At 47.8% G+C, this 287097-nt stretch overlaps 6 protein-coding genes and 1 long non-coding RNA gene across 8 annotated transcripts in view; 3 read left to right on the forward strand and 4 right to left on the reverse strand.

The window, feature by feature from the left end:
• The first annotated feature begins 11865 nt into the window (after positions 1-11865).
• Positions 11866-123152, forward strand: LOC148162022 (cytoplasmic dynein 2 heavy chain 1-like). The gene is given in 68 exon segments (XM_088020463.1): positions 11866-12163; positions 16833-17003; positions 17410-17545; positions 19140-19258; positions 20253-20397; positions 21143-21375; positions 23682-23801; positions 23905-24018; positions 24136-24247; positions 24572-24696; positions 25805-25980; positions 28513-28708; positions 32224-32319; positions 35397-35549; positions 36117-36215; positions 37229-37368; positions 37448-37676; positions 38523-38650; positions 41827-41942; positions 42590-42717; positions 44717-44866; positions 45551-45709; positions 45711-45757; positions 46879-47034; positions 47121-47235; positions 47737-47907; positions 49358-49740; positions 51497-51629; positions 51731-51848; positions 53342-53454; positions 55444-55563; positions 58490-58640; positions 60316-60521; positions 61711-61893; positions 63119-63301; positions 64840-65063; positions 65801-65916; positions 68757-68956; positions 69940-70204; positions 71458-71665; positions 74503-74632; positions 77514-77669; positions 79216-79475; positions 80523-80769; positions 81825-81976; positions 82969-83113; positions 84686-84788; positions 85231-85249; positions 85251-85323; positions 85326-85390; positions 90161-90299; positions 91561-91809; positions 92275-92383; positions 95291-95344; positions 95347-95403; positions 96471-96613; positions 100609-100693; positions 102637-102791; positions 104162-104299; positions 109744-109857; positions 110385-110545; positions 111845-111968; positions 112764-112885; positions 114859-114945; positions 117692-117818; positions 121525-121584; positions 121723-121877; positions 122050-123152. Coding segments are annotated over 68 exon segments (9858 nt in total). The 5' UTR covers positions 11866-11968; the 3' UTR covers positions 122147-123152.
• Positions 77989-83658, reverse strand: LOC114211399 (uncharacterized). 2 transcript variants are annotated; one of them, XR_015767228.1, is made up of 4 exons: positions 83126-83658; positions 79780-79884; positions 79273-79693; positions 77989-78562 (listed from the first exon to the last, which is right to left on the reverse strand). It is a non-coding gene; the product is annotated as an uncharacterized LOC114211399 (long non-coding RNA). The 2 variants fall into 2 exon arrangements; XR_003609756.2 differs by having other exon boundaries at positions 77989-79693.
• A 75-nt stretch (positions 123153-123227) lies between the features above and the next one.
• Positions 123228-132489, forward strand: LOC148162023 (testis-specific Y-encoded protein 1-like). Its single transcript, XM_088020462.1, has 9 exons — positions 123228-124959; positions 127204-127478; positions 127610-127824; positions 127927-129509; positions 130758-130835; positions 130982-131093; positions 131309-131454; positions 131556-131647; positions 132277-132489. Exons 4-8 carry the CDS (start codon positions 128997-128999, stop codon positions 131625-131627), a joined length of 921 nt encoding a protein of 306 aa, XP_087876588.1. The 5' UTR covers positions 123228-124959; positions 127204-127478; positions 127610-127824; positions 127927-128996; the 3' UTR covers positions 131628-131647; positions 132277-132489.
• Positions 132490-235611: 103122 nt separating this feature from the next.
• LOC148162024 (serine protease 53-like) lies at positions 235612-251048 on the reverse strand. Its single transcript, XM_088020466.1, has 9 exons — positions 249397-251048; positions 248709-248877; positions 247570-247829; positions 247269-247402; positions 246858-247158; positions 238041-238176; positions 237419-237666; positions 236423-236556; positions 235612-235881 (listed from the first exon to the last, which is right to left on the reverse strand). The coding sequence occupies exons 1-9, from the start codon at positions 249809-249811 to the stop codon at positions 235612-235614; spliced, it is 2067 nt and encodes a 688-aa protein (XP_087876592.1). The 5' UTR covers positions 249812-251048.
• Positions 251049-253317: 2269 nt separating this feature from the next.
• On the reverse strand, positions 253318-260652 carry LOC148162025 (uncharacterized). The gene is made up of 6 exons (XM_088020458.1): positions 260595-260652; positions 260113-260275; positions 259555-259802; positions 259032-259168; positions 253659-256451; positions 253318-253362 (listed from the first exon to the last, which is right to left on the reverse strand). Exons 1-6 carry the CDS (start codon positions 260650-260652, stop codon positions 253318-253320), a joined length of 3444 nt encoding a protein of 1147 aa, XP_087876584.1.
• A 7352-nt stretch (positions 260653-268004) lies between these two features.
• Positions 268005-280750, forward strand: LOC148162026 (testis-specific Y-encoded protein 3-like). The gene is made up of 11 exons (XM_088020459.1): positions 268005-268016; positions 268136-268301; positions 268860-269006; positions 269070-269260; positions 269974-270051; positions 270191-270302; positions 270401-270546; positions 270640-270724; positions 272773-272830; positions 280521-280596; positions 280700-280750. The coding sequence occupies exons 1-11, from the start codon at positions 268005-268007 to the stop codon at positions 280748-280750; spliced, it is 1122 nt and encodes a 373-aa protein (XP_087876585.1).
• A 5619-nt stretch (positions 280751-286369) lies between these two features.
• Positions 286370-287097, reverse strand: part of LOC148162027 (serine protease 53-like) — a 13192-nt gene continuing 12464 nt past the window's right edge. The window contains exon 8 of the mRNA XM_088020460.1: positions 286370-286639. Coding sequence (XP_087876586.1) covers positions 286370-286639 — 270 coding nt within the window. The remainder of the gene's footprint in view (positions 286640-287097) is intronic.

Consider the following 287097-nt stretch of genomic DNA (forward strand, 5'->3'; position numbering starts at 1 on the left):
CAGGTCTTACACTTAAGTTGTTAATCAATTTTGAGGTAATTTTTGTGAGTGGTGTACGATCAGGGTCCAGTTTCATTCTTTTCCATGTGAATATCCAGTTATCCCAGCACCATTTATTGAAGAGACTGTCTTTTCTCCATTGAGTGTTCTTTGAAGAAGAAGAAGAACTTCTCTCACACAACTACAACTGCTTCTTGTAGGCCTAAGGAAGAGGAGCCCACCACACCTGGACATTTGACTGGATAGGATCTCACTACATCTATGGAATTCTCTGGGGGAAAAAAAAATGGAAGACCGTATGCTATTCACTCATTAAGTTTATTACTCACACAATATTTAATGATCACTTAAAATAAGCCAGGAACTGTGCTGGGTTTAGGGATATAAAAGGCAGGCGTGACTCCTTTATTCATGAATCTTACAGAAGGGGGGGAAGGATACACGGGGCACACTTGCATTTAAGCGAATTTTAGGAACAAAGGGCCAATAATCTATGCTTATCAGTGATATTAAAGAGATGATTTCCAGGGTCATGGAGACCGTTTTCTTCACTGTCTTTTTTGATCAGTACCTACTGCCACCACCGTACCTCTATGGTCAGCGTGAACCATTCCAGTTACTCACAGAAGGGGCATCACTGCCCACGAGCAGTACATAAGCATCGAGTTAGGTGGTTTTAGTCTTTTCTGTTGCTAACACATGGACAATACATTAGTTTCCATCAAGAAGGCACCTACCATGGAGAAGCAAAGTACGACACAGTATTGTGGTTCTTTTTGTGTAGAATTTTAATGAGAATAATGAGAAGGAAGGGGAGGCATGAAGCATTTACCTTAAGCAGAAACTCATATATTCTGGTTTCAAATCCAAAGACACCCAATAACTTTAGGTAAGACAATTTCCTTTATCCTTCATTTTATCCTACTGTTATATAGAAGGATATAGAAAAAAAACAACTAAATATCCATCTAACACAGCAGTGGACGTGTATTCATGCCAGACAGGGCACTAAGCAAAAGGACTGAGCCAAAGCTCTGCCATCTACTTAACATCTTGATTACACACGTATCCCTTAGCTTTTGAAGGTTATAGGATGAAGTGATGAAAAAGATATTTTAAAATATTGCATCTGAATCAAGGCAGCCAAAAATGGTCCTTTAAAAAGTGTTAATTTATATATTCCGTACACAGTTTATTTTTCCTTAACACCTCTTTAAAATAGGGCATTGGCACTTGCCAGAAAAAGAAGCAACACAAAAATTAAACGATTTATGGGATGCCACATAGAATTTTGGTCCCGGATCTACATAAATACTCCTTTCCATACATTTATGTTCAAAACAACCTTGCAGGCCAACATTTTATGAAATACCTCCATACACATAAAACAGAGAAAAAAACTCTTAAGGGAACAGTAGAAATGAGATGCTAGAACATGACTTTCTTTCACACAAGCCCACAATGCTCCTAGTGTTTGAGAGAGGCCCGGCAGCGCAGAACTATGTAACACATGCCATGTGTCCCTACATCCTAAAGCAGCGTGCTAGAGCACATCACCTGCAGCCCGACTGTGGCTGTGGTTCACTCTGGGACCCCAACACGGAGTAGCCACCATCTGGGGCACTGCCTCCCGTTATGGTGGAGGGAACAGAAAACATGAATCCCATGCTGGCTGTTAAAGGTCCTGCTCTGAAGTGACACCACTTCTGTTTAAGTCCTATGGCTACACCTGAGTTTATCAACACCTGAATGTACAACCCTGCAGAGAGAGGCTCCAAATAAAAATACAGTCTACAACAATATGGGGTTGGAGTGAGATTTTATTCAGGATCCAGGGAAGAATGAGTTTACATAGTTTTGAAGGAGCAGTAGAGAAAAGCAAACCCCCAGCCTCAGAGAACCCCTCCAAGTCTGAGCCTTCTTCAGCTCTGGAACCCCGTTCCTAGCCAAGATGACCTCCAACTGTTACAGCATATTTTTAAAGTAAAAAACCCAAATCAACTGTTCTTTGCATTTCTGATTTTATAGTCCTTAATTCTCCTATGGTCGTGAGCAAGAATGTGCAAAAAACAAAACCACACAAAAAGTTTTTTCACAATATTTTCTCTCCACAGGCTAAAAAACAGGCAATTCTCAGACAAACTTTCAGTGACTTCTTCAACATTCCATCTGTAGCCCAGGCTTCCATCCGCACAGGTTCCAGGTAGAACCCACATGCAGGCCCAGCTACATAACCTGTGGGGCCCAGAGCAGTATGAAAATGTGGAGTCCCTTGTTCAAAACTCCCTGAATGCCCTGTGAGAGCCGACCACTGAACCCTTCCAAGCACAAGGCTGTGTGCAAGCCACCACAGGGACCACGCGCCCAGGAGGCCAGCGCTGCGCACACCTGAGAAGCAAGTCAGAGCATCCAGTGGAGCTCAAAGTCTGCACATCACGGAGTGCCCCGTGCTCACGACAAGTCATTCTCTCCTATCCCAGAGACACAGCGAGGTCTTCCCACTGTCTTAGGCAGTCGGGAATTGCCACCACAGTCTCCTGCACCAGGCTTCACTCTTGATCTCTCAGCCAGGTTCAAACAACTTTGGAGAGAAGTCTGTCATCTGGGGAATACTGAAGCCACAACACGGAAGAGAATGCCTGAGCCATCACATAGAAGACTGCCTGCCAAATATCACAATCAACTGTCAAACGAAGGATAAATACAACTCTGTTACGCTAAGCCAGTTGCCATACCTTGAGTGCGTATGTCAGGACAGGGCAATGTACAGTAACATACCACACCAAAATCTCATTATCTTATAACACAAATGTATTTCTTGTTTATGATATACCATCAAGATCACTACACTCATCATAGCCAGCTACTCAGGGAGCTAGGCTGATCAAACCCCCATCTTGACTTACACCTCCATGATCACCACAGTACTGGAAAAGAACCGTGGTAAGTTATACACTGGCTTTTACAGTTTCTGTGTATATGTGATATATCACTTATTACATTTCAGAGGATAGCAAGTCAAATGGTCATGCCCATCTTCAAAGACAGCAAAGGCCATACTGTTGCGTCCAACGTGTAAAGAAGTTGTCAGCAGAGGAGATGACTATTAAACTTAGTCCAAAGCCCCCTCAACATCTTTTCTAAGCTTTGTTGGAATACATTATACCAGAAGTAACTTGCAACATGTTGCCTGTTTAACTGTGGACCTATGTAATGCTTTTATCCATGTTTAAAAAGGAAGGAATCTGGGCGCCTGGGTGGCTCAGTTGGTTAAGCGACAGCCTTCGGCTCGGGTCGTGGTCCTGGAGTCCCGGGATCGAGTCCCGCATCGGGCTCCCTGCTCGGCAGGGAGTCTGCTTCTCCCTCTGACCCTCTTCCCTCTCGTGCTTTCTATCTCTCATTCTCTCTCTCTCTCTCAATAAATAAATAAAATCTTTAAAAAAAAAAAAAAGAAGGAATCTGATCAAAGGCAAATCATCTCATGTAATTAGCCAAGGAAAAAGTTTTCAGGACTTTCAAATGTTAACTGTTTTTCTCATCTAGGAAATGCTATAAAGCTCAAATTAGTTAGGAATGACATACATTTTTTTGTTTTAAACACCTAAGAGATGCTTTTCATGTATGTATATCGCCATATTCTTAATGCTTTGAATGACAACATCCAATTCTGCACCTATACCCTCTGGTACTGCTTTTTAACCTTCCTGGAATCCATTTTCTAAAAAATAAAGACATTTTCAGGTCTGAAAAAAGAGTGAGTAACTTCAGTCCAGCTATGTGCCAAGAATGGGGAAATCCAGACATATTTGGCAAATGAGAACAAGGACTCCCATGTGAATACAGATGTTGGTGCTTGGAAGAAGGATGCTGCCATATAGAAAGTACAATTTGTACAGAACAAGTAGGCAGCAGACAGCAAAGAAGCAGATTGGCAGGCTCGTGAGCTGGAGAGCCCTAGTTCACCTTGGTAACATATCCAGTAAAACTGTCCCCAGTGAGAAGTAGAAGGTAGACCATGAGCCTAGTGAGACCCCAACTCTATGGGAAGTAGATGGAGACAGAGTCATATGTGCTGGATACAGTTATCTACCTTTAGCAAGATCTTATAACAAAGAGGGGAGCTCAGATGAGAACTGGCTGCTGTTCTGGAAGAGGTAGAGGGTACTAAGGAATTCTACAGATCAAGGTCCTTTTAAAGTTAGAAAAACTGACTGCTCCTAGACCCAAGGTCTAGGTAATAACTTTTCCTAAAAGTTTTAAGTGACAAAGGCACTAAAAGGTCTCTCGGTTCAAAAAAAGTGATACAACCTTTCTGCAGAGATCAGATTAAGGGTTTTAACCTTGCATCCAAACTTACTGTTTCAGAGAGCTTTCAGATAGCCATCATTCACTGAGAGAGAGGGGCATGTACATGAGGGAGCAGAGATGAATCATTCTTGAGAATTATATATGGGAAAGAGCTGTGGGATTCACAATACAGGAACTAGAAGCACATATCAGCCAAGTTTTTAAGGTAATTATATTGTTAAAGAAACCATACATCCCAATTAAAAAAAGACTTTGAGCCTTAAAATAAGCAAGCTCTCAGAGTGTCCCCAGCAGGAAGCCCAGATAAGCTATCTTTCTGGTTTACACGTTGCTGGACCACGAGGAGCCACATTTGAACCCGAAGGCAAGGACTGCATCACATGGAGATCTTAAATCCCTCTCCTTTCTCTAATAAAGAACTGCCCCCACATGTGCATTCATTGACTTCATGGCCCCGTTCCAGGCAAGAACATGAGACACGTGATGGGGGTAACTTCCCTTAGTTTCAGGGAATAAGGGTCTCAATTTCACATTTCATATTTGTTAGACATCTTTAGGGACTAAAGGTGCCAAGCTGAAAAGATATGTTAAAAACTTGGTCTCTTTTTCTTTAAATCTGTCCTGAGCTACCCTCTTGAGTAAGTTGATGCTACCAAATTTTTGATGCTCTATTCTCATAGCAACAGGCTGTGATGTCAGAGGGTTATTTTATCACAGAAGTCATCCAAAAAAAGATGCTGGGCTGTGAAGCAGAAAGCTGTGGCTTAATTGCATGTTACTCAACTATCACTTCACATAAATAAAAATGGAAATAGAAAATAAAAGACTCATACTAACAGTTTATGTGGACATTTTTATTAATAGTTGCCATGGTATGAAGAAGTTTTCCTTTCAGCACTTTACATCAATGGTTATGTGTTTTTAAAAATAATATTACAGGACATCCATTTACAAGTCTCAGCAAGACTATCTCCTGCAAATAAAGGTAAGCTACGTCAGACACACAGGAAAGAAAGCCGCATCAAAGCATTTAAAAGAACAATCAGCATCATTATAGAGGAAAATACTACCTATTACTATGTTTGGAATTTTTTTTTATAGTAAGAACCTTAAAACAGTAGTTTCACTGGTATAGTTGATCACACTGAAAGGCAAAATTAAAAGCACTAGCTTTATCAGATAAATGATCATCCCTTAACTTGGTTGGTGTAGGGAAGACAGCATTCTATAAAGCCACCAAAACTCACGTGGCCACGTAAATTCGTGGAGTGGCCTCCGTGTGAGACAGGGCGGGTCCGTCTGGAGGGGCTCAATTAGGCCACAGCAACAAAGAAGCCAAGAACTCAGTCGTTGAAGACATGTGTTTGCTTGCTCATACTGCACGCCGGTCAGGGTCAGCTGGGGGCTCTGTTCTTTGTCATCAAGGGCAGCCACTACAGAGAACTGTGCTCATTACTACTACGGCGGAACAAGGAAACAGGGTAGGTGATTTTGTGTAGCCCGAGCAGTACTCTTTCTCTTAACTGGAAAGACGTCTGGGAGGTGTGCTCGTCATTAGGACTGCTCTCAAACTTCTGCTTTCTCTCCTTTCATGCACAAGGCCCAGCTGTGCTTACCTGACCCCTGCCGTTAGATGTGACCCTGTGACTTGCTTGGCTAATACAATGTGAATGGAAGTGACAGGCAGAAGCTTCCAGAGCCCGTGAGTGCTCTGCCACATGGTTTTTTCTCCCTCAATACCAAGATGTTTGTCAATTAAACCTGTATATAAGCAAATACAGACCAAAGCTCAATAAATACAATTTTTACCAAGAAGTATAAAAACATCCATACTTTAAAAAAAAAATTCTCCCCTGGTGCCTGGCTGGCTCATTCAGTTAAGCATCTGTCTTTGGCTCAGGTCATGATCCCAGAGTCCTGGGGTCGAGTCCCACATCCGGGCTTCCTGCTCAGTGGGGAGTCTGCTTCTCTGTCTTCCTCTGCCTCTCCACCCCCTGTTCGTATTCTCTCTCTCTCTCCCTCTCAAATAAATAAAATCTTTAAAAAAAATAACTTCTCCCAAGACTGGTGTTCATCTTTAAAGAGAATAGGTTTAGGGTACTGTCTCTGACATACCTCCCATAATTCTTGCCATTAATATTATGTTTAAAAAGAAAAACACCAGCATTCCAATAAATAGTACTTAAAATTTGATAGAAGATTCAAAATATTTAAATTATTTAATCATAATGTCTTTTTTTTTTTAAATGAAACACAAGTATTACCTGAAAGGAACTCCACACTTTTTGCTCTCCTCTAATGTGTGTTTCTGAGTCTCTTTGTGACTGGAGACTGGGGAAAATCATACCCACATTATCACATTTCTGGTCTCTTCCCCCACCTCCTCTACTCTGCCCAGGATTCATGGGGGCAAGAGGGGCACTGAAGTGCAGACCGAAGAATTATCTTCGGCTGTGTGTTACAAACTGAGAAACACTAACTTCCCCGCTTACAAAGCTCCTTCTCTCTCCCTATAATTTTCAGTGCAACTGACTGCAGAAGGACTGGCTCCGTGTGCCAGGAGTAATGGCTAGCGACCATTCACTACTTATGAATGGTCAGAAGAAATAGAATTCCTTTTGTCCTATTGGCGTAAATATATGTAAGTATTAAATGTCCTAGTAGGATATATCTTTCATTGTGCTGGTGGCTGAACTCTGTAAATGCCATGCTTTTTGGCAAGTCTGAAGAAGGGGCTCTGAAAACACCTGTCATGCACAGCCCCCCACTGTCTAAGAAGAGTAACTAGAGGATTACTGCTTTACTATGAAAAATTCTGTAACAGTCCTGTGGCATTTTTCCCTTAAACTGAGTCAGTGTAAGGAGTATATTTAATAAGGGGAACAATTTTTATAACCAACATGATAATGTAATTTGCCCAATCTTGGTCAAACATAATGGATCGAACAGAACAAACTTTTTTCCTCTAGTCACTTTTATAGAACAGACGCAGATCTGTTAGAGATCACTTGGAACAGTGGATCCCTGCGGACACTGAAGCCCTTTTCAGAGGTTTGGGAGGTCACAGTATTTTCACAGGCTAACACATTTTCACTGATCATGCAAAAGCACTGGCGTCTGTGGAAGGCAGAATTCTCAACTGGCGCAAGGTTTCCACATGCCGTGTAACCCTCTAACCTTGAGTGGGGGTGACACCTGTGAACAGGGAGAGAGAAAGGAGCTATATTAGCCGGGAAGTTAGTGTTTGTCGGTTTGTCACTCCCATACTGAATTTACCACTCAGTTGACTTAATAAAGAAGGTTATCCACCAGGCCTGGTCGAATCAGGTGAACCCCGAGAGGGAATAGGGCCTTTCCTGTTGCAAGAGGTTGGAGACCCAAGGTTGAACTGGTGTGTGGGGGAGTGTACCGCCGGTGCTGCAACAGAGAGGTGAGGAACGTGGGGGCCTTGACCAGCTCAAGGTCACCGCAGTTGACAGCCTGCAAAGAAATGGGGACTGCAGTCTTGCACCTGCAAGGAATTTAATTCTGCATCCACGATAGGAGCTGGGAAGGGGAGCCTAAGCTCCCGACGACTCAGCCCACCAGCATCCTGACCTAAGTCACACAAGACCCTTGGCTGACAACCCGGCATGCGGTTTCCCATGACTGATGGGCAGGACCTCACGCTGATGGCAGGGTGTTGCTTTCAGCCAATAAGTTTGTAGAACTCTGTGATGAATGCTAGCACAGATCCAGGCCAGGGCACAACACTGTTCCAGTGCTCACCCGTTCTTTACCTCCGTGTGCGCACAGGACAGTGTCCTTCATAAAGGAGTAGATACTATCGACTTTCCCAAATCCCAGAGCTTGAGAGCAAGTCATTTCACCGTTCTGAGGGATGCAATGCAAGGCACACAAAGCACTTGGGCGGCATGTGAAGGCACAATGGCTGCCTTCCAGGAAAGACCCGTGTGACTGGAGTCGTGGTCTAAACTAGCAGCTTGTTTCATACAAGACCACGTTCACCTGGAAGGACAAAAACTATGATTATGCAGACACGGGGTATGTGGCAGACATTTTTCTCAAAAATGAATGAAATAAGGCTATCATTTCAGGGAAAATAACTGACACTCTTTGTTGCCAAACTTGCATGCAAGAATTAGAATTTTGGAAAATTTAAATTCTCTGATGTAAGCTTGACAACCTCTTCAGGCATAAAGACTTACGAGATCAGTGGTATACTGATGAATGTGATTTTTAAAATATTGCATAATGAAATGTATCCACATTTGGAAGATCCTCATAGCTCAGTGAACCAGTATTTTCCAAAGGACCAATGCGTGATGTTAGGAAACTGTGCATGGGTCAAAGATCCATTCAGGGTGCAAGATAACCAATGGTTTTTAATGTAGCTGAGTATGAAATGTTGAATCACTAATATGGTTCCAGATTCCAAACTGCAACTAGCCTTTAAGAAACTACCACTTGTGGAATTTTAGTAACAACGGGTAATATTCACAATGATCTGAAAAGGCTGTTAAAGTTCTTTCCCATTTTCTAACTACACGTCTGTGTGAGGCCAGGTTTTTCCAGGTACTTCAGTGGGTCAACTGATTGCAAGAGACAGGATGAAGAATGTGAAACGTCAGTCTTCTGACCAAATTTGTGTTTGTGTTGGGAATTATAATTATTTTTTAAAAATATTTTATTTATTTTGAGAGGGAATGAGTGCAAGGGGAGAAGGGCAGAGGGGAAAGGAGAGGGACAAGAGAACTACATGCTGGGCTGTGGAGCCGGACATGGGGCTCAATCTCGTGACCCTGGGCTCAAGACCTGAGTAGAAACCAACAGTCAGGGCTTAGCTGCCTGAGCCACCCAGGAGCCTAGGATTTATTAATTATCTTTATAAAAACATGTCATTTATGTTAATAAGTCATGGACTTATCATTTTTAAATACATGAATATGTTTTAAAAGGTCTCATGACTACTACAGTAAATATTGATAGGAATAATGCACAAAAAAATCTTTTTGGAATCTTCAATAATTTTTTAAAGCAAAAAGAAAGCCCGACACCAAAATGTTTGAGATATGCCAATATAGATCAAAATCAGGAAAGTTTGGTTCAGAAAGGTTTTGTCCCTTGTTCTCAGGCTTATATTTCCTATTTTCATGCCAGCTGCTAACCAACCTCTAAGCCAACATCCTACATTAAATTAAGAAACAAAACAAAACAAACAGCCACTCTACTGCTGATAACAATTACTCTATTGGTTAGACTGGCTTAACTTACTATAAAAAACAAACCCACATACATATGCTGTAAAATGGCCCAAATACAATAAAGGTTATTTCTTGCTTGTTTAACAGCTGCTGGCCCTGCTCCACACTGAGTCGGGAGCCCCGCGTCCTACACATTTATGGTTGTCATCTCTTCTTGTTTCGTATCCAGCTTGCAAAAGATGAAGGTACACTCACTTCCTTCAAACCCCGTCTTCTAAGTGGGACACATTACTTCTGCTTACATCCTACTGGGGAGAATGAGTTAATGGCCACACCTGGAGAGTAGCCACTGAGATACTGGTGGATGTCTGGCTGTCTAACACTGTGATATAGTGCCTAGAGATCAGTTTGCAATTGGGTTTGGATATCAATCTTGGTTCTACAACTAATTATCTCTGTGGCTCTGCATAAGTTAGTTATATCTGAGATTCCTTCTGATTTATTGAAGCTTCATGAATACAGAGACCTAATCTGTCTTCTTTCCACTCTATGCCTAATTTTAGGTACCCAGCAGTGACATACAAAATTCCTACCCTGATTAAGTTTACGTGTCAACTGGAGTTTCTATGTTTCTTTTTCTTTTTTGAAGATTTTATTTATTTATTTGAGAGAGAGAATGAGATGGAGAGAGAGCATGAGAGGGGAGAGGGTCAGAGGGAGAAGCAGACTCCTCGCCGAGCAGGGAGCCCGATGCAGGACTCGATCCCGGGACTCTAGGACCATGACCTGAGCCGAAGGCAGTCGCCCAACCAACCGAGCCACCCAGGCGCCCGGAGTTTCTATGTTTCTTAATGTCTGAGTTACACTATATTTGGACACTCAAATGTCATATCTTGAGGAAGTCCAAAGCCCACCTAAGGGTTCCTAAAAATTCCTGGGAGGATAACATTCACAGGATCTCATCTGTTCCCAGACTCCTGTTCCTACCTGTGCCGCCTTCATACTTATCACATTGTTCTGGACGCTAAATACAACATTTCACACATTTCCACCAAAACAACTCACCTAGACCAAGCATTTGTGAGTATAGGTGGCTTTCCTGAAGACTTTGTTAAGGGTCATAATGCCCACTGCAGAGGAAAAATCTCTGTATCCATATTTAGCCATCTTTGCTTTCAAAATCCATCTTGGCTACCCAGTCATCTTGGGTTCCTGTTTGGATTTTTTTCCCATCCAGTGGCCAGCATCCCAATTTATGCACTCCTCTCTCCCACTTCGTGGATTATTTCAAGTTTAAATGAATTTAAATTCATTTCCCTTTACAATTCACAGCGGTTCCACTTCTAGTTCACCCCCAAATCTTACTCAAGATGCTCAGCAGATAAAAAGACACTCTTTCCACTGATGAGAGAATATAATTTTACGAGGAAGCTGTGGTTACTGAATGCAAATTAAAAAAAAATCTATGTTTGAGTTCCTTAGGATGAAGGCTCAAACCAGAGGCAAGATGACGCCTGACTAGACTACAAAATCCTTTAAGGGCAGGGCCTATGTCTCCAGGGCCTAGTCCATTACTGGGCACCCAGCAGCACGCAGCAAATTTTAGATGATTTTTGAATTCAGAATATCAGAATGAATGGCCAGCAGTTTAGTAGTTTACGGTGATGCCACGGCGAAGAAAACGAAACAGCCCGATTTCATTCCTGAATTTCTTCAGTACTGGGTATTGGGTTGTGCTTGTTATAAAACAAGCTAACAGGTATCACTGTACGTTTTGGTTATTTCACAAGTGTGACTGCGTGTTCCCGTAATGGTCGTGACGAAAAACCGCCGGTTGCATTTTTAGTAGTAAAGTAACAAGGGAAAGGGATTGGCGGGAAATGAAGCAGCACAGAAAGGGGCGGGGGAAGACGGAGCCAGAGAATTAACACTGTGCTCAACTCCTGCTCTTTAGCAGCCTCTTCAAAGAGCCATCTCTCGAGGTCCGCCCGGCAACCTGGCCGGCACCGGTCCATTTCGCAGATGCGGAGCCTGGCGCCGCCGGCTGCAGGTGCAGCGGGAGCCCCAGGGCCCAGCCGTCCGGACTCCGGGGCACGCGGCTCCACTGCCTGGATCGCTCCCCACAACCCGCTACGAGAAATCCGCAGAAAGAATAAACGGCAGGCTTTGCGACTGACAAACACCTGCCCGAAGCCCTTGGAAACGACCGCGGCGGCGGCAGCAGGCCACCGGCCTCCCGCCGGCCGCCGGCCTCCGAGGACTGTGCGTGCGCGTGCCCGAGCGCTAACGTCCGCGGCGCGCGCGCGGCCGCGCCGACGTCGGGCTCCGTCGCCAGGGCGACGGCGCTGGCAACCGCGAAGGCTTGCGGGCCGGCCGGCTGGCTGCGCGTATGCGCCGAGGTGGGCTCGGGCGTTGGCGGCGGCGGACGGCTGTCTTGCTCCGTCCTGGCCGCCGCCATGGCCGGCGGCAGCGGCGACGTGCGGAAGGCCTTCCTCTTCACCACGACCCAGAATTTCTTCGGACTGGTGTCGGAGCCCTGGGACCAGACGCTGACGTACAGCTGCCCTGAAATCAACAACTTCCTGGACGACGGCAACCAGATGCTCCTCCGGGTGCAGTGCACCGACGCCGGCGTCTCCTTCTCCAACGCGGTACGGGCGCCGCACGCCGCCACCTCCACCCCCGGCGCCGCCCGGCCCCCCGCGGCCCCCCTCAGGGACCCCCCAGGCCTCCCCGCTGGGGACCCCCCCCGCTCGGCCCCCCCCGGAGCGGGAACCCCCTCAGTCCCCTGTCAGCCTCCCCCCCGGGGACCCCCCCAGCGGGCCCCAGCCGGCCCTCCCCTCCTCCTATCCTCCCTTTCGGGCGTCCTCCCCAGGCTGAATCCCCTGGGGTACTTCCCCCGCGGGCCCCCGCCATAGCCGGCACTCCCTCGTCCCCAAGCCCCCGGGTGTGGGCCCCCTCCCCGGGTACACCCCCCCGCTGTGCTGATCTGCACCCGCGCACCTGAGCAGAGCACCTCTGTGCTCTCCTAGTTTTGCTTTGCTCTTAAAACACTACAACTAAAAAGATCTCTATCTTATCAAGAAAGTTTTTCTCGTCCCTCTGAGGTTCTTTGAGGCAAATTGTAGTGTATCTTTTTTGGGGTGTGCGCTGAGCTTAAATGGCCTCGAGGGAGAGGTTGGTTAGGAATTCAGATCTTTTAGGAAATGATAGAATACAGAGTTTGAATTCTTTTTGGAGGAGGCAGTGTGTGATTGACTCCCTGACGTTGGGCGCTGCTGCCTGCACTGGCAGGATGGCTGAAGAAGCGGTTCGGTTTCCAGCCCCGGCTTTTACGTGAGGAAACCTGCGGGTGATCCACGGAAGAGTGGCCTCAGGCATTGCAGGGTTCAGGAAATGCAGGAAAGACCAATTCTAAAACGTCTTTCTCTCCTGTTGGCCAGGATCCGAGGGTCCAGCAGAGGCTTCACACACAGCAAACCTGGAGTGCATTTTTGTTCCACGAGTCCTTCACCCCCTTCACTAGGAATCTGTAGTCTTGGATGTCATTTGATTCTCTTCAATAAACTTTGATTTTGAACTCAACATATGCAGGGCATTGCTAGTAGGCTCCGTGCGTTTAGAAGACAGTGTCAGGCACTGCTGTGCACCCCTCATGCGCATGGGCTCATTCATCATTACCCACAACACTGTAGAGAGGGATTGTCTTTATTTCCATTTTATGACAAAAGAAGGAAGTAAGGCACAAAGGTCGCTCCCAAGTGCTAGCCACTCCACTGCTCTAACTGTGCTAGAATTCAGAATGGGGGTCTCTGCCTCTGCCTTCCAGAGCCGCCTCCAGGGGCCTGAGGTGACCTACACCACTCAACAAACTACAAAATCAAGGTACACTGTGGTAAATGCCGCTGAAAGTTTAAATAGAGTGTAGTCCAGGGAAAACAGGATGAGGAAGGGTTTGGATTGCTGAAAATGTATCTTGGGTTGGGTACTGAAATTGGAAGTGCTAACTTTTTTTTTTTTTTTTTTTTTGAGAGTGAGAGAGAGCACGAGAACAGGGTGAAGGGCAGAGGGAGCGGGAGACTCCCCACTGAGCAGGGACCCCCCCCCCCGATGTGGGGCTCAATCCCAGAACCCTGAGATCATCACCTGAGGCAAAGGCTTAAGCGGCTGAGCCACCTGACTTCATCCATGCTTCAGGTGTCCTGAAGCAGTAACTCTTTCAAGCTAATGCTGTTGCTACTAGAGCCCAGCAAAATGTATATTTAGTCATATGCCACACTACGGACTTTGAGTTATGCTTGAAGTGTTTTGTTGTGTACTGTAGATGTCTGACAGTCAACATGATTTAATAAGTTCATAAATATTGAGTACTTATGATGGGCCTGGCACTGTACAGGGTGCTTGCAATAAAGCTATGAGTACGGCAGAAATTGTCTTCAAGGAGTAGAGTTTGAGTGCACAAAGATTGGCTACACGTGTGCATGCAGATACATAAATTAACATAATTTTGGGCATTGATAAGTGCGGTTAGGATCCAAATAGAAGGGTGCCTGGGTGTCTCAGTCTGTTGGGTGACTGACTTCGGCTCAGGTCATGATCCCAGAATCCTGGGATCAAGTTCAGCATCAGGCTCCCTGCTCAGTAGGGAGGAGTCTGCCTCTCCCTCTGCTGCTCCCCCTGCTTGTGCTCTCTCTCTCTTAAATAAAAATCTTAAAAAAAAAAAAATCAAAATAGAGTAATATTAAAGCACTGATGGGGGTGGGCTGGGGAAGTGCATTAAAATGGAGGGGGATGGGCGCCTGGGTGGCTCAGTTGGTTAAGTGACTGCCTTCGGCTCAGGTCGTGATCCCGGAGTCCCGGGATCGAGTCCCACATCGGGCTCCCTGCTCAGTAAGGGAGCCTGCTTCTCCCTCTGACCCTCCCCCCTCTCATGTACTCTCTCTCTCTCTCAAATAAATAAATAAATCTTTAAAAAAAATAAAATAAAATAAAATAAAATGGAGGGGGAGGGACTACCTGTCTGGATTAGTGAGCTTTGAAGTGAGATTTGGTTGATGAGCTGTAGGCAGACAGAAGATTTAGAGGAAGAGTGTTCTAAGCAGAAGATAAGCACCAAGGCCCTGAGCTGGTCTCACTTAGATTTCAAGGGCCAGGCAAAAAAAATCAGCGATTGCAGAAGTTTAATGGATGACTGGAGAGTGTGGAAGATGACAACATGGACTAATCATCTAGAACCTTGGACCCCATTTAGGTTGAAACAGAAAGTCCATTGGTAATCTTAAACAAGACAGATGCGATCTGGTTTATGCTTTAGGAAAGAGGTTGGCAAACCTTTTCTGTGATGGGCCAGATGATACATATTTTAGGCTTTGTAGGCGGTAAGGTCTCTGTTGAAGCTACAGCTCTGCTGTTGTGTTATGGAAGCAGTCCTAGATAATGTTTAAATGAATATGATTGTGTTCTAATAAACTTTATTTATGGGGGCACCTGGGTGGCTCAGTCAGTTAAGCGTCTGCCTTCGGCTCAGGTCATGATCCCCGGGTCCTGGGATCGAGTCCCACATCGGGCTCCCTCCTCGGCGGGAAGCCTGCTTCTCCCTCTCCCACTCCCACTGCTTGTGTTCCTGCTCTCGCTGTCTCTGTCAAATAAATAAATTAAAAAATCTTTATAAAAAAACAAACTTTATTTATGGGCACTGACAATTGAATTTCATGTAATTTTTATTTGTCACGAAATGTTATTTTGATTTTTTTTTAAAGATTTTATTTTTAAGTAATCTCCACACCCAACGTGGGGCTCGAACCCACAACCCCCAGATCAAGAATAGCAAGCTCTCTCGACTGAGCCAGCCAGGCGCCCCTGTTTCATTTTTTAAAAACCTAGCTTGTGGGCTGTACAAAAACAGGCAGTAGGTTGTGGTAGGCTGATGCCTGATGGATCCCAGTAGGTGTTAGAGTTATTTTACAGCCTCAAAAAATAAAATCTTTGTACTCTGAATTAATAGCTATCAAAATTGCGTCAGTTAAGGGAAAATCGTAGTTGTCACTGATAGGGAAACTGGCAGGAGAGGCAGCTGGGAGTGCTGGTTCTGTTTCCCTTTTCTTGGGAATGAGGAGCAGCTGTAGTCAACCGATCCTTTGCTTTAGCTCTGACTTTGCTTAGGACAAAACTCATCATCCTGACTGATGGCCAGGGAGCCTTTGCCAGTGACTGTGGTTACTGTTTTCAAATGATAAAATGTATATTTTCTGAATATTCTTTCTTCAGGTAGGTGGGAGGAAGAGAGTACAGGGGTATGTACTATTTAACATCTAAAGAGTGAATTTTTCAAATCTACGTATCTGTAGCTTGTTTTTCTCGCTTGTAATTGGAATAAAATGATCATACTAGCGATAGAATTTTAGTGTATGCAAATGACAGTTTGAGAAATGCAGAGTTTGAGTAAATGCCAGTTCCCTCCTTGTGCCTAAAAAATATGATTAGGGTAAAAGAAAGGAGCATGAAATCTCACTCATCCTTAAGGGGTTTTCATGCACAGCAGTGAACTTGTTTGAAAGCTTTTTAATACATATACTTCTCTTTCTGGAAAAAGAAATGAGAGCAACTGTGAAAATGCATACATAATGCAAAAACTTCTTTTGGGTAATACATTTTTCCGCTAATGAACTAATTACTGTGAACTGACCTATTTTACACATGATTGCTTTAGTGACTTCCAATTTAGCTCATCCAGTTCCAACTTTAAATATTCTAGTTATACAACTTAAATGAACAAGTTTGATGCTCAAATACTTTAAAGAAAAATTTTTTTACTCAGATAAATAAAGATAAACCTAAGAGATAGGCAACTTAAGTCTGTTTTGGTAGCTTTGAGTTTAAATATGACTTAAACACCTTTTAAAATGCTAGTTTCAGGTAAGAGGGTAATGAACATCCTTGATTTAGGCTTTTTGGAATAGAGTGGCGACCTATACTGCTAATCAGTTTGTACCTGGGGCACACAACTTTGATCTGTAGTATTAAGTCTGGTTGGAGTGGAGTGGTTAGCAGTATATGTCCACAATATTTATATAGTACTTTCTGTTTATAAGCTACTTGTCACAGTAGCTTTAGGATACAGTCACTTATAAGTGGGGATACATTTTAAAACCCAGATGCTCTTAAGGAGCAGAGATAGATTGGTTGTAATATACTGTGATTATTTTAAAGTAACTATTTTTTCCAAGGGATAAAAAATACAGTAATAGAACAGTTTTAGGGGAACATTTCTTTCAAATAGTTTCATGAAAGTAACATAAAAATCATTTGTTTATCACTTAGATTGATTTTGCTGACACAAAAGATAAAGTGCTGGTGTTTTTCAAGCTGCGACCTGAAGTAATTACTGATCAGAATCTACATAATAACATTCTTGTTTCATCTATGTTAGAATCCCCTATAAATTCTCTTTACCAAGCAGTACGGCAAATATTTGCACCAATGTTGTTAAAGGTAGGTAAATTAAAGGAGGTGTATGGTCATTTTTTTTTAAGCTAGGTATTTGTATAAATGTCTTTATAAACAAAGATAAATATTTGCTGTTAATGTCATTAGTATTTGTTTTTTAAATGTTATAAAAATTATAAAAAAATTAAAGTCAGCTTTGTGGACAAATAGAGAAATGGGAGAAAGAGATAAATGTAATCCACATCAGCTCTTAAGTTGCTATATAGTAAATTATTTTATAAAGTTTTAACTGTTGAAAGGCCTTTTTTTCCTCCCTTATGAGACAGAGGGCAGTGGCAGGCTTTGAGTGACACAGGTGTATTTCGACTTCTTTCTCTCAACAGTATTTTAAGGAAGCCAGTTTGATTGGAAAACTTTTGATCAATGTTTGCTCTTGTCTGTTTTTCTTTAGGATCAGGAATGGAGCAGAAACTTTGATCCCAAACTTCAGAATCTTTTGAGTGAACTAGAAACTGGTTTGGGTATAGTTCTACGAAGATCAGACATTAACTCATCAAAATTGAAATTTAAGGAAGATGATACACGAGGTATGGAACCGTAGCTTAATGAAAGAAAGTCAAAACAGTTTTCTTATTAGTACCTTAGTAAATTAAAATATTTTTTCACAGATTTATTTCCACACTTTTGGATCTTCTCTGAGCTTCAGCCTTTTAAATGAATAGATTTACATGGATTTTGAGAGGAAGAAAATGTAATCTTTAACAATGTGCAATTCATGGACATAGAATGTAGTTGTCTCTCATTATTTGCAGTAGTTATGTTCTGTAAACTCACTGTGAATATTGAATTAGTAAATACTAAACTCTTGGTCCTAGGGGAAAAACAGTTAGGTTCCTGTGAGCCTCTGGTTGTAACATTTTTATCGACTTCTCAACATGTAACCCTATTTTATGTATGTTTCTGTTTTTAGTATAATATTTTACATGTGTTTCTGTTTTAATATAATTAATACTTTTTTAATATAGATTGTTGATTACTTAACATAGGCCTCATGGCCAGCAGCACTGTAACTCATGCATGAAGGAAACATCCCTGATACAAGTATCCTCTCTGTGGAGGTCACATCACAGTGTTCTTGTCCTTGGCAACACTGGAAGCACTTCAGCACTATGCTTGGGAGCCATTTTAAACAGAGAAATGACCAATAAAAAGCACAAAAAATGAGGAAAACATCCAGCTGAATGGGTTACAGAAAGGATACTTGTTTATGGTAGGAGATAGGAAACAGAAAGGCAGTGTTACCTTGTTCAGCCTGGGAACGTGTGTGCGGGGCAGCTCCCAATTTTTCATTGCTCTGTGCATGTCTGTGGATGACCATGAAAGCATTGCAAGCATTGATTTTAGATTACAAAATAAATGTTAGGAAATGGATGAATTCATAAATCCGTATCCATGAATAAGGAGGACTGACCCTAATTGTCTACTTTGCAAAGATAATTGATTTTTATTTTAAAAATGCATTTTATCTGAAGCTAATTATAATTTTATTCTAGCTATAAATATTACTTATGTGAACAATTAATATGAAGTGAATGACCTACACTAATCATTATTTTACAATATTGGATACAGTTTTATACTTTTTTGAACAGTAAATCAGATGCTTTTTGAATACCATAGACCCAGAAAGAACAGTGCACTTTTCCAGCATGTGATTAAGCAACTAGAAATTGTCCAATTCACTGGGAAATATAAAAACAAATTGAAACAAAAAATTATTTTAATTTGCTTATATTTTGAAATTAAATTGGGGGCGTTGATTGATTAAATTGTCATCATTTCTAATTTGGATGGTATTCCCGAGCATGAATCGTGATGGAAAGCCTTGTGTTGGAGAAGCAACCTTCCAGGTAGAAGGTGTAGACTGACCGTGTAGAGACGGATGATATACAAAAACATATGGGAAACATACTGAGCGACAAACCTGTGAAGTATACATTTGGTGTACTGTTAGTTGTTCTTAGTGGATTTAAGGAAGAACTTTCTGTCGATAGAAATTGTAAGGCTGATTTTCCGTACAGCTTCATGAGCACAGGAAATAGGCAAAATCAAATGAACCAGATAATTTCCTGGCTTTTCATTTTGTACTGATATTTCTTTTTTTCCTTCTCGCCTTTTCAGGTATTCTAACACCAAGTGATGAGTTCCAGTTTTGGGTAGAACAAGCTCATCGTGGAAATAAACAGATTAATAAAGAAAGAGCCAGTTATTTTAAAGAAATACTTGAAACAATTGCAAGAGTATGTGATTCCTATATAGTTATGTTTCAGACTTTTGATAAAAGTACTTTAGGATTCAGTTTTCATTAGATTTACCTTTGTTTTGACATTATTACTTGATGGTTGTAAACAAAAAATATCCTTAATACATAACAGGGTTTCCTTGAAGTGTGCACTTAATGTGCATACAACTTAAAAACCGAAACTTTTAAGAAAGTTAGATTCTAATCTCTAGTAAATATTTTTCTCAAAAACATAATTGCTTTTCTGCAGGTACATAGGGAAAAGCAAAAGCCTAATGTACTAACAGAGGTTCATCTACACGGAGGTAATATGTTCTTTTGAAGGAATGTTCAGTTTATTCAAGTTAGCATTTCGAAGTAATCCCAAATATGAAAAGTCTTAGTTTTATACTTGATTGATTATTCTTTGAAATATTCCTAGAGGTTAAATATGTGACCACTTTGAATATGGTTACAAAAAAGTCTATTCTTTTCAAAATAAGTAAATAGTAATTTTTTATTTGTTCCCAGTATTATTTCAATAGTATCATTTTAATGAAATGTTTGAAAAGTTTAAACTTTTTTTGGTCATAATGATGGAATGTAAAATCACAAACCTTGAGCTGTGATTGCATTACGGGTAACATGCAGTGCAGTCCATGAGTGACGACATACGGGAGCTAGTGTGGGTAATGTCTGTCTGGCATTAGAACCGCCTCCTTTCAGGAGCTGCAAGAAATGAATCCAGACTTCAAGAAAATTAGGTCAAGGGCAAACATGAATGGACTTTGCAATTCTTATGTTTTCTTCTGGCTTTCCTGAAATTTATGTTTGTAAAGGAACTTATAGGGTATTTGCATAAAGAAGTAACACATTCTCTGGTAGAAAAAGGAAGAGGAAATGATATCGCAGGTGTTAGAAGTGTAGCAATTGAAAAGTCTGGAAACAAGTTGACTCTATTGACGAAAGTAAAGTTATCATTATGTTTAAAAATGAATGCCTTTTGGTTTTAGGAATTTTATAACTTGGATGGTCTTTCCTTATTGGAGGTAGTTGACTTGGTGGAGACCACTCGGGATGTTGTAGATGATGTGTGGAGACAAACAGAACATGATCACTATCCTGAGTCACGAATGTTACATCTCTTAGATATCATAGGTACTGTTAAAGAAGCAAACTTTTGAAACTTTGGAAGCCTGTTCTACTTTGTTTTTCTAGTTTTTCCTTCAAGCCCTTACTGAAAATGCTCCTTAATGTAATAATTGTTGCTTAGAGTAATGCTTAGAGCAAATCATACCGGATTATTTAAATATAAATTTGTATATAGTTGGTTAATTTAAATCATATGTGTCAAATTCTTTGACCATTAATGCAAGTAAATTTACATAGATTTTTAGTCCCTATACATGTATTAATTTAAACTTTATTTTGTAACGGTCTCAAAAGTCTTTAGTATGTATTGGTTTACTTGTTAGTATTAAAGTGCATATACTTTTTGACCTAGAAAATACCATTCTCTTTATTATTCTTGGGAAATATTAGACAAGTACATAAAGGTATATGTATAAGGATAGTTATTGCTGCATTGTTTGTAATGTAGGAGTAGAGACATAGCGATTGAGAATTGGTTATATAATGCTACTTCCATACAGTAGTGTAGCCTTTTGAAAAATTATATGTATTTTTGCACTCGAGAGATGCACATAATACCTTGAAAGATGCGAAAATACAAAGAAATTATGTGCATGTGTTTTGAAAAATATGTTTTGAGCCTAAGGATATGCATATAGTATTTCATAGATCCTTAGTTTGCTAATTTGTATATTTTTATCATAAGCATGTATTCTGTAATTATTCAGTAAAAACACATTTCCATTAAACAATTTGCTTTCTCTTTGATTAGGTGGTTCATTTGGAAGATTTGTTCAGAAAAAGTTGGGAACTTTGAATCTGTGGGAAGATCCTTATCATCTCGTGAAAGACAATCTGAAAGCTGGTATTTCAATTTGTGAACAGTGGGTGGCCGCCTGTAATCACCTAACAGGTCAGGCGTGGCAGCGCTATGTCCCTCATCCATGGAAAAATGAGAAATACTTCCCTGAAACACTTGACAAACTTGGCAAACGCCTTGAAGAGGTATCATTTGATTACTTGGGTCTTTGACATAAGTATGAAGGAGGTTCAAACCTGTTTGTGAATATATTTTATAATTAGTAAGTAGTACACATCTGATAGGAGTTACTTATGTTTTGGGGAAAGAATAAGAATTAAAGTTCATGTGAGATAATTTTTGGCAGTCATGTGACTGGTGCCCAACTAGCTGCTAGTTTCCACCTGCTTGCTTTTTCTTCGGTGTGTGACTGTTCACCTTGTAAGTTGTGAACTTCTGTTTTGTACTCCTCTGTTGTGAAAAAGATAATCAGCTCCCCGTCCAGGTATAGAAGTTCTCAGACATTCCCTTGGCTATTTAAATTGTTATGAAGCAGGGACAGCTTTTCAGGGAGTATTCAGTGGAAATACTGTTGGAAGAACTGTTTAATTTACATAGGTTACAAGTTTCAGTATAGAACTTAAGCATTTAGCTTGAGGGGCTAGCAAAATGGGAATATGCAAAGATTGCAAAGCTGACTTTTCCCCCTTTGTGCTCATAGTTCCTTGGGGATTTTTTTTAAAACCTTTTTCATTATGAAAAATTTGAAACATGCACAAAAGTGAAATAGTGTAACAAATGCCCGTGTATACGCCACTTGATCTCAACAGCCACTGGCATTACTCAGTTTCTGTTCCATCTTTGTCTCCCACCTTCCCTTTTTTTGGAGTATTTTTAAAGCCAAGGCAAGAAATCATATACTTACACCCTGAAAACAACCACAGTACCACCATCACACTCAACAAAATGACAATATTTTCCTAGTATCATTTTGTATTTAACCAATGTTCAGTTGTCCTGATTGTTTCAGAAAATCTTTATAGTTAGTTTACTTGAATCCAGCTGCTTCACAGGTGCTGCTGTGTGATTCCTACCCGATACATCAGGAGGCACACAGCCTCAGTTTCCTACTGGCAGGGAGGTCAGTTTGCTCTTGGCTCTCCTTATGATGCTCTTCCTTCAACTCTTCTAAGTGACTTACCAGCCACTGATGATCGTGAGCAGTTGTGACATAGATTCTCCAGTTCTGTTGTTCTTTCTGTGTTTCTCTTAATGACGGAAGAACTTTTTGTCATCAGTTTTTTAGTTACTGTGAATGGCAGTAGACACAATTACCTTTTTTCTTTGATTTATCACTTGTTAGAACAGTGAACAATAAGTTAGTTTCATAGTAAGTTCCATAGGCAATTAATAAAATGTTTTCTCGTTAGTATCATTACGAAGCCATGAGTTTTTATATTTTATGAGTTTCAGTCTATTATGGTTATTGTTATTATCCTCAAATTATTCCATCTTTGGGCAGTGAATGCCCATTTAAGTTGGCTCTTGTGTTATTTTGACATGAATCCAGTATTTTTTGACAACTTCCTTACTTTTAGCCCCCCACCCCCCAAAATGTACCAGCCCATCTTGGACATTTTCTGCCTCACTCCTGGAACTAGTCATTTCTCTCAAGAGCCTGGTTCCTTTTAGTGGAAAATGGTATTTAGCAGCAACAATCTGGTTGGGAAAATATTGCCATTGATAACTTAGTTATCAATGCTTTTAGGCCTTCTCAGTAGACAGGGTTGTTACATTGGTATTTTTGTTTTTAGCAAGAAAAGAATCAATAGTATATACTCCTCTTTCCATCTCAAATGAAAGGTTAGAGTGTTTTTACTTAACCTTTTTGATTGCCTTTTAATTGTTGGAAATTTTATTTATTTTTAAATTGAAATACCACACATTTTATTCATTTAAACTATACACATTTTTTTTTTAAAGTAGGCTGTACACCCAACATGGGGCTTGAACTCACGACCCTGATATTAAGTGCCGCCTGCTCTACCAACTGTGTCAGGCAGGTGCCACTCTTGGTGGAAGTTTTAAATACAAAATACAACAGTTTGTTTCCCAGCTATTTGTAAGTTATACATAATAGGGTTGTTAACATATTATTTCATTGTTAGAGGTGCAATTTAATGCAGAATAATGAAAATCAGAAGTTCTTTTTACTGAATTAAGGACTCTAAAACGTTACTTAAATGAACTTTAAACATAGCTTAACTGTATTTAGATTTTGTGTGTTTTCACCAGGTTTGAACACATTAATTGACAGTAGTGTTGTGATGTAATGACGTCTTTGAGCACCACTTTGACTATTGATGAGTAGTAATTCTCAAGATTACGGTTTGTTGTATTCATTTCAGTGAACCTAGTTTAAAGAAACTCTTGCCAAATACATGTAGACTCTAGACCTATTTGTGCAGATTTATCAATTTAAATAAATTTGTTTTAATATTTTATGTTTTAGGTTTTGGCTGTTAGAACAATTCATGAGAAGCTTCTTTATTTTTTACCTACCAGTGAAGAGAAGATCATATGCCTGACTCGAGTATTTGAACCTTTTACTGGCCTGAATCCATATACTGAGGTTGAATATATATGTTTTTGTCTTTATAACTTTCTGTTTGTATTGTTCTTCTCAAAGGCAAGTATTGAAAATATTAAAAGTCTAATAATATTAATTTGTTTAGCCTTTATGGAAAGCTGCAGTGTCTCAATATGAAAAAATTATTGCACCTGCGGAACAAAAAATAGCAGGAAAGTTGAAAAATTATATTTCAGAAATTCAGGATAGTCCACAGCAGGTAAAATATTGACATATTTTATTTTTACTATTTCCCTTAAGCTATTTTGGGAGATATTTATGTATTTACCAAGTTGATCGATTTAGGATGAACATGTACTTTTTTATTTTATGTTAGCTTCTTCAAGCATTTCTGAAATATAAAGAGTTGGTGAAGCGTCCAATTATAAGTAAAGAATTGATGTTAGAAAGAGAAACTTTACTGGCAAGACTTGTGGACTCAGTTAAAGGTAAAAGTTTATGAGAGATTATAGTGTTTGCTTGAGAAAATATTTTTGTAGGTTACTTTTTCTTGTATAACATTTAGGATTAGGACTATATAACATTATATGCTGAAGATTAATTTACTACATTTGGTATAAATTACAGATTTTAAAAATTAGTTATTTTCTTCTGTCTCATTTGATACATGGTAAAGTCCCTGAAGGTAAACAACCAAGCCTTAGAATTTGTCTGTCCACAACCTTTCACTTAGTACTTGGTGCACAGAAGGCACTTAGGAAATCTTGACTGAATGTGTATAATCATTTATTTGATTTATTTAAATTTTACAGATTTTCGGTTAGACTTTGAGAATCGATGCCGAGGAGTTCCTGGTGAAGCATCTGGACCGCTTTCTGGCAAAAACCTTTCGGAAGTTGTTAATAATATAGTTTGGGTTCGCCAGTTGGAACTGAAGGTATTAGTTTTAATAGATGTTGAAGAACACTAATTGTAAAATGTGCTAAATTAATATGGAAGGCACTCTAGAACTCTAGTGAAAAAATGAAAAAAAAAATTCTCTGCTTTCTTTGGCATTTCCATCTAATTTTCATGTGAAGTGTAGAATTCTAAAAAAGTGTACAGAGGAGGTTTGAATGGTCCACTCATTTTTTATGTAGAGATAACTAGCACATCCTTTATCATTCAGGTGCAGTTCCACGTAAAGTGCCTTCTTAAGAAAATATTGAAGAGGAAATCATCTTTTATATATTTTCAAAGGGTTTTTTTTAATCCTTTGAGATTATCACTGCAAAATCTTTGTAGTTGCAAACTCTATCAGCAAGTATGTTTATGTAGGTAAATCATTCTAGGTTGAAAGGAAATTAAAGGAAAGGTGAAATGAAATGTAATTATGACACTGCCTAAGATTAGGGTCAGCAATTTATGGATTTAACAGCTACTCTTTTAATATTTTGGTATTATCAAAATTGATCTAAGATTCTTATGTACAGTGTCTTCTATCTGACTCACATAATGGATGTTCATTGGTTATGGTCTGTGATTAAGAGCAAGCAGACATAGAGTGTCTATGTTGGAGAGTTCTACTTATTCAAGGTTGTGTTTTTGATGTTCTGTTTTCTGAAATAGTCTACCCAATTTTGTCAGTCAGCTTTCCAAAGTGCTAGATCATGTTCTGTGTACAGTTGTGGAAGAAAGACATTTCTTTCCCCTAATTGCCCTTCAGATTGGCAGATATGTGTGAGCTCTTCACCAGAGCACTAAGCAAAGGACCACATTATTGCTGCACATGTGTAGGAGCGTCGCTGAGTTCGTGGGGGTCTCACCCTTCCGATTAGGCCTCGTATGCGTTACATCTGTGTTTGGCTATTCTGAGTTGTACAAGTCAGAAGCAAAGTGGGGGTTGATCTTCTCACCTTTCCTGGCAAATCTTCTCTCCTACTGTTTATAGGTGGATGGGAAAGTAATTTCTGAATCACACATCAGAGAAGGTGGTTCATTTTATGCCAATTTTGTAGTAAGTATTAATATATTCTTGTAATATTCTTGTGATGTGGCTTTTTAAGGTGGATGATACTATCAAGATGGCAGAGGCTCTTTTATCTGACTTGTCAGGATTCCGATCTTTCCATCGAAGTGCTGAAGATCTCTTAGACCAGTTTAAACTGTATGAACAGGAACAATTTGATGATTGGTCCCGAGACATTCAGTCTGGTTTGTCTGATTCCAGATCTGGTTTGTGGTAAGTACAGATACACTAAACAGTGACATCTGGGCAAGAATCTTGTTTCTTATGCTATTAACCGAGTTTTCTCTGTTCTCTCCTTTGTCCAAACTTGCTGCCGCCTGGGTGGCTCAGTCGTTAGGCGTCTGCCTTCGGCTCAGGTCATGATCCCAGAGTCCTGGGATCGAGCCCCGTGTCGGGCTCCCTGCTCAGTGGGGAGCCTGCGTCTCTCTCTCCCACTCCCCCTGCTTGTGTTCCCTCTCTCGCTGTCTCTCCCTGTCATATAAGTAAATTAAATTAAATTAAAAAAAATTTTTTTTTTGGTTAGTTTTTTATTATCAACTTTTAAGTCATTAAGGTTGGGAACTTGGAAGATAGAGTTAGTCGACTGCCCACCTTGCTTCTCGTGCGTGTTTGTCAGGTCTGCAGATTCTCCTTTTAGAATGAGGCTTTCCTCTCCTGTGGTGTGTTGCTGTTGGTATTCATATATGTTTTTCTACCTTTTTACATTAATATTATTTACAGGGATACACACACACTGTAAGCTATAAAATTTCATTATTTTAAGCTCCTTGAGGTGGGAAGTAATCTCTTCATGAAATACTACTTTGGTGCCCACCGTAGGGTAAGGGTTTGCTAAACACTTACTGAGCGATATTGAACCTAATTTAATTGGTTAACCTAATTATTTTAATGCACATTTAAAATGGATGATCTGGAAAAACCATTGTTTCTTTGGTCAGGTAAACTTTCCTTAGTATATTACTGTATTTTCAGAAACTAGTCATGTTGTAGTTTTTAGAAACTTGTTACTTTTCAAAAAAGTAACTTTTGTTGCTTTGTCCATAATATGAAATTCTGTTTATTTTGCCTATACTGCTACAAAGAATAATTAGGCCATAAGGGGTAGCTTCTTAAACTGAATAAATAGTTTTTTTTCCCTTACCTTGCATTTTGGATGTGGAGGAAGAAGAGAAGAACCGAAAGGTGCTGGGGTGTAATGATTCTAACCTTATGCCATTGAACTCTTTCCCCTCCTACTGTCAACCTAAAATATGATAGATACGCCAGACCTAAAAGAAGAGTTCTTTAGTCAGCTAATTTTGGGAAATGTTGACACTTCTATCACTGCAGCTCTGGTGGAGATCCACTCTGTGACAGCATGCCAAGGGATTGAGACCTTCTCTAAAGAAGTCTGTTGAATGCTGTTCAACCCAGTGTTTCCCAGTTGGCAATGAAATACTTGGACTCCTGCTTTTTTTTCCTGGGCAAAACCCTTTATTGTTCCATAGAATCAGCATGTTTTAAAATATATTTCAGGATATGCTGGTATGTAGAAAGTAGTTTTGAAGATTAGTTTCAAATAAAGGCAAAGAAAATCACCATTAAAATTTTCTGCAGGGAGTCTGCTTCTCCCTCTGACCCAACCCCCTCTCATGCTCGCTCGTGCACTCTCTCTCTCTCTCATTCTCTCTCTCAAATAAATAAATAAAATCTTTAAAAAAATTTTTTTCTGACAGGCTCTCTGTTCTGTTATAGGAACGTTGAGGCTACATCATTATTCTAAGCCACTTTGAAGTACCTATTTTTTATTCTGCTTTATTATATGTGTTGATAGATGGGTGGGATAGTTTTGTTCTTTGCTTTTCAGTAGCTTACTTTCTAAGACCTACGTTTTCTTAATTGTGAAAGTGATTTGAAGGAATCAGCATTATGTAAACATGATCCTGAAAGGGAAGTCATGAAACTATAATACTTCTTGACTGATTAATTAATTAATTAATTAATTTTTTAAAAAAGATTTTATTTATTTGACAGAGAGAGAAACAGCGAGAGAGGGAACACAAGCAGGGGGAGAGGGAGAGGGAGAAGCAGGCTTCCCGCGGAGCAGGGAGCCCGATGCGGGGCTCGATCCCAGGACCCCGGGATCGTGACCTGAGCCGAAGGCAGACGCCTAACGACTGAGCCACACAGGCGCCCCACTTCTTGTTTAATTTAGCTCAGTATTTTCACAATCATGCTGACTCGAGTGCCCTGATTTAAAAATTGCTGTTGTAACATTTACAAGAAACACGAAGGACAGCTCTTAGAGAAACAAAAGTAGAGGAATGAAACATTTGAATATATCTCCTCCTACCATTTTGATGTTCTTTATCATTGATCCTTTGATAAACACATTAAATAACCAAGTAGGCTGACTCAAGAAATACCTAAGGTACCCTTTGGAAAATGAACCAAAACCTTTTCTCTTTATGGTGAATATGATGCCAGTTTTGAGTCTGAGTGGAAGTCTAAGAGATTGATTTTACTGATTTCAAAAACTGCTTGGTTGAAATATTAATGTGATGGTGTATTTTGGATATTGCAGTTTATTACGAAGATCTGAATTGTGTGATACTATGTGAAAATAAGATTGCTTGAAAACTATAATTAAAATTTTTTTTACTTTGAGTTAATTTTATATTTACAGAAAAGTTGTAAAAACTGTTGCGTTTTTCGTCTGTCAAAAGAGTGAGAACATGAATTTTAAAAAGTTATTTTATCTTGTAGTATCGAGGCTAATAGTCGAGTTATGGAATTGGATCCTAACGACGGATCATTAAGAGTGCATTATTCAGATCGGTTGTTGATTCTTCTTAGAGAAGTTCGTCAGCTCTCTGCACTTGGCTTTGTTATTCCTGCCAAAATACAGCAAGTTGCAAACATTGCACAGAAGTTCTGCAAGCAAGCAATTATTCTTAAACAAGTATGACATTATATTTTTGAATATATGACTGTTCTGAGTTCATTACATTACAATATTTTAAGGGGTTCGTCTTCTAAATTTGAGTTTTTTAGGCTAACAGAATAGCACAAGTCTTTGGAAATTAAGGTTTGCTAAATGACTACATTACAAAATTTGCTTTGCAAATCTATATAGGAATTCATTAATTTGTGATATGATTGTTATTGTTCATTCTAAAAGCATTTTGTTATTTCTCCTTTTTTCCTTTTTCTTTCGTGTTGTATGCATGGATCTTCAAGGACCTTCTAGTCAAAGGGCCCTCTGTCCTTTGCTTGCCTTCGAGGGGCAGATTCTTAGAGAATTACCAGGCTGATGGGCTGGTCACTATTTTTCGCCATTTCACGGGTCTGGCTGTTTACCATTTTGCCATCATGTCATTTTTCTATTTAGAACCAACTATTATGGCCACATTGTCTGTCTCCTTAGGGCAGAACACAAGGCCCTTCTTAATCATGCTCTGACGAACCTAACCAGCTATGGCTTCCACTCCCTACGCTCTGAATGTGTCTCCATGCACAGATCTCTGTCCCCTCTTATTAGAAAACTCAAAGTCGTCCTTTAATTCCCCACTCATAAGTCATTTCTTGTGTGTCTTTCTTTAGTTGATTGTTCCCTATTCTGTATGCAGTGTGCACATCACTCTTGAACGCTTTATGGAGTATTGGATTTTTTTCATCTTTTCTTTTCACTTGATTAATAGATCGTGGTGAGCAGGAATAGTATCTTAGAGGCAGGGGCAGTGTCTTGTGTATCTCGGTCTCTCATTTATTCTTTCAGCAAAGATTCCTTGAGCACCTGCACTGTCAAGCACAGCGTAGTGGGGATATAAAAATGAATATACTGCTATCATATTCTGGCACGGGGTTCTCCGCCTTGGCACTGTTGACATTTTGGACCAGTTTTTCCTGGGGACTGTCCTGTGCGTTGTAGGATGTTTAGCAGCATCCCTGGCCAGTAGCACCTGTCTGCTCCTGACAATCAGAAGTATCTCCAGTCGTTGCCAAATGTCCCCGTAGGTGCAAATCAGCCATGGTTGAGAACCACTGGTCTAGCAGCGAGAGCAAAGTAAACATTGAGTTCTCATTAAATATCAGGGCTTCTGGAAGATAGATTATTTATGTTATTTCCATTCAGCCCCCCACCCCCTATTTTTCAGTGATCTAATTGGGGATCAGATTCGTAACATAGCTTTTCTGATGCCACACAGCTAATAAGTTATGTAGCTAGGGTTTGATACCAAATCTGACCCCAAAGCCCATATTTATTCCATTATAGTTATATACTGGTGACAGATATTTGAAAAATTGGTAAAATATTTAATTTATTATGAGTATTTTATTAGAGATTTTTGTAAGTGCTATGAAAGCATAGAGGTGGGAATTTTCAGTTATTTGCTGGGTGAGGGTAGAGGGAGTATCAGCTAAATCCTTCCAGGGGAATGCTGTTTGGTGTGAGACTGGAAGGGTATATGTATATTGTCTCAGGAGCACAAAGAGGAGGGTAGGTGAGCATTTCACATAGAGGGACTGCATCCTTAAAAGCAGAGAGGCTCACTTTTGTATCCTCTGTATTTAGTGTGATGCAATAGGAACTCAAACGGTGAAGGAATGACCATATAGTATTTGTCTTTCCCCAGGGAAATCTATTTACGTAAACCTTTACTGATGAGCAGGTATGCAGCTGGCGTAGGGAGGGCGAAGTAGGAGTTGGTTAGATTGTAGTGCGGCCAGATTGCTGTAAGGGTATGTATTCTTTTGCTTCTAGTTTTTCTGATTAGGCTTCTTCTTGGACTACTGTTGTGCTGCAAAATAGTACAGTGGATGTTCTCCACCAAATAAGCAGATTTTCATATGTACTAGTGGAAAGAAGAGGACTCTATAAAATCAGTTAGGATTTTTTTTTTTTCCTGAGCGAGAGAGAGATGGGTGGGAGGGGCAGAGGGAGAGGGAGAGGGAGGATCTGAATTAGGCTCCACACCCAGCACCTGAGCCTGCTGTGGAGCTCCATCTCACGACCCTGAGACTGTGACTTGAGCTGGAATGAAGAGTGGGATGCTAAGCCGACTGAGACACCCAGGCGCCCCCATGAGGACATATTTTTTAAGCACATACTCTGGGCTAAGAATTTTGTGAGATTACAAAGATTACAAAGATACAAAGATTAAAAGACGGTCTTTGTAAACTCCTTAGACTCACGCCATGGTGTCCACTTGATCCACTTCCCTGAACTTCTCCTTTTCCTCTGACAGAGTTGACAGTGGTCTCTTTTGTTCATCACGGTACCTTGTAGCTACTTCTGTTCTTTGATTCACTGATTAATTCACGTAACACTGAGCGCCTTCTCTTGCTAGACACTGTTCCTGAAGCTGTCATTCTAATTTGGGAGGTGGCAAACACACAGGGAGGTAGTTTTAGGTAGTGGTGAGTACTCTGAAGAAAAAGAAAACACAGGGAAGATACAGAGTGGTCAGGGTAGGCCCTGGTGAAGGCTATAACATCGAGAAGAGGAGCGACAGAGTGGCAGCAGAACCACACAGGCGTCTGGGGGAAGACGTGTGTGCAGGGAGCAGATGCCATGCCGAGTTCCTGAGGCAAGACTCGGTGGCTTAGAGACGCAGCAGGGAGGCCCGCATGGCTGCCCTGCACTGAAGGTTTGTGGTGTGGCTGACGGCCAGTCGATGTGAGATGTTGGTGCTGGGGGAGGGCCGTGGGTCTTGGATTTGGATTTTATTCCTGACTGTATTGGGAAGCCATTGGGAGATTTTAGGTAACAGTTTTGGGATTTTGGATTTTATTCTCAAATGCACTGCGGAGTCATTGGAAGTTTTTGAGTGGGCACAGGTATGGTATGATTTCTGTTTAAGGAAGGACCATTCTGGCTTCTTTGAATGCTTTGAGAAGACAGTAGGAAGCCATGACTGGAAACAGGCACTGGTCTTGTCAAGAGACGAGGCTGCTTGGACTGGTGTGGGACCCATGGAGGCGGGCGACATGGCTGGGTTTAATACATGTTTAAGAGTGTAGTCAGTAGACACCATTGATGTGGGATGTGAAAGAAAAGTGAAGGACGACTCAAAGTTGTTTTGGTCTGAGAAATAAATAAATTACGTGTTATGTACTGAGAAAGGAAGGAGCAGGTTTGGAGAGTTGTAAGAATGAAGGGTTCAGTTTTTAGCATGCTTTACTGGTTTCCTCTGTATTTCCCTTGATATTGTGAACTTCTTGATTGCAGGGACTGGGTTTTATGGTCTTTGTTTAATCAGCCCCGGGACATGATTTGGCAAATTATAGGAACTCAACACATAATTGTTGACTGCGTATATTAATACATGCATAATGCTATATTAGAGATGAAAAATATTTTTTTAATCTTAGCATGAGAAGAGTTAATATTTCCACTCAATTAAAAATGAAAACAAATGAAAAATTAAGTGTTATTTATTATTGATTATTGCTAATTGGACTTTTACTTTGTAGGTGGCACATTTTTACAATTCTGTTGATCAACAAATGATTCAAAGTCAGAGACCAATGATGCTACAGTCTGCGTTAGCATTTGAACAGATAATTAAGGTAAATGGACTTTCTGTGTTGTTAGAATTAGAATTTACATGTGAGGTGCTCCTTTTTTTGGTTTTTTAGTATACCCTTCCACTTAACATTGATCTAAGGCTTTGTTTTGTTTCCCAATGACTTCCTTCACTCTTAACAAGTAACGTTTTTCCAACTGTAGATTTGAATGGTTACAGTGTTTCACATTGTAGGTGCTGAGTTTGATCGTTTGATTTCATATTTATAGTATACAGTTGTTGTGCTATTATATTTACTTATTCACTGAAGTGTGAGGTCCTTATATACCAGAGTCTTAAGTGCTTTTCCATCATCTCCTGATTTTATAATTTGATATTCATTTTTTTGTCTGTGTGGTATATCTAACCCATTCGGCATTAGAAAAACCTACAATAGTTTTTAAACTGTTACTATGTGACTGGTGGCTTTTTGAAATCTACATTTTTAGTCTTAAACATAAAATTTAAAAAAAAATTAGAAGAGGAATATACCCTTTTCTTCTTGTTTTATTTAAAGTGGATTGCTAGTTGTGATCTTCCTTAAGACTACCCCCAGGTTCTGTGATTTTCTAGGAGGACTGATAGGACTCAGGGTATAGTTGCCCCCACAGCTAATTTATTATCTGTCCCAGCAAGAGGATGCAGCGCATAGTCAGCTCAGGGAAAGGTACATGAGGGTGAGGTCCTGGGGAAATCAGGCGCAAGCTCTCAAGAGTCCCTCCCAGTGGAGTCACACAGGGCATTCTTCACCACCCCTCCTCCAACTCCCCCCCCCCCAGCAACAAGCTGTAATAAGTGTGAAGTGGTGTCTTCCTGGGAAGACCATTAGCGACTCGGTGCCCAGGCGTTTACTGGGAACTAGACATGGAGGCATCTTCTACCTAACATGTACTAAAATCCCAGGTTCCCAAGAGGGGATCTCAACATGGTGTTCAGTGTAAACCATGTTGTTTCGGTGCAGTGAGCCGGTGGTAAACGTGAGCGGGGCCGGGGAGGTGTGCTCCTAGGTGCCAGCTGAGGGTCTGTCTTGGAAGCAGGCCTTTGGAGGGAGAGCGTGCAGACCTGCTCCGCTGACTTTGTTCCGCACACTGGATCTCAGGCTGAACATTTACTACAAGGCACATAACTCATAAATTTTATTAAAAACATGTTTTTTATTGCCAAAGCTCAATATGACTTTATAATGGAAAGTAAAAAAAAAAAAAAAACACTGACAGAAAAAAATTGTTTTAAAATTGTACCACCAAGGGATGGCCATTGTTAATAGTCTGGTATATATCCTTTAAACTTTTTCTCTGGGCGTATTTACAAGTGTACTTTTGGAAATGGGGTAAGATTTTATTTTTCACCTAATAGATAATGTTTAATTATATACCTTTAGAACTTTTTCTTCTCTAATCAGTATATTCAAAGTAGCATCTGTTGATATTTCTATGAGAAATTGAGTTGTGAGAAGTAAATAATTGCATTTAGCATCTGTTAAATGAGACTGAAGAGTAGATAGAAACTAAGAAGGACAAAGAACATGGAGGTTTTTTCTGATCCCCTGGCCGCTCACTGGATTGGAGAGCAGGGCCTCTAGTTTAACTAACTTCATAATCTCTAGTAATACAGCAGGAAGTCGTGTGTGGTAATTACTAGGCAAATGCTTTTTCAGCTGTTCCACAGAGGATTCTGTTGGATTTATTATCCTTGTTAGTTTCATTCATTTTTCAGCTATTGATTGAGGGTCTCCTGCATCCAGCCCTAGTTTTTAGTATTTGTCCTAAGTGTGTAGTATCCTCTACACTCACATGGGGTTGTAGTTTTTGCTTCAGTCATCAAATAGGATTTAAGAAATTCATGAGAAGAAGGACAGTTTATTTTCCTCATCCCCGTGTTTTCCTTTGCTTTTTGAAGTTCTGAGAGGACCGCCTTTGGCCAGGCTTTAAGAGCGGGTTTGCTGGAGACAAATTCTCCTGGTTTTCCTTTTCTGAGAATGTTTTTATTCCCCCTCTTTCCTGAAGGATGTTTTACCAGGTACAAAATTCATGGTTGGCAGGTCCTTCAGCACTTGAAGAATGTGGTTCCATGTGTTCCTGGCTGTGTGGTCTTAGCTGGGGATTCACTGCGGGTTGAGTTGGTGGGTCCCTTCTGTGTAGCACATTGTTTCTCTCTGAAAAAGTGAACTGTAGCGTGAGGACTGGATGAGTGTGTGTGCTCGGTGTTCTGCTGGGCCCTGCAGATACCATGCCGATGATGGTGAAGCATGGCCTTGTGCTGCCTCTGACGAGGGGAGCAGGAGCTCAGTGTCCCCTCTGGCCTCGCCGGCAGCTCGCAGTGCCCTGTCGCCCCTCAGTTCCTTCCTGAACCCTGTAAATATGGCTGCGAGGAAGCACGGGGCTAGCTCGCGGCTCTGTTGCAGCAGAGTGGGGGCGGCGGGGGGAGGCCCCACTGGCTCTTCAGCCCCACCAGCGTTACCTTGGCAGGGGACTTGGAGCACGGCCTGCTTTGGACAAGGGATGGATGGAAGGTTGGCTCTCTGCAGAGCGGTGGTTTTTCTATCCATGTTTGGCCAGAGTAGGGCAGGTTTGCTAAAAATGTTGTCTTTTGTTAGGCCACTGTTTTCCTAGTCCACTGGCTAGAGAGAACAGGCTTCTTCTGGAGCTGTGTGTGTGCGCGCGCGCGTGTGTGTGTGTGTGTGTGTGTGTGTGTGTGTGTGTGTGTGTTCATTCCTGGAGGTAGCTCCAGGGTGGAGGCTTGTCCCCTGGCCCGTCCTGCATATTTGGGAGACAGTAAAGAAGCGTGCGGCTGTGTTTGCTCAGTTCCCCAGGCCTCCAGGTTGTCTGTCTTCCTCGGCTCCTTCTGTGTGTGTGTGTGTGTGTAGTGTCATCTAGGGTTGTTTCGCTATAAGAGGAGAACTTGGAAAGGATGGAGCTATTCAATTTTGCTAGACTGCCTTACCATTTATAAAAAGGAAAAATTACTATATGCTTTTTTATTGCAGATCAGTGTTAGGGATAACTGGACTTAAGATGTCTGTGGAGTCTTTAGGAAAAGAGAAATGCATTTAAATGCTAAATGATGTTTGTTGTACTTTAGAATTCAAAAGCAGGAAGTGGGGGAAAGTCACAGATTACTTGGGATAATCCTAAAGAATTAGAAGGCTACATCCAAAAACTCCAAAATGCTGCTCAGCGACTTGCCACTGAAAATAGAAAACTGAGAAAATGGCACACTACGTTTTGTGAGAAGGTATGTTTTATAGTGTTGGATAGGCTATGACTAGTATTATTTAAGTGACAATTGGGATATGATCTTAAATACTTTTTATTTGGAAGTCTAATTACCTAACAGACTTAAAGTTGCAGAAATAGTATAAAGTTCACACTTACCATTCGACTTCCTCTGTTGTTAGCAACTTGTATCACCATAGTGCGTTTATCAAAACTGGGGAAGACGGGTTTGAATTTTCCAGCTTCCTCGCCCATGTCCTTTTCAGGATCCTACCTTGCATTGAGTCCCGGACGCTCTGCAGGCCCCTCCTCCTCAGGCTTTCCTTTGTTTCATGACCTGGATATTGGTAGTTGTTTATGGACTGCCTCTCCATGTTTTCTCATCAGATTGGGGTGATGCAGTTTTGACAGAAATCCAATGGTGTTGCTGTTTTGTCTTTGTGGGGGCGTCAGTCAGGTCTTCGTGTGTCTTATTATAGGTTGAGTTAATTTGATCACTTGGTTAAGGTGCTGTCAGGTTTTTCCACTGAAAAGTTACTGTTTTTCCAGGGATAATTTGAGACTATTATGCTTTAATTTTTAACAGGTGGTAGTTCTTATGAATATAGATCTGCTTCGGCAGCAACAGCGTTGGAAAGATGGATTACAAGCATTGAGAACTGGCTTAGCCAGTGTAGAAGCTCAGGTGAAGTATGCTTTACTTGGTGTCTACACTTCGAATATCACCTTTTCAGAATGTGAATCTGTAAATTGATGAAAAATCTTTAATGAATTCCTAATTTAGAATTCTGCTGAATTACATGCAAAGACCACAAACTGGCAATAAATAAAAAAGGAGTTTCCATGTGTCTTATGAAATGTCAAATTTCTCCGTGCAGACTCTGTATTTTCTCTGACTTGGTGCTTAAATTTTATCATTCCTTAGTTTGCTTTTAGGTGATCGTGACATCCATAGAACACAAAGCTGAGTTTAGGCAGAAGCCTGATAATTGAAATAGCTCTTTCAGTATGTTTTCCCTTTTTTTGGGTAAAATTTCAGTTCTGTGCACATCTTGATAGGAGATGATGTATATGAGAGTGGTTAGCACAGGGCCTGCTGCATGGTCGGTGGTACTGGGATCTTAGCTGAGTATGAGTTTGGTGTCCCGCACAAGTACATGCATTTCTCAGTTCCTCAGATCTTGAAGAAAAAACAAAAAGTATTAGGATCAAGTTATTTATGGTTATATGGATGCAAAAGAGTGTATAAACTGTCCTGAGCATCCTTATATTTTAAATTTATCATTTTCTTAAAAATGTGCAATGGAGTATTTAGGGAGTGGAAAGGGCAGAGGAGCTGTACTTGATGGGAATTTTAGAAAGAGGACCAAGTTCATAAAATAAACCAGCTTCTGTTACTGTATTTTTTTTTAGCATCATAAAATACAGTCCACATGTAAAATCCATTTGGCATTAATTCGATGTTTCAAGTTTTGCCGAGCTTTAGTGTAGTGTCGAGGAGCCTGGAGACGTCCGTGTCTGATCCGCGAGCTGCTCCGCCACACGTAGCAGCCACGGAGTTGCGTGCTGGAAGACGTTGAGAATGAGGGGTTTGGTTTTGGTTTTTGCTTATAATTTTATTTTGTGATATAAACTTTAAATGGAAACCGCCTTCTACTACCTGTTTTTTAAGTAAAAGCTGTGACTAACCCGTGTCAGGGGTTCCAGGCGAGTGACATGTGTGCATGGAAGCAGCACTGGAACCACCAGCTGTACAAAGCCCTGGAGCATCAGTACCAGATGGGCCTGGAGGCCCTCAGTGAGAACCTGCCGGAGATCAGCGTGGACCTGACCTACAAGTAAGAGGGGAGGCCTGGGTTCATTCACAGTCTGCGGTTTTCTGATACCTCTACTTTAAAGTTATTTACTTGTTTTTAGACAGGGATGGTTACAGTTCAGGCCTCCTTTTGAAGAAATCCGGGCTAAATATTACAGAGAAATGAAGAGGTTCATCGGCATTCCCAATCAGTTTAAGGGAGTGGGTGAGGCCGGCGATGAGTCTATTTTTTCTGTTATGATTGATAGAAATGCAAGTGGATTTTTGACTATTTTCAGCAAAGCTGAAGATCTATTTAGGAGATTATCAGCTGTTTTACAGCAACATAAGGTATGGAACATGTAGTTTTCTGTTATTATAACATTTCATCTGGTTGGTTGAATTAGTACTAAGTGTGCAATCTACAGCTTATCTTGTGTGTCATAATATAAAAATGGCAAGGCAGAGAGTCAAGAGTTGAGGATTCTTACACAACCTACATTTATACCATAGATGAGAAAAAAGTTATACTAAGATTTTTTTTGTCTTTGACTATTTGAAAATTGAGAAACTAGTTGTTGCATCAACATGGAATGGGACAGGATTCTGTCATGTCAATTTTAATTCCTCTTAGGAAAATATATCCTTTTCTTTGGTTGGGGAGCAAAGCTTGGAGTGAGGCAACGTCATTAAGATGATGTAACTTTTGACTTTTGTTTGAGTGAATCCTACCAGCCCTCCAGAGATACTCCCCAGCTGCATTCCTTGGTCATTCACCGTTTGTGTTGCTCCGGAGATCGATGACTGAGAATTCAGCCAGTTTCTTAACTGCCTTTGTGATGCTTCTTCTATAGTTTAGGTTTCTAGAATTGACTGGATCTGGATACTTTCAGATTTGGAGTGTTGCCTTTGCCAAACTGAGTCAGATTTGAGAAGAGAATCTTAAAAAAACGGTTTTTGCGATCTCTTAAGAAAAGTTTTATGATGACAGTACTTTTTTATATTAAATAGTTTTTTTCCTCTGTTCATTCTTTAGGCTCTGCAGTAATGGCTTTATTTGCATACTTAAGTTAAAATTTACATGAATACCTTACATTTGTCCGTTTTTAACAGTGTTAATAGTTGGACCCTAAGCTTTTAAATGTTAATACATTAGTACTGTTTCTTTACTAGTAATGTTTTTCATTCTTTAAATAGGAATGGATCGTAATTGGGCAAGTTGATATGGAAGCTCTAGTGGAAAAGCATCTTTCTACTGTCCATGATTGGGAGAGAAATTTTAAAGCACTGAAAATAAAAGGGAAAGAAGTAGAGCGACTTCCAAGGTATTGGAAGTTAGAGTCGTATTTATGTACCGTAGCAGTTTCCGCCACGAGACGGGAAGGGTACTCCTCCCTTGGTGGTGTCGAAGTCCGGTCACCTTCTTACCTCTTTTAAAGCTCAGCTATGGCACTTGAGTATCATCAGAGTTGGACGTTGCTGAGACTAAAGAAAGTTTTCTCTAGAGGTTCTGCTGGCTGGGACCTAGCTGGATAGAGTAGACTGGGGGAGAGGCTTGTACACAGACTTGGCACGTGGCTCACACATCTGACTCCGGTTTTGTGTTGCTCTGCTTCCTTTCGGTATATGCCCTGGCAGTCCCCCAACACGGTGCTGCATCTGGGTGTTGCCCTTAACTGTGCAGGAGGCCCTCTGCGGGGCACGTCCTACCCAGCTGCTCAAGAAGTTAGCTCTCCCATCATGTTAGTTACTATTAATTGTTATTATTAGTACCAGGTGGGATAGTCTGTTCAATCCATTTTATTTTTTTATTTTTTTTTAAGATTTTATTTATTTATTTGACAGAGAGAGCCACAGTGAGAGAGGGAACACCAGCAGGGGGAGTGGGAGAGGGAGAAGCAGGCTTCCCGCAGAGCAGGGAGCCCCATGCGGGGCCCAATCCCAGGACCCTGGGCTCATGACCTGAGCCGAAGGCAGACGCTCACTGACTGAGCCACCCAGGCGCCCCTTGAACTAGAATTTTGACAGCTAGAAATGAGAATTGAAGGTTCAAGCAGAGATTTCCAGGAGAGGGATTTATATGCTGAAAATAAGAATTTGGTTAATTGAGAATTTGATGAATAAATGTTTTATTAGGAACTAGAGGGGATGTTCCTGAAAAGGGGTAATTAGGGAACAGATTTGGGAGAGTTTTCCATTCTAAGATAGGGAATTTGGATTTCCTTCATATTAGAGTGGTTAGCTATTGAAGATTTCTAGACAAAACTGTTGTCAGTACCTGTACATTAGGGATGTTAATCTGGAACTTATGAGTTGTATGGTGGAAGAAATAGATCACGGAGGAAGAGAGGTTAGTCTGTCATCACCCAGAAGACCGCAATAATTAACTGAATTAAGTTGTTGGTACTCAAAATGGGGAGGAGGAAATACTATGAAATATTGTCAAATACCTTGAGGTATTATGAGGTCTTATCTTTGGGGAAGATGAGGGATGAGCAATGGAGAAGGGATTAATGACTTGTGAGTTTGAGCTGAGATGATTTAGATAATGCTATGCCATTAATATGGGTTTGTAATGTTTGTGTTTGAGGTTTCTCTTCTCTGTCGGGTACTCTCTGAATCCAGGCTTGCTCATTCTGTTTGCCTGCTCACAGACCTCTGCTGTTGTCAGTACAATTTGTCTGTTCTTCAGTGTAGACAGCTTTCCTAGTTTGCCCGCCAAAGCTAAATAAAACAAAAAGAATGCCTGTCCTTCATTCCTTTTTTCCAGTTTGCTATTTCTTGCTAATAAATTAACATGAGTTCATGTAAGCTCAAATACGCATTTACACACACACAGATAGTAATTCATGGGGACTTCTTAGAAATATGCTATGAGATTAGAAAAGTGATATTTTCATGTTGTATTTTGGATGCAATAGGAAGGATATGGTTTTGGGCTAGGCTGTCTAGGGCCATGCCATCCTATCTACGGCTGAAGGGACCCTCATTTTCATGTTACCAATATTTTTGAGTGAAAGGTAAATTCAGTCTGTCCACAGGATTCTGTAGTCCATGGGTACAATTCTGCTGCACTTAGACCACTTTATGTTAATTCATTAGCAAACTATGGTATAATTAATTTCTCAGGTTTACTAAAACCATCTCTTCTTATCAGGTATTAGAAATCTTGACATTTTATGTGTCACAGTTTCAATAATTATATAAAATTTCATGTATTAAGCAAATTGGCTCTTCTGTTTTGCTGGTGAAGACCTGGAGTTTAAACTTTTGCAGTTAGTGGGTGACAGAGAATAAATAAAGCTTTAAGGGAAAATTATGTTTTTATAATAGAAGTGAGTATTTAGCTCATGTAATTTGCTGTCTAAAATGTCACCTGGCTCTGTGCTTCAAAAAGAATGAGTAGCTTTCTAAGTAATCTCTGTGACATAATTTCCAGCCCTCTCTTAACTTTGCGTAGTTTAAGATAAATATGAAATTTCCTCAGATGAACAAGTCTGGTTCAACTTCTCTTTACTTAGAACATTACAATTTGCATGAAGGATACCGTGCAAACAGTTAGTGTTCTTAAAAAAATGAATGCCTTTTTTCCAATCATTAAAACAGTACATTTGCTTTATAAATTTTTTAAAATATAGAAATTGCTCTGAATACTTGATGTTTTAGATATATTAGTACATAAAAATTTGGGTTTTACTGTATCTTGTTATTTAATCTTTAGTATTTTGTCTTGTTATTACCTAGTCCTCAAAAAACTTGATTTTTAATTGTATGGATATATAATAATTTATTTAGCCATTTTTGTATTTAACTTGTTTCTAATTTTTCACTATTATAATTGATGCTCTGAAGAAGATACTTGTATATAAATCTTGGAATATGCTCTGGAAATTTCCTTAGGATAAATTCTAAAGGTGAAGTTAATAAGACAAAGAATATGCCTATTTTAAAATTACTTGATATATGGCTAAATTGCTTCTCACAAAAGTTCATGGTTTTATACTCTGACCAGCGGTTCTGAGAGTTCTGTTTCCCCACACAATTGAAGATATGAATTAACAATTCATTACATTTTTGTTAATTTGATCGGTATAAAGTGATATCTTACTGTTTTATTATCTTAGTGCCTTAATAATCTATATTCCCCTGTCTTTGTTTTCTTTCCCTTATCATTATTGTTTGTATATGACTGCAGAATAGTGAATTCATGTTATATTCAGATAAGTACATTGCACACTGTGACAAGTAAAGGGCTTGTAAATATTTAAATATATTCATGTGAGACTCTAAAAAACTGTAGTATTATAACAAAATCATTGTTTAATGAAAACTTCGTAATAGTACGTGGAAAGCATTTTTACTAAATGAAGTCTAAATGTTCTTAAAGATCACAGTAATACTTTCTGATTTACATTTTGAAATGTGTGCTAAAATCGTTACAAGACTCTTTTCCTCTAATAAGTCTTTTTCATGTCAAAGTATGTCCATTGGCCTTTTTCAGTGCGGTCAAGGTAGATTGTTTAAATATTAATTGTAACCCTGTGAAGACTGTGATTGATGATCTCATCCAGAAGCTATTTGATACGCTTGTTCTTTCTTTGAAGAAGTCCATCCAGGGTAAAGATACTCTTTAATTTTTATTTTAATTTAATTTTATACATAAAGGCATACACTTTGATAATTAGAAATGTAAATCCCAGTGATGATTAAAATCAACCAACCTAGAAAGTATTATGAAATGAAGTGTTCTTAAAATGATAATTTTAGTAAAGTAGGAAAGTCCATATCCAACTCTTAAGAGGTCTAAAAATGGAAGGCATTTTTACTATTTACCATATGAGCAAGTATCAGTTTGTTGTATATGTTACTGAGAAAGGTAGGTAATTCTGCTAGAACGTATTCCTTCTTTCAAATTACTACTGTTTTCCAAAATTCCACATTGTTTCTTTTTCCATCAAACTGAGATGTGTTAACATATTATCTAAAAGACTGGAAAAGTTACCAATTTTGAGCAAAATTTACTAATAATGAGTACATTTTAACTTCCTCAAAATTTTGAGGCATAATGTGAAACAGCTAAACTTCCATGACGAGAAATTTCTTTGCTTATTCTGTATTTTAAAATTTCGTTGTATGAGCAAATAAAAATTTAAGATTTAATGTATGCTATGTAGTGATGACTTCTAACACTCCTTATTTTTAAAATGATGCAATGGAATCTTTTTGGTGATAATAACACTCTGTTTCAATATCACTTAATTCAGCTCACCTACATGAAATTGATACATTTGTTACTGAGGCTATGGAAGTTTTAACAGTTATTCTCCAGTCTGTGGAGGAGATAGGCGATGCAAATTTACAATATAGTAAGCTACAAGAACGGAAACCAGAGGTGAGGATTGCAAAGTAAAGTTATCAATTTATTTGTACTGTACTGAAGATGTTTCTTTTTTTAAATTTTATTTTATTATGTTATGTTAGTCACCATACATTACATCATTAGTTTTTGATGTAGTGTTCCATGATTCATTGTTGAGATGTTTCAGTTAGGTAATATTATGTGACTATTTAGAAATATCAGGGCACCTGGGTGGCTCAGTTGGTTAAGCGACTGCCTTCTGCTCAGGTCATGATCCTGGAGTCCCGGGCTCGAGCCCCACATCGGGCTCCCTGCTCAGCGGGGAGTCTGCTTCTCCCTCTGACCCTCTTCCCTCTCGTGCTCTCTATCTCTCATTCTCTCTCTCTCAAATAAATAAATAAAATCTTTAAAAAAAAGAGAAATATCATATGATTTCAGTATTGTAAGAGAGTATGTATTATCTGGTCCAGTTGGTCAGCTCATGATTGGACTCTTGGTGTTACGTTGGTGCAGTGAGACAGTAACAGTCCTATTTATTACTGTCTTCAGGAGTACTTACAGTCTGTTTTATGATGTACCGTGTTAGAGTAAGACTTTACTTAAATAATTCATGCTGTTACTTCCAGGGTTGTAACTTTAGGATGCTGAAGTGTGAGGTTAGAGCTGAATTTAGGACTACACACCCCCTCCCCCCACACACAGTACACATACACACACACATATAGAGTGGTTATATTATGGATGATTTTAACTGTTTAGAAGAAGGAAGAGAAATAATTCAAGTCAGGAAACTTTTATGTGTCCCTCCTGTGTGATAGACTTGAAATTATAAAGATAGTTCAGAGGTAAGTGAAATAATATACTTTCACGGTGTAACACAGAGGGGCGTTAGAGAAAGAGGAATGAGTGTGTTTCCTAGAAGTTTGGCTTGAGCAGCTGGGAAGCTACTGGTATCATTTACTATGAATGGGAATGACTGGAAGAGGAAGATGTTGGGATTTTGGAGATGGTGGGGATTGAGATATGAGATGGAAGTTGAATGAGGAATAGGGAACGTAGAATAAAGACTAGAGATGAAAACTTGAACGCCATCTTTATATGCATGAAGTGTGAAGCCATGGGATGGACTAGACCATGGGTTGATAGCAGACAAAGGAGGCTGTGGGAGCAGGGTAGAACATCCCAAAATTTAGAGTTGAAGTGTAAGAGGAAGTACAGAGGAGAACTGAGAGTGAAGTGGGAGGGAAGACACAGAAACGAGGAGAAAAGACGTGGATGTCACATGCTAGGGCACCACATGAGGCAGGAAGAGCTAGACAAGATCTCTGGCACATGAGCCACGTCAGGACTTCAGGGTTGATCCTGTTGATGCTGGGCAGTCTTTGCTGGGCTCTAAGCAGCAGGATGTTACAGAATTGTGTTTTATGTCTCTCTGTTGCCGTGCGGATTGGTTGGAGGAGGAGTGGGGGCAGGCTGACTAGGAGACTGTCATCCTGTCTTTTCAGGCTCATCTAAGTCCTGTTCACATGTGGGAAATTAGAGCCTTACTTTCTTCTTTCTCTTCTACCGAGTGTCCTAGTGCAGAATGGCTCGATTCCATGTTTTCAGTTGTCTTTTTCTTAAGGATCTTCATGACTTTTCCTCTCTGTTGAGTAGAATAATGTAGTTTATTTCTGCTTTTAGATAATCCCTAATCTTAGTTCTTTTAGAAGCCCTTTTAGTATTTTCTTATGAGTAGAACTGCTATAGTGAGAACTCTGCCTTGAATAGCACCGTAGCATTGTCCTTATTGATTCACGGTGTCGGTAGAGCACCTTTATGATCCTTTTTTACCCTCATGTTAGACGGCCTTAGCTGGGTTTGCGTATAATAATAAGTTAGTATTAGGAGCTTCATATCCAGGAATTTAACAAACCATTTCAAAGCAGAAATCTTGATTTTAAAAAAGCTAGTCATGGAACAAATAAGAATAAATGAACCTTAAGAAATTTGATAAAATTGGTTTTTTACGTGTTATTTCTTCAACCTTTAGATTTTGCCCTTATTCCAAGAAGCTGAAGATAAAAACAGACTTTTACGAACTGTGGCAGGTGGAGGTTTGGAAACAATTAGCAATCTGAAAGCTAAGTGGGATAAATTTGAGTTGATGATGGAAAGTCACCAACTTATGATTAAAGATCAGGTAAGAACCTGTTAGTCATTTTCTTAAAATGGAAACTTGATTTTTTTCTCACTTAAGATCTCTTGCTTATCTTTATTCCGTTGCAGTTCAGGTAGATAAGAATTTTATATTGCTGATGAAATTGGCCTCCTCAGCACTTCCATGTAGTAAAACATTTCACATAGTTGATTTGCTTCCTGCCATACAAAGAATGTATGTCGTATTATTTTCAGTTTTTCTTATGGGCGAATTTGTTTGCCTACTACATATGGCGTCTTTTAAGGGACAACCTGGTAGCTATACACAGCTCTTATACTACGTCCCATTGACTGAACTTACTGTTTGGGGTGGGTGACCGGGACACGCCCCCTTAATTAAGCAGCTGTATGCTCGTGTGGGACAGCTCTAGTCATTGGTCAAATCTTTTATCGCATCAACTTTGTTGAGAGTTGTGGTGGAAGCTGCTAATAACATGAATGATTTTTTAATGATGATGCTTGCAGTATATCTCCTATTGCTGAATATTTATGGTCTCATTTTGAAATCAAAATTTTATTGTACTTGAAATCAATAATTGAAAACAATATTTTGAAAAATTGGTATTGGTGTTTATTCACCTCTAAATAGAAAATGTTAGAAATAAAATATGAAAGGAAAGTGAGATTTTACAATGAATTGAATTATATAAACTCTTGACTCTTATAGATTGAAGTAATGAAAGGAAACGTGAAGTCACGTCTTCAGATCTATTATCAAGAACTGGAAAAATTTAAAGCTCGTTGGGACCAACTAAAGCCTGGTGATGATATTATTGAAACTGGCCAGCAAAATGCTCTTGATACAAGTGCCAAATCAATAAAAGAGAAAAAAAATTGAGTTTGATGATCTTGAAGTCATAAGGAAAAAGCTGGTGTATGTTTTCTCTTTAAAATTGATAGTAGTCATTTTGGTTTATATTTGTATATGTTAAGCCAGTAACATTCTTACATTTGTTTATCTTAATGTTTTTCTTTATAAAATTCTGTAGTTTTAAAGACAGAACTAAGAAGGGCTCATGCTGTTGCTTTCTTAGGAGTCGTGGCTGGGCTCTGTCAGGAGATGAAAAAAAAAGCAAATTTCCATTTAGGCCTAGAAGTAGAACAGAAAACTAAATTGACTTAAAAGTTAAATTAGGGAGTTGGAATACTTACTTGCTTTCTGTGATTTCGTTGTATTTAAAGATGGGATATGTAAAATTAATGGCAAATTGCTTTCAGAGACTCTGAGAAAAAAAAATGAACCTAGCAAAATAATAAGACAATTTCAAGAAAAAATTGTTTTGTGTTACAATAATACAAGGTATTAAATTTATTTTATTTTAAAGATTTTATTTATTTGAGAGAGAGAGCGCATACAGGAGCAGTGGGGGTTGAGGGGGTGGATGGAGGGGGAGAAGCAGACTCCCCCCTGAGCAGGGAGCCCGACTCGGGACTCGATCCCACGATCCTGGGATCATGACCTGAGCTGAAGGCAGACACTTAACCGACTGAGCCACCCAGGCACCCACAAGGTATTAAGTTTAAATGTGGTTTTAGGTTTGGTCTCTTTTTACGCAAATGCATCCATAAGATAGTTGTCTTCATGGGGGAGTGGAGGATTCAGTACCACACTTACTAAATGGCATTATACCTTTTATCTAAAAGGGTATCTTATATTCCAGAATTTAACTCTTGGATATTAATATTAATCTCTTCTCAGTTAATCCGTGAATATAAATAATTCTGAATATTTCTATTTTTATGATGTATATGATGTACATAATATGTGTTACCAGCTCCACTTTGACTCCTTTAGAAAAACGCACATTTATGAATTTAAAAGAGGTTATACTTAAAAGTTACAGTAAAATTCTCACGCAGTCCCCCACTGTCTGGCTCACTGTCAGATATGCAGGTGTGCGCACATGCATGCACACACAGGGAACGCAGTTCAGTAATAGTGAGATGTAACAGTTTTTTAAGAATCTAATGATATTTCACTCTTTCTTTCTATAGTGATGATTGCCGTCATTTTGGACTAGAAGAGCCCAGCTTCTCCTTGGCGTGTAGCATCTCCAAGGACATTGAGAGCTCTGCGCAGATTTGGGCGCTTTATGAAGAGTTCCAGCAGGGGCTTCAGGAAATGGCCAGCGAAGACTGGATCACGTTTCAGTGTGGCTCATAAGCGCTGTTTAGATTCTTATAACTTGGTGGTGTGTTGGGGGATGTGCATTTTAAGGTGTCCTGATGTTTTCCAGGACTAAGACGTATCTGTTGGAGGAGTTCTTGATGACTTGGCACGACAGGTTACGGAAAGTGGAGGGACATTCGGCCATGACAGTGAAGTTGCAGTCAGAAGTCGACAGATACAAAGTAAGACCTGGTGCTCCTGCTGTGCCAGAGTCACCTTGGGGTCGTTGTGCACCTGAGGGAGCTGGGATTCCAGTTTCTGGTTTTAGTGATTCCATCACATGAAGAAAATAGGAAGGATAGAATAAACCATAGAAGTTACTGATATTTCTCCTAAGCTTTTGGAAAAGCTTTAACTAAGAAATTTATGCTTTCCATAAATTGGAATACCTCCTACTGCAATTTAGGATATGGGTCATTTAGCATATTTAGGATATAGGTCGTATCCTAAATAATAAAATAGAAATATTTTAGGTCATGTTTTAAAATACATCATGCTACAAAGGGATACTTGCATGTATCCACAGCAATGTTTAATAAAAAATTTTGTGCAATTCTGTTTGAGAATTTGATTTCTAGATTATTAAATAAGATAGCAGTAATTAAAATTTTTATAGCTAATCATAAAAGGAAATAATTTGCATTTTGATAATATATATGTGTGTACATATGTTTTTTTAACAGACTGTGATACCTATTTTGAAATATGTGAGAGGAGAGGATCTATCTCCATATCACTGGCTTGACCTTTTTCGTCTACTTGGTCTTCCTCGGGGGACCAGCCTGGAGAAGTTACTGTTTGGTGATCTCCTCAGAGTAGCTGATACGGTTGTTGCCAAAGCTTCAGACCTTAAAGTAGGATTCACTTTTATAAATATCTCATAGATATGACCTTTGTTAACATATGGTTTTGCTTTGTATTTTATTTAAATAAAACAACAAGTTGAATTTTTTTTCTCTTAGTATAGTGACTATTCCCCTATTCCATTATTCTTTAGTAATGCACCTGAATATGTGTGTGGGGGTATAGAAGCATTATAAACCCCTTCCTTAAGAGAGAGAAAAAATATGAAATGAAGAAATGTCTTGGTTTAAGAAGGGAGTCAGCTTTAATTAAAAAAAAAGCAAACAAATACAAATCATTTTACATAAAATATATTTAAAATCATGGGATATATTGTAAATAAAAGCGAAGAGAAGCCAAAATCCAGAGAGCTAAACCAAGAACCAATTTGCTAATCAGGTTTAGAAAAGGTCTCAGGTAAAAGTAAAACTTGCACAGCTCTCAGTTTTAACATTTGACTTTCTGTGTTGCATTCTGCCCATTCAGTGTAAAAATGAAAGAATTTGCTCTCTTCTAAAGATTTTATTTATTTATTTATTTATTTATTTATTTATTTATTTGAGAGAGAGCGTGTGCACACACGGGGGGAGGGGCAGAGGCAGAGGGAGAGAATCTCAAGCAGACACCCCACTGAGCGAGGAGCCCGACACACCACATGGGGCTCGATCTCATGACCCTGATATCTCGACCTGAGCTGAAACCAAGAGTCAGTTGCTTAACCGACTGAGCCACCCAGGCGCCCCAAAAAGAAAAGTACTCTTGATGTCAGATTGTCGTATTTCATACTTAAAATATGTACCTTTGTGTGTGTTCATAATCTTGGAGCCTATTTAGATAATTGTGAGGTTATAAAGCATGGCTTGTGTAGAAGATGGTTATTAACCACTTTAGGCATATCAGAACTTAAAATTAAATTACAATAAAATTCCTGAGGTGTGCAAAATTTTAAATATGCCAGACTATTTTTTTTTTTTTCAGAGAGGGGGAGGGAGCGAGGGGCAGAGGGAGAGGAAGACAGAGAATCTTAGACAGACTCCATGCCCAGCACAGACCCTAATTTGGCACTGGATCCCACAACCCCGAGGTCATGACCTGAGCCGATATCAGGAGTTGGTCATGTAACCTACTGAGCCACGCAGGCGCCCCGAAGCCAGCCTATTTTTGTGTTTTGTGATAGATTCTTGAATTCTTTTTCTTTTTTAGAAGTAAAAAGTATATGGCAGAACTTTATATATACTTTGACCATGTGAACCTGGATACTTAGTTATCTGGTATCTCTTTGATAAATTAGCAATTCTCTTGGATTGCAGGTAAAATATATTCACTTATTATTATTATTATTATTATTTGCTTTATTGTGAAAAACCAAATAAAAATATATCTTCTTTTGAAATGTTTTATGATTTATGTCTATGGTAATTAATGTTGAAATAATAAATATGGATATTTTGTGTTAATTAGGATTTAAATAGTCGGGCACAAGGTGAAGTTACAATCAGAGAAGCTTTACGTGAACTTGATCTTTGGGGAGTTGGAGCAGTATTTACTTTGACTGATTATGAAGACAGCCAACGTCGAACTATCAAGCTAATTAAAGACTGGAAAGACATAGTAAATCAAGTTGGAGATAACAGGTGCATTCTTCAATCCTTAAAGGATTCTCCTTATTATAAAGGATTTGAAGATAAAGTGTCAATTTGGGAAAGAAAACTTCCAGAATTAGATGAATACCTACAGAGTTTAAACCATATTCAGAGGAAGTGGGTATATCTGGAACCCATTTTTGGCCGTGGAGCGTTGCCAAAAGAACAGACACGCTTCAACAGAGTTGATGAGGATTTTCGGTAAGTATGGCAGCATAAAACATCGACATGTGTGGCAGTTTTTTCATTCATATCATGAGGTGCTCAACACAAGCTAAGTACCTTTACGTTATGAGTACCGTCTGTGTCTTCAACCTCTTTCTCTGTTGGATCCTCCAAGGAGCTGTTTGCTCTCATTCAGCCATTTACTTCTTTTTTTTTTTAAAGAATTTTTATTTATTGGAGAGAGAGCACAAGATGGGGGAGGGTCAGAGGGAGAAGCAGACTCCCCACTGAGAAGGGAGTCCGATGCGGGACTCGATCCCGGGACTCCAAGATCATGACCTGAGCCGAAGGCAGTCGCTTAACCAACTGAGCCACCCAGGCGCCCTCAGCCATTTACTTCTTGAACCACGTGGATCTGATTGCTGTCCCTACCACACTACCTGATATTAACAATAATAGTACTGGAGCACAAGGGTAATGATAAGAGTACTGATCTATACCTGTTATTTCCTAGGGTTACCCATTCCTTTCCTGTTGTAGTTTGCTGGGCATTTTTCATGCCTCGTTTTACTTCATCTCTGACTAGTATTTACAGAGGTGAGCATCTCTTGTTGGAGAGTTCCTTCCCTCGGCTTCTGGGGTATTGTCGTCTGGTTTTCTGGTCGTCTGGGTCCGCTCGAGTTCCTGGTGCTCAGGCCTCTCTCAGCATGTAGGTGTGGGCACTCCCCCGGTTTCAGCCTCCGGTTCTTCTCTCTCTCTCTCTCTCTGTGCCCTCTGTGGGCACTCATGGCCACCCCCTCATTCTCTTCTACCTCCTGCGGCCTCTCAGGGTATTTATCGAGCCCATCTTTCTCCTCTGAGCTCCAATATACTGAACATCCTCAGCACTTCAAAACTAGATTCACAAGTTCATCCCTTTAGCCCAAATCTTCCCCATTCCTTTCTCAGTAACTGGTACCGCCTAACTAATTGCTCAGAGCGGAAGCGTAATGGATATTTGACCTCCCCAAACACCTCCAAATGCATTAAGTTAGCACGTTTGTTGATTCTAACCTACTTGATCTATTGGAGCATATCTTTTCTGTCTCTCCTTTCTCCGGACCTTCGGCTTGTGCTTGTCTTCTCCATTAAGCTGCTTGCCCAGCGGCCAGAGTAGTCTGTGACAAGGGAAGTTTCATTGCTGCTTTTCTTTCCCTTTGCTCCGAGGGTAAAGCCTAATCTCCGTGTCCACTTCTGCAGCCTCCCTTGCACTGCTCTGTTTGCTTCAGAGATGCTTTTGCTCCTTTCCTGCTCACCGTTTTCTTTTAGTCGCCGTGCAGATCTCCACCTCAGTGACTTTCTCAAGCATTTGTCATAATTTTATTTAAATATTTTTAGAAAATATTTAATATCTTTCTCTGTCACTGGGCCGTTATCTCTACGAGGTAGGGCTTAGTAGGTGTTTCGTGAATGAATGAAATTGGAGAATTTGCAATAAGGTAGGTTGAAAATGGTAATGGAGGGGCACATGGCTTGCTTGGTCAGTATAACATAGGATTCCAGATCTCGGGGTCATGAGCTTAAGCCCCACGCTGGGTGTAAAGCTCACTTAAAGAAGAAGAAATAAAGTATTTAAAAACAGTAATGGGCTATTCTTAATTTTTAGCATTATTTCTTAGAAGCATAATGATGTGTTGCTGTTAAAATAGTGTTACTTTTAGTTTGTTCTAAGCAGGCAAAAAATAAATGTCTCAGTATTTTCAGCCAAAAACTACTAAAATAAAGGTAAAAATAACTGTTTTTTCTTCTGTAGGTCGATAATGGCTGACATCAAGACAGACAATAGAGTCACAACGTTAACTACTCACGCGGGAATCAGAAATTCTCTGCTGACGATACTTGATCAGCTTCAGAGATGTCAGAAATCATTAAATGAGTTTCTGGAGGCATGTTTTTTAGAAGTACTTCTATAATAAATTTTAAAGTCCTTTATTGCATGACTCATTTGAAAATCTAAGGCTCTTGTTCTTGTTTGTGTTTGTGTCAGGAGAAACGCTCAGCGTTCCCCAGATTTTATTTCCTCGGTGACGATGACCTGCTGGAGGTGCTGGGCCAGTCGACTAGCCCCTCAGTGATCCAGTCTCACCTCAAAAAGCTGTTTGCTGGTAAGAGTCAACAGGTCTCCAACACGTAGTTACTGTGTTTCAGGATCTGCCAGGCATAGTATTAGGCTCCGAGGTAGACTGTTGAATGGAATGCGTGTCCCACTCAAGAAGAGTTTATAGTTTAGTGGAAGGACAGCCTGCTGCGTGGACAGACCCACGGCACCTCCTGTGGTTGCCACAGCCGCGGCTGAGGAGCAGTTCGCGTCCTCCTGGGGCATCTCGAAGGGGACATCTAAGCTGTGGTCTGCAGAGCGTGCCGGTCATTGCTAGCAGCAGGATGGGAAGGCGGCAGGCACTAGCTGCAGAGAGAAGGAGAACGCACCCCTTTATTGCCGAGTGGACACCCTCTGAAGGCGTTGCCACTGGGGAGGTCTGGGGCGGGGGAGGGCCGTCGGGGGCCGGCTGTGGGCCGAGGCGAGGTCACCTGGTGAACAGTGTGGTGATGGTGCCGTGCATGTCCCTCCTGCTGAGTTGCTGTCAACGGGTCAGGGACCATGCACTCCGTCTGCTATAAAAATAATGATGACTGTTGTCTCAGAATGTTTCATTTGTTGGAGAACAGCTATATTTTTCAAATGAGGTGAAACACCGTCACCATCTTCACTTATGGTCGGGTGTCAGCCACCGACAGGCCCCCAGGCCGCCTGGCTTGGTGCTGCGCTTCCTGCCATGCGGTTTTGTTGGAGTGCAGCCATGCCTGTTGGGGTCGGGGGCGGCTCTGGTGCGGCAGTGCCCAGTGGGGGAGGTGACCGAGGCCATATGGCCTGTGGAGCCCTCCTGTCTTAGCTCCCGGTGCCCTACACCGGTGTTGCCTGGCCCTGGGGGTGAGGCCCTCGGGCGCTCCATCCGCAGCTCTGGTTTGGGCTGGGGGAGGTGGTGGCAAGAGCTCTTGGAATCAGCAGGCTTGCTTTCAACTCGGCCTCTACCCTGGATTAGCCAGCTCCCCGTTCACCTCTCTGAAGTTTACTTTCCTCCTCTAAATTGGAAATAACAACTTACGGGGTTTTTGTGAAGATTAAAATTGGGTGTATGTGTATATCAGTATATTGAAGTATTTTTGTCTACCATAAAATAAAATACAAATCTGGAGGAAGGGAGGTCCCGTTTGCCCTCCCCCTTCCTTCTTCTCTTTTGTCTTATATCATGTTAGTGGAATCATCAGTGCGTGTTTTTATGCGCTCATTTGTGTCTGGCCTTTTTTTGCTCATCATCATGTTTTTGAGATACCTGCACCTACATTTTACTTCTTTTTATTGCTGAGTAGTATTGTGTTGTTTGAATATAGATAGTTTATTCATTCACCTATTGGTGGGCGTTTTGGTTGTTTTCAATTTTTGGTTAGGAAAAACTATTCTATTACATGGGAGAATTAACATAATTCCAATAATTAAACATATTATGAGGTACACATTATACACTGTGGTAATGATCTATCTTGTTTAATTATTAGGCCTTTAATCCTTTTACATTTCAATTGTTCTTTTATATTATAGGTATTAACAGTGTGTGCTTCGATGAAGAATCTAAACATATAACTGCAATGAAATCTTTAGAGGGAGAAGTTGTACCTTTTAAAAATAAAGTTCTTCTGTCAAACAATGTAGAGGCAAGTAATTCTTCAAGTATGAAAATAAAAAGAAACTATGAACTTTGTATCAAAAATAATTTAGTCTATTTGTAGGGTGATCTTAGGCCTTTTAGGAAACTCATCTTGTATCTTAAAAGAATTATTTGTTAGGTTGAGAATGATTTGATATTGAAGAAAATATAGATTTTTAGTCTTTGGAAGGCATTGGGTAATTATGAAAAGAATCTTTGGAGTCGGAAAGACTGGATATTAATCTTAACTCCTCGACTTACTAGCTGTGTGACTTACTAGCTGCGTGACGTACTAGTTGTGTGACTTGGGATCACAGCTCTGTCGTCTGTAAAATACCCATCTTACTGTCTGCTGCAAAGACCGTCTGCTGAAGTACACTAGATAGTGTTAGGAGCCTAAATACTCACTAGGTACTTGAAAAAGATGATTTACTTCAGGAGGTGGAATTATGATTTATTATTGACTCTCACCCACCCAAAATGTGTTGTATGAGGTGATGACTGTATAAGATGATTTTATATGAGATGATTTGGGTGAACAAGTAAGTTTAAAACGAATGCATGCACATCCACAACTGTGGATTAATGGACCCTGGAGCCTTGGAAGTGAATGGTCAAAGACGTACGACAGGGGTACGGCTGAAACCAGACAGCAGGAGGTCGCAGCACATTGAACTGTAATTTTCACAGACCAGGATTATCTTCCAGCTAGTGGCTGGGGCCTGTGCCTGATCACGCACATATCTGTCTCTACAGTTGAGCAGAATTTCTGTTCCTGAGTGGGCCTCAACGTTTGATTGGATGTTGATGACATCAGTCAGGTGATTGGAAGCACAGGTGTGTTAGGAGCTCCCATGTTTGTGTTTGGTGAAGGGTTTTGTTGCTGTGTTGTTGTTTGCCTGTCTTGCGGTTTTGTTGGGAGCGGACGAAGAGGGAGGAGGAGCGTGCGTCTGAGCAGTAGGTCCGCAGCAGCTTTCCTGGCAGAGGGCACGGGAAGTCTGCAGGCTGAGGCCGTGATCAGCAGAGCGGGTGTGCGCGGCCTCGCACAGAGTCATTCTCATGCTGGAGCCCCCGCGGCGTCTGAGCTGCAGTGAAGTTCAGGCTGCTGCATACTGGAAAGGGCTCCAGAGTTGGAGAAGTCCAGAACTTAAGAGTTTAATGATGATGAAAAGCTATTTGCATTGTAGGTTTTGCACTTACATTGTATTGCGAATATACAGTCTTTTAGAGTCATGATTAATAAATATTCATTGCTATTTTTATCAGTTACTGTTCTGTTAATACCAGTTAACTTTATTATTTTATCTATCTTCAAATGAAAAATGTATTATTTTGACCCTGAAACAAAATTAGTTCTGTTTAAAGAAGTAGCTTAGCTCCCCACATAATAGAGCTCACCCTAATAAAGCAGTCCCTTCTTCCACTGCAGCTTTCTGAATATGAGCTCACAGGATAGCATGAGCCCCGAGGTGAGCCAGTCACCGCGACTCTGCTTTATTGGCCCGGCTCTCTAGTTTGATTTCTTGTAACGTTGAAATGAAGGGGTTAGTTTGCTCGTATTGTCATTTGTAGAGATGATGACGGTGACAGCTAACTATACATTTATGAGTTTTCACACTTAACCATTATCCCAAGAGTAAGAAAATTGTTTTCCTCGAATTATTTAACTTCTTTACTAATAAATTACTATGTCATAGAACACATTTTGGGAGTGTGAGAGTCAATAAGAAATTATAATCCTGCCTCTTGAAATAAATGAATAGGGTCAGTCAATAGAGTGTATATTTGTTTCATGACTTGTGTATATTATTACTTTTTTGAAAGGTTTATTCATTTATTTTGAGAGAGAGAGAGCACATGAGCAGGCGGGAAGGGCAGAGGGAGAGAATCTCACCACCATGAGATCACGGCCTGAGCCAAAACCAAGAGTTGGATGCTTAACTGATTGAGCCACTCAGGAGCTCCTTGTATATATTATTCTTAATTTTATTTTCAGACCTGGTTAAATGATTTAGCCTTGGAAATGAAGCAGACTTTGAAGCAGTTGTTGATAGAATGTGTTACTGCTGGACGAAGTTGTAAAGGTTCAATTGACCCATCCTTGTTCCCTTCACAGGTAAGGGGGCTCATGTCTTGTCTGGAAGGTAGGCAGGCCTGGCTTCATGGGAAGATCCCTGACACGGAGGCCGGGGGGCCCGACAACTGGCATCATCTTGTTCTCTCTTTCTTTAGCAGTTACTTCTGACAGATTGCTTAACTTCCGAGTCTTTGTTCCTTCCCCCGTAGACTGTGACAGAAGAAGTGCATGGTAGTGATTGAGAGGCTTGCGGGTCAAAGGCACTCGAGGCCAGCCACAGGGGTCAGCGATGCAGCAGCTTCCTGGTTAGGTGGTTAGTGCATCACTGAGGCAGAGGCACGGGATCCATGCCACTGGGCCTCCATCTCCCGTACAGTCACCCAAGAGGCTGGCGCTGGCGGGAGGTTAGCAGGGTGTTCGTGCATGTCTGAAATAGGGCCATGGTGCCGAACTGGGATGTTGGCAGGGGAGCCGAGAGCTAGTCTGCATGGTGGGTCGTGGACCTGAAGCACGCCCGTGGATCTGGATCTTACAGGACGTGGTCCAGGTGTTACCCAGTGTGGTACAGTGTAGTGCTGAGACTTGTGTTAAATATCCTGCCTTGTTCAGGATTTGTTTCACTGAGGCTGAGACTAATACCACGGGTAAGGAACATCAGGGGCTTTGGTTCTTGGGAACTGTAAAAAGTAGGCATTGGAGATACTCGGTGATTTCTCACAGGAAAATCTACCCAACTGCTCAAGGTTATGTGCTTTCCAGACTAAACCGTTTAGTAGCTATTGGAACAAGTTTTATGTTGGTTCTTTTAAAGCTTGAGAAGTTAGATGGGAAACTTGAATATTTTAGATTCTTAGCCATTGTCTCATTCCTATCATTTGCATCTTCTGGTATGTCGAGACAAACTGAAGTATGTTTTAACAGTTCTTGTTAAGCTCTTAGAGAAAATTAAGGGTAATCATCAGCAAACAATAATGCCATTGCAGAGTCAGAGGTAAGCTGCTCTGTTGCTTCTGGAAATGTATTCTACTCCTTTCAACTTCCAGGTAGGATTCAAATGAACTTGGAGTAAAAGACAGAGTATTAAAACATTTCCAGAAGGAAGGATTTCATAGCGATTGATTGGGGAAATGACAGCGGTGTCAGGAGATGCGCGGGGTGCTGTAGGCACGGGAGGGAAGCTGCTGGTCCGAGCCTGCAGCCCACCTCAGGGCTCGCAAGCACCTGGCTGAGAATGGGGACTACAGAAAGTGTCAGTAGTTCACTGTCGCCGTAAAAACATGAACTATTGAAAATAGGAATAGTTCACTGTCAACCAAAACAAAGAATTCACTGTCAACCAAAACAAAGTCTTAGCAGTTAGTGCGAAGAAAAATTTCTCTCAAGAGTACGGGGATTGAATAGTATAACTGCATGAGTATCTGGTATGAGTTATTACTGCTAGTTCAGCTTTCTAGAGGCTTTTTGTAAGAACCTGAAATAATGTAGAGAAGGAACGTTCTCATCTGGGAAGGAGACAGCATGCTGAGTGGAAGGGATTGGACAGGCCTTGGGTCTAATCCTGCTTTTGCCCGTGTTCTCGGAGTGACTCTTGTAGGCACTCAGTTCAGAGGGCATGATGATATGTACGGTGCCAACTTGTTTTGAAGGTTAAAGTGTAAAATGTTTGCAAAGCACTGTTAATGAGTGCTGGATTTTAGGTTATTAATAATATTAGTGACTGCCCAGATACCATAATGGTAGTGTGGCCTGAGAAGTAGCCAGGACTGTATTTCGACTACCATTTCTCTTAGCCTCTCACAGAAGTTGTGTAGTGGACTGTTAAAAATTGAGATTATCAATGTGCATTTATAATGCAGAAATTCGGTAGTATTGCCTGAAAGGGAATCCACAGATAAGAGTATTAGTTTGGAGGTAGCAAGTGAACATTTTTGTATGAAGATTAAAGAGCAAAGGTCTCTTCTCAAAAAGCGGATTTGGATCTGCTTAAAGGCTTCCTCATACATTTGATGAAAGAGACTGGTGAGTTTGTCCCGCAAATTAGGGGAGACAACTTTGCCCTGGAAAGAGTCATTCCTCCTTTAAAGAATGGTATGTAATGCTGTTTATATAATGGTATTTATATAATATTTTTGATAGTATGTTAATACATTGTCTTAAGTTAGAACAAGACAGCAGCTTAGCCTGCTGTGTGAAGTTATAAAATGTATATGTAGATAACTAAATGAGTTAATCTGATAAGTAGAGGCATTTGATGATATTCATCTAGATGCTGAAAAGTATCTATCAGAAAAAACTGTTCCATAGTAATGGGTCAGTAGGTTTAGTCATTTTGAATGATTGGTTTTCTGCATCCATCTCAGAACTCTGCTAAACTATTTTAATGTAAGTTTTCAAAGGCTAGTATAATGTATAATGTATAGTTAATGTATAATGTATAGTTAAATGTATAATGGCTGTATCAGTACCAGTGCTAGGTTGGTTCAATTACAGAAAGCCTTTCAAGCAGTGTTAGCATTTCATGTTTTATGTAAATATAAGGATATCTCTCTTGATCTATAGCTAGTTTCTGTTTATGGGTATTAGACTGAAAGACGAAGACAGAACTTAATGTAAGATAAAATTGGAATTTCGAAAGTTTAGACTTCTGTAGTAGCCTGAGGTTATTTTGGAAGGCACTGATACCTTTGCATCCTTTTTCTGAAGAGAAGCCGTTCATAAAGAGGAGAGTCGGGAGAAGAAAATACAGAGCCTCTTAGGTTACAGTGAGCCTGGTGGGGTCTAGGACCAGGAACTAGGCACGTGGGAGAGTAGCGTGAGGCGAGTTCTTGGTGAGCTTTCCCGTGAAATATTCTGTTGGAAACCCAGTACACAGCTGGGAATCTGGAAAAAGGTATCTTTCTTTAAGTTGGTGAAATTTTCTAAGTAAATTTACCTTTTAAAAATTACTTTTCTTTTTATTCATTAGATACTATGTTTGGCAGAGCAGATTAAATTCACTGAAGATGTAGAAAATGCTTTCAAAGATCATAGTCTTCATCAGATTGAAACACAGCTGGTGACCAAGCTAGAGCACTATACTGGCATTGATACCCGTTCTGAGGATCCACGGAACACTGGTATGAAAACTGGTCCGTTTTCTGCCTGCTTTGGGGTTATTTGAACTTTTTCTTGTTATTCTATCTTAATTTATGTCTTGTGTTTTTGACTGTATCTTTCAACCCATCACCTATTTCAGAGGTTTAGTTTAGGAATTAGAATATACATGCTTTTATATTGTATTTAGAATCAGTAATTCATTACTTTAAACAAATGTAGGAACCTCCCCCACACAGGTTTCTTTATCCTCTTCTGTGTAGCTGTGGTCTTGTGCCGCACCCCTGCGTGCCCTGAAAACTCAGACTGCGTGACAGTGTTGGCCTTTAGCATCAAACATTTTAAAGACTCGAGAAGAGTGTCCTGCTGTGTTTACCTGGATGCTTACCGTTTCTGTTGCCCTTCCTTGATCCTGACACTCTCACTTTCCTGCCGATGGAGTAACTTCCTTCGGCGCTTCTTGTAGGTGGAGTTGCTGGCTCTGATTTCCTTCCTACAAGTGTCCTGCATCTGAGAGTGTCTTTATTTCACCTTCACTCTCTTTCCTTAAGGAAGTATTGTTTTGGTTCTTTGCATGTGGAATGATGTGGGATTGTATCCTGGACATTGTGAATATTGTGTTACAAGTGTCTGGGTCTTGTTTACATCCTTTGGGTAATATTGACGGTTTCTGTTAGTGGTTGATCGTGTTGGGTTCAGGCCCCACGTTCCAGCCAGCCTTCCCTGGGCTGTGGTTCTGATGCCAGCTCTTTTTTAGAAGTCCTTCACTCGTGTGTAGCATCGTCAGGCACCATGCTGTGCTCCTGAAACAGTTACCATCTTGCACGTCAACTACACTTCAGTAATTCAAACAAAATAGTCTTTGCAACACTACTCACACGCCCTCACGTGTGTGCCATCTAATGGCCGGCTCTCGGAGGCTTTGGTTTGATGGCGAGGAAGAGATCCGCCCAGCTGAGGGTGAGCCCAGGAATCATAAATCCAGTTTCTAGAGTCATTTTCCCAATCTCCTCCATCTCCATGCTCCACCCAGTGTTTTCTGGTTTTCTTGGGCTCCCATTCTGCTCTCTGACTGCCGGCCTTCCCTCGTCCCCAAGCTCACCCCGACTGCCGGCCTTCATCCCGGAGCTCACCCGGACCACTGGCCTCCCCCACCCCCAGGCTCACCCTGACCGCCGGCCTCCCCCCATCCCTGAGCTCACCCCAACTGCTGGCCTTACTCCTGGAGCTTGCCCCAACTGCACCTGTCGGGCTTCTGGCTGCAGTGGGTCCAGGCCTGGGGACACCAGAGAGACAAAGAAAAAGGGACGATTGGCTTGGTGGCACTTCTCGTTCAGATCTTCCCCAATTTGCCTGACACTTTGTGTTTTTCAGACTCCGGAATAGCCATTGAGGGCACGTTGTGCATGTTTTATACTTGGGCTCAGAGGGAGACGTAGGCTGCAGTGTGCTTGCTCCCTTGCGTAAGGAACCCGACCCTCTCTCCCTGAAGTTTGGTGCCTTCATTTTCATATGCAAAATTCTTATTTTTTACTGGTGGATTTGGCATATGTTTGACTTCTGTGACTCGTATGACTGTATCTTTCAAATGTATCACAAAATTACCATTTAAATTCATTTAAAAAATCTGTGTATATATGTAATAAATACATAAGTCACAGGCTGACATTTTCTCCAAATATTTTAATTTGCATACAGAATCTGGCATTCTGGAGCTTAAACTTAAAGCACTGATTCTTGATATTATTCATAATATTGATGTGGTAAAGCAGTTAAACCAAGTTCAAGTTCATACAACTGAAGACTGGGCCTGGAAAAAACAAGTCAGATTTTACATGAAAAGTGATCATACATGTTATGTGCAAATAGTGGATTCTGAACTTCAGTATACTTACGAGTATCAGGTATGACTGGTGGCAAAGTATTTTATTTTTCCAGTTGAAACTGTTTTAAAGGAAATTTGCTGTTGGATGACAGAATTATATTTATTTTGGTCATAACCTTTAAGAATTTTTTTGTGTGCGACTGTCTTTTCTGTTTCATCGTAACTAAGAAGATGTTATATCAGAGAAATATTTACAGAAAAGTGAAAATAATGGTGGTGTTGTACTGAATTCTGTGAATGTGCCTTTTCTTAGAGTAGCATTTATATAGAAATGGAGCTGTCTCTTTAATCCAGGGACACTGGAGTCCAGCAACGTTGACGGAAGGAGTCTGGCGCGCGCACACACGCACACACGCGCACACACGCACACACACGCACACACACGCGTGCACACACACACACACACACCACTTGGTGCTGTCGCAGCCACGCCAAAATACACTTGCTGAATGCTCTCGGTTTGTGAGATAGACAGTTTTCAAACCAATAACCTAGCTCATGGAACCTGTTTTCAGTAAATCCAGCTGTATCCTCTCTGCCTTGTCCCATGATAATGAGTCAGTCATCAGACTATGTCAGACAATTATGTTAGTAAGTGTATGTCAGGAGAGTCACCTGCTGACTCTTTCAGAAAAGAAATGTGTGTTGAGACCCAAATCTGTTTACCTAAGTTAAGGAAAAACTCTATAACTGCAGCTGGAATTGGAATCTGTTTACCTTATAACTTAGACATTTTGAGAATTATTTGATGAGTTGATATTATTAACTTCATAAGGAAGTTTTCAAAATAATTACATTTGAGTCTCCAAAGTGGTCCTGATTTATGAAGATCATAAGATTCAGGGAATTAATTTACATGAATTTTAAAATACAAGATAGAGTGATTATTATTGTATGATAGAGTTTTGGATTTCCTTGCCTTCGCAGTACGTCTTTTTACCACTATCAAGAACTTGAGAGACTATTTGGAAAACCTTCCAATATGTTAATTGACGATGGAATAAACTACATGCTTGTGATTAAATAAGTTTAATTTCAGTTTGTGCTTTAAAAAGTTTCTTCTAGTAAGAAAATATTTTGGATATTTTTCTGTGTTAGCAGCTTTAACTTTTTTGTTGCCTTTTAAGCTTTTTAACTAGTCCCACAACTTCATGTTTGTAAGGTTCAATAAAACATGAATATTCAAACTTTCTGTTTCCCTTGCATAGGGCAATGCTCCCAAGCTGGTTTATACGCCGCTGACAGACAAGTGCTACCTCACTCTCACTCAAGCCATGAAGATGGGTCTCGGAGGAAACCCTTACAGGCCCGCTGGGACTGGAAAAACTGAATCCATCAAGGCCTTGGGTGCACTTCTTGGGAGACAAGTTTTAGTTTTTAATTGTGATGAGGTAGAATGCATAATTACAAACTAGATAATAGTGTGTGAGTTATAAGAGTTTGGATTAGTATTCATGTACTTATATAGGAAATGCCCTATTTCAAAATCACTTTACTTTTGAGTATAACTTGAAAACAGAATTTGTTTTATTTGAACAATAAAATGGAGAGAGGTTGCAGAGAGTATAGTCTCATAACTTTTCTAAAGGGAACTAGTGCAAATAAATAATTTTAAATACAGAATGAAGGGTTATGTTAGAGGGTAGGAAAATGTTTTTGTTTTTGTTTTTGTTTTTTTAAAGATTTTATTTATTTATTTGACAGAGAGAGACACAGGGAGAGAGGGAACACAAGCAGGGGGAGTGAGAGAGGGAGAAGCAGGCTTCCTGCTGAGCAGGGAGCCCGATGCGGGGCTCGATCCCAGGACCCTGGGACCGTGACCTGAGCCGAAGGCAGACGCTTAACGACTGAGCCACCCAGTCGCCCTGTTTTTGTTTTTTTAAAATTAGTGATTCATCAGTTGCTTATAACACTCTGTGCAGGGGCGCCTGGTGGCTCAGTCATTAGGCGCCTGCCTTCAGCTCAGGTCACGATCTCAGGGTCCTGGGATCGAGCCCCGCATCGGCCTCCCTGCTGTCTGGGAGCCTACTTCTCCCTCTCCTTCTGCTGTTCCCCCTGCTCTCTCTCTCTCTCTCTCTCTCTGTGTCAAATAAATAAAATCTAAAACAAAAACCCACAAAACACCCCGTGCTGATTACATTATGTGCCCTCCTTCCATCCCCCATTTACCCCATCCCTCCCCCCCCCCCCAGCAACCCTCACTTTATTTCCTCGAGTTCACTCGTGTGAAATTTAAGAAACAAAACAAATGAATATAGGGGAAGGGAAGGAGAAATGTTTTTAGTAAGGAGAATAGTGAACAGAAAGTAAAAGAGATTCATTTTGAAAATACCATTTTCAAAACATTTTGTGTAGGATTTATATTTCAACTTAAAGAACAACTAAAAATCTTGTATCTGTTTAGTTATGTGTATTTTCCAGAACACTTTCACGTGAATTATTTTGTTTATTGTTTGAAACCACCCTGCAAAGTGTAGCTATTTAATCTGTACTTAAGAGCAAAAGAGGCAGAGGTAGGTGAAATGGTCACCTTGCCCATAAATATCAAAGTATTAAATTATTATTAGAGATCCTAATTATTTTTTCACGGATATAATTTTTGCTGTTATTTTTTAGGGCATCGATGTGAAGTCCATGGGATGAATTTTTGTTGGTTTGGTAAAGTGTGGGGCCTGGGGCTGTCTTGATGAATTCAATAGACTGGAAGAGTCTGTGCTTTCGGCAGTGTCTATGCAGATCCAGGCAATTCAAGATGCTCTGAAGAATCACAGGACTGTGTGCGAACTGCTTGCCAAGAAGGTATAGAGACGCTGGGGATTTAAAACTTCAGATATTTCTTACGACTTCTCGTTACTCCTACTTAGGCACATATTCTGTCTTTATTTCTCCTGGCGCCCCCGTTAAACCTTTTACCTGTGAATTGTCTGAGGTTTCTCACCCCTTTTCGGTCTCCCTTTTCCATTCACCTTCAAAATTTGGGTCCTGAGTACTTCCGTTACAATTGTATCTGGTACTGTTTCCTGGGCACGCACTCCGTGCCGGCCCTGTTTGTAGTGCCCCCGGTGCCGTCTCACCTAGCACCCGTCAGAATCCTCCCAGGGAGGGACTGCTGTACATTTTCCGCTTGATGGATGGGGAAAGCATGGTTGGTGAGTTAGGGGTAAGTCTTGGGGCTGGGAACTGACCCCGAGTCTGTCTCAGTCTGAGGCTTGTGTTTTTGATCCCTGTTCTGCATGGATCTTACAACAGTTAAGTGTTTAGCTGTTTTTCCCTTCCTCACTTTTCCCCATCAGAGATACATATTCACGTCATGACAGTGTGAACTTATTTGTGTACAAAGTGTGAGCTTCTCTATATAGTGTATAATGTTGAAAACATGGAAAGTTCAAAGACCTGTGAAATTATCCTCTAATCCATAATAACATTTTCACAGGACGGGTTTTTCAGGCCAGGGCAGGGAAGTAAGACCGGTTCTAAATTATTAATATGTCATTTCTGTGCTGCTTCAGCTCTTCATAAAGAAGAAAGAAACTGTTACGTTTTTACCTCTGTGCTGTCAGAATTTCCTTTTTACACCCTGAGTTTTTTTCCTCCTGTAATGAGCTGAAGGAATTGTCCTTTCTCCAGTCAGCACTGGTCTTTCCACTGATGCTCTGGCATCTCCTTCCGAGGGACCGTGTCTTTGTCATTCCCACCCTAGTAGCCCTCCTTCTTCTCCCCATTCCTCGTGGGCTTTGAAACATAACCAACTCTTGTCCTTTTTAGTAACATACAGTGTGATGTGTAATAAAATTACAATATTTGATCTAATTAAAACATAAGCAACCTTCCTTTCACTCATCTTTCCAACCACTTCTCTTTCTCCTTTCTTTCCTTTAGAGCCAGATTTTTTTTCCTCTAGGTGTTTCTGCTTGCTTCCCATTCATTGTTTGCACACTCTGATTTGGCTTGAAGTGTGCTGTTGCAGATGCTCCTGCCAGGTACTGTCATGGTACCCTGCTCTCCCCTGTTACAACACGAATCACATGGTGCTTGCTTATAGCCTGTAAGCTCCTGGAGGGCATAAACTGGTACTGACTTCTGCTCGGAGTTGTGTTGTCTCTGTGTACCCAGCAAAGGGCCTGGAACAAGGAGGCTTTCAGGAAGCATAGACACCTCACAGAACTGATTATAAGGGACCTCTGTAAATAGTGTTGCTCCTAAGGAGGTTATCGTATGTTTTTGCCAAGGTATAAGATTTGTGTGTAGAAATATGTACAATAAAATTTCTGTTAGCAACCCATTTTATATTTATAGTTACAAATATTTAATGCCCATATTTTAAATTAACATTTCAGGTAGAAATAAATTCTAATTCTGGAATTTTTATCACAGTGAATCCTGCTGGAAAGGGTTATGGAGGAAGACAAAAGCTACCTGACAATCTTAAACAGCTTTTCAGGCCAGTAGCCATGTCTCGTCCAGACAATGAACTTATTGCAGAAGTTATTCTGTATTCAGAAGGCTTCAAGGATGCCAAAGTCTTGGGCAGAAAATTGGTCGCTATCTTCGATCTCTCCAGGTGAGTTTTCCTCTCAAATATTTTTATATTTTTTGGTTCCAGTGATTGATGATGGATTAGTGATCATTTTTCACATTTGTCCAATGTACCTATTCAGTGATTTTCATATTGGTGATTATATTGTACTTAAGGTATCGATAGGGGAGATTCTAGTTTAACATCTGACTCCAAACTATTTGTTTTCCTTAAATGCTATTAATTTGATCTCACTTCTTTTCAGCAAAATATTTTTATTGGGGTGCTCCAGCTAAATGATCTTGATCGAACGAATTTATCAGCAGACCCTTCAAAGCCTACTGTTCTTTGGAGGGAATCTTCCACAATTTTTCGTCTGTCTTATTTCTAGTAATAGCAATGGACTTTTAGCTTCTTTGGGTGACCTAGAATTCTGGTTCATGTTACTAAAGAGCTGGTGAGAACTGGAGTGACAGAAACTGAGAGCCAGATGGGTGGATTGAACAGTTGAGGGATAATAGTCACAGCTGCTTGTCCTTTAGTGTCTTCAGGAAGGTAATTAGCCAGGTCACGACAGCTTTACCCTGACCCTTGGGAATCGGCCATCTTCAGTGTTTCACTGGAATGATCATGTCCTATGACTGGGTTCTTTATGTAAATTGATGGAATATCAGTACTCGTTTCTATGTGTCCGTAGTTACAGTCTGTATTTCTTTAAATACAGCGATAGAAATAATTTCTTATAGCTATCTGATGCTTTGTGATTTCTATGTCTATTTAAGGGAACTTTTGACACCTCAGCAACATTACGACTGGGGTCTGAGAGCCTTGAAGACCGTTCTTAGAGGAAGTGGAGGCCTTCTTAGGCAGCTGAAGAAAAGTGGCATTGAACAGAATGGTAGGACTTGTTAATCAGATACAGTTTTATTTAAAAAAAGCAACTACTTTAATTTAGAACACTTTTAGATTTATAGAAAAGTAATAAAGATGGTTTTTAAATACTTGGCCCCCAGTTTCTGTTGTTAACATCTTACATTAGCATGCTATATTTTATCACAATAGTAGACCAATATTGATGTTATTTTTTAACTGAAGTCCATACTTCATTCACATTTTCCCTAATTCTTACCTAATGTCCTATCATAACTTTAAAATGTGCATTAAATACTAAATAGTAGTGCTATATAGAGGAACAGTCTAGTCCGCTTCTCCTCAATCTTTGCTGTACATTTAGAATCACCTAGAGGCTTGTTAAAACACTAGTGTGGGGTCCCTATGCCCAGCTTCCTGATTCAGTAGGTCTGGGGCAGAGCCTGAGAATTTCTCTCATCTGAAAACAACAACCGTAGAAACTTACAGGGATTTTTTTCTTTCAAAGAGATAGTATACCAAGCAAAATTACCCTTTAAAAAAAAAAAAAAACTTGATTACAAAAAATACCTTTCAACTGTAGAATAGTTTTCAAGTTACAGTAAAGTTACAAAGATAGCATTCCCATTGTCTCCTCTCATTTATTATGGTACATTTGCCAAAACTAGGAACCTGAGGCTGGCATATTACTGCTAACTGACGTCCGGACTTCGTTTGGACTTCACCTGTTCTATCGTTAATGCCCTCTTTCTGCTCCAGGATCGAGGCTAAGGCTCCTCATTGCCTCCAGTTGTTATGTCTCCTCAGTCTCCTTGGCGCTGTGACACTTTCTCAGTTACTTTGGTTTTGTTTCCTGGCTACAGGTCATGTGTCATGTAGACTCTTCCTCAGTCTGGGTTTTGTCGTGGTGTTTCTGTCATGATGAGACCAGGTTCTGAACATTTGGAAAGAACACCAGAGAGGTGAAGGGCCCATCTTAACCACATTGTATCAGTGTGTGCATGATGACTGCATGACGTCACTGCTGATGTTCACCTTCCTGGATTATTTTAGAATTTGCCAGGTGTCTCCGCTGGAATAGTAACTGTGAAATTACTGTTCTCCCCCTTCCCTACTATACTTTTCGGAAGCTAGTTACTAAATGTGGCTCACCTTCAGACAGGCAGGCAAGGATTAAGCTCCATCTCTTAGAGGGGGGAGTATCTGCAAATATTATCTGAAACTCTTTTGTAAATAAGATTTGTTTCTTCTTTCCTACTTAATGTATTTATCAAATCATTTATTCAGATCAGACTCATGACATTTTATTGTACTTTACCACCTTTTTCCCCCGATTTGTATAAGATAAATGATTCCCCCACCCATGGTTGTGTGCCTTTATGAAAGGCCAAATATTCAGCTCTGTAGATTGCTGTTAAAAACTAAGTTGGGGGGGCCGATGGCTCAGTTGGTTAAGTGTCCAACTCTTGATTTCGGCTTAGGTCATGATCTCAGGGTCCTGGGATCGAGCCCCGAGTTGGGCTCCATGCTCAGCACAGAGTCTGCTTGAGTTTCTTTCCCTCTTGCCTGCCCTTTCTTTCTCTCTTCATTAAATAAATAAAATCTTTTTTTTATAAACTAAGTTGAAACACTGAAAATAAGTCAGCATAGAAAAACACACCATGTAAAATGATTTATTCAGGCTTTAAGTGATTTAAGTATACATCTTAAAAAAAGGAAGCTGCTTTAGCTCTATTAATGGGTTGGCCTGTGCCAGGGAAGATAAATCATTTGATGAGCTACTTCAATTACTATTTTTCTGTTGTCTCTCTCTGATTTTTAAGAGACACTGAAACCATACCTGTAGTGATTACAGATGGCTTACTGCTGCTTGGGGTAGGCTCTGCTGTGCCCACGCCTCTCCGCACGCACTTAGACATGGAAACACTCAGCAGCTACAGAGGAACGCCAGCCTGCAGAGGGTTTCCTGCCTTCATTGGTATATCTTACCTAATTAATATCCTGGAAAAAATAAGAATCTTGCAATGATGGTAGCATTTACATTGGGTTTAGGGATGGGTTTATGAACCACTTTTGAGCAAGTCTGATTAAAGACTGTTGCTCAGTGTGTTGGTTTTCAGTCTCAGGACTGAAACTTCTGGGAGGCATCCTGGCGTATTTGGAGATACCTGAGTCTGCACTTCGCTGATTTGGATGCGAGTCCCAGCTGTTAGACTGCTCTGCTGTCTCCGGTAAATCACTTAAACCCTTAGAGATTTAATACCCTCATCTAGAAAACCAGGATAATGTCATACTTTCTTACTTTATACAATTGTTGAAGGATCACATAAAAGCAGTAAAGTTCTATAAAATTATAAGTGCTGGCAACTTCTATTTTATTTTATTTTTTTAAGATTCTTTTTTTTGAGAGAGAGAGAGAACGCACATGAGTGGAGTAGGGACAGAGGGAGAGGGAGAGAGAATCTCAAGCAGACTACCTGCTGAGGCTGGAGCCCAACACGGGGCTTGATCCCAGGACCCTGACATCATGATCTGAGCTGGAAGCAAGAGTCAGACACTTAACCAACTGAGCTGCCTGGGCGCCCCAAGGATTTTTATTATTAATTAAAGTCTGGGAACCCTGGGACTCAAATTCTATGGAAGAGAGTCCAGAACTGTACTTAGGGATCCTTATTTCTCAGTGGTCAAAAGATAGTAAGGTAAGCTTGTCAATTCACTTGGTATCAGAGGGCTTTAACTGTCACTAAATTCTAGCACATCATTTAATTACTGGTAACGAATATCATGGTATTTGAAAATTGTGTTTACAGTCATTAAAACTTTCTAAATTCAGTAACTAATAATTTTAAAATCAAACTTTTTCTCCAGTTGAGGAAAGTCATATTGTGGTACAAGCGTTGAGACTTAATACAATGTCAAAGTTTACGTTTGCTGATTGCTCACGGTTTGATGCGCTGATTAAAGATGTGTTTCCTGGGATTGACTTTAAAGAAGTGGAATATGGTGAACTGAGTTCTGCACTACAGCAAGTGTTTGAGGAGGCCAATTATGAAATCATACCTAATCAGGTAACCATCAAGAATACTTTGTAATAGGAGCACCTGTGTGGCTCAGTTGGTTAAGCATCTGACTCTTGATTTTGGCTCAGGTCATAATCTCGGGGTCATGAGATTGAGTCCCACATCGGGCTCCATGCTCAGTGTGGAGTCTGCTTCTCCCTCTCCCTCTGCTCCTCCCCCCGCTTGCACTCTCTTTCTCTCTCAAATTAAAATTTTAAAAAAAGAGTATAATATATTGATCCTTTCTCCTAGTTAATTCCTTATTAACTGTTTTATCTTTTATCTTTCCATTTAAATCTCACTTACTCAGGGATGCCTTCCCTGATCTTTGAGTCCAGATGAAGTTTCCTTGCTGTGTGTTTCATTATTTTTCTTTCTCATGTACTTATTAATGCTTAATTGTATATTTGACTAATATTGATTTTCCCCCACCAGATACAGTGTTCCTGGAATGTGGGATCCATGTCTATTTTTGTTCATCATTTTATTCCTAGTGCCTCTTACAGAGCCTGGCCCATAATAGATCCATCATATATATTTTTGATAATTGATTACATACGATTTAGTTTCACTTTGACAATTTCTTAGGAGAAATTCTTTTTAGTAGCTTTTTTTATGTAGCACAAGTACATGTTCAAAATGAACATTTTTCCCTCTTTTTTTTTGAGAGATACAGGATATAAATGCATGAATCAACTAATGAATAAAATAATGCATATATTATATTTGAATGAGTGAGTAAAATAATGAACATATTGTCGAATGACTTGGAAAGTATACTTGTTTCTTTTAAAGAAATACTGGATTTAAAGATCATGGTGTAAACATGCTCAGATTTATTTAAGTGTCATTTTGTTTAAGGCTGTATCTTCCACTGAAGAAATCAAAGGCTTTAATTTTATATGTATGGAATAGAACGACTGTTATAGAATGAGAACAGAACTATGGTTGTGTACTATAAATCATATACAAACATGTTTCTTTTCTACTAGATCAAGAAGGCTTTAGAATTGTATGAACAGTTACGCCAAAGAATGGGAGTTGTCATTGTTGGTCCAAGTGGTGCTGGGAAATCAACGCTGTGGAGGATGTTAAGGGCAGCGCTGTGTAGAATTGGCAGAGTGGTCAAACAGTATACCATGAATCCCAAAGCTATGCCTCGACATCAGCTGTTAGGCCATATTGACATGGATACCAGGGAATGGTCTGATGGCGTTTTGACAAACAGCGCTCGCCAAGTGGTCCGAGAACCTCAAGGTTGGTCTGTGTTTTGTGATTCCTTGCTTTCCTTAGTACTTTTTAGAAGATGACAGAACTTGTCTTTAATGCTGTTCTTATTAAAGTCTTACACATAACCATAAACTGCCTTGTAAATGGTGTATGTTGACCATTTACTTCAGAGGGGCCCAAGATGTGCTGTCGTGTTGATCTAGACTGAATAGGAACTTCTGTTATAATAGAAACTTGGAGTAATCTGGGTGAGTTGCAAATCACAACTAGATTAATTTACTGAAAAAACAGAAAATCTATTTTTGCCTCACGAATAAGATGACAAATTTTATTTGGGGTTAAAATTGGTGTGTGTGTGTGTGTGTGTGTAAACACTTTTAACTCATGAGTTGGAATACAGTGTTTTGAATCATTTTGAAAATTTAAGTCGTAAAATGGTAATCATCTTGCTCTCAGCTTTTTGGTTTGGTGTTTAAAGGGATTTTTGGCCAGAATCTGAGAAGACTTCCTACTTTTTATTAGGTCATAATTAAAAGTTGTTTTTCTAAGCCAGTGAGGGAAGGGTTTAGAACTGAGACATTGGAAGAGATTTTCCATGTAGTTTTTCATTTTCACTGTGGTTAATAATATCACACTCAGTAAAAACCAAATATTGCCTGTATTGACTTGTCACATTTTTATGGGTGATATTATCCTGTTTGAATTGTCTCAAAGTACACTTGAAACCATTCTCATCTTAGGGAGGATGGATTTGAAAAAATGGTTTGTCTCCAAAAAGACTTGTGTACACAGCACTGCTTCTCCCCTTTGAAGTCAACTTTTTATATATCAAAGAGATTTGATGGGCGAATTTTGTATTTCTCAAGTAGGATGCTAAAAATGGGTTTCCTATCTTTTCTACAAGAGATACTACATTCTTATGACCTGGTAGAAGACAAAGGTGTGGAGAATATCTCACAAGGTCATGGGACTGGAAATAGCCCAGTCTTGCAAACCATCTTTTCCTTTAGTTCTGTATGTTTGGGGACAGGTAGAGCATTATCATAGGGCATGTGGCTGAGGGACAGGTAGGGTGTTATTACATGAGTCCTCGAGCTCGGCTGCAATGCGGAGTCACGGGGAAAATCTCAGCTTGTTCTACTTTAGCTCTTCATAATATAAAATAACACTTGGTGGAAGTTACTTCTGAAGAGTAAGAGATGGTTATTTGATTCCTTATTTTTAGTTGTTATCACTGCGTATAGTTTTGTTTTACTTCCACTTCTTTGTTTTGAAAATAGATGTCAGCTCATGGATAATATGTGATGGTGATATTGACCCCGAATGGATAGAGTCCCTGAATTCTGTTCTGGATGACAATCGACTCCTCACCGTGCCCAGTGGAGAAAGGATTCAGTTCGGCCCAAATGTTAACTTTATATTTGAAACTCATGATTTAAGTTGTGCCTCGCCAGCCACAATATCTAGAATGGGAATGATCTTTCTTAGGTAAACCATCAGAGCACTTGCCTATGTGATGTGAGAATATTCTTCAGTTATTGGTATGGTTTCGTAGCTAAGTGGAATAAGTGTTGTATGAATGATGTATAAATATGTGTTTCCTCGTTTTTTACTAACTTCTTCCGTTAGGTTTTACTTCATTCAGAGAGTAACTTTTATTGCAGTTCAGTTGTTTCAGTGTTTAGTGTATTACAGTTACTAAGGATTGTGTTTGCTTCAGTGAGACAGCAAGTATTTCATTGTTTCTTTTTTTTTCTCTTACTTTTGTTTAAATGTTACAAGTGCAGAGAAGTGAAGAAGCTGGTTATGAACTAGAGGCTGATAATCCAGAACTAAATAGCAATATTTGAATTATAGAATCTTAGATTCATAGAATTTTAGGCCCAACCTAGGCCAACCTAGGGAAGTGACCTTTCACTGTTCAAATTGGAAACCTCCTGACTTAATTTTTACTTTCTTCCTCAGTGTATTTGCTTCAGGGGTAAAAATGAAGAATAAACTAATTTTAGATATCATGTATAGTAGTTTCATGCCAGAACATAGACATTACAGCCAGTTTCATTTTCCAAAATGAGTAATTAGAAAGCTTTCTTTCGTTTTTTGAATTGCTGTTTTAGAACTTGACACTTAGGGGTCTATATAAATGCTAACTGCCCTACTCTCTTAGCACCGTTTGAAGCCATTTTTGGTGTTATCAAGTTGGTTCAGATTGTTTCTAAAATTAATTGCTTACTTCTTTGCTAGTATTTTAGGGAACATTTAAATTAAATAGTCATGAACTCCAATTAAAATTTTTAGGTATTATTAAAAGATACACCATTGTGTTTATAACTTTCATAGCTGTCTCACACAGTTTGTCTACTTGTTCAACATACTCTTATAATCTGGTGAGAAAAGTGGCATAAAGGGGAAGTTTATAACTAAATGTTGAAATCTTTATTGAATGCCTGTTATGTATGTGACTTTAAGTCAGGCGTTTTAGGAGAGACAGAACAAGAAAGGGATAAGACTAATACAGAGGGCTTGTCTTTGTGGAGCATCCCTTCAAGTAGAGGAGATAAAATAAATGGAACAATTATATCACAAGGTAGAATATAAGTGACGTAAGTGGTAAATAGAGTGCCATAGATATTTAGCAGAAAGAAAGACCATGTATTGCTGCACGGGATTTAAAAATTGTTGGTGAACCCGATATTGTTTGTGAGAGGCATGATGAATGTATATGATTGCATGAAAAATACAAATACGTGGTAACATTTTTGCTGCTTTTGATTAGCTTGTACCTTGGTTTTAGGTTTCATTCATTTCTTCATTTGTTGAGCACTTGCTATGTTATAGGCCAAAAGAGGACCTTCTGATAGTGAAAGAGAATGCTGTTAATTATGCTGGGACAGTAAACCAGATCGTCCTGGACAAACCAAGATGTGTAGTTGCCATAGGCACTGGGGAGACACCGTTGACCACAAAGTCTTTATTCTGCAGGGGCTCCGAGAGTCTTTGGTTTTCAGACTTGAGCTGATCTAATGTAACTTATGTATTTACTTTTTTTTTTAAGTTTTTTTTTTTAAGATTTTATTTATTTATGTGACAGAGAAAGAGAGAGAGTGAGCGCTAGCACAAACAGGGGAAGCAGCAGAGGCAGAGGAAGAAGCAAGCCTCCCGCTGAGCAGGGAGCCCAATGCGGGGCTCGATCCCAGGACCCCTGGGATCATGACCTGAGCCGAAGGCAGACGCTTAACGACTGAGCCACCCAGGTGCCCCACGTATTTACTTTTGATCGTCCCATTTTTCTTTTCCTTTTTACCTGGACAGAAATGTGAGAGGAGAAATTCAAGGGCTCAGTAGTTATAGTGGTAGAGTAGGAAAGAAGTGGCAAAATCATGAACCCTTGTCTATTCTAAAATTGTTTATGAATTGTTTTTACCATAATTTTTTATAATTAAGATATAATTTTGAATAAGATGTCAGTATTATATTTAATTTCAGTCACTGAATGTTACTCATGTAATGAGGTGTTTTGCTAAAGGAATTGTATTTTACTTGACAGATCTTTGAGGTTTTGTTTTTTCTTTTTTTAGATCTTTGAGTTTTAATAGTGGCATGAGAATTTAGGTAGTTGGCTTTTTTTGAGAGCGAGAGAAGAAGAAAAAAATATTTTTAAAGATCTGTATTAAGTTGCAGCTGTCCTTGAACTCTACTGTGTTTTTGAATCACCCAGAGATTTTGTTAAAGTGAAGATTTTGTTTCAGTAAGTCTGAGATGGGATTTGGGATTGTCTATTTCTCTATTCCTAAGGATTTAGACAACTTTTTGGCTAATCTGTATATAATTCCTCTTTGTGTTTATAATATAGATAAAATTTATTTGCTTTATTTTATAGAAAATGGCATATACGTATATATGTGTGTGTGTGTGTGTGTATACGTAACTAACATGTACATGTACATAGAGAAATAACTAAAGTTAACTCTTATACTAGCAGATACAATACCAGTGTAGAATAATGTTTATCGGAGCAGAAATTCATTTTGAGAGAAAATTGACAGTGTCTTCCTTTTTTTTTTTTTTTTTAAGATTTTATTCATTTATTTGAGAGAGAGAAAGCTGGAGACTGAGAAGGAGCAGAGGGGGAGGGGCAGAGGGAGGAGAAGGCTCCTCGCTGAGCAGTGAGCCCAAAGGACGTGGGGCTCAGACACGGGGCTTGAGCCCAGCACCCTGGGATCATGACCTGAGCCAAAGGCAGACGCTTCCCTGACTGAGCCATCTAGGCACCCCTAACAGTATCTCCCTACGTAATTTCTTCCATGCTTATTAATCTGTTTCAGTGATGAAGAGACAGATGTTAATTCTCTGATAAAATCTTGGTTGAAGAATCAGCCTCCTAATTATAGGAATAATCTTGAAAACTGGATTGGAGATTACTTTGAAAAGGCTTTACAGTGGGTTCTGAAGCAGGTAAGTTAGCCATAATATTTCATAATTAATCATTTAGGCCAGAAGTACAGTGATTAAGAGTGTTGCTTAGAGATAGCTGCCTTCTAGTGGATCTCAGCCAGAATCTGGGGGCAGAGTGAGAAGTAGGTGTCTTCCCTGCTATCCCGCTCTTTGTCTTGGCTTAACTTTCTTTATGGTGTCTTAAAACACTTCAGTTCTCTCACCTACAATATCCTGCACTGCTTACCTAAAAATCTTGAATAGTGGAATCTCCCATTGTTTACTAGCAAAATGATGTTACTGTCACATTTCACTGTCAGTAAATGCCTGCTTGTATTTGCTTGTATTTCGTGCTAAAAACAACGTCAAGGTAATACTAAAGTAGAAGAGGGATGGCGAGTTATTTACAATATTATTAAGAACTGCTTGTGCCGACATTATTGCATATCTAACATACGTATCAAGCATATCACTAGACAAGGCAGGACAGACTCCTTCCTTGGGAGGGTTTGCCTAATGGAGAAAAATGAGGTGTGAAAAGATCATCAAAATCAGATGAAGAGAGTATTGCTGTCTTCCAGGAGAGTTTAAAAAGGTGATCACACTTGATTTTGAATTTGAATCCCTGAATAGCAGTTTCACATGCACAGAGACAGGGAGGACTTTTACAGGTTCTACACAATTTTTCAGCTATTTCCGGTTTTTGTGTCATTGCTTTTCTGAGAAATGTGAACATAGAAAAGTAGAGGAAATAAATAGCAGTGGAAGTACTTTTTGGAAGCATCTGATTGCTAATCTGAACTGGATTTAGTGGTTGCTACTTGGGGATTGAATAAGATTTACCAAGAAATGGAGATCTCCCTTCAGTTTTCTTACCTTTTTCCTTTCCTGACTGTAAGGATGAGAGATGGTGGGACAGGGATTGGTGAGGAGTGGGGTGTGAATGACAGAGGTTCCCTGGAGGCCTCAGGGGACGAAGCACTCCCTCCAGCCTGACGAGCTGTCTTCTTCTTTCTGGTATAACTGCATGCATTCAGCTCGAAGCACCTTGAGGGCAAGGACCAAGCTGTAGTGTATCTACAGACCCAGGTGTGGTGCTGAGACATGCATGAATGAGCATGTATGTGCTTTAGTAAATACCTGCTGCCTCTGGCCTCGCTCCTTTTCAGTGGATATGTGGGGATTTCAGGAACATGAAATATGCAGAGCTAGCAAGGCACTCCAGGACAGGTTCCTTGAGGTCATCTGCGTGGATGCTGTTTTTGTTAGAAAGAGAAATATAACACTGGGTGGGATATATTGATATACAGGGGTTTCTGAGTGTAGGCATGAGGACGGGATAAGATGATCAAGCCATAGAGTGGATATAATCAGTTAGAAAATAAACTGATTCTGTTTTGAGGTCAGGTCCCTGTGATTATTTGACATTTTTTTAATGTATTGATGCTTCCTTCCTTCTTATTTTGTACTTTGTTCACTGTGTTCAGATTCTGAGAAATATACCATAATGGTTACTGTAACCACATGCTGATTTTATTTATAACTGGAGCTTTGCCTTCTTGTATCATTTTAGCAAATTAGACAATGTAGAAGAAAATGCGAGGGTTTCCTTTATCTTGCCTTTAAAGCCTGGAACTCTTAGCATGACCCAAACAGCTGGATTTCTGTTCATCTCCTCCTTTTTTCCTGCTCTTTCTCCCATTTCTCCAACCCTCTAAAAATATTTTTTTTTATGCAGAGTGATTTTTAAAAATATGTAAATTGGATCATTTTACTCTCTTAAAAACACTTTAAAAGTAGTGAAGATAAATGTTACAGTCCTTACCACGGCCTACGCAATTCTGCATACTCTGGCCCTTGCCTCCCTCTCTGCATTTCTGAACCACCCCAGTGGCTTACCTTTGCCTATTCTGTGTTCTCTGCATGCCAGAAAGATGTCACCCTTCAGATGCTGGCTTAACTGTCGCTGTTTTCAAAGAGACGGGCTCTCCATCTGCGTTATTCTGAGAGCACTCTCTTCTCCTTCTCTGGAGCTTTTTTTTTTTTTTTTTTAATTCATTTGAGACTCAGAGATAGAGAGCGGCGGACAGAGGGAGAAGCAGGCTCCCCACGGAGCAGGGAGCCCAATGCGGGACTCGATCCCAGGACCCTGGGATCATGACATGAGCCGAAGGCAGACGCTAAACCATCTGAGCCACCCAGGCTTCGCTTCTCTGGAGCTTTTACTGGGACTTGTTGACCGTCTCCGCTATGAGACTGGAGTTACACAAGTGGAAGTTTCTGTTTAGTTCACCTTTTTTTTCCCCCATACTAAGCACCACAGGGACATGTGACTGATGCATAAATGGTTCTCTGTAAATACTTAGAGATTGAGTGGATGAGAACCTTTTTCCCTTTTAACCCCCCAGCAGTTTGTGCACGGGTTCCAGAGGCCCACAGATCGAAATCATCTACACCATTGCAACCCACAGGTTTCATTTTAAATTGTGCGTAGAGAGCCAGCTCCACATGGTTTTTTGTGTTAAGTCTGCTTTTAGCAGCCATACTTGTCCAGTGTCCTCTAGTTTCCTTTTTATCAGCAGGAGGAAATGGGGGACTGTTCTTTTTAGATCAGTGCTCAGTGATGTACTTTTTCTTTTATTTTCTTCAAGTTTAGGAAGTAAACACATCTACTTAAGGACTCTAGCACTTACTGCTAGAAATGCACAATTGTATTTTTATGATCACTTTATTTTCAAAGTTTATACATGTAAACTGGATGAAATGAAAACTTTCTACATCTTTAGCAGAGGGTTGCATTTAACGATCATACTTGAAAAGATATGTGAGTGTAAATCTGTATGTTTCTGTGTTTACCAATTAATGTTTGTTTTTTGTCTGTACAATGGATTTTAATCAACAGAATGACTATGTGGTTGAAACAAGTTTGGTTGGGACTGTGATGAACGGTCTGTCACATCTACGTGGATGCCAAAATCATAACCAATTTATTATTAATCTCATACGGGGACTTGGCGGAAATCTGAACATGAAATCACGTCTGGAACTCACCAAAGAGGTGGTGCACATTTAAAATCTATATTCAGTCAAGATTTTTCTTTAATTTTCATGGACTCTTAATTGCCAAAATCGTGATTTGTAATTGTAAGGTATAGAACCTTTTAATTTTGAAATTAATGCTTTCAATGGAAGAGTTATGCGTTTGAATATGTGTACTTATTTTTTCCTTTGAACAAGTTTATGGTGTTTTATGATATTAAAATTTTATAAAATGTTTAATAGGCTATAGTATGGACCATATCTTTTGTTAGACATTTTTGAAACTAATTAGCCACATGAATATATATAATTATTCATTTTTAATTTTAGAATTATACTTTTTTTTAAAGATTTTATTTATTTACTTGACAGACACAGCAAGAGCAGGAACACAAGCAGGGGGAGTGGGAGAGGGAGAAGCAGGCTCCCCGCTGAGCAGGGAGCCTGATGCGGGGCTCGATCCCAGGACCCCGGGACCATGACCTGAGCTGAAGGCAGACGCTTAACTGACTGAGCCACCCAGGCGCCCCAGAATAATACATATTTTTAATCATTTATTTAACCAGAACAGTTTTAGCAGTTAGGAATGCTAGGATGGATTAATCATTATCAACATTTTCTTTAATAAATGTAAGGGTATATTTCAGTCAAGTTGTTTATAAAACTGAATCGTATACTTAAGGGATATCATCCTCTCGGCTTTTGTTGAAAACATTGAACATGCATTTCTCTGGGTTGGCTCCAACATCGTGTTTCTGCATTTGCATCATCTGTTTCTTCTTCGGTGCCATCATTTACTACTTCTCTGTGCTCCTCCCCTTCCCGTGGCCGTTCTGTGTCCTTATTGCCAAATGCTTCTCATTTTACCACTCGATCCCAGATTGTATGCTGCTTTGGAGCAGACTTCTCATGCTACAGTTTGGAGGCAAGGTATTAAAGGTTAGCGTCGGGTGAACTCTGATTTATGTCTGTGCAGGTAGCACGTTTTCAGTGTTAGAAGAAGAGCAGCTTGAGAGCAGAGCTAGAACCACCAAAATGGGCGGGACTAGGTTCCTACGCTGAGAAATCGGTGGTTCAGCGTTCATTCAAACTCCTTTAAATAAGTTGAATGCATTTATACCTTGGTGTATGTGCAAACTAGAAGACTTTTATTTATTTACTTGAATTATCATTTAGAGAATAATATTTGACATAGCATGTTGCTTTAATTATAAAAGATATTTGGTGGTAGGTTTAGCACAGGAGAATTTTCTTTCAACTAAGATGATTGACTTTGGGACATGGACTTTGAAGAACCACGAGAGATGATGGAGAAACAAACCGAGGGTTGTAGAGGGGAGGGGGGTGGGGGAATGGGTTAGCCTGGTGATGGGTATTAAAGAGGGCACGTTCTGCGTGGAGCACTGGGTGTTATGCACAAACAATGAATCATGGAACACTACATCAAAAACTAATGATGCAATGTATGGTGATTAACATAACAAAAAATTTAAAGAAGAAAAATAAAATTTCATACACTCTTGTTTGGAGTATGTGATAACCTATCACAACTTCTTCCTCTGCAGGTTTTTAACTGGGCACGAGAATCTCCTCCAGACCCTCACAAACCAATGGATACTTACTACGACCCGAGTAGAGGACGATTAGCATCTTACGTGCTGAAGAAGCCAGAAAACTTGACGGCCGATGATTTCAGGAATGGCCAGACTCTCCCCGTCGTTCAGACTCCTGACATGCAGCGACAGCTGGATTATTTCAAACCATGGTTAAGTTCTGATACTAAACAGCCCTTTCTTCTTGTAGGACCAGAAGGATGTGGCAAAGGGTAAGAGCAGAAGATTGTTGATTGAGGTACATAGTGTGGATTTGTATTCCTTTCTTCTTTTAAAGTAATTTAACAGCTCTCTTACCTTTCTTTTGCTTAAAGTAGCACTTACGTTTTCATGAAGGACTCTTCCCATTGTCACTACTTGTAAAAATGATATGACTGTAGAGAATTATAGAGAAGAATATGTCCTTTTTTCCTGCCAGCTTATGTGTTTTCTGATGGAAAGAGAACAGTCTGAGAAAATACATGCATACAATCCCAACAAAAACTGAATACCTTAGATACGCTCACAAATTATTACCTGCTTTAGTTATAAAAATTGCATCTTGAAGTTAGCTCTCTATTGAAAAATAACTTTTATTTCAGTGTCATTCAGCCTACTTTTAGTGCCTACTGAATGTAGGATCTGGAAATAAAGGAGACATGATTATTAGTTTCACATTTTTAGTAGTAATTTAAAAATTCTGTAAAATCATAGTAAATATTTGTTTAACTTTGAGTACTTAATATCTTTTTTTTTTAAGATTTTATTTATTTATTTGAGAGAGAGAATGAGGGAGAGAGAGAGAGTACATGAGAGGGGGTAAGGTCAGAGGGAGAAGCAGACTCCCTGCTGAGCAGGGAGCCCGATGCGGGACTCGATCCCGGGACTCCAGGATCATGACCTGAGCTGAAGGCAGTCGCTTAACCAACTGAGCCACCCAGGCGCCCCTGAGTACTTAATATCTTAAAATCTTTCCTTCAACTGTGAGGAAACGGTATCTTTTATATGTACTTGATCAGGTTAAATTATTTCTGTAAACTTTGATTTTTTTTTTTGTTCAGTGAGTCCCAAGAATGCCTTCAAATATGAATTTATTTTTTTATATTGTAAATATTAGAAAGCTACTTGTTAAGCCATATCCATGTTTACCATTTTCCCCTTAAACATTATATTACATAATTTAGAAACTGAAATATTTATAAAATAGAAATTTTATATTGACTATACACAGTGTTTAATTGGTTGTATTTTCAAAGTCCAATGTCCTCCATCTCTTGTAGGCTGCTGCTAAGGTATGCCTTTTCCCAGCTCCGGTCCACTCAGATTGCTGTAGTTCACTGTAGTGCCCAGACAACGTCCCGGCATCTCCTGCAGAAGCTGAGCCAGACCTGCATGGTGATCAGTACTAACACAGGTCGCGTGTACAGACCGAAGGACTGCGAGAGACTTGTTCTGTACTTGAAAGATATCAACTTGCCCAAGCTTGACAAATGGGGCACTAGCACTTTGGTTGCTTTCCTGCAACAGGTGAGTCTTACTCCTTGAAGTGTTAGGATGTAATGGGAAAGGGTTAGAAAATCTGCTTTCCTTCTCAGGGTCAGTTTTATCCAGCATGTGTTGTGGACATTAAACTCCCAAAGCTTGTAGTAATCTGGTTCCAGGGCTACTTTCTTCCTGCCTTTTCTTTTTTTTTTTTTTTTTTTTTTTAAGAGATTTTATTTTTAAGTAATCTCTACACCTAGCATGGGGCTCGAACTCACGACCCCGAGATCCAGAGTCGCTCGCTTTACTGACTGAGCCAGCCAGGTGCCCCCACAAGGCACCCTTCTTTGACGTTCTTCCCTATAGAAGTTAGCATTACAGCAGGATGATGTATGACAGGAAGAGTAAGAACAACCTTCACCTATACTTACTTCCTGTCCTTTATTTCTAAAACAGAGGGAAAGCAGGAGCTGGGGATGATGTGGGATTTGGGGAGATTTCTGTTTCATTTTTCTAGGGATGCATTCTTCAGAGAGCAGGTACATGTCCTTGGTCCTGGCCCTTTATGGGCTTCCTTAGCTCAGTACTCTCCCTCTTAGCCCAAGTAAAGGCGAAGGTCAGAGACCATACATTCTGTCAGTGTGGAAGGCGTTATATATGTGGTTTGCTTCACATTAGAAACCCTGCTTTCTAAATTAGAGTTTATTATGTTTATATGGGTTCAAACTTAGCTTTACTATGGAACTGTAGAATATGATAAAATATTTATAAAGAAAACCAAAATAGTTTCCTTATATTTTTCCTGGTTTCTTCCACTTTTTTTTCCCTAATAGCTGGTAGATTTATTTGTCATCTGGATTTTAATGTTTATTAGAGAGAAAAGCACTTTAAAAATGAGCATAATTCAGCTAACATTAATTGAACGTAGAGTCTTGAAGAGTATTATTTTTCAGTGTTATAAGAATTTAAAGTATATTTCAATCTTAAGTTTTTGAGTTAGGTAGAGGAGGATGATTGCATTTGGAAAAAATTGAATTTTATGCAAAAATATTAGAAAATCCTAAGCCTAAAACATTTAAAATACATTTATTTTCAAAAAGGTACTGACATATCAAGGATTTTATGATGAAAATTTGGAATGGGTTAGTTTAGAAAATATTCAGATTGTGGCTTCTATATCAGCCAGAGGAAGACTGGGAAGACATGAGCTGACCACCAGGTTTACCTCCATTGTTCGTCTTTGTGCTGTGGAGTATGTATCATAGTGTTCGTAAATTTTTTTTTTTTTTTAAATTTGGGGAGACGCCTTCTGTATTTGAATTTTATTAAAGGCATCCATTAATGATAATTTTTTAAAATGAAGAATATAAAAATAGTTAAACTTGAGTTCTGTTATTTTTTTCCCTGTCTTTTCTAAACTTTAGGCAGTAATTCAGGGTGATAAAGGCATTAATCAGTGCTTCTTAAATATTAGAAATAAAACCCAAAATGTTTTATATCATCTCTGTTCTAAAATGTCAGTATCAGGAATCTGAATGATGGATTTTAGATTTTAATATGGGTTTCCTAAAACAAAAATACTATCAAATTTTATGAAGATAAATAAACATAATGTAAACAGGCACAAGGTGGAGTCAGGTCAGGTGTGTGGGTGACAGCATTAATCCTGATGCATGCATCCATCTCCACGGTCCATAATTGTTGCAAGAACTTGTAAATTTTATGGATATGGAGCTTGTCCTCTGTTCCGTTTTGCCTTAAACAATCTTGTTTTGATGCTTTCATGCTCATTGCACCCATCTATTAAATTGTACTTTCAGAAATGTTATAGCTACCAATTAAGCTGTATTGAAATAGATTTAGCTTTGAGAGAAACAGGTTGATTTCATCTGTTGTATTCTACTTTTACAGTTCTGAGTTGATTACTGCTTTATGGGTCGGCTATACTGAAAATAATTTTTCTGAAGCAAAATTTACCTTTTGGTCCTTTCTAAAAATCAGTGATTTCCAAACAGTTATGTTTTTAAGTAATTTCACTGGAAACTTCTATTAGGTCCCTCAGTATTTGAGAGCAGATAAGTAGGGGTCAGAATAGGGACCTAGAGCCTGGCTTTAGTCCCTGGGTAAAGTGGGGGGGTATCTGAACCTCAGGGCAGCGCAGCTGGAAAACTGCTACAAATGAACATTAATGTAATAATCTAGAACATTGTATTTTCAGCTATTTTCTTATGTGCCTTCTTTCAGTTACCCAGAAAGAGAGCAATTACAGACAATTTATGGAGCATATTTGGAACCGGTTCTCCATAAAAATCTGAAGAATCACTCTGTTTGGGGCTCTTCATCAAAAATCTACCTCTTAGCGGGATCTATGGTCCAAGTGTATGAACAGGTGTGTACTTACTCATTTATACTGTAATTGTTGCGTTTCTTGGTTTCACTCCCAGAGGGACTACCTTTAACGCTGACCTGTGTTGACACTGCGGCTTTCTTTTCGTCTTGTTGATTAGGCTTTTCTACCAGAGAGTGAGCTCTCTGAGTGCAGATGCTCTAATAGACACTCAGTGAATATGGAATGAATGAATTAATGCTGGATGGTTTTTCCGTTTTCAGCTAAAATTTAGTGTATTCAGAATGTTCCTCTTCTTTCCAAAACTGGATCTTTCTCCTGACTTCGATCAGCTTCTGTCTTGGAGACTTCAAACCAGGGAGTGGTCTTTGAGGTTTCTTCTTTCTTGTTGCCTGGGAGGAAATGCTTCCAGTTCCTTCCTTGGTGAAGCGGGACGGGGCTTGAAAACAGGCAGTAAAGGGCACAGAAGACATTCATTCAATACCTTCTTTTCTAGTGCTGGTCCTAGGGATGCAGAGAGGCCTGAGTCTGTTTTCTGGAAGCTTACAGACCAGTCAGGAACTTGGTCCCGTAAATACATTATTACCACAGCCTGATGAGTAGTGGAACTGTGACAGTAGGCACAAGTTACAAATACTGTGGAAGAGGAAGGAAGTGACTCTGCTGTGGTAGTTGTTAAGAGGAGGTGAAATGTGACCTGACTTTGTTTGAAAGATGTATTTATTTATTAGAGTGTGCACCGTGGTGGGGGGAGGGGTGGAGGGAGAGAGGATCTGAAGCCGACTCCACGCTCAGCACAGAGCCCAACTCGGGCCTCAGTCTCACAACCCTGAGATCACGACCTGAGCCAAAATCAAGAAATCAACTGACTGAGCCCCCTAGGCGCCCCGAAATGTGATGTGAGTTTTGAACAATTAATAGAAATTCCCAAAGTGGCTGGAGATGAAAGAAGATCTTCTGAGGTAAAGGGGACAGCTTGCGAAAGTTAGGGAAGTGTTTGTGGAAGATGCTTTTGGCAGTGTTGGAGTAGACGTGGGGCAAGAGAAGTTAGAAAGCATTGATTACTTTCTGAATGAATTCGGAAGCTCAGTGATCAAGGCCGGAACGAGAGCAGTGGTTCCTGTCCATGAGGAGGAAGGCACAGGCTCTCACGGGTCATGCATCAGGAGTCACACTTTGATCCTTCCTGGATCGGTGACTGTTTGAACAGAGACAGCTCTCTGGCTCCTGCCATTAGCAAACATGTCTGTCCCGGACCGGGGAGCGCCTTGGAATTGCAACCGCTGTGTGGAAAGCTTAGCTTCACCTTCCTTGAGTTCCTTTGCTCAGCAGGACTTTTTAACCTTTTATTTTTTCTTGGACAACGTTTGGCAGTTTGTTGAAGCCTATGAATAACCCCTCTTAGAGAATGTTTTTAAATGGGTAAAATATAATGTATGAGGTAACTAAGGAAATCAGTTCTAATAAAATACAGTTTCTACTCACTAGTAGAAACTGGGCATTCCTGTGAGTGTGGTGACTGAAAAATTTATAGCATTATATATTTGGAAATACATTATAAATAAAATATATATTATGTATTGAGAAAACAGTTGACTTTATTTTCTTTTCCAGGTGCGGGCCAAATTTACAGTTGATGATCATAGTCACTATTTCTTTACTCCTTGCATCCTTACCCAGTGGGTTCTTGGCTTATTAAGATACGATTTAGAAGGAGGTAAGTTTTACTTTTATGATTTCAAATTGCTTTTCTTTCTTTGGAATGCCACAGTGTATCTGTGTGTGTACGCATGAGCGTGCGTGCATGTGTGTGTGTGTGTGTGTGTGTGTGTGTGTGTGTGCTAAACTGTTTATGATTGTTGCTGGTAAAATTTGATTTGGGGAAAAATAAAATTGTTAGTGATGTTTAATATGCATTTTGGAATTAGTATTTTTATTGAACAACTAGAGATAATGATGCTTAATATATTCTTTAAATAATCAAAACTTATCAATAACACATTGAATTTTACCTTTTTTCCCATTCCTTATATTTATCTGACGCCAACCTGACGGTTGCAGATTTTTATTCTCTATTTCTTTCTAGTATTATGTTGAGATAGACCACCTGCAAGTCATTTGAATTTTATTACAACTAAAGAAAATGTTGTCTTTTTTAGGATCCTCAAATCACCCACTAGTATGTATTAGAAATCGTAGCTTATGAAGCACGGCGCTTATTTCGTGACAGAATTGTTGGTGCCAAGGAACTTCACATTTATTTGATAGCATTTTAATGTCTGTGTTTCAAGGAGATTGGGGCTCAGATATATTAGACAAATGGCAGGTAATATAGTTATGGAGTTTATGTAATATATAAATGTTATAAGAATTGTAAACTTACTTTTCTTGCTAATAGCATGATTTCGTATTTCTGTGTAAATAAGACGTTTGGGTAGTCTTAATGTAAGGGGCCGTTTTTTCCTTTTGCTAGATTTCTAAATATAAATAAAATATTGTGACAATAGTTGTTTTCTTGGATTCAAGCCATAGTATTTTATATCTGCAATTCAAAATTAGGTTTCCTGAGGAATTTTTATTAATAAAGGTTTTATTTAAAGCTGTATGTGTATGAGACTTAAAGATCATTGGGAAAATCCATATTTGATTATAATTAACTTTTGCTTAAAAGTAAATCATGTCATCAGCACAGAACTTCTTATGTACTCTTGTCTACAGCTTCACCCACAGTTAGGATAAATAAAGCGTAGCTCCACTCACTCAAAGCAGCTCAGTTGCATTTGCAACTGTTATCACTTAACAACCAGCTTGCGTTTTGCAAACTGCTGTGGGAGTAGTGCGTGTGATCTGAAAACCGTCATGGCGAAAGGACCTTTGATACAGGACCATATCATGGAAGTATTTCTTAACCGCTTTCAAGCTATACAATGAGTTTCTGTTCGGTTAGACTGTAAAGCTAGGCTTCACAAATACTTCATGTTGCACATTCTGTGTACTGCCAGATTCGATATTGCCCCACGGCCATAATTGCATAGGCCGAAGGGGATTTTGAAGATGAGGAAGATGTGGAGATTGGCAGAGAGATTTTCGAGGTGCGGCTTGAGTTTCAGAATCAGGAAATGAGTTGGAGAAGCCGGGGCAGGATGAAATGCTGAGAGAGAGCCCTGGTCGCAGCTCAAGAGTTGGCTCATTCTCAGTGAGGCTTTGTTAGTGTGACCTGTAGCTCTCCTTGCTTAGTGTGGGCAGGTTGCGTTTCTTAAATGGCACCATCTTTCTCAGACTGAGAGTTGCCTGAATGGTATCTCTTCTTGCAAAGAAAGTAGCATGTTCTTTGGGCATTAGACAGTAGCAGTGTCTCCTTGGGTATCTGAATTCTCTAGAATTTGTTATCTTTCAGGGTCTCCTTTGTAGGACTCAATAAATAATAAATGCTTTTTTCCCCCTCACCGTTTTACTTTTCAAGGAAAGGTTGCATTTTTTAAAAATACAGGCTTGATAAATGTCGTATCTGGGCAAACAGTATTTTCACATAGTGGAATAATATTAATTTGTTAAGAAAAATGTAATCTTGGAAGACTTGGAAATAAGCTAGATAACATTCTTGTGCTCAAGAAACGTGTAATCCAGGGGCAGATACAGATATGAAAGCCCTCACTTACAGTGATAACTATTGTTAGTGTGTTTAGATGCCACGAAATTTGTGCAAGTAGATGCTTAAACTGATAATTATAATAGAACATGAAGTGTTTTACAATTAATATAACTTTTCTGAATATATTTGGGATAAATGTTAGATAGTAGTGTGTAGAAGGGTTAATTTTTTTTGAGGGAGTTACTTTGAAACCTTGAAATAAAAAAATGAATTTTTTATTTTGTGATAATTGTACATTAACATACAATTGTAAGAATTCATACAGAGTATGTGTAGCTTTTACTTGGTTTCTCTTGATGGTAACATGTGGCAAAATTATGGTAGAGCATCACAACCAGGGTATTGACATTGATACAGTTAATACTCAGAATATCTATTCTGCTGCCCTGCTGTAGCCATGTCCATGCCTCTGGAAACCGCCAGGCTGTTCTGTATTTAATTTGCCATTTCAAGAATCTTATTTTCACTCATTAATTCTCTGGAGACACACAGGTTGCTGTGAGTCTCAGTACTTTGTTCCTTTCTATTGACGAGTGGGTATTCAGATGTACTACCATTTCTTGAACCATTTACCTGTTGAAGGGCATCTGGGTTATTTTCTGGTTTTGACTATTAGGAGGAAAGCTGCTATAAGCATTTCCTGTAGAGATGTTTGTGTGAACATGCACTTTTGTTTTTCTGGGATAAATGCTCAGGAGTGCAGTTGCAGGGATGTATGGTGCTCTTGTGCTTGGTTTGTAAAACACACCGCCCTGCTCTTTTCCAGAATGACTATATCATTTTACACTCCTGTCAGCAATATGTGAGTAATCTAGTTGCTCCGCACACTTGCCTTTGCTTTTGTCACGCTGTTGTATTTTAGCCCCTCGGTAAGTGCGTGTGGGTATATCACTGTGGCTTTAATTTGCATTCGGCCAACAGCAAATGAGCTTGAGCATCTTTCATGTGCTCAGTGCTGTCTGTGAATCCTTTGAAGTGAGGTATCTCTTTCTGTGACTTGCTCATTTTCTAATTGGATGGTTTATCTTTTTTTATTAATGAGTTTTGAGAGTTCTTTATGTATTATGGATATTAGTTTTTTTTTTTTTTTGTTAAATATGAGGTTTGCAAACATACTCCCCCGCTCTTTTGCTTGTCTTTCCATCCTTTTCTCTCCCACAGCTAAATATTTTAATTTTATCAAGTACAACTTAGTAATTTTTTTTTTTCAGGATCTTTTGGTGTCAAGTTTAAGAACTCTGTTTGGTCCTAGTTCTTAGAGATTTTCTCCTGTGTTTTTTTCTGAAAAGTTTTATGGTTTTATGTTTTAAGTCAGTGGTCCACTGTGAGTTAATGTCTGTATGGAGTGAGGCCTCGGGTCACCTTCTTTGCCGACGGATGACCACTTGCTCCAGCACTGTTTTTTGAAAAGGGAACTTTTCTTCCTCGAGCTGCTTTGCACTTTGTCAGAATAGGTGTGTGAACATATCTCTTGGTTCTCCATCAATCACATGTCTGTCCTCCCACCAGCACCACCTGTTTTCATTACTTTAGAAATCTTGAAATTGGGTAGACTGACTTCTCCTGCTGTCTTCTTTTTTACAGTTGTTTTCACTATTTAAGTTCCTTTCCCTTTCTCTACATATTTTAGAATAATCTTATCTATAAGTAATGTTGCTAAGCTTTGGATGGAAATTGCATTAACTCTGTATATTGGTTTTGGGGAGAATTGACATCTTCATTATGTTGAGTCCTCCAGTCTGTGAACATGATATGCCTGTCCATTTATTTAGATATTCTTTGCTTTCTTTCATCAGTGTTGTGTAGTTTTCAGCACATAAGTTTTGTACATATTTTGTTAGATGAACAACTAAGATTTAAAATTTTTTGAGCGACACAGAGAGTCAGATCATGTTAAAGAATGACTGTACTGTGTGGCGAGGGGGAAGACTCTGCATAGGTTCAGAGGCGTGAGGCGTGAGGAAGCTGGTGTGCACAGCGCGGGGCAGTGAAGGAGAATCACGCAGTCAGTGGAGCCAGGTCTGGGGGCCTCGATGGGTTTGGCTGTTTTTCCCGGCCCCATGGGAGCGGTATGGCGCTGTGCAGTTCTTCCGTGTACTCCTCCGGGACAGCTAGTGAGGACGTACTGGACGGCCAGAGACATATCGCAGGACACAAGCCGGGAGGCCGTGCTGTAGCTGAGGTGATGACACCTGATGACGTGGGAAGACAGTGAGTTCAGTTGTCTACGTGTTTCAATGTTTGCAGGCTCTTGGAGTGTCTTTTGGGGACGTGCGTGAAGTTTATCAGCTCTGTGAGGGGAGCAGTCTTGTCTGTCTTAACTACTTCTCTCTAACAGGAAGTGCGGGGCTTAAACACAGGTGTTTAATGATGAACATTGTATGTTCATTACATGTCTGTTAAGCAATTGGAAGTATGGGACCAGACTAGAGCTCGGGAGACTTGCCAATAGGTGACTGGGTTTTGGTATATCAGTAGTTGATAATTTAATCCACAGAATAAGGTTAAATAATTCAAGGGGAGCGTTTAGGATTAAAGAATAATGGACTGAATTTAGATCCCAGGGAAAATAAGAGTAGAAGGGATACGCAGAGAACGGAGAGGGCTGGTGGTTGTGCCTTGTTGAGTATGGTCCTACAGATCTAAGGAAAAAGCTTCCAAAGCACACCAGGTCACGACGGGGGTAGTGACTGCGACGGGGATGTGGACTTGGCGGTTATGGCAGCATTCTTCCCAAGGAAGAGTTTGATTGTAGAGATTTCTGCAGAGAGAGGGTAGTATAGGACAAGCAGTGATGAGGGAAAGGAGAAGAACGTGAAGAAGCTGGTCCAGGGAGCTCAAACTGCCTTTGAGCGGAGCACGTGAGAGGGAGGGCACTTTATGGAGTGTGCTTTCCCAAACGATCAGGACGGAAAGGTTCAGCAGAACAGTCAGCAGATTTTCCTTGTGTGGTCACAGGATGCTGCTGGAGATAAATATAAGGGAAGTGGTGCGGTTTTTGTTTTCTAACTAAAATTCAGTTACTTTTTCCTTTATTTTAGACTTAGGGCTCTTGATGGTATTTATAAATCTGTGTTCTTTCTCAAGGAGAGTTTTGAGTTTGTTTTAGTTGCCAATTCTATACGGAAATTGTGGAGAAGGGGAGGGAAGTAGGGAGAAAGCACAAGGGAGAGTAGTGAGGAGCATTCGGAGGAGGACCCTTCATTTGAGGAGAGAGGCGGGGGTCGGGCTGGAGCGGGGCCCGTCAGCTACTCTTCAGGGACAGTTTGACATGGCAGCATAAGGTCTTTGTTGGCTCACCAGGCACACTGTGACATACTTTCACGTTTCTGGGGATGGTCTTATTTGGAGGACTAACTGAAAAATAATGTAACGAACAGTGTATTTCCTGGTGCTGCCATTACCAATACACATATAAAACCAAAAATACCTTTCATTTCTGCAGACAGTTTCTATGTTACATGGGGAGCCCGACACAACGCAGGAACAAGGGTGGCCCCAGGACAGCCGTTGCCGCCCCATGGAAAACCACTCGGAAAACTGAATTCCGCGGATCTCAAGGATGTTATTAGAAAGGTATAACTTTGGGGCGCCTGGGTGTCTGCCTTTGGCTCAGGGTCCCGGGATCGAGTCCCGCGTCGGGCTCCCTTCTCGGTGCGGAGTCTGCTTCTCCCTCTGACTCCCCTCGTCCCCTCCCCCTTCGCACGTGCGCACGTGTGTGATTTCACGTGTGTGCACGCTCTCTCAAATAAATAAATCTTTAAAAAAAAGAGAAAGGTATAATCTGAATCATGAGTTTGAATTGGGATTTGGTTGTGATTGTAGTCATTTGAGAAATATTTGTTGTAAGCTTTCCGAGGCAGACAAAGATTATACGATAGACCGAGCTGGTTCTTGTGGAGTGTAGTCTGTTGTGGTAGATCTGACTAAGTGCTCCCGTACTCACACAGGTATGGGCGAGGTGGCCAAGGTACATGTCGGCAGAGTGTATCTGGTGTTGGAATTACTAATGAGGTTTAATATTAACTGGAAAATCATCCTAGACCAGTGGTGTCCAAGTTCAGCGAGCATTAGAATCCCTTTGAGAACCAGGAAATACGCCACCTCCTGGGTCCCAGACTGACCAAGTTTCATTCCACATTTCTCCAGGGCTCCCAGGTGGTTGTTGATACCGCTGGTTCACTGAAACTGAGGCGCACTCTCCTAGAGACGTGTTTTGTTCTTTCTTCTTTGTGAAATTAGACAATAAAGAAGGAGAAACAGTGTTATATGTATGATGATTTGCTTTGGAAGTGAGTGTGGATTTTATATCCAGAAAAGCTGGTGCTGTGCGTGGGATGGACGCTACAGAGTCTGGGTCTGTTGGAAGTTGTTAAGGCTGCAACATCTGGTGTCCCTCACGCTGACACACAGTTGCTGGTGGGGCAGCCCGCGCGAGGGCTTTGGGTTCATTCCCCTGCAGTGCGTACCTACAAGAATTCACAAGATTAGGTTTTATGGTGTGCACACACTGATCTGAGTTGAAACAACTCGTAAAATTTGAGAGTTTTTAAAGTTTTTGTAATTAAGCTGTTGTGTCTCCCTACGTTTTACCCGCCGTATCAGCAGTGCCCTGCAGGTGTCTGATGACCGTGAGCTCTTGAACGTGTTTGGTATCACACAAGGTTTTTCGTAGAAGAGCTGGATTGCTGGTAGACTGTGGAGTGTAAGATGACACACTGCCACTTAGCCCCTTTTCCAGAGTGCATCAGAAGTATAAGCTTTACTCTAGATAACATTTTTGTTATGTAATGGGGCATATATTAATGATAAAATATTCGTTGTGGTTTTTTAAAAGGGCCTCATTCATTATGGACGAGATAACCAGAATTTGGATATTTTACTTTTCCAAGAAGTGCTGGAGTATGTGTCTCGGATCGACAGGGTGCTGAGCTTCCCTGGAGGCTCCCTCCTCCTGGCAGGGCGGAGTGGCGTCGGCCAGCGGACCATTACTTCCCTGGTCAGCCATATGCATGGAGCCGTGCTGTTTTCTCCAAAGATTTCCAGAGCCTATGAACTGAAGCAGTTCAAAAATGATCTCAAACACGTGAGTTACTCAAATCCTTTGCTTTATTTGGTTTTAAATCACAATTACTTGTTATTCTAAAAGCCTTCAGAGACCATTATGTCTCTGATATACGTCATAGTCTTTAATATGAATGATGGTTTTCCCCATGGTTATTAGAAAATTATATTTTTATGTACAGAGAGGCTATAGGTGGACCTGGAAGATAAAAGGACAGAATTTATATAGGACACAGGTGGGTGTATTTAGAAATGATCGTCTGTCTTAGCTGTGAAATCATATTAACATTTCCCCAACTGTTTGTTCATGGACTGGATTTACCTTCCAAACTATATGGCTGACGTTTGATTTTTAATTTTGATTACAAAGAAAGAAAGAGAGAAAAAGGAGAAAAGAAAGACATTATTTGCGTGAAGAATGGCAGGTTTTAACTGGGCCCCACACCTGTAATGGGTGCGAAGACCTGTGTTGTCACTTTCCGCGCAGGTGCTGCATCTTGCAGGGATTGAAGCCCAGCAGGTGGTTCTGCTTCTCGAGGATTACCAGTTCGTGCATCCTGCGTTTCTGGAGATGATCAATAGCCTTTTGTCTTCAGGCACGTGAATGATTTCTATTCAAAGAAAAGAAAGGTAATAATGTTACTTTGTGTAAAATTGTGTTTCAGAGCATGTGTGGTATGGGTTTTACTCAGGGGTCCTGCGGTTAAACATGCTTGGAGCTGGAGAATTGAGAAAGCCCATTTTTATAAAATCAGGAGATTGAAGGATTACATAAGCATGATTATTATTATTATTTTTTAAAGATTTTATTTATTTATTTGAGAGGGGGAGAGAGAGCACAAGCAGGGGGAGTGGCAGAGGGAGAGGGAGACAAGCAGGCTTCCCGATGATCAGGGAGCCCGACATGGGGCTCAACCCCAGGACCCTGGGATCATGACCTGAGCCGAAGGCAGATGCTTGACTGACTGAGCCACCCAGGCGTTCCCCCAAAATGATTAATGTTGGTGAATGTCCTGAAAAACTGTCCCTCCCATATGCTTTTGGTGGGACCATTATCTGTTACAGTCTTTTGGGAAAGTTATCAGCCAGTGTTGTTTAAAAAAAAATGTGCCATACCCTTTAATATAGAAGCTCTATTACGTGTAGGAATTTCACCTACAGAAATAATAGATTTAGTATGCAGGGAAATGCATAGTATAATTCATAATAAAAATGTGATGGAACCTCACTGTCCATCGTTAGTGGAATGGCTGAATCATGGCCTTAACACAGATATGTAAATACAGATATATTCTCAGTATCTGAGGTCCATGTTTCCAAGATCGCAGTATGCTCTTGTTGTCTCTTGAGTCACCTGTTTTCATGGTTTTCTCGAGAGGATACCTGCAATTTCCTATATGTCTTCCTTTTCTGAAGAATTTGTGACATTTATTCGAATCTCTTTATGAGTCGTCACTGTTAGAATTGGTAAGAGGTAGCTTAGTTTTAAACTTGGACCAAGATTGTTTTGTTATTTAAGTACAAAATAAACCTTGTTAAAAGCTAGTTTCCGTGATGCGCCTGTCAGACCCCGTGTTTAGTAAATGCTTGTTTTGTGTCATGTTAGGTGGGCTCTGAAATGAAATAGTCTTCTCTTCAGAATGTTACAGCTCTGGTCGAGGAACACGTGTGATTTAGAATGGGAAGTGTCTACATTTCATGTTCACGTGACTGCAGGCCGGGATGCTGGTTAGGCAGTCAGCAGGCCAGTCTCTGGCCCAAGTCCTGCCGAGGCAGGTGCTGGAGTGGGGCTGCTGGGGCTTGGGGCCTGCTCACAGGACCACTCCTGTCCATGTGTACGGTGTGTGTCCCTGCATATTGCTTCAGTCGTCACTAGGTGGAGGCCTGTTCCTTATGGCTGAACCTAGTCAAGCAGAGAGACAGCTTTGTGCTAGGATTTTCGTTTTGTTTTGTTTGTGAAAGCAAACATCCACATAAGCATTAATGCAGTAATTATTGTTTTTACCTTTTTACCTTAAGATAAATTGGTCTTTATTATCAAGTTGTAACTGCAAAAATCGTAAGTTAAGTTTTACCATTTTTAGCAAAAAAGTATTTGAAAAATGCTTTCAGAGAAAACAGGCCTTTGTCTCTTTTTTCTATTTCAAATTCTTATTTGCTGTAGTGGATAGTATGTATGTAGAGCTAGGTTTCTTTGCTACATTTAAGGAATCGAAAGTGTCTTGTTGGGGCGCCTGGGTGGCTCAGTCGTTAAGCGTCTGCCTTCGGCTCGGGTCATGATCCCAGTGTCCTGGGATCGAGCCCCGCATCGGGCTCCCTGCTCGGCGGGAAGCCTGCTTCTCCCTCTCCCACTCCCCCTGCTTGTGTTCCCTCTCTCACTGTGTCTCTCTTTGTCAAATAAATAAATAAATGAAAATCTTAAAAAAAAAAAAAAAGTGTCTTGTTATGGCTGAAATGGAAAGACATAGAGCAGATTTGTGTGTGCATGTGTTTGGGTATGTACAAGCTTGGCAGACGAGATGTGGTCTGGCACCTCTGAGTTGGGCCTGAGGGAAGGTAGGGATGAGGCTGTGATGGGCCCTGTGTGAATGCACTGCCTTGGATGCATAGCAAAAGGGTTTTTGCTTAATCTTACTGTTTTTTGCAAACTTTAAATATATTGGCTTAATAAATGTTTATTAAACACCTGTTATGTGCCAGGCCCAGTTCTAAATACTGGACTCGTAGTTGTGAATAAGACCTAGTTCAGTGCCCCTATCAATGCTTGTGGTCTTAATCCAGTGTGAATTGCCTTTCATCATTCTGTTGCCTTGTAACAGGCCCTGGACTAGTTCTGATTTCTACTACAGGTTCATTCATTCATTCATTCATCTAATAAATGTTTATGTTCCAGATACTTTGCTAAGGATGGTCTAAGGTTGATATTAAACATGATCAAATATTTGACCTTTGGGAATTCAGAATCTAATTGAGCAGGAAAGGAAAATACTTCATTCATGGTTCTGTGATGTGATACATGCTGAACAGCGACATGTTTAGATGTGGGAGAGAGAAGGGGTGCTCTCCCCGGCACCTGGGAAGTCAGCACAGCAGTGTCTCCTAGGACACATGGTAATTTGGGGGGAAGGTAAAGGCCAGAGGAAGACTGTGCATATAAATTCCAGGAAGAGGGAGTATGTCATTATATTTATGGGACACAAAGACGTTCACTGAGGCTAGAATACAAGGTCTCATATGGGAGGGGTGGAGAAGAACCCGCAAGGATAGGTGGACAGCTAGATGGTCCACTGTCTTGAACGGCTTGCCCAGGAGTTTGAGTTTTATCGAATGAAGGCAACAGAGGGAGATTTGTGAGTAATAGAGAGGTGATAGGGTTATGTATTTTTGGAAACAGCCTGAATAAGAGCAGACTGATACAAAAATAGAACAAGTGTTGTGGATGTTAAGTGTGTTTCAACTGGGGTAATGCAGCTAAAATTCATGAGAAGTGCTGTGTCCCGTAGGTGAAGTTCCTGGACTCTATACCCAGGAAGAATTAGAGCCTTTGCTGTTGCCCCTCAGGATGAGGCTTCGCAGGATGGTTTTTTCGGACCAGTCGTCAATTACTTTACATATAGTAAGTGACTGTATTGAATTCATCAATTCAAACTCTGGTTCATGTGAAATAAGTACCATTTAATTTGCCATATTTTCTAATTAGGTTGCAAAGGTGTCTTAAATCTTGGGTCTATTTGGTAATTTATACTTTTTTCTTTTTTACGGTGCTTTTAGAAAAGCCAACCTGTAGTAAAAGCATGTTAGCAAAATTTTAGCAGAAGGGGAAGATGAAAGTGTTTTCATGTTCCTTGGAATATTTACTTCACTGCTTTTGTTTCTGTGTGGTAAAACTAGTGTTCAGAACTTCCTATCTTAGAAAATTATTGAACTGGTTAGATTTTGCCAGACTCTCTAGTTTTTTCTAGCTCAGCAGCTTTCTGATCACAGAAGCGGTTTTATGTGCACTGCGGATATCTCACATTGAAGAAGTCGTTACAAGGCACTAATAATACCAGACATCACTACTACACTTAGCTCCTTTCTTTCCCTAAAAGAACATTTGTTATTGAAACAGAGAAACTGGTTAAAGAGCTACCGTCCCCTCCCTCTCCTTCCAGTTCACAAGGAAACTCTACCAGGCCTCTGGGAAACCGATCATCCCAGTGCTATTCAAAACAGTTTCAGAACATGGATAATGACGCAAACTTTCCAAACTCCCTTTCATGAAGGGAAAATAACATTGGTGAAACAGGAAAAATATATTTCTCCTAAAAGAAAATTGGAGATCAATTTGCTTGTGAATACTGAAATCAAAATCCTTGAAAGAAAAATTGTAAAGTAGAATCCAGTTTCACATTTGAAAAGTAACATACAAAACAGCAATCTGGTATATGGACACTTGCCTTCCTCCTGAATTCCTTCTGGATCTTTTCTCTTAGCATGCACGCACACGCGTGCGCGCGCGCACACACACACACACACACACAAGTATTTCTGAACAAAAATAAAAATCATAACTGTAATATTGCTTAATGGCTCCTACCATTTCATTTTAGAAAATTTTAAACTCATAAAAGCAGACCATATATAGATTTCCCCAATTATTATTGTTGTAATTTCCATGATAATTTTCTTATATTTTTTTAGGAATTCAACAAAACTTGCATATTGTCTTGATAATGGATTCTGCAAATTTAAACTTCATAATAAACTGTGAGAGTAATCCAGCTTTGCATAAGAAATGCCAGGTGTTGCGGATGGAGGGTTGGTCAGATAGCAGCATGAGGAAAGTAAGTTTAACATTTAAGTATGGAAATGAAAGACAGCATATTTTCTTTTTGAAGTTACAGATTTTCCTGACTTTGCTTTGGTGTTTGTTATTATATTACCTTAATGGTGGCACTGATTATACATGTTTGAAAACCTCTCTCTTTTCTTTATGCTCTTATATGACATTTTAGTTGAGTGTACAACTTCATGTGCTTAAGGACTACAGAGGTACTTATTGTACTTTAAAAATTTTATTCATGTTGTTAGCTAGCCTATGATAAAAACATCGTAGCAATAATTTTAGCCATTTTTTTGAATTAAAAAAATTAAATCTTAAAAAATATCTATCATTGTGGTGCTAAGTGTTGGGAGAGGGATGTGTTTGAAGTGTGAATTCATTGAACCATCTTAACTGGAAGCCTCTGCCATTGTTTTGTTTGATAAATAATATTTTTCAGGATTATTTCTTTGAATAATATTTATATTCTCGATCATTCATGTCTTCATTTTTGTGTAAAGAAGTACGGACTATTGCCTATCATGAGTCAGAGGGAGGACTGTAATTTGAGATGAGAGTTAAAGTTTTACAGATGAGGTGATATTTTAGTTAGATTCCAGGAAGTAGATAAAGGACAGGAAAATTATTCCAGTCTTAAGAGGCCACGTGAACGAGAGGCTTCATTAAGAAGTAATTATCGGGTCTCTAATATGTGCCACTGTTCTATCTGTTGGGGTTATAGCAAAGAAAAAGCAGATGAAAGTCCCTGCCCTCATGGAGTTTACAAGGTTTTGGGGGGTCGCGGGGGGGAATGTCTTCTTCAGGGAGACCCTGAGCTGACAGCTTGCCTGGTGACTCTGAGAGTCAGCCGGAAGCCCAGTCAGCGGTTAGAGTGACTCAGAGGGAGAGCAGTTGGGGGTGTGGCGTCAGGGAAGTAAGAGGAGAGCAGTTAGGGTGGGGCTTTGTGAGCCACGCTGCGGAGTTTAGCTTTTCCTGGAAACAGGTGAGGGAGGCTTCGGAGGCTTTTGACACACCATTCTAATGTTTCAGCGGGATTACTTTGGCTTCTGTGCTGGGAATAGACTCTCAAAGGCAAGGGTAGAATTAGTTACAAAGCTGTTGCAGGAGTCGGTGAGAGAGAAGGATGGTGTGCACTAGGGATGGAGGAGGAGAGGTGGTGGGAAGTGGCTGGATTCTGAACACGTTTTACTGTAGAAATAACCGAATTTGCTGACAGATTGTACTAAGATGTAAAAGGAGGTGAGGCTGGAAGGATACAGCCAAGGATGTTGGCTGAAGTCCCTGGAAGGGTGGAGTACCCGTCCACGGGGAACGGGGACCGAGAAGAGCACTTGCAGGGGAGGATGTGAGGCTTGCAGTTGTAGATGTGTTCTTGACGAGACGTCAGACCTCCGAGCTGCAGGACGCAGAAGGCATCGGGGTGTAGGGGTCTGGAGTTCAGGGGAAAGAAGGGTCAGGCATCCAGGATAAAACACAGGGAATTGTCAGGGTATGGGTGGTATTTACAGCTCTGAGAATGAATGATGCCACCAAGGAATGAGCGTTGACTACCAGAGAGTGACCGTCAAGGACTGAAGTCTTGGGCTCTTGTTCAACATGAAAAGGTTGACGTGAAGATGAGGGATCCGCAAAGGATACTGAGAAGGAGCTGCTGTGGGGAAATGGGAGGGAAACCGGCAGAGTGTGAAGACAAGCAAAGACTGCATTTCAGGGCCGTGGCGCAGGCAGGTGGACGGGGCCTGTGAGCTGACTGTCGGCTCTGGCAGCAGGGAGGCCAGCGTGAGGCTAAGAAAGCAGTTTTGAGTTAGCGGCTGCCAACTGGAACGTGCTCCAGAAACAGTGAGAAGGAGATTGGAGAGAGTGAATGTGGTCACCTCTTGTGAGGGGTTTTGTTGTAAAGTGGAACAGAGAAATGGATCCGTGTGGAAGGAAGTAGGTAAAAATAATACTTTTTTTTGAAGTTTTAAGGTAGGACATACTATTACACGTTTGTATGCCGTCGGGAATGCAAACAAGGAAGTAAGAACATATGAAAGGCAGGGGAACATTGTGCAGCCATGTCACGGCCTGGTGCACAAATGAGAGGACTAGGGACTGGCCTCTGCAGCAAAGCAAGCAGGGCGCAGGGGCCCAGCTCCAGGTAAGCGGGCAGGTGTGGTACCAGGGAGTGGTGGACAGGCTTCCTATTGTTTCTGTTTTCTCAGAGACAGCAAGGTGATGAGCTGAGAGAAAAGCCGAGGGGAGAGTTTGTGGGGTCCTGAAGGGATGTAAGAAGATACGCGGAAAGAGGGGAAGGCTGAGGAGAAGGGGTATGAGGGCTGGGTGGCATAGGGTTGGCATGAGCTGGCGATGGGAGAGTTGAGCGGAGGCCGTCAGCGTGCTGTGTGTTTCCCTCAGTCACTGTGCCCTCGCAAGGGCACACCTGCAGCGAGTGCTCACTTGCACTTGGCCAGGACTGGGGCTTTGTTACTCGAGTACAGCCGAGTCAGTGAGGGCTGAGGGAGTTGCGAGCTCATGATAAGGAAGATGGTGAACGACAGTGTGGCGATTTTCAAATTCATAGATCGCAGGTCTTAGTGGAGCATGAGGCTTATTGGCCCTACGAAGGGAATGGGCTGCGGCTGCCTGGGATATTTGCAGGTGACATGATGGAATGATTTCAGTTCTTGTTAGTGACGCGGTCTCAGGGTCTGACCATGGCAGGTAGGGCGTGATTAGCTGAGGAAAAGGTGGTGGAGAAGACACCAGAAGGACAGGAGTTGAAGGAATTGAGAGGTGAAGGTATTAATCGGAATTAATAGAGTTAATACGCATTTTTATCTCTGAGGGGGAGAATGGAGGTGAAGGGGAGCGTGGGCCCATCCAGCCAGGAACGCTTTGCAGATGGAGGGTGTTGTTTTGTCAGCCAGCTTTATTGAGATACACAAACTGATAAATAAAAGTTGTCTATACTTAATGTGTACAGTGTGATGTTTGGACATATGTATATCTTGTGCGATGTTTACACAATCAAGCTAATTCACATAAGGGATAGACTATTTTAAAGAAAGCAAGTTTCCTAAGAAAAAAATTTCAGTTTATTTGAAAGGATAAATTTGAAATATTCTCCCAGAGGCTCCAGGGTTTTGGCAGAAATCAGTGAAGATGTTTGAGGGAAAAACAGTATTCTCTGGTCACGAACCATGGCACTTTCAAATTCTTCGTCAGTAAAGGGGTCTTTTGTGTGACATTTTGTTTAGTCTGGGAGATTCAGAAAGTGAGACTTTGACCCGCATACCTGGACACCTTGGGCTTCCTGTTGCAAAAATGTCCGTGTTCTGCTACTTTAATTTTCTTCCCAGGAAACTAAGAATATTTTACTTCTGTTTTTTTTTTTTTTTTTTTTTTTTTGTATATTTTAAATGAGTACTCTTATTAGATTATCATACTTTCCCTTATAATAATGATCTGTTTATGAAACTTGATCTTATTTGTGATAGTGGCAAAATCCTAGTGGTAGCTCAACAACAGTTTTTGAGATTATCAATTATAAAACTGTTAATTACCAATTGTGGAATTCTTTTCATTTACTTTTCGTTTCTTCTTATTCAGGAAACCTCAGAACCCTTACTATCCCTTTATGCCCTGATGCCAAATAAAGCTTTTCATTTTTCTTATTGTGTGATTTTCAGTGGCATTTGTGATTATTTTCTAATTCAATCCAAACTGTGATCTGTGATCTCCTTCATTTCATATGGTCTAATCATTTTTCAAGTGAGGTGTTGTCAGTAATTTGCAATCAATTAATGGTTGATGTGTGTCAAAAATCTTGTCTAGGAAATACTCTAGAATATTAGAATTCTAAAAATTCTGAAGATGGATATATTCATTATTTCTCTTACTCTGGTAAGAAATCTAGAAGAAAAGTGTTCTTTTTATTTTTAACCTTTGATATTGGATTTATTTAAACTTTTTGCTATTGAGTTGAGGTTTGAAGACATGCTCTTCCTGTTTTAGACACCTGAAATGTTATTCAGTGAAACAGATGGTGAAGAAAAATACAGTGACAAAAAAAGGAAAGAAGAAAAGAAAAAAAACTCAGGTAGTATTTTGATGAAATTGACTTTGTGAAATAATTGCCATTTTTTGGTGTCATAGATTCCTTAAAGATTCACAGTGATTATGAATTTGAATAATGACAAACTAGCACAAAGTCTTTTTTTTTTTTTTTAAAGATTTATTTGTTTGTTTGCGGGGGGAGGGGCAGAGGGAGAGGGAGAGAGAATCCCAAGCAGACTCTGCACTGAGTGTGGAGCCTGATGCGGGGCTCGATCCCAGGACCCTGAGATCATGACCTGAGCTGAGACCAAGAGTTGGGCGCTTTTAACTGACTGTGCCACGCAGGTGCCTCCTAACAAAGATTTCTTTGGATGAAAACTAAACTAAAGCTCTCTGTATTTATAAACTCATGTTTATGTCATTTTCTACAGGACCTAACTCATTATCTATTGTTTACATTTAAGAAGTTGAACAATTATATTCTTGACCCGGATGATCAGATGTTCTACTTACATTGTCTGGGGTCTTTGGCTAGAAGGCTAAGCTTCTCTATTAGTTTTCACTTTTCACTTAGCTACGTGACAGCATGCAACTCACACATGAAAAAGTTTTATGGTGTTCTTTGAGTGTGGACACAATATTTTCTTAATTATACTCTCATTATTTTTTCCAGTTCCAAATTAATTTTGAATGTGGTCTTTTTTTTTTTTTTTTTTTAGTATCATAGCACATTCATTCATTTATTTATCTAACCATCTAGTCACCAAATAGTGGTTGAACTTGTTTTACCTTAGGTACTGGGCTGGATACTAGAGATGACTTAGGAGCTCCTACTGCACTAAAGAATAGCAAGAATTATGTTCTATATAAACATAAACTCTGATACAGTGAGATAAATGATGGTAGGAGTTGATGTGGAGAGCCTTTGAAAGTGAGACAGCTTTTACTAGCAGATGTTACAGCAAACGGACAGGGGCAGATGGGCAGTTTGGGGAAGAGTGGCTACATGCAAAAGGCTCCGAGAAATAAACCAGCTATTTTATTGGATCTGTGAACAGCCCAATGGCTGAGACATGGACATGTGAGCAGTAGAGTACTAGGTGAAGAGAAGGCAGGCGGCTTCAGTAATGACAAGCCTCCCGTGTCGTGCTAAGGAATTTGGATTCTGACTCGTGGGTGATCTGCGGTCATGGAGCGATTTTAGCAGAGACGTAACCAGGGTCTTGCTGTAGAAACAAAAGTGTCTGGGTCCATCCTTTTCCTCAATTACGGGCAACTAGGGGGGGTGTAAGAAGAAACTGAAGGCGATCAGAGCCCTGTGGAAGGCCACTGCAGTAAACCAAGAGGAAGGAATGGACTTGGGGGTACCAGGAGGCACTCTAAGGGGACCCCTTGGAGGAAGGAGGACGCAAGGACATTTCTCGGGGTTCTGGCTTAGAACAATGATGAGAAGTTGTCTTTACTAACCGAGGTAGAGAATATGGAAGAACATAGATTGAGGTGATGAGAGGAAGATAACACGTTTAGTAATGGATGTGTTCAATCCTGTGTGAACTGCCTCCTCATTTTTTGGCTTTTGAGGTCCTGTTTCACCCTGTGTCAAATGACAGTGGATCTGTGTTGCTTGGTTTGGTATCTCTTTTCCATTCAAGGAGCTTTTATTGTGTTTGCTTCTGGATTACAAGTTCTGTAGTTCCAACTAATTTATATGCTATGACAACCTGTAGATTTCTCTCTCTTGCAGCAGTAAAAGTGTTCAGAGCAAATATGTCACAGTGGACAGATAGAGACCACTGAAATTAAGTAATTCAAAGTCATAAGGAACATGGGAGCTGTGAATAGATGTACCTTTATGCAGAGATGATACCTCGTATTTCTAGTTCTGTAGGTGGAAATATTTAGCATGAAATAAATGTAGTTAAGATGATTTTCTCTAATTCACAATAGATCATGTATATATTAAATCATTTTGTTTTCTCTTTCTAGTTGATCCTGATTTTCTAAAATCATTTTTATTAATCCGTGAATCTTGTAAAGCATATGGTGCTACCCCAAGCCGATATATGACCTTTTTACGTGTGTATTCTGCCATCAGTAGCACCAAGAAAAACGAACTATTAAAAAGACAAAGTCATTTGCAGGTACAATATTGGTAATCTCCAATTATTTTACTTATCTCTGGGGTACAAGGATTATGTATATTACAAACCGTTGCCTGTGGCATGTATTTGGTGTAAATGAGTACTGTATTACATGCCTTAAAACAGTTTCACCTACCCGTATTGCTCATAGGTATACTAACGGTTTTGTAATTTTTATTTAGATTCAGTAATTGTGTTTTTTCTCTACTGGATGGTATTTATGTGCTTTTGATAGTTTATGGTGATCTTTAAAAGCTTCTTTAAAATCAAAGTGTTTTTAGAAATTCAGAAATGTCTATTATTAATTAAAACATAATATCTGAGATTAAGCTTTATAATAACCTTTAAAATTAAAATTATACCTTATAAAATATTACTTTTATCTATGTCAGTACATTCTGAACAGTTGTCTTTCTCCATTTCTGCAACTACAGAGCTTCAACTTAAATGTGGCATTAAAATGCCAGCCTTGGAAGTTGTCTGAGAGCATTTCCTCTCCAAAGTCGTAGTCTCATAAAGTAGGATCCGTCCTAATTGACAAAGTTATCTTTATCCCTCTTTCATTCAGAGCAAGCCACTAACTGTACATGCTTTGGGAAGGTCATTTTCTTGATTTAGTTCTCTGGGGTGCTTTGGGTAAATTATGCAGACTTGTTGACCTGCAACTTAATTGGGTGAGTTAGATAAAGAACCAGCATGATGCTGTCCTCTCTGTTGGGTGCTCGGTAAATATTGGTTATATTGCTTTTTGCCATTACTATCTCCCGAAATCTTCTCATTTGTTAGGTGACAAAAACCCAACTCATATTTTAGAAGAGGGGGAATATTTCTGTGTTCATTTCTTGGATTACTCACGGGTAGTGGGATGGGGTGCAGTAATGGCCAGCCCAGGGTCAGATGTCCACCCAAGAGTAGGCCTTGAGTCGTTTTACGTAGTCAGGGAGACTGAGAAGTGGAAAAGCTTTGCTGAGTTTTTCCTTGCTTTCTGTTTTCTTTCTCACAGAATTCAGTGGGTAAAAATCCTGGTCTTGAAGCTCCCAAGTATGTGTTGATCTCTTCGGCTTTACTGTGACAGTTTTAAAGTCTGTTTTTCTTTTATGTCTCTGTGGAGTCTTGTACCACACCTTAATGGGTATATGGTTGAATAAGTCATTATAATTAGCAGCAAGGAGCTACCCAAGTCCACTTGCAAGCGTTTGATGTGTACACAGTTAGGTTTTTCCTTGATTCTTTCTTTCTTGAAGATTTCCTTGATTCTTTCTTAAAGATACCCCATTGTATATATATCCCACATCTTCTTTATCCATTCATCAGGATAAAGAGTATAAAATTCCTTTTTTTTTAAATGTTAGTTAATTTTATTGGTACAGGCTGGTGTGTCTAAACTGAATGAAGCTAAAGCTCTTGTGGACGAGCTGAACAGAAAAGCTGGAGAACAAAGTGTGTTACTTAAAACTAAGCAAGACAAAGCAGATGCTGCTCTCCAAGAGATCACAGTGTCAATGCAGGTAATGTTTCGAGGGAGCATGAAAATGCAGACCGTAGGGAGACCACATCTGCCTGATTATTACTGTGAAAACTTAGATTTTTACTTATGTGGATTTGAAAAATATTGCTTGTCTGTGCTGAGTCAGGCTGATGGTATTAAGTACTAGAGCTTTTGTGGAAAAGCATAGTATTTTCCCATGTTATTTTAAAATCATAGCTATATTCTTCTCAGTTCACCATATACTAATATATCTAAACCCTGTAAATATATAACATTTTACGTTGGTATAGATTTGTAAGCGATTTTATTTGTTTACCCTCTGCTAGTTAAGTTGATATTTCCTTTTATTTTTTAAAAAATTATCTCCTTCTGGCTTCAAGGTTTTTTTTCTCCTGCCTTAATAAAGGCAGAATATTAATTCTCAAGATTTACAAAATAAGTCTTTATTCATTTTACTTATACTTTCATGATATTTTAATATTTTGATTCTGTCCACTTTTTGCCATTGCCTTCTTGCCTTTGTCAAACCTTTCAGAGGAGACGTCTTTGACGTTCTTGTCCGCGCAGGCGCTGTGTCCGTGTGCCCTCCCAGGCTGCTCTGTGCTGACCCCCGCCACATCCATCTCCCTCGTCCTTCAGCCCTACTCTCTCATTTGAGCTTCAGACCCAAATCCCCAATAATCTGCTAGACATGCCTTCTGAGAAGTCTCTCAGCTTTATGGCTGGGTCATATTCCAGGGTGTATGTGTATTCTATCCCACATCTTCTTTATCAGTGCGCACTTGGGCTTCTTCCATAATTTGGCGATTGTAGATAATGCTGCTGTACACATTGGGGTGCATGTGCCCCTTCGAATTAGTGTTTTTATATCCTTTGGGTTAAATACCCAGTAGTGCGATTGCTGGGTCATGTGGTAGCTCTATTTTCAATGTGGTTCTCAACCACATTCTAATCATAGTCTAATCTGTCGATGGACATCTGGGCTCTTTCCACAGTTTGGCTATTGTGGACATTGCTGCTATAAGCATCAGGGTGCACGGACCCCTTCGGATCCCTACATTTGTGTCTTTGGGGTAAATACCCAGTAGTTCAATTGCTGGATCCTAGGGTAGCTCTATTTTCAACTGTTTGAGGAACCTCCATACTGTTTTCCAGAGTGGCTGCACCAGGTTGCATTCCCACCAACAGTGTAGGAGGGTTCCCGTTTCTCCACATCCCCGCCAACATCTGTTGTTTCTTGCGTTGTTGACAGTATAGCTAATTGTTCAAGACAGAACTTATAAATTATATTAGACATATGTTCTCTCAGTCCCTACCTTTCATGAATCACTAAGTTCTGTAAGTTTACCTTCTTGATTAAATCTCATATGTTTCTCCATCTTCATGTTGGTGACTATTAACCTTACTGCAAGTCTAATGCCTCTTTTAATTAAAATTAACTTCAAAATTTAATAGACTAATGTATAAATCTCAATAAAAGGAACTGGCACAAAAACTCATAAAATAATAAGGTTGGACGAATTATGATTTAAAGACTTACTATTGAGGGGCGCCTGGGTGGCTCATTTGGTTGAGCATCTGCCTTCGGCTCAGGTCATGATCTCAGGGTCCTTGGATCGAGCCCCGCATCCGGCTCCCTGCTCAGTGGGGAGTCTGCTTCTTCCTCTCCCTCTGCCTGTCGCTCCCCCTGCTCATGCTCTCTCTCTTGCTTGCTCTCTAACTAAATAAAGAAAATACTAAAAAAAAAAAAAAAAAAGACTTACTATTGAGCTATAGTGATCAAGGCAGTGTGGTACTGGTGTAGTGATAATCAAACAGATCATTGGAACATTATGAAGTTCAGAAATAAACTAACACGTGCATAGTTAATTGGTTTTATACAAAATGCCAATTAAATGGGGAAAGGATGGTCTTTTTAAAAAATGGTATTTAAATATCCATGTAGAGAAAAATAAACAAGACCTCTACCTTAAACTTGTACAAAAATTAACTGAATATGGGTCATAGATCTAAACGTACAGCATAAAATTATAAAACTTTGGAAGAAAACAGGAGAAAATGTTAATGATGTTGGGTGAGATAAAGATTTTTTTAGATGTGATACCAAAATAGAAAAAGAAGAAAAATTGATGAAATTGGACCCTATCGAAATTAAAAACTTTTCCTCTGTGAAATACGTTCTGAAGAAAATTAAAGAGCAAATCACAGACTGGGAGAAATTATTTACAGAACATAAATCTGCTAAATGACTTGTATCCAGAATATACAGAAACCATTAGAACACAATAATAAAACAAAAAGTCTAATTTAAAAATGAGGAAAAAATCTGAAGGTGCCCTGCATGGTAGAAGACATAGGAAGGGCCAGTAAATGCACAGAGAGATGCTCAGCATGATTAGTCATCAAGAAATGTAATCCCCTTGTTTCCAGACATTTTCTTCCAACTTCTGTTGTCGTGACCGAAACACTCCCAAGTTCTGTTAAGTCTGATCCTTTGCAGGTGATCTTTTTCTTTTTTCCTCTCTTGAGACTTTGTGGAAGTCATTGTTCTGAAGGTGACACCATCTGCCTTGGCTTTAGGTCTCCTTTCGTTCCCTGTGTTGGACACCGTGTGGACTCTGCCCCAGGACACTTCTCTCCGCGGTCCCGGGAAGTGTCCTTACGGCGTGTGGCCGTACTCCCCTCCCTCCATGTCTCCGTCTTCCCTTCCTGGGATGCTTGTTACTTGGACTGTGGGCTTCCCCGACTGCTTCCCTAATTCTCTTAGGTTTTCTCACCTTTTTCCTTCTCTTTTTGCTCTACTTCCTTTAAAAATTCTTCATTTTCTAATTCGCCTCTTGAGCTTTTCATTCCTGCTCTGATGTTATCTCTCAGGAGATTCTTTAGCCTGTAAATCCTTCCTTTTGGCAGCGTCCCCATTTTTTTTTTTTTTTTATTTTTTTTTTATTTTTTAAATTTTATTTATTTATTTGTCAGAGAGAGAGAGAAAGCACAAGCAGGGGGAGCAGCAGACAGAGGGAGAAGCAGGCTTCCCACCGAGCAGGGAGCCCGATGCGGGGCTCAATCCCAGGACCCTGGGATCATGACCTGCGCCAAAGGCAGACGCTTAACCCACTGAGCCACCCAGGCGCCCGCCCCCGCCTTTTTTAAAGATTTTATTTATTTATTAGAGAGAGAGAGATAGCAAGGGCAGGAACACAAGCAGGGGAAGTGGGAGAGGGAGAAGCAGGCTTCCTGCCGAGCAGGGAGCCTGATGTGGGGCTCGATCTCAGGACCCTGGGATCAAGACCTGCGCCAAAGGCAGACGCTTAACCCACTGAGCCACCCAGGCGCCCCTGCAGCATCCCTTTTTATTGGTCTCTTTCACTGTTGCCTCATCTCCACTTAGCCCTCGGAGGGTACTTTATGAAATCTTCTGTTTCCCACTATATTTTCTTATGTACTTTTTCATACTTGGTTGTTTTATTCTTATTCACAAAAGAAGCTTTCTTTGTGAGTTTGGTCATCTTCATTGGAAATCTGAGTGTGGGTAGGGTTCTTAAGGACTGTGAGCTTCACAGGAGGATTATCTAGACTGACTCGAATGACATAATCAAGATTTCCCTTGATACGCCAAAATAATTCCATTGGCATTTGGGAAACTTTCAAAAGCAATAACATTTCCAGATATATGATGGTTATGTACACGTTCAGTGTTTCCAGGATAATTTTATTGAGTACCTGACCTGGTAAGTAATGTAATAGAAAATCAAATGTAATTTTCATACTATAAAACTTTAGCATCACTTTTTCCTCAAGGTATTTTGGAAACAAATTACTATAAAGATTTATGTAAAGCAGACAGCCATTGTTATTATTAAAAAATACCTGTCACCTCCTTACCTTTGAAGAGTAATTTGAAATATGAAACAAGTGAAGGCCGTGTGAAGGATAATGCTGTTGATGAAAGGAGACCGTTGAGCAGTATGTGTGCCCGTGTGCCATCAGGCCGGCGAGCTGCAGTCAGACTCGGACAGCTTGTGCTGTCCTGTGGTCGGCCCTCTGCAGAAGGGTTTTCTACAATGGTAGCTAGTTGTCTTGCCTATCTGAGACACAGAAGAGTCGCTGTGTATCTTGTACGCTAATAATTTTGCTTGACTATAAATAGCAGACGTTTCTGTTCATAATTTTATAACAAAGTAGAGTCTGGAGAGACAGCTAAATATCAAATTGTGTAAACTTGCAAAGCTTGCAGCTCCAGGTCTGTGACTTGAGAAAAGTACAGATTAAATACTGTAAAATCCTGGAGTAGGGCTCACTTCCAGGTGGCAGAACAACACACGTGCTGGGCCTTGGAGGGTGTTTGTGTGTGTGATGGAGCACGTGAGTTCCCTTCTGAGAAGCACACAGTTCCAGTTGCACTGACGTGTGAGGGAGCTCAGGGTGAGACTGCGGAGGAGTTGGCCGGTGCCTGAGTCTCAGCTTCGGCTCCAGATTGGAGCCACCTGGCGCGTCTTTAGATCTTTCTGCACCCTGCCTGCACCCAGATGAAGTATTTCGATATACTTGGCAACAGAACACCAGGTATTAGTTCTTAAGCTCCCTGAGTGACTAGAATGTGGTTGAGAACCACTGATGTAAGGACTCTTGAAAGATTTCTTGACAAATTTTCTCCTTCCATATGTGGGATCCTTGATACTTGCATGCATGAACAGAGAGTTCACGTGTTATTAGTAAATAATTTACTGTTCTTTGAATCTGTACTGATTTTTGTTTATATATTTACCATCATATTGTTGTATCATGATTTCAATTTTTGTCTAAAATAAAGTGTAGAAACACAAACTTCTAATACACTGTAGTCTCTAAGAGTTGTTAGTCTTTACTGTTAGAATTATAGGAGACTTTAGTTTGTTCATTTATGAGATGAGCATAGTAGTTCCAACCTCTCTGAATTATTTATTCCAAGTGTTAAATGTATATTATGATGATTTTCTAAGTTTTGCAATTCTGAGTTGCTTGGTTTTTATATAATAAGCATTTATTGCTTTGCTATTTGGAAACATTAAAACAAATAAAGCATAGAAACTTCCTGATAGTAAATACGTAGTAAATTATAACATTCATTTCCCAGGCATCTTAGAAACTTTCATGTCAATTAACATTAGGAAAACATTTAATAGAAAATGTTATTTTAGGGTGCCCGGGTGGCTCAGATGGTTAAGCGTCTGCCTTCAGCTCAGGTCATGATCCCAGGGTCCTGGGATTGAGTCCCACATCGGGCTCCCTGCTCCTTGGGAGCCTGCTTCTCCCTCTGCTTCTCTCTCTCTCTCTCCTCCTCTGTCTCTCATGAATAAATAAATAAAATCTTAAAAAAAAAAAAAAGAAAATGTTATTTTAAAATAATTTATATTTTTGATATCATGCTTTAAAATATCGAGTGCATGAAAATTAATTGGAATATCATTTAAAATATTCCTCTAGGATGCTAGTGAGCAAAAGACAGAACTTGAAAGACTGAAGCACAAAATAGCAGAAGAAGTTGTTAAAATTGAAGAAAGAAAAAACAAAATTGACAATGAATTAAAGGAAGTGCAGGTAGGCTACAGTGGATGCGTTGTCTGACTACTGACTGTGTCTGGGAGTTCTAGGAGTATTAGCAAGCGTGGCTTCCAACACCATGGTCTTTATGGAAGAGATGCAGGAAGGAAGGTCGGCCGGGGGAAGGAAGGTCATCAGAAACCATCTGCGTTTCCCGTGAGCCGTGTTGTTTGAGTGTCGAGGAGAAAAATGTGTTGTAGGGAAATTAAGTCAAACTCTTAGGCTCTTTTTTTGGCCCCTCACTAGGTTATTAGCCAGCTAGTCATAGAATATAAGGAGCCTCTTGAAAATGGCAAATTGTCTCAAAACAAATGGGATTTTTTCTAAATTAGACTCCTGTAGTTATGGTGGTAAGAATTTGAAGATTTTGTATTTTGTGTGTTTCAAAGCATTTTGATATTTGAAGAGAAAGGATTTTAATAACGAGTTATTTTTAATGAAATGACAAATATTCAATAACTTCTAGAGTTATTGATTTTTACATATATATTTTTTGAAAGTAAAAATGCTCTTTGTCCTTTTAGCCTCTAGTCAATGAAGCTAAACTAGCAGTTGGAAACATTAAGCCAGAATCTCTTTCAGAAATTCGCTCACTGCGTATGCCACCTGATATGATCAGAGATATTCTTGAGGGCGTTTTAAGGTTGATGGGTATCTTTGATACATCTTGGGTGAGCATGAAAAGGTACGTTTTTTAATTTGTGAAAAATGTTATTATTTCACCAGTGAAGTACACATTGATTGATTGATTCATTTATTTAGATTTTATTTTTAAGTAATCTCTACAACCAGCATGGGGCTTGAACCCACAACCCCACGATCAAGAGTCCCATGCTGTACTGACTGAGCCAACCAGGCGCGCCTCTTTCATATTTTTAAATACTTCTTACATTGTTTCTCAAACTGTGCTTCATTAATTACCTAGTTACACATTTTGCTGTAATATTTCAAGATACTCTGTATGGGGGCGCCTGGGTGGCTCAGTCGGTTAAGCGTCTGCCTTCGGCTCAGGTCATGATCCCAGGGTCCTGGGCTCGAGCCCCGCATCGGGCTCCCTGCTCTGCGGGAAGCCTGCTTCTCCCTCTCGCACTCCCCCTAGCTTGTGTTCCCTCTCTCGCTGTCTCTCTCTCTCTCTTTGTCAAATAAATAAATAAAATCTTTAAAAAAAAAGATACTCTGTGTGATCCTATACCAAGATCTATATTTTCCTTTCTCCATAATATGTGATATAAGTATCCACAGAGAGAAAAAAAGAATGCCTAAAATCTTGAAGAACATCTCAATAAATGCCATCATTTATTTGGCCCACCCACAGTACAGAGCATTGTGTTTCCTGTGATTTACTGATGAAGAAAATAGTGTCGGTCTTCTCAGAGTCTTGCACTCTTGGCGGAGTCAGACAAGGGCCGGAGGAGCGAGGGCAGGAGCCCCATAAATAATACAAGATGCACACTGGAAGAGAAAAGGCTGGGCGTTAATGAAACACGCAGCTGCGTGGCTTCGGCTTTCACGTTCTGGTGACTGTGTTGTGGTTTGTGCCCACACTCAGATCCACACTGGGACTGGGGGTCATGGTGGAGTCCTTTCATATCCAGAGGTGGGAAGGGAGGTGCAGGTCGAGGAACACTTGGAAGTCCCTTTCTTAGAACAGAGTCAGGAAATTTTCTGACCTATCCTAGAACAGACAAGCACAGAGCAGTTCACGGAAAGGGATGTAGGTAGAATCCGAGGACTGTGATCCCTGCCCTTCACCGCTGCACATTATTGACAGGAGGCGAGGAACCGTGGGGCTTCTCTGTGGAGTTCTCCCTTGTGGTCTTTACAAAGTGACTGGCAGCACATGAGAAGCTGGGATACTTCAGGACCCTATGTTTCGTTAACTAGTGGATGAAAAGTACTGCATACAGCATTTTGTTAAATCGATGTTATTGTCAGAAGTGGCAAATTTTATTTACCCTTATTTGAAGTAATGTTTTAATTTTAGTTTCCTTGCAAAAAGAGGCGTAAGAGAAGACATAGCAACTTTTGATGCACGAAATATTCCCAAGGAAATAAGAGAGAGCGTTGAAGAACTTCTTTATAAAAATAAGGGATCTTTTGATTCAAAGGTAATTTTTAACAGCTATGCCATTGATCCCCTTCCTATGGTCTGTAATATTCTGCTTGTTAAAATGTGATGGCTTTTCATTGTCGATTATTTACACTGCCTAAAAACTAAAAGTAAAAGATAAGAGTGAGCCGTAGGGCTTGTGTGTCAGAAGCCTTGAGCGGCAGACAGGTGGGCGGGAATCCAGGCTGGGTCTGGAGAGCACAGTGTCATACGTGCAACATGTTTGCATCTTACTATCAGTCTGGCATTTCTGAACTTCCAGCCTGCCTGGTCTGCTTTTCTTCCTTCCTGTATATCTGTCATATAACAACAGAAACCTGCCTTAGGATACTTGTATCTTATTTCAGTGAACAGTTTAAATTCCATGATGCTGGTATTTTTTTTTAGATCTCTTATACAAAATGTTATGTGCATCATCTCTGATGTTGGTAACATGGTTTCAGGGTTGCTTTTATCCAATAAGGATGTGTCCCATGGACAGAAGAGAAGAACTGATGCCTGAACATCATTGTGGACAGACATATTCATTATAAATGTAGCTGATGGAGTGCTTATGTCAATTAAATATAATTTTATTAAAGATTTATGTGGCTCAAAAACATTTATTTGGAAGCAAAAGTTCAGGGTTATTTTAATGAAAATAACAATTCATGTTTTTGTTATTTAACTATCAACCAAAAACTTCATTTGAGGGGATAAATTATTAAATGCTTAAGCAATATAGACTAGGATTACCTTTGCTTTTATTTGAAATGAAGTTAGGGTGCTGGCTAACTTGTGATGGATTTTTCAGAATGCGAAGCGAGCCAGGACCGCGGCCACCCCTCTGGCTGCGTGGGTTAGAGCAAACGTCCAGTACTCCCACGTCCTGGAGCGCCTTCAGCCTCTGGAAACTGAGCAGGCAGGATTAGAATCGTGAGTTCCGGGATATCGAATATAAAGAAGTCTAACCTTTGTTTATTTGCATCAATTTAATGACTCAGTTATTGGGGTTTATTTTTGTTATATTTCTTGTTTATACCTAAAAAGGCAGCTGACAGCATTAAAACATATAACATGAGTCAGTTAAATAAAATTAAACAGATCAAAAGAAAACACAATTAAAAGAAGTTGGAGAGCAGAACCAACTCATTTTTTCCCCCTACCATTATTATGTTGTTGGAAGGATAAATTGGTAGAAGTTCTTTTATAAGGGGTTAAGTTTTGTGAATGAGTAATATTAAGGTACAAAAAGTAGGTTTTGGAAAGTTAGGGCTTTTAAATTTGTTTTCTCCTTCTAAGTTCTAGGAAATGTGTTGTATATTTTATAACACATGGTCTGGGCAGGAAGGTGGACAATTTAACATTTACTTTTAATTGGTGGTTGTTCATAACTGGGCATTGGTTCTATGCGCAGAACGAGAAGCATGTTATGTTCTCGACTGATCTCTGTGTGACCTCATCTCTTCTTACCCTGGACAAGGAGACTGTTAGCTGCCCAGACTTCTTTTTCTCAATATACTTATGTGAAATTTTTGTGTTAATTTGCCACATATTTTTGTGTAATGAATAATGTTAAATATTTATATTATTTTGAGTATATAAGTATTTTCCACAGCTGAGACATACTGTATCTTATGGGTATACTTCCTTTCTTGTACATCTTTTTGTTTTTTCTTAATATCAATAATTTCCTCATTTTTAAAATCGATTATTTTTTTTCTGTTGACATACCACGCATTTATGCACAGCCTTAGAACAGACCCTAACCCACGTTCAGAGTCTGTGTATTTATGTATGTTCTTTCTTACTGTTACCCCTTCTGGAGCCTTCCGTCCTGTGCTCACGTGAGTCTGTCTGCCCCAGGCTGCTGCTGACAGCTGTCCTCTTCGGACTCTCCTCACCATGGTTCCAGAGACCGTCTTCATCTCTTTCTCTTTTGTTTCGGGCCCTTCTCTTTCTTAGTTTAGTCCTTCATTTTTCTAGAACACATCCTGCACATTAGAAAGGGTATATAGGATGAAAAATGTTCTGACATCTTGCCCGTCTAAAATTACCTGTATTATGCTGTTATATCCAGTCAATAATTGGCCTGGGTGTACAACACTAGGCGAGAAGTAGTTTAATCTCAGAATTTTTAAGGCTTTATTCTACTGCAGTAGTTCTCGAAGTGGGATCCCCAGGCTGGCAACATTAGCATCCCCTGGGAACTTGGGAAGAGCCCCCATTTTTGAGCTCTGTCCATGCTTTCTGAGTCAGAGATGCTGGGAGTGCCGGGGTGCGAGGCCTTGCAGTCTGTGTTTTGACAAATCCTTTAGTCAGTTTGTGCAAAGACAGATTCGCAGCAGTGGGAACCGGTCATTTGACGGCAGTCTCTCGGATGTTGTGGGTAATTTTGTGGGGAGGAGGTAAGTCTAGTCTTCTCTAGAAGAATCTTCCTACTTTCTGCCTAGGCTATGGGTGGGGGGGCTGACGGTTCTGAGCTTGACCTTCAGGATGTGTTAAGAGGATAGTCCATTCTCAGCATGGGAGGGAATCTGAGGTTGATGGATTGATTATATCAACTATTGGAAAACTTTCTGTATTCAGCTGTGTTATCTTCAGAGGACCTGTTGTCCTCAGTTCCTGAGCATTTGGAATTCTTTGGCTTTTCTTCCTGCAGCCCCTCAACTTTTGGCTTTTTGCATTCCATTATGTCACTTACCACCTTTCAAAATTTTATTAAAGTTACTCCAGTGCAGCCCTTTTCTCTTTCATTCTCTTTATCTTTGTGCATGAATATCTTTTTTTTTTTTTTTTAATTCCCTTGGTTTCATTTGGTAGGGCTTTAGAAGGGATAGAAAGGGTTGTTTCTGCTATTGTTGATATATAAAATAGAAAAACTTTTATAAAATGGAATTATATTGTAGAAATTTGAAGAAAACTGAAGACAGAAAAAGGAAACTAGAGGAGCTTCTAAATTCTGTTGGCCAGAAAGTATCAGAACTCAAAGAGAAGTAAGTTAACTTTAAAATGTATTTTGAAAAAAAATATATTTTGGATATTTGAAAACTAATGTTTCAGTTTTGAAAATCTTATAATCGTTATTTTCACTTCCTTCAGTGATTTATCACTCTAAAATAGGGAAACATAAGAAATAATATAGAAGGTATTCCTTTTTTTAAATAGTGATTTTGGTAGGAACAAACACAGTTGAAGTCTCCCTTGTGGAGCTGTCCCTGTGTCTATTCCTGAGCACTGGGGACTTGAGCAAGAGGGAGAGAATGTAGTAGGTTCATGCCCAGAGTCCTTACATTTGGCGTCTGCATTTCCGTGTTATCCAGACTTACTTCACGTGACGTGTTCTGTAATCTGCCTGAGGCACAGGATCACATTAGAAACTATTGTGTCCTTTTAATTTTGTACCTTGAATGTTTAAAAACGTATTCCTTTATGCAATATCATACTTAAATTTCAGGACCATTTATGAATATTATTAATCATAAAACCATTCCTTAACCTCTGGCTTCATGTGATTGCTGTAGAGTATAGGATGGAAAATATTGGTGTGGGAATCATAGCAAATGTGGGACTGTTTCCCTTTAAAAATTGTGAAAATTGGAAAGCTGGAGCATATGTGATTAAATACTGTATTATGTTATCATTTGCTTTTAGTTTTGTAAGACTCAAACTTTTCTAAATACATACCTTTTTTCAAGTGGTGTGTTCCATTTTCCATCATTTTTTTTATGGAAGAAATATAAATTACTGTACCAAGAAATAAATTCATCAGACTGAAAACTATTATTTTTTTCTCCATACAGGAAATAATGATCTTGTTTATACTTATATATGTTTACTTACAGAGAAAAAAATGAAAAAGAAGCCTCAAACCCATAAATCCAGTCATTTCAATATTTCTGAATTTTTTTGTATGTTATAGATACAGGAAAGAAACTTCATCATTTTCTTCTAGATATAATTATAGAGAAGCATGGAAAGTATTCATTGCTTTCAGTGTCCTATGCCGAGAATTGGTGCTTACTATTCAGCCAAGTGTTCGGTATTTATTGGGTGGTTCGCATATGGTAGCACACGTGTGATCTGTTGTGCTGGGCACTTTACATATGCGTCATTTTTAGTACTTCACATAAACCCAGAGGTGGGTGTTTTCATCCTGCACATTAGGAAGGTTTATTTTCCTACATTGAACAGTTAGTAAGTGACAAAGCTAGCATTAGGTCATAGATTTGTCTCACTCCATAAAGTTCCTGTTCTTTAATCACTACGCCATACTGTCAATATTGTGGAAGGATTATTTAAAAAAACCTTCAGAATTAACTTTGAATTTTAAGTAAAACAGAATGGCATTTTCCGGTTTAGAGTGATTATCAATAATGAATCAATGCTGGTTAATAGCCATTTACTTGATTCTTAATTAAGGTTTAATTGACCCTAGATTGTGAGTGACAGTCTTATTTTCTTGTACACGTACAAAGAAAAAAATAAGTATGATCTATCAGTATTTAAATTCTAACTTGACAGAATTGAGACATTTGCCATTTTAGTATAATTTATACAGAAACATTCAAGTTAGCTTGATTCAGCAAATACTTATGGCAGAACAATGTACGTAGTATGACTTGCTGGGGTGAGTAAGTGTGGGCTCTACTTCCAGGTCTCGAGCGGAGCTATTGACATGATGGGAGGTTCTGTAGTCTGCACCGTCCAGTGTGGTAGCCACTAGCCCTTGAAATGTGGATAATATGACTGAGGAATTGAATTTCAGATTTTGTTTACTTTTAGTTAATTTAAATTTAAATCGCCACTTGTGGCTGGTGGCTACCATACTGGAAAACTGAGTTTTACTCCCATGTGTAGGAGAAGATATTGGGTGCTTAGAGAGGCAATAAGATGCACTGTAAATTGCATGGAACATAGTGTCAGATGTACCCATACGTGGGTGGATTTTAGATCCTCTACTGATTACTGGTGAAACCTATAAGAGAATCTGTTTGGAAAGTGAGAATCATAACACTTATTTTGAGCTGTTGTTCTGAGGATTACATTACATGCTTTTTTGTTGCTGTTTGTTTTGTTTTTGATGCTTAGCACAATCCTGGGCATTTTATAAGTACTTACATATTTATTGAAGTACTAGGTAATCAGCTGGAATGTTACTGTTTTATTTAATAAAATAATAAATTTGTACAAGTATTTTTTAAGGAAAATTTAAAAGGATGGTTATAAATTTGGGCAAGTGGGCACATGGGGAAAGAATATATGTAATGGATTGGATATTTGAAGTGAGTTTTAAAATTTTCTTTATATTTTTGATAGGTAGGTATTTGAAGGAGTTAGAATGCTGGGGGGTGGGGTAAGGAAGGGGCTGGAAGGTATTCCAGGCACGTGGGATGTCCCGAAGCAGCAGGCTATCCAGAAGAGGACAGCATGTTTATCCTTCAGAGGTTGATGTGGGAGGCTTGAATGAGGGAAAACTGAGGAGGCGGCGGGGTCGGGGCGGGGGGGGGGGGTGCGGTCAGCCCTCCCACAGGGCCCTGAACGTCACAGGGAGGAGTCTGTGCTCGAGCAGCCCTGCCTTTCACATCTGCACGCTGCTGTGTCTGCTGCGTTGGTGCTATCTTGAACGCAAATATTATCAGTATTACCGTTAACTTAGAGAAAAGCTCACTTTACTAAGGCTCATTCAGTCAAATCTTTCTGAAATCCCTTTGCCTTTAATTGCTGTTAACGTTTTTACAGATTCCAGAGCAGGACGTCAGAAGCTGCCAAACTGGAAGCTGAAGTGAGCAGAGCGCAGGAGACAATCCAAGCCGCGGAGGTCCTGATCCGTCAGCTTGATAGAGAGCACAAGCGCTGGAACACGCAGGTTGGCTGGGAGCTCGGGGGGCACGGCCATCAGAAAGAGGCTTCCTTTAAAACACAGAAAATCCACAGTGTACTGTATGTGTTACAAAAAGACAGCAGGAGGGCAGTAGCCGTGCACTTTGAGATGGCTGAGGGTCAGTGATGTAGACGATCAGGGCCATGATGTGAGTTCATCTTCAAGCAGAATGTTTCTGTATGTGTGCATTTGAGTGCAGCCTGTTCCACCTGTAGGTTAGGAACAGGCTGCCAGGGTAGGTTACCAGGGGGACAGCAGGAACGAAAATGACTCGAGGGAAAGCGTGGCACTCTCTAGAAATCCCGTTGGACGAGGCCTTCTGCGACGACCAGCTTAGGATTTGACACTGTTGGCCGCTTACTCCTTCTAGAAATACTCTGTTATGTTGACTTTGTTAAAATGCTGTCTCTTGTTTTGTTTTATTTTTTTTCGGTTGGTTGGTGGGTTTTTCTTGAACTAGTTCGATTCCCCCCACCTTCCCCCCTCCCCCCCAGAGAGAGAGGCAGGCTCCCTGTGGAGCGGGGAGCCCGATGCGGGACTCGATCCCAGGACCCGGGAATCACGACCTGAGCTGAAGGCAGGCACTTCACTGACTGAGCTACCCAGGCGCCCATCGCCTCTGATACGCTTTCAACAAGAACATTTTTTACTTAAAAGCATACTTCAGAACACATCGTTCTAAAAGATCTATAAAAAACTTTCCATCCAAGAAAAATAGAATACACATTTTTTAAGTACACACAGAAGAATCCCCTGTTAAATCACATAAAAAGAGACTTAACAAATATTACAAATTTAAGAAGACTGAAATTATACCAAGTATATCTTCCAACCTCAGTGGTATAAAACTAAAGATCAATAATAAAAAAGCTGGAAAATCTACAATGTAAATATTAAATATTTAATATATAAATATTAAACAACATACTACTGCACAAGCAGTAGGCCAAATAAGAAATCAAACAGCAAATCAAAATATATCTCAAAGCAAAAGAAAAAGAAAACAATATTCCAGAACCTGTGGGATATAGCAAAAGCATATGTTAGAGTGAAATTTATGCTATAAATGCTTGTATGAAGAAAAAAATTCCAAATAAACAACTTAACATCATACCACAAAGAACTAGAAAAAGAAGGAACTTAGCTGAAATTTGTACAGAAAAGAGGTAACAAAGAAAAATCAGAAATACTGAAATAGTGACCAAAATAATAATATAACATTGAAAGTAATGGCCAGTTTTTCCAAAAAAATAAACAAAATTGACAGTGCTTTAACTACATTAAGAAAAAGAGAGAAGACTGAAAGTCAAAATGAGAAACACGAGAGAAAAGAGTACAACAGATAACCACAGAAATATGTAGTGTGATAACAGATTACTATAAACAATTGTATACCAACAAATCAGATAACTTAGGAAATGCACAAGTTACCATGATTGAATCATGAATTGTGAATCCAAGAAATAGGAAATTTTCTTAGACCAGTAAGAAGAATGAAAGATGAATTAGGAATTGGGAATCTCCCAGCACAGAAAATCCCAAGACCACCTGTTTACATTGGTGAATTCTACCAAACATATAAAAGAAATAAGGTCAATCTCTATCAAAATCTTACAAATAATGGAATAGAAGGAACACATTCAGAATCATTCCGTGAGGCCAGTATTACCCTGATACCAAAGCAGTACAAAAACAATACAAGAACAAAAAAGTCTGGTTTGTCTGATGTAAATATTGCCAGTCTGACTTTGTTTTGATGTCCATTAGCATGAGAGGTGGTTCTCCATCCCCTCACTTTAAGTCTGCTGGTGTCTTTAATTGTAAAATGAGTGCCTTGTAGGCAGCACATAGATGGTTCTTACGTTTTTATCCATCCTGATACCCTCTGTCTTTTGATTACAGTGTTTAGTCCATTTACATTCAAAATAATTATTTACAGATATGTATTTATTGCACTTTTATTACTTGTTTTGTCCTTGTTTCTGGAGATTTTCTCTGATCCTTTGTCTTTGTTACTTTTGGTCTCTCCTTTCCACTCACAGAGTCCCTTTTACTATTTCTTGAGGGCTGATTTAGTGGTCATGAACTCCTTTAGTTTTATTTGTTTGGGAAACTCTTCATCTCTCCTTCTATTCTGCTCACGATTTCTCTTCAGAAATAACACGAGGTTTGTGGGAGGAGGGAACTCCCGGGAATGGCCTGATAGGTGTCAGCCAAGAATACTCTACCCAGTAAGGCTATCATTCAGAAATTCAGAGGGGGAGGACGGAGAGGACGAGGAGGTCACGGAGGAGGTAGATGAGGCTGACACGGAGGAGGAAGACGAGGCTAGGGAGGTTGAGGAGTCCGAGGAGGAGGGGGAAGGGGGAGGAGGCTGTAGTCGCTGAGCAGGAGCAGGGGGAGGAGGAGGAGGATGTGGACAGGGAGGAGGAGGGGGAGGCTGAGGATGCTGAGAAGGAGGAGGCTGAGGAGGCTGAGCAGGAGCCAAGGGCGGAGGAGAAGCCCGAGGAAGAGGAGGAGGTGGAGGGGCCTGAAGAGGCTGAGCAAGAGGAGGGGGAGGAACAGGCTGAGGAGCAGGCTGTTGTGGAAGAGGCTGAGGTGGAGGAGGCTAAGGAGGAGCATGTTGGAGAGGAGGTGGCTGAGGCAGAGGAGGCTGGGGAGTGCGAGGAGCCTGAGGAGGGAGAGGAGGCTGAAGAGGGTGAGGAGGAGGCTGAGCATGAGCACCAGAGGGAAGAGGGCCGAAGGAGGAAGAGGGGCTCAGGAGGTGCAGGAGAAGCGGAAAGGGGAAGAACAGCCAGAGGGGCGGCGGGGTCCGAACCCGTCCTCGCTCGAGGCTCTAGAGGCCCTGCAGTCGGAGCTGCAGCGTGTGAAGAAACAAGCCAGCAGGTCCTACTCTGGGCTCAGGCTCAGGTGTTGTCGGAGGCGGCAGCGTCCCCTGGAACACCGCAGCGCCCTTATGCGGGGCATCCCTGGCTTCTGGGCCAAGGCTGTATCCTTGACGCTGTCATGGAGGGACCCCGATGTGGCCGGATTAGAGCAAGAGGAACCGAAGGGAGGAAGACGATGAGTATCAAAATATATCAGTTGGTGAACCCCCCGCCCGCAGACACACTCCCAGCCCCGCCGGGTGTGGTGGCCACGCTCTTACCCTGCTGATCCCGACAGCCTCGACATCCTCGTTTTGGGTGTGGGTGCCAGCTGGTGGTCTCAGGGTGCCCTTGAAGTCGCACGAGGCACTGGAAGTCCAATGGGGGAGTAGGAGCAGACGTCCAGCTCAGATTTAGGCACTAGGAGGCACAGCATGGCGTTATCTCACAAAACGAATCCAGGCAAAGCTTGGGTTCCCCTCGGCATAACAGGTCGGGCGAACGGGTGGGAGTGCCCACCTGGTCAGCCTGAGGCAGGAATGTGTGCTTGTCCGGAGATGAGCTGGTTGTTTCTGGCCGTCAGTCCAGGACGATGAGATGGGGACGGGGGCGTGGGGCGGGAGGGGTGTCTCTCAGGATGCACGGCCCGCTGTGGGGGCCAGCGGGCATTGACGCAGCCCGTGGGGAGGCAGTGCGACACGGGGGAGCAGAGGGGAAGCAGTGCCCGGCTGCTGTCCAGACTTGCTCTGTTGTTGTAGAACTTTCATCTGCAGCCCTCGGAGGGTCCTTGACTTACAGCACTTTGTGAACCACCCCCCCCACAGATGTCAGCCGTGATCAGGAAGCAAGATGAAGGCCTCCTAGGCTACATGACGGAATTGAAGGTCTGGCCCGGCAGACTGAGGCCAGGGCGGGGGACGGGAGGGGGAAGCGTGCCGAAGGGATCCACCCCGAAGACAGGACGGGGAGGTTCTGCTGGTCAGAGGTTTCACCCCCGTCTCCCCCACTCTGCCACCCGGCAGGTGGAGGAACTCAGGTTTCCCCGTGATTGCTGCAACCTCCTGCCCTTCCTTCCAAAGAACCCCTACTTCCGGAGTGAAGTCGTTGAGAAGGATTATGCCCTCAGCGCTGCTGCTAAGAGGCTGCCACCTGGATGGGCGGCCGCAGGTGCAGGAAGGTGGGTTGAACGCCATTCTTGACCCGGCGCTTTCTCCCATCCTGGTCTTCCGGCAGGGTACGGGCCGTCCCTTTCCACTCCCATCCAGTGGCACAAGGATCATGAACGGGAGGCCTACATGCAGGCACCACAACACCAGGCTTAACTTCTTCAACTGGTTCTCTGACCACAGATTTGCCGGGTCTAGCTGGATAGCTGAGGTGGGGCCCTGCGACAAACAGCGGGAAGGACCCCGCTGGGTTCGGCGGCAGCTTAGGATGGGCCTCTGAACCCTGCCCCGTTTCCCCTGCCGGATCATCATGGACGACCTGTGGCCCAACCCCTGCAGTACTACGTGAGGAAGAAGGCCCCAGGAGAGGGAACCGAGAGGAGGACAGGTGAGGTGCTCGGGGTGTGGGTGCCAAATTGTGCACCATGGTGCCCGTGGGACCTGGCTCCACCAATGGAGACACTGAGGCTCTGAGGAACTCTCCGCCGCAGGGACCCTGAGTCAAAAGGGCATCACCGTGAGACAGGAAGACTGGATAAGTGCATTGCCAAACGGCTTCTGCCTGGCGAAGCTTGAGGCAGGCGGGGCCAGGCAGCCTCCATGAGCCGAGCTGGAGAGTCAAAGCCAGCTGCACTTGTGGGAATTGCCATTCCGAGTCCATAAACCCCACCCACAGCTCTCCTAACACCGCCTTACACATGGGCCCACCGGAGCTACCTCCCGCCACGCTTGGCACAGATGTCTGGGTATCCAGGCACCAAGGCTCACCCCGCCGCCCCGTCACCTGTCTGTGTGGGTCTGGACACCACAGTTGACCCCTTCATTTCCATAGGCAGCTCCATTCCCCCCGCCCCCAGCCGCGCCGAGTGCACTGGCCAGCGTGCACAAATTAGTTGAATACGTGGGTGGAGGAAAGGTAAGGCGATCACAGTCAGCAGCAGGGAGTGGCATGGGAGAGTGACCGCGGATCCCGCAGAGGGCCTTCAAACCCTGAAGCAACCTATGGCCCGGAGAGTGTACCCAGGTGTCTCCTCCCTTGTGCCGGTGTGTGTGTGTGTCTGTCTGCGTGTCCGTGTGTCTGTCCCTCCCAGGGAGCGTCATGAATTTGAGATGAATAGGAGGGAGCATCGCACTTGACCGAAGCCAGTCCACAAGCTTGAGGTGGAGCCGAAAGGTCTGGCCGGTCCATCTGCGCGGGAAGTAACTGAAGTCCTGTGCCGGGGCGAAACATCGGCAGATTGAGGCGCCAGGAACCCTGGAAAAATATTAAAAGGTTGAAAAACAAAGTCAAATGTCCGTGTATGTGTGTGTGGGTGAGCGTGTGTGTGCCTCTGTGTGTGTGTGTGTGTGTGTGCGCGCGCGCCCGGGGTCGCTCGCGTGCGTGCGCTCCTCTTTGAGGCAGGGGTCGGGGGATTGCCTGAGCACATCGGCCTCGTGTGGGTGTTTGACTTCTCTGCCTGGGCATCGCCAGCCCATGGAATGGCTTGGCCTGTATGTTTGCCCAGAGGGCTAGGGCACACACGCACGGGGACTGCATCCCAGGGGCCAGAGGTCCTTCCCTTGGGGTGCGGGGGCGCTGAGCAGGGAGAGGAAATGGGACCAAGGCCAGCTCCCTGGGGCTCATCTCTTCCCTGGGGAAATGAGGACGTTCAAGGAAAGGGAGCGACGAGCCGGGGCCGACCGGGTGCAGGACCCACGTTCGCTGGATGGAGATAACAGTCGTCCAGGGATGCTCCCTGGTGGGTGTCCTCAGACATCCACTGCACACGCCACGGGGGAGTCGGGGGAGAACCCAGGTTCATCACTCCGTTGAACCCAGCGCCGGTGCTCTTCATGCCTTGGAACGCGCACAGGCTCTTGCTGACACGGTTGGACTCTCAGGACCAGCCACAGTAATAGCGAGGGTGGGTCAGGGCATATGGAGGGACGGTGGGAGAGGCGACAGAGGGAGGTGGGAAGGTAGGAAGACGACATTCATTCAGGCGCCGGGCGAGGCTCTCGTTTGTGGGGAACACCGACACACACACACACACAGACACTCTCAGATGCACAAGCAGGTGCACAATCACACCCCCACACACTCATTCAGGCACTCCCACACACTGACACACACACTCACTCTCAGGCTCCCCCCACATACACACTCCTTCCGTCACTCACTGCCCCTGACAAACGCCCACTCAGTCCTCACGCAGGCACACTCTCACTCACTGACGCATCCAAAGGCTTCTTCACTCACATGTCTTGATACTCACACACTGACGCACGCACGCTTCCCCAGGATCCCTAGCCCCCTATTTCCCTAAGGCCAGGGTGCAGAGAGAGGGGAGGGACAGGGTTTGACGGTTGCTAAGTGTAAGGGCCGGGCCAACCTCGCGTGTGCTATCTGTCCCATGATGACTCTGGGGCTGATATCCCTTAGCCTTCTGTACGTAGGTCCAAGGAAAGACCCGCAGCATAGAGAGTAGGTGTCGCAAGCCGCACCTGGGAGGCGGTGAGGTGAGCCCCTGGGGTGCTCCTCCCCCAGGCAGGCATCTGCTGGCCTGGGACGCCTGGGCCTAGGGATGCTGGCAGAGGACTGAATCTGCTGCCAGCACAGTGGGGAGATGTCAGCGTTCGCCCCATGACACTCTTCTCCATCCCCAGCTAAGAGGGCTGCAGGGGCAGTAGCCCTGACCCTGATAGGATCTAGGCTTGCCCCTTAGAGAGCCGGCGGAGGCCCCTGAGGATCTAGGAGGGAGGCTTGGCTCTCTCGGGCTGCAGGGGAGATCGGTCTTCTCAGCCTCCTTTTTTATAGGATTTTATTGTTTTATTTGAGAGAGAGAATGAGAGAGAGCACAAGAGCGAAGAGGGTCAGAGGGAGAAGCAGACTCCCCGCTGAGCAGGGACCCCCCCCCCCCTGACGTGGGTCTCGATCGAGGACTCCAGGATCATGACACGAACCTAAGGCAGCGGCTTAACCAACTGAGCCACCAAAGGGCCCTTCCTTTCAGCTGCTTGGTCTGGTAATGCCGGTGTACCCGCCTGTTGGCCCCTGGCTCTGCTTGTGCGGCTCAGAAGAAAGTGTGACTTCATAATCCGCAGCGGGAGCAGGTCAGATCCCATGTTGGCGCATGGTCTGAAGGGGTCCTAGCCTGGGCCATTTCGGGGGACCGCAGGGTAGTCCTCTACGCTTGTGCCGTTCGGTAGGGACTGGCAGAGGATGTAAAGCTCGGGGGAAGAGGTGGGCACAGGGTCCCCCACTCGGAGCATCTCGCACCAGCGGTCGCGTAAAGGCGTGATGTTGGGGCACGGCCCGGAGAGAAGGGTGAGGCGAGGTTTGGGGGGGAAGCTTTGGGAGATCAGGGAGCCCCAGATGTCAGGACTCAATTGGACGCTGAGGCCTTCGGGGCCAGGGTCCCCAACAGGAAAGCAGGGTGCCGGGACAGCTTAGACAAACCCACGCAGAATTCCCGTGTGAACGCTCAGACAAGACCACGATGGCATTCTGTCTGGCAGCCTCTGCAGGGGGGGACCTTTGCAGGACGACCCAAAACAAAGCCACTAACCATGAAATATCGGTCGCTGTCACAACCTGAGGCACTTAGGCTCCAGATGTCAGCCCACAAGACCCATCAGCACCGGAGACGTGGGCGTGTTCCAAATCCTGACTGGCACACCTTGGCGAGTAATCCACAGGGGGCGCAATCTCAACGTCCGGGAAAGAGCTCAAAAGAACCCCCAAGTCTGAATGGGAACCCGGGAACACTCTCGGGGAGCTTTGTCCTCCGGCTGAACAAAACTTTCCCTGCTGCCCAGCGCTCTTCGTCTGGTCTGCCTCTTCCTTCCTCGAAGCGGCGCGGCCAAGAGCCTGGGCACTCAGAGAAGAAAACTCCTGTACCCCAGAGTGCTTTACCGCATCTACATTGCACGCACCTTCGTCGGGGCTCTCCCCACACCCAGTTGAGTGAACACCTTAGCCTGGCGGGACCCGGGTCTGTCGATACCAGGGACATGGTTGGCGAAAGGCGCCCGGGGCCTGCGCCTGGCTGTCTCTCATGAATCCACGGAAGGGCACACTCCAGCTTCCAAGATACAGGTCTGTGCGTGCTCAGCAGAGGTACGCACACGGATGCCTCCTTGGACGCATTTGCCTTTGGGGCCCCATAGGCAACGCGGAGGATTTCCATAGGCAAAACCTGCTCTGGTGTTGGTTATGGTGTACTTTAGGGGGATGCCTTATTTCAGGCTAGCAGCTTGACTTAGCGGAATCACGGACACGCCTCCTTTCGGCCGGCCGGACCCTCCTTAGCAGAGAGCCCCGGCTGCCAGCTCCATTCCACGCCCAGCCCCCCCCTCCGAGCCACGGGCTCACCCTCCCACTCCTGCACCTTCTGTCTGGTGAAAATTTTCTGAGTCATTGGTGCCGAACATGGCCTGCACGTTATACTACTTTTTTCTCTGAACATATCGAACCTATCACATACTGCCTTCTGGCCTCCATGCATCCGAAGGGGAGGCTGGCTCTTCCTCTCCCTGAGGATCCCCAGTGTGTGGTGAGTTAGTCCCACCTCTGTAGACTGCCGAGAGATGTGTCTTTGCCCAGTGACCTGGGCGTCTCTTCGGCGCGTGTCTTCCGCTAGGCGCACATAGTGCTCCTTGGATGGGCAGAGTCAGGGTTGTCGGGCAACTTCCAAACCCTGTCACGTTAGGTCTTCGTGGAACTGCTACGTGAGTAACTCTGCCCCACCTCTCTCTGACGTTCCCGAGTCGTACATGTCAGTCGTGGGCATGAGGGTTTCCCGCAGACCTCTGTGGAGCCCTTCACTTCATTTCTTTGAGGTTTAACTCTCCACCGAACCCCGCATGACCGAGTGGGATCTGTCTGAAGGTCCACGGGTGCTTTCAGATCTCCTCTTGACGTCCAAGAGGGAATGTTTGCTGTCAGCCTGTGGGCTTGGCAATGTACAGATTTCAGCCTCCGTCCAGACTCCGCCCGTCCTCGCTCCCTCTCTCCCTCCCCCGCCCACCCTGTCCCCAGGCCTGCCTCCTCCTCTGCCCTCCTCTCTCCCTCGCATCCCCACCTCTCCCTCTCTGTTCCTCTCCCTCTGTCCACCCTCCCTCTTCCTCTCCTTCTCCGCGCCGCTCCCGCTCTTCCCCCGCTCCCTGTCCGGCCCCCCGCCCCCCAGTCTTCTCGATCTCCATGATGCGTTGTTTTGGGTGCACTATTTACTCAGGACGCTCCTCTAGTGTCCTGGGCATGTATACAAGACCAAATTCAGTTTGGACTGTAGCAGTAAACCCACAGACTGGGTTGAGTCAGGGACAGTCTCAGATAATTCTGCTTCTCCCCGCCAGACAGCCGGGCGTTGTCATCCCTGCAAAGTCCCTGGTTTGCGTTGACCAGTAGAGTTTGAAACGCTGACGCCCTACCATCCAGAACCCTGCACGTCACCCCAAGCGTGTTCCTCCTGCCTCCTACGGTTCAAAACCACCCCTCCCGTCACGGGCGGTCCGACACATTCCTCTTCTGTACCTGAGGCCCTCCCACGATACGACACCAACGCCTCATCCTTGCCGTCACCCACTGGGCCTTCCTGGCACCCAAGGCGCCCTACATCCTCCATATTCCGGTACGCCTCCCTGCAGGGACCCGCATGGAGTGCGGGAGTGTCGAGAATGGCCTTGTGGGTAGCTGAGAATGGGCAGGGTGTGCCGCCAATGCTCACTTTGCCATCCCCTCCCCGACTGGCACTCCACTCAGGGACAGACAGACCAAGGAAGAACTTGCAGCAGAGCTGGGGCAGCCAAGACAGCCACAGCTCTTCAGCAAGGCGGATTAAAGCTGTCTCCGTGGACCATTATGCTGGAGCTCGGACATCCCTGGCAGTTATGGTGAGGCGGGAAGAAAGACCCAGGAAAAGGGAACGCGGAGGTCAGACAAGGAGGGAGAAAGCAAAGATGAAGGGCCAGGCAGAGGTAAGTACGGTGGGAACCAATCCTACCAGTGGCTTTGACGAAAGAACACCCCCAGAGTTACCGTTTTTTTTTTTCTTGAGATTTTATTTATTCATTTTACAGAGATGAGACACAGCGAGAGAAGAAACACAAGCAGGGGGAGTGGGAGAGGGAGAAGCAAGCTCCCCGCTGAGCACGGAGCCCTATGCGGGGCTCCATCCCAGGACCCTGGGATCATGACCTGAGCCAAAGGCAGAAGCTTAAAGACTGAGCCACCCAGGCCCCCGGCGGAGTTACTCTTTAGGCTACCTGGCCCGCCCATTAGCATGCCATAGAGTCCCAATCCCGGAACTGACTGGGGCTGTGCCAGTGGTTGTGTGAGCACGGAGGTGGCCTCGGACCTTGGCTCCTTGCTCATGCCAGGCCAATGATCTGTGTGCGGTTCCTCTCTTTCTAGGAGAGGCGGGTCGTTGGGGCGGGGACGAGCCTGCGTGCTGGATCCTCCTGGGCCGCCTCCTGGCTCCCTCCCGCACCGGGCGGCGAAAGGGGTGGAAGCCTTGTGGACAGCCATGTGGCAGTGGTTGGAGCACCAGCTAATGAGTGCAGGGCTTCCCCCGGCGTGACTAAGAAGGGGCCGGGTGAGGTTCCCGGGCGGCGGGGGCCACCCTATTGAGCCGCTGGCTGTGAATTTCCCGGTGCCAGCAGCGTGTTCCCGGTGGAACGGATGAGAGTGTGAACACGAGGTTTGTGGTACGAGGGAACTCCCGGGAATGGCCTGGTAGGTGTCAGCGAAGAAAATGCCACGGTCCAGGCCCGGACGCCACCCCTGAGGAGATGAAGCAGAGGGCGGGCTCCCGGGAGGGGCGGGGCGGGGCTGGTTGCGGCCACGCCCACCGCCGTGCCGCTGGTTGGACCACGCGGGCGGCTCAGCATCCTGGGCCTGAGGGGTTGAGGGGGGTGGTAACATCCCGCCAAGGGCACATGCGTGCCGGGGGCGCCACCCCCACGCCACCCAGCCGCCGCGAGTCCCCAGGCTTTTGTGCGCATGCGTCCGCCAGGCCCCCATTCTCCGGTAGGAGCCCGCCTCGAAGCGTGGGCGCCAGAGCTTCAACTGCTCGGCGGTTGCCGGCGCCGCGTGCTCGCCCCCCCAGCTCCTACCTTCCGCGGCTGTCGCGGTTGGGGTCCAAGGCCCCATGGAGAGCGAGGCGCCGTCCGGGGACGACGGGGCTGCTCCGGAATCCTTGACCAGCTTAGTCCGCGGAGGGGCCGGTGACGACTCGGGGGCCGGTGGGGAGGCAGGCGCCCGGGCCGAGGCGGGGGCGCCGCAGGCCCTAGGCTGGGGGGGCATAGTGGTAGAGGCTGCGCTGGAGGCTGAAAACCGGCAGCGCAGAGGCGAGGCCGCCCCGGGGGAGGAGTTGGTGTTGGTGGCGGAGGATATCATGGCGGTGATGGAGGTCGTGGCCGTGGAAGACGGGGAGGTGACTCAAGCAGAACAGGACGAGGAGCTGCAGGAGCTGCCGCAGGAAGAGCCAGCCGGGGCCCCGCTGGCCGCGCTGGAGGTTGTGCAGTTAGCGCTCAGCTCTCTGGATGCCCAAGCTACCAGGGCCTACGTGCGGCACAAGCTCAGGGTGAATCAGAAGCGGAGTTCTCACCTGGCTCGCCGGAGGGCCATCATCCAGTGCATCCCTGGCTTCTGGGCCCAGGCCGTATCCTTCCTCCGGCTGGTGGGGTTTGGCTGCTGTGCAGGAGCACCGGGGGGAGGGCAGCAGCAGAACCACGGCCACGGCCATGGGCGCTGAGGGGAAGGGTTCCAACCCCCTTCCCCGGGTGGGAGTGGGCCCACGGTCCCGATAATGCACAGCAGAAGGAGGCGGATCGGGGCGCGCGTGAGAACGCAGGGGCTAAGACCTGTCCAGACCGTGTGTGATCAGAAGCTGCAGGCGGAAGCTTTGGGGCTGCAGCTCTCCCAGCAGGCTTGCGGGGTTCAGGGAACACGGGTCAACAGCCTTCGACAAGTAGTGTAGCCCAAATCCCACTTGGCTCAGAAAACCTATTGGAAGGAAACCGTTGTTGGGACATGGGGCAAACGGGGAGGCTGCCCGAACCCCTTCCCTGTCCTTCAGACCCTGCGTGGTTTTCCAAAGAGTTCAGGGCAGACCCACCATCTCGTCCGCACGCGGGTTGCCAAGCCAGTCAGTGGGCCGCCTCGCTTCGGCAGACCGCGTAACCTCAGACACGGCGCAGCGGCGGTGCTGCAAACCTGTCTCCACCAGCCCCACACAGCCAGGCCGAGGCCCCAGGCTCAGGCGCCTACATGCACCTTTCCTCCCTGCCAGGCTCTCCCCCTCTGTGTCCTCGCTTGCCCCCTTGCTCTCTCCTCTCTGCCCTCCCCTTGTGTCCGTTCCTCCCGGTGTGGGGTCTCTCTGTCCCTGTCTCTCTTTTGCTTTCCCTCCCGCCCCCATCTACTCCTTTCCCTCCCTCACTCGCTGACTCTGCCAGGACCAGCCTTTGGGCCGTGGGTGTGCAGCCGTGCTCCACGTGAGCCGAGCGGCCCCCTCCTGGGCACAGGAGGCCCCTCAAAGTTACCAGACCTCAGGCAAACACACAAGCAAACAAGACGTGAGCGTGGGACGGAGCACATCCAGGCATCCAAAGAAGTGACCGCCTGCAGGCCACACGCACAGGCCAGGGGCCCGTGGGAAGGGAGAGCATTCAGGCCCTTGGCCTTCCCCTGTCGGGCGCCGGCAGCCTCTGAGGTGCTGGAATCCAAGGCACTCCCCAGGGTTGAGCAGGTGGGAAGATAGGGCAGGAGATGAGGACGTTGGGAGCCCGGCCGTGCCTGGTGATTCTGCACATGCACTGTCCGGGTCTCTTGCTCTCAGCCGGCAAGGGCTGGGTCGCTCCTGGCTCTCGTACCGTAGCAAGGGCTGCCGAGACTCCTTGACCCAAAGCAGATCCTGAATCACCCCAAGATATCAGCCGTGACGGGTGACCAGGACAGAGACGTGCTCAGCTACATGAGCAATTTGGAGGTCAGTCCTGGGAGACGGAGGCTAGGGGAGTGGGCTTTGAGCAGGAATGGGCCCGGCATAGTGGTTAGGAGTGGCAACCAGGCAAGCAGCCCCGGATACGTAGAGGACACGTTCCCACGTGCCCTCCTCTTCCTTCGGCGGGGTAGGTGGAGGAATTGTGCCGTCCTAAGTACCGCTGCAGGTTGATGTTTTTCTTTGAGAACAACCCCTACTTCCAGAACAAAGTGATCATTAAGGAGTATCACCTTAGCATTGCCGGTAAGAGTGGGCTTGAGCTTCGAGGGTGCTGGGGTCGGGCAGGGGGCCCTTGGGAGCGGAAGGGGAGGTAGGCGGGGGGGGGGGGGGCCCGGGTGGGGGCAGGGCCGGGACCCTGCCTGGGAGGGAGAGAGGCTGGGAGGTTGAGAGGGAGAGAGGCCGAGAGGGATTGGTTGCTAGGCCGTTGAGAGGCTTTCCTAAATTTTCCATTCCTGCAGGATATCGGGCGTCTCGTTCCACTCCAGTGCAGTGGTTCTGGGACAATGCACATGGAGCTGCCAGGCGCAGGCACGAAACCACCAGCCTTAACTTCTTCAACTGGTTGTGTGATCCCTGCTCCCCAGGGTCTGACGGCATCGCCGAGGTGGGGACTCTGCGGCCTTCGTCCGCCGGGGTGATGCCTGGGCCCCGGTGCTTGGGAACGGGGCCCGGGCTCCTTGCTCAGCTAGTCTGTTTCCCCACCAGGTCATCATCGAAGACCTGTGGTCCAATCCCCTGCAGTACTACCGGAGGCAGGAAGGCAGCCGAAGAGAATGAACTGAGAAGAGGGCCTGTCGGTGAGAAGCTGGGGGCGCTGGGTCCTGACTTGTGTGTGTGGCAGGTGCCGGGACACAGGCTGGGTGGTGGCGGGGACACTGAGGCTCAGGGGAGCCTTGGCCCCAGCTCACCCAGAGAGCGGTTGGCAGGGTGAGAGGGGAACCTCGGGGAACTCAGGGTCCCCATCCAGGCAGGTGCGTCCATGCGGGCACGTTCAGGGACCCCAGGATGGCAGCTGGAATGTCCCAGGTCACTCCGGAGAAGGAAGACTTCTCCACCCCGTTTCTCTGAACACTCACCCGTGCCCGTCGACCCCCTCTCAGGCCTTCTGCCGTTTGTTCATTTGGGGATGTCCTGTGTGTCTTTGCGAGTGGGCTGCCTCCTTCCATTCCCGCTCCTGTGCCCAGAATCCCAACTTCCCTCCGCGGTCCCGACCACCCCATGGCCTCGCACAGCCACACGGCCATTCTAGGGAATGGCACTGGGCCTTGAGCAGGAGGCTTGTGAGGCTCTAGCTGAGTTGGAAGAGGGATCCCACGAGGACAGAGGACACCCTCAACACCGCCTCGGCTATCCTTGGTATTATGCAATTTCACGAATCCCTAACGTGTGTGTGTGTGTGTGTGTGTGTGTGTCGTGTGCATGGCAGCTGTGTGGACGTGTCCACTTCAGAGCATCAGAATCTTACCAACAAGAAATCGTCGAGGAGGCCACCACCGCTGTGAGAGATGTGTGGACGAATCTACGTGGTGCTCTGCCTGCACAGGTCACAGTTGTGAAAAGGATCACCAGTGCCCGCTCTGGAGAGTATCCAGCACCTATGTGGGGAAGGCGAGAGAGGCATAAACAAGTTAAGAAGTTCTTTGCGTCTGTGTGTGGGTTTGTACTTGGAGCCAGGATATGGGGAGGAGGCAGTCAGCCTAGTGGGACCCTCCACCCCATGGCCTGTGGGATTCCATGTATGGCGGTGAAGTTCAGCATGGGGGCAGGGCAGTGGAGGTCAGGGCTCGGCATGCGGACAGAGCACCCCCCATCCTAGGTAGGGTCTACGAGGAGCTCGGACAAAGGCAGACCTCTCTTCATGGGAGCTTTGTCCTTTAGGGTAGGGCACACAGGCGGGGAAGGGTCCTGGCGAGCGGGACCCTCGTCGCCTGGTGGCTCCAGGCACCACCTCATTGACACCGCTTGAGGAGCTTGGCCCAATACCCTTGCTACCTGGAAGCGTGCCCCACATGCTGTGATCGGTTCCCATGCGTTCAACTGGTCAGGAGCACTGCAAAACCCACGTGTCCCGAGGAGAAGATGGAGGCATTTCCTTGTGCTCCCTGCACTCCCAAGCCCTCTTGCGCCGCACCACCTGCCCACAGGGGACAGTTCCAAGCACGTGTGACGGAAGGCAGGTTTGAGTGCTGGGCACTGTGGCTTTGTGAGTGGGTTGTGTGGGAGGGAGTTGCATGCCCACGTACACTTTCGGGTGTGTGTCAGCGCATGTGTGTTCGTGTATGTGTGCTTGTGCATTCGGCCCCCTGAGCATGGCTCTTTCCCGGGGATCTTGTGTGTCTGTGCAGTGTGTGTGAGTTTGCATGCGCACGTGAGTGTGTGGCAAGGGTGCATGCCTGTGGTCCGAAGACCATGTGTCTTGGTGTGTTTCGAGAGTATGTGTTTGCAGGCGCATGGGTGTGTGTGTTTGGGAGGCCACATGTGTGTATCAGTGTGTAGGGGCCCAGGGTGTTTATGTGCTGCATTTCCATGTTTGCATGCCCACGTATGTGTTAATGTGTGTGTCCAAGTGCGCATGCTTGTGTGCCATAGAACTTGTGAGTTGGTGTGTGTTGCGTGTTTCCACACAGATGGCTTGTCTGTGTGTGTATGTGTGTGTGTGCGCGTGCGTGTGGGCCCACATGCACATACCTTTGTGCGGGCACCGTGTGTTTATATTTAATGGGAATGCGTGTTTGCATGCGACACATGGGTGTATGTGTGTGGCCAACTGTGCGTTTCTGTGTGTCGGGGATGTTTTGTACCTCCATGTGTTGTGTGAGTGTGTGTATCTTTCATGTACACATCTGTGTGTGTTCCTGGCAAGTGTGCATGTCTGTGTACTGGAGACCAAATATTTTGGGTGTCTGTTTCCTGAGGGTGTCTTTGGCCATGCGTGGGTTGGTCTGTGTTTGGGCGGTCAATGTGCATGCCTGTGTGCGGAGACCGTGTGTGTGTTGCATGGTGTTTGTGTTTCCCAGTGCACGTGAACGTGTGTGTGCAGGCGAGTAGAAATTTGCCTGGCTATCTGTGCTATTCCATGGGTATATTGCGTGTGTGTGTGTTTTCAGGCGTACCTGGGCGTGCGACTTTCACAGGGGTCCGTATGTATGGAAGAGTTCCAGAGACCTTCCGTGTGAGCGTTGAATGTAAGTGTCATTGGTGGCACAAGGGTGTCTGTTGTGTGTGTATTTGCAGGCTTTGGGTGATTGTGTGTGTGTGTGTGTGTGTGTGCGCGCGCACGTGGGAGAGAGAGAGCGGTGCCGTCCGCATGGGTTTGTGTTTATGTGCGTGCATGCGGCCCTCTTCATTCCCGTGTCGAGCCTGGGGAATGTGTGTGTGTGTGTGTCGTGTGCGTGTGTTTGCATGACCTCGTGAGTATGTGTTGCATGTCTCTGTGTGTTTGCAGGCACGTGTGAGTATGAGTGTGTGTGGCCACTGGCCCATGCCTGTGTGTCGAGACCGTATGCGTCTGTCTCGTGTGTCCAAGCATTTGCACGTGCACACGTGTGTATGAGAGTGTGTGTAGGCCCCGGTCAGCGAAGGAGAGGGCCTGTGGGATTCCTAGCTCTGCCGATGATGGAGAAAGGGGCAAGAGGCCGAGGGCAGCCACGTCCCTCCGGACACACAGGCCTCGTGTGCATTCCGTGATTCTTCAGTGGTCCGTCTCCCGTGTCGATGCACAGACGCAAAGGGGCCAAGCCAAGGGGGGCGGGATGGGATTTGGCAGGCGGTTGTGAGGCACACCACCCATCTGTGCTGATTGAACACATGGTTCCAGGTGTGGGAATTAGCTAGGGGTTTCACCCTCTTCCCAGGCCACACACCTCTTGTCGTGTGGCCTCTCTCACCTTCCCTCCCCGGCAAGGGCTAGGCCAGACGTCTGTCATTGCACGAATGTCACACGGGAGTGGGAGTGGACGTGGACAGCATCCACATGACGGGCGAACGGATGCAAACCACGGTCCGAAGACTGTGGGGGCGCATATTAAATCCAGTCTGGTGGAAATACGTGGAGACCCGGTCGGGGACTCTACCTGTATATACGTGCACGGTTCTCCTGACTGAGACGGGGGCAGGGGGGCGTGTAAGAAGCCCCTTTTGTCGGTGATGCCTGTAGAGACAGGCTGGCCTTGGCACCGACCAGAAGCCCCATGCCATTTTTCAGGCTTCAAACCACACTTGGGCATCTCTCACCTCATTTGTGGGCCAGCTCTGGGTATGTGATGGCCCAGCTTGCCAATCCGCTCACAGTCTGACCCGGCTGGCCAGAGCACGTAAGGCTAGGGAGGATGCGTTCCCCTCTGTAGGCCAGACGAGCTGGCAACCCCTTACCGGGGCATTCGTGCCTTTGGCAGCATGCAACATTAGACGCTCCGTCTGTGGGGTGGGGGGCCGGGCGTTCGTGCTGCCGGTCGCCTGGGTCCCGTCCTCAGCTGCTTGCCGCCTGGCTTTCCAATGAGTGGGCACTGAGTTCACTGTGCCGGCGGACAGCATCCACCTGCCGCCCTCTCCACAGGGTTGGGTCAGACTTCCTCTTCAGGGAGGGGCATCTGGGTCACCTTTCCTGTATGCTCTTGGCTCCAGGAAAGTTATGTGTCCCTCTGTCCTCCCTTACAAACACACTCGTTCTCTGAGTGTGCACACACGCACAACACACCCATCCGTGTGAAAACACACACTCAGGGAACTCCCACCAACTCAGAAGGTTTGTGACACCCAAGCATTCACACTTGGCCACACACACCAACACATACGTGGGCATGCAAACATTCAACACGTAAACACCCGGGGTCCCGACACAGTGGCACACCCATGTGGCCTCGCAAATACACACACCCGTGCACCTGCAAACATGCCATCCTGTTACACATGAAGACACATGGTCCCCGTTCCACAGGCAGGCACTCTTGCCAAACTCACACATGCACAAGAAACTCACACACACCACACAAACAACATAATCCCCGGCACAGAGGCATGCTCAGGTGGCCACACGCGCAAGTACACACACACGAACGCAAGTGCAAACACACACAGCTGAACGCAGACCTCCCTCACACACAGCTCACTCAAAAACCGCGGTGCCTTCCACAACTCACACCTTCCTTCCTTCACACGTCCTTGGAAATGTCCCCACTGGATGGGTTTTGAGGCGTGGGAAGATGAGGGTCCACAGGGACCATGTGGGATGGACTCCTCCTTCGTCCTCCTGGGATACATGGGTTTTGCGGTGCTCCTGACTGGACACTTGCATGAGATCGCATGACAGCAGTGCGGGCCTGCATCCAGTAGCAAGGGTGTTGGGCCAAGCTCCCTAAGCAGTGTCAATGCGCTGGGACCAGGAGCCACAAGACCACGAGGGCCCCGCTCCCCAGGCCCCTTTCCCCCATTGTGCTCTACGCTGAAGAATAAGGTACACATGGACAGAGGTCTGCCTTTTCCGCCCTCCTCCTAGAACGTGCCTCGGGTATCCTGATGCCATGCCATGCCCTGCCCTGCCCTCATGCTGAACAACACCGACACACAGGCAATCCCAAACTTCACAGGTTGGAGAGCCCCACCAGGTAGACTGCCTCCTCACCATGTCCTGGCTCCAAGGACAAACCCACACACAGACGCAAAGCACTTCTTAAATTGTTTATCTCTCCTTTCCCGTCCTTTCAGATATGTGCTGGATACTCTCCAGAGCTGCCAATGATGATCCTTGCCCCCATTTCTGTCCTGTGCATGCAAAGCACCACGTAGACTTGTCCACACATCTCTCACAGCGGTGAACTCCTCCTGAAATTCTTGTGGTTGGCCAGACTCTGATGCTCGGCGGGGTCCATGTCCACAGAGCTGCCGTGCCCCAGACACACACACACACACACACACACACACACACACACACACAAACATGTTAGGGATTCATGAAATTGCATAATACCAAGGATAGCCAAGGTGGGTTGAGGGTGTCCTCTGTCCTCATGGGATCCCCCTTCCTCCTCACCTAGAGACTCAGGAGATGCCAGCCTATGGCCCAGTGCCATTGCCAAAAATGGCCAAGTGGCTGTGGGAGGCCACGAGGTGGTCGGGAACATGGAGGGACTTGGTGGATTCTCGGCACAGGAGCTGGATGGGACAAGGCAGCCCAGCTGTCTCAGGAACTAGCAATGGCTCTTCTAGTGGCAGCTCCTGATGCTTCTCGTACTGCTTGGCTCGCCCCACCTCCTCATTTCCGCCGCCACGACCTCCACCACCCCATGATATCCTCCACCATGACGTCCAACACCTTCACCGGGCCAGACTCACCTATGCGCTGCCAGGCCTCACCCTCCTGCACAGGCTGTGCCGCCATACCCCCTAATGTAGGGCCTTCGGCACCCATGCCTAGCCTCAGCGCCTGCCTCCCCATTGGCCCCCGCCTCCTCACGCCTCTCTCCGCGGACAAAGGTGGTCCAGGATTCCGTGGCAGACCGGGTTTCCCAGACCACGCCTCCTTCTCCATTTGGAAATGGAGCAGAGCTTCAGCACAGAGCCACGGTCTCGGCAGAGGGAATGAGCTGGAGGTGTGAGCATGGGGGTTCTGCAAGCAGCCAGCAGGTGGAGATTTGGCACCTAAGCCTAGAGGCGGGCACCTATCAGAGGCCGCGCGCCTGCGGGATGCATGCACACAATGGTTGTGTACCAGGTCGCTTCTGAGTGGTGGTGCAAGGGCTCCCAGGACGTGGCCTTGCCTGGATGGAAACCCATGGCCAAGCCCAGGATGCTGACTGGACCCCGGGACCACCCAGTGGCCAGTCGGGGGTTGGGGCTGTACCCGGCCCCACCCCTCGCCCCATAGGGAGCCAGACAGCTGGCCAGGGAGCCGGACCATGCGCCCCCTCCAGGGTGGCCTCGGCCTCCCAGCCACAACAAACACCCCTCGCACACCCACTCCCACGCCGCAAACCCACCCCTACCCACAACACCAGCGCGAGCTGTTCCCACAGCCCCATCAGGCCCGCAGTCTGCCTGGAATTTGTACTGCCAGTGGGAAGCGGTCCCTCATCCTTCCCGAATAGATTCCTGTAAGGCTCATGACACTGTGTGCACCACTGGGTAGGCTGGTCAGATGTGCTTGGAAATGTTCAGCCCAGGCCCTGGGGTATGAATAGTGTGATTCCAGGAGAAGAGGCCATGAAGCGGTCTGCCTGCTAGGGGAAATGTGCGGCTACATTTTGTCCCAGTGCGTGCCCTTTGCTGGTCAGGAGCAGAGCATCAAAGAGTGCTCTGGCCATCGGTCTGCCTGTCCATTCCTCATGCTCTCCTCTCCATCCTCTTTTCTGACTTTCTCTTCCAGGGCTCTTTCTCTGACCCCTCTGGCCACATGGCCTCTTAAACCTAAAGGATTCCGGAAGAAAGATGCAGATGCATCTCTGAGCAGCTCCTTTCACAGGAATTCAAAGCCCTCGCCCTTTTCTTACCAGCAGCCAGGCCGGTGAGCCTTGGAATGGTGCGAAGCTGGGTGCCCACACAAACCCACTTTCACACAGTCACACTGACATGCAGTGTGTTCGGCAAGGAGGACAGAGGGACGCCTGCCTTTCCCGGAGCCAATTGCATACAGCAAAGTGGAATCAGATGCCCCACCATGAAGAGGAAGCCTGGGTGAAACCTGTGCAGAGGGCAGCGGGTGGATTCTGTCCACCAGCTTGGTGACTTCAGTGCCCACTCTTTGGAAGGCCAGGTGGCAAGAGCTGAGAACAGCACCCAGGCAACAGGCAGCACGAACACCTTCACCAGCAGAGACGGAGCGTCTTGTGTTGCATGCTCCCAAAGGCACGAATGCCCCGGGAATATGTTCCCAGGTCGTCTGGCCTACAGAGGATAACACATCCACTCTCGACTCCCTGGCCCCACGGCACCTGGTTTAGACCGTGAGCGGAAAATCAAGTGGGACCATCATGTCCGCAGAGCTGGCCCACAAATATGGTGAGAGATTGCCCAAGTGTGGTTTTGAGTCAGCAAATTAGGCTTGGGGCCGTTGGTGTGGCGCCAATGCCAGACAGTCTCTCCAGGCATCACTGACCAGCAGGTGATGTCTGCATGGGTTTGTGTCTCCATGCGTGCATGCTGCCATCTTGTCGTCCATGTGTCGAGCACGGGGGTCTGGGTGTGTGTCGTGTGTGTGTGTATGCTTGAGCTCGTGTGTGTGTTGTGTGTCTCTGTGTGTTTCCAGTCACTGAGTGTTTCCATCTCATTCAGGGGAAGCGTGCACCTATATCCAACCATAGTCCCCGACCGGTTCCCCAAGTGTTTCCCCCAGAGTGTTATTCATATGTGTCCCCATGGTCTTGGACCTTGGTTACCATCTGTTCGCCCTTCATGTGGATGATTTCTATGTCCACACCCACTCCTGGGTGACATTTGTGCAATGACAGACATCTGACATTGTCCTTGCCAGGGATGGAAGATGAGAGGGGCAACATGACAAGAGGTGTGCGGCCTGGGAATCAGCCTGAAGCCCTGAGCTATTGCCCACACCTGGGACCATTCATGCAAGCAGCACAGATGGGTGGTGCGCCTCACACCCACCTGCCAACTGAAACCTGTCCCTCCTTGCCTTGGCACCTTTCTGTCTCTGCAAGGACATGGGAGACAGACCCCTGACGATCCCCGGAATGCATTCGAAACCTGTGTGTCCTGAGGGACGTGTCTGCACTCGGCCTCTTGCCCTTTTCTCCATAATCAGCAGAGCTGGAAATCCCACAGTCCTCCTTTGCTGCCCGGGACCTACACACACTCATACACATGTGTGCACATGGAAACGCTTTGACACACGACACACATGAATACGGTTTCCACACACAGGCATGCACCGGTGGCCACACACACTCACAATCACATGTGACTGGAAACACACAGAGACACGAAACTCACATGAAACTCACACACGAGCTCATGCATACACACACACATGACACAAACCCACACAACCGGGCTAGACACACGGGAAATATGGCTGCATGCACGCTGTCTCACACAGGTGTGCGCCTGCACACACACACACACCCACACACACGGCCCACAGAAATGCATGTTGGCTGCACAATCCACTCCCATGCACACCTGTGCATGTACACAGTCAGATCACATAAAACACAAACACACGCGTCCTGCACACAGCCATGCGCACTTGCCCGTGCAAACAGACACAGCTGTGCTTGCGAACACATGCACAACACTCACAGAAGTTCTCTGGCACAGCCATAAACGCATGACGCGGCACTATCACACAGGCCCCCTCCGTCCTAGAACTCACACACACACACGTGCAACAAATACACACAGTTTTAGGCACATATGCCTAAACAACCAGCTCTCACCAAGACACATGCACTCACACTTGCCCTCACGATAACCACAAGGAACAGAAACACACGGTCTGCGTCACACAGGAACGCACACTGGTCTGAACCAACACAACAAACGCACCTGCTCATGCAAACACACACACATGCAATCCATACAAAGTCTCTGGCTCACTGGCGTATGTGCTGACATTCCCAAACCACACACACACTTTTGCACATGTAGTCCCACACCCACAACATACACAAACTGTCTCCAGTACAGAAGAATTCACAAATGGCCCTGGAAAAACACACAGACACAGACACACACACAGACACACACACACACACACACACACACACACACACACACGGTCCATACCGCACACAGACAATCAAGGAACACACACGGTCATCAGTACACAGGCATACACCGCTGGTCCCACACCCACAGACACGCACACACACACAAGCACATGCCAACACACAAAGAAGCAACGCACACACAGTCACACGTGTTTTTGGCACAAAAGTTTGCACATATGACCACCCAAATACACATACACGTGATAATGCAACACAAACAACCCATGCATGCACACTGTCTCCAATATAGAGGCATGAGCAGGTGGCTATAGACGTGCGTTCACACAACCCCCCAACACACATCACCCAAAGGCCTCAAACACAGAGACACACAACAGACAAAATTGCGCATGAAAACACACATACACTCTATACTCACACGGAAGGTCTCTGGCACACGTCCGTCCATATGTAGCCCAGCAGAAAGTTACACACCCAGGTGCGCCTGAAAACATACAGACATGCCATACACCCATGGACTAGCACACACAGCCATGCAGATTTCTGTTCACATGCACACACATGTTCATATCCACTGGGAAATTCACACCACAGAACACACACACGGTCCCCGCACAGAGGCACACTCACATGGCCGCAGAAGAACAGATAACTGTGTGCGGACAAAGACACACTCAGGATCATATACCCAACACATATGATCTCCAGGGCACAGGCATGCACACTTGACAGGAACACACACTGATGTGCACAGGAAACATGCACAAACACACTCACACTAAACTGGGAAGCACACATTATCGCCAGCACACAGGCACACAGACATGTCCACACACATATACACATAGGCACGCAGGCAAACAAGCTCACACATATGTAATAGAAACACACACATTGCCCACACACATAGGTATGTGCACTTGGCCGTACACACGCACACACACACACGCCCATCCGTGTGCAGACACACACTCAGGCAACACCCACCAACTCACAATGTCGGTGGCACACAAATATGCACACTTGACCACACACACCAACACGTATGTAGGCATGCAACCACACAACACATAAACACCCAGGGTCCCGACACAGTGGCACACACACGTGGCCTCACAAACACACACACCAGTGCTCCTGCAAACACACCCTCCCTATACACACACCAAGACACATGGTCTCCTGTCCATAGGCATGCACTCTTGCCACACTCACATGTGCTAATGCAAACTCACACACACCGCACAAACAACATGATCCATGGCCCAGAGGCATGCTTGGGTGACCGCACATGCAAGCACACACACACGCATGCATGACTCTGCACACACACACAGCCGAACGCAGACCTCCCTCACACACAGCCCACTCAGAATGCCGCAGTGCCTTCCACCACTCACACCTACCTTCCCTCCCACGTCCTTGGAACTGTCCCCTGTGGGCGAGTGTTGCGGCGTGGTATGGCGAGGGTCTGCAGGGACCAGGAGGGATGTCCTCCTCCTTAGTCTTCCCGGGATATGTGGGTTTTCCGGTTCTCCTGACCGGACACATAAGTGGGACCATATCACAGCAGTGCGGGGCCCGCTTCCAGGAGCAATGGTACTGGGCCAAGCTCCCTAACCTGTGTCAGTGTGGCGGGACCAGGAGCCACCAGGCCACGGGGGCCCCGCTCGCCAGGACCCTTCCCCACCTGTGTGCCCTGCCCTGAAGAATAAGGCTCCCACGGACAGTGGTCTATATCTTCCGCCCTCCTCCTAGACCCAGTCTAGGATGTCATCATGCCATGCCCTGCCCTGCCCTGCACCCACGCTGAACGTCACCGCCACTCATACAATCCCACACTTCGGAGGTTGTAGGGCCTCACCAGGCAGACTGCCTCCTCGCCATGTCCTGGCTCCAGGAACTATCCCACACACAGACGCAAAGCGCTTCTTAACTTGTTTATGTTTCCTTTGCTGTCCCTTCAGATACGTGCTGGATACTCTCCAGATCTGGACTGGTGATCCTTTCCGCCATTTCTGTCCTGTGCAGGCAAAGCACCACGTAGCCTCGTGCACAAACCTCTCACAGCGGTGAACGCCTCCTCAACTTCTTGTTCTTGGTCAGACTCTGATGCTCTGCTCTGTCCACGTCCACACAGCTGCCATGCCCCAGGTGCACACAACACACAAACACACTCAAACTCACACACACACACACACGTTAGGGATTTGTGAAATTGCATAATGCCAAGGATAGCCAAGGTGGATGAGGGTGTCCTCTGTCCTCGTGGGATCCCTGTTCTTCTTCTCCTGGAGACAAAGGAGCCTCCAGCCCACGGCACAGTGCCATTCCCAAGAATGGCCATGTGGCTGTGGGAGGCCACGGGGTGGTCGGGAACATGGAGGGAAGTGAGGGATTCTTGGCACAGCAGCGGGATGGGACAAGGGAGCCCCACTCCCAAAGACTGGCAGGTCATCCCCAACAGAACAAGCGGCCAGAGACCTGACAGAGGGGCTGACGGGCACGGGTGACAGTTCTGAGAAATGGGGTGAAGGAGCTTGGCCTCTCCGAGTGACCTGGGATGTTCCAGGTGCCAGCCTGGGAGGCCTGAACTTGCCCTCGTGGACGCACAGCCCTGGATGTGTGCCTGCATTGCCACAGGTTCCCTTCTCACCCTGCCAATAGTTCCCTGGGCCAGATGGGGTCCAGGCTCCGCTGAGCCTCAGTTTCCCCACGACTAATCTCCCTGTCCCCTGGTAACTTCCACACACATACACATCAGGACCTAGCCCCCCTTGCGCCTCACGGACAGGCCCTCCTCTCAGTTCATTCCCTACAGCTGATTCCTGCCTCGGGTAGTACAGGAGGGGATTGGGCCACAGGTCCTCAATGACGACCTGGTAGGGGAAACAGGCCAGCTAAGCATGGGGCCCGGGGCCCTCTCAGGCATCACCATGGCTGACGAGGCCTGCAGTGGCCCCACCTCGCTGATCCTCTTAGACCCGGGGCAGCTGGGGTCACACAAGCATTTGAAAAAGTTACAGCTGGTGTTGTGCCTGCAGCTGGCAGCTCCACCTTCATTTTCCCAGAACCACTGGACTGGCATGGAACGAGACACCCTCTATCCTGCAGGAAGGGAAAATTTAGGAGATGCTCTCCACGGCCTAAAACCCATGCCCTCTCGCCTTCTCTCCCTCTCAAACTCCCGCCTCTCTTGCTCCTGGACATGGTCCCACCACATGCTGGGGACACAGTGCACCTCTCCACCCACTCCCAAGTGGCCCCCTGCCCCTCTCCACCATCTCAAAGCTGAAGCCCACTCCTACCGGCAATGCTAAGCCGATACACCTTAATGATCACTGTGTTCTGGAAGTAGGGGTTGCTCCCAAAGGCAAACATCAACCTGCAGCGATACTTGGGATGGCCCATTTCCACCACCTGCCCCTCCGAAGAAAGAGGAGGGGAGGGGGAATGTGTCTTCTAGGTGTCCCAGCTGCATGCCTGTCTGCGGCACTGAACCACTATGCCGGGCCCCCTCCTGCTCAAACCCCAAGGCCACCGGGCCTCCCCAGCCACCTTCGCCCAGGACTGACCTCCCAATTGGTCATGTAGCTGAGCACGTCTCTGTCCTGGTCACCCGTCACGGCTGATATCTTGGGGTGATTCAGGATCTGCCTTGGGTCAAGGAGCCTTGCCAGCACGTGCTATGGAAAGGGACCAGGAACAACCTGAAAATTCCCAGCTGAGAGCAGCCAACTGAAGGTGCAAAAGTGCAGAAACAACAGGCACTGCCGCCCTTCCAACCTCGTCAGCTCCTGCCCTTTCTTCCCACCTGCTCCACCCTGGGGAGTCCCTTGGCTTCCAGAACCTCTGAGGCTGCCTGCACTGGACAGGGAAAGGCTGAGGGCATGATTGCTCTTTGTTCCCATGTTTCCCTGGCCAGTGCGGGCAGCCGGCAGGCAGTCACTACTTTGGATGGCTGGATGTGCTCCGTCCCACACTGACAGCTGTGTTTGCTTGTGTGTTTGCCTGAAGCCCCGTGACTTTGAGGGGCCTCCTGTGCACAGGAGGGGGCCGCTCGGGTCACCTGGAGCATGGCTGCGCACCCACGGCACAAAGGGTGGTCCTGGCAGAGTCAGCGCAGGAGGGAGGGAAAGCGGTAGGTGGGGGCAGGGGGAAAGCAAAAGAGAGAGAGGGACAGAGAGACCCCATACCGGGAGGAATGGACACAGGGGGAGGGCAGAGAGGACAGAGCGAGGGGGCGGGTGAGGACACAGAGGGGGAGAGACAGGCAGGGAGGAAAGGTGCATGTAGTCGCCTGGGCCTGGGGCCTCGCCCTGGCTGTGTGGGGCCTGTGGAGACAGAGTTTGCAGCAACCCAGCAGCACCATGTCTGTGTTCCTGGGGTCGGCCCAAGCAAGGCGGCCCACTGACTGACTTGGCAACCCGAGAGTGGACGACATTGTGGGTCTGCCCTGAACTCTTTGGAAAACCACAAAGGCTCTGAGGGACAGGGAAGGGGGGAAGGCAGCCTCTCCGTCTGCCACATTTCCCCAGCAAACGTTCCCTTCCAATACTGCTCTGAGCCAAGGGTGCTTTGTTCTACACTCCTTGTCTAAGCGTGTTGACCCGTGTTCCCTGAACCCTGCAAGGCTGTTGGGAGTGCCGCAGCCCCAAAGCTTCGGCCCGCAGCTTCTGATCACACACGGTCTGCACAGGTCTCAGCCCGAGTTCAAACCATGCCCCGCCCCGCCTTCCTCTGCTGTTCATTTAGGGATCGGGGCTCACTCCCAACACAGAATGGGGCAAAGAGCTTTTCCCCCCGCGCTCATGGCCGTGGCCATGGCTCAGCTGCTGCCCTCCTCCCGGTGCTCCTCCACAGCAGCCGAGCCCCACCAGCCAGAGGAAGGATATGGCTTGGGCCCAGAAGCCAGAGATGCACTGGATGATGGCCCTCCGGCGAGCCAGGTGAGAACTCCGCTTCTGATTCATCCTGTGCTTGTGCCACAAGTAGGCCCTGGTAGCTTGGGCATCCACAGAGCTGAGCGCTAACAGAACAACATCCAGTGTGGAAAGACGTGCTCTGGGTGACTCGGGACCTGGCACTCGCTCTTCCTGCAGCAGCTACTGCATCTTCTCTCTGGCTCAGGTCGCGCCACCTCCTCATCTTCCGCCACCACGACCTCCACCACCGCCATGATATCCTCCCCACGATGAACAACTCCTCCCCCGGGCCACCCTTGCCCTGCGCTGCTGGTCTCAGCCCCCTGCACAGCCTGTGCCACCATCCCCCCTCACTTAGCGCCTGCGGCACCTCCGCCTCGCCCAAGGCGCCTGCCTCCCCATGCCCTCCCCATCCTCACGGCCCCCTCTGTGGACTAAGGTGGTCCAGTATTTCAGGGCAGTCCTAGGGTCCCCTGACAATGCCTTATTCTCCATTTGGACGTGGAGCCAATCCTCAGCACTGAGCCGTGAGAGCGGCAGAGGGGGTGAGCTGGAGGTGAGAGCACGTGTGTCCCGCAAACAGCCGGGAGGTGGAGATCTGGCGCCCAGGCCTAGTGGCAGGAACCTAATAGAGGCTGTTCGCCTGCGGGATGCATGCACAAAATGGTTTGGGGCCAGGTTTTTTCTGGGTCGTGGGAATGTGTTCTCCTGGCACTCGGCCTTGGCTGGTTGGATCCCCATGGCCAAGCCCAGGATGCTGACCAGACCCTGGAAATACCAGTGGCAAGGCAGTAGTGCATGTGAGCAGAAATCTGCATGGCTGTGTGTGCTAGTCCATGGGTGTATGTCATGTGTGTGTGTTTTCAGGTGCACCTGGGTGTTTGACTTTCTGCGGGGCTACATATGTATGGACGTGTGCCAAAGAACTTTCGTGTGATTGTTGAGTGTATGTGTGCTTTCATGCGCAAGGGTGCCTATTGTGTGTCTGTGTTTGCAGGCCTTTGGTTTATTGGGGGGGGGGGCGATGTGTGCGCACATCTTTAGCCACCTGCTCATGCCTCGGTTTTGGAGACTGTGTGCATGCTTGGTGGGTGTCTGTTGTCGTAGCACATGCGTGTGTATTTGGGTGATCATGTGTGCAAACTTGTGTGCTGAAAACACGTGTTGGTGTGTGTGCGTTGCATGTATATGTGTTGGCATGAGCTCATATGTGTGTGCGTGTCTGTTGGTGTGGAACCAGCGGTGTATGACTGTTTACTGTGTGTTCCATGAGTGTCTCTGTACCGTAGGGGCCAGGAGGTGGAGGGGCTGTACCGTAGGGGCTTTGTGTTTGTGTGTATGTTTGTGTGTTTTCCTGGGGCCAATTATGTATTCTTCTGTACTGGAGAAGTTTTGTGTATGCTATATGTGTCAGACTATACATGCAAAAGTGTGTGTGTGGGTTGGGAATGTCAGCTCATATGCCAGTGAGGCAGTGACTTTGTGTGGAGTGCATGGGTGCGTGTTTGCGTGAGCAGTGAGTATGTTGGTGCGGAGCGGTGTGTATTTCTGTGTGACATAGACCATGTGTTTCTTTTTCCTGTGGTTATCCTGAGGGCAGGTATGTGTGTTTTTCGGTGAGGAAAAACTGTGTATGTATATGTGTGTAAACCCGTGTGTATTTGTTGTACGTGTGTTTGTGTGAGTTCTATGGAGGGGCGTGTGTGATAGTGCTGGGTCATGCGTGTATGGCTGTGCCAGAGACCTTCTGTGAGTGTTGTGTGAGTTTTTGCGAGCGCAGCTATGTGTGTTTGTAAGGGCAAGTGGGCATGCATTTTTGTGTGATGCGTGTGTTTGTGTGTTATGTGATCTGAATGTGTGGACATGCATAACTGTGCATTTAAGTGGGTGTGTGTAGCCGCATGCATGCCTGTGGGCCAAAGAGTGTGTGCATGTGTGTGTATGCACGTACATCTGTGGGAGAGATAGAGAGAGCGGAGCCCGTCTGCATGGGCTTGAGTTTGCATGCGCGCGTGTGTCCATCGTCTTTCCTGTGTGTCGAGCCTGGGTGTGTGGGTGTGTGTTATGTTGGTGTGTATGCATGAGCTCATGTGTGTGTTGCGTGTCTCTGTGTGTTTCCAGTCTTGTGATTGTTAGAGTGTGTGGCCACCAGCGCATGCCTGTGTGTGGAGACCGTATGCGTGTGTGTCTTGTGTCTACACATTTGCATGTGCACACGTGTGTAGGAGGGTGTGTGTAGGCCCCGGGGAAGAAAGGAGAGGGACTGCGGGATTTCAAGCTCCGCTGATCATGGAGAAAGGGGCTAGAGGCCGAGGGCAGCCACGTCCCTGCAGACACACAGGCCTCGTGTGCATTCCGTGGTTCTTCAGTGGTCTGTCTCCCCTCTCGATGCACAGACGCACAGGGGCCAAGGCAAGGAGGGAGGGGTGGGAGTTATCAGGCGGGTGTGAGGCACACCACCCATCTGTGCTGCTTGCACGGATGGTCCCAGGTGTGGGAAATAGCTAGGGGTTTCAGTCTCCTTCCCGGGCAGCACACCTCTTGTCATGTGGCCCCTCTCATCTTCCCTCCCCGACAAGCACAATGCCAGAAGTCTGTCATTGCACGAATGTCACCTGGGAGTGGGAGTGGACGTGGACAGCATCCACATGAAGGCCGAACAGATGGAAACCAAGGTCCAAGACTGGGGACGCATATGAAATCCACACTGGGGGATAAGCGTAGAGAACTGGTTGGGGACTATGCATGGATAAATGTGTATGCTTCCCCCGACTGAGACGGTGGGGTGGGGGGCATGCAAGGAGACGCTGCTTGTCGGTGATGCCTGGAGAGACTGGCTTGCATTGGGGCCAGACCAACAGCCCCACGCCTAATCTGCTGCCTCGAAACCACATGGGCATTCTCTCACCTCATTTGTTGGCCAGCTCTGTGGACCTGATTGCCCGGCTAGTTGTGCTGCTCACGGTATCACCCGGCTGGCCTGGAGTGGGGAAGTTGAGAGTGGATGGGTTCTCCTCTAAAGGCCAGATGAGCCGGGAAACCCTTCCCGGTCATTTGTGCTATTGGCAGCATGCAACACAAGATCCTCTGTCTCTGGTGGTGAAGGCATTCATGCTGCCTGTCCCCTGGGTGCTGTCTGAAGCTCCTTGCCACCTGGCCTTCCAAAGAGTGGGCCCTGAGGTCACTGACCCGGCGGACAGAAGACAACCTCAACATGCCTTAGCTATCCTTGGCATTACGCAATTTTATGAATCCCTAACGTGTGTGTGTGTGTGTGTGCGTGCGTGCACGCACGTGCGTGGGGCATGGCAGCTGTGTGGGCGAGGACCCCACAGAACATCAGAGTCTGACCAACCACAAGAAGTCGGGAGACATTCACCACTGGTGAGAGATGGGTAGACGAGTCTACGTGGTGCTTTGCCTGCACAGGACAGAAATGGGGGAAAGGATCACCAGTGGCAGCTCTGGACAGTATCCAGCACATATCTGAAGGGACAGGAAAGGAGACATAAACAAGTTAAGAAGGGCTTTGTGTCTGTGTGTGGGTTTGTCCTTGGAGCCAGTACATGGCGAGGAGACAGTCCGCCTGGTGGGACCCTCCAACCTCTGATGTTTGGGATTGCCTGTGTGGTGTTGGTGTTCAGTATCGGGCAGGGTAGGGCAGGGCATGGCATGGGAAGACCCGAGGCAGGCTCTAGGAGGGGGTGGAAAAGGCAGACCTCTGTTCATGTGTGCCTTATTCTTCAGCTCATGGTACACAGGTGGCAAAGTGTCCTGGTGAGCGGGGCCTCCGTCGCTTCATTGGCTCCTGGTCCCGGTGCATTGACACTGCTTAGGGAGCTTGGCCCAGTACCCTTGCTCCTGGAAGCGGGCCCCTCACTGCTGTGATGCGGTCTCATGCATGCCTCCAGTCAGGAGCACCGGAAAACCCACGTGTCCCAGGAGGATGAAGGAGGAGGCCATCCAACACGGTCCCTGTGGACCGTCGTCAACCCACGCCGCAACCCTGCCCACTGGGGACATGTTCGAGGAAATGTGAGGGAAGGTAGATGTGAGTGGTGGAAGGCACTGTGGCTTTTTGAGAGGGCTGTGCCGGGGATCATGTTGTTTGTGTAGTGTGTGTGAGTTTGCATGGGCTCGTGTGTGTGTGTGGCAAGAGTGCATGCCTGTGGACAGGAGATAAGGTGTCTTGGTGTGTGTATCAGGAGGGTGTGTTTGCAGGTGCACAGGTGTGTGTGTTTGCGAGGCCATGTGTGTGTGCCACTGTGTCGGGACCCTGGGTATTTATTTGTTGCCTGGTTGCATGCCCAAGTATGTGTTGGGGTGTGTGGCCAAGTGTGCATTTTTGTGTGCCACAGACCTTGTGATTTGGCAGGTGTTCCCTGAGTGTTTGTTTGCACATGGATGGGCATGTGTGTGTGCGTGTGCGTGGCCAAGTGCACATAGCTGTGTGCGGGCACCGTGTGTGTTTCTGTTTCATGTATGTGCGTGTTTGCGTGTGTGCATATGTGTGTATGAGTGTGGCCATGTGTGCGTGCCTGTGTGCCAGCGATAGTATGTACTTCCCAGTGTTGTGTGTGTGTGTGTTTGTGTGGCACCAAAACATTGTGTGCCTGCATCCCGCAGGCACCCAGCCTCTGATACGAGCCCGCCTCTAGGCCTGAGCGCCAAATTTCCAACTGCCGGCTGCTTGCAGAACCTACGTGCTCACACCTCCAGCTCATTCCCTATGCTGAGACCGTGGCTCGGTGCTGAGGCTCGGGTCCACGTCCAAATGGAGAGCGAGGCGTGGTCCGGGGAACCTCAGGCCACCCTGGAATCCTGGACCACCTTAGTCCACAGAGAGGGTCATGAGGAGGCAGGGGCCGATGGGGAGGCAGGCACCTGAGGCGAGATTCGGGTGCCGAAGTCCCTATTTGAGGGGCGATGGCGGCAAATGCTGTACAGGTGCGCGAGGCCTGGCAGCGCATAGGCGAGCCTGGCCCAGGTGAGGAGTTGGTCATCGTGGTGGAGTATATCATGGCAGTGGTGTAGGTCTTGGGGGCGGAAGACGAGGAGGTGGCACTTACCGAGCAGTACGAGAAGATGCAGGAGCTGCCGCCGGAAGTGCCAGTGCTGGTAACCGCGACAGCCGGGCTCCCTTGTCCCATCCCACCCCTGTGCCGAGAATCACCCACTTCCCTCTGTGTTCCCGACCACTCCGTGGCCTCCCACAGCCACATGACCATTCTTGGAAATGGTACTGGGCCATGGGCTGGAGGCTCCTGAATCTCTAGGTGAGGATGAAGAGGGATCCCACAAGGACAGAGGACACCCTCATCCCACCTCGGCTATCTTTGCATTAAGCAATTTCATGAGTTCCTAATGTGTGTGTGTGTGTGTGTGTGTGTGTGTGTGTGTGCGCGCGCACGCCCGGGGCACGGCAGCTGTGTGGACGTGGAACCTGCAGAGCATAGGAGTATGACCAACCACAAGAAGTCGAGGAGGATTTCACCACAGTGAGAGATGGGTGGACAAGTCTTCGTGGTGCTTTGCCTGCACAGGACAGAAATGGGGGAAAGGATCACCATTGGCAGCTCTGGAGAGTATCCAGCACGTATCTAAAGGGACGGGAAATGAGACATAAACAATTGAAGAAGGGCTTTGCGACTGTGTTTGGGTTTGTCCTTGAGCCAGGACATGGTGAGTAGGCAGTCTTCCTGGTGGGACCCTCCAACCTCTGACATGTGGAATTGCCTGTGTGGCAGTGATGTTCAGCATGGGGATAGGGCAGGGTAGGGCATGGCATGAGGACACATGAGGCAGGCTCTTGGAGGAGGGCGGAAAAGGCAGACCTCTGTTAATGGGTGGCTTATTCTTCAGCGCAGGGCACACAGGTGTGGTAGGGTCCTGGTGAGCGGGGCACTCGTGGCCAGGTGGCTCCTGGTTCCGGCGCTTTGACACCACTTAGGGAGCTTGGCCAATTACCCTTGCTCCTGGAAGCGGGCCCCGTGTGGCTGCAATGCGGTCTCATGTATGCGTCCGGTCAGGAGAACCGCAAAACCCTTGTATCCTGGGAGGACCAAAGAGGAGGCCATCTCACACGGTCCCTGCGTACTCCTGTCATACCGGGCTGCAAAACCCACCCCCTGAGGACAGTTCGAATGACGTTTGAGGGAAGGCAGGTGTGAGAGGTGGAAGGCACTGTGGCTTTTTGAGTGGGCTCTGTGTGAGGGAGTTCTGCATTTGGCTGTGTTAGTGTGCGCGTGTGTTCGTTTGTGTGTCTCTGAGTGCGCGTGCGACCACCTGAGTATGCCTCTGTGCCAGGGATCATGTTGTTTCTGTGGTGTGTGTGAGTTTGCATATGTGCACGTGTGAGTGTGGCAAGAGTGCATGCCTGTGGACTGGAGACCATGTGTCTTGTTGTGTATATCAGTAGGATGTGTTTGCACGTGCATGGATGTGTGTGTTTGCGAGGCTACATGTGTGTGCCACTGTTGGGGATCCTGGGTCTTTATGTGTTGCCTGGTTGCATGCCCAAGTATGTGTTGGGGTGTGTGGCCAAGTGTGCATTTTTGTGTGCCACAGACCTTGTGATTTGGCAGGTGTTCCCTGAGTGTTTGTTTGCACATGGATGGGCCTGTGTGTGTGTGTGTGTGTGTGTGTGTGCGTGGCCAAGTGCACATACCTGTGTGTGGGCACCATGTGTGTTTCTATTTCATGTGTGTGCGTGTTTCCCTGCATGCATTTGTGTGTCTGTGTGTGGCCATGTGTGTGTGCCTGTTTGCCGGTGAGAGTGTGCTTCCCAGTGTAGGGTGAGTGTGTGTTTGTGTGTGTTTCTTGTGCATGTCAGTGTGTGTTCCTGTCAAGTGTGCATGCCTGTGCACTGGATATTCTATGTGTTGGGTGTGTGTTTCCTGTGTCTTTGCCCACGCATGGTGGTCTGTGTTGTGCGGCCAAGAGTGATTGCCTGTGTGCAGTGACACTGTGTGTGTGTTGCGCGGTGTGTGTGTTTCCCAGTGCACGTGAACATGTGTGTGCATGTGAACAGAAATCTGCCTGGCTGTGTGTGCAAGTCCATGGGGGTATGGCATTTGTGTATTTTCAGGTGCACCTGGGTGTTTGACTTTCTGTGGGGCTACATATGTATGGAAATGTTTCAGAGAACTTCCATGTCAGGGTTGAGTGTATGTGTGCTTTCACGCGCAAGAGTGTCTGTTGTATTTCTCTGTGTTTGCAGGCCTTTCAGTGATTGTGTGTGGGGGGGTGGACATTTCTTTAGCCAACTGCTTATGGCTGTGTGATACTTGGTGTGTGTGTGTGTAGAATTAGCACATGTGTGTGTATTAGGGTAGTCATGTGTGCACACCTGTGTCCCGAAAACAAGTATGGCACTGTGTGCATTGCATGTATGTGTGTTTGCATGAGCTCATGTGTGTGTGCATGTCTGTTGTTGCGGGACCAGCAGTGCATGCCTGTGTAATGAGGACCCTTGTGTTCCTTGAGTGTTTCTGTGCAGTATGCGCCGTGTGTGTGTGTGTGTGTGTGTGTGTGTGTGTTTTCGGTGACAATTTTGTATTCTTCTGTACTGGAGAAGGGTTGTGTATGTTGTGGATGTGGGATTACCCGTGGCAAAGTGTGTGTGTGTGTTGGGAATCTCACCGCATATGCCACAGAATAGAGAGCCCAGAAATGGACCCTCAACTCTATCATCAACTAATCTTTGACAATGCAGGAAAGCATGTCCAATGGAAAAAAAGACAGTCTCTTCAATAAAGGGTGTTGGGGAATTTGGACAGCCAAATGCAGAAGAATGAAACTGGACCATTTCCTTCCAACACACAAAAAAATAGACTCCAAATGGTTGAAAGACCTAAATGTGAGACAGGAGTCCATCAAAATCCTAAAGGAGAACACAGGTAGCAACCTCTTCAACCTCAGCCGCAGCAACTTCTTCCTAACAACATCACCAAAGGCAAGGGAAGCAAGGGCAAAAATGAACTATTTGGATTTCATCAAGATAAAAAGCTTTTGCACAGCAAAAAAACAGTCCATAAAACCAAAAGACAACCGACAGAATGGGAGAAAATATTTGCAAACAACTTTTCAGATAAAGGGCTAGTGTACCAAATCTATAAATAACTTATCCAACTCAACACCCAAAGAACAAATATCCAATCAAGAAATGGGCAGAAGACATGAACAGACATTTTTCCAAAGAAGACATTCAAATGGCCAACAGACACATGAAAAAGTGCTCAACATCGTTCGGCATCAGGGAAATCCAAATCAAAACCTCAATGAGATACCACCTCGCACCCGTTAGAATGGCTAAAATGAACAATTCAGGAAACAACAGATGTTGGCGGGATTGCAGAGAAAGGGAACCCTCCTATACTGTTGGTGGGAATGCAAGCTGGTGCAACCACTCTGGAAAAGAGTATGGAGGTTCCTCAAAGAGTTGGAAATAGAGCTAGCATAGTATCCAGGAATTGCACCACTGGGTATTTACAAAAAGATACAAATGTAGGGATCCGAATGGGGATGTACAGCCCAATGTTTATAGCAGCAATGTCCAGAATAGCTAAAATGTGGAAAGAGTAAAGATGTCCAACGACAGATGAATGGATAAAGAAGAGGTTGTATATATAACAATGGAATATTATGCAGTCATCAAAAGGAATGAGATCTTGCCATTTGCAACGACGTGGATGGAACTGGAGGGTGTTATGCGGAGTGAAATATGTCAATCAGAGAAAGACATGTATCATATGACCTCACTGAAATGTGGAATTCTTAACGTCATGAAACAAACTGAGGGTTGCTGGAATGATGGGGGGTGGGAGGGATGGGGTGGCTGGGTGATAGACATTGGGGAGGTTATGTAATATGGTGAGCACTGTGAATTGTGCAAGACTGTTCAATCACAGATCATACTTCTGAAACAATGCAATATACGATAAGAAAAAACCAGAAATAGATAGCAGGAGGGGAAGAATGAATGGAAGCAAGTTGGAGGGGGAGACAAACCATGAGAGACGATGGACTCTGAGAAACAAACTGAGGGTTCTAGAGGGGAGGGGGGTGGGGGGATGGGTTAGCCTGGTGATGGGTATTAAAGAGGGCACATTCTGCGTGGAACACTGAGTGTTATGCACAAACAATGAGTCGTGGAATGCTACATCAAAACTAATGATGTGATGTATGGTGATTAACATAACAACAAACAATTAAAAAAACAAAAAGAAAAAGAATTTAAGGCTGGTGATGTCGTGCCTGCGGCTGGCAGCTCCATGTTCATAGTCCCAAAACCACTGGACTGGAGTGGAAGGAGAGGCCCTATATCCTGCAGGAAGGGAAAATTCAGGAGTGGCTCTCCACGGCCTAGGACCCATGGCCTCTCGCCCTCTCTCCCACTCAACCTCCCAGCCTTTCTCCATCCTGGGGCTGGTCCCACCCCCACCCCCACGCAGGGACCCCCACGCACCTCCCCTCCCGCTCCCAATTGACCCCCTGCCCGCCCCCAGCACCCTCGAAGCTCAAGCCCACTCTTTCCGCCAATGTTAAGGTGATACTCCGTAAATATCACTTTGTTCTGGAAGTAGGGGTTGTTCTCAATGAAAAACATCAACCTGCAGCGGTACTTGGGACGGCACAATTCCCCCACCTGCCCGCTGAGGAAAGAGGAGGGCACGTGGGAACGTGGCCTCTACGTGTCCCGAGCTGCTTGCCTGGCTGCCACGCTGAACCACTTTGCTGGGGACCTCCTGCTCAAACCCCGCTCCCACTGGGCCTCCCCCAGGCTCCGTCTCCCAGGACTGACCTCCAAATTGGTCATGTAGCTGAGCACGTGTCTGTCCTGGTCACCCGTCACGGCTGATATCTTGGGGTGATTCAGGATCTGCCTTGGGTCAAGGAGCCTCGCCTGCACGTGCTACATAAGATGAGCCAAGAGCAACCCACTCCTTCCCGGCTGAGAGCAAGTGTCCCAAACAGCGCCATGTACAGAAAAACCAGACACTGCCTCCCTCCAAAACTCCTCAGCTCCTGCCCTTTCTTCCCACCTGCTCAACCCTGAGAAGCCCCTTGGCTTCCAACAACTCTGAGGCTCCCTGCCCCTGACACGGCAAGGCCGAGGGCCTGAATGCTCTCTCTTCCCATGTCCCGCTGGTGTGTGCATATGGCATGCAGGGAGTCACTGCTTTGGATGGCTCAATGTGCTGGGTCCCATTCTCACGGCTGTGTTTGCTTGTGTGTTTGCCTGAAGCCCCTTGACTTTGAGGGGCCTCCTCTGCCCAGAGGGGGCCACACGGGTCACCTGGAGGAAGGCTTCACACCCACGGCACAAAGGAGTGGTCCTGGCAGAGTCAGCAAGAGAGGGAGGGAATGAGCTAGGTGGGGGCAGGAGGGAAAGCAAAAGAGAGAGAGAGGGACAGAGAGACCCCACACCGGGAGGAAGGGACACAGAGGGAGGGCAGAGAGGACAGAATGTGAGGGCGGGCAAGGACACAGAGGCCGAGAGACAGACAGGGAGGAAAGGTGCGTGTTGGCGCCTGGGCCTGCGGCCTCGGCGTGGCTGTGTGGGGCCTGCGGAGACACAGAGTTTGCAGCACCCCAGCAGCGCCGCGTCTGGGTTCCCGTGGTCTGCCAAAGCCAGGCAGCCCGCTGACTGACTTGCAACCCGCGAGCAGACGACATTGTGGATCTGCCCTGAACCCTTTGAAAACCACGCAGGCTCTGAAGGACAGGGAAGGGGGAAAGGCAGTCTTTCCGTCTGCCCCATGTACCCAGCAAACATTTACCTCTAATATCTACCCTGAGCCAAGCGGGCTTTGTGCTACACTACTTGTGGAAGAGTGTTGACCGGTGTTCCCTGAACCCCGCAAGGTTGTTGGGAGTGTGTTGCAGCCGCAAAGCTTCGGCCGGCAGCTTCTGCACAGACACGGTCCGGACAGGTCTCAGCCCCTGCGTTCTCACACCCTCCGTGCCCCGCCTTCCTCTGCTGTGCATTGTAGGGATCGTGGGCCCACTCCCACCCGGGAAGGGGACGAAGAGCCCTTCCCCCCAGCGCTCATGGCCGTGGCCGTGGCTCGGCTGCTGCCCTCCTCCCGGTGATCCTCTACAGCAGCCGAGCCCCACCAACCGGAGGAAGGATACGGCCTGGGATGCACTGGATATGATGGCCCTCCAGCGAGCCAGGTGAGAACTCCGCTTCTGATTCATCCTGCGCTTGGGCCGCAAGTAGGCCCTGGTAGCTTGGGCGTCCACAGAGCTGAGCGCCAACTGAACAACCTCCAGCGCGGCCAGTGGGGACCAGGCTGGCTCGGGACCCAGCACTGGCCCTTCCTGCCGCAGCTTCTGCAGCTTCTCGTCCTGCTCTGCTTGTGCCACCTTCTCGTCGTCCACCGCCACGACCTCCACCACCGCCATGATATCCTCCCCCACGACCACCAAATCCTCCACTGGGCCGGCCTCGCCTCTGTGCTGCCAGGCCTTAGCCTCCTGCGCAGCCTCTGCCGCCATGCCCCCCGCACCTAGGGCCTGCGGCGCCCCCGCCTCGCCCCAGGCGCCTGCCTTCCCACAGGCCCCCACCTCACGACCCGCTCCGCGGACTAAGGTGGTCCAGGATTCCGGGGCAGCCCCGCCTTCCCCGGACCCGGCCTCGCTCTCCATGGGGCCATGGACCTTAACCGCGGCAGCCACGGAGGGAAGGAGCTGGAGGGGCGAGCACGCGGCTCCCACAAGCGGCCAGCAGGTGGAGCTCGGGCGCCCACGGCTGGAGGGAGGCACCTAGCAGAAGCCCTGGGCCTGGGGGACGCATGCGCACAAGCCTTGGGGCCTGATGGTGTCTGGGTGGCGGGGCTTGGGGGGGGCGCATGTGGCTTTGGCGGCATGGAACCCGGCCTCTTGCCCAGGATGCTGACCGGCCCGGGAAACCAACCAGTGTAGCGGCGGTGGGAGTGTCCGCACCCGGCCCCGCCTCTCGCCACGCGGGAGCCTATCCCCATGTGCATCTCCTCAGGGTTGGCGTCCGTGCCTGGACCCTGGCCATCTTCTTCGCTGACACCTCCCAGGCCATTCCCGGGAGGTCCCTGCTATCACAAACCTCGTGTTCACCTTCTCTTCATTTCCCCTGGGGACACGCTACTGGCACCAGGGAATTCAAACCCAGCGGCTCAATAGCGTGACCTCCCCCCGCCCGGAAGCCTCCCTCGGCCCCTTCTTAGTCACACCGGGGGGAAACCCTGAAGTCATCAGCTGGTGCTCCAACCACTGCCACATGGCTTTCCCCCAGTTCACGGCCCAGTGCGGGAGGGAGTCAGGAGGCGGCCCAGGAGGATCCGGAATGCAGGAACGTCCCCGCCCCAACTACACGCCTCTCCAACATAGAGAGGTACCGCACACAGATATTTGGCCTCAAATTAACAAGGAGCCAAGGTCCGAGGCCACCTCCGTGCTTACACAATGACTGGCACAGCCCCGGTGAGGTCTGTGACTGGGACTCGGTGCCATGCTAATGGGCCGGCCAGGTAGCCTAAAGGGTAACTCTGGGTGTGTTCTTTCGTTAAACCCACAGGTAGGACTCCGTCCCACCATACTTTCCTCTGCCGGGCCCTTCATCTTTGCTTTCTCCCTCCTTGTCTGACTTCCGTGCTACCTTTCCCTGTGTCTGCCTTCCCGCCTCACCATAACTGCCAGGGATGTCCGAGCTCCAGCATAATGGTCCACGGAGCCCGCTTTTGTCTGCCTTCCTGAGGAGCTGCGGCTGTCTCGGCTGCCCCAGTTCTGCTGCAAGTTCTTCCTTGGTCTGTCTGTCACTGAGTGCAGTGCCAGCCAGGGAGGAGATGCCAAAGTGAGCACTGAGCGCACACCCTGCCCTTTCTCCGGTGCTCACCAGGTCCTTCGCGACAGTCCCACATCTCATGCCGGTCTGCTGCAGGGAGGCATGCTGGAATGTGTACGATGCACGCTGCATGAGTTTCGAGGAAGGCCCAGTGGGGTATGGCATGGCTGAGGGCGTTTGTTTTGCATTGTGGCAGGGCCTCCCGTCCGTAAGAGGAATGGGTCCGGCCGCCTGTGGCAAGAGGGGGGGATTTTGACGGGAAAGGGGCCGGAGGAGCCTCCTTGGGGTGAAGTGCAGCGTTCTGGGTGGTAGCGCATCACCGTTTCAAACTCTACTTGTCAACGGAAACGAGGGACCCTGTACGGATAACAATGCCCGGCCGTTTGCGGGGGAGAAGCACAATTTTCTGAGAGTGTTCCTGACACAGCCCAGACTGTGGGTTTACTGCTACAGGCCAAACCGAATTAGCTCTTGTAAACTTGCCCAAGACACTAAAGGAGGGTTCCAAGGAAATAGTGCACCAAAAACAGCGCATCCTTGGAGTTGGAGAAGACTGGAGGTGGGGCCTTGACAGGGAGAGGGGGAAGAGCGGGAGCAGCGTAGAGAAAGAGAGGAGGAGAGAGGGTGGGAGAGGGAGAGAAACAGGGATGGAGAAGAAGGGGTGAGAGGGAGAGAGGAGGGCAGAGGAGTAGGGATGCATGGGGCAGGGAGGGAGGGTGAGAGAGAGAGGGAGGGAGCGAGGACAGGCGGAGGAAGGGAGGGAGGCTGAATTCTATACATTGCAAAGCCTACAGCCTGAAAGGAAACTTTCCTCCCTGGACGTCAAGAGGAGATCTGAAAGCACCCGTGGACCTGCAGACAGATCCCACGAGGTCATGTGGGGTGAGATGGAGAGGCAAAGCCCCAAAGAGATGGAGTGAAGGGCTTCTCTGAGCTCTGTGGGAAACCCTCATGCCCACCACTGACATGCACGAGTTGGGAACGCCAGAGAGAGGTGGGAGGGATTTAGTCATGCAGCAATTGCACAAACACCTAAGTGATAGCGCTTTGCACGTTGGCGCACAATACTCACTGCACATTCAAGGAGCCCAAAGCACTCATAGAGGAAGGCACACTCCAAAGAGAAGCCCAGGGCAGTGGATCAGCAAGACAGAGACGCGTCTCTCGGCAGCCTACAGAGGTCGACCGACGCACCACACACCATGATGCTCAGGGAGAGGAAGAGCCAGCCTCCCCTTCGGATGCACGGAGGCCAGAAGGCAGTGCGTCATACGTTCAACAGGTTCAGAGAAAAACTACTGTAACATGCAGGCGATGTTCAGCACCAATGACCCAGAAAATGTTCACAAGACATAAGGAGATGTAGTGGAAGAATGAGCCCATGGGTCGGGAGGGGTGGGGTGGGATGGAGGTGGGAGGCGGGGCTCTGTGCTAAGGGGAGTCCAGCCTGCCGAAATGAAGCAGGTCCCTGAGTCCATTAAGTCAAGCTGCTCGCCTGAAATAAGGCATCCCCGTAGAGTACATGCATAACAAACACCAGAGCAGGATTTGAGTATGGAAGTACTCTGGGTTGCCAATCTGGTCCCAAAGACAAATGCATCCAAGCAGGCATCCGTTTGCATTCCTTGGCTGAGAGTGCACAGGGCTGTCTCTTGTATGCTGTATGAAGCCATTCCCTGGAGTCATGACAGATAGCCGGGAGGAGGCCCCTCGTGCCTTATGCCAACCAAGTCGTGTTATTGCCCAAACTGTGTCCCCCCAGGCTAAGGTGTTCACTGCAACTGTGACTGGGTAGAGAACCGAAAATGTGCATTCATCGTAGATGCGGTAAAGCACTGTGCTTAAATGAAAGAAGCCAGCCCCAGAAGGAGGCCTCTGGATGGGACCACCCATGGGTGCGGAAGCTGAAATTTAAGTCCGAGGCGTGCAAGCGACCAGAGGGGAGAGTTGAGGATATGGGGTGAACGGGGTGGCGGGGAGGGGCGTGGGGGAAGGGCACAAGGGGGAGGTGTTGGCCCGAGGGTATGAAGACTCAGGTCCGCCAGGCGCAAGAGTTCTGCAGACCCAAGCTGCCCGAGGCCCGCAGTAAACTGTACGTGGCTGTGTCCCTAGCGCATGGATAAGCCAAGCATTTGCAGAGAGATTTCAGAACAAAGGGGTCAGGAAGGACCCCGTGGACGTGACGGACACCCGCACGTCCCTGACGCTACCCTGCGAACCTCCCTCATGCACAGGGCACAACTAACTTCTCCTAGGCCGAGCGGACATCAATCCAGCGGTGTCAAAGATGTCAGCGTTCACGTGTCCCGAAAACATGAATCAGACACCAGAGGAGGAAGTAACGGAGGAACTGAGGATGGGAAAGGGCACGGGGTACGCAGAAACCAAGTAGTGCAACGGCGGACGCTAATCTGCCCTGGTCAGTAAAGAGGGTAGGCAGCAACCCGGTAAGGTCTGCACGACAGCAGAACGTTCTGCCTTTGAAAATCTTCCCATGTCTATGGTCCATGAATGAGACTGACCTTTTAGGCCCGAGGCCACAGAGCGGTTGGAAGAGGGAGGACAGAGAAAGAGGAGTGACCTTATGCCCTAAGCGAGGCCGCTGAGATCCTGCCCCACGCTGACCGGTGGTACAGTGCGTGGCTGCTTGTCTGTACCCAAGGAGGCGTCACCGTGCATGACACGGTATGGGCAGAGAATGACTCCTAGGGGCTCACCAACGATTAGTAACTCACTGCCCCCACCCCGAAACCCTCCTGCCCTTTGGAGGAGGACAGGATTCCGATCCTGAAATGGAAGGAACGGGGTCCAATCCACAGGCAGACAGACTAAGAAATAGGAACTCTCAGAGCAGACACAAGTCAGGCCAACAGCCCGGCAGCTGGAGCAAAGCAGCGAGACTTGCAAAGCCGAAGGCACTTATGGGAGCGCAGGTGTGCCCGTCCGGGGCTCAGGCACGGAAGCAAGAACCAAGACGTGACGGCACAGGCAGGGCCAACCCTAGACACGCCAAGGCAAGGCACACTCAGGAAGACACAGAAACACGGGCAAAGTGGAACAACCACGATCCAACCTTTACGCAGTCAAGTGCTCAAAGAAATGGAGAGGCCAGGGCGCCTGGGTGGCTCAGTTGGTTAAGCGACTGCCTTCGGCTCAGGTCATGATCCTGGAGTCCCTGGATCGAGTCCCGCATCGGGCTCCCTGCTCAGCGGGGAGTCTGCTTCTCCCTCTGACCCTCCCCCCTCTCATGTGCTTTCTCTCTCATTCTCTCTCTCTCAAATAAAGGAATAAAATCTTAAAAAAAAAAAAAATAAAGTTAAAAAAAAAAAAAAAAAAAAAAAAGAAATGGAGAGGCCAGGGACTGAAGCACGTGGTTCAGAACCATGGAGCCAGAATGCTTCTGAATTCCTGAGGCGGTCCTCTCCGATCAGGTTGCACTCTGGGTTACAGGAGTTTTGTTCCCTTAGTGCCCGGGGTCTTGGCCGCGCTGCTTCGAGGAAGGAAGAGGTAGACCAGATGAAGAGCCCTGGGCAGCAGGGCAAATTTTATTGAGCCAGAGTACAAAGCACCGTGAGACGGCTGCCGGGTTCCCGTTCAGACTTGGGGGTTCGTATATGCTCTTTCCAGGACCTTGAGAGTGGGCCCCCTGTGGATTTGCTGCCAAGGTGTTGCCATTCAGGGCTTGGATCACGCAACTGTCTCCCGTGCTGATGGGTCTTGTGGGCTGACATCTGGAGATTTAGTGCCTCAGCTTGTGACAGCAACTTATGTTTCATGGTTAGTGGCTTTGTTTCGGGCCGTACTGCAAATGTCACCCCTGCAGAGCCTGCTAGACAGGATGCTATTTTGGTCTTGTCCAAGCAGTCAAACAGGACACTAGCGCGGTTTTTGTCTGAGCTGTCCCGGCTCCCCGCTTACCTGTTGTGGACCCTGGCCCTGACGCCCTCAGTGTCCAATTGACTCCTGACACCTTGTGCTCCCTGATCTCCCAAAGCATCCCCCCCACCACCGCCTCACCCTTCTCTCTGGGCTGGGCCTCAACGTCACACCGTTCCCTGAGCGCTGGCCAGAGATTCTAAGAGGGGGGCCCTGTGCCCACCTCTCCCCCTAATCTTTACGTCCTCAGCAACACCCTACCAAACGGCACAAGGGTAGAGGACTACCCTGCGGGCCCCTGAAATGTCCCAGCCTAGGACCCCTTCAGAGCATGTGCCAACATGGGAGCTGTCCCGCTCCCGCTGCAGATTTTGATGTTACACTTTCATCTGAGCCGCTCAAGCAGAGCCAGTGGCCAGCAGGCGGTTACCCCGGCATTTACAGACCAAGAAGCTGAGAAGGCCAGTCTCCCCCGTAGTACAAGAGAGCCAAGCCTTCCCTCCTAGAGCCTCAGGTGCATCCGCACACCCTGAAAGGGGCAAGGCTAGGGCCTACAGATCATCAAATCCACAACCTGACTCCAGACAGGCGATCTGTCCTGCATATTGAAAGGGACAAGGAGCATCCGTGCAGTTTGACTGCCAAAACCTCTGCCGGGAAAGGGCCGCCGCACTTCCCAGAAGTTGTGGAGAGGGGAGCCTCATGGGGTGGGGCACGGTGGGTGGCAGAAAACTTAGTACCACCCCGTCACCCTCTGGGCTGCTGCCCTTGTAGCCACTTTAGCTGGGGATGGAGAAGAGCCCCGTGGGGCAAACACTCATATCTCCCTACTCTACTGGCAGCGACTGGGTCTCTGCCAGCTTCCCTAGTCAGAGGCATCTCAGGAAAGCAGACGACTGCTTGGGGGAGGAGCACCCCAGGGGCTCACCTCACCGCCTTCCGGGTGCAGCTTGCAACAGGTGCTCTGTATGCTCCAGGTCTTTCCATGGACCTACACACAGAAGCCTAAGGGATATCAGCCCCAGAATCATCATGGGACAGACAGCCCACGGGTGCATGGCCTGGCCCTTGCAATTACCAACCGTGCTACCCCGACCCCTCCCCTCTGATTGTCTGCAGTCTGGTGGACCCCAAATCAGGGCCCTAGGGAAACAGGGGGCTAGGGATCCTGGGGAAGCGTGGGTGCGTCAATGTGTGAGTGTCAGGATATGTGAGTGAAGGAGCCTGTGGGTGGGTGGGTGGGTGGGTGAGTGATTGTGTGCCTGAATGAGGGACTGAGTGGGCATATGTAAGGGTATGTGTGTAAGTGAAGGAGTGGGTGTGTGGGCGGTGAGTGAGAGTATGTCTGTCAGTGTGTGGGAGTGCCTAAATTGTGTGTGTGTGAGGGGGTGAATGATTGTGCACCTGAGTATGCATGTAAGAGTGTGTGTGTGCGTCTTTCCCCACAGATTAGACCCTCGCCCTGGCTCCTGTGCCCAAATGAGTGGGTCATCCTTCCTACCTTCCCACCTCACTCTGTCCCGTCTCCCACCATCCCTCCATAAAGCCTGATCCACACTCACTATCATTGCTGCTGGTCCTGAGAGGCTCACCTGTCAGCAAGTGCCTGTGCGCGTTCATAGGACCAGGAGGAGCATCAGCCCTGGGTTCTACTGAGTAATAAAACTTGGGTTCTCCCCCTGCCTCCCCCATGGCGTGTGCAGTGGATGTGTCTGAGGACACCCACCAGGGAGCATCCCTGGACGACTGTCATCGCCATCCAGCAAACCTGGGTCCTGGACACGTTCGGCCCTGTCTTGTCGCTCCTTTTCCTTGAACTCTCTCATTCCCCAGGGAAGAAAAGGGCCCCAGCTAGATGGCCTTGGTCTCATTTCCTCTCCCTACCCAGCAGCCCCACACCCCCAGGGGAAGGACCTCTGTCCCCTGGGATGCAGTCCCCAGGCGTGTGTTACTTAACCCACTCGGCAAGCATACAGTCCCAGCCATTCCACAGGCTGGCGATGCCCAGGCAGAGAAGTCAAACACCCACACAAGACCAATGTGCTCACGCACTCCACCAACCGCCTTCCAAAATGGGAGCACACGCACCCAAGCGCCAGTGTGCATGCCCACACACACACACACACACACACACACACACACAAATACATGGTCCCTACCGCACAACGACACTCAAGGAACAAACACGGTCGTCAGTACACAGGCCTACACCGCTGGTCCCGCAACCACAGACATGCACACACACACGGGCATATGCCAACACACATACAAGCAATGAACACACAGCCACATGTGTTCTCGGCACCCAAGTTTGCACACATGAACACCCAAATACACATGCACTTGCTAAGACAACACACACTCAACAAGCATGCACACAGTCTCCAAATCTCCACACATGCACACACACACACAATCACCCAAAGGCCTGCAAACACAGACACACAACAGACGCCCTTGCGTATGCAAGCACACATACACACAACTCTCACATGGAAGGTCTCTGGCACACGTCCACACATATGGAGCCCCGCAGATAATCACAAATCCAGGTGCACCTGAAAACACAGACACACGCCATGCACGCATGGACTAGCACACACAGCTAGGCAGAATTCTGTTCACATGCACACACACGTTCACGTGCACTGGGAAACACACACACCATGCAATACACACAAGGTTCCCGCACAGAGGCATGCACACTTGGCCGCACAAACACAGACCACTGTGCGGGGGCAATGTCACACTCAGGAAATACACACCTAACACATTTGATCTCCAGTGCACAGCCATGCACACTTGACAGGAACACATACTGAGGTGCACAAGAAACACACAGAAACACACACTCACACAACACAGGGGAAATCATATTATCACTGGCACACACACACACATGGCCACACACATACACACATACGCACACATGTAAAGCCACACACACATGAAATAGAAACACACATGGTGCCCGCACAGTTATGTGCACTTGGTCACACACACACACACACACACACACACACACGCAGATCCTTGTACAAAAACACACTCAGGCAACACCCACCAACTGACAACGTCTGTGGCACACAAGCATGCACACGTGGCCACACACAACATGTATGTGGGCATGCAAACATGCAACACATAAACACCCAGAGTCCCTACACAGTGGCACACACATGTGGCCTCGCAAACACAACACCCGTGCACCTGCAAACACACCCTCCTGATACACACAACAAGACACATGGTCTTCGGTCCAGAGGCATGCACACTTGCCACACACACACGTGTGCATGCGAACTCCCATACACCGCACACACACACATGATCGCTGGCACAGAGTCATGTTCAGGTGGCCGCACATGCAAGAAAACACACACACACACACACACACGCAAACACACGCACAGCTGACGGCAGACCTACCTCACCCAGCCCACTCCCAAAGCCGCATTGCCTTCCACCACTCACGTGAGCCTTCCCTCACACGTCCATGGGTCTGTCATCTGTGAGCAGGTTTTGTGGTGTGGGACGGCGTAGGTCCGCAGGGACCACGAGGGATGGTCTCATCCTTAGTCCTCTTGGGACATGTGTGTTTTGCTGTTCTCCTGACTGAACGCATGCACAGCACCGCATCACTACATTGTGGGGCATGCTTCCAGGAGAAAAGGTACTAGGCCAAGCTCCCTAAGTGGTGTCAATGTGGAGGGACCAGGAGCCACCACGCCACGATGGCCCCACTTGCGAGGACCCTTCCCCACCTGTGTGCCCTGACCTGAAAAATAAGACACCGTGAACAGAGCTGCCTTTTCCTGTCCTCCTCCTAGACGCTGCCTAGGATGTCCTCATGCCATGCCCCTCCCTGCCCTGCACCCACGCTGAACATCACCGCCACTCATACAATCCAACACTTCAGGAGTTGGTGGTTCCCACCAGGCATTTGCCTCTTTGCCATGTCCTGGGACCAAGAACAAACCCACACACAGAAGCAAAGCCCTTCTTAACTTGTTTATGTCTCCTTTGCCATCCCTTCAGATATGTGCTGGGTGAATATGAGGGAGCATTGCACTTGACCAACGCCAGTCCAAAAGCTTCAGGTGGAGCCGAATGGTCAGGCAGTTCCTCTGCACGGGAAGTAACCGAAGACTGTAGCCGGGGTGAAACATAGGGCAGATTGAGGCACCAGGAGTCCTGGAAAAATATTGAAAGGTTGATAAAGAAGGTCAAGTGTGCTTGTGTGTGTGTGTGTGTGTGTGTGTGTGCGCGCGCACGCACGCACGTGACCGCGGGTGCTCAGGTGCGCACGCTCCCCTTAGTGGAAGGGGTTCAGGGGAGTGCCTGAGCACATCGGCCTCGTGTGGGTGTTTGACTGCTATAGATGAGCATCTCCAGCCCGTGGAATGGCTGGGCCCAGAGGGCTAGGTCACACACACGCAGGGACTGCATCCCAGTGGGCAGAGGTCTTTCCCCTGGGGGTGCAGGGGCGCTGAGTAGGGTGAGGAAATGAGACCAAGGCCAGCTACCTGGGGCTCATCTCTTCCCTGGGGACATAAGGGAGTTCAAAGAAGGAGAGCGACAAGCCAGGGCCGAACGTATTCAGGACCCAGGTTCGCTGGATGGTGATGACAGTCCACCAGGGATGCTCCCTGGTGGGTGTCCTCAGACACATCCACTCCACACGCCACGGGGGAGACAGGGGGAGAACCCAAGGTCCTTTATTCAGTTGTACCCAGCACCGTTGCTATTCCTGGTCCTAGAAATGCACACAGGCTCTTGCTAACAGGGTAAGCCTCTCAGGACCAGCAACAATGATAGTGAGTGTGGGTCAGGCCGTATGGAGAGACGGTGGGAGAGGGGACAGAGTGAAGTGGGAAGGTAGGAAGGATGGCACTCTCATGTGGGCACAGGAGCCAGGGGAGGGTCTAATCTGTGGGGAAAGACACACAGACACACACACAGACACTCTCATATACACACTCAGGTGCATAATCACTCACCCCCCACACACACTCTTTCAGGCACTCCCACACACTGACACACTCACGCTCACTCACCGACCCCACACACACTCCTTCACTGACCCACATCCCCTGACATACGCCCACTCGGTCCCTCACTCAGGCACACACTCACTCACCCACCCACCCACAGGCTTTCACTCACATGCCCTGACACTCACACACTGACCAACCCATGCTCCCCCAGATTCCCTAGCCCCCTGTTTCCCTAGGGTCCTCGTTAGGGGGTCCACCAGATTGCAGACAGTCAGAGGGGAGAGGCAGGGGTAGCACGGTTGCTAAGTGCAAGGGCCGGGCCAACCTCGCGTGTGCTATCTGTCCCATGATGACTCTGGGGCTGATATCCCTTAGCCTTCTGTGCGTAGGTCCATGGAAAGACCTGGGACATACAGAGTACCTGTCGCAAGTTGCACCTGGGAGGCGGTGAGGTGAGCCCCTGGGGTGCTCCTCCCCGGAGCGGATGACTGCTTGCCTGAGATGCCTCTGCCTAGGGAAGCTGGCAGAGGACTGAGTCCGCTGCCAGTAGAGTGGGAGATGTGAGTGTTTGACCCATGGGGCTCTTCTCCATCCCCAGCTAAGTTGGCTGCAAGGGTAGCTGCCCTGTGGGGGACAGGGGAATACTAAACTTCCTGCCCCCCACCGCGCCCCACCCAGTGAGACTGCCCTCTCCACAACATCTGGGAAGTGCAGCGGCTCTTTCCCAGGGGAGGGTTTAGCAGTCAAACCTCAACCATGCTTCTTGTCCCTTTCAATATGCAGGATGGATCGCCTGTCCAGCGTCAGGTTGTGGATTTGATGATCTGTAGGACCTAGCCTTGCCCCTTCCAGGGTGGGCGGAGGCATCTGAGGCTCTAGGAGGGAAGGATTGGCTCTCTAGGACTGCGGGGGACACTGGTCTTCTCAGCTTCTTGGTCTGTAAGTGCCGGGATACCCGCCTGCTGAACACTGGCTCTACTTGTGCGGCTCAGATGAACGTGTGATGTCAAAATCCACAGCAGGAGCAGGACAGCTCCCATGTTGGCTCATGGTCTGAAGGGGTCCTAGGCTGGGCCATTTCGGGGACCGCAGGGTAGTCTCTACATTTGTGCTGTTTTGGAGGGTGTGGCCAAGGACTAAAAGCTTGTGGGGAGAAGTGGGCACTGGTCCACCACCTCTTAGCATCTGTGGGCAGCGCTTGGACAACGGCGTGACGTTGAGGCCCGGCCTGGAGAGAAGGGTGAGGCATGGTTTGGGGCAGATGCTTTGGGAGATCAGGGAGCCCCAGATGTCAGGACTCAATTGGACGCTGAGGACATCAGGGCAGGGTCCCCAACAGGAACACGGGGGGCCAGGACAGCTCAGACAAAACCGGGCTAGCATCCCATTTGACTGCTCAGACAAGACCAGGATAGCATCCTGTCTAGCAGGCTCTGCAGGGGTGACCATTGCAGCACTACCTGAAACAAAGCCAGTAACCATGAAACATCAGTCGCTGTCACAACCTGAGGCACTAAGTCTCCAACTGTCAGTCCTCAAGACCCATCAGCACGAGAGATGGGGGCGTGATCCAAGCCCTGACTGGCAACACCTTGGCAGCGAATCCACAGGGGGCCACGCTCTAGGTCTTGGAAAGAGCTTATAAAAACCCCCAAGTTTGAACGGGAACCCGGCAGTCCTCTCGGGTTGCTTGGTACTTTGGCTCAATAAACTTTGCCCTGTTGCCCAGTGCTCTTTGTTTGGTCTTCCTCTCTCTTCCTCGAAGCAGCGTGGCCAAGGCCCCGGGCACTAAGGGAACAAAACTGTAACCCAGGGTGCTGTCTGATAGGAGAGGACCGCCTCAGGAGCTCATGAGCATTCTGGCTCCATGGGTCTGTCCCATGTGCTTCAGTCCCTGGCATCTCCGGATCTTCGAGTTCTTGTCTGCGTAAAGGGTGGATCGCGGGCGTCCCACTTTGCCCATGTTTCGGTGTCTTCCTGAGCGTGTCTTGCCTTGGCGTGTCTTGGCCTGGACCTGCCTGTGCCATCACGTCTCTGTTCTCGCATCGGTGCCTGAGCCCTGGACGGGCGCATCTGTGTCCCCATAAGTGCCTTTGCCTTTGCGAGTCTTGCGGCTTTCTTCCAGCTGCCGGGCTGTTGACCTGACTTGGGTCTGTTGTGAGAGTTCCTGTCTCTGAGTCTGTCTGCCTGTGGATTGGACCCCGTGCCTTCCATCTGGCGATCAGAATCCTGTCCTCCTCCAATGGGCAGTAGGGGTGGGGGTGGGGGCAGTGCGTTACTAGTCATTGGTGAGCAGCGAGGAGTCCTCCACTGCCCATACCATATCGTGTGCTGTGACGCCTCCTTGGGTACAGACAAGCAGCCACGCACAGTACCACCGGTCAGCGAGGGGCAGGGATCCCAGCGGCCTCGCTTAGGGCATAAGGTCACTCCTCTTTTCCATCCTCCCGCTTCCAGCCGCTCTGTGGCCTCGGGCCTAAAAGGTCAGTCTCTTACACAGAGCATAGACGTGGGTAGCTTTTCAAAGGCAGAACATTCTGCTGTCATGCAAACCTTACCAGGTTGCCGCCTAGCCACTTTGCTGACCAGGGCAGAGTGGCATCCGCCGCTGCACTACTTGGTTTCTGCGTACTCCGCCCCCTTTCCCATCCTCAATTCCTCTGTTACTTCCTCCTCTGGTGTCTGATTCATGTTTTCGGGACATGCGAACGCTGACACCTTTGACATCAATGGATTGAGCTCCGCTCGGCCTAGAAGTTAACTGTGTGCTGTGCGTGAGGGAGGTACTCAAGGTAGCATCAGGGACGTGCGGGTGTCCATCACGTACACGGGGTCCTTCCTGCCCCCTTCGCTCTGAAATCTCTCTGCAAACGCTTGGCTAATCCATACACTAGGGACACAGCCAAGTACGGTTTCCTGCAGGCCCCAGGCTCCTTAATTCAGCAGACTTCCTGAGCCTGGCGGAACTGGGTCTTCATATCCTTGGGCGACACCTCCCCCTAGCGCCCTCCCCCCTCCCCCATCCCGTTCACACTGTAACCGCAACTCTCCCCTCTGGTTGCTTGCACGCCTCGGACTTAAATTTCAGCTTCCACACACGTGAGTGGTCCCTTCCAGTAGGCCTCCTTTTGGGGCTGGCTTCTTTTATTTTAGCACAGTGCTTTATTGCATCTATGTTGAACACACCTTCTTCGGGGCTCTCCCCACTCACAGTTGCAGCAAACACCTTAGCCTGGGGTGACCCAGGTTGGCCGATAACACGCACTTGGTCAGTGTAAGGCGCGAGGGGCCTGCACCCAGCTGGCTGTCATGATTCCATGGAAAGGCATTCTACAGCTTACAAGATACAGCTCTGTGCGTGCTCAGTCGAGGAACGCAAACAGATGCCTGCATGGACGCATTTGTCTTTGGGGCCACATTGGCAAAGCAGAGTACTTCCATATGCAAATCCTGCTCTGGTGTTTGTTATGTGTGTACTTTACAGGGATGTAAAGTACCAACTTCAAGGATGTGCTGTTTTTGGTGCACTATTTCCTCAGAACCCTCCTTCAGTGTCTTGGGCAAGTTTACAAGAGCTAATTCAGTTTGGACTGTAGCAGTAAACCCACTGACTGGGCTAGTCAGGGACAGTCTCAGAAAATTGTACTTCTCCCCCGCAGACGGCAGGATGTTCCTACCATGCAGGGTCCCTCATTTGCGTTGAGAAGTAGAGTTTGTAACAATGACACGCTACCGCCCAGAGTCCTGCACTTCACCCCAAGGGGGCTCCTCCGGCCTCTATCCCGTCAAAATCCCCCCTCCTGCCACGGGCGGCTGACCCATTCCTCTTATGTATGTGAGGCCCTCCCACGATGCAAAACCAAGGCCCTCGACCTTGCCATCTCCCACTGGGCCTTCCTCGAACCTCATGCAGCGTGCATCGTACACATTCCAGTATGCCTCCCTGCAGCAGACTGGCATGAGGTGTGGGACCTTCGCAAAGGACCTGGTGAGTACCGGAGAGAGGGCAGGGTGTGCTGCCAGTACTCACTTTGCCATCTCCTCCCTGGGTGGCACTCCAGTGACAGACAGACCAAGGAAGGACTTGCAGCAGAGCTGGGGCAGCCGAGACAGCCACAGCTCCTCAGGAAGGCGGACAAAAGCAGGCTCCGGGGACCATTAGGCTGGAGCTCGGACATCCCTGGCAGTTATGGTGAGGCGGGAAGGAAGACACAGGGAAAGGGAGCGCGGCAGTCAGACAAGGAGGGAGAAAGCAAAGATGAAGGGCCGGCAGAGGAAAGTACGGTGGGAGCGAGTCCTACCAGTGGCTTTTATGAAAGAACACACCCAGAGTTACTCTTTCGACTACCTTGCCAGCCCATTAGCATGCCACCGAGTCCCATTCGCGGACCTCACCGGGGCTGTGCCAGTGGTTGTGTAAGCACGGAGGTGGTCTTGGACATTGGCTCCTTGTTAATTTCAGGCCAATATCTGTGTGCAGTTCCTCTCTTTGTAGGAGAGGCGGGTCATTGGGGCGGGGATGTCCCTGCATCCCGGATTCTGCTGGGCCGCCTCCTGACTCCCTCCCGCACGGGCAGTTAAAGGGGGGAGAGCCATGTGGACAGCCATGTAGCAGTGGTTGGAGCACCAGCTGATGATTTCAGGACTTTCCCCCACTGTAAGAATGGGCCAGGAGCAGTTTCCGGGCAGGCGGCGGTAACCCTATTGAGATGCTGGGTTTGAATTCCCCGGTGGCAGTAGCTTGTTCCCAGGGGAACTGATGAGGAGGTGTACATGAGGTTTGTGATAGCAGGGACCTCCCAGGAATAGTCTGGGAGGTGTCAGCGAAGAACATGGCCAGGGTCCAGGCACGGATGCCCCTGAGAGGATGCGTGGGCAGGCTGGCCACGGCAAGGGCGAGGGCCGGGGCCAGCTGTGGCCACGCTCACCGCCGAGCCCCTGGTTGGTTCCGGGGCCAGTCAGCATCCTGGGATTGAGTCCGGGGTTGCATCCCGCCAAGGCCATTGCCCCCCCCCCCGCCCTGCCACCCAGATGCCAAAAGGCCCCAAGACTTTGTGCACATGCGTCCCCCAGGCCAGCAGCCTCGGCTAGGTGCTTGCCTCCAGCTGTGGGCGCTAGAGTGTCACCTGTCGGCCCCTTGTGGGAGCCGCATGCTCACCCCGCCAGCTCCTTCCTTCCGTGGCTGCCACCTATCGGGTCCATGGCCCCATGGAGAGCGATCCTCGGCACCACCTACAAATAGAGAGCGAGGCGGGGTCCGGGAAGGCAGGGCATTCTTGAGAATGGCACTGGGCCATGGGCTGGGGGCTCGTGAGGCTCTCGCTGAGCAGGAAGACGGATCCCACCAGGACAGAGGACACCCTCAACACTGACTTGGCTATCATTGGCATTATGCAATTTCACGAATCCCTAACGTGTGTGTGTTTGTGTGTGTGTGCGTGCATGCGTGTGTGTGTGCTTGCGCGGCCACCTGAGCATGCCTCTGTGCCGGGGATCATGTGTGTTTGTGCGGTGTGTGTGAGTTTGCATGTGCACGTGTGTGTGTGGCAAGTGTGCATGACTCTGGCCCGAAGACCATGTGTCTTGGTGTGTGTATCGGGAGGGTGTTTGCAGGTGCACAGGTGTTGTGTTTGCGAGGCCATGTGTGTGTGCCACTTTGTCAGGACCCTGGGTGTTTATGTGTTGTGTCTGTGCATGCCCACGTATGTGTTGGTGTGTGTGGCCATTTGTGCATGCTTGTGTGCCACAGACGTTGTGAGTTGGTGGGTGTTGCTTGAGTGTGTGTTTGCACACAGATGGGCGTGTGGGTGTGTGCGTTCAAGGCCCAGTGCACATACCTGTGGGCGGGCACCATGTGTGATTCTATTTCATGTGTGTGCATTTTACATGAGTGCATATGTGTGTATTTCTGTGGCCATGTGTGCATGCCTGTGTGCCGGTGACAGTGTGTTCTTCCCAGGGTTGTGTGAGTGTGTGTTTGTGTGTGTTTCTTATGCACGTGAGTGTGTGTTCCTGTCAAGTGTGGATGCCTGTGCCCTGGAGATCATATGTGTGTGTTTCCTGAGTGTCTCATTGCCTGCGCACGCTGGTCTGTGTTTCTGCGGCCAAGTGTGCGTGCCTGTGTGTGGGGACCTTGTGAGTGTTGCGTGGTGTGTATGTTTCCCAGTGCAAGTGAACCTGTGTGTGCATGTGAGCAGAAATATGCATGGCTGTGTGTGCTAGTCCATGGGTGTATGGCATGTGTGTGTGTTTCCGGTGCACCTGGGTGTGTGACTCTCTGCGGGGCTTCATATGTATGGACGTGTGCCAGAGACCTTTCATGCGAGTGTTGAATGTGTGTGCTTGTGTGCACAAGGTGTCTGTTGTGTGTCAGTGTTTGCAGGCCTTTGAGTGTTTGTGTGTGTGAGTAGTGGGGGGGATGTGTGCACACATCTGTACCACCTACTCATTCCTCAGTTTTGGAGACTGTGTGCATGCTTGGTGTGTGTGTGCTGTCTTAGAACGTGTGTGTGTATTTGTGTCATCATGGGTGCAAACATGTGTGCCGAAAACACGTGTGGCTGTGTGTGTTTTGCATGTATGTGTGTTGGCATGAGTTCGTGTGTGTGTGCGTGTCTGTGGGTGCGGGACCAGCGGTGTATGCCTGTGTACTGATGACTGGGTGTGTTCCTTGAGTGTCTGTGTGCAGTAGGGCCGTGTGTTTGTGTGTTTGTGTGTGTGTGTGTGTGTGTGTGTGTGTGTTTCCTAGCCCGATTGTGTATTCTTCTGTACTGGGGAATATTTGTGTATGTTGTGGGTGTGGGATCTTATGAGCAAAGTGTGTGTGTGGGTTGGGAATGTCAGCGCATATGCCTTTGAGCCAGTGAGTTTGCTGGAGTGCCTGAGTGCGGGTTTGCGTGAGCACATGCATGTGTGTGTTTTGGTGCAGAGCAGTGTGCATTCCTGTGTGATGCAGACCGTGTTTCGGTTCCCTGTGGTTATCCTGATGGCAGGTGTGTGTGCGTGTGTTTCGGTGAGGAACAGTTGTGTATGCATAGGTGCCTAAACCCATGTGTATTTGTTGAGCATGTGTGTGTGTGTGTGATTTCTAGGTCGGAGGGGGCATGTGTGATAGTGCCAGGTCACGCGTGTATGGCTGTGCCAGAGACCTTCTGTGAGTGTTGTGCATGTTTTCACAAGTGCCGCTTTGTGTTTGCATGGGTAAGTGCACATGCCTGTGTGCAGGACGTGTGTGTTTGTGTGTTATGTGTTCTGAGTGTGTGCATGCACATGTGTGCTTGTAAGTGGGTGCGTGCAGCCATATGCATGCCTGTGGGCCGGAGATTGTGTGCATGTGTATGTCACGTGAACATCTGTGGGAGAGAGAGAGAGAGCAGAGCCTGTCTGCGTGGGTTTGTGTTTGTGTTTGTGTGTGCGGCCATCTTCTTTCCCGTGTGTCAAGCCCGGGTGTGTGGGTGTGTGTCGTGTGCGTGTGTATGCATGAGCTCATGTGTGTGTTGTGTGTCTCTGAGTGTTTGCAGTCACGTGTTATGGTGACAGTGTGTGGCCACCGGTGCGTGCCTGTGTGTGGAGACCGTATGCATGTGTGTCATGTGTCCACATGTTTGAATGTGCACACGTGTGTATGAGTGTGTCTGTAGGCCCTGGGCAGCGAAGGAGAGGGACTACGTGTTTTCCATCTCTGCCGATAATGGAGAAAGAGGCGAGAGGCCGAGTGCATCCAAGTCCCCCTGAAACACAGGTCTCGTTTGCATTCCATTGTTCTTCAGAGGTCTGTCTCTCCTGTTGATGCACAGATGCACAGGGGCCAAGGCAAGGAGGGACGGGTGGGAGTTGGCAGGTGGGTGTGAGGCACAGGCACACGACCCTTCTGTGCTGCTTGCACGGATGGTCCCAGGTGTGGGAAATAGCTGGGGTGTCAGTCTCCTTCCTGGCCCGGACACCTCTAGTTGTGTTGCCCCTCTCACCTCCCACCCCCGGCAAGCACAATGCCAGACGTCTGTCATTACATGAATATCACCTGGGAGTGGGAGTGGACGTGGACAGCATCCACGTGAAGGCCGAACAGATGGTAACCACGGTCCAAGACCGTGCGGGCGCATATGAAATCCACACTGGGGAAAACACATGGAGATCCCGGTGGGGACTATGCCTGTATATATGTGCACACGTCCCCTGACTGAAACGGGGGAGTGGGGGGGCAAGAAAGAAGACCCTGCTTGTCCGTGATGCCTGGAGAGACTGGCTTGCCTTGGTGCCAGACCAATAGCCCCAAGTCTACTTTGCTGCCTCAAATACTCTCCAGAGCTGCCACTTGTGATCCTTTCCCCCATTTCTGTCTGTGCATTTCTGTGCAGGCAAAGCACCACCTACACTCGTCCACCCATCTCTCATAGCGGTGAATGTTTCCTCGACTTCATCTGGTTGGTCAGACTCTGATCTCTGCGTGGTCCACATCCACACAGCTACCGTGCCCCAGGTGTGCACGTACGTGTGCACAAACACACACACACAAACACACACACATGTTAGGGATTCGTGAAATTGCATAATGCAAAGGATACCCAAGGAGGGTTAAGGGCATCCCCTGTCCTCGTGGGATATTGTTCCTCCTCCCCTAGAGACTCAGGAGCCTCCAGCCCATGGCCCAGTGCCATTCCCAAGTATGGCCGTGCGGCTGTGGGAGGCCACGGGGTGGTCGGGAACATGGAGGGAAGTGGGGAACTCACGGCACAGGAGCGGGTTGGGACAAGGGAGCCCGGCTGTCTAGGGAACCAGCACTGGCTCTTCCGGTGGCAGCTCCTGCTGCTTCTCGTCCTGCTCGCCTCATGCCTCCTCCTCATCTTCCGCCGCCACGACCTCCACCACCGCCATGATATCCTCCACCACCACGACCAACTCCTCCCCCGGGGCAGCCACGCCTCTGCACTGCCGGGGGTTACCTCTCGCACAGCCCGTGTCACCATGCCCCCTAACGTAGGGTGTTCGGCTCCCCTGCCTCGCCTCAGGCGCCTGCCTCCCCGTCGGCCCCCGCCTCCCCACGACACCCTCCAAGGACTAAGGTGGTCCAGGATTCCGGGGCAGCCCGGGATGCCACAGACCACGCCTCGCTCTCCCTTTGGACGTGGAGTCAAGCTTCAGCATCCAGCTGTGGCATTGGCCGCAGGAATGAGATGCAGGTGCGAACACGCAGCTTCTGCAAACAGCCGGCAGGTGGAGATTTGGTTACCAGGCCTAGAGGCGGGCATCTCTCACAAGCCGCATTCTTGCGGCATGCTTGCACACACTAGTTTGGTGCCAGGTGGCTTCTGCGTGGCGGGGGTGTGAGCTCCCGGGAAGCAACCATGGCTGGATGGAACCCCATGGCCAAGTCCAGGATGCTGACCAGACCCCGGGACCACCTAGTGGCAAGGCGGTGGTTGTGGCCATAACAGGCCCCTCCCCTCGCCCCAGTGGGAACCAGACAGCCGGGCAAGGAGCCCGACCATGTGCACCCACATGGGTGGCCTTGGCCTCCCAGTCACACAACCACCCCTCGCACATGCACTCCCACGCCGCAACCCCACCCCCACCCACAATGCCGGCACGATCTGTTCCCGTGGCTCTGTCAGCTGCACCGTCTGCCTGGTATTTGTACCACCAATGGGAAGTGGTCCCTCTCCCTTCCCGAATAGATTCCTGTAAGACTCAGGACACTGTAAATAGCAACAGGAAGCCTGGTCGAGTGTACATGGAAATGTTCAGCCCAGACCCTGGAGTATGAATAGTGTGATACCAGGACAGTTGCCCAAAGCCATCTGTCTGCAAGGGGGAAATGTGCAGTTACATTTTGCCAGCAGGGTGAGACCTTGATCAGAACATCAAGCTGGGCATCCGCGTCCCCAGAGCTGGTAAGACATGTGGTGAGAGAATGCCCAAGTGTGGTTTCGAGCCCAGAACTTAGGATTGGGGCTTTTGGTCTGGGGCAATGAAGCCAATCTCTCCAGGCATCACCGACATGCTGGGGCTCCTTGCACACCCCCCACCCCCATCTCAGTTTGGAGAAGTGTGCACATATATCCAGGCATAGTCCCCGACAAAATCTCCACAAGTTTCCCCCTGAGTGGATTTCATATGCGCCCCCACGGACTTCACCTTGGTTTCCATTTGTTCGACCTTCATGTGAATGCTGTCCACATCCACTCCCACTCCCAGGTGACATTTGTGCAATGAGAGACATCTGGCATTGTCTTTGCCAGGGAGGGAAGATGAGATTGGCCATAGGACAGGAGGTGTGCGGCCTGGGAAGGAGACTAAAACAAATAGCTATTTCCCACACCGGGGACAATTTGTGCAAGAAGTACAGATGGATGGTGCGCCTCACACCCACCAGACAACTCCAGCCCCTCCCTCCTTGCCTTGGCCCCTGTGCGTCTGTGCATCAACAGGGGAGAAAGACCTCTGAAGAACCACGGAATGCACATGAGACCTTTGTGTCGGGAGGGACGTGGCTGCACCCGGCTTCCTGCCTCTTTCCCCATAATCGGCAGAACTGGAAATCCTGCAGTCCCTCTCCTTTGCTGCCCGGGGCCTACACACACACTCATACACACGTGTGCACATGCCCACGTGTGGCCACATGACACACACGCATTTGGTCTCCACACAACGGCCTGCGCTGGTGGCCACACAATCTCACAATCACACGTGACTGGAAACACACAGATACACGCAACACCCACATGAGCTCATGCATACACACGCACACGACACACACCCAACTCGACACATGGGCAAGAAGACGGCCGCACGCATGCCCGCAAACACAAACCCATGCAGACAGACCCCCCTCTCTCTCTCTCTCCCACAGATGTACACATGCACACACACATGAACACAATCTGCGGCCAACAGGCATGCATGTGGCTGCACACACCCACTTACACGCACAAGTGTGCATGCACACACCCTCAGATCACATAACACACAAACAGACACGTCATTCACACAGGCATGCGCACTTGCCTATGCAAACACAAACAGCTGCGCTCACGAACACACGCACAACACTCACAGAATTCCTCTGGCACAGCCATACCGTGTGACCCGGCACTATCACCCACACCCCCCTCTGTCCTAGAACTCACGCACACACAAGCGCAACAAATACACACAGGTTTAGGCACATATGCCTACACAACTGGCCCTCACCGAGACACAGGCACAACACCTGCCCTCATTATATCCACAGGGAACTGAATCACATGGCCTGCGTCACACAGGAATGCACACTGGTCTGCACCAACACACACAAAGCACATGCTCACGCAAACATACACTCACTCCAAACAGTCAGTGGCTCACTGGAATAGGCGCTGATATTCCCAACCCACACACACAATTTTGCACGTGTAGTCCCACACCCACAACATACACAAACCTTCTCCAGTACAGAAGAATACACAATTGGCCCCCAAAAAACACACACAAACACACACACAAACACACAGCCTCTACCCCACACAAACACTCAAGGAACACACACAGTCATCAGTACACAGGCCTATACAGCTGTTCCCACACCCACATAAATCACACACACATGAGCACATGCCAACACACCTACAAGCTATGCACAAACAGCCACACGTGTTTTCGGCACCCAAGTTGCACACATGACCACCCAAATACACATTCAGTTGCTAAGAAAACACACACCCAACAAGAATGCAGTCTCCAAAACTCCACACACACACACACACACACACACACACACACACACAATCACCCAAAGTCCTGCAAACACAGACACACAAAAGACACCCTTGTGCATGCAAGCAGACATACACTCTACTTTACATGGAAGGTCTCTGACACACATCCAACATATGTAGCCCCGCACAAAGTCACACACCCAGGTGGGCCGGAAAACACACTCACACGCCATACTCCATACTCCTATGGATTAGCACACACAACCCTGCAGATTTCTGTTTGCATGCACACACTCGTTCACGTGCACTGGGAAACACACACACCAAGCAACACACACACACGGCCCCCACACAGAGGCATGCACACTTGGCCGAACAACTCAGACCATTGTGCGCAGGCAATGGCAACCTCAGGAAATACACACCCCACCTATACGATCTCCAGTGCACAGCCATGCACACTTGACAGGAACACAGACTGACGTGCACAAGAAACACACACAAACACACACTCACACAATGCTGGGAAGCACACACTGTCACCAGCACACAGGAACACACACGTGGCCACACACACCAATGTGTACGTGGGCATGTAAACATGCAACACATAAACACGCAGGGCCCCTGCACACTGGCATACACACGTGGCCTCTCAAACAGAACACACACACCTGTGCCCCTGCAAATACCCACTCTCGAAACACACACCAAGATACATGGTCTCCGGTTCACAGGCATGCACTCTTGACACACACTGATGTGTGCATGCAAACTCTCACACACTGCACAAACACACACGATCCACGGCAAAGAGGCATGCTCAGGTGGCCGCACACACAGGCACACATACATACATGCACATGCACATACGCACACCCGAACGTGAACCTGGGCATGCAACTCCTTCACACACAGCCCACTCACAAAGCCACAGGGCCCAACACTCAAACCTGCCCTCCCTCACAAGTCCTTGGAACAGTTCCCCGTGGGCGGGTGATGCAGAGTGGGAGGGCACGGTTCCGCAGAGAGCACAAGGAATGGCCTCCTCTGGGACACGTGGGTTTTACAGTGTTCCTCACTAGACGCATGAATGGGACCGCATCACAGAAGGGTGGGGCACACTTCCAGGAGCAAGGCTATTGTGCCAAGCTCCCCAAGTGGTGACAAAGTGGCAGTACCAGGAGCCAGCAGGCCACGAGGGCCCCGCTTGCCAGGACCCTTCCCCGCCTGTGTGCCCTGCCATAAAATACAAGGCTCCCATGAAGAGAGGTCTGCCTATTTCCGTCCTCCTCATAGACCCTGCTTAGAAAGGGCGATGCTCTGTCCACATGCCAAGCCCTGCCCTGACGTGCCCCCATGCTGAACATCACTGCGCCACATGGAATCACACAGGCCATGGTTTGGAGGGTCCCCCTAGGCTGACTGCCTCCTCGTGATGTCCTGGCTCCGTGTACAATCCCACACACAGACACAAAGAGCTTCTTAACTTGTTTATGCCACTCTCGTCATCCCTACGTAGGTGCTGGTTACTCTCCAGAGCAGCCACTGGTGATCCTTTCCCCCATTCTGTCTTGTGCAGGCAGAGCACCACATAGACTCGTCCACCCATCTATCACAGCGGTGGACGCCTCCTCGACTTCTAGTTAGTCATATTCTGATGCTCTACAGTGTACACGTCCACACAGCTGCCATGGCCCCAACACACAGACACACACACACACACACACACACACACACACACACGTTAGGGATTCGTGAAATTGCATAATGCCAAGGATAGCCAAGGTGGTGTTGAGGGTCTCCTCTGTCCTCGTGGGATCCCTCTTCCTCCTCAGCTAGAGCCTCAGGAGCCCCAGCCCATGGTCCAGTGCCATTCCCAAGAAAGGCGTGTGGCTGTGCGAGGCCACGGGGTGGTCGGGAACATGGAGGTAAGTCTGGGATTCTGGGCACAGGAGTGGGAATGGAGCAAGGGAGCCCCACTCCAAAGAGCGGCAGGAGGTCCCCAACTCAGCAAGTGGCAGGAGGCCTGAGAGAGGGTCGAAATCCAGAGCTGACAGTTCAGAGAACCGGGGTGGAGAACCCTCCCTTCTCCCGAGTGACCTGGAATGTTCCGGCTGCCAGCCTGGGGGGCCTAAACTTGCCCACATGGACGCAACAACTCAATGTGTGCCCTGAGTTCTTCCCGGTTCCCTTCTCAACCTGCCATCTGCTCCCTGGCAAGCTGGGGCCCAGGCTGCCCTGAGCCTCAGTTTCTCTGCTGCTAACCTGCCTGTCCCCCAGCAACTTCCACACACACACGTCAGGCCCTGCCCCCTGGCTCCTCACCGATAGGCCCTCCTCTCAGTTCATTCCCTTTGGCTGCCTTCCTGCCGTAGGTAGTACTGCAGGGGATTGGGCCACAATTCTTCGATGATGACCTGATAGGGGAAAGAGTCCAGCTGAGCGCAGGGCCTGGGCCCCATTCCCAAGCAGCTGGGGCTCGGGCATCACCCCTGCTGAGAAAGGCCACAGGGGCCCCACCTCAGCGATCCTGTTAGACCCTGGGGAGCTAGGGTCAGACAACCAGTTGAAGATTTAAGGCTGGTAAGAATACTATATCCAGCTAGGCTGTCATTGAAAATAGAAGGAGAGATAAAATGCTTCCAGGACAAACAAACCTAAAGGAATTTGCAACCATGAAGCCAGCCCTCCATGAAATATTGAAAGGGGTCCTCTAAGCAAAGAGAGAGCCTAAAAGCAGCATAGAGCAGAAGGGAACACAGACAATATACACTAACAGTCACCATACAGGCAATACAATGGCACTAAAATCATATCTTTCAATAGTTACTCTGAATGTAAATGGGCTAAATACACTAAACAAAAGACACAGGCTATCAGATTGGATTAAAAAACAAGACCCATCGATATGCTGTCTGCAAGAGACTCATTTAGGACCCAAAGACAAACCCAGATTGAAAGTGAGGGGGTGGAAAACCATTTATCATGCTAATGGACACTAAAAGAAAGCTGGGTGGCAATCATTTATCAGACAAATTAGATTTTAAACAAAGATTGTAGTAAGAGATGAAGAAGGACACTATATCCTAATTAAAGGGTCTATCCAACAAAGAGATCTAACAATTGTAAATATCTATGCCCCCTAACATGGGAGCAGCCATTTATATAAGGCAATTAATAACAAAAGCAAAGAAACACAATGACAATGATACAAAAATAGTGGGGGACTTTAACACCCCCCTGACTAAAATGGACAGATCATCTAAGCAAAAGAACAACATGGAAATAAAGACTTTAAATGAATCACTGGACCAAATGGACTTAACAGACATATTCAGAACATTCCATCCCAAAGCAACAGAATACACTTTCTTCTCTAGTACCCATGGAACATTCACTAGAATTGATTGCATCCTAGGTCACAAATCAGTTCTCAATCAGTACCCAAAGTCTGGGATGATTCCTTGCATACTTTCAGACCACAATGCTTTGAAACTAGAACTCAATCACAAGAGGAAAGTTGGAAAGAACTCAAATACATGGAGGCTAAAGATCATCCTATGAAAGAATGAAAGGGTCAACCCAGGAAATTAAAGAAGAATTTAAAAAAAAATCATGGAAACCAATGAAAATGAAAATAAAACTGTTCAAAATCTTTGGGATACAGCAAAGGCAGGCTTGAGAAGAAAGTACATACCAATACAAGCATTTCTCAAGAAACAAGAAAGGTCTCAAATACACAACCTAACCCTATACCTAAAGGAGCTAGAGAAAAAAGAGCAAACAAAGCCTAAACCCAGCAGGAGAAGAGAAATAATAAACATCAGAGCAGAAATCAATGAAATAGAAACCAAAAGAACAGTAGAACAGATCAACGAATCTAGCAGCTGGTTCTTTGAAAGAATTAACAAGATTGATAACCCCCTGGCCAGACTTATCAAAAAGAAAAGAGAAATGACCCAAATCAACAAAATCATGAATGAAAGAGGAAAGATCAAAACCAACACCAAAGAAATACAAACAATTATAAGAACATATTATGAGCAACTGCATGCGAGCAAATTAGATAACCTGGAAGAAATGGATTCACTCCTAGAGATGGATGAACTACCAAAATTGAACCTGGAAAAAATAGAAAACCTGAACATACCTATAACCACTAAGGAAATTGAAGCAGTCATCCAAAATCTCCCAACAAACAAAAGCCCAGGGCCAGGTGGCTTCCCAGGGGAACTCTACCAAACATTTAAAGAAGAATTAATACCTATTCTCCTGAAACTGTTCCAAAAAATAGAAATGGAAGGAAAACTTCCAAACTCATTTTATGAGGCCACGATTACCTTGAACCCCCACCAGACAAAGACCCCATCAAAAAGGAGAATTACAGACCAATATCCTTGATGAGCATGGATGCAAAAATTCTCACCAAAATACTAGCCAATATGATCCAACAGTCATTAAAAGATTATTCACCATGACCAAGTGTGATTTATGCCTGAGCTTCAAGGTTGGTGCAATATCTGCAAGTCAAACAACCTGATACAATACATTAACAAAAGAAAGAACAAGAATCCTATGATCCTCTCAATAGATGCAGAAAAAGCATTTGACAAAGTACAGCAACCTTTCTTGATCAAAACTCTTCCGAATATAGAGATAGAGGTACATACCTCAATATCATAAAAGCCATCTATGAAAAACATACAGCGGATATCATTCTCAATGGGGAAAAGCTGAGAGCTTTTCCCCTGATGTCAGGAACGCGGCAGGGATGTCCACTATCATCACTGCTATTCAACATATTATTAGAAGTCCTAGTGACAGCAATCAGACAACAAAAAGAAATCAAAGAATCCAAATCGGCAAAGAGAAAGTCAAACTCTCACTCTTTGCAGATGACATGATACTGTATGTGGAAAACACAAAAGACTCCACCCCAGAACTGACAGAACTCATACAGGAATTCAGTAAAATAGCAGGATATAAAATCAATGCACAGAAATCAGTGGCATTCCTATACACCAACAAACAGAAGAGAGACAAATCAAGGTGTCGATCCCATTTACAATTGCATCGAAAATCATAAGATACCTAGTAATAAATTTAACCAAAGAGGCAAAGCATCTGTACTCAGAAAACTATAAAATACTCATGAAAAAAATTGAAGAAGACATAAAGAAATGGAAATACGTTGAATGTTCATGGATTGGAAGAACAAACATTGTGAAGATGTCAATGCTACCAAGAGCAATCTACACATTAAATGCAATCCCCATCAAAATACCATCCACTTTTTTCATAGAAATGGAACAAATAATCCTCAAATTTGTATTGAAACAGAAGACACCCCGAATAGACAGAGGAATATTGAAAAAGAAAAGCAAAGCTGGTGGCTTCACAATTCCGGACTTCCAGCTCTACTACAAAGCTTTCATCATCAAGACAGTATGGTACTGGCACAAAAACAGACACATAGATCAATGGAACAGAATAGAGAGCCCAGAGATGGAACCTCAACTATATGGTCAACTCATCTTTGACAAAGCAGGAAAGAATGTCCAATGGAAAAAGGGCAATCCCTTCAACAAATGGTGTTGGGAAAATTGGACAGCCACATGCAGAAGAAATAAATGTGTTTTGTTTGTGTGTGTGTGTGTGTGTGTGTGCGTGCACACACCAGTTTGAGAGAGAGAGGGCGCAGTGCCTGTCTGCATGGTTTTGTGTATGCATGACTGCGTGGGGCCATCTTTCCCGTGTGTTGAGCCCAGGTGTGTGGCTGTGTGTCGTGTGTGTGTGTAGGGCTGAGCTCATGTGTGTGTTCCGTGTCTCTGTGTGTTTCCGGTCACGTTTGATTGTGAGAGTGTGTGACACCAGCAGATGCCTGGATGTGGAGACTGTATGTTTGTGTGTCTCCAAATGCCGGCTGCTGGAGGGAGCCACGTACCCACACCTAAATCTCATTCCCTCTTCTGCTGCTGCAGCTCGATGCCAAGGATCAGCTCCAAGTCTAAATGGAGAGCGAGGCATGATCCAGGGACCTCGGGGATGCCCCGGAATCCTGGACCACCTTAGTCTGCGGAGGGGGCCATGAGGAGGCGGGGTCCACGGGGAGGTAGGCACCTGGGTTGAACCTGGGGTGCCGCAGGCCCCAGGTGAGGGGGGATGGTGGCACAGGCTGTGCAGGAGTCTGAGGCCCGGCAGCGGAGAGGCGAGGCCAGCCCAGGGGAGGAGTTGGTCATCATGTTGGAAGATATCTTGGTGGTTGTTGAAGTCGTGGTGGCGGACAATGAGGAGGTGACGTGAGCCTAGCAGGATGATGAAGCTGTAGGGGCTGCTGCAGGAAGAGCCAGTGCCGGGTCCCGAGACAGCCGGGGCCCAATTGCCACACTGGCTGTTGCTCTGTTAGGGCTCAGCTCAGTGGATGCCCAAGCTACCAGGGCCTACTTGTGCCTCAATTGAAGGATGAATCAGAAGCAAAGTTCTCACCTGGCTCGCCAGGGGGCCATCATCCAGTGCATCCCTGGATTCTGGGCCCAGTCTGTATCCTTCCTCCAGGTGGTGGGGTTGGCTGCTGTGGAGGAGCACCGGGAGGAGGGCAGGAGCAGAGCAACGGCCACGGCCATGAGCGCTGGGGGAAAGGGCTCTCCCACCCACGCCCAGGCCCCAGGTGGTGTGGGCCCACAATCCCTATAATACAAACATAGGAGGGCGGGGAGGTGCAGGGCGGGGTGGGGGTGATAAACAGGGGCTGAGACCTGTCCAGACCTTGTCTGAGCAGAAGATGTGGGCCAAATCTTTGGGGCTGCAGCACGCCCAACAGCCTTGCGGGATTCAGGGAACAAGGGTCAACACTCTACAACAAGTAGTGTAGCCCAAATCACACTTGGCTCAGAGCAGATATTGGAATGAATAGTTTGATGGGTACATGTGGTCGACGAATAGGCTGCCCACCCCCCTTCCCTGCCTTAAAGAGCCTGCGTGGTTTTCGAAAGAGTTCAGGGGAGCCCACAATGTCGTCCGCACACAGGTTGCCAAGTCAGTCACTGGGCCGCCTCGCTTAGACAGACCGCGGGAACCCAGACGCGGCGCTGCCAGGGTGCTGCAAACTCTGTCTCCACAGGCCCCACACAGCCAGGCCGGGGCCCCAGGCCCAGGCTCCTACATGTGCCTTTCCTTACTGCCCTATTCTCCCCCTCTGTGTCCTCGCCTGGCCTCTCCCTCTGTCCTCTCTGCCCTCCCTCTGTGTCCCTTCCTCCCTGTTTAGGGTCTCTCTGTCCATCTCTCTCTCTTTTACTTTCCCTCCTGCCCCCACCTTCTCCTTTCCCTCCCTCTCTCAATGACTCTGCCAGGACCACCCTTTGCACCGTGGGTGCGCAGCCGTGCTCCAGGTGAGCCAAGCGGCCCTCTTCTAGGCACAGGAGGCCCCTCAAAGGCACAGGGCTTTAGGCAAACACACAAGCAAACAAAGCCGCCAGCGTGGGACGGAACACATCCAGCCATCCAAAGCTGTGACTGCCTGCCAGCCACATGCACAGGCCTGGGAAACATGGGAACGGAGATCAATCAGGCCCTCTGCCTTGCCCTGTTGGGTGCAGGCAGCCTCAGAGGTGCTGGAAGCCAAGGGACTCCCCAAGGTGGAGCAGGTGGGAAGAAAGGGCAGGAGCTGAAGTAGTTGGGAGGGCGGCAGGGCCTGGTGTTTCTGTACTTTTGCATGTTCGGGTCACTTGCTCTCAGCCAGGAAGGGCTGGTTCGCTCCTGGCTCTCCTTCTGTAGCACGTGCCAGTGAGGCTCCTTGACCCAAGGCAGATCCTGAAACACCCCAAGATATCAGCCATGATGGGTGATCAGGTCAGTGTCGTGCTCAGCTACATGACCAATTTGTAGGTGAGTCCTGGGAGACAGAGACTGGGGGAGGCCTGGTTGGCCTGGGGTTTGAGGAGGAGTGTGCCCATCAAAGACGTTCAATGCCACAGCCAGGCACGCAGCTCGGAACACCTAGGAGACACCTTACCCTTCCCCTCCTCTTTCTTCAGTGGGGCAGGTAGAGGAACTTTGGGGTCCCACTTACCACTGCAGGTTGATGTTTTCCTTTGGGAGCAGCCCCTACTTCCAGATCAAAGTGATCGTTAAGGTGTATTGGCTTAGCATTGCCGGTAGGAGTGGGCTTGAGCTTCCTGGAGGCTGCGGGTATGCATGGGGGCACTTGGGAGCAGGAGGGGAGAAGTGTGAGGTCCCCTAGTTGGGGCGGGACTTGGCCCAGGATGGAGAGAGCCTGGGAGGTTGAGAGGGAGAGAAGGCAAGAGCGTGTGTCTCCTAGGCCGTGGAGAGCCTCTTCTAAATTTATTCTTCCTGCAGGATTGAGGGCGGTTTGTTCCACTCCACTCCAGTGGTCCTGTGATTATGAAGGTGGAGCTGCCAGCTGCAGGCACAACACCAGCAGCCGTAACTTCTTCAACTGGTTGTGTGACCCCAGCTGCCCAGGTTCTAACAGGATTGCAGAGGTGGTGCCCCTGCGGCCTTCATCAGCCGGGGTGATGCCCAAGCCCCAGCTGCTTGGGAACGGGGCCCAGTCTCCGTGCTCAGCTGGTCTGTTTCCCCACCAGGTCATCACTGAGGACCTGTGGCCCGATCCCTTGGAATACTACCCGCAGCAGGAAGGCAGCTGAAGGTAATGAAATGAGAAGAGAGCCTGTCGGTGAGGAGCCAGGGGTTTGGGTCCTGATGTGTGTGTATGTGGAATATACCAGGGGACAGGCAGATTCATGGTGGGGAAAATGAGGCTCAGAGGAGCCTGGGCCCCAGCTGGCCAAGGGAGCATGTGGCAGGGTGAGAAGTGAACCTGGGGGAACTCAGCACACATCCAGGGGGTTGCGTCCATGCTGGCAAATTCAGGCCTGCCAGGCTGGCTGCCAGAATGTCCTAGGTCACTCAGGAGAGGCGAAGGGTCTCCGTCCCATTTCTTGGAAATGTCACCCGTGCACGTCGGCCCCTCATTCAGGACTCTAGCTGCTTGTTCCTAGGGGTGCCTTGCCAGTCTTTGGGAGTGGGGCTCCCTTGTCCCAACCCGCTCCTGTGCCAAGAATTCCCCACTTCCCTCCATGTTCCCGACCACCCCGGGGCCTCCCACAGCCACATGGCCATACTTGGGAATGGCACTGGGCCGTGGGCTGGAGGCTCCTGGGTCTCTAGGGGAGGAAGAACAGGGATCCCACGAGGACAGAGGACACCCTGAACCCGCCAGGCTATCCTTCGCATTAAGCATTTTAGCGAATCCCTAATGTGTTTGTGTGTGTGTGTGTGTGTGTGTGTGTGTGTGTGTGTGTGTCTGTGTCTGTGTGTCTGTGTGTCTGTGTGAGTGCGCGTACCCGGGGCACAGCAGCTGTGTGGACGTGGACAGCGCAGAGAATCAGAGTCTGACCAACCAGAAGAAGTCGAGGAGGTGTTCACCGCTGTGAGAGATGGGTGGACGAGTATACGTGGTGCTTTGCCTGCACAGGAGAGAAAAGGGGGAAAGGATCACCAGTCGAGCTTTGGAGAGTATCCAGCACGTATCTGAAAGGATGGCGAGAGTGACATAAGAAAGTTAAGAAGCGCTTTACATCTGTGTGTGTGTTTGTCCTTGGAGCCAGGACATGGAAAGAGGCAGTCTGCCTGGGGGGACCCTCCATCTCCCGAAATGTGGGATTGTATGAATGGCGGTGATGTTCAGCGTGGGTGCAGGGGAGGGGAGGGCATGGCATGAGGATCTCTTAGGCAGGGTCTAGGAGGACAACGGGAAAAGGCAGAGTTCTCCTCATGGGTGCCTTATCCTTCAGGGCAAGGATACAGGTGGGGAAGGGTCCTGGCGAGCGGGACCCTCGTGACCTGTTGGCTCCCGGTCCCGCCGCAATGACAACATTTAGGGAGCTTGGCCCGTACACTTGATCTTGGAAGCATGCCCCACACTGCTGTGATGCGTTCCCTGCCTGCATCCAGTCAGGAGCACCACAAAACTCACGTGTCCCAGGAGAACTAAGTAGGAGGCCGTCCCTCGCAGTCTCTTCGGACCCACACCGTCGAAAGCCACAAAACCCAACCACAGGGGACTGTTCCAACGATGTGTGAGGGAAGGCACCTGTGAGTGAGGGAAGGCACTGTGGCTTTGTGAGTGGGCTGTGTGAGCGAGGTCTGCGTTCAGCTGTGTGTGTGTGTGTGTGTGCATGCGTATGTGTGTGTGAGCTTGCACGTGCGGCCCCCTGAGCATGCCACTCTTCTGTGGATCGTGTGTGTTTGTGTGGTGTGTGTGTTTGCATGTGCATGTGCATGTGTGGCAAGTGTGCATGCCTGTGGACTGAAGACCCTCTGTCTTGGTGTGTGTATTAGGAGAGTGATTTTGCAGGTGAACGGGTGTTGTGTTTGTGACCCCACGTGTGTGTGCCACTGTGTCGGGGCGCTGCATGTTTATGGTTTGCGTGTTTGCATGCCCATGTATGTGTCAGTGTGTTAGGCCAATGTGCATGTTTGTTTGCCACAGACCTTGTGAGTTTGTGGGTGTTGCCTGAGTGTGTGTTTGCACATGGATGGGCATGTGTGTGTGTGTGTGTGTGTGTGTGCATGTGTGGCCCAGTGCACGTACTTGTGTGCGGGCACTATGTGTGTTTCTATTTCATGTGTGTGTGTCTTTACATGTGTGCATATATGTGTATGTGTGAGGTCATGTGTCCGTGCCTGTGTGCCGGTGAAAGTGTGTGCTTCTCAGTGTTGTGAGAGTGTGTGTTTGTGTGTGTCTGGTGCACATCAGTGTGTGTTCCTGTCAAGTGTGCATGACGGTGCACTGGATATCATATGTGTTGGGTGTTTATTTGCTGATTGTTTCTTTGCCTGTGCACTGTGGACTGTGTTTGTGCAGCCAAGTGTGCATGCCTGTGTGCGGGGACTGTGTGTGTGTCGCGTGCTGTGTGTTTCCCAGTGTACGTGGACGTGTGTGTGCATGTGAGCAAAAATCTGCCTGTCTATCTGTGCCAGTCCATGGGTATATGGTGTTTGTGTGTTTTCAGGCACACCTGGGTGTGTGACTTTCTGCAGGGCTACATATGTATGGGCGTGTGCTCGAGAACTTCCGTGTGAATGTTGAATGTATGTGTGCTTGCGTGCGCAGGGGTGTCTGTTGTGTGTCTGTGTTTGAAGGCCTTTGGGTGATTGTGTGTGTGTGTGAGTGTGTATGTGTGCACACATATGTAGCGAACTGCTCATGCCTCAGTTTTGGAGACTGTGTGCATGGGTTTGATGGGCGTGTGTTGTCTTAGCATGTGTGTGTACTGGGGTGGTCATGTGTGCAAACTTGTGTGCCAAAAACAAGTGTGGCTGTGTGTGCGTTGCATGTATGTGTGTTGGCATGAGCTCGTGTGTGTGTGAATGTCTGTGGGTGCGTTAACAGCGGTATATGCCGGTGTACCTAACACCGTGTGTGTTCCTTGAGTGTCTGTGTGCTGTAGTGGCCATATGTTTCTGTGTGTGTGTGTGTGTGTGTGTGTGTGTGTGTTTCCAGGGCCCATTGTGTATTCTTCTGTGCTGGAGAAGGTTTTTGCAAGTTGTGGGTGTGGGACTATATGTGGAAATGTGTGTGAATGTGTGTGTTGGGAGGTCGGTGCATATGCCACTGAGTCAGCAACATTGTGTTGAGTGCATGTGTGAGTGTTTGCATGAGAATGTGCGTCTGTGTGTGTTGGTGCAGATCAATGTGCATTCCTGTGTGATGCAGAGCATTTTTTTTTTCCCTGTGGTTATCCTCAGGGCAGGTGTGTGTGCATGTGTCTCGGTGAGGGCCACTTGTTTATGTATATGTTCCAATTACCGTGTGTATTTGTCACACGTGTGTGGGTGAGTTCTTGGGCTGAGGGGGGCATGTGTGATTGTGCCGGGTAACGCGTGTATGGCTGTGCCAGAGAACTTCCGTGAGTGTTTTTTGTGTGTTCGTGAGCACAGCTGTGAGAGTTTGCACGGGCAAGCGTGCATGCCTGTGTGCAGGATGCGTGTGTTTTTTGAGTCATGTGATTTGAGTGTGTTTGCATGCACAAGTGTGCATGTAAGTGAGTGTGTGCTTTGAATTCCTGGGAAAGGAGCTGCTCAGAGACACATCTGCATCTTCTTCCAGAAGCCTTTATGTTGCAGAGGTTGTGTAGCCAGAGGGGTCAGAGAAAGAGCGGCGGAAGAGAAAGTCAGAGAGGAGGACGGAGAGGAGAGCGTGAGGAAAGGACAGGCAGAGCGATCTACAGAGCACCTTTCATCATTCTGCTCCTGACCAGCAAAGGTCATGCAAGGGGACAAACTGTAGCCGCAAATTTCCCCCTTGCAGGCAGATGGCTTCGGGGCCTCTGTCTCCTAGAATCACACTATTCATACTCCAGGGCCTGGGCTGAACATGTCCACGCACATTCGACCAGGCTTCCCAGTGATGCACACAGTGCCCATAGCCTTATAGGTGTCTATTTCGGAAGGGCGAGGGAGAGCTTCACATTGTTGGTAAAAATACCAGGCAGATGGCATGCCCTAAGGGGCCGCGGGAGCGGTTCGCATGGGCAGTGGGGGTGTGGGTGGGGCTGCAGTGTGGGAGTGGGTGTGTGAGTGGTGCTCAGTGCGGCTGGGAGCCCGAGGCAACCCTGGAGGGGGTACACCGTCCGGCACCCTGGCTGGCTGCCTGGCACCTCCTGGGGAGAGGGGCGGGCACGGCTAAGGCCCCAACCACTGCCTTGCCACTGAGTCATCCCGGGGTCTGGTCAGCATCCTGGCCTTGGCCATGGAGTTCCATTCAGCCAAGGCCGCGTACCAGGAGCCCACGCCCCCACGACCTAGAAGACACCTGGCCCCAAACCATTGTGTACATGCATCCCGCAGGTGCACAGCCTCTGAGAGTTGACCGCCTCTAGGCTTAGACATCAGACTGCTTACAGGAGCCGCAGGCTCACACCTCCAGCTCATTCCGTCTGCCGCTGCTGCGGCTCGGTTCCAAGGATCGGATCGACGTCTAAATGGAGACTGAGGCATGGTCCGGGGACCCCGGGGATGCCCTGGAATCCTGGACCACCTTAGATCGCAGAGGGGACCGTGAGGTGGCGGGGGCCCATGGGTAGGCAGGCGTCTGGGACAAGGCGGGGGTGCCGCAGGCCCTAGGTGAGGCGGGAAGGTGCCTCGGGCTGTGCAGGAGGCTGAGGCCTGGGAACACAGAGGCAAGGCTGGCCCGGGGGAGGAGTTGGTCGTCATGGTGGAGGATATCATGGCCATGGTGGAGGTCGTGTTGTCGGAAGACGGGGATGTGGTGCAAGCTAAGCAGGTTGAGAAGGTGCAGGAGCTGACACAGGAAGAGCCAGTGCTGGGTCCCGAGACAGCCGGGGCCCCACTTGCCTGGAGGTTGCTCTGTTAGCGCTTGGCTCAGTGGATGCCCAAGCTACCAGGGCCTACATGTGTCTCAAGCTCAGGATGAATCAGAACTGAAGTTCTCACCTGGCTCGCCAAAGGTCCATCATCAAGTGTATCCCTGCTTTATGGGCTCAGGCCATATCCTTGCTCAGGCTTATGGGGCTTGGCTGCTGTGGAGGAGCACCGGGAGGAGGGCAGGAGCAGAGCCATAGCCAGGGCCATGAGTCCTGGGTACAAGGGCTCTCCCCCGCCGCCACGCACAGGCCCCTGGTGGTGTGGGCCTATGATTCCTCTAATGCACAGGATTGGAAGACATCCTGGCGCTGGGCGGGGAAGGCGTGAGTACGCAGGTTATGAGAACCGTCCAGACCAAGTCTGAGCAGATGCTGTGGGCCAAAACTTTGGGGCTGCAGCACTCCCAACAGCCTTGCCGTCTTCAGGGAACACGGGTCAAACCTCAACAACAAGTAGTGTAGCCCAAAGAACACTTGGCTCAGAACAGATACTGGAAGGAAACATTTGCTGGGTACATGGGGCAGACGGATTGGCTGCCCGCCCCCCTTCCCTGTCCTTCAGAGCCTGCGTGGTTTTCCAAAGAGTAAAGGGCAGACAAACAATCTCATTCGCAGGCGGTTTTCCAAGTCAGTCAGTGGGCCGCCTCACTTCGGCAGACCGCGGGAACCCAGACACGGCGCTGCCGGGGTCCTGCAAACTCTGTCTCCACAGGCCCTACACAGCCAGGCCGAGGCCCCAATCCATGTGCATACACGCGCCTTTCCTCCCTGCCCTTCTCTCCCTCTCTGTGTCCTTGCCCGCCCTCTCCCTCTGCCCTCTCTGCCCAAACCCTGTGTCCCTTCCTTCTGGTGTGGGGTCTCTCTGTCCCTCTCTCTCTTTTTCTTTCCCTCCTGCCGCCACCTAGCTCATTCCCTCCCTCTGTTGCTGACTCTGCCGGGACCACGCTTTGCGCCGTGGGTGCACAGCCATGCTCCAGGTGAGCCAAGCGGCCCTCTTCTTGGCACAGGAGGCCCTCAAAGGCACATGGCTTCAGGCAAACACATAAGCAAACACAGCCGTCAGCGTGGGATGGTGCACATCCAGCCATTCCAAATGTGACTGCCTGCCAGCCATACACATAGGCCAGGGAAACATGGGAACAGAGATCAATCAGGCCATCGGCTTTACCCTGTCATGCGCAGGCAGCCTCAGTGGTGCTGGAAGCCAAGGGACTCCCCAGGGTGGAGCAGGTGGGAAGGAAGGGCAGGAGCTGCGAAGGTTGGGAGTGTGGCAGTACCTGGTGTTTCTGCACTTTTGCACGATTGTTTCCCTTGCCCTCAGCAGGGAAGGGCTGGTTTGCTCCTGGCTCTCTTCTGTAGCATGTACCAGTGAGGCTCCTTGACCCAAGGCAGATCCTGAATCACCCCAAGATATCAGCCTGTGAGCAGGACAGACACGTGCTCAGCTATGTGACCCATTTGGAGGTCATTCCTGGGAGATGGATGCTGGGGTAGGCCTGGTGCGACAGGGTTTTGAGCAGGAGTGGGCCTGGGAAAGTGGTTCAGAGCGGCAGCCAGGCAAGCAGCTCGGGACATGTAGGGGAAATATTCCCACGTGCTCTCCTCTCTCTTTGGCAGGGCAGGTGGAGGAATCGGCCATCACAAGTACCCCTGCAGTTTGATGTTTTCCTTTGAGAACAAACCTTACTTGCAGAACAAAGTGATTGCTAGGGTGTATCACCTTAGCATTGCCAGTAAGAGTGGGCTTGAGCTTTGAGGATGATAGGGGCGAGCAGGGGGGCACTTGCGAGCAGGAGGGGAAGTGTGCAGGGGCCCCCCAGGAGGCGGCGGCGGTGGGACCCTGCCCAGGAGGGAGAGAGGCTGGTATGTTGAGAGGGAGAGAGGGCGAGAGGGAGTGGGTCCTAGGACATGGAGACCCTCTCCTAAATTTTCCCTTCCTGCAGGATAGAGGGTGTCTCGTTCCACTCCAGTCCAGTGGTTCTGGGACTATGAACGTGGAGCTGCCAGTCGCAGGCACGACACCACCAGCCTTAACCTCTTCAACTGGTGTGTGACCCCAGCGGCCCAGGGTCTCACAGGATCGCCGAGGTGGGGCCCCTGTGGCCTTCGTCAGCAGGGGTGATGTCGAGCCCCAGCTGCTTGGGAACAGGGCCCGGGACCCTTGCTCATCTGGCCTCTTTCCCCTACCAGGTCGTCACCGAGGACCTGTGGCCCAATCCTCTGCAGTACTACCCAAGGCAGGAAGGCAGCCGAAGGGAATGAACTGAGAGGAGGACCTGTCGGTGAGAAGCCAGGGGCCTGGGTCCTGACGTGTGTGTGTGGAAGTTGCTGGGGGACAGGCAGGTTAGCAGCGGGGGAACTGAGGCTCAGGGGCGCCTGGGCCCCAGCTGGCCCCGGGAGCGGCTGGCAGGGTGAGAAGGGAACCTGGGGGACCTCAGGGCACACATCGTTGCGGGTGCGTCCATGCGGGCATGTTCAGGCCCCGAGGCTGGCAGCTGGAATGTCCTAGATCACTTGGGAGAAGCGAGGCTTCCCACCCAGGTTCTCTGAACTGTCACCATGCCCATCAACCCTCTCTCAGGCTCCTGCCGCTCATTCAGGTGGGGTCCTCATGCCAGTCTTTGGGAGCGGGGCTCCCTCCTTCCATTCCCACTCCTGTGTCCAGAATCCCAGACTAACTCTGTGTTCCCAACCACCCCCTGGCCTCACAAAGCCACACGGTCATTCTTGGGAATGGCACTGGGACATGGGCTGGGGGCTCGTGAGGCTCTCACTGAGGAGGAAGAGGGATCCCACGAGGACAGAGGGCACCCTCAACACCGCCTTGGCTATCCTTGGCATTATGCAATTTCACGAATCCCTAACGTGTGTGTGTTTGTGGCTGTGTGTGTGTGTGTGTGTGTGTGTGTGTGTGTGTGTGTTTGTCGGGGGCATGGTAGCTGTATGGATGTGCACACCACAGAGCATCAAAATCTGACCAACAAGAAGAATACGAGGAGGCGTCCATCGTTGTGAGAGATGGGTGGACGAGTCTACATGCTTCTCTGCCTGCACAGGACAGAAATGGGGAAAATGATCACCAGTGGCGACTCTGGAGAGTATCCAGCATCTATGTACAGATGACCAAAGAGGCATAAACAAGTTAAGAAGCTCTTTGCGTCTGTGTGTGGGTTTGCACTTAGAGCCAGCACATGGTGAGGAGGAAGACAGCCTAGGCAGACCCTCCCACCAAAGGCGTGTGGGATTCCATGTGAGGCAGTGATATTCAGCATGAGGCAGGGCAGGGCAGGGTTTGGCATGCAGACAGAGCATCGTGCATCCTAGTCAGGGTCTACGAGGAGGACAGAAAAAGGCAGACCACTCTTCATGGGAGCCTTGTCTTTAGGGCAGGGCACTCAGGCGGTGAAGGGTCCGGGTGAGCGGGGCCCTCGTTGTCTGGTGGATGCTGGTACCGCCGCATTGACACCGCTTGGGGAGCATGGCCCAGTCGCCTTGCTCCTGGATGAGTGCCCAGACTGCTGTTATGCGGTCCCATGCATGTGTCCGGTCAGGAGCACCGCAAGACCCACATGTCCCAGGAAGAGTAAGGAAAAGGCAATTCCTTGCGCTCCCTGCGGACCCACGCCCACCTGCGCCGCATTAGCTGCCCACAAGGGACTGTTCCAAGGCCGTGTGAGGGAAGGCAGGTGTGAGTGGTGAGCACTGTGCATTTGTGAGTGGGCTGTGTGTGAAGGAGGTGCGTGCCGAGGTTCACGTTCGGGTGTGTGTGCGCACGTGCGTACTTATATGTGTGCTTGCATGTGCGGCCACCTGAGCATGCCTTTTGCCGGGGATCGTGTGTGTTGGTGCTGTTTGTGTGAGTTTGCATGAGCACGTGAGTGTGTGGCAAGAGTGCATGCCTGTGGCCAGGAGACCATGTGTCTTGGTGTGTGTTTCGAGAGTGTGTGTTTGCAGGGGCACGAGTGTGTGTGTTTGCGAGGGCACATGTGTGTGCCAGTGTGTAGGGACCCTGGGTGTTTATGTGTTTCATGTGCATGTTTGCATACCCAACTATGTGTTGATGTGTGTGGCCAAGTGTGCATGCTTGTGTGACATACAACCTGTGAGTTGGGGGTTACCTGAAGTCTGTTTGCACACGGATTGGTGTGTGCGTGTGTGTGTGTGTGTGCGCGCCCAAATGCACATAACTTTGTTCAGTCACTGTGTGTTTATATTTCATGCCAATGTGTCTTTGCATGCTTCGTATGTGTGTATGTGTGTGGCCAAGTGTGCGTTTCTGTGTGTTGGTGACAGTGTGTACTTCCCAGTGTTGTGTTTGTGTGTGTCTTTCATGTGCACGTCCGTGTGTGTTCCTGAGAAGTGCGCATGAAACTGTACTGGATATCAAATGTGTTGGGTGGGTGTTTCCTGAGTGTGTCTTTGCCCACGCACGGTGGTCTGTTTGTGTGACGAAGTGTGCATGCCTGTGTGCAGGGACCGCGTGTGTTTTGCCTGGTGTGTGTGTTTACCTGTGCACATGAATGTGTGTTGTGCATGTGAGCAGAAATCTGCCTGGCTGTTTGTGTTATTCCATGGGTGTATTGCATGTGTGTGTGTTTTCAGGCTCATCTGGATGAATGACTTCCTGTGGGGTATGTATGTATGGACATGTGCCAGAGACCTTCCGTGTGAGGTTTGTGTGTACGTTTGCTTGCATGCACAAGGGTATCTGTTGTGTGTCTGTGTGTTTGTAGGCCTTTGTGTGATTGTGTGTTTGTGTTTGTGTGTGCAACCACACACGCCTTCTGTAACCACCTGTTCATTTCTCTGTGTTAGAGATTGTGTGGTTGGTGTGTATGTGTTGCATAGCATGTGTGTGTGTATTTTGGTTGTCATGTTTGCACACCTGTGTGCTGATAAAAACCTGTGGGTGTGTGTGCCACATGTATGTGTGTTGGCATGAGCTCGTGTGGTGTGTGCGTGTCTGTGGGTGTGGAAGTAGCAATGTATGCTTTGTACTGAAGACCGTGTGTGTCCCTTCAGTGTCTCTGTGCTGTACAGGCCATGTGTGTGTGTGTGTGAGTTTGTGTGAGGGTGTGTGAGTGTTTGTGTGAACGTGTGTGTGTGTGTTGCTCTGGGGTCAATTGTGTATTCTTCTGTACTGGAGAACGTTTGTGTATGCTGTGGGTATGCAATTACACGTGCAAAATGTGTGTGTTTTGGGAAGCTCATCACACATGCCTGTGAGCCAGAGACTTTGTGTGGCTGCGTGTGGGCATGTGCGTGAAACGTGCGTGTGTGTGTGTGTTGGTGCTGCTCAGTTGTGTTCCTGTGTGATACAGACAGTGTGTTTCTGTTCTGTGTAGGTATACTGAGGGCAGGTGGTGTGTGCGTGTGTCTGGATGAGGGCCAGTTGTGTGTGCATGTGTGCCTAAGACCGTGTGTATTTGTTCCACGTGTGTGTGTGTGAATTCTTGGGCAGAGGGGGGTGTGTGTGATAGTGCTGGGCCACACATGTATGGCTGTGCAAGAGTACTTGCATGAGTGTTGTGCATGTGTTTGCAAGCGCAAGTGTCTGTGTTTGCACGGGCAAGTGTGCATGCCTGTCTGCATGACATGTGTTTGTGTGTTATGTGACCTGAGTGTGTGAGCCAGCACAGGTGTGTGTGTAAGTGCATGTGTGCAGGCATATACATGCCTTTGGGGTGCAGATTGTGTGTTTGTTGTGTGTGTGTGTTTGTGTCTGTGAGAGAGAGAGAGTGTGGTGCCTGTCTGCATGGTTTTGTGTCTGTGTGCGTGTGTGCGGCCATCTCCATTCCAGGGTGTCGAGACATGTTGTGTGGGTGTGTGTCGTGTGCATGTGTTTACATGAGCTCATGTGTGTGTTGTATGTCTCTGTGTTTCAAGGGACATGTGAGTGTGAGTATGTGTGGCCATGGCCCATGCCTGTCTGTCGCGACTGTATGCATATGTGTCATGTGTCCAAGCATTTGCATGTGCACACGTGTGTATATGCGCGTGTGTAGGACCCAGTCAGCAAAGGAGAGGGACTGCAGGATTTCCAGCTCTGCCGATTATGGAAAAGGGGGCAAGACCCGAGGGCCGCACATCCCTCCGGACACACAGGTCTCATGTGCATTCCATGGTTCTGCAGGTGTCGCTCTCCACTCTCGATGCACAGATGCACAGGAGCCAAGGCATGGAGGGACGGGTGAGAGTTTGCAGGCTGCTGTGAGGTGCACCTCCCATCTGTGCTGATTGCACAAATGGTTCCAGGTGAGGAAAAAACCTAGGGCTCCTTCCCAGCCACACACATCTTGTCCTGTGGCCCCTCTTACCTTCCCTCCCAGGCAAGGACAATGTCAGATGTCTCTCATTGCACGAATGTCACCTAGGAGTGGGAGTGGACATGGACAGCATCCAAATGAAGGGTGAAGAGATGAAAAACACGGTCCAAAGAATGTGGGGGTGCATATGAAATCCATTCTGGTGGAAACGCATGGAGACGCAGTCGTGCACGATACCTGTAGATATGTGCACGCTTCTCCTGACTGAGACAGGGGAAGGGGGGCCTCTAAGAACCCCCTTCCTGTCGGTGATGCCTGGAGACAGGCTTGCATTGGCACCAGACCAACGGCCCCAAACATACTTTGCATGCTCGAAGCACACTTGGGCTTCTATCACCATATTTGTGGGCGAGATCTTGCGTTGTGTTGGCCCAGCTTGATGTTCTGCTCAGGGTCTGACCTGGCTGGCCAAGAGCGGGGAAGTCTAGGGAGGATGTGTACTCCTCTGCAGGCTAGACGAGCTGGGAAACACTTCCTGGGGCATTCGTGCTGTTGGTAGAATGCATCACAAGGTGCACTGTCTCTGGTTTTGCAAGAGTTTGTGCTGCCTGTTGCCTGGGTGCATCCTCAGCTCCTTGCCACATGGCTTTCCAAAGAGTGGGCACTAAGGTCAGTATGCCGGCAGACAGCATCCACCTGGCGGACAGCATCCACCTGCCGCCCTCTCCACAGGGGTGGCGCAGACTTCGTCTTTAGGGAGGGGCATCTGTTTCCCCTTTGCTGTATGCTCTTGGCTCCAGGAAAGGCATGCATCCCTCTGTCCTCCATGCCAAACACACTGTGTGTCTGTGTGAGTGTGTTAGCGTGTGTTTGTGTGGGCACCCAGCTTGGCACATTTCTCAGGGTCACCGATCTGGCTGGCAGTCCCAGAGGGGGAGAGGGCTTTGATTTCCTAGGAAAAGAGCTGCTCATCTTCCATCTGGAAGGCTTTATGTCCCAGAGGCCGTGTGGCCACAGGGGTCAGAGAAAGAGCGCCGGAAGCCAAAGTCAGAGAGGAGGACGGAGAGGAGAGCGTGAGGAAAGGACAGGCGGACCAGTGGACAGAGTGGTCTTCGTCACTCTTCTCCTGACCAGCAAAGGGCATGTACCGGGACAAAATGTAGCCACACATTTCCCCAGAGCAGGCACATGGCTTCAGGGCCTCTGTCTCCTGGTATCACACGATGAATACTCCAGGGCCTGGGCTGACCTTTTCCACGCACACTGAACCAGGCTTTTCGGTGGTGCACATAGTGTCCTGAGTCTTATAGGAGTTTATTCAGGAAGGGCGAGGAACAGCTTCGGATTGTCAGTACAAAATTCAGGCGGAGGGCGTGCCCGACAAGGCCGCGGAAGGGGGCTATGGAGGGTGGGGTGGGGGTGGTGTTGGGGGGATGGCGCGGGGTTGGGAGTGGGGGTTTGGTGTGTCTGGGAGCCCAAGGCCACCCCAGAGTAGGCGCACCGGAAGGCTCCCTGGCTGGCTGGCTCAGGATGGGGAGGAGGGTGGGGCCGTCGGTGGGCATGCCGACCACCGTGCCACTGGTTGGACCACGGGCCGGCCTGCGTCCTGGGCGTGGCTCGGGGTCTCCATCTAGCCAAGGCCGCATGCGTGCCCCGTGACCTCTGCCCCTTGGACCCCTGGCCCAGTCCCTTGTGCACATGTGTCCCAGAGTCCAGCGGCCTCCAGGAGGAGACTGCAATAGGTTGCCGCCCCTGGGTGCCAGAGCTCCACTTGCCGAGGCGCCGGCGGAGGCCTGTGCTCACAACTGCAGCCCTTCCCTGCACAGCTGCCCAAGCAAGGCTTGGTCAGGGCTGGCGAGGCAGGGTCGGGGGATGCAGGGCGGTCCCCAGAATGCTGGACCCACCCCCAGTCAAGGAAGAGGCCATTCACGAGGCAGCTGTGCCAGAGAATAGAGACCCCGGGGGTGAGCAGGGACGCTAAAGGCCCTAGGTGTGGGGATGGCGGGCGAGGCTGTGCGGGAAGGGGAGGAGCGTTGGGAGAGAGAGGATGCCACCCTGGTGGTGGAGCTGGTCCTAGTGGGGGGTGACCTAAGGTTGGTGCTGCAACTGGCCTTGTTGGAGGGGTAGGACGGAGAGGACGAGGAGGACACGGAGGAGGACACGGAAGAGGTAGACGAGGTGTGTATTTGTTGTGCGTGTGTGTGCGTGATTTCCTGGGGGGAGGGGGCTGTGTGTGATAGTGCCAGGTCACGAGTGTATGGCTGTGCCAGAGAATTTCTGTGAGTGTTGTGGGAGTGTTTGCCAGTGCAGGTGTCTGTGTTTGCACGGGCAAGCGTTAATGCCTGTGTGCAGGACGCATATGTTTGTGTGAGATGTGTTCTGAGTGTGTGTGTATGCAAAGCTCTGCATGCAAGTGGGTGTGTGCAGACACATGCATGCCTGTGGGGGGCAGATTGTGTGTGTGTATCTGTGTTTCTGTGTGCATGAGTGTGAGAGAGACAGAGAGAGAGAGAGGGAGCAGTGCTTGCCTGAATGTGTTTGTGTCTGTGTGTGTGCGTGCGGCCATCTCCATTCCTGTGTTTCGAGCACAAGTGTGTAGGTGTGTGTCTTGTGCGTGTGTTTGCATGAAGTCTTGAGCATGTTGCGTGTCTCTCTGTGTTTCCAGGGAGGTGTGAGTGTGAGTGTGTGTGGCCACTGGCCCATGCCTCTGTGTCGAGACTGTATGCGTGACTCTCGTGTGTCCAAGCGTTTACATTTGCACACTTGTGTATGCGTCTGTGTGTATGCCCAGTCAGCGAAAGCAAGGACTCCGGGATTTCCAGCTCTGCCGCTTATGGAGGAAGGGGCAAGAGGCCAAGGGCAGCCACATCCCTCCCGACATACAGGCATCGTGTGCATTCTGTGGTTCTTCAGGGATCTGTCTCCCGTGTCGATGCACAGACGCACAGGGGCCAAGCAAAGGAGGGAGGGGTGGGAAATGGCAGGCGGGTGAGAGGCACACCACCCAACTGTGCTGATTGCACAGATGGTTCCAGGTGTGGGAAATAGCTAGTGGTTTAAGTCTCTTTCCCAGGCTGCACACCTCTTCTCATGTGGCCCCTCTCAACTTCTCTCCCTGGCAAGTGCAATGCCAGAAGTCTGTCATTGCAGGAATGTCACCCGGGAGTGGGAGTGGACCTGGACAGCATGCACACGAAGGGCGAACAGAGGAAAACCATGGTCCAAAGACTGTGGGGGTGCATATGAAATCCATTCTGGTGGAAACACGTGCAGACCCAGTGGGGGTGCATACGAAATCCATTCTGGTGGAAACACGTGCAGACCCAGACCAGTATATAACTGTATATATGTGCACACTTCTCCTGACTGAGATGGGGGAGCGGAGTGAAAAAGCCCCTTGCTCGGTGATGCCTGGAGAGATATGCTTGCACTGGCCCCAGACCAACAGCCCCAAGCCTATTGTGTTGGCTCGAAACCACACTTGGGCATCTTTCAGCACATTTGTGGACCAGCTCTGGGGTTGTGATGGCCTGGGTTGATGATCCGCTCACGGTCTGACCCGGCTGGCCCAGGGCAGAGAAGGCTAGGGAGGATGTGTTCTCCTCTGCAGCCCAGATAAGCCGGGAACCCCTTCCCGGGACACTCATGCTATTTGCAGAATGCAACGCAAGATGCTCCATCTCTGGTGGGGCAGGTGTTCCTGCTGCCTGTCACCTGGTTACCATCCTCAGCTCCTTGCCCCGTGGACTTCCAAAGAGTTGGCACTGAGGTAACTGTGCCGGCGGACAGCATCCACCTGCCGCCCTAACCACAGGGTTGGCCCAGACTTCCACTTCAGGGCGGGGCATCTAGGTCCCCTTTGCTGTATGCTCTTGGCTCGGGAAAGGAATGCCTCCATGTGCCCTCCATGCAAACACACTGCGTGTCTCTGTGAATGTGTGTTTGTGTGGGCACCCAGCTTGGCACTCTTTCGAGGGTCACCGGCCTGGCTGGCATTCCCTGAGGGGGAGAGGGCTTTGATTGCCAGGTAAAGGAGATGGTCCGAGACGCATCTGCATCTTCCGTCCAGAAGCCTTTAGGTTCCAGTCGCCTTGTGGCCACAGGGGTCAGAAAAAAAAGTGCTGGAAGACAAAGTCAGAGAGGAGGACGGAGAGGAGAGCGTGAGGAACGGATGGGTGGACTGGTGGACAGAGCGCTCTTCTTCAGTTTCTCCTGACCAGCAGAGGGCATGCATTGGGACAAACTGTAGCTGCACAATTCCCCTGAGCAGGCAGACAGTTTCGGGGCCTCTGTGTCCTGGAATCGCACTATGAATACTCCAGGGCCTGGGCTGACCATTTCCACGCACACTGGACCAGGCTTCCCGTAGGTGCACACACCTTCCTGCGTCTAACAGGACTCTATTCGGGAAGGGCGAGGGACAGCTTCACATTGTTGATACAAAATCCAGGCAGAGGGCGCGCCCGACACGGCCGCGGGTGGGGTGTGGGCGGGGTGGTGGGCTAGGGGTGGTGTTGGGGGAGCAGTGGGGTGGTGGGAGGGGTTTTCGGTGCGGCTGGGAGCCCGTTGCCACCGGGGAGGAGGTACACCTTCAGGCTCAAAAGCTGGCTGGCTGACACCAGTGGGGGCGAGGTGCGGGGCCATCGGCGGGCACGCCCAGCACTGTGGCACTGGTTGGACCCGAGGGCTGTCCTGCATCCTGGGCTTGGCTCGTGGACTCCATCCCACCTAGGATGCATACGGGTCCCGGCCAACACTGCCCCTTGGACAACTGGCCCCAGGCCCTCGTGCGCATGTGTCCCAGGGTCCAGCGACCTCCGGGAGGAGACCGCTATCGGTCGCTGCCCGTGGGCGCCAGATCTCCACTTGCCATGCTGCCTGCAGAACCCTGCGCTCACACATCCAGCCCATCCCTCCGCAGATGGCCCAGTGAGGCAGGGTCCGGGGATGTTGAGGTGTGCTCCAGGGGAGGCGGGGCGGTCCCCAGAATCATAGACCCGCCTCGGTCAGGGAAGGGGCCATTCACGAGGCGGCTGTGTGGGAAGCTAGAACCCCCGGGCAATGCCGGTGGCGCTGAAGGCCCTAGGTTTGGGGATGGCGGACGAGGCTGTGCGGGAAGGGGAGGAGCGATGGGAGAGAGGGTGCCATCCTGGTGGTGGAGCTGGTCTTATGATTGGTGCTGAAACTTGCCGTGTTGGAGGGCAAGGACGGAGACGACGAGGAGGCCACGGAGGACCCGGAGGAGGTAGACGAGGCTGACACGGAGGAGGAAGACGAGGCTAGGGAGGTTGAGGAGTGGGAGGAGGAGGGGGAGGGGGATGGTGAGGGAGAGGAGGCGGAGGAGGAGGGGGAGGGGGAGGAGGAGGAGGATGTGGCAGGGAGGAGGAGGGGGAGGCTGAGCATGATGAGAAGGAGGAGGCTGAGGAGGCTGAGCAGGAGCCAAGGGAGGAGGAGAAGCCCGAGGAAGAGGAGGAGGTGGAGGGGCCTGAAGAGGCTGAGGAAGAGGAGGGGGGAGGAACAGGCTGAGGAGCAGGCTGTTGTGGAAGAGGCTGAGGTGGAGGAGGCTAAGGAGGAGCATGTTGGAGAGGAGGTGGCTGAGGCAGAGGAGGCTGGGGAGTGCGAGGAGCCTGAGGAGGGAGAGGAGGCTGAAGGGGCTGAGGAGGAGGCTGAGCATGAGGACCAGAGGGAGGAGGGCCAGAAGGAGGAAGAGGGGCTCAGGAGCTGCAGGAGAAGCAGAAAGGGGAAGAACAGCCAGAGGGGTGGCGGGGTCCGATCCCGTCCTCGCTCGAGGCTCTAGAGGCCCTGCAGTCGGAGCTGGAGCGCATGAAGAAACAAGCCAGCAGGTCCTACACTGGGCTCAGGCTCAGGTTTTGTCGGAGGCGGCAGTGTCCCCTGGAACACCGAAGCGCCCTTATCCGGGGCATCCCTGGCTTCTGGGCCAAGGCTGTATCCTTGACGCTCTCATGGAGGGACCCGGATGTGGCCGGGCTAGAGCAAGAGGAACCGAAGGGAGGGGACTGATGAGTATCAAAATACATCTGTTGGTGAACGCACCCACCACCAGCCACACCCCCAGCCCTGCCGGGGTGTGGGGGCCACGCTCATGCCCTGGTGATCCCGACAGCCTCGACATCCTCGTTCTGGGTGGGAGTGGGGGCTGGGGGCCTCAGGGTGCCCTTGATGTCGCACGAGGCACTGGAAGTCCAGTGGGGGATTAGGAGCAGAGGTCTAGCTGCGAATTAGGAATTAGGAGCCGCAGCAGGGCGTCTTCCCACAAAACAACTCCAGCAAAGCTCGGTTTCCCCTCAGGGTAACGCGGGTGGTGAACGGGTGTGAGTGCCCACCTGGTCAGCATGAGGCAGGACTGTGTTCTTGTCCAGCGATGAGCTGGTTGTGTCTGGCCGTCAGCGCAGGAGGATGAGCTGGGGAGGGGGCTGTGGGGCGGGAGGGGTGTCTCTGAGTATGGACACCTTCCTGTGTGTATGCGGAGATCTGCAGGATCCCGTGCAGGGGCCCAGTGGGCCTTGACGCAGGCTTTGTAGAGGGCGTGCGACCCGCGAGGGCAGAGGGGAGGCAGTCCCCGCCTGCTGTCGATACTGGCTCTGTTTGGTAGCTCTATCATCTCAAGCCCTCAGAGGATCCTTGACTTAGAGCAGTTTGTGAACCACCCAAAGATGTCAGCCGTCATCTGGAAGCAAAATGAAGGCCACCTTGGCTACATGACGGATTTGAAGGTCTGGCCTAGCCGACTGAGGCCGGGACGCAGAACGGGAGAGAGGAGCGTGCCGAAGAGATCCAGCCCCGAAGTCAGGACGGGGAGGTTCTCCTGGACAGAGTTTTCACCCCCGTCTCACCCACTCTGCCACCCGGCAGGTGGAGGAACTCAGGTTTCCCCGTGATTGCCGCAACATCCTGCTCTTCTTTTGCTAGAACCCCTACTTCTGGAATGAAGTTGTTGTGAAGGAGTATGTCCTCAGTGCTGCTGGTAAGAGGCTGCTGCCTGGATGGGCGGCCGCAGGTGCAAGACGAAGGGTCGAACCCGATTCTATACCCGGCGCCTTCTGCCATTCTCGTCTTCCCTCAGTGTACGGGCCATCCCATTCCACTCCCATCTCGTGGCACCAGAATTATGAACGGGAGCTCTACAGTCGCAGGCACCACAACATCAGTCTTAACTTCTTCAACTGGTTCTCTGACCACAGCTTTGCCGGGTCTAGCAGCATAGCTGAGGTGGGGCCCAGTGACTAACTGTGGGAAGGATGCCGTGGGTTCCCAGGCTGCTTGTGATGGGCCTCTGAGCTCTGCCCCGTTTCCCCTGCAGATCATCATGGAAGACCTGTGGCCCAACCCCCTGCAGTACTACGTGAGGAAGAAGGCCCGAGGAGAGGGAACCGAGAGGAGGACAGGTGAGGGGCATGGGGTGTGGTTGCTGAAATGTGCACCATGGGGCTCCGTGGGACCTCAGCTCCACCAGTGGAGACACTGAGGATCTGAGGAATTCTCTGACGCAAGGACCCTGGGTCAAAAGGGCATCACCATGACAGGGAGCTTGGACAAGTGCAGTGCCAAACGGCTTCTGCCTGGGGAAGCTTGAGGCGGGAGGGGCCCAGCAGTGTCCATGAGAAGAGCTGAGGAGGCAAAACCGGCTCGGCAGCTGCACTTGTGGGAATTGTCATTCCAGGGCCATGAGCCCAACCCTCAGGTCTTCTAGCACCGCATTACACATGGGCCTACTGAAGCTGCCTCCCACCACGCTTGGCACAGACACCTGGGTTTCCTGGTGCAAAGGCTCACCCTGTCACCCCGTCGCCTTTCTGTGTTGGTCTGGACACCACAGTTGACCCCTTCATTTCCACAGGCAGCTCCTCTCCCCCTGCCCCCAGGCACGCCGTGAGCAGTGTCCAGCGTGCACAGATTAGTTGAATACATGGGTGGAGGAAAGGTAAGGCGATCACAGTCAGTGGCAGGTAGCAGCATGGGAGAGTGACCGCCGTTCCCAGGGAGGGCCTTCCAACACGGAAGCAACCTTACCTATGGCCCAGAGAAGGTACACATGAGTCTTCTGTGTTCATGTGTGTCTGTCTGTGTGTCTGTGTGTCTGTCCCTCCCAAGGAGCGTCATGAATTTGCGATGAATATGAGGGAGCATCGCACTTGTTCGAAGCCAGTGCAAAAGCTTCAGATGGAGCCGATGGTCAGGCCGGTTCCTCTGCACAGGAGTAACCGAAGACCGGTGCCAGTCTGAAACGTAGGGCAGATTGAGGCCCCAGGAGACCTGGAAAAGTATTAAAAGTTTAATAAACAAGGTCAAGTGTCCTTCTGTGAATGTGTGCGTGTGTTTGTGTGTGTGTGTGTGCACGCGGGTGCTCGGGTGCGTGCGGTCCCCATTGTGGCATTGGCCTCATGTGGGTGTTTGACTTCTCTGCCTGGGCATCGCCGGCCCATGGAATGGCTTGGCCTTTATGCTTGCCCAGAGGGCTTGGTCACACAAGCTCGGGGACTGCAACCCAGGGGCCAGAGGTCCTTCCCCTAAGCGTGTGGGGGCACTGGTTAGGGGGAGGAAATGAGACTGAGGCCAGATACCTGGGGCTCATCTCTTCCCTGGGGAAATGAGGAAGTTCAAGAAAGGGAGCGACGAGCCAGGGCCGAACTTGTCCAGGACCCAGGTTCGCTGGATGGCGATGACAGTCATCCAGGGATGCTCCCTGGTGGGTGTCCTCCGACACATCCACTGCAAATGTCTTGGGGGAGGTGGGGAGAGACCCCAAGGTACATTACTCATTTGAACCCAGGGCTGGTGTTCTTCACGTGCCTAGGAACGTGCTCAGGCTCTTGCTGACACAGTTGGAATCTCAGGGCCAGCCACAAAGATAGGGTGTGTGGGTCAGGCCTTAAGGAGGGTCAGTGGGAGTGGTGACAGAGGGAGGTGGGAAAGTAGGAAAGATGACACTCATTTGGGCACAGAAGCCAGGCGAGGCTCTAATTTGCGGGGAAGACTGACACACACACACAGAGACACTCTCAGATGCACACTCAGGTGAACAATCACCCCCCAAACACACTCATTCAGGCACTCCCACACACTGCAACACAGTCACTCTCAGTCAGCCCCCGCATACACACTCCTTCACCCACAACCCCTAACATACGCACACTCGCTCCCTCGCTCAGGCACACACTCACTCACCCACCCACCCACAGCCTCTTTCAATCACATGTCCTGACACTCAAACACTGACCAACCCACGCTCCCCCAGGATCCCCAGCCCCCTGTTTCCCTAGGGCCCTAGTTTGGGGTCCGCCAGAGTGCAGACTGTCAGAGGGGTGGGGCAGTGGTAGCACGGTTGCTAAGTGCAAGGGTCGGGCCACCCAGCCGTGTGCTGTCTGTCCCATGATAACTCTGGTGCTGATATCCCTTAGTCTTCTGTGTGTAGGTCCAAGGAAAGACCTAGAGCATACAGAACACCTGTCACAGTCCGCACCTGGGAGGCGGTGAGGTGAGCCCCTTGGGTGCTCCTCCCCCGAGCGGGCATCTGCCTACCTGAGATACCTCTGCCTAGGGAAGCTGGCAGAGGACTGAGTCCAATGCCAGCATAGTGGGGAGAGGTGAGCATTTGCCCCACAAGGCTCTTCTCCATCCCCATCTTAAGTGGCTGCATGGGCAGCAGCCCTGAGGGTGATGGGGCGATACTAACCTTCCTGTCCCCCACCACGCCCTGCTCCGTGAGGCTCCCCGCTCCACAACTTCCGGGAAGTTCAGCGAATCTTTCCCGGAGGAGGGTTTTGCAGTCAAACTGCAAGGATGCTTCTTGACCCTTTCAGTATGCAGGACAGATCTCCTGTCTGGCGTCAGGTTGTGGATTTGATGATCTGTAGGACCTAGCCTTGCCCCTTCCAGGGCGGGCGGAGGCACCTGAGGCTCTAGGAGCGAAGGTTTGGCTCTCTCGACCTGCAGGGGAGATCGGTCTTCTCAGCCTCTTTTTTTAAGGATTTTATTGATTTATTTGAGAGAGAGAATGAGAGATAGAGAGCACGAGAGCGAACAGGCTTAGAGGGAGAAGCAGACTGCCCGCAGAGCCGGGAGCCCAATGTGGGAATCGATCCTGGGACTCTAGGTTCATGACCCATGCTGAAGGCAGCCGCTTAAACAACTGAGCCACCCAGGGGCCCTTCTTCTCAGCTTCTTGGTGTGTAAATGCCAGGGTACCCGCCTGCTGGCCCCTGGCTCTGCTTCTGCGGCTCAGATGAAAGTGTGACTTCATAATCCGCAGCGGTATCAGGACAGCCCCCATGTTGGCGCATGGTCTGAAAGGGTCCTAGGCTGGGCAATTTCGGGTTAACGCAGGGTAGTCCACTACACTTGTGTCGTTTGGTAGGGTGTTGCCGAGGATGTAAAGCTTGGCGGAAGAGGTGGGCACAGGGTCCCCAACCTCTTAGCATATCCCTCCAGCGCTCGAGCAACGGCGTGTCATTGAGGCCCGGCCCAGAGAGAAGGGTGAGGCGGGGGTAGGGGGGATGCTTTGGGAGATCAGGGAGCCCCAGATGTTGGGAGTCAATTGGACGCTGAGGGTGTCACAGCCAGGGTCCCCAACAGGAAAGCAGGGAGCCGGGAGTGCTCAGACAAAACCGCACTAGCGTCCCATTTGACCACTCCGACAAGACCAGTATAGTATCCTGTCTAGTAGCCTCTGCAGGGGTGACCTTTGCAACTCGACCCGAAACAAAGCCACTAACCATGAAACATCGGTCACTGTCACAAGCTCAGGCACTCAGTCTCCAGATGTCAGCCCACAAGACCCATCTGCACGGGAGACGGTGCCGTGATCCAAGCCCTGACTGGCCACACCTTGGCAGCGAATCCACAAGGGGCCCATTCTCAGGTCCTGGAAAGAGCTCATAAGAACCCCCAAGTCTGAATGGGTACCCGGCAGCACTCTCGTGGAGTTTTGTACCCTGGCTCAATAAACTTTGGCTTGCAGCCCAGCAGTCTTCGTCTGGTCAACCTCTTCATTCCTCGAAGCGGCACAGCCAAGAACCCGGGCACTAATGGAAGAAAACTCCTGTAACCCAGAGTGCTTTGCCGCATCTACGTTGAACGAACCTTCTTCGGTGCTCTCCCCACTCACAGTTGCAGTGAACACCTTAGCCTTGCGGGACATAGGTCGTCCAATAACACGGATATGGTTGGCGTAAGGCATGAGGGGCCTGCTCCCGGCTGTCTGTCATGACTCCACGGAAGGGCACCGCACGGCTTCCAAGATACAGCTCTGTGCGTGCTCAGCCGCGGAACACAAACGGATGCCTTCTTGGACGCATTTGTCTTTGGGGCCCCATAGGCAACAAAGAGTATTTCCACACTCAAATCCTGCTCTGGTGTTTGTTATGCGTGTACTTTAAGGGGATGCCTTATTTCATGCTAGCAGCTTGACTTAATGGACTCACCAACCCACTTCATTTCGGCCAGCCCGTCTCTCCTTAGCATAAAGCCTCACCTGCGACGTCCATCCCACCCCCACCCCTCCAACCCACGGGCTCATCCTCCCACTCCTTCTCCTTATGTCAGGTGAACATATTCTGGCTCATTGGTGCTGAACGTGCCTGCACATTACAGTAGTTTTTTTCTCTGAACCTGTCGATCATATCTCTCAGTGCCTTCTGGCCTCCGCGCACCCAAAGTGGAAGCTGGCTCTTCCTCTCCCTGAGGATCCCCGGTGTGTGGTTGGTCAGTCCCACCTCTGTAGGCTGCCGAGAGATGCGTCTTTGCCTCGCTGGGCCACTGGCCTGGGCGTCTCTTTGGAGCGTGCCTTGCGCTACGATTGCATTGGGCTCTTTGGATATGCAGAGTCAGCGTTGTCGGGCAACTTGCAAAGTCCTGTCACGTTAGGTCTTCGTGCACCTGCTGCATTACTAACTCCCTCCCACCTCTCTCTTTTTTGTGTGTGTTTGTGTGGTGTGTGTGTTTGCATGTGCACGTGCATGTGTGGCAAGTGTGCATGCCCATGGACCGAAACCCTGTGTCTTGGTGTGTGTATCGGGAGAGAGTTTTTGCAGGTGAATGGGTGTTGTGTTTGTGAGGCCACATGTGTGTGCCACTGTGTAGGGACGCTGGGTGTTTATGTGTTGCGTGTTTGCATGCCCACGTATGTGTTGGTGTCTGAGGCCATTGTGCATGTCTGTGTGCCACAGACCTTGTGAGTTGGTGGGTGTTGCCTGAGTGTGTGTTTGCACACAGATGTGCGTGTGTGTGTGTGTGTGGCCCAGTGCACATACCTGTGTGCGGGCACCATGTGTGTTTATATTTCATGTGTATGCATCTTTACATGTGTGCATATATGTATGTGTGTGGTCATGTGTTAGTGCCCATGTGCCTGTGACAGTGTGTGCTTCTCCGTGTTGTGAGAGTGTGTGTTTGTGTGTGTTTCTTGTGCATGTCTGTGTCTGTTCCTGTCAAGTGTGCATGCCTGTGTACTGGGGATTATATGTCTTGGGTGTTTATTTCCTGATTGTGTCTTTGCCCATGCACGGTGGATTGTGTTTTTGCGGCCAAGTGTGCATGCCTGTGTGCAGGGACAGTTTGTGTCATGTGGTGTCTGTGCTTCCCAGTGTACCTGGATGTGTGTGTGCTTGTGAGCACAAATCTGCCTGGGTGTCTGTGCTAGTCCATGAGTGTATGCCATCTGTGTGTTTTCAGGCGCACCTGGGTGTGTGACTTTCTGCGGGGCTACATATGTATGGACATTTGCTAGAGAACTTCTGTGTGAATGTTGAAATATGTGTGCTTGAGTGTGCAGGGGTGTCTGTTTTGTGTCTGTGTTTGCAGGCATTTGGGTGATTGTGTGTGTGTGTGTGTGTGTGTGTGTGTGTGTGTGGATGTGTACACACATATGTAGCGAAGGGCTCATGCCTCAGTTTTGGAGAATGTGTGCATGCTGGGTGGGCATGTGTTGTCTTAGCAACTGCGTGTGTACTGGGGTGGTCATGTGTGCAACCTTGTGTGACAAAAACACGTGTGGCTGTGTGTGTTGGCATGAGCTCGTGTGTGTGTGAATTTCTGTGGGTGCGGGAACAGCGGTGTATGCCTGTGCACCTAAGACCGTGTGTGTTTTTTGAGTGTCTGTGAGCTGTAGGGTCCATATGTTTCTGTGTGTGTGTGTGTATGTGTGTGTGTGTGTTTCCAGGGCCCATTGTGTATTCTTCTGTACTGGAGAAGGTTTTTTATGTTGTGGGTGTGGGACTATATGTGGAAATGTGTGTGTGTGTGTTGGGAAGGTCGGCACATATGCAGTGAGCCAGCGACATTGTGTTGAGTGCATGTGTGCGTGTTTGCATGAGCACGTGCGTCTGTGTGTGTTGGTGTGGATCAGTGTGCATTCTTGTGTGACGCAGACCGTGTGATTCTTTTCCCTGTGGTTATCCTCAGGGCAGGTGTGTGTGCATGTGTCTCAGTGAGGGCCACTTGTGTATGCATATGTGCCAATTATCATGTGTATTTGTCGCACGTGTGTGTGCGTGAGTTCTTGGGTTGTGGGGGGCATGTATGATAGTGCCAGGTCATGTATGTATGGCTGTGCCAAGAACTTCTGTGAGTGTTTTGTGTGTGTTCGTGAGCACAGCTGTGTGAGTTTGCACGGGCAAGTGCACATGCCTGTGTGCAGGATGCGTGTGTTTTTGAGTTATGTGATCTGAGTGTGTCTGCATACACGTGTGTGTGTAAGTGGGTGTGTGCAGCACATGCATGCCTGTGGGCCACAGATTGTGTGCATGTGTTTGTGCGCATAGGCCTGTCAGAAAGAAAGAGAGAGAGGGGAGCCTGTATGCATGGGTTTGTGTTTGTGGAAAATGGCTAGGACTTTCACTCTCCTTCCCGGGCCACATACCTCTTGTTGTGTGGCCGCTCTCATCTTCCATCGCCAGCAAGGGCATTGCCAGATGTCTGTCATTGCATGGATGTACCCCAAGAGTGAGAGTGAATGTGGACAACATCCACATGAAGCCTGAACACATGGAAACCACGGTCCAAGACCATGGGGGTGCATATGAAATCCACTCCTGGGGAAATGCATGGAGTCCCAGTCGGGGACTATGACTGGATATATGTTCACACTTCCCCTACTGAGACGGGGGAGTGCGGGAGTGCAAGAAGCCCTGCTTGTCGCTGATGCCTGGAGAGACTGGCTTGCATTGGCACCAGACCATCGGCCCCAGGCCTACTTTGATGGCTCGAATCCACACTTGGGCATTCTCTCACCACATTTGGGGGCCCACTCTGGGGATGTGATGGCCCCGCTTGATGTTCCACTCATGGTCTCATGCGGCTGGCCAGGAGCAGGGAAGTTGAGAGTGGATGTGTTCTCTTCTGCAGGGCAGACGAGCCGGGAACCCCTTGCCGGGGCATTCGTGCTGTTGGCAGCATGCAACACAAGACACTCCGTCTCTGGTGGTGAAGGCATTCATGCTGCCTGTGCCCTGGATGGCGTCCTAACCTCCTTGCCACCTGGCCTTCTAAAGAGGGGGCACTGAGGTCACCCAGCCGGCGGACAGCATCCACCTGCCACCCTCTCCACAGGTTCACCCAGGCTTCCTCTTCGGGAGGGGCATCAGTGTTCACTTGGCTGTATGCTCTTGGCTCCAGGAAATGCATGCGTCCCTCTGTCCTCCATGCCAAACACACTGCATGTCTGTGTGAGCATGTGAGTGTGGGTTTGTGTGGGCACCCAGCTTGGCACATTTTCGAGGCTCACTGGCCTGGCTGCTGGTCCGAAAGGGGGAGAGGGCTTTGAATTCCCGGGAAAGGAGCTGCTCAGAGACGCATCTTCATCCTCCCTCCGGAAGCATTTATGTTGCAGAGGCCGTGTAGCCAGAGGGGTCAGAGAAAGAGTGCCGGAATAGAAAGTCAGAGAGGAGGACGGAGAGGAGAGCGTGAGGAAAGGACAGGCAGAGCGATCTACAGAGCACCCTTCGTCATTCTGCTCCTGACCAGCAAAGGGCATGCACGGGGACAAAGTGTAGCCGCACATTTCCCCCGAGCAGGCAGACAGCATTGGGGCCTCGGTCTCTTGGAATCACACTATTCATACTCCAGGGCCTGGGCTGAACATTTCCACGCACATTTGAGCAGGCTTCCCAGTGACGCACACAGTGCCCATAGCCTTACAGGTGTCTATTTCGGAAGGGTGAGGGACAGCTTTGCATTGTCGGCAAAAATAACAAGCAGACGGCGTGCCCTAAGAGGCTGCAGGAGCAGTTCACGTGGGCAGTGGGGGTGTGGGTGGGGCTTCAGCATAGGAGTTGGTGTGTGAGGGGTGCTCAGTGCAGCTGGGAGGCCGAGGTAACCCAGGAGGGGGCACACCATCAGGCTTCCTGGGTAGCTGGCTGGCTCCTCCTGGGGAGAGGGTCGGGCACGCGTGAGGCCCTGACCACCGCCTTGCCACTGAGTGGTCCCGGTGTCTGGTTAGCATCCTGGGCTTGGCCATGGAGTTCCATCCAGCCAATGCCGTGTACCGGTAGCCCACGTGCCCTCGACCTAGAAGCCACCTGGCCCCAAACCATTGCGTGCATGCATCCCGCGGGCACACGGCCTCTGATAGGTGCCCGACTCTAGGCCTGGGCGTCAGATTTCCACCTGCCAACTGCTTGCGGGAGCCTCATGCTCACACCTCCAGCTCATTCTGTCTGCCGCTGTCGCAACTCCATTCCGAGGATCGGATCGACGTCCAAATGGAGAGCGAGGCATGGTCCAGGGACCCTGGGGCTGCCCAGGAATCCTGGACCACCCTAGTCCGTGGAGGGGGACGTGAGGAGCCGGGGGCCCATGGGGAGGCAGGCGCCTGGGGTGAGACAGAGTTGCCACAGGCCCTGGGTGAGGGGGGAAGGTGGCACAGGCTGTGCAGGAGGCTGAGGCCTGGGAAATCAGATGTGTGGACCGGCCGGGGGAGGAGTTGGTCGTCGTGATGGAGGATATCATGGCTGTGGTGGAGGTTGTGGTGTCAGAAGAAGAGGAGTTGGCGTGAACTGAGCAGGAAGAGAACGTGCAGGAGCTGACGCAGGAAGAGTCAGTGCTGGGTCCCGAGGCAGCCGGGGCCCCACTTGCTGCACTGGAGGTTGCTCTCTTAGCGCTCGGCTCAGTGGATGCCCAAGCTACCAGGGCCTACTTGTGGCTCAAGCGCAGGATGAATCAGAACCGAAGTTCTCACCTGGCTCACCAGAGGGCCATCATCCAGTGCATCCCTGGCCTATGGGCTCAGGCCGTATCCTTGCTCCAGCTGATGGGGCTTGGCTGCTGTGGAGGAGCACTGGGAGGAGGGCAGGAGCAGAGCCACAGCCAGGGCCATGAGTCCTGGGGGGAAGGGCTCTCCCCATCCCAAGCCCAAAGCCCAAAGTGGTGTGGGCCCATGATCCCTATAATGCACAGTATAGGAGGGCGTCCCAGGGTTGGGCAGGGCGGGGGTGAGTACGCAGGGGCAGAGACCCATCCAGACCCTGTCTGAGCAGAAGCTGTGGGCCAAAACATAGGGACTGCAGCACTCCCAACGGCCTTGCGGGCTTCAGGGAACACGGGTCAACCCTCAACGGCAAGTAGTATAGCCCAAAGCACCCTTGTTTCAGAGCATACATTGGGAGGAAAAGTTTGATGGGTATATGGGGCAGATGGAGAGCCTGCCCTCCCCCCTTCCCAGTCCTTCAGAGTCTGTGTGATTTTCCAAAGAGTAAAGGGCAGACCCACAATCTTGTCCGCACGCGGGTTGCCTAGTCAGTCAGCGGGCCGCCTCGCTTCAGCAGACCGCGGGAATCCAGACACGGCGCTGCCGGGGTGCTGCAAACTCTGTCTCCACAGGCCCTACACAGCCAGGGCCAGGCCCCAGCCCATGTGCCTAAATACGACTTTCCTCCCTGCCCTTCTCTCCCCCTCTGTGTCCTCGCCCGCCCTCTCATACTGCCCTCTCTGCCCTCCCTCTGTGTCCCTTCCTCCCGGTGTGGGGTCTCTCTGTCCCTCTCTCTCTTTTCTTTCCCTCCTGCGCCCACCTACCCCTTTCCCTCCCTCTCTCGCTGACTCTGCCAGGACCACCCTTTGTGCCGTGGGTGCATAGCCGTGCTCCCGGTGAGGCAAGTGGCTCCCTTCTGGGCACAGGAGGCCCCTCAAAGGCACGGGGCTTCAGCTAAACACACAACAAACACAGCCGTCAGCGTGGGGCGGTGCACATCCAGCCATTCAATGCTGTGACTGCCTGCCAGTCGCACGCATAGGCCAGGGAAACGTGGGAATGGAGAGCAATCAGGCCATTGGCCTTACCCTGTTGGGCGCAAGCAGCCTCAGCGGTGCTGAAGCCAAGGTACTCCCCAGGGTGGAACAGGTGGGAAGAAATTGCAGGAGCTGCCAAGCTTGGGAGTGTGGCAGTACCTGGTGTTTCTGCACTTTTGCACTAGCGGTTCCCTTGCTCTCAGCCGGGAAGGCCTGGTTTGCTCCTGGCTCTCTTCTGTACCACGTGGCGGTGAGCCCCTTGACTCAAGGCAGATGCTGAATCAGCCCAAGATATCAGCATTGACATGTGAGAAGGACAGAGACGAGCTCAGCTACATGACCAATTTGGATGTCATTCTTGGGAGACGGAGGCTTGGGGTAGGCCTATTGGGAGAGGGGTTTGGGCAGGAGGGGACCCGGCAAATTGGCTCAGATGGGCAGCCAGGCAAGTAGCATGGGACACACAGAAGAAATGTTCCCATGTGCTCTCCTCTTTGTTCGGCGGGGCAGGTGAAGAAATTGTGGCATCGCAAGTACCCCTGCAGGTTCAAGTTTTTCTTTGAGAACAAACCCTACTTGCAGAACAAAGTGATCTTTAAGGAGTATCACCTTAGCATTGCCGGAAAGAGTGGGCTTGAGCTTCGAGGATGATAGGGGTGGGCAGGGGGGCACGTGGGATCAGGAGGGGAGGTGCGCATGGGCCACCCCAGGAGGGGGCGGGTGCAGGAACCTGCCCAGGAGGGAGAGAGGATGGGAGAATGAGAGGGAGAGAGGGCAAGAGGGAGTGGGTCCTAGGACATGGAGACCCTCTTCTAAATTTTCCCTTCCTGCAGGATAGAGGGCATCTCGTTCCACTCCAGTCCAGTGGTCCTGGGACTATGAATGTGGAGCTGCCAGACGCAGGCACAACACCACCAGCCTTAACCTCTTCAAATGGTTTGGTGACCCCAGCGGCCCAGGGTCTAACAGGATCGCCGAGGTGGGGCACCTGCGGCATTCGTCAGCAGGGGTGATGTTGAGCCCCAGCTGCTTGGGAACAGGACCCGGGCCCCGTGCTCGGCTGGCCTGTTTCCCCTACCGGTTCGACATCGAGGACCTGTGGCCCAAACACCTGCAATACTACCTGAGGCAGGAAGGCAGCCAAAGAGATCCAAATGAGAGGAGGGCCTGTCAGTGAGGAAACAGGGGAGCTGGGTCCTGGGCGTGGCTCAGGGACTCGATATCTCCAGGGCCGCACGGGTGCCCCGCCGACGTCGTCTCCTTGGACACCTGGCCCCAGGCCCTTGTGCGCATGCGTCCCAGAGTCCGGAAGCCTCCGGCAAGAGACCGTTATCGGTCGCCGCCCCTGGGCGCCCGACGGAGCCCCACCTGCCGAGCCGCTTGCGGAGGCCTGCGCTCACACCTCCAGCCTTTCCCTCGCAGCTGCCCCAGCGAGGCAGGGTCCGGGGGTGGCGAGGCGGGCTTCGGGGGAGGCGGGGCGGTCCCCAGAATCCTGAACCCGCCTCAGTCGGAGAAGGGGCCGGTCACGAGGTGTCTGTGCCCGGGGATAGAGGCCCCCGGGGCGAGCCGGGGGCGCAGAAGGCCCTAGGTGTGGGGATGGCAGACGAGGCTGTGCGGGAAGGGGAGGAACGATGGGAGAGAGAGGATGCCATCCTGGTGGTGGAGCTGGTCCTAGTGGGGGCTGACCTGAGGTTGGTGCTGCAACTGGCCGTGTTGGAGGGGGAGGACGGAGAGGACGAGGAGGACACGGAGGAGGCCGCGGAGGAGGAAGACGAGGCTAGGGAGGTTGAGGAGTCCGAGGAGGAGGGGGAGGGTGATGGTGAGGGAGAGGAGGCGGAGGAGGAGGAGGAGGGGGAGGAGGAGGCTGACAAGGCTGTGGAGGAAGAGGGCGACGAGGCTGTAGTCGCTGAGCAGGAGCAGGGGGAGGAGGAGGAGGATGTGGACAGGGAGGAGGAGGGGGAGCCTGAGCATGCTGAGAAGGAGGAGGCTGAGGAGGATGAGCAGGAGCCAAGGGAGGAGGAGAAGCCCGAGGAAGAGGAGGAGGTGGAGGGGCCTGAAGAGGCTGAGCAAGAGGAAGGGGAGGAACAGGCTGAGGAGCAGGCTGTTGTGGAAGAGGCTGAGGTGGAGGAGGCTAAGGAGGAGCATGTTGGAGAGGAGGTGGCTGAGGCAGAGGAGGCTGGGGAGTGCGAGGAGCCTGAGGAGGGAGAGGAGGCTCAAGAGGCTGAGGAGGAGGCTGAGCACGAGGACCAGAGGGAGGAGGGCCAGAAGGAGGAAGAAGGGGCGCAGGAGCTGCAGGAGAAGCAGAAAGGGGAAGAACAGCCAGAGGGGCGGCGGGGTCCGATCCCGTCCCCGCTCGAGGCTCTAGAGGCCTTGCAGTCAGAGCTGGAGCCCGAGAATAAACAAGCCAGCAGGTCCTCCTCTCGGCTCAGACTGAGCTATTGTCGGAGGCGGCAGCGTCACCTGGAACACCGAAGCGCCCTTATCCGGGGCATCCCTGGCTTCTGGGCCAAGGCTGTATCCTTGACGCTGTCATGGAGGAACCCGGATGTGGCCGGCCTGGAGCAAGAGGAACTGAAGGGAGGGGGCCGTTGAGTATCCAAATACATCGGTTGGAGAACCCCCCTCAACCCCAGCCACACCCCCGGCCGCGCCGCGGTGTGGGGGCCACGCTCATGCCCTGGTGATCCCGACAGCCTCAACATCCTCGTTCTGGGGGTGGGGTGGGGCCTGTGGGCCTCAGAGTGCTCTTGATGTGGGAAGAGGCACTGGAAGACCAGTGGGGGAGTAGGAGCAGAGGTCCACTCAGAATTAGGAATTAGGAGCCGCTGCAGGGCTGCTTCTCACAAAACAGCTGCAGGCAAAGCTCAGGTTCCCCTCGGGGTAACGCAGCAGGCCAGTGGCTGTGAGTGCCCACCTGCTCAGCCTGAGGCAGGAACGTGTGCTTGTCCGGAGATGAGCTAGTTGTGTCTGGCCGTCAGCACAGGAGGATGAGCTGGGGAGGGGGGTGTGGGGCGGGAGGGGTGGTCTCTGAGCATGCACAGCTTCCTGTGTGAGTGCCGAGATCTGCAGCATCCCCTGTGGGGACCCAGCGGGCCTTGACGCAGCCCGTGGGGAGGGAATGCAACCCGGGGAAGCAGAGGGGAGGCCGTGCCCGGCCGCTGTCCAGACTTGCTCTGTTGTTGTAGCTCTTTCATCTCCAGCCCTCGGAGGGTCCTTGACTCACAGCAGTTTGTGAACCACCCCCAGATGTCAGCCGTGATCAGTAAGGAAGATGAAGGCCTCCTTGGCTACATGACGGATTTGAAGGTCTGGCGTGGCAGACTGAGACCGGGGCGGGGGACGGGAGTGGGGAGCGTGCCGAAGTGATCCATCTCTGAAGTCAGGACGGGGAGGTTCTGCTGGACAGAGATTTCACCCCCGTCTCCCCCACTCTGCCACCCAGCAGGTGGAGGATCTCAGGTTTCCCCGTGATTGCCGCCAGATCCTGCTCTTCTTTCGCAAGAACCCCTACTTCCGGAATGAAGTCGTTGTGAAGGAGTATGTCCTCAGCGCTGCTGGTAAGAGGCCGCCGCCTGGATGGGCGGCCACAGGGACAGGAGGGGGGTCGAACCCGATTCTTTACCCGGTGCCTTCTCACATCCTTGTCTTCCGGCAGGGTACGGGCCTTCTCATTCCACTCCCATCCAGTGGCACCAGGATTATGAACAGGAGGCCTACAGTCGCAGGGACCACAACACCAGTCTTAACTTCTTCAACTGGTTCTCTGACCCCAGCTTTGCCAGCTCTAGCAGGATAGCCGAGGTGGGGCCCTGTGACAAACAGCGGGAAGGACCCTGCTGGGCTCCCCGGCTGCTTGGGATGGGCCTCTGAGCCCTGCCCCGTTTCCCCTGCCAGATCATCATGAACGACCTGTGGCCCAACCCCCTGCAGTACTACATGAGATAGAAGGCCCCAGGAGAGGGAACCGAGAGGAGGACAGGTGAGGGACCCAGGGTGTGGATGCCGAAATGTGCGCCATGGGGCTCTGTGGAACCTCGGCTCCACCAATGGAGACCCTGAGGCTCAGAGGAACTCTCCAACGCAGGGGCCCCGGGTCAAAAGGGCATCACCGTCAGAGAGGGAGATTGGACAAGTGCAGTGCCAAACGGCTTCTGCCTGGGGAATCTTGAGGCAGGTGGGGCCAGGCAGCATCCATGAGCAGAGCTGGAGAGGCAAAGGCGGCTTGGCAGCTGCACTTGGGGGAATTGTCATTCCGGGGCCATGAGCCCCAACCTCAGGTCTCCTAGCATCGCCTTACACTTAGGCCCACCAAAGTTGCCTCCCGTCATGCTTGGCAGAGACGTGTGGGTATCCTGGCGCAAAGGCTCACCCCGCCGCCCCGTCACCTTTCTGTGTTGGTCTGGACACCACCGTTGAACCCTTCATTTCCATAGGCAGCTCCTTTCCTCCCGCCCCCAGGCACGCCGAAAGCACTGGCCAGGGTGCACAGATTAGTTGAATACATGGGTGGAGGAAAGGTAAGGAGATCACAGTCAGCAGCAGGGAGTGGCATGGGAGAGGGACCGCCGTTCCCAGGGAGGGCCTTCAAACCCTGAAGCAACCTTACCTATGGCCCAGAGAAGGTACACACGGGTCTCCTCCTGTGTGCGTGTGTGTCTGTCTGCGTCTCGGTGTGTCTGACCCTCCCAGGGAGCATCAAGAATTTGAGATGAATATGAGGGAGCATCGCACTTGACCGAAGCCAGTCCAGAAGCTTCAGATGCTCAGGCCAGTTCCTCTGCGCAGGAAGTAACCGAAGACTGGTGCGGGGGCGAAACATGGGGCAGATTGAGGCCCCAGGAGCCCTGGAAAAACATTGAAAGGTTGATAAACAAGGTCAAGTGTGCTTTGTGTGTGTGCACGCGCGTGTGCGCTGGCGCTCGGGTGTGCGCGCTCCCCTTTGGGGATGGGGGTCGGGGGAGGGCCTGAGCACATCGGCCTCATGTGGGTGTTTGACTTCTCTGCCTGGGCATTGCCGGCCCGTGGAATGGCTCGGCCTGTATGCTTGCCCAGAGGGCTAGGTCACACATGCGTGGGGACTGCATCCCAGGGGGCAGAGGTCCTTCCCCTGGAGGTGCGGGGGTGCTGGGCAGGGAGCGGAAATGAGACCAAGGCCCGCTCCCTGGGGCTCATCTCTTCCCTGGAGAAATGAGGACGTTCAAGGAAAGGGAGCGACGAGCCAGGGCCAATGTGTGTAGGACCCAGGTTCAGTGGATGGAGATGTCAGTCGTCCAGGGATGCTCCCTGGTGGGTGACCTCAGACACATCCACTGCAAACGCCACGGGGCAGGCAGGGGGAGAACCCAAGGTTCATTACTCAGTTGAGCGGGCGCTGGAGCTCTTCCTGGGCCTAGGAATGCGCACAGGCTCTTGCTGACAGGGTCAGCCTCTCAGAAGCAGCAACGATGATAGTGAGTGTGGGTCAGGCCTGATGGCGGGACGCTGGGAGAGGGGACAGAGTGAGGTGGGAAGGTAGGAAGGATGGCACTCTCAGTCAGGCACAGGAGCCAGGGCGAGCGTCTAATCTGTGGGGAAAGACACGCATACACACACACACACGCACAGATGCACACTCGGGCACAATCACTCACCCCCCATACAGACACACTCTTTCAGGCACTCCCACACACTGACACCCACACTCACTCTCACTTACCGCCCCACCCACACTCCTTCACTGACCCACATCCCCTGACATACGCCCACTCGGTCCCTCACTCAGGCACACACTCAGCCCCCTCCCCCACAGGCTCCTTCACTCACATGTCCTGACACTCACACACTGACGCACCCATGCTCCCCCAGAAGCCCTAGGCCCCTGTTTCCCTAGGGCCCTCGTTTGGGGTCCGCCAGAGTGCAGACAGTCCGAGGGGAGGGGCGGGGGTAGCACGATTGGTAAGTGCAAGGGACGGGCCACTCACCCGTGTGCTCTCTGTCCCATGATGACTCTGGGGCTGATATCCCTTAGCCTTCTGTGCGTAGGTCCATGGAAAGACCTGGAGCATACAGAGCAGCTGTCTAACGCCACACCCAGGAGGCGGTGAGGTGAGCCACTGGGGTGGTCTTCCCCCAAGCGGACGTCTGCTTTCCTGAGATGCCTCTGCCTGGGGAAGCTGGCAGACGACCGCGTCCGCTGCCAGTAGAGTGGGGAGATGTGAGCGTTTGCCCCACGAGGCTCTTCTCCATCCCCAGCTAAAGTGGCTGCAAGGACAGCAGCCCTGAGGGTGACGGACGATACTAGCATTCCTGCCCCCCACCGCGCCGCACCCTGTGAAGCTCCCCTCTCCACAACTTCCGGGAAGTACGACGGCTCTTTCCCAGAGGAGGGTTTGGCAGTCAAACAGCACAGATGCTGCTTGTCCCTTTCAGTATGCAGGACAGATCGCCTATCCAGCGTCAGGTTGTGGATTTGATGATCTGTAGGACCTAGCCTTGCCCCTTCCAGGGTGGGAAGAGGCGCCTGAGGCTCTAGGAGGGAAGGCTTGGCTCTCTCAGACTACGGGGAGACTGGCCTTCTCAGCTTCTTGGTCTGTAAATGCCGGGGTACCCGCCAGCTGGCCATTGGCTCCGCTTGTGCAGGTCAGATGAAAGTGTGACCTCAGAATCCGCAGCGGGACCAGGATAGCTCCCATGTTGGCGCACGGTCTGAGGGTTGTCCTAGGCTGGGCCGTTTTGGTGGACCGCAGGGTGTTCCTCTACACTTGTGCGGTTTGCTCGGGTGTTGCTGAGGACCAAAAGATTGGGGGGAGAGTTGGGCGTAGGGGCCCCCACCTCTCAGCATCTCTGGCCAGCGCTCGGGCAACGGCGTGACGTTGAGGCCCGGCCCGGAGAGAAGGGTCAGGCGGGGGTGGGGGGCGGAGGCTTTGGGAGATCAGGGAGCCCCAGATGTCAGGAGTCAATTGGATGCTGAGGGCGTCAGGGCCAGGGTCCCCAACAGGAAAGCGGGGAGCCGGGACAGCTCAGACAAAACTGTGCTGGCGTCCCGTTTGACCGCTTGGATAAGACCATGAGAGCATCCTGTCTAGCAGGCTCTGCAGGGGTGACCTTTCCAGCACGACCCAAAACCAAGCCACTAACCATGACACATCCGTCGCTGTCACGAGCTGAGGCACTTAGTCTCGAGATGTCGGCCCACAAGACCCATCATCACGGTAGACGGGGGCGTGATCCAAGCCCTGATTGGCAACACTTTGGCAACAAATCCACAGGCGGTCCACACTCAAGGTCCTGGAAAGAGCTTATAAGAAACCCTAAGTCTGAACGGGAACCCAGCAGCCTTCTCAGGGACTTTTGTACTCTGGCTCAATAAACTTTCCCTGCTGCCCAGTGCTCTTCGTCTGGTCTACCTCTTCCTTCCTCGAAGCAGCGCGGCCAAGACCCCAGGCACTAAGGGAACAAAACTCCTGTAACCCAGAGTGCAGTCTGATCGGAGAGGACCGCCTCAGGAATTCATGAGCGTTCTGACTCCATGGTTCTGAAGCACGTGCTTCAGTCCCTGGCCTCTCTGGGTCTTCGAGTTCTTCTCTGCGTAAAGGGTGGATCGCGGGCGTCCCACTTTGCCCGTGTTTCTGTGTCTTCCTGAGCGTGCCTTGCCTTGGTGTGTCTTGGCCTGGCTCTGCCTGTGCCGTCATGTCTCGGTTCTCGCATCCACGCCTGAGCCCCGGACGGGCACACCTGCGCCCCCATAAGTGCCTTGGGCTTTGCGAGTCTCGCTGCTTTGCTCCAGCTGCCGGGCTGTTGACCTGACTTGGGTCTGTTGTGAGAGTTCCTGTCTCTGAGTCTGTCTGCCTGTGGATTGGACCCCGTTCCTTCCATTTTGGGATCGGAATCCTGGCCTCCTCAAAACGGGCAGGAGGGGTGGGGGTGGGGGTGGTGCTTTACTAATCACTGGTGAGCCCTGTGTAGTCCTTTGCTGCCCGTACCGTATTGGGCGCTGTGACACCTCCTTCAGTACAGATGAGCAGCCACGCACCGAACCAGCAGTCAGCGAGCGGCAGGGATCAGAGTGGCCTCGCTTAGGGCGTAAGGTCACTCTTACTCCGTCCTCCCTCTTCCAACTGCTCTCTGGCCTCGGGCCTAAAAGGTCAGTCTCTTGCACGGAGCATAGACTTGGGCAGCTTTTCAAAGGCAGAACGTTCTGCTGTTGTGCACATTGAGCGGGTTGCTGCCTACCCTCTTTACTGACCAGGACAGATTGGCGTCCGCTGATGCACTACTTGGTTTCTGCGTACCCCGCGACATTTCCCATCCTCAATGCCTCCGTTACTTCCTCCTCTGGTGTCTCATTCATGTTTTAGGTACATGTGAACACTGACATCTTTGACACCGCAGGATGGAGCTCTGCTCGGCCTAGGAGAAGTTTGAGTTGCAGTGTGTGTGAGGGAGGTACGCAGGGTCGCGTCAGGGACGTGCGGGTGTCCGTCACGTCCACGGGGTCCTTCCTGCCCCCTTCGTTCTGAAATCTCTCTGCAAACGCTTGGCTTATCCACACGCTAGGGACACAGCCAAGTACGGTTTCCTGCAGGCCTCGGGCACCTTGGGTCTGCAGAACTCCTGCGCCTGGCTGACCTGAGTCTTCATACCCTCGGGCCGACACCTCCCCCTTGTGCCCTCCCCACAGCCCTCCCCCACCCTGTTCACCACGTAACCTCAACTTTCCCCTCTGGTTGCTTGCACACCTCGGACTTAACTTTCAGCTTCCGCATTCATGGGTGGTTCCATCCAGTAGGCCCCCTTCTGGGGCTGGCTTCTTTCACTTTAGCACAGTGCTTTACCGCATCTACGTTGAACGCACCTTTTCGGTGCTCCCCCCTCTCACATTGCAGCAAACACCTTAGCCGGGGGGGACCCAGGTCGGCCAATAATACGGACTTGGTTGGCATAAGGCACGAGGGGCCTGCTCCCGGCTGTCTGTCATGACTCCACGGAAGGGCATCAAACAGCATACAAGATACAGCTCTGTGCATGCTCAGCTGAGGAATGCAGACGGATGCCTGCTTGGACGGATTTGTCTTTGGGGCCAGATAGGCAGCCCAGAGTACTTCCATACTCAAATCCTGCTCTGGTGTTTGTTTTGCATGTACTCTACGGGGTGCCTTATTTCAGGCCAGCAGCTTGACTTAATGGACACACGGACACGCTTCATTTCGGCAGGCCGGACTCTCCTTAGCATAGAGCCCCGCCTCCCACCTCCATCCCAGCCCCACCCCTCCGGACCCACGGGCTCATCCTCCCACTCCTTCTCCTTTTGTCTTGTGAACATTTTCTGGGTCATTGGTGCCGAACATCGCCTGCACGTTACAGTAGTTTATCTCTGAACCTGTCGAACGTATCACGTACCGTGTTCTGGCCTCCGTGCATCCGTAGGGGAAGCTGGCTCTTCCTCTCCCTGAGGCTCCCTGGTGTGTGATCGGTCAGTCCCAACTCTGTAGGCTGCCAAGAGACATGTCTCTGCCTCGCTGGTCCACTGGCCTGGGCATCTCTTGGGAGCGTGCCTTCCGCTAGGAGCGCACCGGGCTCCTTGGATGTGCAGAGTGAGTATTGTGGGCCAATGTGCAAAGCCCTGTCACCTTAGGTCTTCGTGCAACTGCTGCGTGACTAACTCCCTCCCACCTGACTCTGGCGTTCCCGACTCGTGCCTGCCGGTGGTGGGCATGAGGGTTTCCCGCAGACCTCTGAGAAGCCTTCACTTCATTGCTTTGGGGCTTTGCCTCTCCATCTCACCCCGCATGACCTCGTGGGATCTGTCTGCAGGTCCACAGGTGCCTTCAGATCTCCTCTTGACGTCCAGGGAGGAATGTTTCCTTTCAGGCTGTAGGCTTTGCACTGTACAGAATTCAGCCTCCCTCCCTGCCTCCGGCCGTCCTCGCTTCCTCCCTCTCTCCACCCCCCTCCCTCCCTGTCCCCATGCCTCCCTCCTCCTCTGCCCTCCTCTCTCCCTCGCACCCCCTCCTCTCACTCCCTGTTCCTCTCCCTGGGCCCACCCTCTCTCCTCCTCTCCTTCTCCGCGCTGCTCTGCGTTGTTATCCGTGCAGGGTCCCCCGTTTGCGTCGACAACTAGAGTTTGAAACGGTGACGCGCTACCGCCCAGAACCGGGCACTTCACCCCAAGGGGGCTCCTCCGGCCTCTTTCCGGTCAAATAGCCCCTCCTGCCACGGGCGGGCCGACTCATTTCTCTTATGGACGGGAGGCCCTCCCACGGTGCAACACCAACACCCTTAGCCTTGCCATCACCCACTGGGCCTTCCTCCAACCTCATGCATCGTGCATCGTACACATTCCAGAATGCCTCCCTGCAGCGGACCGGCATGAGGTGTGGGACTGTCACCAAGGACATGCTGAGCACCGGAGAAAGGGCAGGCTGTGCTGCAAGTACTCACTTTGCCATCTGCTCCCTGGGTGGCACTCCACTGAGTGAGAGACAGACCATGGAAGAACTTGCAGCAGAGCTGGGGCAGCCAAGACAGCCACAGCTCCTCAGCAGGGCGATTTAAAGCAGGCTCTGTGGACCATTAGGCTGGAGCTCGGACATCCCTGGCAGTTAGGGTGAGGCGGGAAGGCAGACACAGGGAAAGGGAGCGCAGAAGTCAGACAAGGAGGGAGAAAGCAAAGATGAAGGGCCCAGCAGAGGAAAGTATGATAGGAGCGAGAACTACCAGTGGCTTTAACGAAAGAACACACCCAGAGTTATTACCCTTTAGGCTACGTGGGCGGCCCATTAGCATGCCACCGAGTCCCAATCGCGGACCTCACCGGGGCTGTGCCGGTGGTTGTGTAAGCACAGAGGTGACCTCGGACCTTGGCTCCTTGTTAATTTCAGGCCAAATATCTGTGTGTGGTTCCTCTCTTTGTAGGAGAGGCAGGCCGTTGGGGCGGGGAGGTCCCTGCGTTCGTGATCCTGCTGGGCAGCCTCCTGACTCCCTCGCGCACCGGTCGGGGAAACGGGGGAGTGCCATGTGGACAGCCATGTGGCGGTGGTTGGAGCACCGGCTGATGACTTCAGGGCTTCGCCCCGGCGTGACTAAGAAGGGGCCGGGTGAGGTTTCCGGGCGGCGGGCAGTCACCCTATTGAGCCGCTGGGTTTGAATTCCCCGGTGCCAGTAGCGTGTTCCCAGGGGAACTGATGAGAAGGTGAACACGAGGTTTGTGATAGCAGGGACCTCCCAGGAATGGCCTGGGAGGTGTCAGTGAAGAAAATGGGCAGGGACCCGTCACGGACGCCAAAGCTGAGCAGATGCACTTGCGCACCGGCTCCCACGGGGGCGAGGGGCGGGGCCAGGTGCTGCCACGCCCACCGCAGTGCATCTGGTGGGTTCCCGGGGCCGGTGAGCGTCCTGGGCGTGAGGCCGGGGTTCCTTCCCGCGAAGGCCACATGCGCCCCCCCGCCCCGCCACCCAGACGCCACCGGTCCCCAAGGCTTTGTGCGCATGCGTTCCCCAGGCCCGAGGCCTCTGCTAGGTACGGGCCTCCAGCCGTGGGCGCCAGAGCTCCACCTGCCGGCCGCTTGTGGGAGCCGCGTGCTCGCCCCTCCAGCTCCTTCCCTCGGTGGCTGCGGTGGTTCGGTCCAGGGCCCCATGGAGAGCGAGGCGGGGTCCGGGGATGCCGGGGCTGCCCCGGCATCCTTGGACCAGCTTAGTCCGCTGCCGCTGAGGGGGTCGTGGGGAGGAGGGGGCCCGTGGGGAGGCAGATGCCTGGAGCGAGGCTGGGGTGCCAGAGGCCCTGGGGCGGGGGGCATGGCGGCAGAGGCTGTGCGGGAGGCTGAGAACCGGCACCGCAGAGGCGAGGCCGGCCCGGGGGAGAATTTGGTGGCCCTGGGGGAGGATATCATGGCGGCGGTGGGGGTCGTGGCGGTGGAAGACGAGGAGGTGGCACAAGCAGAGCAGGACGAGAAGCTGCAGGAGCTGCGGCAGAAGGGCCAGTGCTGGGTCCCGATCAAGCCGGGGGCCCCACTGGCCGCGCTGGAGGCTGTTCAGTTAGCGCTGAGCTCTGTGGATGCCCAAGCTACAGGGGCCTACTTGCGGCCCAAGCCCAGGATGAATCAGAAGCGGAGTTCTCACCTGGCTCGCCGGAGGGCCGTCATATCCAGTGCATCCCAGGCCGTATCCTTCCTCCGGCTGGTGGGGCTCGGCTGCTGTGGAGGATCACCGAGAGGAGGGCAGCAGCATAGCCACGGCCACGGCCATGAGCGCTGGGGGAAGGGCTCTTCGCCCCCTTCCCTGGTGGGAGTGGGCCCACGATCCCTACAATGCACAGCAGAGGAAGCCGGGGCGTGGCAGGGTTGAGAACGCTGGGGCTGCGCCCTCTCCAGACCCTGTCTGTGCAGAAGCTGCGGGCGGAAGCTTTGGACTCCCAACAGCCTTGCAGGGTTCAGGGAACACGGGTCAACACGCTTCGACAAGTAGTGTAGCACGAAGCCCGCTTGGCTCAGAGTAGATATTGGAAGGAAACGTTTGCATGGGGCAGACGGAGAGGCTGCCCTCCCCCCTTCCCTGTCCTTCAGAGCCTGCGTGGTTTTCCAAATTTCCAAAGTTCAGGGCTGACCCACAATGTCGTCCACTCTCGGGTTGCCAAGCCAGTCAGCCGGCCGCCTCGCTTCGGCCGACCGCGGGAACCCAGACACGGCGCTGCCGGGATGCTGCAAACTCTGTCTCCACAGGCCCCACACAGCCAGGCCGGGACCCCAGGCCCAGGCGCCTACCCGCACCTTTCCTCCCTGCCTGTCGCTCCCTCTCTGTGTCCTCGCCCGCCCTCTCCCCCTGTCCTCTCTGCCCTCCCTCTGTGTCCCTTCCTCCCGGTGTGCGGTCTCTCTGTCCCTCTCTCTCTTTTCCTTTCCCCCTGCCCCCACCTACCGCTTTCCCTCCCTCACTCGCTGACTCTGCCAGGACCACCCTTTGGGCCGTGGGTGCGCAGCCATGCTCCAGGTGACACGAGCGCCCCCCTCCTGGGCACAGGAGGCCCCTCAAAGTCACGGGGCTTCAGGCAAACACACAAGCAATCCCGGCCGTGACAGTGGGACGGGGCACACCCAGCCGTCCAAAGCAGTGACTGCCTGCAGGCCACACGCACAGGCCAGGGGGACGTGGGAACAGAGAGCAGTCAGGCCCTCGGCCTTGCCCTGTCGCGGGCAGGCAGCCTCAGAGGTGCTGGAAGCCAAGGGACTACCCAGGGTGAAGCAGGTGGGAAGAAAGTGCAGGTGCTGACGAGGTTGGGAGGGCGGCAGTGCTTGGCGTTTCTGCACTTTTGCAACTTCCGTCGCTTCCTCTCAGCCGGGAAGGTCCGGGTGGCTCCTGCCTCTCTTTCCGTAGCACGTGCCGGCGAGGCTCCTTGACCCAACGCAGATCCTGAAACACCCCAAGATATCAGCTGTGATGGGTGACCAGGACAGAGACGTGCTCAGCTACATGACCAATTTGGAGGTCAGTCCTGGGAGACGGAGGCTGGGGGAGGACCGGTGGGCGTGGGGTTTGAGCAGGAGGGGGCCGGGCAACGTGGTTCAGTGCTGCAGCCAGGCAAACAGCTCGGGGCACCTAGAAGACACGTTCCCCCTTCCCGTCCTCTTTCTTCGGCGGGGCAGGTGGAGGTACTGGGCCATCCCAAATACCGCTTCAGTTTGATGTTTTCCATTGGAAGCAACCCCTACTTCCAGAACAAAGTGATCATTAGGGTGTATCGCCTTAGCATTGCCGGTGGGAGTGAGCTTGAGCTTCGAGGATGTTCGGGGCGGGCGGGGGGGAGCACTTGGGAACGGGAGGGGAGGTGCGTGGGATCTCCAGCATGGGGTGGACCAGGCCCAGGAGGGAGACCGGCTGGGAGGTTGAGAGGAAGAGAAGGCGAGAGGGCGTGGGTCCTAGGCCGTGGAGAGCCTCTCCTAAATTTTCCCTTCCTGCAGGATATAGGGCGAGTCGTTCCACACCTGTCCAGTGTTTTGGGACTATGAACATGGATCTGCCTGCCACAGGCACGACACCACCAGCCTTAACTTCTTCAACTGGTTGTGTGACCCCAGCGTCCCAGGTTCTAACAGGATCGCCGAGGTGGGGCCCCTGGCGGCCTTCGTCGGCCGGGCTGATGCCCGAGCCCCGGCTGCTTGGAACGGGGTCCAGGGCCTGTGCTCAGCTGGCCTGTTTCGCCTACCAGGTCGTCATCGAAGACCTGTGGCCCAATCCTCTGCTGTACTACCCGAGTTAGGAAGGCATCCGAAGGGAATGAACTGCGAGGAGTGCCTGTCGGTGAGAAGCCAGGGCTGCTGGGTCCTGACTTGTGTGTGTGGAAGTTGCCGTGGGACAGGCAGATTAGTGGTGGGGAAACTGAGGCTCAGAGGAGACTGGGCCCCAGCTCACCCAGGGAGCGGGTAGCAGGGTGAGAAGTGAACCTAGGGGAACTCAGCACACATCCAGGTGGGTGCGTCCATGCGGGCAAGTTCAGGCCCCCCATGCTGGCAGCCGGAACGTCCCAGGTCACACGGGAGAAGCAAGGTTTCTCCACCCCGTTATTCTGAACTGACACCTGTGCGCATCAGCCCCTTTCTCAGGACCCCGGCCTCTCGTTCAGTTGGGGATGTTCTGCCAGTCTTTTCGATTGGAGCTCCTTTTCCCAGCCCGCTCCTTGCCGAAATTCCCCCACTTCGCTCCATGTTCCGGACCCCCCCGTGGCTTCCCACGGCCTCATGGCCATTCTTCGGAATGGCACTGGGCCATGGGCTGGAGGCTCCTGAGTCTCTAGGTGAGGAGGAACAGGATCTCACGAGGACAGAGGACACCCTCATCCCGCCTTGGCTATCCTTGGCATTATGCAATTTCACGAATCCCTAACGTGTGTGTGTGTGTGTGTGTGTGTGTGTGCGCGCGCGCGTGCGCCCAGGTCACGGTAGCTGTGTGGACGTGGACCACACAGAGATCAGAGTCTGACCAACCAGAAGATGTCAAGGAGATATTCACCACTGTGAACGATGGGAGGATGAGTTAGGTGGTGCTTTGCCTGCACAGGACAGAAATGGGGGAAAGGATCACGTGTGGCAGCTCTGGAGAGTATCCAGCACGTGTCTGAACAGATGGCGAGAGACATAAGTTAAGAAGGGCTGTGCATCTGTGTGTGGGTTTGTCCTTGGAGCCAGGACAGGGCGAGGAGGCTATCTGCCTCATGAGACCCTCCAACCCCCGCCGTGTGGAATTGCCTATGTGGCGGTGTTGTTCAGCATGGGCACAGGGCAGGCCAGGGCATGGCATGAGGACATCCGAGGCAGGCTCAAGAGGAGGGCGGAAAAGGCAGACGTCTGTTCATTAGTGTCTGATACTTCAGGGCAGGGCACACAGGTGGGGAATTGTCCTGGAGAGCAGGACCCTCGTGGCTTGGTGGCTCCTCGTCCCGCCCATTGACACCACTTAGGGAGCTTGGCCCAGTACCCTTGCTCCTGGAAGCATGCCCCGCACGGCTGTGATGCGTTCCCATGCATGCATCTGTCAGGAGCACTGCAAAACCCCTGTGTCCTGGGAGGACGAAGGAGGAGGCTGTCTCTCGTGGTCCCTGTGGACCCACGCTGTCCCGCGACGCAAAACCCGCCCACAGGGGACAGTTAGAAGGACGCATGAGGGAAGTCAGGTGTGAGTGGTGGAAGATAATGCGGCTTTGTGAGTGGGCTGTGTGAGGGAGGTCTGCGTTTGGCTGTCTGTGTGTGCGTGTGCGTGCATGTGTGTACTTGCACGTGCAGCCACCTGAGCATGCCTCTATGCCGGGGATCGTGTATGTTTGTGTGGTGTGTGTGAGTTTTAATGTGCACATGTGTGCATGGGAAGAGTGCATGCCTGTGGACCGGAGACCATGTGTCTTAGTGTGTGTATCGGGAGGGTGTTTTTGCAGGTGTACGGTTGTGTGTTTGCGAGGCCACGTGTGTGTGCTTTGTGTTGGGACCCTGGGTGTTTATGTGTTGTGTGGTTGCATGCCCACGTATGTGTTGGTGTGTGTGGCCAAGTGTACATGTTTGTGTGCCACAGACCTTGTGAGTTGGCGTGTGTTCCCTCGGTGTGTTTGCACACGAATAGGCGTGTGTGTGCGCGCGTGTACAGCCAAGTGCACATACCTGTGTCTGGGCACTGTGTGTGTTTCTATTTCATGTGTGTTTGCATGTGTGTGTATGTGTGTATGTGTGCGGCCATACGTGCATGCCTGTGTGCCGGTGATACAGTGTGTTTCCCAGGGTTGTGTGAGTGTGTGTTTGTGTGTGTTTCTTGTGCACCTTAATATGTGTTCCTATCAAGGCCTTGCCTGTGCACTGGAGATCATATGCGTTTGGTTTGTGTTTCCTGAGTGGCTCTTTGCCTGCACACAGTGGACTGTGTTTGTGGCCAAGTTGAATGCCTGTGTACGGGGACCATGTGTGTGTTGCGTGGTCCGTGGGTTTCCCAGGGCCTATGAATGTGTGTGTGCATGCTAGCAGAAATCTGCCTGGCTGTGTGTGCTAGTCCCTGGGTATATGGTGTGTGCATGTGTTTTCAGGCGCACCTGGGTGTGTGACTTTCTGTGGGGCTTTGTATGTATGGACGTGTGCCAGGGACCTTCCGTGTGAGTGTTGAGTATTTGTGTGCTTTCATGCACAATGGTGTCTGTTGTGTGTCTGTGTGTTTGCAGGCCTTTGGCTGATTGTGTGTGTGTGTGTGTGTGTGTGTGCGCACTTCTGTAGCCACCAGTTCATGCCTGTGTTGGAGATTGTGTGTGTGATTGGTGTGTGTGTGTGTTGCATTAGCATGTGTGTATTTGGGTGGTCATGTGTGCAGACCTGTGTGCCGAAAACACGCGTGGCTGTGTGTGCGTTGCATATATATGTGTTGGCATGAGCACGTGTGTGTATGTGTGTGTGTCTGTGGTTGCGGGACCAGCAGTGTATGCCTGTGTACTGAAGACCGTGTGTGTTCCTTGAGTCTCTGTGTGTTGTACGGGCTGTGTGTGTGTGTGTGTGTGTGTGTGTGTGTGTGTGTGTGTTTCCGGGGCCAATTGTGTATTCTTCTGTGCTGGAGGTTTGTGTATGTTGTGTGCATGGAATTACACGTGCAAAAGTGTGTGCGTGTGTGTTGGGTAGCTCAGCACACATGCCTGTGTGCCAGAGACTGTGTGGGGTTCATGTGTGCATGTTTGCATTAACACGTGCATGTGTGTATGTTGGTATGGCTCGTGCATTCCTGTGTGACGCAGACCGTGTGTATCTGTTCCCTGTGGGTATCCTGAGGGCAGGTGTGTGTGTGTGTGTGTGTCTGGGTGAGGGCCAGTTGTTTATGCATGTGTGCCTAAGACCATGTGTATTTGTTGCACCTGTGTCTATGGGAGTTCTTGGGCAGAGGGGGTTGTGTGTGTGTGTGCCGGGCCAAGCGTTTATGGCTATGCCAGAGACCTTGTGTGAGTGTTGTGTGTGTGTTTGCGAGTGCAGCTGTGTGTGTTTGCATGGGCAAGTGCGCATGGGTTTCTGCAGCACGTGTGTGTTTGTGTGTTATGTGATCTGAGTGTGTGTGCATGCACTGGTGTGAGTATAAGTGGGTGTGTGCAGCCACATGCATGCCTGTGGGCCTCAGATTGTGTGTGTGTGTGCACGCCTGTGTGAGAGAGAGAGAGAGAGTGGTGCCTGTCAGCATGGGTTTGTGTCTGCGTGCATGCGTGTGGCCATCTTCTTTCCCATGTGCTGAGCCCGGGTGTGTGGGTGTGTGTCATGTGTGTGTGTTTGCATGTGCCTGTGTGTGTTGTGTCTCTGTGTGTTTCCAGGCATGTGTGTGTGTGTGTGTGTTTGTGTGTCCACAGGCGCATGCCTGTGTAGACCGTATGTGTGTGTGTTGCGTGTCTAAGTGTTTGCATGTGCACACGTGTGTATGAGTGCATGTGTAGGCCCCGGGCAGGAAAGGAGAGGTCCTGCGGGATTTCCAGCTCTGCCGATGATGGAGAAAGAGGCAAGAGGCCAAGTGCAGCCACGTCCCTCCAGACACACAGGTCTTGTTTGTATTCCGTGGTTATTCAGGGGTCTGTCTCCCCTCTCGATGAACAGACACACAGAGGTGAAGGCAAGGAGGATGCAGTGAGAGTTGGCAGGCGGGTGTGAGGCACACCACCCATCTGTGCTGCTTGCACGGATGGTCCCAGGTGTGGGAAATAGCTAGGGGTTTCCGTCTCCTTCCCAGGAAGCACACCTCTTGTCATTGGCCCTTCTCACCTTCCCTCCCCGGCAAGGACAATGCCAGCGTCTGTCATTGAACAAATGTCACTCGGGAGTGCCAGTGGACTTGGACAGCATCCACATGAAGGGCGAACAGATGGAAAACATGGTCCAAGACCGTGGGGGCGCATATGAAATCCACTCTGGAGGAAACGTGTGGAGACCCGGTCGGGGACTAGGCCTGGATGTATGTGCATGCTTCCCCCAACTGAGACGGGGGGAGGGGGAGTACAAGGAGCCCCTGCTTGTCAGTGATGACTGGATAGACTGGCTTGCATTGATGCCAGACCAACGGCCCCAAGCCTACTTTGCTGGCTCAAAACCACTCGTGGGCATTCTCTCACCACATTTGTGGGCCAGCTCTGGGGACGTGATGGCCTGGCTTGATATTCTGCTCACGGTCTCACCCGGCTGGCCCGGAGCGGGGAAGTCGAGAGTGGATGCGTTCTCCTCTGCAGGCCAGATGACCCGGGAACCCCTTCCTGGGGCATTCATGCTGTTGGCAGAATGCAACACAAGATGCTCCATCTCTGGTGGTGAAGGCGTTCGTGCTGCTTGTCACCTGGGTGCCATGTTCAGCTCCTTGCCGCCTGGCCTTGGCCTTCCAAAGAGTGAGCACTGAGGTCACCGACCCAGCAGACTGCATCCACCTGCCACCCTCTCCACAGTGTTCGCCCAGACTTCCTCTTCAGGGAGGGGCATCTGGATCCCCTTTGCTGTATGCCTCCAGGAAAAGCATATGTTTTCTGTCATCCGGTTTGGTTTAGTTGATCTTATTTGTTCTAAAAAAAAGTTTTTTCTTTGCAATGTCCCATCTTTACAGCTAACTGTATTCATGATTTCTTCATTTACCGCGACTCCTTTATTTTTTTAATTTTAATTTCAATTGCAGTTAATTTAATATATCGTGCCATATTACTTGTCTGTGTTTATAATCATTTTTCAGTTTCAAACAAGTACTTTGTCTCTATATAGCTGCTCTATGCTTAATTCCTATAATCTTTTTAATCCAAGCCACCATCTCATGATGTTAAGACAGTTTTAATAACTAAGATTGTATTTCTTGTTTGTGGTTTGCCTTTTTCCCCTTTGTTAAATTGTTTAGTTACATATGGAAAATCCAAAGGAAAACTCCTTCTTTCATGTTTATTTTTATATAATTAAGGGTTTTATGTACATTGTGTATTAATTTTTTTATGTTTTACTAACTACTTCAAGCTTTATAATTGTCTTATTCTCTTTAACAACTGAAATAGAATAAGTTTAGGCGTATATGTTTTTGATAGAACACATGAGCGCTCTGAAGTTTTATGAGGTGTGATTATGTATTTGTCAACTTTTCAATTTGATTTATTTTTTTATATTATCTTATTAACTATTATCACAAGTCATGGTGGAAGGTTTTACATTTTTGAAATTTTAATTGTTAAAATCTTTTTTTTTACAATGTTAAAAGAATGTCATTTTAATGGATAGAATTGATGCTTTTCTAAGGAATAACTGCAGAGAAGTTAGGGTCTTAATTCAACTGTTTTGTTTTAATTGGAAGTTCTGATCTCTTTTTTTTTTTTTTTTTTATCACAGTGTGACCAGATTGGTACTGGTCATTATAACCACTGGTTTACAATAGACTCTGCATTACAAGAATCATTAATGATGAAAGTGGCAGTGTTGCCTGTTTATGAAGACTAGATGACTTTGGCTTTTCAACCCAAGGCATGAGTGCCTGGTTTAGGGGATGACCTGTTTTGGCTGATGTGGAAAATATCCAGGAATAGTGTGGGCTGACAATGGTAGCAAGTGCCTTTAGACTGGTAAAGCCTATCTGTCTCCAGCTGCCATTTCCAGACACTGGTCTGCACATAACAGCACTGCCAGGAGTCACAGGTTCCTGTGAAGGCAATGGTAGAATTTTGATTAAAGCCACTGTCTTAAATTCTTACTTATTATTAGACTTTGTTAGTTGGAAAAGAGAAAAACTATTCAGAAAATAAAGAGGTCTCAAATAGCTAGCAGCCAATCAATATAATTACCAAATAGATTCTTCTCATAGGAAACTACTGATAATGCCATTGACCGTTAGTCCATAAAGATGGCATTTATAAAGGCAAATTAAGGTTTCAGATATGATGAAATTTAGAAGCCATGTATTAGAATATACAGAATTATATGAAATTCCTAATTTCTATGGACACCACCAAAACAGCATTTCAGTGTGGATAGTTAAGAATAACAAGTGTCAGATAAACCAGAGATTAATAGCATACATTTTTGAGGAAGTTTGTTCTGCAAGTAATTTTGTTTATTCCCACTGAACAAGAACCCAATTTCTTATATTTATAACTTACTAATTGCATGGTCTACATTTTTATATGTAGAAAAATTTATAGTTTCTATGAATTAGAATTAAAAAAGGAACAGGAACTGTTTACCACATTCGTATCAGAGCCTTTCTCCTGAGTAATGAAGCAGATAATAGAACTGCCAATGTCAGGGTGGAGGTGGGCACAGCCTGAAGCTCCCATCACCTGCATCTGTAACATTTCTGGATTCTCATCTGTTTCTCCTAGAAAAACAGGTACAAAATAAGAAGTCCAAGAGATATAGCCTGCATTGTAACACTAACTAATGAGATGATATCATCATCACTTTAAATTATCTCTAAGTTTTAATGCCAAAAAACTTCATTTATTTTGTTATCACCTTCTTACTGCACATATTTATCCATTCTAATAATTTTCTTCACTTTTTAAATGCCATTCCAAATAATTTGCAATTTTATTTTCATTTGTAAAATATATTTCAAGTCATATCTAACTTCATTTTCTTAAGTATAAGTAAAAACAATGACCTATGTTTTTCATTATTATAAAGTTAGCACATTTAGGGAGCAGTCCATGTCTACTTTATTTACTAAACTTGACTGTACACAGAAAGATCTACCTTGTATCATTTTGCACATTTGAAATCTTATGTAGTCATTATCAAAACGATCATTTTATAAAACCAAAACAAATCCCAGAGAATATCTCTGAGTTTGATCAAAACCCAGACACTGAAAATAGAAGAATCACAGGATGATGGAATCCCTGGTTACACAGCCACATTTTCTTTTTACATTTCGGATCATGTTGTTAATCTAGTATTTACTAATGATTTCTTAGGGTCTCCTTGGATAGTAAGTAGCATGCAATTATAAAACTCCTGAAACCCTTGACTAAATTTTTTCACTGTTAATATAAGTCGATAGTTAAATACAAATTTTTCATGTTCCCATTAAAAATTAGTTGAGTTATGAAAAAAAATTAAAATTAATAATGGAGACAATATTGGCTAGAATTCTTACCTGAATTTTAACATCAAACAAATGGATCCCCCATCTCACATATTTTAGAACCACTGTCCTAATAAGCAAATTAACTACTGACCTGGTTTGAGAACTCTTGGCCCAGAAAGCCAGCATTCTGAGCTACTGAGGTTCTTCAGATGTCCCAATGGTGCTAAGAGCTGAATGGGAGTCTGGACCTCTTGAAGGAGCAGCAGTGCTAGATCATTTCTTGCTGCCCCACTCACCAACCGAAATCTCTCATGCAGTAGAATGTTAGACACCTTAATAACTCTCAGAGGTGCTCCAGGGTGCTTCAGGCCTAGTATTACAGCAGTGTCTTCAGGATTCCTAAGTGTGTAGTTAGAGACTAATTAGAATATATTCACTAGGATATATGAGGCCTTAACAGCCATCAGTATTAGGCTTTGTAATGTATTCCATTAGCTATGATGTATAAAGTTCCTACTTTACCTGTAGGGAAATCAGAACACTATGAAAACTCAAAATTCATACACAGTGGAACTAGGGAGGTATTAACTAAAGGAAATATCAATCAAACACGCTGAGGCAAATTTCTTGCCTAGCCTGATGCAAAGATTCTATAGAGATAAGAGATACTGTTCAGGCATAATATGAAGTGAATTAATTCAAAGAAGACTTCAACAAACTAATTTGAAAATACTTTAGCACAGTGTATTATATGAAGCAGGATGCAAACTTACATGTTCCTGACACAGTGGGCAGCAGTGAGAACCCAAGAGCTGCTAACAAGGGAACCACTGCAAATTTGACTGCCACAGCTGATGATCATGGCTTGCCAAGGCATGGCATATCGTAGAGAAATTCGATCTGCTAAAGCTGAGAATAAAAGTAAATTCAGTACAATCGTCATCTGTAGCCCATCTTTAAAGTTTTCATCCTTCCTATCCCTTCTAAACTTATCACGGTTACTAAAATTGACTTGCAAACACACAGTCTGTATTGTTACAAAGATGCTATTTCCCTAAAAGGAATAATTGCCTTATTGTTATGTTTCCAGATCAATCATTTCTTTATGGTCCAGTTTAATTACCTTTCATTTGTCAAACTATTGGGAACTATTATAGGTCTCTTCCCAAGGGGAATTCTTTTTCAGCTGTTAGTTTGCTTAGTTAGGAGTCATTAATATAGTAAGCAATAAAAAAAGAAGCAAAATTTTATTTGACCATTTATTGGAGAAATAAATTTAAAAATTTAAGTGGAACAGAAGGAACTGAGCTTAATTACTTTTTAAATATTCAGTGACACTTAGGAGGGGATGATGGTGGTATAGCAGGAAGACACTATAGTCACCCCATGCAATGAACACAACTATATAACCATCAAATTATCTGAAATGCAACATAATTTGATCTGAAGACTGAGAGAACAAATTATACAGCTAAAGAGACAGAAGCAGCCATATCAAAGAAGGCAGGAAGTGTGGAGATGTTGTTTGGGAGAGAAATGGCTCATGGCCACTGCAGTGGGTAGGGAGCAATGATGTAGAAGAAGGGTGACAGACAGACTAGCACACATAGCAGTGCACAAGGATAACAAACCCCATAGGAATTAGCTTGGAAAGTGAAAGGGGCTGAATTTTGTAGTTTTAAAGGTCAGTAGGCTTGGCTCTGGGAGAGCCCAGAGGCCTTGAGGCTGCTCCTAGAGAAAAGACAGGTAAACAGCCTGGGAACATACAGTGTGGAAACAGCAATCTGAAGAGCACCTGGGCCACACAGCAGAGAGGCTTCAGTTCAGAGAATGTCCCAGAGGCAGTGTTCATAGACAGACCATCTCCAGGAACAAAGGATCTAGAAAGTACCATTTATGTCCCCTGCCCCTCAGAATAAACACAGGGCCACCTGCGGTAACCAGTGCAGCATGGTTGCTTGCTACACAACTTTTTTACACCATGTTCCACCCCTTTGTGCCCTGGCAAGACTGCCCTTCTCAGTCAAATTTGCCTCAGTCTCAGTGTGGTGGATTTTTCACCAGGGTGGCCTTCCCATAACCCTAGTACAGACTCCTGCCTATGTCACATCTCCCAACCTGAGAGTTTTGTGAAGCCTTGCGTCCAGAGGCAGTGGTAACACATCTCATTTCACAAGCAGTCCAGAACACACCTAGTTAAAACCAACCACATTCAGGCCAGAGTTTAAACACTACCCAGAGCAGGTGAAGAGAGCCACTGTAAAAGACTGGCTGAAATGATAAAGTGGCCAGAATGAAACAAAAGAACAAAGGCAGCACACACTGGAAGCATGCCTGGAAGTGGCAGCATTTGGGGAACAGTAACACGATACAGCAGGTCACTACAGGACCTCTTCTTCCTAAGACCATTACTGTCCAAAGAGGAATTGTAGCTAACCTCCCTAACACAGAGAAATAGGCATGGAGACTTAGACAAAATAAAAAGATGGAGAAATCTGTCTTAAATGAAAGACCAAGATAAGGCCAAGGCCAGATGTCTAAGCAAAACTGCTATAAGTGGCATGCTTGATAGAGGATTCAAAATAATGGTCATAAGGATACTCACTGGATTGAGAAAAGACTGGAAGGCATCAGTGAGACTACTAACACAAAAAATAACATAGGAGATAAAGGGCTTAATAAATGAAATGAGAAACATTCTTGATGGCATGAAGAATAGAAGAAATGAGGAACAAATTAATGATCTAGGAGACAGAATAATGGAAAGTAATCAAGCTGAACAAAAGAGAGAAGAGAGAAGTACACAAAATGAGAATAAACTCAGTGACTCCATCAAATGTAATAACATTCATTTCATAGGAGCCAAGAAGTAGAGAGAAAAGGGGGCACAGAAATTATTTAAAGAGATAGTAACTGAAACTCCCCTAATCTGGAGAAGGAAACATATCCAGATGCACGAAGCACAGAAACCCCTCCACAAAATCAACAAAAGTAGACCCACACCAAGATTTAAACTTACACCAAGTAATTAATTTAATTTAATTCCACCAAGTAATTAAACTAGCAAAATACAGTGACAAGACAAAATTTTGAAAGCAGCAAAACAAAAGAAGACAGTTACATACAAGGAAAATGCATAAGGATAAGAGTGGATTTTCAGCAGGAAGGAGTGGCATGATATTTTTAAAGTGCTAAATGCGGAAAATCTGCAGCCAAGAATACTCTATCTAGCAAGGCTATCCTTCAGAACAGAAGGAAAGATAGTTTTCCAGGCAAAAGACAACTAAAGAAGTTGGTGACCAGTAAACCAGTTCTGCAAGAAATATTAAAAGGGGACTCCTTGAGTGGAAACAGGAGACCAAAAGTTATAGTAGGAAGGTAGGAAACATATGAGGAGTAAAAATTAACACTTCTATAAAATGTCATGCAAGGAACTCAGAAAATAAAAGGATTTAAAATATGACAGCATACGGGGACTGGGTGGCTCATTTGGTTAAGCCCCTTGATTTTGGTCTGGTTTATGATCTCAGGGTTTTGAGTTTGAGCCCAAGTCCAGCTCCATGTTGGGCATAGAGTCTGTTTAAGATTCTCTCTCTCCCTTTCCCCCATCCCTCCCCTCCCCTCTTGCTCACGCTTTCTCAAAAAATAAACAAATAGATAAATAAAGAGATAAATAACAGCAGATATTAAAATGAGAGGCGGAAAGGAGTAAAGAATGGTTTCAAGCTTAAATGACCATAAACTTAATATAGACTGCTACATGTAGAAGATATTATATACAAACCTAATGGTAACTACAAATCAAAGACACTAATAAATATGCAAAGAATAAAGAAAAAATAACCAGGTATATCACTAAAGAAAATCAGCAAACCATTAAAGAAAGACAAGAATGTATCAAAGAAAATCTTCATAAACAACCACAAAGCAAATACATTGATATGTATTTAACAATAATTATGTTGAATGTAAATGGAGTGAATATTCCAATCAGAAGACAAAGAGTGACACAATGGATGTGTCCATCCATGGGGAAGACCCAACTGTATGCTGTCTATAATAGACTCATTTGAGACCTAAAGACACCTGCAGATTGAAATGAGGGGATGGAAAAACATTTATCATGCAAATGGCTATAAGAAGAAAGCCGAAGTGGCAATACTTTTATTGTACAAACTAGACTTTAGATTTTTAAAAAAATTTTTATTTGACAGAGAGAGAGAGAGAGAGCACAAGCAGGGGGAGTGGCAGGCAGAGGCAGAGGGAGAAGCAGGCTCCCCACGGAGGAGGGGGAGCCCAATGTGGGACTCCATCCCAGGATCCTGGATCCCAGGATCATGACCTGAGCCGAAGGCAGTCGCCCAACCAACTGAGCCACCCAGGCACCCCAAACTGGACTTTTAAACAAAGACTATTAACAAAAGACAAAGAAGGGCACTATATAATCATAAAGGGGACAATCCAACAAGAAGATCTAAAACTTGTAAATATTTATACACCCAACATGGGAGAACCCAAATACATAAAGCAGTTAATAACATTAAGGAACTCATTGATAATAATGAAATAATAGTAGTGGACTTTAACACCACACTTACATCAATGGACAGATCATCCAAACAGAAAATCAACAAGGAAACAGGGCTTTAAATGACATAATGGACCAGATAAACTTAACATATATAATCATGACATTCCAACCTAAAAGAGCAAAGGACACATTCTTTTCAAGTGCATTTGGGTCATCCTCCAGAATAGATCACATGTAAGCCCACAAAACAGGCCTCAAGAAATTCAAGATGGAAGTCATACCATGCATCTTTTCTGACCACAATGCTATAAAATGAGAAATTAACCACAAGAAAAAAAAAATCTGGAAAGACCACAAATACATGGAAGTTAAACTAAATATAAGTAATGAATAAGTGAACCAGGAAATCAGAGAAGGAATAAAAAAGTACATGGAAATAAATGAAAATGAAAACACAACAGTCCAAAACTGTTGAGTTTCATCAAAAGTGGTCCTAAGAGGGAAGTACATAGCAATACATACCTAGTTCAACCAGCAAGAAAAGTCTCAAATAAGCTCACCTTACACCTAAAGGAGCTAGCGAAAGAACAATAAACAAAGCCTAAAACCAGGAGAAGGAAGGAAATTATAAACATGAAAACAGAAATAAATGATATAGAAACTAAAAACAACAACAGAACAGATCAATGAAACCAAGAGCTGGTTCTCGGAAAAATACTAATAAAATTGATAAGCCTCCAGGCAGATTTATCAAGAAGCAAAGAGGAAGGACTAAAATAAATAAAATTACAAATGAGAGAGAAATAACAACCAACACCACAAAAATACAAACAGATATACAGATAATTATAAGAAAATATGAGAAACTATATGCCAACAAACTGGACAACTTGGAAGCAATTGGTAAATTCCTAGAAAAAGGAACAGAAAATTTGAAAAGATTGATTACCAACCTATAAATTGAATCAGTAATAATAATGATAAAAAAAAAACTCCCAACAAACAAAAGTCCAGGATGAGATGGCTCCCCAGATGAATTCTACCAAACATTCAGAGTTAATACCTATTCTCAAACTATTCCTAAATACAGAAAAGGAAGGATCACTTCCAAATCCATTCTATGAGGAGAGAATTACTCTAAAATCAAAACCAGAGAAACGCTCCACTAAAAAAGACAATAGGCCAATATCTGATGAACACGGATGGAAAAATTCCTGAGAAAATACTAGCAAATCAAATAGAACAATACATTAAATAAATCATTCACCCACTCAAATCGGATTTATTTCTGAGTGGTAGGTGGTTCAATTATCACAAATCAATGTGATATACCATCAATAAAAGGATAAAACCATATGATTATTTCAAGAGACACAGGAAAAGCATTTGACAAAGTACAAATATCCATTCATGATAAAGATCCTCACCAAGGTAGATTTAGAAGGAACATACTGCAACATAATAAAGGCCATATATGAAAACCCCAGACACCATCAACCACAATGGCAAAAAACAGAGCTCTTTCCCTATTTAGGAAAAAAAAAATGATGTCCACTCTCACCACTGTTATTAATCATAGTATTAGAAGTCCTAGCCTCGGCAATCAGATAAGCACTAGAATCAAAGGCATCCAGTCAGCAAGAAAGAAGCAAAACTTTCACTACCTGCAGATGACGTGACACTATATACAGAAAACTGACATGACTCCAACAAAAATTCAGGTAGAACTGATAAAGTCAAGTCTCAGGATACAAAGTAAATGTGCAGAAATCTGTTACATTTCTATACACCAATTAATGAGCAGCAAAAAGAGAAATTAAGAAAGCAATCCCATTTACAGTTTTACCGAAAACAATAAGATATCTAGGAATAAATGTAACCAGAGGTTTGAAAGACCTGTACTCTGAACTGTAAAACACGGATGAAAGAATTTGTAGAGCACACAAAAAATGATGAACATCCCACAGTCATGCACTGGAAGAAAAATTACTTGAAAATGTCTCTAACCCACAGCAATCTACAAATTTAATGTAATCCTATCAAAACACCACCAGGGTTTTTCATAGAGCTAGAAAAATCCAAAAATTTGTTTGGAACCACAGAAGAACTTTGTTTTTAAATTATTTTACGTATATATTTTTATTATTATGTTCAGTTAGCAAACATATACAGAAGAACTTTAATTGTCAAAGCAATGTTGAAAAAGAAAAGTTAAGCTGGAAGCAGTACATCTAGTCTTCAAGTTATATTACAAAGCTGTAGTGATCAATACAGTATGGTACTGGTACAGAATATACAGATACATAACACACAAAAATAGATCAATGAAACAGAATAGAAAATCCAGAAATAAACACACAATTTTGTGGTCAACTAATCTTTGACAAAGCAGAAAAGAATATCCAATGGCAAAAAGACAGTCTCTTCAACAAATGGTGTTGGGAAAACTGGACAGTCACATGCAGAAGAATGAAACTGGACCACTTTCTTACAGCATACACAAAAATAAACTCAAAATGGATTAAATGTGAAAGCTGAAACCATTAAAATCCTAGAAGAGAGCACCTATAGTAACTTCTCTTGACATCAGCCACAGCAACTTCTTACTAGACACATCTCCTGAGGCAAAGGAAACAAAAGCAAAATTTAACTATTGGGACTTCATCGGGATAAAAAGCTTCTGTACAGAAAAGGAAACAATCAACAAAACTAAAGGCAGCCTGCAGAATGGGGAAAGATATTTGTAAACAATGTATCTGATAAAAGGCTAGTATCGAAAATATAAAAAGCATTTGTTAAACTTAACACCCAAAAGCCCAAACCCCAGTTAGGAAATTTTCAGAAGATATGAACAGATATTTCTGCAAAGAAGACATCCAAATGGCCAACAGACACATGAAAAGATGCTCAACATCACTCATCATCAAGGAACTACAAATCAAAACCACCATGAGTTATCACCCCACACTAGTCAGAATGGCTAAAATTAAAAAAAAAGAAGAAACAACAGATGTTGGCAAGGATGCAGAGAGGAACCCTCTTGCACTGTTGGTGGGAATGAAAACTGGTGCAGCCACTCTGGAGAACAGTATGGAGGTTCCTCAAGACATTAAAATAAAACTGCACTATGACCCAGCAATTGCAGTACCAGGTATTGACCCTCAGAATAAACAATACTGATTCAGAGGGGTACATGCTCCCTGATGTTTATAGTAGCAATGTCCACAATAGCCAAGATATGGAAGCAGCCCATCGACAGATGAATGGATAAAGAAATGTGGTACATATATACTTTGGAATATTACTCAGTCATCAGAAAGGAATGAAATCTTGCCATTTGCAATGACAAGGATGGAACTAGAAGGTATTATTCTAAGCAAAATATGTCATTCAGAGAAAGACAAATACCATATAATTCACTCACATTTGAAATTAAAAAAAAAAAAGCGATGAGCAAAGGGGGAAAAAAAAGAGAGGCAAACCAAGAAACAGACTGTTAATTCTAGAGAACAAACTGATGGTTACCAAGGGGAACTCGGTGGAGGATGGGTGAAACAGGTGATGGGAATGAAGCAATGCACTTGTTGTGATGAGCACATGGTGTTGTATGGAAGTGCAGAATCGCTATATTGTACACCTGAAAGTAATATTACCATGTATGCTAACTGGAATTTAAATAACAACTTTAAGAAATTAAACCTTAGTGTGATGTGCAGTTGTTACTTTAAATATGATTTTCAGGTTTGCCACTTAGGAAAGTGAAGTTTAGAGTTTGTCATAAAAGTTTTGAGTTGAAGTAATACATATATAAATTGAAATATGGTAGAGATAAGAAGATAAGAAGTTCTTTGCTCAGATATTTCAAAGTCCTCATCACTTTGACAATTAACACAGTGTAATTCCCTGGATAGTCTAGATTCTGTCTTCACCTATTCTCTTCCCTTACTCTTTTTATACATCTTATCTCTACCATTATTTCAATTTATATATGTATTAACTACTATTACTTCAACTCAAAACTTTTGGGACAAACTCTAAAATTCACTTTCCTAAGTTGCAAACCTGAAAATCATATTTAAAGTAACAACTGCACATCACACTAAGGTTTAATTTTTTAAAGTTGTTATTTAAATTCCAGTTTGCATACATGGTAATATTACTTTCAGGTGTACAATATAGCGGTTCTACACTTCCATACAACACCATGTGCTCATCACAAGTGCTTTAGAGGGTAGGAATTGGGGGGATGGGTTATTAATACCCTGGTGGTGGGTATTAAGGAGAGCATAATGAAAGGAGCACTGGTTGTTATACACAAACAAGGAATCATGGAACACTACATCAAAAACTAATGATGTGATGTACAGTGATTGACATAACATAATGAAATAAATTTTTTTAAAAAAGCTTTAAAAAAGCACCCATTACTATGGATATGACAGTATGAACATGATAAATAGGTTTAATTCGGTGAAAATATAATATGGAGAAATATGATTTGTTAGAAATAAATTTCTAAGGAAAGAAAAGTGAGGTTGTCATTGATGATAGTATGACAGATTTCATAATAGTAAGGAAAAGAAAGATGGTCACAATGTAACAGATTTCAGTAGAGCATATTAGAGAAATTTTTATATATATTTCTACCAAGAAAGTATATTCTCAACTTAAAATTCTGACATAACTTTTGTTAAGATTCTGTGGTAGTAAAGACGTTCACGTGAGAAGAATAAAAAGTTTGAGTGTCTATGCTAACCTTGTTCCCTCTTTCTATACTGATAATGTGATTAAACCATTCTAGTTCTATGGGTATCACAGTAAATAAGAAAATTATTATAATCACGTCATCTGTATCAGAAAGAAATATTATGGCAGTTAAATAATACACCAAGGATGAAATACCTTTGGAAGTCATAAGGTTAATGATTCCTAATATTTGGTATTAAAAACTCATGCATTTCTCTGGGAAAAAACTCTCCCCCTCCTTTTCTATTTCCATTATCCTTTTCTCTTCATTTTTTTTTCATACCTCCCTGACTACCATTTTCTTGGGCCTTACTCTGAGGCTGTGGCAGAGAGATGAACTGTGGCCGAACAGAAGCAGGAGTGGCAGTAAAAGCTGAGTTGTTTGTAGAGGTAGAGACTGAAAGGGAGATGGAAGCAGAGGTAGTCATGGCCCCTTGCTGGGACCATGGTGCATGGCTGGGCCGTGTAACTCCCTGAAGCCAAAAAAGGAAAGGGCTCACTTGGCTGAAGACGTAGGGCTTTGTGCAATGTTCATCGAAGTGACTCAAAATTCCCACCTGCACCCATGTGTTCTTTTGTTGTAGATGGCATACCAGAGGTGCCCCTAAGTCACCCTGCAAGAAACAAAGAGCAAAATGCCCATGTACACTTTAAAGGAGGCTAGGAAGTAACTTCTGGTTTTGAAGAAGTAACTTTTGCTTTCCACACCCCTCAACTGTATCACCTTACAGCCAGTCTCGCCAAGAGCTTGCTTGGCTTCCACACAGAAAGTGAACTCATTCAGCTTGGGCCAAAACTGGGCACATGTGCTGACTTGCAGTATTTTTAGATGCCTTTTCTGCAGAATTCCAGGACTTCCTAGTGGAAAAGGGAGAACAGAGAGGATTTTAGTTTTACCCTAGTTAGAGGGAGAAATATGGCTGAAGGAAAAGATAATCACAAACCTTCTATTACATGAAAGCATACTACTCCTTCTTTTCAAATATATCATACTTATGCTCATGTAAATATGCTGCATTACTCACCTCTCATGAGGGACCAACTGGGTAGCCAGCAGTCATACAGCTGTATATTTTTCTCTTGCTCCAGGTTCTCCTCTAGACAGATAGGAAGCACCAAGGGTTGAAAATGTAGGGGCTGTTTCAGGAAGATCAGCCCAGGACCCAAAGGTCCCTTGGGACCTAGGTAGGGCATGGCACGGTGAATGCCTACAGTTTGAGCTTGAGCAGGCTCCTGAAGATCAGTAAGCCCCACTTGGACCAGGGCTAGTGCTTCTGAGTTTTTTCTGGGAGGGAAATTTATCAAGCATTTTATTATTACATATTTCAATGTGGAAAAGAACTCTAGAGATAACATGAATAAAATAAAGTCCAGGTGAGCATGAAAGTACTACTATTCCCTTCACTACTTCTGTCTTATTAGGAACACTATGCTTAGACACCTTCAGAAATGAGGAGGTAAGTTTTACAATGCAAACCATTTAATTGTTGAAAATTCCTAACTTGAATTATTAGGCATCCTAATATTTATCGTGAAAGTAAAATACACCAAATACACCAAATAGTGAAATACACCAAAAACTAATGATGTACTGTATGGTGACTAACATAACATAATAAAAAAAAAACACTTAGTGAAATACATTTTGGAAGTTAGGAGTTGAAATATTGTATAGTAATAATATAAATAACTTTGGACAGTTATTCCCTTTCTGGGGGCTTTGTTTTCCTTGTTTGTCCAAAGACTTACTTCACTATGCTAAAAGAAGAAATAAAACTATGCTCAAAAGGATATTTTTCAAAGAGTTATAATTCTTCTACAGATCCATATATTTAAGAGATAACATGGTTGAAGTCAGAAAGTGGAAAACTGTGAACCTTACTATTTAAACTTTCCATCATTTTATTATAGGTAAAATTATACAAAAATAGGGTATCTTTTAACAGTTCTATTGATTTGGATCCTGAAATTATCTCTGAAAAACAGGTAAAGCACCCATTTATGGATACTTGAGATATGACAAGATACAAGTAGAGATGCTTTCTCTTTAGTTAAGAAAATGTAACAGATGTGACTACTGCAAGAAGATACACAAAATTTGATTTCTGTAACAAAGAATATGTACCATCTTTAAAGAATCTTGAAAGGACATACTCAGACTTACATGAAATTTGCACATCTAGCTGAGGTAAGGATCCACTGTTCATTCAGTACAGAGCCAGCACAGAAATGGGAGAAAGAGAGTTGCACGGAAACCATCCAAGGAAATTCACCCACGTCTGCCTCCCAGCAGTTGGGACAGTGGGGCACAAGGCCAGGTCGTAATCCACACTCTGCAGAAGGAATCCATATTTTCAATAGGTGAAGGAAGTATTATTACCTCCTTTACCTGAACAGTTTGATTTCCTATTTTTTGACTTTATCAAAGTGCTTGTAAATTTTCAACTTTAGGAAAGTGCTTGGAAATATAAATTTTAACCCTATATAGTTGGGTATGGGAATAGAGATTGTCTGAATACACCTCTCTGAAAATAACATATGTCTATTCACTCCTCAAATAGAACAGTAAACCATTTCTAAGCACTAAAAGCATTTTTATAATATGCTCTGAAAGGAACTACACTTATAAAAAAACTGTTTCTAGCAAAATTGGTCTTCTCTGAATATGTACATATCTGTTAAGATTTTGTAATCCATTCCCCATTCTCTGATCTAAATAATGGTTTGAATTATGTCCTGCCCAAGTATGAGGGCATGACTTCTGACCTATAGAGAAACTCTTGTAATTAGGCTCTAACAAAGACCTTGGTGCTAAGGATAATAACTCAAATAGATGACTACACTGAACTTGCCTGTGGCTTCATGAGAAATAACAGCTGTCTTGAAGAGCCAGAAAGCCTGGACACTCCCTTTCCAGGCCACACCTAGGTGACACTCAGCCAAAGAAACGTTGAGTTGTGAATACTTGAGAGGATCTTGTTCAGGCTGATGAGACTTGGTTCCAGATTGAGACCCAGGCATCAGAGAAGGTTCTTTTCTTAAAAGGGTGGCTGGAGCAGCAAGCAGATATGAAAAAGTATGAGAAAGAATGTTCTCTTCAGTAAATTTTAAGGAAGACAGTTCCTTGACAGAGCTATCAGAAGAGGAGGCTAAGGCAGGAGAACAGGAGAGAAGGCTGCTGGAGAAAGAATGGAGCAAGAAGGGAAAATATAGAATAAAGGCAATATACCAGAAGAAATGACCAAATAGGAATGGGGCAATGCACATGGTGATGGGAGAGAACAAGGAATAAGAAAGGAAAATGATGGAGAGAGGGGGCTAAGAGATGTAGATGTTACATCAGGGCTTCCATTTGTTTTTGTAATTTGGAATTTGACAACCTTCGGGTAATGAAGTCTTTCAGGAAGCCAAGTACTTGCAAGGGGAAGAAAAGAAAGGGAATGTTTGTGAGCTCACTCAAACGGAGAGAATTGATTTGATATTGGCTTTCTGTTGTACCTATCTCAGTTGACAAAGCTATAAAATACTGATGTGGGGAAGGAATTATTTCTATTGGTTAAAAAAGGTACATGTTTAGACCAGGAACTGAAATGGCTAGTTAAGGGAGTTGCTCTATCTGGCTCAACCTCAGAAGGAACAAATGATATAATTCTATCGGCTTATAATGCCTGTCAGGTCTGATTTCTACTTCAGTATGGATCCATGTTCTGACTTTGTCATGTTTCTGAATAGCAAATGATGCAATCATACCAGTTTCAGGGTGGGCCCCGGATCTCACTGCTTGGGTTTCAGGATGGATCCAAGGGTGAAACATACCAACTTCAGGCTGCAACCCGGAGCTGAAGATCTGAGATTCGGAATTGGTCGATGGTCTGACTTTATTCATTGGAATGTAGAACCAAGATCTAAGTGCATCAGCATCTAGCTTCATCCAGGGTCTGACTGTTTGGATTTCTGAGTAGGGTTGATTCACAGTACCTCTTTGCTGAATCCAGGGGTGATTTATACCGTCAGCCTGACTCCAGGGACTGACAGATTGGGAGTCAGATTTAATCCAGGGTTGAAATGTATCACTGTGAGTCTGTAACCAAGATGTAATTGTATCAAGTTCCAATGAAGTTGGAGGTTTTACTACTTTGCCCTCTGTCTGGGTCCAAATTTGGATTGTTTCAGTTTCAGGTTGAGTCCATGATCTAATTGTATTGGCTTCAGGCTGGTTCCAAGGTTTTATTGAATCCAGTTTAGTCTGGAACCAGTGTCTTATTACTGTACCAGCTTCTAACTGGGTCAGGGGGTATATTTCTATATTTTCAGACTGGGTCCGTGATCTAATTGTAGCAGTTTCAACCTGAATCCAGGGTTGCACTGTACTGATTTCAAGCTTGGTCCAGGATCTGACTGTACTAGTTTCATACTGAGTCCAAGAGCTACTTATACCATTTTGGGTCCCAGAAGATGTCATTTGAGATTCAAGATGGGACCAAGGCCTAACTGCATCATTTTGAGTCAGGTACCAAAATGTGCCTGTATTTCTTTCAGTCCAGATACTGACTGACTGAGACCCAGGCTTGGTCCAGGGTGTGACTGTACTGCTTTTAGACTGGATCCAGAGGTTGAATATACTAGCTTCACTGTGAAACCATGGTCGCAAGGCATCACCTCCAGAAAGGGTCCAGGTTCTTACTTTGTCTTTTTCAGACTTATTCCAGGGGTGGGATATACCAGTTTTTGTTGGAATCCATGGTATGACTGTAGGAGTTTCATGTTGGGCCAAGGGCTCAAATCTATCAGTTTCAAACTGGGTCAAAGTTCTCACTGTTTGAAGTTTTGAGCAGGCCGAGGTACTTACTCTTTCTGTTTCAGTTTTAAACCAATATCGGCTAATATCAGTTTCAGATAGGGGTAAGAGTGTGGCTGCCTGTGACAAAGGCACTCTCCATGATACCAGTGTTTCAAATTCTGGCAAAGGCCATGTATTAACATTATTAATTCCAGGATGTGTCGACAGAAGAGATGCTTGATTTTCTCCTTGAATCAAGGATTGAGTAGAATCACTTTGAGGATGCAATGAAATACTGAATACACCAGCTTCAGGCAGTATCCATGATTTCTTAGACTCAGATATAAGTACAGTCCAAAATATGACCGTATCAGTTACACTCGGTATATAAGAATTTACTGCTTGATATTCAGACTGAGTCCAGGATATAATTGTGGACATTGCAGAATGTGTCCAGGATTTTACTAATGAATATTCATTATGAGTCCATATTTTCACTGTAGAAGCTTTAGTGTCTGTCAAAGGATTTAGAAGAGAGGAGGCCTGGGTCCATGTTGTGACGGTAGAAACAAGTGTCACTGTCCAGGGATTTACTGCTGGAAACACACCTTGGTTCCATGACATGACTCTGGAAGCAAGAGCCTCTGTCCAGGGATTTACTGCTGGAGGTACAGCTTGAGTCCATGATGTGACTCTGGGTGTATCAGTGTCTGTCCAGGGATTTACTGCTGGAGGTACAGCTTGGGTCCATGGAGTGACTCTGGATGCACCAGCCTCTGTCCAGGGATTTACTTCTGAAGGGATAGCTTGGGTCCATGGAGTGACTTTGGATGCATCAGCTTCTGTCCAGGGATTTATTCCTGGAGGTGCAGCTTGGGTCCATGGCATGACTCTGGATGCGCCGGCGTCTGTCCAGGGATTTCCTTCTGGAGATACAGCTTGGGTCCATGATGTGACTCTGGATGTACCAGCCTCTGTCCAGGGATTTATTGCTGGAGGAAGAGCTTTGCTCCATGATGTGACTCTGGATGCACCAGCCTCTGTCCAGGGATTTACTGCTGGAGGTACACCTTGTGTCCATGGAATGACTCTGGATGCACCAGTGCCTGTCCAGGGATTTACTACTGGAAGTACAGCTTGGGTCCCTGGAAAGACTCTGGAAGTGACAGCCTCTGTCCAGGTATTTACTGCTACTGGAAATACTACTTGGATCCATGGTATGTCTCTCAAAGTGACAGCTTCTGTCCCTGGATTTACTGCTACAGATATAGCTTGGGTCCATGATGTGACTCTGGAAGCAACAGCCTCTGTCCAGGGATTTACTGCTGGAAATTCAGCTTGGACCCATGGTGTGACTCTGGAAGTGATAATCTCTGTCCAGGGATTCACAGCAAGAGCCTGACCCTGAGTTAGGGCTGTGACTGTGTCACTCTCAAATTGTGTCCAAGTTTTAACCACTACAGATTGAATAAGGGTGAATTGTGGGAATATTTCAAAAGTAGACCAAGGAATTACTGTTTTGGCTTGGGTCCAAAATATATCTGATGAAGTTAATATCTGTGTCCAAGGTTTTGCTCTTGAAGATTCATCCAGGACCCACACTGTGACTATATCTGCTACAGACTTTGTCCAGGGATTTAATGCTTGGGATTCGGCCTGAGGCCACAGGATAATTGTATCAGCTACAGCCTGTGTCAATGAACTTACTGCTGGATATTCAGCTTGTGTCCATGGCATGACTAAGGAAGCTACAGGCTCTATCCAAGGATTTACTTCTGGAGATTCAGTCTGAGTCCACAATATGACTATACTAGCCTCAGGCTCAACTGACTGTTTTAGGGCTGGAGATTTGTACTCTGATTCAGACTGTGTCCATGGATTTACTGCCAGAAATTGAACCTGAGTCCAAGTATTTACTGATGGAGATTTAGTCTGTGTCCATTCTTTGACTCTATAAGCTATAGGTTGTGTCCACTGATTTACAGCTAGAGATTCAGCCTGGGTCCATAATGGGACTATGGAAGCTATAGCTTCTGTCCTGGGAATTAAGGGTGGAGATTCAGACTGAGTCCACCTTTTGACGGTACCAGTTTCAGTGTCCAATGTTTTGGGCAACTGTTGTGTCCAAAGTTTTACTTCTGAAAATTGAGATTTGGTGCCTGGTGTGACTTTATCAAATTTAGTCTCTATCCAGGGCTTCATGGTTGGAAAAAATCCCATGGTCCATGGTATGGCTGTTTCAGAAACAGCCTCTGTCCAGGTATTTTCTTCTGGGGATTCATTCTGAGTCCATGGTATGACTGTGTTATTTTCAGTCTGTGTCCAGGTATTTACTGCAAGAGATTCATCCTGGATCCAAGGTGTGACTGTAACATTTTCAGGTTGTGTCCAGAGATTTGCCACTGGCAGTTCAGGCTGAGTCCACTGTGTGACTATACGAGACAAAGGATACATCAAGAGCCTTTGTCCTGGAAATTCAGTCTTTGCCCATGTTGTGACAGTATCAGCTAAAATATCTGTCCGGTGATTAATTGCTGAAGCTTCTCCCTGTTTTGAGAGTATAACTGCTTCGGTTTCAGACTGTGCCCAGGGATTAACTTCTGGAGTCTCAGCCTGTCCCCATGCCCATGGTGTTGATGTATCAGCTTCATTTTGTGCCCTGGGATTGATTATACCCACATCTGGCTGAATCCGACGTCTTATGTGAGATTCAGATTGTGTCCAGAATCTAACCTTATCACCTTCAAGCTCATCCCAGGGCCTTACAGTGTAAATGTCATGTTGTATCCAGGCTCTTAGCTTGTCTGCCACAGGTTGGTTCCAGGGCCTAACTATTTCTGTTTTGGACTGTATCCAGTGGTGGGCTACTTGGGATACTGGCTCTGTCCACATTGTGGGTGTCTCCACTTGAGTCTGGAACCAATGTCTGACACTGTCAGCCTCAGATTTAGTCCTAAGCCTGGGTATATCACCTTCAGGTTGGGTCCAGGAATGGGCTGTTTGAAATTCTGTCTCAATCCAAGGTTTGAATGTATGCATTTGAGTATACAACCAGGGTCTGACTCTATCAGCTTCAAGCTCAGACCAGGAAATGGTTGTCTGAGATTCAAGTTGGTTCCATGTTCTGAATGTATTGGTTTGTATTTGCAACCAAAGTCTAGCTATATCAGCTTCAGGCCCTGTCCAGGGTGTAATTGTATTAACTTTAAACTGCCTCCAGATTCTGAATGTCAATGCTTCAGGCTTCATCCATGGTTGGATGCTACTAGCTTTTGACTGAGTCCATGGTCTCACTATGTCAACTTCAGGCTGAGTCCAAGGGTAGAGTGTTTGCAAGTCTGGCTGAGACCTTGCTCTCATTTGATTAGACTGAGTCCAAAACCAGGATCTGGCTGTACTAGCTTTAGGCCTGTTCCCAAGTCTGAAGGTTTCAATTTCAGTGTGTGTCACGGATCTAATTATATGTGCTTCTGACTGGGTCCAATGTTTGTCTTTACCATTTTCAGTCTGGGCTCTAGGTCTGACTATTTGAAACTTAGGCTGAATCCAGCGTCTGATTCTTTCAGTTTTAATCTGTAACCATGGTCTGATTTCTGCTTTCAGCTGAGTCAGTGGTTTTCTTGCCTGGGTTTCTGGCTGGGTCCAGGTTTGGGTTATGGCAGCTTCAGGTTTACTCCAGGGCCTGGTTGTATCAGCTTTAGACTGAAAAAAAGGCTTAATTACATTTGTAATAATATGTGTCAAAAACCAGGTTGTATCTGCAGTTTGAATCTGGGGTTTGACCATAAAAGATTCACGTTTACTCCATGGACTTATTCTCTCCATTTGACTTGAGGCTTTGCTCAGACTGGTATTATATTGTGCCCAAGACTTAATAGTGTTTCTTGCAGATGGTATCCAAGTGAAAGGCATATTAAGTGCTGAAGAAGTCCACAATTGAGCTGACTTAGATTCAGGAAGAATCCAGTATTCATTAGTCTTTTCTGTAAGTTCTTGGGATCCATCTAAATTTAAGACTGACTGAAACCAGGGTTCCAACGTAAGAGTTACTGTAGGATACTGAGATCCATCTGCATTTAGCGTGGAATGAGTCCAGAATTCATTTTTATTAACTGTTAAAGGAACCCATGCATTCAAGTTATAAGTTACTGGTTTAAAAGCAGTGTGAACTCTACCGACTACATGGTGTATTTGGCTTCCAATATTCTCTTCACTTGATTGTATCTGCATCACTGTTCCAGTTTTATCAGGTACAGAATGTGTCCAAGGTCCAATGTCAGGGGTAATTTCTAGCCAGGGTCTAGCTAGAAGTTGACCATGGAAAGGAACCTTACTAGACTGAACTTGAAACTGTACAGTATTAACCCCAGAAAGAAGGTGGGATCCATCTATGCCACTTGAAAACAAAACCCAGGTTATAGCAGAACTAACTAATGGTAGAGTATGAAGCCCAATGATACCAGCTAAAGGATTAACCCAGGGGTTTACTGAATTGGTCATCGTTTGGTATTGATATTTCATTGTATCTTTCTGAGGAAGGCCCCAGGGTATAGATTTATCAGGTGTTGGAGTCTTTGGGGGTCCAGAAAGAACCAAAGTTTCAGAAGTACCAGCTATTGGGGTATTCCAGGGCTCAGAAATATCAGAAGGATCCCGCTGTTTGGTAACAAGAGACGTCCAAGATTGTATCATTGGGAATTTGCTAGTTGAGGAGAGCTGACTAGCTTGAAGGTGTAACTGTCTACTGCCAGGAAAAGAGTCTCTATTATTTAAACGAAAAAATACTGGAGGAGGATTCCGGTGCTGTCTGTTCAGTGGGAAAGTGCCTAATCTTCTCTTCCGTGACTGTACAGAGAGTCTGTGGGAGGTCAAAATGGCAGTACCCCTGCTCAGGCTAAGCCTGTCTTGTGGACGATGTTCTACCCCAGGAGTAAAATTGCAGGGTAGGGAAAAAATAGGATCCAGTGGCTTCTGAGATGTCTTGATAAGCCATTTCACCCAAGATAAATATGGGGCTGTCTTGATGACAAGAACAGGGTCATAACAGGCCATTGAGGATTCACTGACCAGGCCTACCAGTTCCCAGTGGTTGCCACAGAGGCAGAGAACAGGACTACCCTGCTGTACCTGAATGAGGAAAAAAGATAAGCCGTATTTATGTGGGACAAACGGGCAGACAAACATAAATCGTAAGAATATATTAAATATATGTAACATAAGTTATATGTAAATATATAATATATAAATTATAAAATGTATGGCTACACTTTTGTGATAAATAATATCTGTATATTATATACATATTATCAATAAATACATTGAAATAGATAAGATTTATATATTTTTCTGCATATATCCATATGACATGGTGAAAAATAATAAATGTTACCTGGTACATACTTCATAAAGCTCCAGAATAACTTACACACACATAATTGTAACTCCATTTAAAGGAGAAAAACTAAATTACAAAGGATATTTAGAGAAAACTCCCACGTTCTAAATAGCAATTACATATTCAACATTCTTTATTTGGATATCACTTATTCCCTTTGCTGAGTATTTCTAGGCAGGGCAAACTTACACAATCATATGTAATGACTGTGTTTATCCTTATCACTCCACGTCATTACTCTGGTTCAAGTTGTCCTCATTTATTTTCAAACCATCGTCATTTCTGCTATTCTCTCATACCCAAACTTATTCCATGCTTTGTTCCTCCTGGCAGGCAGGATGATACTCAGAGTAAAATCCAAAGGTGTTGTTAATTAGTTTCTGATCTCAGCTCAACATTTTTCCTTTGTTCATTTTGCTACCATCATATTTGTTTCATTCTTCACGGAAAATTTTCCACAGTAGTATCCTTTGCCTGGAATTGGCTTCCCTCGTGGGATTAACTTGGGTTGATTTCTCAAGGGCTGTAAGTTTTTGGTCAAATAGAACATTTTTAAAGATCTTCTGCATTTCTCCTATTTTAACAGCCCATCTTCATTATTTTCTTGGGAAACAATTGTTAGCTTTTGAGTAAGCTTCATGTGGTTAAGGATAATTATATGCTTTTTTTAAACTGCTGCATCTTAGCATAGCACCAAATCATGTTTAGGCAATCAATATTTGATGAATGAATGATTCCTTATTGTTTTTGCAGTTCATGCCAGACCATTTTGTGGGAATAAATGTGAAGAGTACAAAGGTACTTTAATAGACTTTGTTGGTTAGATTTCTAAATAAATCTGGCTTCTTGAATTTAATTTTAAAAGCCATCTTTCATTCCACCTTCCAGAACAGGAAATATTTGATTCTTCTAAAATACATTTTTTTTTTTTTTTTGCATTAAAATCTTTCTGTGACTCCAAGGACTTCTACAACTGAGTCCAGGCACCATTACTTCATAATTGGTCCAAAGCAATTTTCTTTTCTCTTTTTTTAAATATTTTTCTTAGCATCATGTGCCCCTTACAAATTTTACCACTCAAATATTTTCTATGCATTGAATGGTCATTACATTTGCACATCTTATTTCTATTATGAAGAGCTACTTTCCTCTCAAAATTTTAAGTATGCCCTTCTTCTATCCAAATGTAGATATAATTGTTATCTCCACTGTTCACAATAAAGATTTCTATAAGAACATTAACAAAATTATATTTTTACTAAATTACTGCACTACTCTCTCCTATCAAAACATAAACTCTGGTGACCGGGCCCAGAAAATCAGGATTTTCTAAGAACTGGGACCAGGCCTATTTCCTCTATGTACCCTATCAATTTGTAATCTACCACGCGGTGGTTACCTTGTCTTTCTTAATTTCAAATTTCTCAAATATTGGTTTCAACGCTTTGGTCTTTTGGGCTTGACAAAGTTTTGGCAATATGTTTATTAAGAAGAATTTGATATCACCCATATCCCTTTTCCACTACAAATTTTAACATCTTCCTTATTTGTAAATTTCAAACATTTTTATTTTTGCCTCTCACTTTTTTTGCCTTAAATTTCTTTGTAGCCATTTGTGACTTCTTAAATTTTATCTGTTACAAACTAAGTATTACTACATGTAGTATATAACACAAATATTACTACATATCTTCTAGGTTGAGCGTTGGGAAAAAAGTCATGATACTCTTTTAAAATATATATTGGTAGCAGGTACTCCTCATCTCTAACTCAGTTACAATATTTTTGTAGCTTCAGGATGGTGAGATAATAATTACACCTCATAACTGAAGACTTTTAAGTACTCAGTTTGTATTTGTAAAACTGACTTCTATTTGTATTCTAACAAACCAATCCAAGGATAACCTGTTCTTCCCATTGCCTCGAATATATTTTAGCAAATTTTCTAATTCTGAAATTTCATTGATGAAAATATTCCTGCTTTATTTGTGACCTTAAGAATAAATATATCTTTGAATATTTTTTGACATAATGTATGTATGATTATATAATCACATAAACATTACACCTGTGGATTGCATGTGAAAGTAAAGAAACTTTCTTTTTTATTAAGGGAGGAAGAGTCAACATGTTATCGAACGCTCTTAAATTCTTAAGTGTACAGTGTAAGATTGTTAACTATATACACTAGGTTGTTCAGCAGATCTCCAGCACTTATTCATCTTGCATAAATGAACTTGTATCCATTTTACATTTGACATATATTTTTACATCTCCCCCCAATGGTAACTCTGCCCTTATACAGTAAGTACCCAGCAGTCTCCTTGTGGCTGACTCCAGATGCATAAGTTGTTACTTTTAGTTAGGTGGATATATTGATGGTGGCAGAATGAGAGGTCCAGCAGCTTAACTGACAGCTTTTTGATACTGGTTCCAAAGTTATTGTGGTCTGAGGGAATAGAGATAGAAAGGACTATGAGATATGGGTTATTATATTCCTATGATTTACTACTAGGTTGGTACAACTTTCAATCTTTCAATCACAAAAAATTACTGAGATAACTCTGACTTCTCCTTTCCTTCCATCTAATCTCATACATACTTATTTCATACTTTCTTGTATTTTTTAGCTGTTCCTAAATCCCTCAGAATATTATAACCCATGATATTGTCACTTTTCCTTCTTTCCTCCATGTGAAGTGGAGTAATATGGCCTTAATTATTTACAAGATTTTTTAACATCCTATTTTATTTTTGCACTGTTTTGCTTTGTTTTTTCTATATCATTATATGAGCTACATTTATGATATGACAGAACATGACACTTGAGCTTACTCTGATATTGGTATACCCTGCAGTGTCTGTACTGGCAGTTATAACAGCTCTTCCAGAAGATGTTATAAGTATGATAAAGTGGTATTCCCCCCACCCTGATAGGGTACTGTAGCAGGATGACTCCTATGTCTCCTTTGACTGGATCCATTCCAACTTGTGGACCAAAACTGGGGTGCAGGCATATTGTATGGCCAAGTAAGATATCTTCTTGGTCAATGACTGCTGAAATGTCAGAGTCCAAATGTTTCCTAAAGGAATAGAAAAGTACAGAAGAGCATAATGAAATTAGACTGAGAAAAACATTTCATTAGCTTCATTTAACCTGAAATGTTAATGTAATCCAACAAATTTCTCTTAACATCCCTGTAAAATGATGCTCTACATTGCAATAGAATTTGACTTTTAGAACTCCAAGCTTCATTTTTAATATGTTATTTTCCAACAACAAAGTCCCTTGAATGCGTCACTAACCAATGCAAATAAAATTAATTTTGACAAAACAAATATAAAGTATATATGTAACTATGATCCCTTTATCGCGATTCTAGATGTACTTACAGTTTATTCAGACAGCTGGCTGTGGAGAGGATCCACCACTGACTCAGAATAATGCCCTGGCAGTTTTCAGCCAGGGACACTAGCCATGGGATGTTGCTGGATGCTGTCAATGGGGCAACCGTTGGGGTCAATGAGCTTAACCACTGCTTTTGAGAATTGGGTACTAAAAGGCCAGATAGGGAGGAGAGGAGGTAAATATAACATGATAAACAACATCTTGCTGAATGATTATTGATATTTGTCATCCTAACTTTCATTTGTTGAAGATGTGAAATAAGAGAATATAGAGAAGAATGAGAAACATAAATAAAAGTGGCAAAATGTAAGACTAGATGAAAGACAAACATGATAAGAAGTAAGAAATGAAATAAACATCAAGGAGAAAAACAGAAGATATTTTAAAAAGCTAAGGAAAATAAAAAATATTTCCCCAGTAATAACACAAACAGAGGAGAAAAAAATCCCAATTATCTGTAACTTACCACCACAGCAGTGAAAAAACAGTCCCCAAAACTGACAGAAGCAAAGTGGAGATCTCATGTTGGCTCAAGTGGATGTGAATGCAAGATAGGGTTCTAGTCGAGTAGTTGCCAGGGTTGGGATTGAAATTATAGCATATAGAATGTCTGACATCATAATACCTACTTATGAGATAAGTGCCTTCTTCTATTATGTTCACCCAACAAGAAATGTTTCCCATATTTACTCAAGTTAAATGTAACTTAAATATTGAAACAAACTTTTATTTAGTTCAATATTGACTTTCATTTTTGGAGTGAGAAAATGAAATACCCCATTCCCACACTTTGTAAAGAATATAATCTCTCTGGCTTTACCATGTAGCTTTACGTACCTGCCACATATACATACTAATTAAAAGAATTAGTTCCACATGATCTAACACAGAAGTTGATGAAATACTAAACAATGATAGTTTAAAGTAACTTACAAATCAGTATGAAAATGATAGAAACTACAATTGTAGAAAATTAACTCAAGAGCTACAAACACTTCTCTCTGATGACAATATTGGGCAAAGAGCAACAATTCAATAATATTTACCTACTCTCATATGGAGTGTGCCATAAGTTGAACACATAAATCTGAGGACAGGAAGCCTTGGCCTGCCTAAGTTTTTTAATTCAGTAGAGGAATATATTAGTTAAGGTTAGTTTCTGCTGGACTGGACAGATAATATAAATCAATTATATAAGAATAAATATATATTTCATATGATAGGAGTCGTGAGATACCTGTGAAGTCAGCTTCATGAATTTATCTGAGTTCTTTCTATCTTTCTGGTCAGCAATTTTATTATTTGAATTCCATTCTGACAATGCCTAAAAAATGCTTTATCTCTACCATGTCCTTGTTCAAAACACCAATTAAAAACAGAGAAAAGAGGGCAAAGGCAAAATCTAATGTCTTCCATTTAAGTCTTTATTCCATTTTGAGTCTGTTTTTGTGTATGGTATAAGGAAATGGTCCAGTTTCATTCTTCTGCATGTGGCTGCCCAATTCCCCAACACCCTTTAGTGAAGAGACTGTCTTTTTTCCATTGAATATTCTTTCCTGTTTTGTCGAAGAATCGTTGACAACAGAGGTGAGGGTCCATTTCTGGGCTCTCTATCCTGTTCCATTGATCTATGTGTCTGTTTTTGTGCCAATAGCGTACTGTCTTGGTGACAGCTTTGTAATAGAGCTTGAAGTACGGAATTGTGATGCCGCCAGCTTTGCTTTTCTTTTTCAAGATCGCTTTGGCTACTTGGGAGCCTTTTCTGGTTCCATACAAATTTTAGGTTAGTTTGTTCTAGCTCTGTGAAGAGTGCTGGTGGTATTTTGATAGGGACTGCATTAAATGTGTATGTTGCTTTGGGAACTATGGGCCTTTTAATAATGGTTTTTATTCCTATCCATGAGCATGGAACATTTTTCCATTTATTGGTGTCCCTTTCAATTTTTTTCAGGAGTGTTCAACTTTTGCAGAGTACAGATCTTTTTCCTCTTTGATTAGGTTTATTCATAGGTATCTTATGTTTTTTGGTGTAATTGTAAATGGGATCAATTTCTTTTTTTAAATTTACTTTTTTATTATGTTCAGTTAGCCAACATATAGTACTCATTAGTTTCTGATGTAGTGTTCAATGATTCCTTAGATGCCTATAACGCCAAGTGCTCATCATACCTGCCCTCCTTAGTACTCTAGAGAAGAACACAAGCAGCAACCTCTTGAAACTTGGTCATATCACCTTCTTACTAGACACATTTCTGGGGGCAAGGGAAACAAAACCAAAATGAACTTTTGGGTCTTCATCAAGATACAAAGTTTCTGCACAATGAAGGAAACAATCAACAAGCCAAAAAGGTAACCAATGGAATGGGAGAGGATATTTACAAATGACATATCTGATAAAGGGTTAGTATCCAAAATCTATAAAGAAATGATCAAACTCAACACCCAGAAAATAAGAAATCCAGTTAAGAAATGGGCAGAAGACATGAACAGATATTTTTCCAAAGAAGACATCCAGACGGCCAACAGACACATGAAAAGAACCTCATCATCAGGGAAATACAAATGAAAACTACACTGAGATATCACCTTACACCTCTCAGAATGGCTAACACAAGAAACAGGTGTTGGTGATGATGCAGAGAAAGGGGAACCCTCTTACACTCTTTGTGGGAATGCAAACTGGTACAGCCACTCTGGAAAACAGTACGGAGTTTCCTTAAAAGGTTAAAAATAGAGCTACCTTATGACTTAGCAATTGCACCTCTAGGTACTTATCCGAAAGACATAAAAATACCAATTAACAGAGGCACATCCACCCCAATGTTTATAGCAGCATTAAATTCAAAAGCCTAACTATGGAAAGAGCCCTAATGTCCCCTGAGTAATGAATGGACAGGGAAGATGTGGTATACATACAATGGAATATTATCTGCCATCAAAAATAATGAATCTTGCCGTTTGCAATGATATAAATGGAACTCGAGGGTATTATGCTAAGCAAAATAAGTCAGTCATATGTGGAATTAAGAAACAAAACAGATGAACACAGGGGAAGGGAAAAAAGAGAGGGAGGCAAACATAGTAATTAAACTATAGAGAACAAACTAGGGTTGTTGGAGGGGAGGTGGGCTGAGGATGAGCTAAAAGGGTGATGAATATTAAGAAGGGACTTGTGATCAACACTGGGTGTTATATGTAAGGGATGAATCACTTCCTGAAACCAATATTACACTGTATGTTAAATAACTAGAATTTAAATAAAAACTTAAAAAAAACTAATGTCTTCCAGCAGATGAAACTCAATAAGTCATCTTTTCCTGTATTTCCACAGCAACCCCACTGTTTGTTTTTCCTTCCCTCTTTCACTATTCTGTGAAAGGCACTACTGTAATAATTTAAGCTTTATGATAGCTCTCAAAATGTTTTAAAGATAATTTTTATATTAACAATTAGTAAAAATGAGAGCACAATGTTTAATAATGAATAATGGATAAATTGATTTTAAAATGCTATTAAACTAATGCTTACATTGAAATCTGCGTGATGAATACAATTAAGCAAACAAAATAGGACAAGGAATAGAGTGCCTACTGTTTGTTTAGATGCCTAAATGAGGAAATAAAACATGCAGTGTCCAAGACATTTAACGAAATCCAGTGTAAATGAGTAAAAATGAGAGTGGAAGCAACATAAAGCTACAGAGGAAGATATTTACCCAATATTAACAAATCTATAATTTGTTTGGTGTGTTTGCAGGTGCACGGGTATGTGTGTTTGTGAGGCCCTGTGTGCGTACCAGTGCGGAGGGACCCTGAGTGTTTATGTGTTGTGTGTGTGTGTTTGCATGCCGACGTATGTGTTGATGTGTGTGTCCAAGTGTGCATGCTTGAGTGCCACAGACCTTGTGAGTTGGTGGGTGTTGCCTGAGTGTGTGTTTGCACATGGATGGGTGTGTGTAGGGGTGACCATTTGCACATACCTGTGTGGAGACACCATGTGTGGTCCTATTTCATTTGTGTGTCTGTTTGCATGCGTGTGTATGTGTGTATGTGTGTGGCGATGTGTGAGTGCCTGTGTGCCGGTTACAGTGTGTGCTTCCCGGTGTTAGGTGTGTGTGTGTGTCATGTGCACGGCCGTGTGTGTTCCTGGCAATTGTGCATGCCTGTGTACTAGAGATCAAATGTGTTGGGTGTGTGTTTCCTGAGTGTCTTTTCCTGTTTGTGTGGCCAAGTGTGCATGCTTGTATGCGGGGACTATGTGTTTGTTGTCTTTGATTCCCAGTGCACGTGAATGTGTGTGTGCATGCGAGCAGAAACCTGTCTGGCTGTCTGGGCAAGGCCATGGGTGTATGGTGTGTATGTGTGTTTTCAGGCACACCTCGGTGTGTGACTTTCTGCGGGGCTACGTATGTATGGACATGTGCCAGAGACCTTTCAAGTGAGTGTTGAGTGTATGTGTGCTTGCATGCGCGAGGGTGTCTGTGTGTGTCTCTGTGTTTGCAGGCCGTTGGGTGTCTGTGTGTGTCTCTGTGTTTGCAGGCCGTGTGTGTGTGTGTGTGTGTGTGTGCGCGCACATCTGTAGCCACCTGTTCATGCCTCTGTGTTGGAGATTGTGTGCGTGTTTGGTGTGTGTATTGCATTAGCACGTGTGTGTGTATTTGCAAGGTCATGTGAGGACACATGTGTCCCGAAAAAACGTATGGGTGTGTGTGATTTGCATGTATGTGTGTTAGCATGAGCTCATGTGTGGGTGTGCGTGTTTGAGGGTGCAGGATCAGAGGTGTATGCCTGTGTACTGAAGATTCTGTGTGTTTCTTGAGTGTCTGTGTGCTGTATGGACCGTGTGTGTGTGTCTGTGTGTGTGTGTCTGTGTGTGTGCGTGTCCGTGTGTGTGTGTCTGTGTGTGTGTGTGTGTGTGTGTATGTTGTTCTGGGGCCAATTGTGTATTCTTCTGTACTGGAGACCGTTCGTGTATGTTGTGGGTATGGGGTTACATGTGCAAAAGTGTGTGTGTGTATTGGGAAGCTCACTGCACATGCCTGTGAACCAGAGACTTTGTGTCACGTGAGTGTGTGCATGAGCACGTGCATATGTGTGTGTTGGAGCGGCTCAGTGTGCATTCCTCTGCGACACAGACCGTGTGTTTCTGTTACTTGTGCGTATCCTGAGTGCAGGAGTGTGTAAATGTGTCTGTGTGAGGGCCAGTTGTGAATGCATGTGTGCCTAAGACCGTGTGTATTTGTTGTGCGTGTGTGTGTGTGACTTTTTGGGTGGAGGGGGGTGTGTGTGCTAGTGCCGGGCCAAGCATGTATGGCTGTGCTAGAGACCGTTTGTGAGTGTTGCGCATGTGCTTGCGAGCGCAGCCGGGTGTGTTTGCACGGGCAAGTGTGCATGCCTGTGAGCAGGACACGTGTGTTTGTGTCTTATGTGATCTCAGTGTGTGTCCATGCACAGGTGTGTGTGGGAGTGGACATGTGCAGCCACATGCATTCCTGCGGGTTGCAGATTGTGTATTTCTGCACATGTGTGTGTGAGAGAGAGAGTGGTGCCTGTCTGCATGGGTTTGTGTCTGTGCGTGTGTGCGGCCATCTTCTATCTGCTGTGTCAAGCCCGGGTGTGTGGGTGAGTGTCCTGTGTGTGTGTTTCCATGGGCTCGTGTCTGTGGTGCCTGTCTCTGTGTGTTTCCAGGCACATGTGATTGTGAGTGTGAGCGGCCACTGGCACATACCTGTGTGTCGAGACTATATGCGTGTATGTTGTGTGTCCAAGCGTTTGCATGTGCAAGCGTGTGTATATGTGCGTGTGTAGGCCCCAGTCAGAAAAGGAGAGGGACTGCGGGATTTCCAGCTCTGCGGATTATGGAGAAAGGGGCAAGAGGCCGAGGGTAGCCATGTCCCTCCGGACACACAGGCCTCGTGTGCATTTGTGTTTCTTCAGGAATCTGTCTCCCCTCTCGATGCCCAGATGCACAGGGCCCAAGGCAAGGAGGGAGGGGTTGGAGTTGTCAGGCGGGTGTTAGGCACACCACCCATCCGTGCTGATTGCACAGATGGTTTCAGGTGTGGGCAATAGCTAGGGGTTTCAGTCTCCTTCCTGGGCCGCACACCTCTTGTTGTGTGTGTGTGTGTGTGTGTGTGTGTGTATGTTGTTCTGGGGCCAATTGTGTATTCTTCTGTACTGGAGACCTCTCACCTTCCCGCCCCGACAAGGGCAATGCCAGAAGTCTGTCATTGCACAAATGTCAGCTGGGACTGGGAGTGGACATGGACAGCATCCACATGAAGGGCGAACAGATAAAAACCAGGGTCCAAAGACCGTGGGTGCGCATATGAAATCCACTCTGGTGGAAACGTGTGGAGACCCAGTCGGGCACTCTACCTGTAGATATGTGCACGCTTCTCCCACCTGAGACGGGGGGAGGGGGGCTGTGTGAGAAGCCCCTTCTTGTCGGTGATGCCTGGAGCCAGGCTTCCATTGGCACCGGACCCACGGCCCCAAGCCTACTTTGCAGGCTCGAAACCACACTTGGACATCTCTCACTACATTTGTCGGCCAGCTCTGGGGTTGTGATGGCCCGGCTTGATGTTCCACTCACGGTCTGACCCGGCGGACCCAGAGAGGGGAAGGCTAGGGAGGATGCATTCTCCTCTGCAGTCCAGACGAGCCGGGAACCCCTTCCCTGGGCATTCTTGCAGTTGGCAGAATGCAACGGAAGACAGTCCGTTGCTGGTGGTGGAGGCCTTTGTGCTGCCTGTCGCCTGGGAGCCGTCCTCAACTCCTTGCCGCCGGGCCTTCCAAAGAGTGGGCACTGAGGTCACCAAACGGGCAGACAGCATCCACCTGGGGATGGATGGTGGACAGCATCCCTCTGCCGTCCTCTCCACAGTGATGTTGCAGACTTCCTCTTCATAGAGGGGCATCTGGGTCCCCTTTGCTGTATGCTCTTGGCTCCAGGAAAAGGCATGCGTCCCTCTGTCCTCCATGGCAAACACACTGTGTGTCTGTGAGACTGTGTGAGGGTGTGTTTGTGTGGGCACTCAACCTGGCACCTTTTCGAGGATCACCGGACTGGGTGCCGGTCCCAGAGGGGGAGATGACTTTGATTTCCTGGGAAAGGAGCTGTTCCGAGACTCATCTGCATCTTTCTTCCTGAAGCCTTTAGGTTCCAGAGGCCGTGTGGCCAGAGGGGTCAGAGAAAGAGCGCCGGAAGCCAAAGTCAGAGAGGAGGACGGAGAGGAGAGCGTGAGGAAAGGACAGGCGGACCGGTGGACAGAGCGCTCTTCCTCGCTCGTCTCCTGACCAGCAAAGGACATGCACTGGGACAAACTGTAGCCGCACATTTCCCCCGAACAGGCAGACGGTTTCGGGGCCTCTGTCTCCTGGAATCGCACGATGACTACTCCAGGGCCTGGGCTGACCATTTCCACGCACACTGGACCAGGCTTCCCGGTGGTGCACACAGTGTCCCGAGTCTCAGAGGAGTCTATTCGGGAAGGGCGAGGGACAGCTTCGCATTGTTGGTAGAAAATCCAGGCAGAAGGCGCGCCCGACGAGGCCGCGGCAGGGGCGTGGGCGGGGTGGTGGGGTGCGGATGGTGTTGGGGGGCGGCGTGGGGGTGCGAGGGTTGGGGTCGGTGCAGCTGGGACCCCGAGGCCACCCCCGAAGAGGCGCACCGGCAGGCTCCCTTGCTGGATGGCTGTCTCCCGTGGGGGCGAGAGGCGGGGCCGGCGGCGGCCACGCCCACCACCGTGAGACTAGTTGGACCCGGGGGCCGGACCGCGTCCTGGGCGTGGCTCAGGGACTCCATCCTGCCAGGGCCGCACGGGTGCTCCAGCCACGTCGGCCCCTTGGACACCCGGCCACAGGCCCTTGTGCGCATGCGTCCCAGAGTCCGGCAGCCTCGGGGAAGAGACCGTTATCGGTCGCCGCCCCTGGGCGCCGGACGGAGCCCCAGCTGCCGAGCCGCTTGCGGAGGCCTGCGCTCACACCTCCAGCCTTTCCCTCGCAGCTGCCCCAGCGAGGCAGGGTCCGGGGGTGGCGAGGCGGGGTCCGGGGGCGGCGGGGCGGTCCCCAGAATCCTGAACCCGCCTCAGTCGGGGAAGGGGCCGGTCACGAGGTGTCTGTGCCCGGGGATAGAGGCCCCCGGGGCGCGCCGGGGGCGCTGAAGGCCCTAGGTGTGGGGATGGCCGACGAGGCTGTGCGGGAAGGGGAGGAGCGATGGGAGAGAGAGGATGCCATCCTGGTGGTGGAGCTGGTCCTAGTGGGGGCTGACCTGAGGTTGGTGCTGCAACTGGCCGTGTTGGAGGGGGAGGACGGAGAGGACGAGGAGGACACGGAGGAGGCCGTGGAGGAGGTAGACGAGGCTGACACGGAGGAGGAAGACGAGGCTAGGGAGCTTGAGGAGTCGGAGGAGGAGGGGGAGGGGGATGGTGAGGGAGAGGAGGCGGAGGAGGAGGGGGAGGGGGAGGAGGAGGAGGAGGAGGCTGACAAGGCTGTGGAGGAAGAGGGCGACGAGGCTGTAGTGGCTGAGCAAGAGCAGGGGGAGGAGGAGGAGGATGTGGACAGGGAGGAGGAGGGGGAGCCTGAGCATGCTGAGAAGGAGGAGGCTGAGGAGGCTGAGCAGGAGCCAAGGGCGGAGGAGAAGCCCGAGGAAGAGGAGGAGGTGGAGGGGCCTGAAGAGGCTGAGCAAGAGGAAGGGGAGGAACAGGCTGAGGAGCAGGCTGTTGTGGAAGAGGCTGAGGTGGAGGAGGCTAAGGAGGAGCATGTTGGAGAGGAGGTGGCTGAGGCAGAGGAGGCTGAGGAGTGCGAGGAGCCTGAGGAGGGAGAGGAGGCTCAAGAGGCTGAGGAGGAGGCTGAGCACGAGGACCAGAGGGAGGAGGGCCAGAAGGAGGAAGAAGGGGCGCAGGAGCTGCAGGAGAAGCAGAAAGGGGAAGAACAGCCAGAGGGGCGGCGGGGTCCGATCCCGTCCCCGCTCGAGGCTCTAGAGGCCTTGCAGTCAGAGCTGGAGCCCGAGAATAAACAAGCCAGCAGGTCCTCCTCTCGGCTCAGACTGAGCTATTGTCGGAGGCGGCAGCGTCACCTGGAACACCGAAGCGCCCTTATCCGGGGCATCCCTGGCTTCTGGGCCAAGGCTGTATCCTTGACGCTGTCATGGAGGAACCCGGATGTGGCCGGGCTAGAGCAAGAGGAACTGAAGGGAGGGGGCCGTTGTGTATCAAAATACATCGGTTGGAGAACCCCCCTCAACCCCAGCCACACCCCCGGCCGCGCCGCGGTGTGGGGGCCACGCTCATGGCCTGGTGATCCCGACAGCCTCAACATCCTCGTTCTGGGGGTGGGGTGGGGCCTGTGGGCCTCAGAGTGCTCTTGATGTGGGAAGAGGCACTGGAAGACCAGTGGGGGAGTAGGAGCAGAGGTCCAGCTCAGAATTAGGAATTAGGAGCCGCTGCAGGGCTTCTTCTCACAAACAGCTGGAGGCAAAGCTCAGGTTCCCCTCGGGGAACGCAGCAGGCCAGTGGCTGTGAGTGCCCACCTGCTCAGCCTGAGGCAGGAACGTGTGCTTGTCCGGAGATGAGCTAGTTGTGTCTGGCCGTCAGCACAGGAGGATGAGCTGGGGAGGGGGGTGTGGGGCGGGAGGGGTGGTCTCTGAGCATGCACAGCTTCCTGTGTGAGTGCCGAGATCTGCAGCATCCCCTGTGGGGACCCAGCGGGCCTTGACGCAGCCCGTGGGGAGGGAATGCAACCCGGGGAATCAGAGGGGAGGCAGTGCCCGGCCGCTGTCCAGACTTGCTCTGTTGTTGTAGCTCTTTCATCTCCAGCCCTCGGAGGGTCCTTGACTCACAGCAGTTTGTGAACCACCCCCAGATGTCAGCCGTGATCAGTAAGGAAGATGAAGGCCTCCTTGGCTACATGACGGATTTGAAGGTCTGGCGTGGCAGACTGAGACCGGGGCGGGGGACGGGAGTGGGGAGCGTGCCGAAGTGATCCATCTCTGAAGTCAGGACGGGGAGGTTCTGCTGGACAGAGATTTCACCCCCGTCTCCCCCACTCTGCCACCCAGCAGGTGGAGGATCTCAGGTTTCCCCGTGATTGCCGCCAGATCCTGCTCTTCTTTCGCAAGAACCCCTACTTCCGGAATGAAGTCGTTGTGAAGGAGTATGTCCTCAGCGCTGCTGGTAAGAGGCCGCCGCATGGATGGGCGGCCACAGGGACAGGAGGGGGGTCGAACCCGATTCTTTACCCGGTGCCTTCTCACATCCTTGTCTTCCGGCAGGGTACGGGCCTTCTCATTCCACTCCCATCCAGTGGCACCAGGATTATGAACAGGAGGCCTACAGTCGCAGGGACCACAACACCAGTCTTAACTTCTTCAACTGGTTCTCTGACCCCAGCTTTGCCAGCTCTAGCAGGATAGCCGAGGTGGGGCCCTGTGACAAACAGCGGGAAGGACCCTGCTGGGCTCCCCGGCTGCTTGGGATGGGCCTCTGAGCCCTGCCCCGTTTCCCCTGCCAGATCATCATGGACGACCGGTGGCCCAACCCCCTGTTGTACTACATGAGGAAGAAGGCCCCAGGAGAGGGAACCGAGAGGAGGACAGGTGAGGGACCCAGGGTGTGGATGCCGAAATGTGCGCCATGGGGCTGTGTGGAACCTCGGCTCCACCAATGGAGACCCTGAGGCGTAGAGGAACTCTCCAACGCAGGGACCCCGGGTCAAAAGGGCATCACCGTCAGAGAGGGAGATTGGACAAGTGCAGTGCCAAACGGCTTCTGCCTGGGGAATCTTGAGGCAGGCGGGGCCAGGCAGCATCCATGAGCAGAGCTGGAGAGGCAAAGGCGGCTCGGCAGCTGCACTTGGGGGAATTGTCATTCCGGGGCCATGAGCCCCAACCTCAGGTCTCCTAGCATCGCCTTACACTTAGGCCCACCAAAGTTGCCTCCCGTCATGCTTGGCAGAGACATGTGGGTATCCTGGCGCAAAGGCTCACCCCGCCGCCCCGTCACCTTTCTGTGTTGGTCTGGACACCACCGTTGAACCCTTCATTTCCATAGGCAGCTCATTTCCTCACGTCCCCAGGCATGCCGAAAGCACTGGCCAGGGTGCACAGATTAGTTGAATACATGGGTGGAGGAAAGGTAAGGAGATCTCAGTCAGCAGCAGGGAGTGGCATGGGAGAGGGACCGCCGTTCCCAGGGAGGGCCTTCAAACCCTGAAGCAACCTTACCTATGGCCCAGAGAAGGTACACACGGGTCTCCTCCTGTGTGTGTGTGTGTCTGTCTGCGTCTCGGTGTGTCTGACCCTCCCAGGGAGCATCAAGAATTTGAGATGAATATGAGGGAGCATCGCACTTGACCGAAGCCAGTCCAGAAGCTTCAGATGCTCAGGCCAGTTCCTCTGCGCAGGAAGTAACCGAAGACTGGTGCGGGGGCGAAACATGGGGCAGATTGAGGCCCCAGGAGCCCTGGAAAAACATTGAAAGGTTGATAAACAAGGTCAAGTGTGCTTTGTGTGTGTGCACGCGCGTGTGCGCTGGCGCTCGGGTGTGCGCGCTCCCCTTTGGGGATGGGGGTCGGGGAAGGGCCTGAGCACATCGGCCTCATGTGGGTGTTTGAATTCTCTGCCTGGGCATTGCCGGCCCGTGGAATGGCTCGGCCTGTATGCTTGCCCAGAGGGCTAGGTCACACATGCGTGGGGACTGCATCCCAGGGGGCAGAGGTCCTTCCCCTGGAGGTGCGGGGGTGCTGGGCAGGGAGCGGAAATGAGACCAAGGCCCGCTCCCTGGGGCTCATCTCTTCCCTGGAGAAATGAGGACGTTCAAGGAAAGGGAGCGACGAGCCAGGGCCAATGTGTGTAGGACCCAGGTTCAGTGGATGGAGATGACAGTCGTCCAGGGATGCTCCCTGGTGGGTGACCTCAGACACATCCACTGCAAACGCCACGGGGGAGGCGGGGGGAGAACCCAAGTTTCATTACTCAGTTGAGCGGGCGCTGGAGCTCTTCCTGGGCCTAGGAATGCGCACAGGCTCTTGCTGACACGGTCAGCCTCTCAGAAGCAGCAACGATGATAGTGAGTGTGGGTCAGGCCTGATGGCGGGACGCTGGGAGAGGGGACAGAGTGAGGTGGGAAGGTAGGAAGGATGGCACTCTCAGTCGGGCACAGGAGCCAGGGCGAGCATCTAATCTGTGGGGAAAGACACGCATACACACACACACACGCACAGATGCACACTCAGGGGCACAATCACTCACCCCCCATACAGACACACTCTTTCAGGCACTCCCACACACTGACACCCACACTCACTCTCACTCACCGCCCCACCCACACTCCTTCACTGACCCACATCCCCTGACATACGCCCACTCGGTCCCTCACTCAGGCACACACTCACTCAGCCCCCTCCCCCACAGGCTCCTTCACTCACATGTCCTGACACTCACACACTGACGCACCCATGCTCCCCCAGAAGCCCTAGGCCCCTGTTTCCCTAGGGCCCTCGTTTGGGGTCCGCCAGAGTGCAGACAGTCCGAGGGGAGGGGCGGGGGTAGCACGATTGGTAAGTGCAAGGGACGGGCCACTCACCCGTGTGCTCTCTGTCCCATGATGACTCTGGGGCTGATATCCCTTAGCCTTCTGTGCGTAGGTCCATGGAAAGACCTGGAGCATACAGAGCAGCTGTCTAACGCCACACCCAGGAGGCGGTGAGGTGAGCCACTGGGGTGGTCTTCCCCCAAGCGGACGTCTGCTTTCCTGAGATGCCTCTGCCTGGGGAAGCTGGCAGACGACCGAGTCCGCTGCCAGTAGAGTGGGGAGATGTGAGCGTTTGCCCCACGAGGCTCTTCTCCATCCCCAGCTAAAGTGGCTGCAAGGACAGCAGCCCTGAGGGTGACGGACGATACTAACATTCCTGCCCCCCACCGCGCCACACCCTGTGAAGCTCCCCGCTCCACAACTTCCGGGAAGTACGGCGGCTCTTTCCCAGAGGAGGGTTTGGCAGTCAAACAGCACGGATGCTGCTTGTCCCTTTCAGTATGCAGGACAGATCGCCTATCCAGCGTCAGGTTGTGGATTTGATGATCTGTAGGACCTAGCCTTGCCCCTTCCAGGGTGGGAAGAGGCGCCTGAGGCTCTAGGACGGAAGGCTTGGCTCTCTCAGACTGCGGGGAGACTGGCCTTCTCAGCTTCTTGGTCTGTAAATGCCGGGGTACCCGCCAGCTGGCCATTGGCTCCGCTTGTGCAGGTCAGATGAAAGTGTGACCTCAGAATCCGCAGCGGGACCAGGATAGCTCCCATGTTGGCGCACGGTCTGAGGGTTGTCCTAGGCTGGGCCGTTTTGGTGGACCGCAGGGTGTTCCTCTACACTTGTGCGGTTTGCTCGGGTGTTGCTGAGGACCAAAAGATTGGGGGGAGAGTTGGGCATAGGGGCCCCCACCTCTCAGCATCTCTGGCCAGCGCTCGGGCAACGGCGTGACGTTGAGGCCCGGCCCGGAGAGAAGGGTCAGGCGGGGGTGGGGGGCGGACGCTTTGGGAGATCAGGGAGCCCCAGATGTCAGGAGTCAATTGGATGCTGAGGGCGTCAGGGCCAGGGTCCCCAACAGGAAAGCGGGGAGCCGGGACAGCTCAGACAAAACTGTGCTGGCGTCCCGTTTGACCGCTTGGATAAGACCATGAGAGCATCCTGTCTAGCAGGCTCTGCAGGGGTGACCTTTCCAGCACGACCCAAAACCAAGCCACTAACCATGACACATCCGTCGCTGTCACGTGCTGAGGCACTTAGTCTCGAGATGTCGGCCCACAAGACCCATCATCACGGTAGACGGGGGCGTGATCCAAGCCCTGATTGGCAACACTTTGGCAACAAATCCACAGGCGGTCCACACTCAAGGTCCTGGAAAGAGCTTATAAGAAACCCTAAGTCTGAACGGGAACCCAGCAGCCTTCTCAGGGACTTTTGTACTCTGGCTCAATAAACTTTCCCTGCTGCCCAGTGCTCTTCGTCTGGTCTACCTCTTCCTTCCTCGAAGCAGCGCGGCCAAGACCCCAGGCACTAAGGGAACAAAACTCCTGTAACCCAGAGTGCAGTCTGATCGGAGAGGACCGCCTCAGGAATTCATGAGCGTTCTGGCTCCATGGTTCTGAAGCACGTGCTTCAGTCCCTGGCCTCTCTGGGTCTTCGAGTTCTTCTCTGCGTAAAGGGTGGATCGCGGGCGTCCCACTTTGCCCGTGTTTCTGTGTCTTCCTGAGCGTGCCTTGCCTTGGTGTGTCTTGGCCTGGCTCTGCCTGTGCCGTCATGTCTCGGTTCTCGCATCCACGCCTGAGCCCCGGACGGGCACACCTGCGCCCCCATAAGTGCCTTGGGCTTTGCGAGTCTCGCTGCTTTGCTCCAGCTGCCGGGCTGTTGACCTGACTTGCGTCTGTTGTGAGAGTTCCTGTCTCTGAGTCTGTCTGCCTGTGGATTGGACCCCGTTCCTTCCATTTCGGGATCGGAATCCTGGCCTCCTCAAAATGGGCAGGAGGGGTGGGGGTGCGGGTGGTGCTTTACTAATCACTGGTGAGCCCTGTGTAGTCCTTTGCTGCCCGTACCGTATTGGGCGCTGTGACACCTCCTTCAGTACAGATGAGCAGCCACACACCGAACCACCAGTCAGCGAGCGGCAGGGATCAGAGTGGCCTCGCTTAGGGCGTAAGGTCACTCTTACTCCGTCCTCCCTCTTCCAACTGCTCTCTGGCCTCGGGCCTAAAAGGTCAGTCTCTTGCACGGAGCATAGACTTGGGCAGCTTTTCAAAGGCAGAACGTTCTGCTGTTGTGCACATTGAGCGGGTTGCTGCCTACCCTCTTTACTGACCAGGGCAGATTGGCGTCCGCTGATGCACTACTTGGTTTCTGCGTACCCCGCGACATTTCCCATCCTCAATGCCTCCGTTACTTCCTCCTCTGGTGTCTCATTCATGTTTTAGGTACATGTGAACACTGACATCTTTGACACCGCAGGATGGAGCTCTGCTCGGCCTAGGAGAAGTTTGAGTTGCAGTGTGTGTGAGGGAGGTACGCAGGGTCGCGTCAGGGACGTGCGGGTGTCCGTCACGTCCACGGGGTCCTTCCTGCCCCCTTCGTTCTGAAATCTCTCTGCAAACGCTTGGCTTATCCACACGCTAGGGACACAGCCAAGTACGGTTTCCTGCAGGCCTCGGGCACCTTGGGTCTGCAGAACTCCTGCGCCTGGCTGACCTGAGTCTTCATACCCTCGGGCCGACACCTCCCCCTTGTGCCCTCCCCACAGCCCTCCCCCACCCTGTTCACCACGTAACCTCAACTTTCCCCTCTGGTTGCTTGCACACCTCGGACTTAACTTTCAGCTTCCGCATTCATGGGTGGTTCCATCCAGTAGGCCCCCTTCTGGGGCTGGCTTCTTTCACTTTAGCACAGTGCTTTACCGCATCTACGTTGAACGCACCTTTTCGGTGCTCCCCCCTCTCACATTGCAGCAAACACCTTAGCCGGGGGGGACCCAGGTCGGCCAATAATACGGACTTGGTTGGCGTAAGGCACGAGGGGCCTGCTCCCGGCTGTCTGTCATGACTCCACGGAAGGGCATCAAACAGCATACAAGATACAGCTCTGTGCGTGCTCAGCTGAGGAATGCAGACGGATGCCTGCTTGGACGGATTTGTCTTTGGGGCCAGATAGGCAGCCCAGAGTACTTCCATACTCAAATCCTGCTCTGGTGTTTGTTTTGCATGTACTCTACGGGGTGCCTTATTTCAGGCCAGCAGCTTGACTTAATGGACACACGGACGCGCTTCATTTCGGCAGGCCGGACTCTCCTTAGCATAGAGCCCCGCCTCCCACCTCCATCCCAGCCCCACCCTTCCGGACCCACGGGCTCATCCTCCCACTCCTTCTCCTTTTGTCTTGTGAACATTTTCTGGGTCATTGGTGCCGAACATCGCCTGCACGTTACAGTAGTTTATCTCTGAACCTGCCGAACGTATCACGTACCGTGTTCTGGCCTCCGTGCATCCGTAGGGGAAGCTGGCTCTTCCTCTCCCTGAGGCTCCCTGGTGTGTGATCGGTCAGTCCCAACTCTGTAGGCTGCCAAGAGACATGTCTCTGCCTCGCTGGTCCACTGGCCTGGGCATCTCTTGGGAGTGTGCCTTCCACTAGGAGCGCACCGGGCTCCTTGGATTTGCAGAGTGAGTATTGTGGGCCAATGTGCAAAGCCCTGTCACCTTAGGTCTTCGTGCAACTGCTGCGTGACTAACTCCCTCCCACCTGACTCTGGCGTTCCCGACTCGTGCCTGCCGGTGGTGGGCATGAGGGTTTCCCGCAGACCTCTGAGAAGCCTTCACTTCATTGCTTTGGGGCTTTGCCTCTCCATCTCACCCCGCATGACCTCGTGGGATCTGTCTGCAGGTCCACAGGTGCCTTCAGATCTCCTCTTGACGTCCAGGGAGGAATGTTTCCTTTCAGGCTGTAGGCTTTGCACTGTACAGAATTCAGCCTCCCTCCCTGCCTCCGGCCGTCCTCGCTTCCTCCCTCTCTCCCGCCCCCCTCCCTCCCTGTCCCCATGCCTCCCTCCTCCTCTGCCCTCCTCTCTCCCTCGCACCCCCTCCTCTCACTCCCTGTTCCTCTCCCTGGGCCCACCCTCTCTCCTCCTCTCCTTCTCCGCGCTGCTCTGCGTTGTTATCCGTGCAGGGTCCCCCGTTTGCGTCGACAACTAGAGTTTGAAACGGTGACGCGCTACCGCCCAGAACCGGGCACTTCACCCCAAGGGGGCTCCTCCGGCCTCTTTCCGGTCAAATAGCCCCTCCTGCCACGGGCGGGCCGACTCATTTCTCTTATGGACGGGAGGCCCTCCCACGGTGCAACACCAACACCCTTAGCCTTGCCATCACCCACTGGGCCTTCCTCCAACCTCATGCATCGTGCATCGTACACATTCCAGAATGCCTCCCTGCAGCGGACCGGCATGAGGTGTGGGACTGTCACCAAGGACATGCTGAGTACCGGAGAAAGGGCAGGCTGTGCTGCAAGTACTCACTTTGCCATCTGCTCCCTGGGTGGCACTCCACTGAGTGAGAGACAGACCATGGAAGAACTTGCAGCAGAGCTGGGGCAGCCAAGACAGCCACAGCTCCTCAGCAGGGCGATTTAAAGCAGGCTCTGTGGACCATTAGGCTGGAGCTCGGACATCCCTGGCAGTTAGGGTGAGGCGGGAAGGCAGACACAGGGAAAGGGAGCGCAGAAGTCAGACAAGGAGGGAGAAAGCAAAGATGAAGGGCCCAGCAGAGGAAAGTATGATAGGAGCGAGAACTACCAGTGGCTTTAACGAAAGAACACACCCAGAGTTATTACCCTTTAGGCTACGTGGGCGGCCCATTAGCATGCCACCGAGTCCCAATCGCGGACCTCACCGGGGCTGTGCCGGTGGTTGTGTAAGCACAGAGGTGACCTCGGACCTTGGCTCCTTGTTAATTTCAGGCCAAATATCTGTGTGTGGTTCCTCTCTTTGTAGGAGAGGCAGGCCGTTGGGGCGGGGAGGTCCCTGCGTTCGTGATCCTGCTGGGCAGCCTCCTGACTCCCTCGCGCACCGGTCGGGGAAACGGGGGAGTGCCATGTGGACAGCCATGTGGCGGTGGTTGGAGCACCGGCTGATGACTTCAGGGCTTCGCCCCGGCGTGACTAAGAAGGGGCCGGGTGAGGTTTCCGGGCGGCGGGCAGTCACCCTATTGAGCCGCTGGGTTTGAATTCCCCGGTGCCAGTAGCGTGTTCCCAGGGGAACTGATGAGAAGGTGAACACGAGGTTTGTGATAGCAGGGACCTCCCAGGAATGGCCTGGGAGGTGTCAGTGAAGAAAATGGGCAGGGACCCGTCACGGACGCCAAAGCTGAGCAGATGCACTTGCGCACCGGCTCCCACGGGGGCGAGGGGCGGGGCCAGGTGCTGCCACGCCCACCGCAGTGCATCTGGTGGGTTCCCGGGGCCGGTGAGCGTCCTGGGCGTGAGGCCGGGGTTCCTTCCCGCGAAGGCCACATGCGCCCCCCCGCCCCGCCACCCAGACGCCACCGGTCCCCAAGGCTTTGTGCGCATGCGTTCCCCAGGCCCGAGGCCTCTGCTAGGTACGGGCCTCCAGCCGTGGGCGCCAGAGCTCCACCTGCCGGCCGCTTGTGGGAGCCGCGTGCTCGCCCCTCCAGCTCCTTCCCTCGGTGGCTGCGGTGGTTCGGTCCAGGGCCCCATGGAGAGCGAGGCGGGGTCCGGGGATGCCGGGGCTGCCCCGGCATCCTTGGACCAGCTTAGTCCGCTGCCGCTGAGGGGGTCGTGGGGAGGAGGGGGCCCGTGGGGAGGCAGATGCCTGGAGCGAGGCTGGGGTGCCAGAGGCCCTGGGGCGGGGGGCATGGCGGCAGAGGCTGTGCGGGAGGCTGAGAACCGGCACCGCAGAGGCGAGGCCGGCCCGGGGGAGAATTTGGTGGCCCTGGGGGGAGTTCTCACCTGGCTCGCCGGAGGGACATCATATCCAGTGCATCCCAGGCCGTATCCTTCCTCCGGCTGGTGGGGCTCGGCTGCTGTGGAGGATCACCGAGAGGAGGGCAGCAGCATAGCCACGGCCACGGCCATGAGCGCTGGGGGAAGGGCTCTTCGCCCCCTTCCCTGGTGGGAGTGGGCCCACGATCCCTACAATGCACAGCAGAGGAAGCCGGGGCGTGGCAGGGTTGAGAACGCTGGGGCTGCGCCCTCTCCAGACCCTGTCTGTGCAGAAGCTGCGGGCGGAAGCTTTGGACTCCCAACAGCCTTGCAGGGTTCAGGGAACACGGGTCAACACGCTTCGACAAGTAGTGTAGCACGAAGCCCGCTTGGCTCAGAGTAGATATTGGAAGGAAACGTTTGCATGGGGCAGACGGAGAGGCTGCCCTCCCCCCTTCCCTGTCCTTCAGAGCCTGCGTGGTTTTCCAAATTTCCAAAGTTCAGGGCTGACCCACAATGTCGTCCACTCTCGGGTTGCCAAGCCAGTCAGCCGGCCGCCTCGCTTCGGCCGACCGCGGGAACCCAGACACGGCGCTGCCGGGATGCTGCAAACTCTGTCTCCACAGGCCCCACACAGCCAGGCCGGGACCCCAGGCCCAGGCGCCTACCCGCACCTTTCCTCCCTGCCTGTCGCTCCCTCTCTGTGTCCTCGCCCGCCCTCTCCCCCTGTCCTCTCTGCCCTCCCTCTGTGTCCCTTCCTCCCGGTGTGCGGTCTCTCTGTCCCTCTCTCTCTTTTCCTTTCCCCCTGCCCCCACCTACCGCTTTCCCTCCCTCACTCGCTGACTCTGCCAGGACCACCCTTTGGGCCGTGGGTGCGCAGCCATGCTCCAGGTGACACGAGCGCCCCCCTCCTGGGCACAGGAGGCCCCTCAAAGTCACGGGGCTTCAGGCAAACACACAAGCAATCCCGGCCGTGACAGTGGGACGGGGCACACCCAGCCGTCCAAAGCAGTGACTGCCTGCAGGCCACACGCACAGGCCAGGGGGACGTGGGAACAGAGAGCAGTCAGGCCCTCGGCCTTGCCCTGTCGCGGGCAGGCAGCCTCAGAGGTGCTGGAAGCCAAGGGACTACCCAGGGTGAAGCAGGTGGGAAGAAAGTGCAGGTGCTGACGAGGTTGGGAGGGCGGCAGTGCTTGGCGTTTCTGCACTTTTGCAACTTCCGTCGCTTCCTCTCAGCCGGGAAGGTCCGGGTGGCTCCTGCCTCTCTTTCCGTAGCACGTGCCGGCGAGGCTCCTTGACCCAACGCAGATCCTGAAACACCCCAAGATATCAGCTGTGATGGGTGACCAGGACAGAGACGTGCTCAGCTACATGACCAATTTGGAGGTCAGTCCTGGGAGACGGAGGCTGGGGGAGGACCGGTGGGCGTGGGGTTTGAGCAGGAGGGGGCCGGGCAACGTGGTTCAGTGCTGCAGCCAGGCAAACAGCTCGGGGCACCTAGAAGACACGTTCCCCCTTCCCGTCCTCTTTCTTCGGCGGGGCAGGTGGAGGTACTGGGCCATCCCAAATACCGCTTCAGTTTGATGTTTTCCATTGGAAGCAACCCCTACTTCCAGAACAAAGTGATCATTAGGGTGTATCGCCTTAGCATTGCCGGTGGGAGTGAGCTTGAGCTTCGAGGATGTTCGGGGCGGGCGGGGGGGAGCACTTGGGAACGGGAGGGGAGGTGCGTGGGATCTCCAGCATGGGGTGGACCAGGCCCAGGAGGGAGACCGGCTGGGAGGTTGAGAGGAAGAGAAGGCGAGAGGGCGTGGGTCCTAGGCCGTGGAGAGCCTCTCCTAAATTTTCCCTTCCTGCAGGATATAGGGCGAGTCGTTCCACACCTGTCCAGTGTTTTGGGACTATGAACATGGATCTGCCTGCCACAGGCACGACACCACCAGCCTTAACTTCTTCAACTGGTTGTGTGACCCCAGCGTCCCAGGTTCTAACAGGATCGCCGAGGTGGGGCCCCTGGCGGCCTTCGTCGGCCGGGCTGATGCCCGAGCCCCGGCTGCTTGGAACGGGGTCCAGGGCCTGTGCTCAGCTGGCCTGTTTCGCCTACCAGGTCGTCATCGAAGACCTGTGGCCCAATCCTCTGCTGTACTACCCGAGTTAGGAAGGCATCCGAAGGGAATGAACTGCGAGGAGTGCCTGTCGGTGAGAAGCCAGGGCTGCTGGGTCCTGACTTGTGTGTGTGGAAGTTGCCGTGGGACAGGCAGATTAGTGGTGGGGAAACTGAGGCTCAGAGGAGACTGGGCCCCAGCTCACCCAGGGAGCGGGTAGCAGGGTGAGAAGTGAACCTAGGGGAACTCAGCACACATCCAGGTGGGTGCGTCCATGCGGGCAAGTTCAGGCCCCCCATGCTGGCAGCCGGAACGTCCCAGGTCACACGGGAGAAGCAAGGTTTCTCCACCCCGTTATTCTGAACTGACACCTGTGCGCATCAGCCCCTTTCTCAGGACCCCGGCCTCTCGTTCAGTTGGGGATGTTCTGCCAGTCTTTTCGATTGGAGCTCCTTTTCCCAGCCCGCTCCTTGCCGAAATTCCCCCACTTCGCTCCATGTTCCAGACCCCCCCGTGGCTTCCCACGGCCTCATGGCCATTCTTCGGAATGGCACTGGGCCATGGGCTGGAGGCTCCTGAGTCTCTAGGTGAGGAGGAACAGGATCTCACGAGGACAGAGGACACCCTCATCCCGCCTTGGCTATCCTTGGCATTATGCAATTTCACGAATCCCTAACGTGTGTGTGTGTGTGTGTGTGTGTGTGTGTGCGCGCGCGCGCGCGTGCGCCCAGGTCACAGTAGCTGTGTGGACGTGGACCACACAGAGATCAGAGTCTGACCAACCAGAAGATGTCAAGGAGATATTCACCACTGTGAACGATGGGAGGATGAGTTAGGTGGTGCTTTGCCTGCACAGGACAGAAATGGGGGAAAGGATCACGTGTGGCAGCTCTGGAGAGTATCCAGCACGTATCTGAACAGATGGCGAGAGACATAAGTTAAGAAGGGCTGTGCATCTGTGTGTGGGTTTGTCCTTGGAGCCAGGACAGGGCGAGGAGGCTATCTGCCTCATGAGACCCTCCAACCCCCGCCGTGTGGAATTGCCTATGTGGCGGTGTTGTTCAGCATGGGCACAGGGCAGGCCAGGGCATGGCATGAGGACATCCGAGGCAGGCTCAAGAGGAGGGCGGAAAAGGCAGACGTCTGTTCATTAGTGTCTGATACTTCAGGGCAGGGCACACAGGTGGGGAATTGTCCTGGAGAGCAGGACCCTCGTGGCTTGGTGGCTCCTCGTCCCGCCCATTGACACCACTTAGGGAGCTTGGCCCAGTACCCTTGCTCCTGGAAGCATGCCCCGCACGGCTGTGATGCGTTCCCATGCATGCATCTGTCAGGAGCACTGCAAAACCCCTGTGTCCTGGGAGGACGAAGGAGGAGGCTGTCTCTCGTGGTCCCTGTGGACCCACGCTGTCCCGCGACGCAAAACCCGCCCACAGGGGACAGTTAGAAGGACGCATGAGGGAAGTCAGGTGTGAGTGGTGGAAGATAATGCGGCTTTGTGAGTGGGCTGTGTGAGGGAGGTCTGCGTTTGGCTGTCTGTGTGTGCGTGTGCGTGCATGTGTGTACTTGCACGTGCAGCCACCTGAGCATGCCTCTGTGCCGGGGATCGTGTATGTTTGTGTGGTGTGTGTGAGTTTTAATGTGCACATGTGTGCATGGGAGAGTGCATGCCTGTGGACCGGAGACCATGTGTCTTAGTGTGTGTATCGGGAGGGTGTTTTTGCAGGTGTACGGTTGTGTGTTTGCGAGGCCACGTGTGTGTGCTTTGTGTTGGGACCCTGGGTGTTTATGTGTTGTGTGGTTGCATGCCCACGTATGTGTTGGTGTGTGGCCAAGTGTACATGTTTGTGTGCCACAGACCTTGTGAGTTGGCGTGTGTTCCCTGGGTGTGTTTGCACACGAATAGGCGTGTGTGTGCGCGCGTGTACAGCCAAGTGCACATACCTGTGTCTGGGCACTGTGTGTGTTTCTATTTCATGTGTGTTTGCATGTGTGTGTATGTGTGTATGTGTGCGGCCATACGTGCATGCCTGTGTGCCGGTGATACAGTGTGTTTCCCAGGGTTGTGTGAGTGTGTGTTTGTGTGTGTTTCTTGTGCACCTTAATATGTGTTCCTATCAAGGCCTTGCCTGTGCACTGGAGATCATATGCGTTTGGTTTGTGTTTCCTGAGTGGCTCTTTGCCTGCACACAGTGGACTGTGTTTGTGGCCAAGTTGAATGCCTGTGTACGGGGACCATGTGTGTGTTGCGTGGTCCGTGGGTTTCCCAGGGCATATGAATGTGTGTGTGCATGCTAGCAGAAATCTGCCTGGCTGTGTGTGCTAGTCCCTGGGTGTATGGTGTGTGCATGTGTTTTCAGGCGCACCTGGGTGTGTGACTTTCTGTGGGGCTTTGTATGTATGGACGTGTGCCAGGGACCTTCCGTGTGAGTGTTGAGTATTTGTGTGCTTTCATGCACAATGGTGTCTGTTGTGTGTCTGTGTGTTTGCAGGCCTTTGGCTGATTGTGTGTGTGTGTGTGTGCGCACTTCTGTAGCCACCAGTTCATGCCTGTGTTGGAGATTGTGTGTGTGATTGGTGTGTGTGTGTGTGTTGCATTAGCATGTGTGTATTTGGGTGGTCATGTGTGCAGACCTGTGTGCCGAAAACACACGTGGCTGTGTGTGCGTTGCATATATATGTGTTGGCATGAGCGCGTGTGTGTATGTGTGTGTGTCTGTGGTTGCGGGACCAGCAGTGTATGCCTGTGTACTGAAGACCGTGTGTGTTCCTTGAGTCTCTGTGTGTTGTACGGGCTGTGTGTGTGTGTGTGTGTGTGTGTGTGTGTGTGTGTGTGTGTGTTTCCGGGGCCAATTGTGTATTCTTCTGTGCTGGAGGTTTGTGTATGTTGTGTGCATGGAATTACACGTGCAAAAGTGTGTGCGTGTGTGTTGGGTAGCTCAGCACACATGCCTGTGTGCCAGAGACTGTGTGGGGTGCATGTGTGCATGTTTGCATTAACACGTGCATGTGTGTATGTTGGTATGGCTCGTGCATTCCTGTGTGATGCAGACCGTGTGTATCTGTTCCCTGTGGGTATCCTGAGGGCAGGTGTGTGTGTGTGTCTGGGTGAGGGCCAGTTGTTTATGCATGTGTGCCTAAGACCATGTGTATTTGTTGCACCTGTGTCTATGGGAGTTCTTGGGCAGAGGGGGTTGTGTGTGTGTGTGCCGGGCCAAGCGTTTATGGCTATGCCAGAGACCTTGTGTGAGTGTTGTGTGTGTGTTTGCGAGTGCAGCTGTGTGTGTTTGCATGGGCAAGTGCGCATGGGTTTCTGCAGCACGTGTGTGTTTGTGTGTTATGTGATCTGAGTGTGTGTGCATGCACTGGTGTGAGTATAAGTGGGTGTGTGCAGCCACATGCATGCCTGTGGGCCTCAGATTGTGTGTGTGTGTGCACGCCTGTGTGAGAGAGAGAGAGAGAGTGGTGCCTGTCAGCATGGGTTTGTGTCTGCGTGCATGCGTGTGGCCATCTTCTTTCCCATGTGCTGAGCCCGGGTGTGTGGGTGTGTGTCATGTGTGTGTGTTTGCATGTGCCTGTGTGTGTTGTGTCTCTGTGTGTTTCCAGGCATGTGTGTGTGTGTGTGTGTTTGTGTGTCCACAGGCGCATGCCTGTGTAGACCGTATGTGTGTGTGTTGCGTGTCTAAGTGTTTGCATGTGCACACGTGTGTATGAGTGCATGTGTAGGCCCCGGGCAGGAAAGGAGAGGTCCTGCGGGATTTCCAGCTCTGCCGATGATGGAGAAAGAGGCAAGAGGCCAAGTGCAGCCACGTCCCTCCAGACACACAGGTCTTGTTTGTATTCCGTGGTTATTCAGGGGTCTGTCTCCCCTCTCGATGAACAGACACACAGAGGTGAAGGCAAGGAGGATGCAGTGAGAGTTGGCAGGCGGGTGTGAGGCACACCACCCATCTGTGCTGCTTGCACGGATGGTCCCAGGTGTGGGAAATAGCTAGGGGTTTCCGTCTCCTTCCCAGGAAGCACACCTCTTGTCATTGGCCCTTCTCACCTTCCCTCCCCGGCAAGGACAATGCCAGCGTCTGTCATTGAACAAATGTCACTCGGGAGTGCCAGTGGACTTGGACAGCATCCACATGAAGGGCGAACAGATGGAAAACATGGTCCAAGACCGTGGGGGCGCATATGAAATCCACTCTGGAGGAAACGTGTGGAGACCCGGTCGGGGACTAGGCCTGGATGTATGTGCATGCTTCCCCCAACTGAGACGGGGGGAGGGGGAGTACAAGGAGCCCCTGCTTGTCAGTGATGACTGGATAGACTGGCTTGCATTGATGCCAGACCAACGGCCCCAAGCCTACTTTGCTGGCTCAAAACCACTCGTGGGCATTCTCTCACCACATTTGTGGGCCAGCTCTGGGGACGTGATGGCCCGGCTTGATATTCTGCTCACGGTCTCACCCGGCTGGCCCGGAGCGGGGAAGTCGAGAGTGGATGCGTTCTCCTCTGCAGGCCAGATGACCCGGGAACCCCTTCCTGGGGCATTCATGCTGTTGGCAGAATGCAACACAAGATGCTCCATCTCTGGTGGTGAAGGCGTTCGTGCTGCCTGTCACCTGGGTGCCATGTTCAGCTCCTTGCTGCCTGGCCTTGGCCTTCCAAAGAGTGAGCACTGAGGTCACCGACCCAGCAGACTGCATCCACCTGCCACCCTCTCCACAGTGTTCGCCCAGACTTCCTCTTCAGGGAGGGGCATCTGGATCCCCTTTGCTGTATGCCTCCAGGAAAAGCATATGTTTTCTGTCATCCGGTTTGGTTTAGTTGATCTTATTTGTTCTAAAAAAAAGTTTTTTCTTTGCAATGTCCCATCTTTACAGCTAACTGTATTCATGATTTCTTCATTTACCGCGACTCCTTTATTTTTTTCATTTTAATTTCAATTGCAGTTAATTTAATATATCGTGCCATATTACTTGTCTGTGTTTATAATCATTTTTCAGTTTCAAACAAGTACTTTGTCTCTATATAGCTGCTCTATGCTTAATTCCTATAATCTTTTTAATCCAAGCCACCATCTCATGATGTTAAGACAGTTTTAATAACTAAGATTGTATTTCTTGTTTGTGGTTTGCCTTTTTCCCCTTTGTTAACTTGTTTAGTTACATATGGAAAATCCAAAGGAAAACTCCTTCTTTCATGTTTATTTTTATATAATTAAGGGTTTTATGTACATTGTGTATTAATTTTTTTATGTTTTACTAACTACTTCAAGCTTTATAATTGTCTTATTCTCTTTAACAACTGAAATAGAATAAGTTTAGGCGTATATGTTTTTGATAGAACACATGAGCGCTCTGAAGTTTTATGAGGTGTGATTATGTATTTGTCAACTTTTCAATTTGATTTATTTTTTTATATTATCTTATTAACTATTATCACAAGTCATGGTGGAAGGTTTTACATTTTTGAAATTTTAATTGTTAAAATCTTTTTTTTTACAATGTTAAAAGAATGTCATTTTAATGGATAGAATTGATGCTTTTCTAAGGAATAACTGCAGAGAAGTTAGGGTCTTAATTCAACTGTTTTGTTTTAATTGGAAGTTCTGATCTCTTTTTTTTTTTTTTTTTTATCACAGTGTGACCAGATTGGTACTGGTCATTATAACCACTGGTTTACAATAGACTCTGCATTACAAGAATCATTAATGATGAAAGTGGCAGTGTTGCCTGTTTATGAAGACTAGATGACTTTGGCTTTTCAACCCAAGGCATGAGTGCCTGGTTTAGGGGATGACCTGTTTTGGCTGATGTGGAAAATATCCAGGAATAGTGTGGGCTGACAATGGTAGCAAGTGCCTTTAGACTGGTAAAGCCTATCTGTCTCCAGCTGCCATTTCCAGACACTGGTCTGCACATAACAGCACTGCCAGGAGTCACAGGTTCCTGTGAAGGCAATGGTAGAATTTTGATTAAAGCCACTGTCTTAAATTCTTACTTATTATTAGACTTTGTTAGTTGGAAAAGAGAAAAACTATTCAGAAAATAAAGAGGTCTCAAATAGCTAGCAGCCAATCAATATAATTACCAAATAGATTCTTCTCATAGGAAACTACTGATAATGCCATTGACCGTTAGTCCATAAAGATGGCATTTATCAAGGCAAATTAAGGTTTCAGATATGATGAAATTTAGAAGCCATGTATTAGAATATACAGAATTATATGAAATTCCTAATTTCTATGGACACCACCAAAACAGCATTTCAGTGTGGATAGTTAAGAATAACAAGTGTCAGATAAACCAGAGATTAATAGCATACATTTTTGAGGAAGTTTGTTCTGCAAGTAATTTTGTTTATTCCCACTGAACAAGAACCCAATTTCTTATATTTATAACTTACT

The sequence above is a fragment of the Eumetopias jubatus genome, unplaced genomic scaffold (genome assembly GCF_037043125.1).
Source record: "Eumetopias jubatus isolate StellerSeaLion01/CBP00866 unplaced genomic scaffold, mEumJub1_p1.0 scaffold_27, whole genome shotgun sequence".
NCBI classification, from domain to species: Eukaryota; Metazoa; Chordata; class Mammalia; order Carnivora; family Otariidae; genus Eumetopias; species Eumetopias jubatus.

Coding starts and splice junctions, on each gene's coding strand:
- LOC148162023 (XM_088020462.1), top strand. CDS start 128,997: ATGGAGAGCGAGGCGCCGTCCGGGGACGACGGGGCTGCTCCGGAATCC. Junction 129,510..130,757: donor CTGGCTTCTGGGCCCAGGCC/GTATCCTTCCTC, acceptor GACCCAAAGCAG/ATCCTGAATCACCCCAAGAT. Junction 130,836..130,981: donor GCTACATGAGCAATTTGGAG/GTCAGTCCTGGG, acceptor TCGGCGGGGTAG/GTGGAGGAATTGTGCCGTCC.
- LOC148162024 (XM_088020466.1), bottom strand. CDS start 249,811: ATGTGCATTGCCCCATTCCTATTTGGTCATTTCTTCTGGTATATTGCC. Junction 247,403..247,569: donor CAGTTGGTCCCTCATGAGAG/GTGAGTAATGCA, acceptor CTTTTCCACTAG/GAAGTCCTGGAATTCTGCAG. Junction 238,177..246,857: donor CTCTCTGCCACAGCCTCAGA/GTAAGGCCCAAG, acceptor TTTTATTCTCAG/CTTTAGCAGATCGAATTTCT.
- LOC148162025 (XM_088020458.1), bottom strand. CDS start 260,652: ATGAGATCTCCACTTTGCTTCTGTCAGTTTTGGGGACTGTTTTTTCAC. Junction 260,276..260,594: donor GTTTTTTCACTGCTGTGGTG/GTAAGTTACAGA, acceptor CTGGCCTTTTAG/TACCCAATTCTCAAAAGCAG. Junction 256,452..259,031: donor AGCCACAAGGAGACTGCTGG/GTACTTACTGTA, acceptor TTCCTCATTCAG/GTACAGCAGGGTAGTCCTGT.
- LOC148162026 (XM_088020459.1), top strand. Junction 269,261..269,973: donor CTGGCTTCTGGGCCAAGGCT/GTATCCTTGACG, acceptor GACTCACAGCAG/TTTGTGAACCACCCCCAGAT. Junction 270,052..270,190: donor GCTACATGACGGATTTGAAG/GTCTGGCGTGGC, acceptor GCCACCCAGCAG/GTGGAGGATCTCAGGTTTCC.